At 40.2% G+C, this 286245-nt stretch overlaps 5 protein-coding genes, 3 long non-coding RNA genes and 1 pseudogene across 17 annotated transcripts in view; 5 read left to right on the forward strand and 4 right to left on the reverse strand.

Moving 5' to 3' along the window:
* LOC148370531 (activin receptor type-2A-like) overlaps positions 1 to 15884 on the forward strand; it is a 122911-nt gene extending 107027 nt beyond the window's left edge. For both annotated transcript variants that reach the window (XM_088333051.1, XM_088333052.1), the window contains 2 exons: positions 4251 to 4381; positions 5740 to 15884. In XM_088333051.1, the coding sequence (XP_088189177.1) occupies positions 4251 to 4381; positions 5740 to 5934 (326 nt within the window). In that variant the 3' untranslated portion in view covers positions 5935 to 15884. The remainder of the gene's footprint in view (positions 1 to 4250; positions 4382 to 5739) is intronic.
* A 12180-nt stretch (positions 15885 to 28064) lies between these two features.
* On the forward strand, positions 28065 to 33060 carry LOC148370533 (uncharacterized). The gene is made up of 2 exons (XR_015850153.1): positions 28065 to 32229; positions 32329 to 33060. It is a non-coding gene; the product is annotated as an uncharacterized LOC148370533 (long non-coding RNA).
* Positions 31942 to 66330, reverse strand: orc4 (origin recognition complex, subunit 4). 2 transcript variants are annotated; one of them, XM_088333054.1, is made up of 14 exons: positions 66105 to 66325; positions 65944 to 66009; positions 63472 to 63548; positions 63323 to 63413; positions 59999 to 60074; positions 59838 to 59923; positions 58525 to 58573; positions 58307 to 58458; positions 47004 to 47177; positions 45712 to 45798; positions 43319 to 43427; positions 38399 to 38494; positions 38262 to 38329; positions 31942 to 32188 (listed from the first exon to the last, which is right to left on the reverse strand). In XM_088333054.1, exons 2-14 carry the CDS (start codon positions 65995 to 65997, stop codon positions 32006 to 32008), a joined length of 1302 nt encoding a protein of 433 aa, XP_088189180.1. In that variant the 5' UTR covers positions 65998 to 66009; positions 66105 to 66325; the 3' UTR covers positions 31942 to 32005. The 2 variants fall into 2 exon arrangements, with proteins under 2 accessions (XP_088189180.1, XP_088189179.1); XM_088333053.1 differs by having other exon boundaries at positions 58307 to 58573; positions 66105 to 66330.
* A 455-nt stretch (positions 66331 to 66785) lies between these two features.
* mbd5 (methyl-CpG binding domain protein 5) lies at positions 66786 to 132093 on the forward strand. 6 transcript variants are annotated; one of them, XM_088333056.1, is made up of 13 exons: positions 66873 to 66898; positions 76424 to 76507; positions 81855 to 82075; positions 82178 to 82349; positions 83326 to 83428; positions 86958 to 87129; positions 87206 to 89467; positions 99771 to 99953; positions 108488 to 108669; positions 111049 to 112020; positions 116981 to 117054; positions 117147 to 117222; positions 129242 to 132093. In XM_088333056.1, the coding sequence occupies exons 4-13, from the start codon at positions 82240 to 82242 to the stop codon at positions 129305 to 129307; spliced, it is 4200 nt and encodes a 1399-aa protein (XP_088189182.1). In that variant the 5' UTR covers positions 66873 to 66898; positions 76424 to 76507; positions 81855 to 82075; positions 82178 to 82239; the 3' UTR covers positions 129308 to 132093. The 6 variants fall into 6 exon arrangements, with proteins under 6 accessions (XP_088189181.1, XP_088189184.1, XP_088189185.1 ...); XM_088333055.1 differs by lacking the exon at positions 76424 to 76507 and having other exon boundaries at positions 66786 to 66898; XM_088333058.1 differs by lacking the exon at positions 76424 to 76507 and having other exon boundaries at positions 66786 to 66898; positions 129245 to 132093.
* A 7682-nt stretch (positions 132094 to 139775) lies between these two features.
* samhd1a (SAM domain and HD domain 1a) lies at positions 139776 to 178666 on the reverse strand. 2 transcript variants are annotated; one of them, XM_088333063.1, is made up of 16 exons: positions 178298 to 178666; positions 174513 to 174579; positions 169437 to 169515; positions 165379 to 165539; positions 163427 to 163542; positions 161400 to 161470; positions 154490 to 154624; positions 154314 to 154414; positions 152147 to 152255; positions 150476 to 150567; positions 146611 to 146726; positions 144903 to 145042; positions 144731 to 144826; positions 142660 to 142764; positions 141443 to 141580; positions 139776 to 141378 (listed from the first exon to the last, which is right to left on the reverse strand). In XM_088333063.1, exons 1-16 carry the CDS (start codon positions 178476 to 178478, stop codon positions 141226 to 141228), a joined length of 1860 nt encoding a protein of 619 aa, XP_088189189.1. In that variant the 5' UTR covers positions 178479 to 178666; the 3' UTR covers positions 139776 to 141225. The 2 variants fall into 2 exon arrangements, with proteins under 2 accessions (XP_088189189.1, XP_088189188.1); XM_088333062.1 differs by having other exon boundaries at positions 154490 to 154642; positions 178298 to 178663.
* Positions 178667 to 197846: 19180 nt separating this feature from the next.
* On the forward strand, positions 197847 to 199270 carry LOC148370537 (uncharacterized). Its single transcript, XR_015850155.1, has 2 exons — positions 197847 to 198096; positions 198805 to 199270. It is a non-coding gene; the product is annotated as an uncharacterized LOC148370537 (long non-coding RNA).
* An 83-nt stretch (positions 199271 to 199353) lies between these two features.
* Positions 199354 to 200861, reverse strand: LOC148370538 (uncharacterized). Its single transcript, XR_015850154.1, has 2 exons — positions 200459 to 200861; positions 199354 to 199729 (listed from the first exon to the last, which is right to left on the reverse strand). It is a non-coding gene; the product is annotated as an uncharacterized LOC148370538 (long non-coding RNA).
* A 968-nt stretch (positions 200862 to 201829) lies between these two features.
* LOC148370539 (cilia- and flagella-associated protein 20) lies at positions 201830 to 216823 on the reverse strand. The gene is made up of 6 exons (XM_088333064.1): positions 216519 to 216823; positions 216335 to 216414; positions 209966 to 210077; positions 209696 to 209884; positions 208141 to 208254; positions 201830 to 202295 (listed from the first exon to the last, which is right to left on the reverse strand). Exons 1-6 carry the CDS (start codon positions 216600 to 216602, stop codon positions 202290 to 202292), a joined length of 585 nt encoding a protein of 194 aa, XP_088189190.1. The 5' UTR covers positions 216603 to 216823; the 3' UTR covers positions 201830 to 202289.
* Positions 216824 to 227529: 10706 nt separating this feature from the next.
* On the forward strand, positions 227530 to 229596 carry LOC148370540 (uncharacterized; annotated as a pseudogene). Its single transcript, XR_015849870.1, has 5 exons — positions 227530 to 227672; positions 228099 to 228313; positions 228776 to 228923; positions 229020 to 229129; positions 229288 to 229596. The product of XR_015849870.1 is annotated as an uncharacterized LOC148370540 (transcript).
* Positions 229597 to 286245: the final 56649 nt, after the last annotated feature.

The raw sequence follows: 286245 nt of genomic DNA on the forward strand, positions 1-286245 counted from the left end.
CTGCAGCGCTACCGACTGGGGTAGTGTGAGGAGGGTAACGAGGACAGCGGAGAAAATAATCGGGACTACACTTCCCTCCATTCAGGACATTGGCCAGAAGCGCTGCTTATCCCATGCTAAGAACATTACCGGGGACCCCTCTCACCCCCATCATGGACTATTCACTCTGCTAGCCTCTGGGAAGAGGTACTGCAGTGTGCGGTGCAGGACCACCAGGCTCCGCAATAGTCTAGTCCCCCTGGCCATTAGACTGTTAAATGGTCAATCTAACATATAGTTAACTTAAATCTAAACGGCTGCTAATTTGACTTTTGCACTAGTGGCAGTTTTTTTATAGCTTGCCACTCCTTGCACATTTGATCTCTGCACTATTGTTACTTACAGTGTTATTACTTACAGTGTTATTGTTTACAATATAATGGTACTGTGTACCTGACTTGTTAACCTGACTGCCCATCTTGCACATCTGGTTAGCGTCTCTTCTTGCACTATCGGCACTATGGTAAATAACACAATACAGCTTTATTTATATCTGTACACTGAAGGACACTGAGGGAAACTGTGGGAGTCAGATCCATCGACATTTCGTTCTGTATACACGTGTACTAGAATGACAATAAAGTAGATCTGAATCTGAATCTGAATATATGTATGTATGTATGTATGTATGTGTATATATATATCTATGTATGTATGTATGTATGTGTATATATATGTATGTATGTATGTATGTGTATATATATGTATGTATGTATGTATGTACAGGGATCAGAATTTTCCGCGGATCCGCGGATTTCCGCTGTTTTTGAACCCCAAAGGTCATTCCCGTAAATCGTCTAAATTCGATGAGAAAATATTTTTTTGGGGGGGGGGAGGTATGATACGTGACTGTTTCATCACCCCAAGTTAGCATTTAGACCATTGGTCGATAGGTTCGCTGATAACCAATCAGCGGAGCTTTTGTTCAGAGCATTGGCTTTCTCAAACATGGCGCTCCTTCCGGTCTTTTCAAACGGTGAAATGAGTGTTTGAAAAAGTAAATATGAAAATACTAAGAAAAGAAGACGAGGCTTTTGTCTCCAAGATTGATAAAGGAATCGAGAATAAATTTAAGTGGTCATGGCTGGAGAAGACTGTCACAGTAAACGTTAAAATCGGCGCAAAGATCGAGGAAGTTACAGAAACTTTGAGCCAGTTCATCGCAAAGTGTGATGTTCCAGGGAAAGCAAAGTGTATACTGTGTCGATCTGATCAATTATGGTACGCGAGGTTGTGTGGCACTGATCGATCATGCTAAAATGAACAAGCACAAAGCAAAAATAGCTTGCCGGCGATCAAATTATGCACTCGGATCCGCATTTAAAATCGGCAGCCACCGGTTCAACATTATTGGCCGTTTCAAATCCTTCAAATACTAGCAGCAGTCAACCACTGGTTCTCCTGTGTGACAGAAAATCCCAATCTGAGGTATTTATAAATCTATTTATTTATGAAATGATTTTATCTTTTGTGTTTATACAATATTTAGAACAGGATAAACAAAATTTAAAATTTGTTATAAACATGATTAAAATAGATTATTTTGTATCATCATGATCATGTTCAATATTACGAATGCTTTTAATGTCAATATATTATTATTTTTTTAATTTATATATATATATATATATATATATATATATATATATATATATATATATATATATATATAATATAATACATGGTTTCTGTTTTGTTGGATTTAATTCATTCTAGTGCAATTTTCACATAGCAAATAAGATAAATGCTGTTGACTTCAGGGGGGCTTCGCCCCCCTGAGCCCCCCACCGGGCTCCGCCCTGGACCCTGGCTATTTCAGCTGAAAATGAAAATCTCCATTCTGATCCCTGTATGTATGTGTATATATATGTATGTATGTATGTATGTGTATATATATGTATGTATGTATGTATGTTTATATATATGTATGTATGTATGTATGTGTATGTATGTATGTGTATATATATGTATGTATGTATGTGTATATATATGTATGTATGTATGTGTATATATATGTATGTATGTATGTGTATATATATGTATGTATGTATGTGTATATATATGTATGTATGTATGTGTATATATATGTATGTATGTATGTGTATATATATGTATGTATGTATGTATGTATGTGTATATATATGTATGTATGTATGTATGTATGTGTATATATATGTATGTATGTATGTATGTATGTGTATATATATGTATGTATGTATGTATGTATGTGTATATATATATGTATGTATGTATGTATGTGTATATATATGTATGTATGTATGTGTATATATATGTATGTATGTATGTGTATATATACTGGACTGTCTCAGAAAATTTGAATATTGTGATAAAGTTTTCTGTAATGCAATTAAAAAAAACAATAATGTCATACATTCTGGATTCATTACACATCAACTATTTCAAGCCTTTTATTATTTGAATATTGCTGATTTTGGCTTACAGCTGAAAAAAACTCAAAAATCCTATCTCAAAATATTAGAATACTTCCTCAGACCAAGTAAAAAAATAATTTTATAACAGCAAAACTAAATCAAACATTTGAAAATGTCCATTGATGCACTTAGTACTTGGTTGGGAATCCTTTTGCACGGATTTCTGCATCAATCCGGCGTGGCATGGAGGCAATCAGCCTGTGGCATTGCTGAGGTGTTATTGATGCCCAGGATGCTTCGATAGCGGCCTTCAGCTCATTTGCATTCGTAGGTCTGGTGTCTTTCATCTTCTTCTTAACTATACCCCACAAATTCTCGATGGGGTTCAGGTCAGGGGAATTAGCAGGCCAATTAAGGACAGTGATGCCATGGTCAGTGCACCAGTTACTGGTGGTTTTGGCACTGTGGGCAGGTGCCAGATCATGCTGGAAAATGAAATCCTCATCTCCATAGAGCTTTTCAGCAGATGGAAGCATGTAGTGCTCTAAAATCTCTTGGTACACAGTTGCATTTACTCTGGACTTGATGAAACACAGTGGACCAACACCAAATGAAATGCAAAACTTGCTTTCGTCTGAAAAAAGGACTTTGGACCACTCTGCAACTGTCCAGTGCTTCTTCTCCATAGCCCAAGTCAGACGCTTCTTCCGTTGTCTTGAGTTCAGAAGTGGCTTGACCATGGGAATACGGCTATTGTAGCCCATTTCCCAGACACGTCTGTGAACTGTAGCTTTTGATACCTGGACTCCAGCTTCAGCCCACTGTCTTTGAAGCTCCCCCAAATTCTGGAAGCGGCTCTTCTTCACAATTTTGTTAAGGCTGCGGTCATCTCTCTTGGTTGTGCAGCGTTTCCGGCCACATTTTTCCCTTCCAACAGACTTTTTGTGGATATGCTTTGAAACTGCACTCTGTGAACAGCCTGCTCTTTGAGAAATTTATTTTTGTGTCTTACCCTCCTGATGGAGGGTATCAATGATGGTCCTCTGGACAGCAGTCAGATCAGCAGTCTTCCCCATACTTGTGATTTAGTTTACTGAACCAAGCTGAGTGTTTTTAAGGCTCAGGAAACCTCGCAAGGTGTTTCGATTTAATTAGATGATTCAGGTGATTAGTTGAATAGCCTACTTGTATACTTTTTCATGATATTCTAATATTTTGAGATAGGATTTTTGAGTTTTCTTACGCTGTAAGCCAAATTCAGCAATATTAAAATAATAAAAGGCTTGAAATAGTTCAGTTGATGATGTAATGAATCCAGAATGTATGACATTTTTGTTTTTTTAATTGCATTACAGAAAATAAAGAACTTTATCACAATATTCTAATTTTCTGAGACAGTCCAGTATATATATATATATATATATATATATATATATATATATATATATATATATATATATATATATATGGCTGGCGCCATGACAAGGTCCTCGGTGCACTGGCTTACATATATATATATATATATATATATATATATGTATATTTAACCATACTTCCAATAATTAAGCTAGTAACAACATAGTAATAACAAGATTTGTTATGATTTTAGGGATTCATATCTTACTGGGTGTTCTTTACACTAATTGTTAATAAAGAATCTCACCTTGAAAATGGTCGCAGACCCCTGGACTAACATGTTTGGGGTTATTGTCATGTTAACATGGCTTTGGGCTATTGTCATGTTAACATTGTCAGTTTTCAATGGGATTATTTCCTGCATTTAAATGTACCCAATGACATTCTAATGGTTGCCTCTAGGCCCTGTTGACGAATACATGCTACCATTTGAGGAGGAAGCGGGACAGCATCCGTCCTTGGAGGACATGCAAGAGGTCGTCGTGCACAAGAAGCTGCGACCATGCCTTCGAGACTGTTGGCAGAAACACATGGTGAGAGGAATGATAGATTTATGGACATGCTGTACTTTATGTACCTTATTTTCCGTACTATAAGTCGCAGCAGCCAGAAAAGGCATGATTAAGAAGGAAAAACCATAGATAAGTCTCACCGGAGTACAAATCGCACCTGCCCAAAAAAGCATAATTTAGAAGGAAAAAACATAAATAAGTCGCATCGGAGTATATATCACATTTCTGGGGGGGAAATGTATTTTAATAAAACCCAACACTAAAATCATACATGTCATCTCGAAACGCGATTTAAAATGAAACACAGCTGAAACGGGAAGTATATGTTACTACGGCATACAAACATTTCAACATCTCGAAAAAAATGTTCGTATCTACATCGTAAGTCAAATGGTCGTAAGTAGGGGAGCGTCTGTATAAGGAGATAGAGAGGAGACACAACCAAGTGGTGCCCTCACTTTTCTTCAATTTATATATCCAAATCGTAAAGCAGTAGATGTTATTTATCTAAAATGCTACACTTAATGTGTCTTCAGCGTCAATGCTAAAATTTCATTAAATCCTCAACAAATTATAACAAGAGAATGCCATTTGGTCCATTTTGACAGCAACCACCAATGACATATTTGCAAAAAGAGACGTCTTTGTTGCTATCGGGCTCTATTCTCCAAGACATGATCGCCCTGGCGCTGTCATCTAGAAATATAGGGCGGGGGGCCTCTGTTTTGTAATTGGTCCGGTCCTCTCAGCACGCGAGTCATCTTGGCGCCTGGGTCTGTGCGTACCAGACCTCTGCATGGTCTTGCTCACCAGACATATAAAGGATTCAAATTTTGTTTTTTAAACTTGTTATGGATAACAAAAAATGTGTTACAAAACCCATTGCTTATGCTTCATCTGTGTAATTTCTTGCCTGTAATTGGTTTGTTGCCACTCGTGGATGCCTGTGAGTTACGATTGTGGGAAGTTACTGCATGCTTGTGGGTGTTTTCGAGATTTAAGTCATGTTTATCTGTATGGCCCTTTATCAAAAGGAGTCTGAAAGGACTGCACAGACCAGAGAAGATTGCAAACTACTGACTATTTTTACACCATCGCCTGATCTAAAACCTACATGAGGGCAAGGAACAACTCAAAACATTGATTCAATTTGAATTTTGGATTTAATCCAACAGTATGGTAATAAGATTGTGAAGTTTCATTGGATGTAGTCTTAAAAAATCCTAAATTTGAATGGAGAAATCTGGGGCAAACTTTAAATTCTGTCTAAAATGAGCAACATTTTCTGACAGCAGGGTAAGCGTTTTTTGTTTTTTTTGCCATGTTAGCCAGAACGAACATATGAGGCCCTATATTGAAATTATTTCTGGTTCCTTCAGGGCCTGGCCATGCTCTGCGAGACCATCGAGGATTGCTGGGACCACGAAGCGGAGGCCCGACTTTCGGCCGGCTGCGTGGAGGAACGCATTGGGCAAATGCAACGACAAGCTCCACTCATCGGGCCTGAGGAGATAGTCACTATGGTCACTATGGTAACCAATGTGGACCTCCCACTCAAGGAGTCCAGCTTATGATTCGTCAAGACACAAAGGACGAGGTTTTTTTTTCTCTCTTCTGTTTTTTTCTCGTTTGCATTTTTATCAACAATCGGACGCTCAAGGACACAACGGGCGTGTCAATCTCACTACATCAAACGATTTAACCGAACAAGACTGACAGAGTCAGACAACTGACGGGATCTTGTATGGTGAGGAAAGACCTTTTCAGTTTCGCATTTAAGAAAAAAAAAAGAAAAAATACGGGCATGTGGATCGCAATACCTTTAAGAGGGACTGAACCTGCCGTATGTCAAGATAAATATCTAAATCAGGGGTGTCCAAAGTTTTCAGAAAGCTGGCCAGATTTGGTGAAATCACCCTCCGAGAAAAGTTTGCAGTGCTTGTAAATCAGCGTTGCTACATCGTAGCTCGCTTTTGTAGCATTTTTATTTGACTCACAGGGTCTCGTGACGAAACGCTGCTGTGTTGTTGAAAAAGCTCCCATTCGTTTCACCTTTTCACGGCGTTTGTTTCTAGTTAGCTTTTGTAGTCAGCATGTTTGATCTGGCAGTACCTCTTGATATTATATTCTTTGGAAACAGCCACATTCTTTGGCCAATTAGGCAGACGCAGTTGTTTTGAATTTCAGCGAAAAAATATTCCAATTTCACTTGTCCTTGAAGTGTCGGCCCTCACAATCAACTTTCCTTTTTATATTTACAATCATGTTGGAAATGGGGTGGGCTGAAATTCTCACCGAAAGCCAAGGTCAATTTACCAAAAGGCTACTGCCATCATCTGGTGAGATCTGATTGTTGTTTTTTTTTTCTACAAATTTGATTTATATTGCAGTAAATATTACTGGCAGGCCACATATGCTTAACCTTATGGCAGTAAATATTTTATGAGGGGGCATAATTGGCCCCTGGGCTGAACTTTGGACATGCCTGGTATAATTAAAAAGATACACCCGTGCAAATCCAGATATTTGTAAGTATGAAGTCCTTAAAAATGCTTACATTTTAAGACTGTTGCAAACACTAATAAAATGTGGCACAGAAACTCAATTTCATTTTCTAAGCCCCATTCAGCGAATTAAAGCTGCTGGTTTAGTTTTTGGCTTAGGATTTGTGAAGTTTTCTGGTTGTTTTTCCCCACAGGTAGCACTTAGTGACATCAAACAACAAGGTTATTGATTGAATCACATAGATTTATTTATTTTTTTGTATTGGAAATAATTTGCCATATAGATAAATAAACACTTAAATCATCTTATACCTTAGTATATGAGACCAATGCAATCTATTCCTTCATGCATGCAATTTGTCATTTACTTCAGTATTTATTTAAGAAGATTGGTTTAGGCCGCTTAGCGTCGGCGGTGCCCAGGAATGACAGTATCAGATTTGGCAGCCACAGGGCGTTAAGAGAACCCACTGAAGCAGACCACATGGAAGAAGATGTTTTTTTATTTTGTTGGTATTCTTTGAGATTCCTTGACACAAATCTAGCTAAATATTTAGAGCCCTTAAGTGCAACTGTTTAAATTTCACGAAAATCGCTTCCGCCGTTTTGGAGATTATAAGTCACATACAAACAAACGCATTTGAAAAGTCGTTTGGATAGAAGTTTAAATAGATTTAGATAGATGCATTTTGTCGTGTCCTTATTGAGTTTTTACCTGCTCTCATATAGGTTTCAGATCAGGGGATGTTGTAATGGTGGAAGCCCTTTGAGACTTGTTATTAAGTGCTATACAATTAAACAGGACTTGATTATTTCATCAAACCAAAATGGTATTCAAATAAGGAAGCGGACCAGTTCACCTATCGGTTGATCTGTGATTAACAAATCGTCTGTTGTTGCAGAGATTTCTGCACTTGTTGAATAACCAAACGCCCCCTTCATTTGAAAAGCACTTTGTTGTTAAAGGAAAGAACGTGAAAAAAATAAATGATAAAGTACACAACAAAATAAATACCAAAATAAGTAAATGACAAAATGCAAAAATACATGAAGACATTGTATTCATATAATTTATTTAAATATTAAAGTGTTTTATTTATGTGTTCATTTATGGACATGGCATATATTTGTAGCCATTGATAAATATATACATTTATGAATGCATATGGCAGGATTGGTCTTTTATATTGGTCCTTTTCTGTTTTCTCGTGTTTTCCATGTTTTTTTGTTTTTGTTTTTTTTTTAGGTATTGACTAACATTCTGCCAACATGCAACAGCTTTGTGAATGTTTCTAGTGTAATGCTGCTGTACATAGTGTAAGATGAACCCAGTTGATCAGTTTTATTTTGCTGGGGTGAACGAAAATTGTCTCCCTCCTTTTTTCAAGCATTAGGATGATAAAATGTAACCATAGACCTCCTTCAACCAGGTATACCTCAGTTTATATGGACACATACAACAAGTCTCTCCTACTTCCCAGTTTCTGCCCAGTTTGACGAGCATCAACCCACATTAGTGCTAATGGCTTACCAGCAAGCGTTCAATTTCTTTTTTTCCCTAGATATTATTGTTATTTCATCATTTTTATTCTGAATTTCTTCTTTGATTTGGACAGGGGGTCTTTTTTTTAATTTACGGAGGATAAAAAATTACTAAAGACTAGGGCAAAAAATGTCATGGCACACTGTTTGTTGAAAATGTTTTACAATTGATTACCGGAACCATTTTTTTTTTTAACTTAAGTTTCAAAGTCACCTAAAACTGGAGTATTATTTTGTCTTTATTTCTTTTGGGTTCAGGATTTAAATGTAATTTGGGATTTTATTATAGTTTACCCTGCTTTCCATGTTTCACAACATTATTACCTTGTTTTTCTAGAAAACCACAAACTTAATATGAGGGGGAAAAATATCTGCTAGGGGAAAATCAACGAGTTTATAGTATAATAAGACAGAATTTATTTTGAACAACATTGTAAGTTAATAACAAAAACTAACAATTATTTATAATTATAACAATCAACTGGTCTGCAGGCTGAGGTTTTATTCATATCTGTCCATGTTTACTTGCCCACTCTGCTTGTTCACCGCTGTCTGAGGCCCTCAGGTCAGCAATTTCTTATCTAAATCGAAGAAGACCAACAATATATATATTATAATAAGACTCTGTTATAACATGTTGTTCAAAATAAAATTAAAGGTATTTATTAATAAGAAAAGTACGTCTGACTGACTATTAATGCGACTTTTGGTGTTACATGGTTTTGCTGATGGCTTTGTAGTATGGTTGATAGGTGGTGAGGTTCAGCTTCATGCAGGCGTTTAGGCTTCCATCTTTTAAACGTGATCGCAGGTTGGTTTTGATGTGTTTGAGGTGTGAGAACGACTGTTCGCATGCATACGTAGATCCAAACATGGTCAATACAGCAAGACTCACACGCTGCAGTGTTTTGTACGTGACGGGAAGCGCGTTCCAGGTTTTGACAATCAGCTGGTCCGCGCGCTGAAGTCTGTCCATGTCTGTCCATTTGTGTTTGCCTGCCAGCTCTGCTTGTTCTCGTGCAAGGCTTTCCAAATCTTCATTCAGTGACTAACTTTATTAACCCACGTGTCTGTGGCCTTCAGGTCAGCAACTTCTACTTCAAAATCTCTGACAGAGACATTGGGGATGAAACTCAGGTTTACTTTGTCCAAATCACACTCGTGCGGATTAGTGATGAATTGAAAAAGACTAGTGTGCTCACGAAAGTCCCCAAAGCGTGCTTTGAATGACGTCAGGAGAGAAGATGTGAAAACTGCGAGCTGATGGAGATCAAAATGTTCAGGGGAGTCACTTGCTGTGCACTCATCTTTAAATACTTTCAGTTTTTCAAAGTGTAGTAAACGACCAGTCTCAATATCCGCAGTAAAGATTTCCAGCTTGTTTTGAAATGCAAAGACTGCCTGTTGAAGGGATAAGACTGTATTTCCAATGCCTTGCATTTTCACATTGAGATGGTTCAGATGTCCAGTCATGTCCACAAGATAATAAAACTTGAGCCACTCAGTGTCCGCTAGCTGGGGATACTCAATGCCTTTCATTTGAAGAAAAGTCCGTATTTCGCTCAGGCAAGCTGCAAAACGGCTAAGCACCTTCCCTCTTGACAGCCAACGCACATTACTGTGCAAAACAAGACCGGGATAATTATCCTCCACTTCATCCAACAGTGCTTTAAACTCGCGATCATTTAAAGCTCGGGCAACAATAAAGTTGACCACCCGAATGACCAGTGGCATCACGTCATCAAGCTGCTTGTCACACATTTGCGCACAAAGTGCCTCCTGATGTAGAATACAGTGGAAGCTGAGGATGGGTCTGTTCTCCTGCTCACGAAGCAGCGCTACAAATCCTCTGTTTTTCCCCACCATGCACGGAGCACCATCGATACACACAGAAATAAGTTTATCCATTGGTAGATTCTTTTCATTTGCAAACTCCATGAAAGACTTGAATAAATCCTCTCTTCTGTCCCTTTTAGTGGCAAAACGGCAAGACTTTCCTCACGCAGCGAGTCACCGTCAACATAGCGTGCAATAATACTGAACTGGGATAAATGACTGACATCTGTTGATTCATCCAAAGCGAGGGAAAAAAACTCCACTGCATTTATGTCATTCACTTGTTTTTTCTCCACTTGATTCGACATCATGATGGCACGATCGTGCACAGTTCTTGCTGAAAGAGGCATATCTTTTATCCGTTTGATTATTTTATCTTTATCCTTAAAGTCGTCAAAAAGCTTGTTGGCCACATCAAGCATGAATGATTTGGCATGATCGCCATCTGTAAATGGCTTCCCGCTCCTCACAATTGCTAAAGAACCAGCAAAGCTAGCAGAGTTAAAATCACCTTGTTTGGCCCATACACGGAGCTGCTGCTGACTAGCCTGGACTGTGGAAAGTAGTTCTTGAAAGGCCTGCTTTCTGTTGTCTCCCACTGGATATTTCTCTGAAAATGTGGCATGGCGTGTGTCGAAGTGTCTCTTTATATTTGACCGTTTCATCGAGGACATTTTATCATTGCATATAAGACACACTGCACAACCTGCTCTCTCAATAAAGGCAAATTGCTCTGTCCATTCCTGCTGAAACGTACGGTAATCTTCATCTTTTTTCCTTTTCGTCATCTTCTTGATTAGAAGGGTTCACTCTGCATAAAAAAGCTAACCAAAATGACTTGTGCAGATTGTTGTAAATTATCAATTAAAATTAGACTTTCCGGGTAGCGGACCCTCCCGCTCACCGGAGAACAGATTGGCTCTTAGCTGCGTGCCTGAACGAAAAGTTGCAGGTGAAAATATATATAAAGTAACATGTGTGTATTTATTTTTTTTTTTTGACATGTTTTTTTCTTACTTTATCATTATTATTATTTATTCTGATAAAGTAACATTATTAGTAAAATTATTGATTGATTTGTTTCGTTCAGAAATTTTCAGAGAGCCAGATGCCGTCATCAAAAGAGCCATATATGGCTCCCGAGCCATAGGTTCCCGACCCCTGTTTTACAGCATGCGTGTCAACCTCACAAGTTAGCTGAGCTGCCACAAATAATTGTGTGATATAATAATCTGGCCCGTGAAATAATTTTATATTCATTATAGCTCATGTACTATAGGTCTACAACATCTACCACAATGGCTCGGCTCTATGAAACGATCATAATTCTCAAACTACAGATCTCACGATGCAGCGCTTCTGCTGTCGCCACAATACTTTCCGAAATTGTTCCTGCATCTATTGAGTTAGCTGTATCCTGACGAGCAGGTCCACTTTAAAAACTATCTACTCAAACAACTAGTCAGCCAGTTAAAAAACAAGAATGACAAGTGCATTAATAGAAGTTCTGACACTAAAGACCCACTATCACAATGTGAGGAAAGGCCAAACTGAAAAGGGAGGATAACGTTTCTGTAGATTACGCGGATGCTAAACCCTTACAATGTCAGAGCAAAAAAGTTATTTGTAAAACAGAGCTTTTCAAAACCGAGAGGCTGAATATTTATTCACTGACATAGCAGGTAAACATGTGTGTCTTTTTTGTGGAGCTATAATGTGGGCGTAATTAAGGAATTAAGGAAATGAAGAACAGCACTACATGACAAAACTTAATCGTAAACTGAAAATCCTGAATGCAGAGCAGAAGATACAGAAAGTTGAAAAGTTTAAGAAGAATATGATAACCCAGCATTTGTTTTTCACCAAAGCAAAAATCCCAAAGTGAAAAGCACAATTTTTTTTCCCATTTTTTTTCATACATCGAATTTGTATAGTTTTAAAAGTTTTTTTTTTTAATGTAGAACAAAGTTTTTTTTTAAACTTATTATTCTGGTTTTAAATTCATATATATATATATATATATATATATATATATATATATATATATATATATATTTATGTAAGAAAAAAGTCAAGTTTTAGTGTATCCAATATAATTTATGCTGTTCGGCTCGCGACCAAATGTGTGGTTTGAGTTTTGTCCATCTGTTTAATTAAGTTTGATTCCCCTGTTTTACAGCAAAAGAAAAACATAGAACTAGTTCCATGGATTATTTGTTTGTTTTATTTGGTTTTCATGGGACTATGTGCCTCGGCTCAAAAAATGTTGAAAAACACTGATTGAGCCGATTGATGAGAACAACGACTCCCTGGTTTGTATTTCAGTTTAAGTTCATTTTTTAGGGAAAGAAAGAAAAACAATCGCATTCTGAGATTGCTCAGATCTCTTTTCATTACTCTTTATGGTATTGGCTGTGTGTTTTTACGCCTCAGGAATCTTTGCTGGCCATCCTTGCCACTGCCGTCAGCTTTTGTGGTTTCTCCTTACTTCGGGTTACGGCGTGTTTCAGAACAGATACCTGTAGTTGACCGATGATGCTTTTTGGACCCACAAAGGTTATATATCATCTCAAAGTCACCTAAAGAGTCAGAACGGTGCATTGGAGGGTTATAGTTATGACATCATCGAATCTTGTTCAAAAGTCAAAAGTTTTCTTTTTTAATTATTTTTTTCTTTTCCCATTTCTCTTCTTTTTAAAAGTAATAAGGTGAATTTTGGTCTTTTGGAGTATCCATATTTTGTCATCTGTTGTGTTTTTAGCACTGTTTTTGGTGGCACCACAAATTACAGCGACATCTAGTGGGAAAAAAATACACACTGTCACTTTCATATCAAAGTTAGGGCCTCAAACCTATCCTGGGGGCCGCAATTGGTCTCCAGGTTGCAAATTTGAGACCCCTGTTCTATCATAAAAAATTTCAAAAAATCCAAGTGTTTGACAATAAACAGAAATATATGCAAATATGTTATACGTATATATATCTCTAAGATTTCGTTACTACCTTTTCCAAAGATCATAATGTTTATCAATTTACAAAAAAAGGAACCTACATTTCATTTTATGTGTAGCAGTTTTGATACATTTGGTTTTAATGAACTGGTTGCCGACTCATAAAGATGGAAACACGCTAGACTTGCTTCTGAATAGAGGAGTTTCAACCTCAAACGTGACGGTGTTACCGTGTGCTGCCGTTATTTTTGATCATTAGTTACATTTGAGGTGCTGGCTAAATGTATTAAAATACGGAAGGATTTAGCGGACACAATATAAGCACTGGCATAGTTTCTGAGCTCTCTGATCTTCTTTCAGGAGTAGTTGCGTCTCTATTGACTCACTCATGAATGAGTTTAATGCTACCCGGGATAGTGTCCTGGATTCAGTAGCGCCCATACGGCTTAAATCAGGACCTAAAAGACGCACGCCTTAGTTTACTGATAAACTAGATCGCTTAAACAAGAATGCAGGAAATCTGAAAGAAAATTGTGCGCTACGAAGCTTGATGTTTTCCGTCAAACTTGGTGTGACAACTTGTTCAAGTATAAAGAAGCTCTTGCCTCTGCAAAATCAGCCTATGTTTCGAAGGTGATTGTGGCACAAAAGAACAACCCCAAAATCCTTTTGACTTCATGGTGTTCTTTAATAAGAAGATTCAACACATACGGGAAGAATACATCACATATTAAAGGGCTGAAATCTAAGATGCGCGACACGGTGGCTGTCCAGGAAATTTTCCCCAAATTAGTGATCTGTCACTCGATAATCTTAAACAGGTGGTGAATACGGCCAAGCCGACTACTTGCCTGTTTGACCCGTTTCCGGGTTCGCTGTTTAAAGGTCTTTTTGGGGTCCTTGGACCTTCAGTTATAAATATTATAAACATATCACTCTCCTCAGGTGTAGTTCCAGCGGCATTTAAGGCCGCTGTTATTAAACCTACACTGAAATGACCCAACCTTGATCCAGAAAGCTTATGTAATTATACACCTTTGTTAAACCAACCGTTTCTTTATAAAGTACTTGAAAAAGTTGTGGCACAGCAGCTAAATGATTGTATATCTGAGAACACTCAAAAAGAATCAATGCAATCAGGATTCAGGGCTAACCACTCTTCTTAGACAGCCCTGATTAAGGTAACCAATGATCTTCTACTGGCAATGGACTCCGGCGCTTCATCACTCTTGCTGCTGCTGGACCTCAGTGCTGTTTTTGAAAATGTAGACCATAATATCTTACTAGAACGGTTGGAAAAATTGATTGGTCTCTCAGGAACCGTCCTGTTATGGTTCAGATCCTACCTCTCAGATAGAACGCATTGTGTTAAATATGGTGAAATGACATCTGAGCCCTTTAGTGTTACCTGTGGTGTTCCACAGGGTCCAGTACTTAGCCCCCTTCTTTTCAGCATTTACATGCTTCCATTGGTTGATATTATTCGCAAGTATAAAATCAGTTTCCATTTTTACGTAGATGACACTCAAATATATATTCCGTTGGAGGAATCTGCCACACTAAATTGTGGAAATTTGGAGGCCTGCCTCACTGAGATAAGAGTGGATGTCACTCAACTTCTTGCGCCTTAACTCTGAAAAGACCAAAATGTTAGTTATTGGTCCATCTAAATGCCGTAACTTGTTCTCAAAAACTGCTCTGAACATTGACAAATGTAATATCACCCAGAGTGACTCAGTTAAAAATGTAGGTGTCATATTTGACCCCGATCTGCCTGTCCTTTCAAACACACATTAAGAATATTACTAGAACAGCTTTCTTCCATCTTCGCAACATTGATAAAATTCGTCCTATGCTGTCTCAGTCAGATGCAGAGATTATAATTCACGCGTTTGTTACTTCCCATCTCGATTACTGTAGTGCACTTCTCTCCGGTCTCCCGAAGTCCAAACTCAAGAGCCTTCAGCTGGTACAAAATTCTGCACCGAGGCTTTTAACTAATAGTGTTCTCGTTTGCCCGCGTCCCTGCGTCCTAGACGCATTATTTTTACTGGGGACGCATAGTGTCAAATCATCAACGCGTCCCGGGACGCAACTTTTTTGACACAAAATTGTCATTATTACCCGATACTTTTATTTTTAACAAAGATTTACCGCACTCCAAACTTTTCGTCAGGCAGATCCGCCATTGTTGTTTTGGTCTGGTGGTTTGAGTTTTTGTCTGCACGCAGATCTCGGCAAACGAGATCTCGTTGCTTCGAGATTACGTCATTGTTGTGGTGGTTGTCGGCGAGGGAAGGTTAAGGAGGCATAGCTGTCAACCTGTACGTTTTTGCCGTACAAAGCACGTTTATTATGGATTTTAAGACGTGTATGAAGTACAAGAAAACGCAAATTTGTCAATCACGGGTACTATCCGGTATACACCGACTATCACGAAAACGACAAATCAATCAAGTCAAAAGAGTTCTAGTTGTGTTGTAAAAGTTCGTCTCTTTTTCGGGAACCAGCTTTTTCGGCTCAACTCATCAAAGAGAGCCGGTTCTCAAACGGCTCACTTGCTTTGTTCAGATTCAGATCTACTTTATTGTCATTCTAGTACACGTGTATACAGAACGAAATGTCGATACATCTGACCCGCACAGTTTCCTTGAATGTACAGATATAAATAAAATGTTGTATTGAGTTGGAGTATTGTTGCATTATATTACGAATTATTATGTTGTATAAAGAAGTTAAGAAAAAAAGGATGTATAAAAGGAGAAAATGAAAAAAGACAGGTTTGAGGTTATCCCTTTAAATCAGTATATTACCAACTATAATTTAATGCAGAAAATGAATTAATAATTTGAATAAGAAAATGTATTATACTACTTAATTATATTTGCATATATTTTTTCCTTCTACAGTGAACGTCCAACTTACTTCAATTTTGAACTTTTTTCTATAATAAACATTCATGTCGAGCAACTCAGTGTCTCACAACAAAATGTTCATTAACAATATATATGATATAAGGAAAGACATGTACAATATAACATATAAACTACATAAATAAACACGCTTGAAAAAAAATATGGTGTAAGATTTTTTTGTATTTTGTAAGGGAAAATACAGTTTGTAAGGACATGGAGCCGTGGATGTTGACAGGTATGAGTATGCCTTCGAAAAAACAGTATTAGGTGAAAATCAACACAAAATTGGTAATTTCTTCAGTGTCAGTAATAAGTCTAAACATAATGCATAAAGTGATAACAATGGCAATAATTCTGGCACGTCAAAACGGCAGAGAAATTCTTAGGAAGATCGCGGAGACAAGGAAAACACGTGTGTTGAAGCGAACGATTCAACAAAAGAAATTAAACAAAAGAATATAAATTAATATAATTATTTCAGCAATATTATTTTGTATAATGTAAAATATTGTTGTCAAGTGAAGAATTTTGAAGTGATAACTAATTTGTATTACCAATAAACAGTGATGATTAAAACTGAATGAAAATATAGATTTTTATTACATATTTGTCGCCGATTTACAATTTCAACCTCGATAACACAAAATTTTGGGGACCCATAGGTCTCTGTTGGGACCCATAGATTTTTGAGCATGCGGGTCCCCGTGACCCATCACTTTTCAGAGGTAAAATGAGCACTGAACTAAGAAAAGAAAGTTTGATCACACTACCCCAATTTTGGCTAACCTGCATTGACAGGGAGTTAGCTTAAGATGTGATTTTAAGGTTCTGTTGGTATTACACAAAATCATGCATGGACTTGCTCCCTCATATCTTTCAGATTTAATTCCCCCCTATGTTTTGGCCGGAGCCTTCGCTCTGAAAATGCTGGTCTACTAGTGATCCCAAGAGCCAAGAAGTGATCCGCAGCTTCGAGAGCGTTCTCCATAGGGGCTCCGGTGCTGTGGAATGCTCTTCCCCCTGAGATTCGATCTGCAACCTCAGTGGAAATGTTTAAATCTAAGCTTGAAACACACTTCTACTCTATAGCATATAAACAATCTATATTTTATGTTGATAATATGTGTATTATTTTCCCTCATGTAGGTTTTAGATGAGGGGATAGTGTCATAATAGTCTGTAATAATAGTTTGCAATAGTCTTTGATCTGTGCAGCCTTTTGAGACTCTTTGTGATTAAGGGCTATACAAATAAACATGACTTGACATAACCCTGACTTTTTATCCATAAAAATGTATATCCTAAATGTAAACCCATTTTTCAAAATGTTGTCAATATATTAGTTTATTTTGGTTTAATCTTAAAATATGATAAACATTCACAATATGGAAATTATATATAATATGCTTATTAATTTGCCTATTTTGTAGAATTAAACATGTCATTATTATTTTTCTTTTTCTTTAAGTTTTTTTGCCTTATTTTCAGATTTTTTTTTCTTTCTCTGTACTTTTGCAGTGCTTTTTGTTCCTTTGAAAATTGTTGACTTTGTCTTTTTTCATCATGAAACAAACACAACAGTATAAACTTTTGTGTGTAGTGATACGATGTTCAATAAAAGGGTCTTTGTGCCCTCTGACGTACCAAAGTTGTAATACATTTCTCAGCGTCACAACAGAATTGTGTACACTCGTATTTGCATTGATTTAACGTACAGCGGAACCTCGGTTTTTGAACGCCTCTCAGTTCGAACAAATCGGAGTTCGACCCAAAATTTCTAGAAATTCTTGCTTCGCTGTTCGGTCAAAAATTCGGAGTTCAAACGTCGGTAATGCGTGAGTGCGTACGCTAGAGTGCAATGCTGAGCGGCGTACAGGTGTAGATCGTGTAGATTTCCCCCACCCCTCGTGACCAACAGTTATCACGTGCGCACTTGCCTCTTTGTGCTTTCGCTTTTAATATCGGTGAACGGAGTGTTTTAGCCCCTAACTATGCCTCCGAAGAAGGTCGGTGCAAGCAGGACAGGTGAAAAAAGAAAAGTTGTTCGTACAACTATTGCCTTTAAGATAGACATAATAACTACAGGACTGTCTCAGAAAATTAGAATATTTTGATAAAGTTCTTTATTTTCTGTAATGCAATTAAAAAAACAAAACTGTCATACATTCTGGATTCATTACACATCAACTGAACTATTTCAAGCCTTTTATTATTTTAATATTGCTGAATTTGGCTTACAGCTTAAGAAAACTCAAAAATCCTATCTCAAAATATTAGAATATCATGAAAAAGTATACAAGTAGGCTATTCAACTAATCACCTGAATCATCTAATTAACTCGAAACACCTTGCGAGGGTTTCCTGAGCCTTAAAAACACTCAGCTTGGTTCAGTAAACTAAATCACAAGTATGGGGAAGTCTGCTGATCTGACTGCTGTCCAGAGGACCATCATTGATACCCTCCATCAGGAGGGTAAGACACAAAAATAAATTTCTCAAAGAGCAGGCTGTTCACAGAGTGCAGTTTCAAAGCATATCCACAAAAAGTCTGTTGGAAGGGAAAAATGTGGCCGGAAACGCTGCACAACCAAGAGAGATGACCGCAGCCTTAACAAAATTGTGAAGAAGAGCCGCTTCCAGAATTTGGGGGAGCTTCAAAGACAGTGGGCTGAAGCTGGAGTCCAGGTATCAAAAGCCACAGTTCACAGACGTGTCCGGGAAATGGGCTACAATAGCCGTATTCCCATGGTCAAGCCACTTCTGAACTCAAGACAACGGAAGAAGCATCTGACTTGGGCTAAGGATAAGAAGCACTGGACAGTTGCAGAGTGGTCCAAAGTCCTTTTTTCAGACGAAAGCAAGTTTTGCATTTCATTTGGAAGTCAAGGCGCCAGAGTCTGGAGAAAGGCTGGAGAGGAGCAAAATCCAAGTTGCTTGAAATCCAGTGTGAAGTTCCCACAGTCACCAATGGTTTGGGGAGCCATGTCAGCTGCTGGTGTTGGTCCACTGTGTTTCATCAAGTCCAGAGTAAATGCAACTGTGTACCAAGAGATTTTAGAGCACTACATGCTTCCATCTGCTGAAAAGCTCTATGGAGATGAGGATTTCATTTTCCAGCATGATCTGGCACCTGCCCACAGTGCCAAAACCACCAGTAACTGGTGCACTGACCATGACATCACTGTCCTTGATTGGCCTGCTAATTCCCCTGACCTGAACCCCATCGAGAAATTGTGGGGTATAGTTAGGAAGAAGATGAAAGACACCAGACCTACAAATGCAAATGAGCTGAAGGCCGCTATCGAAGCCTCCTGGGCATCAATAACACCTCAGCAATGCCACAGGCTGATTGCCTCCATGCCACGCCGGATTGATGCAGTAATCTGTGCAAAAGGATTCCCAACTAAGTACTGAGTGCATCAATGGACATTTTCAAATGTTTGATTTAGTTTTGCTGTTATAAAATTATTTTTTTACTTGGTCTGAGGAAGTATTCTAATATTTTGAGATAGGATTTTTGAGTTTTTTTCAGCTGTAAGCCAAAATCAGCAATATTCAAATAATAAAAGGCTTGAAATAGTTCAGTTGATGTGTAATGAATCCAGAATGTATGACATTATTGTTTTTTTTAATTGCATTACAGAAAATGAAGAACTTTATCACAATATTCAAATTTTCTGAGACAGTCCTGTAAATATGAAAGAGGTGTGCGAGTTTCCGATCTTGCTAGGGAATACAGCATGCGCTTTCTGCTGACCACCACAAAGGTAAGAAATCCTATTCATAATTCTTTTCTTTATCTTTTTTTTTTTTTTACACGTTTGTGTTAGCGTAATCTTTCGTACGGAAGATTATGATAACGAGAATGTTAGCATGGGTTAGCTTTATGTTTATGTCGAACATTCAGGTAAACATTCAGGGTGTTGGAACTGAGCCCAAAATTCAGGGTGTTGGAACGGAGCCCCCTTTCCAATGAAGCGCTAGCCACTTGTGGTGCTAAATGACTTGTAAACGACCTGATTTTTTCATTTTTACATGTTCATGTTAGCGTAATCTTTCGTACGGCAAAAACGTACAGGTTGACAGCTATGCCTCCTTAACCTTCCCTCGCCGACAACCACCACAACAATGACGTAATCTCGAAGCGATTAGCCTGGGTTAGCTTATGTTTACGTTAAACATTCATGGTAAACATTCAGGGTGTTGGAACGGATTAAAACGATTTACATTATTTCTATTGGGAAAAATGATTTCGGTTATTGAACAAATCAGTTCTGGAACGGATTATGGTCGAGAACCGAGGTTCCACTGTATTTTTATCTAAATCTATCTTTCTACCCTGTTCATATCCCTCGAGAGGGGTGACCGATAGCAAGACAAACACATACACAGGAACAAAGAAAAGGAAAAAGTAGCAAAAAACACAAAAAATTTGACCATGGCCAACTTAAATGTCCAAATACCCAAACAATTAAGCCTCGGCACCGAAGTTCGTCATGCTTTCATCCCTCCAGATCAAGGGTCGGGAACCTTTTTGACTCAAAGAGCCATAAAAGCAAAATATATTTTATTTTGGGAAAGAGCCACAACATATATTATGAGACAAATTTACTAAATTGCTAAACCCGTGCCCCAGACAAAAGCTTAGTCTTCAGTACATTTATTTTTGATGATTTGATAAAAATTATGAAAAGAGAATAAGCTAGGCACGTTAAAATCAATGCAATTAAGTGTGTTGGAATTCATTGTGAAGTTATGGGGTTGTAAAAGTAGTATGTTCCGCCCTAAGAGCGTTTTTATAAAAGTAGTTCATCATTCCAAACCAAATTGGCATGAAACGGTCAACACTATAAAGGTTTATATTTTCAAGGGAACAGAATGTGCCGCAGAAATGCTGAGACAAATTTCAGAAAATATGTTAATAAAATAAAAATAATGATGACATGATAAACTTAACACAAGCACATTAATTAGCTTTTTCACATTGGGATTGTTTACCATATTTAAAGAATTGACAAAAAAATAAAAAATTGACAATTTTGGGTGTACATCTTAGTTATTTTTTGGCAGATGAATTTTTTTGCCACTCATAAAATCAAATGTATTGCTCTTTCTTAATTTTGGTTTTCTATGATATATACAAATGTAATATGATCTTTGGATGAGGTGGGAGGAGAGTATCTTAAATACAGTATTTTCAGGTGTATCGCATACATTTATATGTATTATTGTTAGGTTATTAGAGAAACAATTGGGCTTTTTATATTGTTTTATATTATAGAATATTCTGTTGTCTTGGACTATTTTTTTATCCGTCAAAACTTCAATATTTGATTAGAGGATGAACTTAAAAATGTATTTTTTCCGATTCATTTTACATTAAAATAATCGTTGGTCGTTTCCCTAGATACGGCGACTCCACCTTATCGTTTTTTCCCAGTTTACGACGTCAACAAATTATAAATAACGGTCAATGTCCCATAAAATACTGTTCTGCTGTTGGTTTTGCATCACAGCATAATTAAAATGCAGTCTTTTATTGGCTGAACTACCTCCAACAATGCATTTCTCTTCATTCAGTTCAGAATCTTGTTTCCTTCGTAAAGAGTTGGCAGTTAAATACTGTCTGATTTGTACTGTATCTTTTTGCCATGGGTCCTAAGGCAAAAAGTGTTGCTGAAGGAGAAGCAAAAACATAATAACCACGGAAATAAATTTTGAATTTTGAATAATACAAACAATGAACACACATTGCTAACCTTGCAAGGCCATAACTAATCAACAATCAAGACTATTAACAAAAAAGGGGAGACTATTAAAGCCAGAAAATCATCAACAGGATGGCAGTCCTCCCAAGTGGAAGTTTTAAAATCAGTGATTATCTGAATCTGAAGTCTCCTCCTGAGTTCACCCATCAACTTCGCTGTAGAATTAGAATAGAATTTACTTTTATTGTCATTCTTTGTAACCATGCACACAGAACGAAATGTCGATACACCTGACCCGTACAATTAAACTGTAGCGAGCCGATGTAGTTGCAGCCAAATAGGGCGCCGCCATTTTAGTCCCAACTGCTGTGTTGGGAGTCATGAGGTGACCAAACCCCCCGATTCCAACCCTTAATGCCGAGTGCCAAGCAGGGAGGCAATGAGTACCAATGTTGTAAGTCTGACTCGGCCAAGGCTTGAACCAGCGACCTCCCAGTCTCGGAGCGGGCGCCCTACCATCTAGGCTACCGAGCTGTACCAGTATAGGTTTCATTGCAACAAACGTAAATCACATTTCTGTTTTCTTTTACATGAATAGTTATTTATATTGTCATTTGTTTGCTTTGAAAGTGTTTTTATTTGGGGGTCCTGGGGTTTCATAACACTTTGGCTAATTATCATTACTATCTAAACAACAATTTTACTTTACAATCCCCAACAAAGAACACATCCATGTTATATACCAAGGGTCAACCGCAAGTTTATTTACCGCCAACTGTTTCAGAAAAAAAGATTAAACGTAGCTGAATTATTTGAAATTCCCCTTTAAAATCTTTCAACATTTTCATGTTTCTGACTTAAAAGTGCATCGGTGAAATAATCCCAAAATAGCGTTAAGGGATTCAGTACTATGCTTTTCCAACTTTTATGCATGCAGCGCTGCAAACGACTCAATACTCAAGCTGGAAGAGCGACTTTCAATACACACAAATAACTTATGGTTTTATCTTGGATTTATTTTTTACCTGAAGTTAGGGGCTTGTAGCTCAGGTGCATCTCAAAACATTTGCTCGTGATTCAAACAAAATGGAATGTTACTTTACTAGAATGATTCGCATTTCTTCAGACTGTTTTGGAAAAAGTGGTTGAGGGACAGACAGATCAGGTGTGGTTCATGAACTTCAGGTGGATCTCATAGCTTCTGCTTGTAGTTTTGATGAAATGGATTGTACCTATTAGTATTCAAGGAGGTTCTTCACTCTACAAGAAGAAAAATGTTAAGACTACCCGTGGGTTCTGGTTTGATAGACTTTGACAGATCATGTGTGGTTCATGAACTTCAGGTGGTTCGCAACACTTCTGCTCATAGTTTTAAGAAAACTGATTCTCCAGACTATTCTTGAAGAAAAAGTTTAGACTACTCCTGGGTTCTGGTTTGATGGACTTTGACAGATCAGGTGTGGTTTGTGACCTTTGACAGTTCAGATGTGACACATGAACTTCAGGTTTATTTTGATACTTCTGATTGTGATATAGAGGAAATGGATTGTCCTTAGTACTACGATTAGCAGTTCTTCGGACCATTCTAGAAGAAGAAAAAGGTTTAGACTACCCCTTGGTTCTGGTTTGATAGACTGACAGATCAGTTGTGGTCCGTGACCTTCGACAGTTCAGGTGTGGTTTAGAAACTTCAGGTGGATCTCTATACTTCTGCTTGTGGTTGTAAGGAAATAGATTGCAACTTTGAGTACCGTATTTTCCGCACTATAAGGCGCACTCAATCATCAGTTGAATCGATCACTATTGGCTAAAGTTATTCGGAGGTCAAGAGGCGGATCCTTCTTATCATTTACAGACTGCCATTGGCTCAAACGGCAAACAACGCCTGCAATTGGCCGAAAAAGATGTGTCAATCATCAGTTGAATTGATCACTATTGGCTAAAGTTATTCGGAGGTCAAGAGGCGGATCCTTTTTATAATGTACAGGCTGCCATTGGCTTAAACAGCGAAACAAAGCCTGCAATTGGCCGAAAAAGATGAATGCGTATAGCATGTGGCCGATGGCATAGAGAAAGCATTTTTTTCTATTCTGTATTTGTAAATATTGTATTCTCCTGGATTTACTACCCTCACGGATATAAGAGGACATTGCCTGCACATTATTATGAACACAACGACTTCGGTGAGCTATTCCCGGTTTTATATTGTCTTGTTTCAGACTGAACTCGATGTTTCTGTGATAAGCGGTGCAGATAATGGATGGAATGGAGCGTCTATTTTTAAATTAAACTCAATTCCAAGTGTTTATTGTCATATGCACAGTAAAGTTGCGAGCGAAAAAGAAAATAGATACGAAGGAATGGTTATCATTTCTTGAATCCCAAGACTTTAACCTTCCGAATGATGGAACGATGCATTTGAGTGACATCTTACGGACACCGCATTCGCACGTGTTCTCGACACGTATTTGCGTCTTTGCAAGCTTTCGGAATGTTAAGGGGGTAATAAGTTGGACTGAACTATCTGACTGTTTTGTCCACGTTCCCATTGTAGCGCCTTATAATCCGGTGCGTCTTATATATGTCAAAAATAGGACCAAAAACTAGTTTTTCGGGGTGCGCCCTATAACCCGGTGCGCCTTATAGTGCGGAAAATACGGTATTCCAGGAAGTTCTTCAGAGTATTGTACCAGAACAACAATGTTTACACTACTATGGGTACTGGTTTTATGGACTTTGACAAATCAGGTGTGGTTCATGAACTTCAGGTGCATTTCAATACTTTTGCTTGTGGTTCTGAGGAAATGCATTGTCCTTACTAGTAACCGGAGTATTTTTTCAGACCATTCTTGAAGAAGAATTTAATGTTTAGGCTCCATTCATAGACCACCGATGAATGCTGTTGATACTCCTCCTGGGTTATGATTTGGTGAACTTTGACAGATCAGGTGTGGCCCGTGTACTTTCAGGTCTTCAGGTATGGAGTATACCGGGTGTCTTTTCAGGAAGTTCTTCAGATAATTCTTGAAGAACACAGATGAATGTGTCTGAGACCTTTCCTGGCTTCTGATTTGTGGACTTTGACAGATCAGATGTGGCCAGAGTACCGTAAAATCCGGACTATAGAGCGCACCTGATTATAAGCCGCACCTACCACATTTTAAGAGGAAAAGCGATTTTGTACTTACACAAGCCGCACCTGTATATAAGCCGCATGCGCCCACATTGAAAAATGCGATTGAAACTGAATGTCCTTCATTAAATTACACAGTCCAAAAATCACAGCCGGCAAAATGAACAGAAAATGATACCGGTACTTAAGGTTTGATGCAGACCTGCAGAGTTTGGGTCCCGTTGAAAGTAATCCAAGGAAAAGTGTATATTTCCAAAGGTAAGGGTGGGAAAAATATATATCCACTATTGTCCGCCGTGTCCACAAAAACTCACCTTTACCGGTCTCCACTTCCCGTCACCCCGCGTTTGTTACGCCCCTTCTTTTTAATTTGTCCGTGCAAAACATATCAGAATAAGTAAATAAATACATTACAAAAAAATACAGTTGCAAATACATATTATACATGGTTGCACATATTTACAAAGAAAGACAGTACACCGAGAGAGTTTTCAAAGCTTTAATCATAATAATATAACTTTCATCCCAAACGGTGCCTGTGACAGGGCAGTTAATGGTAGCAACACACTAGCAACACACTCGCAACACAGTAAACGGGTCTGGTAAAAAAACATACCGTACTTGTAAAAATCCCGGTAAACCGTTCTCATCTTCCTCCTTAGAACTGAAGCCATCAAAGTCGTCTTCCTCAGTGTCGGAAAGAAACTTTGTCATATAGACGTCGTCCCACGCTCCCTTATTCTAAAACACGCTAGCAACACGCTCGCAACACTTTAAACAGGTCTGGTAAAAAAACATATCGTACTTGTAAAAATCACGGTAAACCGTCCTCATCTTCCTCCTTAGAACTGAAGCCATCAAAGTAGTCTTCCTCAGCGTCGGAAAGAAACTTTGTCATATAGACATCGTCCCAAGATCCCGCTGCCTCACTCGCGCTGTCATTGTCGCTTGAACTCTCATCCACTCCTGATTCTGTGCCCTCCTCTCCGTCACGCAGCAGACCGGCTTTTCGGAACCCGTTGGTGATGGTGGATTCTTTGATGTGCCTTTCTTTTTGCATTTTGCATGATGAGGGTATGTTTACGCTAATTTAATTAATGCACAAGACAAGAAGTTGCAGTCTTCCTCGGCGCATATATTCCACCGGTCTAAATCTTACCTTACTCTTATCTTGTACTCGAGCGCCGCTAGCAGCCGTTAGAAAAATTACATAAATTGGCCGCATAACTGAATAAGCCGCAGGGTTGAAAGTTTGAGAAAAAAGTAGCGGCTTATAGTCCGAAATTTACGGTACTTTAGATGCATCTCAAAACTTCTGCTTGTGGTTTGGGGAAAGTGGGTTGTCCATATAGACGGTTCTTCAAATCATTCTTGAAGAATACTTTTTAGGCTCTGTACAAAGACCACAGCTGAATGTTTTTTGAGTTGTCCTGAGATAGGTTTGTTATACCTTTCCGGATCAGATGTAGTCAGATTACTCCAGGTACATCTCAAAACTTCTAGTTGTAGTTTTGAGGAAATTAATTGTCCTTACTAGTAAAGTTATTCAGGCCTTTCTAGCAGACTCCTCATGGGTTCTGGTTGGCTACATTTTGAACCATCAGTTGGGGCCTAGCTTCTTCAGGTGCATCTCAAACCTTTTGTTGAAGGGAATGGGGCGTCCTTTCAGGAAATTCTTCTAATCATTCTCAAAAAAATACTCTTTAGGCTATAAACATAGACCCAGATGAATGTTTTTTAGACTCCTCCTGGGTTTTAGTTTGGTGTACTTTGATAGATCAGTCGTGGCATGTGTACCTCCTATTTCAGCTGACAGTCATGTGATTGTGCTCTCTTGTGGTTGAAAGCCGTATGCTTTACAGATGTATTCTTACTCTGAGTGATTCGAAATCTCAAAGATCTGGAGTCTTTATTTTATTCGCAGCTTTGTTTTCCATCCCATATTATTCTTCCCTTTGGTCCTGTGACTCATTTGTGTCTTGTCACCTTGCTATTCAAAACAATAAGGACCTGTTCAGTAAGAACATATAAAATCAAGTATATATTCTCTGAACTAAATCTTTATTCGTGTGTGTGTGTGTGTGAAAAAGTCAGCGTTTTGTATTAATCTATACTAGTGTTTTTTGCTTTCCGATGTTCATCACAATTTGAGCAGAGTTGAAGGCAAATTTGATTATCTACGGCCTCAACTTTCATCCCTGCTGTTGTTTCAACAAAGCTTGTTCTCTGTGGACTTCATGACAGAGGTCGGAAGTTTCTAAGAGAGAATAAAAAAAAATCTGAAAAAAAGTTAAACACTAGTTTATGACCCCACTATTGCCGTGGTTCTCTGAAGTGCATCGCTGATCAGAGATTTATGTTTGAATCAATCAAGGAAATGTTCATGTCAGTGAGAATTTGATGAGTGCTCCAGCTCCTACAGGTGCTCGAATGCCTTCAATTTCTCAATGCACACCCAAAAAAAATCAAACATTGAATCAAAAGAAAAATATCTCATACAATAGTGAACACCATGTATCAATTCAAGTCAGTCTATTTTTCAATTTTTATGTCCAATGATGCAAGAAATCCATATCTGCTGTACAGCTGTAGTTCATTTATATTATTCGAAAAAAAAATAAGTATCCTATACTCAAACTAGGCAAATATGTTAGATTTGTGGTTGCTAATCAAAATTACTTAAAAAAATATTTAATTAACTGCATTTTTTATGTATTTGTAAGGCATATTGATAAAATCCAACATCATAAATTTTAGGATATATGTAAATGTATATGTAATTATTATATTTCATTCTGAATCTTGATCATTAAATACTCATAACATCAAAAGCACAACGTTAAAATCAAATAATTGTAATAAATTAAATTTCACATTGACAAAATTTGGTGTTCTCCAATTTGCTACTGCGCTTAACCAACATCGATGTCAATGCTGAAATGCTGCATTCGACTGCTATATTGAAAATGAAAGCATGGTTTAGTAGTAAACACTAAAATACCATTAATCTGGACTCCAGCAGCTCCCGTGTTATTTTCGATTGTTCTCGATTGTTCTCAGCTCAGGGATGCTGCTGGAAATGTGAATTTCCCTTCGGGGATGAACAAAGTATCTATCTATCTATCTATCTACAGAGCGTACCTGATTGAAAGCCCCATGCTCAAATGTAAGAACAAAACTCAAGTTTATCTTTGTACAAACTGCACCAGATTTTTGGCCACAGGCTTAAACAAGCCATAATAATGAACTAATTCAAGTCTATTTCTTACATTTTAAGCATGGCGCACACCTTGTGCACACCTCAACCTGGGTAATTTTCAGTTCTGCTCCGGTTTGTTGACGTCACATTTTTTTGGAGAACATAGGCCGGGGCCCATACATTTTTAATCCAAAGTATGCATACAGTTCCCAGGAAGACCAAGCTAGACTAGACATGACAGTTTTTTTTAGTATTTCTATTATAGTTTTCTAGTAGGGCAGCACGGCGGCGCAGTGGTTAGCGCGTGTGTGGCACAGTTCTGAGGTCGTGGGAACCTCCTGCGTGGTTCAAATCCAGCTACCAGCCTTACTGTGTGGAGGTTGTATGTTCTCTTGCTTGCCCGGGTTTCCTCCGGGCACTCTGGTTTCCTCCCACATTCCCAAGACATGCATTTCAGGTGAATTGGTCCAAATTGTCCCTAGGTGTGACTGAGCGAGTCAAGTCAAGTCAAGTCAAGTCAGTGAGTTGTCTGTCTCCGTGTGCCCTGCAATTGGCTGGCAACCAGTTCAGGGTGTTCCCTGCCCACAGCCCGGAGATGGCTGGGATGGGCTCCAACCCCCCCCGTGACCCTAATAAGGATAAGCGGTACAGCCAATGAGATGAGACTAGATTGTAGAAAAGCATATCCATTTAGGTTCCCTTTGAGCCAGGGGTCGGGAACCTTTTTGACTCAGAGAGCCATAAAAGCACAATTTTTGGAAATGTGTTTCAGTGAGAGCCATATAATATATTTTAAGACTGAATTCAATTAAATGTGAGCATAACAAGCGGCTTAATTTATTATTTTAAATAATGATGTTATAATACTCACCATTAATGAGTCTTCTGGTGCTGCATGGATTTGCTGATGGTTGGTACTTGGTGAGTTAAAGCTTCATGCAGGCATTGACGCCTTGATCCGTTAAATGTGATCGTAGGTTGGACTTGATGTTTTTGAGATGTGAAAATGACTGCTCACATGAATACGTCGATCCAAACATTGTCAATACACCAATACTCACACGCCTCAGTGTGTGGTATGTGACTGGAAGCGCGTTCCAAGCTTTGAGAATCAGCTCGTCTTTGGATTGAAGTTTGTCCAGTTCTGTCCTCATGTGCTTGCTCGCCAACTCCGCTTTCTGTCGTGCAATTCTTTCCAATTCTTCATTCAGTGATTTGAACTTGCTCATCCTCATCTCTGAGGCCTTCAGGTCAGCCACTTCTGCTTCAAAATCTACCAGGGAGACATCAGGAATGCAACTCAGGTCGGCTGTGTTCAGTGAACACTCGTTTGGATGGGTGGTGAACTTAATAAGACCACAGTGCTCACGAAATTCTCCAAAGTGCGCTTTGAAGGACTGGAGGAGACCGGATGTGAAGCCAGCTAGCTGGTGGAGATGTTTTGAGTGGGCTCACTTGTTGTGTATACCTCTGTAAACTCTGTTTTTCGAAATGTAGTAAGCAACCTGTTTCAAAATCCTTGATCAAGAGCTCCAGCTTGTTTTCAAAAGCAAACACAACGTGTTGAAGGAATAACACTGTATTTCCAACGCCTTGCACTTTAACGTTGAGCTGGTTTAGATGTTCGGTAATATCGACGAGATAATAAAACTTGAGGAGCCACTCAGTTTTCGCTACCTCAGGATGCTCGTTGCCTTTCGTTTCAAGAAAAATCCGTATTTCGTTGAGGCAAGCCGTAAAACGGCTGAGCACCTTTCCTCTTGACAACCAGCGCACATTGCTCTTCAAAAGCAGACCGTGCAAAGGGGGCATGGCGTGTGTCGAATGCCGCTTAACATTCGACTGTTTCATCGATGCAATTTTGTCATAGCAAATTAGGCATACCTCTTCACAAAGGCAAATTCTTCGGGCTGTTCGTCCTGAAATGTACGATATTCATCATCTTTTTTTCGTTTCGCCATCTTCTCCGTCGAAGAGTTAGCTTTGAGCTAATGACCAACGGCCAAGTGCCAATGGGCGCAAAAGGGGGCGTGTACCTGTGCCCCCCAGTAACGGCCAACATCGGGTATTATCATCCAATTAAAATAGACAATCGCTCGTGCAACTGCAACTCTGCACAAGACATGATCAATAGAAAATCGATGGATGCATTTAAGCAAACGATCATTTTTTTAAACCCAAATCTGCGAGCCAGATTTGCGAGCCATATGTTATCATCAAAAGAGCCATATCTGGCTCGCGAGCCATAGGTTCCCGACCCCTGCTTTGAGCTAATTAGTAACAAGTAGCTTACAGCTTGAAAAAGGTTGGAGACCCCGATATAGAATCTATTTTTATTGTAACAAATATTCACTATTATAAAGATTTGTGATAGTTGCTGTGAAAAACAATCTGCATCCAATTCGGGGGATTTTTGTGTACTATCTTACTATATTTTCATCAAACTTTTTCCCGACAATCACAAAAACTAGTTGACATGAGAGAAACCTGGCAATGCATTAAATATGCTCATGTTTACATTGTATTCTGTTAAAATGCTTTTATCAATCATAATATTTAACATTTGAAAAAAAAATTTTTTATACTTATTTTACCTAAAAATGTACATTGTAAAGGTACTTGAAAAGCGCTATATAAATGCAGATCATTTCATATTTCATTTAACTCATCTCCCCCTTTTTGCACCACAGTTTACTTTATTGAAATAGTCAAATATTAAAATATATATAATGTCTGAAAATATTTACTTCTTATTGCATGGTTTTCTTTTCAAAAATTGTATGTAGTTACATTCTGTTTTATTCCTTGTCTAGCCCTCTGTAAAAACAATATTACATATATGTCCAAGTGAAAAATCTATTTTATTTTCCCTCAGGTTTCAATTAGAACCTATAGTGCACTACAGTCTGTTTTTATGGTTTTACTCAACAGTCAAATGTAAATGTTTGAAATTACCAAAATTGTCAGAAAACTTATTTTTTTCAGTTTTCTTGGAAGAATTTTACCACACATTTGTCAGTTTGATTATTGAACAGTCAAATAAACAAAAATATTGGAGAAAGATTACCTCACAAAAAGTTTAAGAATCAATGGACAAGTGATCAATTAAAAAAATCTAACCCTGATTTGTTAAACTTCTAATCTTTTACTGGAACACATTTGACTTTTCATTTCACACCTACACGTTTTATTGTTCAGTTGTTTTTCTTTTTAGATTTCCGTGTTTCTCCACACTGTTCAGGTGTGGTTCAATGGCTTGAAATATTGAGGCCATCTTCTGCCATCCCAATCGATATAAAAGCCTCCCTCAGCTTCCTTTCCTCACATGGTTATTCTTTGCCTTACCATAATCATATTTTATTGGTTGGGGCTGGCTGATGCCAGGCCAAATCATTGCCACTGCGCTGTAACAAGTACATTCTATGAGTCATACTAACAGCTACATGCAGACGCCTACATGCTAACAACTTCATGCTAACGGCTCCATGGTAACGAGTCATGCTGACGAGTAATGCTAACAGCTACATCCTAACGAGGAAATGCTAAAATCTACATCCTAAAGAGTAGATGTTAACGAGTCTTGCTAATGCTTACATGCATTCGACTACATGCCAGAGCCCAGCCCCAATTCTCAATTACCACGAGAATTGTTTAGTTACGATTACTATCTCCTTTGTTTTTATTGTATTTAACTATTGTGTGTGTCTGTGTATTCGGTGTTTTGGATGAGGGGGATTTTTTGTTTTTGTTTTAATATAAACATATACGGCTGCTCTACAAATAAATAACCCGCTTGCATTGAGAATTTGGTTTATTATAATGGAACAAAAACAAAGAAACAATAAATGCTCTAGTTCCTAAGCAAAGGCAGACATTCCCCACTGTTTGACTTCAGTGGGACACTGGGTATACTTTTGCAGGGCCTCCACAATCTGATTTTTGTCCAGAGTTAATCTGACCAACAGGAATTCTCGTTGCGTCTTGGCCGAGTTGCTGTCTACCGCTCGGATCATCTCCAGCTCCTGCAGGTGCTCGAATGCCTTCCACAGAAAAATAAATGGCTAATGAGAAGCATTTCTTTGTAAGTAGGGATGCATTTTCCTCCTGAAATGAACTGTGGGTGTTCCCCCAAGGTTCAATTTTAAACTCAGTACTTTTTCATCTTTGTATGCTTCCCCAGGGCAGTGTGTCTCAACTGGTCTAACACCAGAACCTACCAGAGAACAGAAGGTGCTGAAACTAAATATAAAATATATGAGAACACACACACATATTATATATAAATTGACTATTATAGGAATAAATTAGAGGACAACAAAAATAATGAGAAGGGGATATGGAATTTATTAAACAGCATTATGCTAAACAAAATAATTTACCCAAATAGTTTGTTATAAATAGCATTTAAATTATAATATGGATAAAGGTGGCGAACAGTTTTAATAAGTTTTGTAAATATTGGTCCTGAACTGTCAAAAACCATTCAGAATTAGGGCAGAATGGAGATTACGTACAGGGATAAAACTAATCGAGGAGAATCCCAGTTCAATGTTCCTGAGGGCAGTTGAGGAAATTGCAATTATTGACATTGTTTCAAGGTGTAGAATGGCCAAGTCAAAGTCCCGACTTCAATCCAATTGAGAATCTGTGGAAAGAACTGAAAACTGCTGTTCACAAACACTTTCTTAACCTCACTGAGCTCGAGCTGTTTTGCAAAGAGGAATGGGTAAAAAATATCAGTTTCTCGATGTGCAAAACTGATAGAGACATACCCCAAGTGATTTGCATCTGTAATCGCAGCAAAAGGTGGCCCTACAGAGTTTTAACTTAATGGGGCTGAATAATTTTGCACACCCACTTTTGTTTATTCGTTAAAAAAAGTTTAAAATATTCAATAAAGTTGTTCCACTTATGAATGTGTCCCATGTACTGTTGATGCTTCACGAGAAATTAGTTTAAGTCTGAAAACACACACACACACACACACACACACACACACACACACACACACACACACACACACACACGCGATTTTCCGTTATAAAACATTGGTTGTTCGGATCAGCAATTTCAGTTAAATATATCATATGGCAGACAAACACGTTGACATTTGAGAAGTGAAATTAAGTTCATAAGATTTACAGAAAATGTGCAATAATCAATTAAACAAAAGTAGGCAGGTGCATAAATTTGGGCTACCTTTTTGTTTGAAGGGTTTGAATACGTTTAGCACTAATTATTGGGACACAAAATTTGTTTGGTAAGCTTATTGACCCTGGAAGTACATACACAGGTGAAGCCAACCATGAGAATGGTATTTAAGCCGGCCAGTTTCAAGTTGTTCTCCTCTTTGCATCTTCTCTGAAGAGTGGCAACATGGGAGCCTCAGAACAACTATCAAATGACCTGAAAACAAAGACTGTTCAACATCATGGTTTAGGGGAAGGATACAAAAGGCTAGCTCAGAGATTTCAGCTGTCAATTTCCACTCTGAGGAACATAGTGGGGAAATGGAAGCCCACAGGCACAGTTCTAGTTGAACCCCGGAGTGTCAGGCAAAGAAAAATCTCAGATAAGCAGAGGCAAAGGATGGTGAAAACGGTCAAATCAACCCACAGACCAGGTCGGAAGACCTACAACATGATCTTGCTGCAGATGGTGTCACTGCGCATCGTTCAACTATTCAGCACACTTTGCACAAGGAGATGCTGTATGGGAAAGTAATGCGGCAAGTCCCTTTTCTGCACACATGTGGCAGAGTCGCTTGAGGTATGCTAAAGCACATTTGGACAAGCCAGCTTCAGTTTGAAATAAGGTGCTGTGGACTAATGAAACTAAAATTGAGTTGTTTGGACATAACAAGGAGCGGTATGCATGGTGGAAGAAGAACACAGCATTCCAAGACAAACACTTGCTACCCACAGTAAAATTTGGTGGTGGTTCCATCATGCTGAGGGGCTGTGTGACAATCTTGTTAAAGTTGAAAGTCGGATGCATTCCAGTCAGTATCAGCAAATTCTTGCGAACAATGTTCTAGAATTGGTGACAAAGCTGAAGTTCCGCCGGGCCTGGATACTTCAAGACAACGACCACAAAAACTGCTCAAATTCTACTAAGGCATTCATGCAGAAGAATAAGTACAATGTTCTGGAATGGCCATCTCTGTCCCCAGACCTGAATATTATTGAAAATCTGTGGTGTGATTTAAAGCGGGCTGTCCATGCTCGGAAACCATCAAACTTGACTGAAATGTTATGTTAAGAAGAATGGTCAAAAATAACTTCAACCAGAATCCAGACCCTCATTGGAACATATAGGAAGCGTTTAGAGGCTGTTATTTGTGCAAAAGGAGGATTTACTAAACATTGATGTAATTTTTCTGTTGGGGTTCACAAATTTATGTACCTGCCTACTTTTGTTAAAGCAATTATTGCACATTTCGCTGTTTTATATATTCAACTTAAATTGCTGATCCGAACACCCAATGATTTATAAAGGAAAATCTTGAAAATTATCAGGGGTGCCCAAACTTTTGCATACGACTTTGCGTGCGCACGCGCACACACACGAAAGTATACATATGGGATTGTACGTTTATATGCATGTAGGATTGTATACGTTTATATGCTTGTATGTCAGTGTATTCATGTACACATATTTGTTTTGTTTTTGTAAAGGAGTGAGAGCTAATAAGATATGCTTCTCATTCCTTTCTAAATATGTCTTTTTTTTATTACTTTGGTTTGTGGTTTATGTAGCTTCCTCTTTTTCTTATTTTTTCCCTGTTTTCATTCCCCCAAAATGTTTTGACAATGATCTGGAAGCTTTGCACAGCTTGTGGTGCATATTTAGAATAAATAAATAACAACAACAACAACAACCATTCATCCCTAATTAGAAGCTGCGACCCAAACCCAAAGAAAAGAATACAATTTTTGAATTTATGAAAGGATTGCGCTGTTTAAACCAGAGATATATTCATTACACCATATTCTCCTTAAAAATGACTAGTAAAACCAAAATGACTTAAAGTATCTGTAAAAATATTATATTTAATACTCAATTTGCTGCATTTTTATTGAAATACAAAACTCCTCACTTATGTTGCTTTGTTTTCAGAATAAAATCCATCTCATACATTCTGCACTCCATCCGCAGTTGGCCATACTCTGCATGTGTAACCTTTCTTCCTGTGGTGTGAAACAGCGGGTGTCTACTCGCATTTGCAGGGAATTATCGCTACCTACTGTTAAGGGGAGTCGTTGACTCCGTTTTTGTATTTTTTTTTGTCTTAGTATTATTTCACAAAGGCTGACGACCCACTTCTGGATCTTGACTCACCATTTGAGAAACACTGTTGTAGACAAAAGATGAATATTTATCCATCTATCTATCTACCTTGGTCATACCCCTCAAGAGGGGTGACCTACAGCAAGACAAACACAATAACAAAGAAAATAAAAAGGGGGGAAAAAATAGCAAAAAACACACAAACATTTTTGGACCATGGCCAACCCAAATGCCATAACACCCAAACAATTTAGGCACCTCAACACCCGAGTTGGTCATGCTTACGTCCCTCCAGATGAAAACTGGACACAAGAAAACGGCCATGTCACCCGGGTCAGGGTGACACAACACACTTTTTTGTTCAACAGCAGGGCCGACAGCTTTCACTGGTTTACCCCTGCCGCATAATACAGGCGCCCTGCCCATCCCTTAGAACGCGTCCAAACATCCCACTATCCTTTTACAACACCTCTCCACTCATTCCTATCACCAACAAAGATGAATACACCAGTGTAAAAAAATAAATACAAATATAACACGTTTAAACCATTTACTGTATCTTCAACTGGGGCTTTAATGGCAAACACTCGAACACCATGAAGAGAAAAAAGAGAAAGGGGGGCATTATCGCCACCTACTGTTGCAGAGTGGACTCTCCAAAAAGAAAATCATACTCAATTGGGTTTATATAATTTGAAAAATATAGCCATAATCTGTCAATTTCTCTCGCGGGCAAATTTACTGGAACGGACTGCTGATGCATGCTTTTATTTCCTCGGGTTTAGATTATTGTAAATCCTTGCTCTCCTAAAATAGTGCCACAAGCAAATCGTTATCAGTTGAAGAATACAGCCACAGTCCGACAATTTCAACAAACAGATTGTGATAAATGCTTTTTTTCTCATTCCTTGCTCTCCAGATTCCGAAATATAATTTTTACAAGCCCGTGACTTATGGAATAGTTTGTCAGGACCTTTTACATTTTTCAAAGCATACGTTTTTAGTATAGCTTTTAATTTATGGTGTATATTTTTACTTGTAACCTATTGTATTACATTTTACTTTTTACTTATGTTTGATTTCAGTCTTGTTATCCATTGAACGTTTCTTTACAAAACTTTGTGTTGGATTTACTGTGACTCATTCAGTGCCATAACATATGAATTTGCTTTTAGAAGCATTGTCCCAGAGTGCCAAAACGTAAAAAAAAATAAAAATAATAATATATATTTTTTACTGATTTCAAGTATTTACTACAGCTCTTCGGGGAGTATCACCCCGTTGGAAATGATTAAGGTATGGTAAATCCCCACTAGATGGCAGGAGTGGCTTTGATCAGATATCGGTCGACACTGCACAGTTTTGCTGGCTATATGCGCAGATCGGCAGCCGAGTAGTAAAATGATTTTTTACTGGATGACTATGTCTAACTTAAATTTTAATAATTATTTTGTAATAACCTAGTAACAACATAGTAATAACGTGCTACGTTATTATTTTAGATACTTCGATAAATTACTGTTCATGGGCTTCATGGACAAAAAAATAATTCTATTGAAATATTGATAACTAGCTTTAAGCTTTTCATTATGAGAGTAGAATGAGAATCTTTTTGCGCATTAAACAGATGTATTTATTTCTTTTCATTGATTTTTTTTAACAGGAAATACAACAAACTAAATTCCAAGCTAAGCTAGCTGACATCCTACCTTTTTAGCTCTTTGGCAAGCTATCTACCTCGCTTTTTTGATTTTTTGCATGCTATCTAGTTAACATTTTACCTTTTTGCTAGTTATCAAGCGACATGTTGTACTCCTTTCTAAGATAGCTATCTTGCTTTGATTTTAAGCTTTCCATCTTGCTATTTAGATGACTTTTTTTTTTTACTCTTTTAGCTATCTTTCGAACAACCATTTCGTTTTTTACGCATTTACATTTCTAGATAAATATCCAAGCTACCTTTTTAACATTTAGTAATCCATCTAGCTTAGTTGCTGTGTTAGAAATTTGTCTCAAAGTTATTCCCTTTGCGCTAATTGGTAACAAAAAGTACCTCTCAGCTTGAAAAAGGTTGGAGAACCCTGTGCCAGGAGCACATTTTTTTATCTCATTAAAGATGAGCATTTTAATTTTCTTTTAATGTGTCAGATTCAGATTCAGATTCAGATCTACTTTATTGTCATTCTAGTACACGTGTATACAGAACGAAATGTCGATGCATCTGACCCCCACAGTTTCCTTGAATGTACAGATATAAATAAAGTTGTATTGTATTTTGGCTACGTATAGTATTTTACCATAGTGCCGATAGTGCAAGAAGAGTAGCTAACTAGATGTGCAAAATGGGCAGTCAGGTTAACAAGTCAGGTACACAGTAACATTAACACTGTAACAATAACGCTGTAATTACAATAGTGCAGAGAGCAATGTGCAAGGAGTGGCAAGCTATAAAAAACTGCCAGTAGTGCAAAAAGTCAGATTAGCAGCCGTTTAGATTTAAGTTAACTATATGTTGGATTGACCATTTAACAGTCTAATGGCCAGGGGGACTAGACTATTGCGGAGCCTGGTGGTCCTGCACCGCACACTGCAGTACCTCTTCCCAGAGGCTAGCAGAGTGAACAGTCCATGATGGGGGTGAGAGGGGTCCCCGGTAATGTTCTTAGCATGGGATAGAGTCCTACGCTTATATAGCTACAGTGCTATTTTAAATTGGCTGGCACCGCCCAGTACTTCCCATTTGAGAGAAACGTCCGGAACTGAATGAGTTAGCTGTGTGAAAAGTGTCATTCAAACTTTCATTTAAGAAAGAAAGTTGCCCACCTTCATGACAATGGCTTGTTCAAAGTTGTACATGGAGTTGGACTTTCTTTGCAAGAACTTCTTGAACTCTGTAAAGACATCAGTGTTGGGGAAAAAGACAATGGTGCTGCAAAAGTACATCGCTTAAAGCAGTTTACCGTTGTAAACCATTTGGAAGTTAAAAGGTTCTCCTTCGTAGACATCATTGAGATGTTTCATGGCGATGACCAGGCACAGCTCCAAGATGGAAAGACCTCAAGGTAAGATGAAAAAAAAAGAAAAAAAAAGAAAAATACACAATTTCAAGACTTGACTGCATTTATTTACAGGGTTTGTACACCTTTTTCATGCCCAAATTGAGGGACGAAATCCAGCGGTGATCAAAAGGACTTTTTTTTTTTTTTTTACTTTGATGACTCACTATTTTGATGCTAGCACTAACTTTGTATATCATAAAAAGGAACACCTCAAAACAGCACAATATTTGTGTAGATGGGCTGCAGTCAGACTATTCCCTGCATGTAGTAACAAGGTTTGTACAGCTTTTTCATTGCCAAATTCAAGCACTTTCTAAACACTTTCAGGGTCATTTTTTTCCTATACCTTGAAAGAAAGAAATCTAGCAGTGATCCAACCATTTCTTTTTAATTAGATGACCAAAATAAGGTTGCTATCACAAAACGTTGAGCTTTTACTATCTATGATACGCTATCTAATTTGTCAAAGGGCTTCTGTAAACTGACATAAATTCTGCCATTCTGCTTTAGCAATGCACACTTTTCTACACTTGTTTACAAACACAGAAAGGGTTTCTACAGGTGTTTAGTAATAATTGAGTTCAATATGGAAGACAAAAAGCGAAAAAGTACAGTATGCATATAAAAGAAAAATTTGGACTCGCTTTAATCATATTGATTCAATCTTTCAATTGACTCATGAACTTTTTTGTTTTACTTATTTGAATTTATATTATATGTTGATTTTTTACTTAAATGATCATGTTGCCAAAATGACAGTATAACGTATAAGTATAAGCACCTTGACGACTGAAAGGACTGTTGTAAAGGGCTGTGTAAATAAAGTACTGTACGTTTTACATTAACATTTTTATCATCAGGGCAGCGGAGTGGTTAGCGCGTGTGCGGCACAGTTCTATGGTCTTGAGAACCTCCTGTGTGGGTTCAAATCCAGCTACCGGACTTCCTGTGCGGAGCTTGTATGTTCTCCCTGTGCTTGCGTGGGTTTTCCTCCGGTGGATTGGCCGGTCTAAATTGTCCCTAGGTGTGAATGTGCGTGAATAGGTTTGTCCCTGTGTGCCCTGCTATTGGCTGGCAACCAGTTCAGGGTGTTCACTGCCCGATGATTGCTGGGATGGGCTCCAGCACTCCCGCGACCATACTGAGATTAGCGGTGCAGCTGATGAGATGAGATTTTTATCATCATTTGTGGGTAAAGGAGGTAAACCAAGTTATTCATTCTGGTTAAAAATTATGCATTCAAAAATATGGAAATGTATTACAGTATACGTTTCATCGGTTTTCAAGTTGTACTATATTTTTATGATGTTTTTCTAGAAAAAAACAACAAATTAAAATGAGCAAAAATGATTTTCTAGTGGAACCAAACATGTTTCATTATGTTCTAACTTTCAGTCTTTTTTGTAAGATAAAGATAATATTTAAATAGATTTACTTTAAAGTTTTCCAACAGAAAATGATGAAATAAATGTAATAAACAGCCTTCATTAAAAACAAAATAAATGATCAATATATGTATCTGTCCGTCTCATGAGCAGATATTTGCTTTATAAAAAGAGAGCAAGTAAATGCTGCCACCTACCAGTATGGATGAATGTTACACCAGGGCAATCAATGACAGAAAGCTATGTTTTATTAAACAGTAATAAAACAAGAATAAAAATAAAATTGGGCAATTTCCTGTGGCACATTCGACAAGGTGTCACGGCACACTGGTTGAAAAACCCTGGTCTAACACGTCATAAAAGGGAGATTCTGTTTACTTTAACATTTCATGTCCGCATCTTTTTCTTATCCTGCTTTTTCTCTAAAATCTACAAACTGTTTATAAAAAAATACTTTATTCAATTTGAGTGTTTACAATCATTTACACCTAAATAAAATACATTTTAAATAATAATTTGTATTTTAGATAATTTTTGGGTGACACACATGTTCAATTTTATTGTGTCCACAACAGGTGCATTGTAATCAACTTCCTCAAGAAGTGTAGGCCATAAAATAATAAAATCACTTTTTTCCTCAATAATTTGGCAAACTACACTAAATTTCATTATGCAATTAAATGTTATACATTTATATTTTTACTTGCGATTTGTTAATTCTATATATCCCAGTAGTAATTATCTACCTTGGTAGAATGGGTTTAATTGCCCCCCTAAAAAAGACAAATTCCAAAAAAGCCATTTATAGGGAGTGACATCATTTGATTTTGGTGGGAGTTCAACGGTTGAAAAAGAGGTTAGCTTCAACATTTACTCTTCTTACTTTTAAACTGAAACATAGGATATTTTGTTTTTCAAAAATCACACCAACAAAATGTTCACCCACATAGATTTTTTTTTTGGTCATAACAGATCAATGGTCTACAAAATATAAAAACAAGCAAGGGTTGGATTACATTAAGGGCCACAATCACGTAATCTCATTTACGACGCATGACAAAATTCATCTTTCATTTGAAAATACTTAAGTAAAATAGCTTTACAAATTTGAAATCCTTTTAATGGTGATTAGTTTGAAAATGAAGGAGCTTCAGAAGACCAAGCGTGCCAAATGAAATAAAAAAATAAAATTAAAATCAAACAAAAATATTTTTCTAAATAATTGGCAACCACTCTATGTAATATTCATCTACAAAAAGGGATGCCATTTATAACAATGTCATTAAACTTAAAACCTTTACAAAATAAAAATTAAAACATAATTTTTAATGTTCAGAGCGACTTATTATTTCAGGATGCCATTTTGCAGAAGAATGATTTTGGCTGTCAATCAAACTACAAGAGGCAATGCTACAGCACAGACATGACTAATGTCCAAGAAAAGCAATCGATGAGGGGATCTAGCAAAGGTCCAACTTTGATTGACAGCAGGAGTATTTCATCTGAAAAACAGTATTCTGAAATAATACTCTAGTCTCAGAATATTTAGGGAAATTTTGAATTTGTTGAAAAAAACTTCTTTTACAATGTTCACACACCATTTTCACGGCCAAATTCAAGCACACCTTTAAGGCCGATTTTTCAATTTTTCCAGCGCCAATGAAAAGAACGTTTTTTTTGTTGGCTTTGATGACTAAATTAAGTTGCTGTCTTGCTGCTAGCACATACTTTGTGCTATTTTGAGCTGATACTACTATGATCTTTTTTGGCTCATATAAACTGACGTGAATTCTGCCATTGTGCTTCAGCAAACATGGAAAATGCTCTATATCAGGGGTGGCGAACACGTGGCTCTAGAGTTTAATGTTTAGTTTTTTTTTTCTGTGTATTGAGGGTGGACACTTTCCTTGAAATCAACACAAGAACAATAATTGTTGTATTGTAAGGAGAGGAGTGTGTTATGGGAAATAATATGTTTTTAATTGTGTGTGTTTGTGTGTGTCTGTCTGTCATGGCAGGCAAGTGCGTGGTGTGGCTTTCTAACTCTCACAGTTAAACATTTCGGCTCTTTGTGTCAATCTTGTTCGCCACCCCTGCTCTATAGGTTTTGGGTAATATTTGGGTTCAATACGGAAGACAAAAAAAAAAGAACTGAATGTAAAGAGAGCAGAAGAATGAGCCAATATTATTATATTGATTGATCTTTCAATCTTAGACTGCTGATCTTTTGCTTTCTGTTTTTCTTAATTTAACTTGTACTGTATTTTTGCATGTTTTTCAGAAGATCTGTGTCCAAGTTGGTTAAAAAGAAACGTAGGTATTTTTTTCTCATTTCATTATTTATTTTTAACTTCATTTTATTGTTTTGCATTTCCAGAGATTTTTGTATTGTTTTTTGGCTTAAATCTGATCAGCTAAAATGTTTTTGAAGAACTGTGAATAAATTATATTTAATTTCTTTTGCAAGGATTATCTGCATATAAAATCACTTTTCCTTTGATAATTTGGCAAACTATATTAAAAATTATTTTAATATGCAATTAAATGTTATACATTTTTAGTTTTAGTTTCTATTTTGTTCAAATTCTACATTTATCATCTGTAATTATCCACCCTGGTAGAATGTGCTCAGTTGTTCCCCCAAAAAGACTACAATTCCATAAAAGCCATTTTTAGGAAGTGACAGAATTTAATTTTGGTGGGAGTTCAAGGGTGGAAAAAGAGGGTTAGCTTCAACTTTACTCTTCTTACTTGAAATTTTGTTTTAAATGTGTAATAATCGTATGTATCGTGTATAAACCTAAACAAATTAGTAGGTAGCATTATGGGAACATATTCTAGCTGCATGTCTTTGCATTAACTGGTTTATTGGGATCCTCTGCAAAACATAAATCACTAATTATTAAATAATTTGGAGCATAATGTTTTTATTGATATCATTAAAAAAATTGAGGCCATAATGACAGAGCAGGCGTTGCTGGTGTCATTTTCACGCACTTAAAAAAATAAAATAAAAAAATCATTTTGAGTTGACATAATTAGACTGCCAAGAATCATGGCGATGGCAACAATTTCAAGCACTTCACCCAAAGTTCAAGGCTTTTTTCACCTTGAAAACACAACATTAAAATTCGAGCCTTAACAAGGATTCCTGAATTGTGAAAAAGCATGACATTTTAATCACCACAATATTAATGAAAAACAAGTACATATTTCCAAAAGATTATAGGCTTTTTAAAAAAAATAGCCATATTAAATAGTTTTATTACAAATGTTATTTTTATATTTTGCATTTTGGCACTCTTGGGCTTCTATTGTTCAGAAAGGAAAGGGGAGCTCTGGAAAAAAACGAGTTCATTACATTAAATATATTTTTTTTTTTTTAACTACTTTGCAGTAAAACGGTTAATTTAAAGTTTTCATTAGTATATTTTACCATGAAGCATATTGGACCTGGCGTCGCTGAAATAAAATCTGCTAGCTTCTAGCACGTCAGTGGGAACGATAGCGGGATGGGCGGGACATATGTGAGATAAACACAACATCTGAAAAACAAACAAAAGACATTCTTTTGTCACATTGTATTACCAAGCTTAGTACACATTTTTCATGACCCAATTCAAACTTTTTCACATTTTTCAAGGACTTTCCAGGACCCTTCCCACTCAAAAATAAATAAATATTTTATATATATATATATATATATATATATATATATATATATACATACATACATACACATAGTTTTTTTTAAATAGTAGAAATAATAATAATTGACAAGGCCATACAAACTATTGTCAACTGCCATTAATCACGAGGAAAAAATGAAATAGCAAAGCGAAGTCACCCAAAAGCGGTTTCTGCATCATTTTTAAGCAGACCAATTTTCTTTCTTTGTTTACCACGTGGTCTATTGAGTCAGTCTTCCAACAAACTTGGCAACAATTTTTAACATCTACAAGTACTTCATTCAAAATTCAAGTGCTTTACAAACCTTGAAATGAAATGAAATGAAATGATCTGCATTTCTGCATTTGCATTTGAAATGAAATGAAATGAAATGATCTGCATTTCTATAGCGCTTTTCAAGTCAATGACTTCCCAAAGCGCTTTACATTGTGCTTCACATTTCCCAATAGCGGCCGTGATCTGTGCAGCCATGTAAGGCGCTAACCTGCTTATTGGGGGTATTGGGGTTTGAGTGTCTTACCCAAGGACACTTCGGCATGTAACACGGACAAGCCGGGATTCGAACTGGGATCCCTTAATCCTAAAACGATCGCTCTACCTCCTGAGCTACTGTAATTAGGGGCTAAAACACTCCGTTCACCTTGAAAACAACATTAAGATTCAAGCATATTCAAGGATTTAAAGTAACCGTAAAAAACCTTGAATTACAGGTGGGCAATTGGACTATATTCGCTCGTGATTTCAAAAAAAGATCGTTTAATGTTAAAAAATGAGCAGCTAATCCTAGTATTATGGAAACGGATGCTAGCTGCTAGTGTATTTGCATATGTGCCTGGTGTTGAATCATGCATTAAAAATACAGTATTCAAATTAAACCATATCCAGAAGTAAACATTTCCTAAGATTTGTATTTGCTTACAGCAATAAAAAAAAAGTAAAATATTCAAAAATATGTTGATAAGCCTTTACATTTTTGCTCAATTGTTTGTAAATTTTGTTCTTAAAAAAAATAGAGGTAGAGAGCCCGTCTTGGGATCAAGAGATCGCAGGTTCGATTCCCGGCTCCTCTGTGTTACATGTCGAAGTGTCCTTGGGTAAGACACTGAACCCCTAATACGCCCAATAAGCAGGTTAGCGCCTTACATAGCTGCACGGCCGCTATTGGGAAATGTGAAGCACACTGTAAAGCGCTTTGGGAAGTCTTGACTTGAAAAGCGCTATATAAATGCAGATCATTTCATTTCATATAATTTGTTGGGGATGCTTGCTTTCCTTTAGTTGCTAGCATCACTTTCACAGGTAATGCTTAATAATTTAGCAGCAAATGCTAGTATCACAGACCTTATTTAATAATGCTAGCATTATGGACAGAGCCTCTTGCCGCCAATACTAGTTTCTTTGGAAGAATTAAAAAAATTGATAAATTATATAATTTTTTGGGGTGCTAGGGTTCCTTTAGCTGCTGGCATCAATTTTGCGTTGAATGCTAAATCAGTTTGCGGAAAATGCAAGTGTCACAGACCTTATTTAATAATCCTAGCATTGTGAACACGGCCTTCTTCCAGAACCCATGAAAATACATGTGTGGTTTTCCCAAAGTTCAAATTTTGGCCCAGTATTTTTTCATCTGTATTTTTATATTAGTCGGGATTTTACTGTCTTGTTGTATGCTATGTTTTTTATACAGCACCGAGTCACATTTTTTTGGCTGAAAAGTGCTTTACAAATAAATTTGATTTAATTTAACATCACTTTCGCAGGAGAAGCTACATAATCTTGCAACAAATTAAATGTCACCGACCTTATTTATAAATGCTAGCATTTTTTTTTCCTTTTCTTTGTTTTTGTATGTGTTGGTCTTGCTGTCGGTCACCCCTCTCGAGTGATATGACCTGGTTGGGTTGGTAGGTAGGTAGGTAGCATTGCGAATGCGGGAGCTAGTGCTAGTTTATTTGCATTGATGCAGGAAAGTGAGTATTTTATCTAAACCCTAATCAGAAAAGTTAATCTCTAAAATTTCACTTTTTTTTTTCTTTTGATAAAAAGCAAAATGATCATATATGTGCCAATTGGTCTCAGAAAAAAAATATCAATATCATGAAAATTCAAAAATCCAAATCAAAGTGAAGATTTCCTCACCAACAGCATGTCCAGAGAGCGGAAGTCTTTACTCTTGTCAAAATGTCGCCATAAAATCTCCTCCACCGATTTGTCTTCGCAAAGACCCTGAAAGACAAAAGTCGGTTAAAATAGGTACAAAAAAAGACAGTGACTTTTGAGTAAGGATCGACTTGTTCAGGCCCGATACGGACTACAGTGGGACCTCGCTACTTCGCGGTTCCACGTTCGCGGGTTCGGGCTGCAAGTTAGGGTTTGAAACTTGTTTAAGCGTTCTGAAATAAGTTTGGGGCAAGAGTAAGAGTTTGAAACTAAAGTTTAGGCTCCTGATTCTTTTAGTGGTTGACAGTCTATTTAACCCTACTTCCAATAGTTAACTTGGTAATAACAGTTACATTACAGTAATAACAAGATAAGTTGTAATTTTTTTAGGAATGCATATTAAATTCGCGCCAATAAGTGATTAAAAAAGCACTCTGCTTGAAAAAGGTTGAAGACCCTCGCTATTAAGCCTAAAAAAATGGCATTAGAAATTTTAAATAATGCAAAAAGAATCAAAGAATATTCGTTATAAAGTCACATACAACAGAATTTCAACATAACTTGAACCTTAAACCAAAAACTAACAGTGCAGGAGATAAAAATAGGCTTAGCAGGAACACATAAGAATGTACATAAAAAACAATTTAGCATGCCTTTTATGCTTTTCATAAACAGACACACTTGATTCTCAAACTAATGTTAATATAAGAGCTAATTTATCTACATCTGAATGGGCTTCCTCAAATCAAGTGAGCTACACTTTATGCAATCTCTTAATCACAAACGTTCTTTTCTGCCAGACACAGGCATGTTGGGATGAGTTAGCTGGGATTCTACTCTCTCTTGTGGTTCGTTAGCTTCAGTAGCTCTGCTCTGCCGTTTATTCAGAAAGCGTGAGGTATCTACATCTGAATGGGCTTCCTCAAATCAAGTGAGCTACACTTTATGCAATCTCTTAATCACAAACGTTCTTTTCTGCCAGACACAGGCATGTTGGGATGAGTTAGCTGGGATTCTACTCTCTCTTGTGGTTCGTTAGCTTCAGTAGCTCTGCTCTGCCGTTTATTCAGAAAGCGTGAGGTAGGTCGAGAGTAAAAGGGGAGGGGAGGAGTCGGACCAAGGGAGAGGGTATCTGGGCTGCAACTGAGACATAAGAAACAGCCCGTCGGATAAATAAAAAATGCAAATACAGATATCTGTCAAATACTCAAATATCGGTGAAGATAATCGGCCAGCCTGATAATCGGACAACCTCTACTTTTGAAACTTACCTGCACGCTGCAGTTCCATTCCCGGCAGAACTTTTTGCTGGGAAAGTCTTCGGGGAGGCTTAGCCGGGCTACGACCCGTTCTCGGTACTGATCGAAACTCAAACTGCTCAGAAGAAGAATTTGTCGATGCGAAAATCGTGATTTAACGCGCTTCTCTAGTAATTCCAGGACATCCTGAAAAATATCAGTCAGGTGGAGTGAAAATACTTTTATTCATATAAGAAAGACACTGTTGAAAAACAAATGTACGATCAAAAAAACATGACTCATTAGTTTATAAATCTCATGAACCATTTCATTTTTTAATCCATCGAGTTATTTATTCATTTAAAGGGACGATTTGTAAAATTTAGAGTGTCATGGTGTTACAAAAAAGCATTCATTTAGGTAGAGAAATATGTATTTCTTTTACATTACGAAATCCATACTTAGAAGTCGCCACCATGTTTGTTTGGTATTTTTCTGCCATGTGGCTCTAGTTGGCTCTGGTTTTTGTTTGCATTAGACATAACAATGCCATTTATTGGCCAAATATTACACTATGTACAGTGGAACCTCGGTTCTCGACCATAATCCGTTCCAGAACCCTGTTCGAAAACCGATTTGTTTGATCACCGAAATCGTTTTTCCCATTAAAAGTAATGTAAAATCGTTTTAATCTGTTCCAAAAAACCTTAATGTTTACCATGAACGTAAACATGAAGCTAACCCAGGCTAATTGTACGTTCGCGTTAGCGTAATCTTCCGTACGAAAGATTGCACCAACATGAACGTGTAAAACTAAAAAAATCATGTCGTTTACACGTCATTTAGCACCCAGGTCTCCACAAAAAGTGGTGAGCGGTTAAAGGATAAAGAAAAGAATTATGATTAGGATTTCTTACCTTTGGGCCTGCAGAAGCCATGCTCTATTCCCTCGAAAGAAGGGAAGCTCACACACCTTCTTCATATTTTGCTATTATTAATTTCTTAAATGCAATAGTTGTACGCACTACTCTTCTTTTTTCACCTGTAGCAACTTTGCTGCGTGCACCGACCTTCTTCGGAGGCATAATTAGGGGCTAAAACACTCCGTTCACCGATAGGAAAAGCGAAAGCGAAAAGAAGTGCGTGCGCATGTCATAACAGTTCTTCACGAGGGGTGGGGGCAATTTACACATGTACCGGCGTTCGAACTCAGATTTTTTGAACGAAAAGCGAAAAAAGAATTTCTCAAAATTTTTGGTCGAGAACCGATTTGTTCGAACTGAGAGGCGTTCGAAAACCGAGGTTCCACTGTACTTTGAAACACAGAACTCATTTGAATATACATACGAAAAATATGCAAAATCTCAAAAAAGGACAATATTATTGTCAGTTTGTTTTTCGAGAAAAATATAAAAGCCACAAATGATGCACTGCGTATTGTAAGACGTGAATATGAACGAAACAGGCCTACTCTAAATTTCAGAACGGGATCCATTTTTGTTGCCAACAGTTTCTCTCTCTAGCCACTTATGTCAGCCACTTGGCTGCAGGCTAGGGCTCGCAGAGACGCTATTGTTATTGTTAGCCACTCCTGCTTCATCCTTTCTGTCACAGCTGTTCATGTAAGCTGTAATATTGCTTTAAATTGTATTAATGGGGAGTCGCACTTCTCAGACTCACTGGTAAGGTCTATTCAGAGGTACTGGAGAGGAGGGTCCGCCAGGAGGTCGAATCTCGGATTCAGGAGGAACAGTGTGGTTTTCGTCCTGCCCGTGGAACACTGGACCAGCTCTACACACTCTGCTGGGTCCTTGAGGGTGCATGGGAGTTTGCCTGTCCGGTCTGCATAAGTTTTGTGGACTTGGAGAAGGCATTCGACAGTGTTCCTCGGGAGGCCCTGTGGGGGGTAGTTAGGGAGTATGGGGTATCGCAGTCTTATCCAGGCTCTGCGGTCCCCGAATGCCCGGTGCCAGAGTTTGGTCCGCATTGCCGGCGGTAAGTCGGATTCGTTCCCGGTGAGGGTTGGACTCTGCCAGGGCTGCCCTTTGTCGCCTATTCTGTTCATAACTTTTATGGACAGCATTTCTAGGCTCAGCCTTGGTGGGGATGGAGTCCAGTTAGGGGGCCTCAGCATTGCGTCACTGCTTTTTGCAGATGACGTGGTGCTTTTGACTTCCAGATCATGATCCTCAGCTCTCGCTGGGCGGAGTCGCAGCCGAGTGTGAAGCGGCCGGGATGAGGATCAGCACCTCTAAGTCAGAGACCATGGTACTCAGCCGGAAAAGGGTGGCATGCTCCCTCCAGGTTGGGGATGAGATCTTGCCCTAAGTGGAGGAGTTCAAGTATCTTGGGGTCTTGTTCACGAGTGAGGATAGGATGGAACGGGAGATTGACAGTGTCTTCCGTCATTCGGACCCTGTATCGGTCCGTCGTGGTGAAGAGGGAGCTGAGCCGAAAGGCAAAGCTCTTGATCTACCGGTCGATCTACGTTCCTACCCTCACCGTATACAAGTGGCCAAAATGAGTTCCCTCCGCAGGGTGTCTGGGTTTTCCCTTAGAGATAAGGTGAGAAGCGCAGTCATCCGTGAGGGACTGTGTCGAGCCACTGCTCCTCCGCATTAAGAGGAGCCAGTTGAGGTGGCTGGGGCATTTGATAAGGATGCCTCCTGGATGCCTCCCTCGGGAGGTGTTCCGGGCATGTCCCACCGGCAGGAGGCCCCGGGGGCGACCCAGGACACGTTGGAGAGACTATGTCTCTCGGCTGGCTTGGGAACGCCTCGGGATCCTGTCGGATAAGCTGGAGGTGGTGAATGGGGATGGGGACGTCTGGGCTTCCCTTTTAAAGCCTGCTGCGGAAGATGATGGATGGATTATATTTATTTCGTTCGTTGTCTAATTTGGTGGTTACCAAATCGACCAACAGGTGGTGCTCACGGTTTCCAATGCGAATGACTTCAAAACGGCCTTATATTAGGTCGGGCATTTATCATGAATAAGCTTTACTTTAAACATATTGTAATTTTATCTTTGATAATCGTTTTGCACTTCATTGATAATGATAGATCAGTCTAAAATAAATAACATTGAGGCACAAATAAATAATGCACGTGGTTTGATTCTAACAACCTATGATTTATTTTTATGGCAAGGGAAATTAAATCAAGCGAAAGAACAAAGGACATTGTCTAAAGAGAAACTCAAATTTCTAATTAACAAAACAAAAAAGAACCGGGGGTAAAGGGAGTTGGGATTTCAACAGAGGTAGCAACATTGTAATTTCTTAAAGAAACATAAAATTCTAAATTGTTGTCCTTAATTTGAGAAATTTACCTATTCAATGCGTAAAAGGCTTAACAACTACTTTAACAAACACAAATTGTCCATTACGTTAACGAAATACCTTGAAAGATGATGCCAGAGGGGGGATGGGTGGGGAGTAGCTCACGTCTTTGCCAGCGGCAGGAAGCATTTGAGGGCCCATGGGTGATCTAAAAATCTCAACCCGTGGGACCTTTTTCAATATGCCTTTCCCTTACTTGGCATTGCACGTTGAAATGGTATGTGTTAACAAAGAGAAAACTCAATTTAGTTGCCAATGGTTAGTTTTCTGCCAAGTACCTCCTATCGGTGCATTTCTCAAACTAAACATTTTATGATCAGGAATCATCGGCCTATCATGAAACGAGTACACATTCGGATTTTTTTGTAACAATGAGATGGGGGGGATGAAGATTGTTAGCGTTGTCTCTCGGGTCTGTAGATGGAATCAGGGGAAAAGGTTTCTGAAGCAGGTATGAAAGGGGTGTTTCTGTAGCCAGTCTGAGAATATTTCTACCATGCGAACATCGCTGAATCTAGTGATTCTAGCAGCTTTGACTTTTTCTACTGTTTTCTTCTCCAGCCACTTATGTGAGCCATTTGGCTGCAGGCTAAAAAATGCCATCAAGACACTTATGTTTTTATTAATTGTTCTGTATAAATAAGGCTTACTTTTTCCTTCAGTGTTACTCGCCTTCCACAAGGAACAGTCATTAAGTCCTGTCATTCAGGCATCTCCCACGTTTTTCTTCTCTAGCCACTCATGCAAGCCACTTTGGTTTGCAAGCTATAGGTTTTTTCTCAGCGTCACTTGCCTTCCCCAGCTCGTCATGCCAGTAAATGTTGCGGAGTCCCATCATCCTTAATCTTTCACTCATCCCAATCAAAGTTTCCCTCTCTAGCCATTGCACCGTGATTCAAGGTCCTTGATAAAATCTGCTTGGCTCTTGCAATCTTTTACTGGCCTTTTTAATAGCTTCTTCCATCATTTAGACTTCTGGTGTTTTTCCAGTTTTCTTCTCTAACCTTTCATTTAAGCCAATTGGCTGCAGGCTATGGCTCGCCACTTTTCATATTCTCAACAAAGTATACTTTCACAGTTTTTGATCTGTGGGATGATGCATTGTTATCTTGGAAAATTAGTTCATCATCCCGAAACATTTTTTCAAATTAAGAAATAGGAATGCTGTCCAAAATGTCAATGTAAACTTGTGCATTTATTGCAGATTTGACAACATCCATCTCCCCCAGGACTGTGGGAATTTTTATGTTTTCTTTAGGCAGTCCTCTCCGTAAATCTTACAGTAACGGCACCAAACAATAGTTCTAGTATGCGGATTTGTGACTCTTCATTGAAGGTAACCTTCATCCAGTCATCCATATTCTCTGATTGCCTCTCCTTAGCCCATTGCAGTCTTGTTCTTTTGTATTTAAGTGTCAACGACGGTTTCCTTTCAGCTTTCATATATGAAAATCACGTTTCTTTTAGGCGATTTTGCACAATTCTGTCACATACATTGACTCCAACTTCCTCTATTTACTCTTCATTTGTCTTGTGCATTTTTTCTGTTAAAGACATATGACCTTTAGTTGTTTGTCTTGACGCTTACATGTCTCAAGAGACATCTCTCTTGGAGTCATGATTCTTGCCAATCCACTTCGTCCAGGAGCCCTCCAAGGTGTGATAACTGCACTGTTTTTAACTGCTAATGAGCAGATAATGAGCCGACTTAATCTAAGCCAGGTGCCCAATTAAGGAAAGGAGATCGACTGGGTGGGTCCTTACTTTGTACTCATATTGCACTGATTCCATGTTTTTCATCAGAATGGAGTAATTCCATATTTATTTCCCTGCACTTAACCTATAAAAGTAACATATACTGACCATTGCAATGTTTATTCTTAATTTATTATAGTGTTTCTGAATGCCAATATGATGCACTTTGGAATGATTGTTTCATGTTTGTGATCGGAGTTTTTTATTTTTCTTATTTTACAAAATAAAATGTCTGACTAAGGGCTTGCCCAAGACTGGTGATTACATACTTTTTGCTAGGGGTTGTATACTGAAACCATATCCCCCTAGTGTGAAATGGCTAGAGTCACAAGAGCATACTCACATTCTACAAACCTTAATTTCCCCTTGCTCTTTTCAACCTGACACTGAACATTAAGTCCACAGCACAAGGGGTGAGTTGCTGTCTCATGCAACCTTTCAACAGCAAAGGCCCGACAGTAGGGCTGCACCGTTAACAGACGTAGTGCGATTGTGCAATTGCATTACTGCGTCATTTTTTCAAGGAGTTATAGACAGCAAACCCTAACAAAGCTCCACAGAAGAGGGCGCTGTTTACTTAAATTCCACCTCTTAATAATCCTATAATATACAACTAAATATCAATACAAGACATACCCAAAGTAAATTAAAAGCTGTTGTGGAAGTATTTGGAGAATCTGGACAAATTTCGTCTCAATTAAGAGAAAACACTCACATGTTTTGTCCCCAACTGAAATAATCACTGCAAGAGCTACTAACATTTGGTGATCTAAGTTAGAACGCATAGACATAGTTCTTTTTTACTATCAACTGTTTCCAATTGCATGCAAGAGGAGAGTAGCATGGGCATCTTAGCTGGAGAACAGCTGCTACAAATGCACGAAACATAACCTGGTCCCAGGTCAAATTTGATTACAATCTAGAAAACTAAAGATTAGTATTTTGCATATTTTTCTAAAGGTATGTCTAAGCCATTCCAAGACTCCAAGAGGACCAGTGACTGGTGACATCATAAAGACACCTGTTTGCTTCTTAATGGTCTGACGGCCAGCAGGCAGGCAGGCAGGTTAAAGCATGTCACTAGTATTAACCTTTGGATGCATAAGTGGGATCAAAAATGACCCCATAGGTTGTTATTCTCTAAAATCTTTAAAAAAAAAAGTAATCTAATCCGTACATGCATTCCCTCTTCTATTCCACACAATACATCCCTAAATACTCATTCGGTCTTATCCCTTATTCTTGTATTCATAATCCTGCCATAAAGCTTTCCCACCACACTCAACAGACTTATATCCCTCAAATTACAAGGAGATTGATTCAGATTCCTACTATAGCAGAATTCTGGACAGACTTTTTATCTCCAACATTTGAAAGTTTCAGGTAAGTATCTCGGACGATTGGCGCAAGGCAAGTGCCGCGCACAATTGTTTTACAGTCGCGCTGCTGCCGATCGCTGACAAAGGACATCCCCTCCCACGGTTGCTTGGACGCTCTTTCGGCATCCGACTGCTCACAAGTGAGTATGGGTTGTTGTAAGGGTTGCTTCCGCTTCCGTAGGCAAGTAGCCCTTCTAGAGGGACGTGTCCGTGAGCTAGAGCAGTTTAAACGGAAAATGTTACGTGCCTCGGACACCATTCCTAGCGTGGGTTGTAGCGAACATGCTAGCCCGGTTAGCACTAGCCCTAAGCGGCATGCTAATCGGGGTAAGCCAATTCAGATACATAACAAGTTCAGCCCCCTAGCTAGTCCCACTCCACCCCGGTCTACTGGCTCCCGCACTCTAGTTATAGGTGACTCCATCACCCGTAACATAAAGCTTAGCACCCCAGCCACGGTTATGTATTTCTGGGGCCAGAGCACCCGACATTGAGGCTAATTTGAGGGAGCTGACATGCAAATCTAGACACCAGGACACGGCTAGCTACACCGATAGTCATTCACGTCGGCTCTAATAGCTGAGATTACAAAGAAAAATATTGCTAGGACCTGTAATCTCGCCAGAAAGATGAGTCAGCATCGAGTAATTGTCTCTGGCCCCGTGCCTGCAAGAGGCAATGATGAGAGGTTTAGCAGACTAGTCTCGCTAAACCGGTGGCTGGCAAGTTTTTGCAGTCAGCAGGGATTTAGGTTTGTGGATAACTGGCCTGCTTTCTGGAGCCGACCTGACCTGCTGAGGAGAGATGGCCTTCACCCTAACTGGGAAGGTGCTCTCACTCCTAAAAATATAGATTACTGTTTAAGCCTTCCATGAAAGGGTACACTAGTGCAGGCCAGGTCACAGGTGTAACCACGGGTGTGGAGTCTGTAACGCTAGAGCTAACTAGCGCTATGCTAGATTCATGCAATTCATAGTTTTTGTAGTTTAGAGCGTTCTATTGACTGCACCATACACCCTGATCTGTACTCTTCTATAGCATCTTCTTCTGTGCTTCTTACCTCTGTTTCTCCCTTGTTAGATGAGGAGGGAGAAGAAATAACATTATTTTCTACCAATAGTCATCCTGCTACTCCACCTGTCAACAATATTCCTGTGGAGGTTACCACTAAGGTTGCCATCAAGGTTCAAAACTCGCGAAAGGTTTCAGCTCAGTCCACAGTGCTGAAGCTTGGCGTTCTGAATATTAGATCACTAGCCTCCAAAGCTTTACTTGTTAAGGACCTTATTAATGAACACAATCTTAACCTTATTGGCCTTTGTGAGACCTGGTTAGATCTCTTTTTAGCAATAGATTCTGGTGCCTCATCAATGTAACTGCTGCTGGGTCTCAGCGCTGCTTTTGATACTGTCGACGACAACATATTACTGGTTCATCTAGAATGCATTGGTATCTCAGGAACTGTACTCTCGTGGTTTAGGTCCTACCTGTCAGACAGGATGCAATGTGTCAAATATGGCAATCTGACCTCTAAACAATCTAATGTCCCTTGTGGTGTTCCTCAAGGCTCTGTACTTTGCCCCCTTCTTTTTAGTATTTATATGATCCCGCTTGGTGACATTATCCGCAAGTATAATATTAGTTTCCATTGCTATGCAGATGACAATCTGTATGTGCCACTGGAAACAACTGGACATTTAAGTTGTAGAAATCTGGAGGCTTGCCTTTCTGACTTTCAAAGATGGATGTCACCTAATTTTTTTATGCCTTAACCCAGAAAACACTGAAATGTTGATTATTGGTCCAGCTCACTGTCGTCAGTTGTTTTCAAACACTACCCTGAAACTAGACAAATGTAATATCACCCATAGTGACTCGGTCAAAAATCTACGTGTTCTATTTGATCCTAATCTGTCGTTTCAGTCACACGTGAAAAATATTACTAGAATATCTTTCTACCACCTCCGTAATATTGCGAAGATACGTTCGATGCTGTCCCAATCAGATGCAGAGGTTTTAATTAATGAGTTTATTACTTAACGGCTTGATTACTGTAATGTATTGCTTTCTGGTCTCCCGATGTCTAGCATTAAACGTTTCAGAATGCGGCAGCTAGACTTTTGACTAAGACCAAAAGGTTTGAGCATATTACTCCTGTATTGGCCAACTTGCACTGGCTCCCAGTCCACTTAAGATGTGACTTTAAGGTTCTCTTATTAACATATAAATGTTTGCATGGGCTTGCACCCTCTTATCTCTCTGATTTGATTTCCCCCTATGTTCCTGCACGGAGTCTGCGACGGAAAATGCCGGTCTACTTGTGACTCCGAGCCCAGAAGTCTGCAGGCTGCAGGCTCGAGAGCGTTCTCCATCGATGTTATGGAACGCCCTGCCTCCAGAGATAAGATCTGCAACCTCAACGGAAGTTTTTAAATCGAGGCTTAAGACACACTTCTATTCCAAAGCCTATGATTGATGCCCACCTCATATTCTGTATTGTCCAGTCTTTTCCCGCAACCTGCCTGGGTGATTCAAAATGGCGGCGCCCTGTATGGCTGCGGCTGCATCTGCTCCCGACAGTTTCTCACATTCTGGTCAAAAACCCCAATCTTCGACTCAGTTTATGAGGGCGAACAAAGACAACTCTAACTGCAGATTAATATACGATCGCAGTTTTTTGCTGGATATGCGAACATCCAGGAATCCAGCGCAAATTTCGACGATCACTCTGGAGTGTTTACTTAGCCTCGGAGTGCTCTGCACTATTGTACTTACAGCGTTATTGTTACAGTGTTAATGTTACTGTTTACCTGACTTGTTAACCTGAATGCCCATTTTGCACATCTGGTTAGCTACTCCTCTTGCACTATCGGCACTATGGTAAAATACTATACGTAGCCATAATACAATACAACTTTTACTTATATCTGTACATTCGAGGAAACTGTGCGGGTCAGATGTATCGACATTTCGTTCTGTATACACGTGTACTAGAATGACAATAAAGTAGATCTGAATCTGAATCTGATACGAAGGAGAAGGACGATTTGAGATGAGTCAGCGGACCAGCGTCTGACCTGAAGCATGTCAACCCCTGCATTTACCAGCTGGCAGAAATGGGAAACTGCGTCGTGGCCGCCATAGACTTTCTGGACTAGTTTACAGGCTGGGGGCGTCGTTGCTGTCATGCACTTTCCGGACATTTTCAACATCTTACCTAGTGTTTACTATTCTGTGTACAGTAATGCTAATTGTGATTCACCCTGGTCAATCCTGGAAGGGGGATTGCCACATGTGAGGTCCTTTCTCAAGGTTTCTTTTTCCTCATACTGGTTTAAGATCAGGTAATTGTGTAATTGTAATCCTGTGCAGTCCTTTGAGACATTTTTGTGATTAAGAGCTATATAAATAAATGTGACTTGACTTGACCAGCCTGTCACTTTTCCCTTTGTACAAGGGAGTCACAGATGCACCATGACAGTCCTCTGGTACCACTCAAAGCACAAAACTTAAGACACGCTATTACAGATTCACCACCTACTATACTGTATGCTCCACAATGCATCCATCCAACCAAGCACTCTTCCCTCCATTTATCAACTGCATCCACCCCTTCCCTCACAATCACCCTCTCATTCAATTCACCTAACAAAGACATCTGTCCACAACTCACAGACAATACATGCCTCCTTTTCATCAGTCATATTTAACAGCTCGCTGAAATACTCAGACCGTCTTTCACACAACCTGTCATTATTATCTTTCACTCTCCTCCTGGGTTGTCTCTTCCTTATCCTCTCCACTTCATTCCAAAACATTCATTTATCCTCGTCAAAACTCTGTCAACGTTTTCCCTTATCTTTAATTCGCATTTAACAATTTATTTTCATTCTGTACATATATTTTGTGATCATCACTCTCCAACCATTCCTCAAATACCTTTATTTTTTCCACAACTGCTGCTCTCAAATTTTCATTCGATCACTCACTATTCTTCCTTACACCTCCGCCAACCTTACGCATTCCACATACCTCAACTGTGCTGCGTTTCAAGCATGTTTTCTGAAATTCCTACTCTTCCTCCAACCAATCTATAGATCTCTCCCTCACCATTCAAAACACTTTATCCATCTTCCCTTGTACTTATCCTGCTTCCTCTAATTAATGATCATCACTTTTCTTGCATGCATTTTCTTTCCATAACCCGGCCACTTACAACACACTCTTAATATTTCCTTCACTAGATAGTGGTAAGACATTCCAACAGCTTCACCTCTCAGTACAATTACATCCACCAATCTCCCACACATATTCCTACTAAGCAACACACAATCCATCATTCCTTTCTTAACCACTCGTCTATCTGCCACTCCAATATTGCATTAAGCAATTTATTCAAATTAAAAAAAAAAAATAACTAGTGTTGCTGGAAAGCCAGCAGAAGGTAACTTGATTTGATCTCAGGTTGTGGACATGTTTTAAAATGATCTGTGTGCCACACCTGGGATGGATGTCGCCCACCATTGTTCCAAGCGACGCTCACAAACTTTGTGTTATTGCTCAAACCTGTGGAAGCTTACAGGGAACATTGATTACAAGGTGTGTCTGTTCTTCTCCATTCAACTTACTTGAATGCTACTCAGAAAATGTCAAATTTTTTGACATACAACTTATTTTTAATGTAACTGATAGTTACTTTCCCTGGTAACCAATTACTATTACTATAGAGTAATTCAGTTACTAACTCAGGTACTTTTTGGAGAAAGTAGCGAGTAACTAGAACTATTTTTTTAAGTTAACGTGCCCAGCATTGCTTATTATACAGTCACTTGAAAAAAATAGAAAAGGGCAGGACCACTCACCAGCCTGCAGGTAAGCCCGACCACAGTGACAGGCGCCTGGGCCGACTGGGACGCGTCCAACAAATTGTACAGCAAAGTTTGGTTCTTGTGTTGAGCAAACAAGTCAAACTCTTCAAGGATGAACAAAACTGGAAGAGTGCTCCTGTGGTCCCCTGCACGTAAACTCAAGTTAATACAAACACAGGCAAGGGGGGAAAAAATGGAGACTCCATTTTTACCTTGCTTAAGGGCTTCCAGCAAGAAGACCAAGTTCTCAGCAAAGCTTCCCTGAAGGCAATATTTGGTAAATGGTCTGCATTTAGGTAGCACTTTTTAAGTCAATGAAAACCTCCCAAAGCGCTTTACATTGTGCTTCAAATACACACACATGTGCAGGATCTGCACAGCATGCACTTATATTTACTCAAGTATATATTTTGATGACTACTTTTTACAATTACTTGATTGAAATTCTTTTAAAGTTACTGTACGTTTACTTTTGTAACACAATTCGGCGCTCCACCTCAGTGCTACGCGTACTTAGGGGCTGGAGTGGCATTTTGGCGTTGCACTATGTACTTCGCCACTAAAGTGCACACTTGATTTGTGAGAGGAAGCGCACAGGCATGCACGTGCACACACAAACACCCCCCTACTTAAGAAAGAGATTTAGTAAGTGGAATTTATTCGTAAGCTGCTTCAATGCTTTATTTTGTTTGTTTAAGGGGTAGATAAGTAACTTGTCTTGTACTAAAAAAATAAACATTTCATAAAACAATATGCTTTATCAATATGAAATATAAATATAGCTAAGTTTATCTTTTATCTGGAGGGACGAAAGCATGACCAACTTGGGTGCCAATCCAAAGAAAGTTCTTTAAAGCTCACTAATGTATTTAATATAACAAAGTCATAGAAAACCCTCATAATTTTCTTTTCAATATTTGATACAATAAGAAACAAAACATTTAATTTTTGATCATTGAAGTAATATTATTCAGTGTTGGTTTTCAGTTTAATTTGGAAACTTTTTATTTGAGATATTCAAATATATTTGTGAGTGAAAAATGATATAATTGATTTTGATCAGTTTCGAAATAAAATAATAATTTTGAATAAATTGCATATATGCCGAGATTTTTCGTTTTCCGGAGTTCCGTTTAGCGGAGTGGGTGACATCACACGCTAAGCCAAAAGTTCGCCAGAGATGGAAATCTTTGTGCCCAGGCATACACCACCTCGTGTTAGCGAGTCCACCAGAGGAGGTTAGCTCCGGTAGCTGGCGGAAGTTTCAGACCGAGGGCATGCATTATCTTCTCACGTTCGTTTACGCTGTCCTCCGCTTCTTCTTTCAGCTCACTTTCGTCACTCGACATCCATTAGCGTCTATGAATTCGATAATACCGCTGCCACCATGTTTTATGTTAGATATTAAGATTAAATGAAGACTCGCACACAGATGTATGTCACTCAGCTTTACCGGAAACTTCAGTCTGTACATTGCAAATTGGTCCCTTTCAAAATATTTGAAATGAGCATTGTCGACACTCACAAAGACTTTATCCCCGACAACATTCTCTAGGTTGAGCTGTCGCGTTATTTCTTTGAGGGTAATTCTGTCGTCCGTCTGCAAGAGGCCTGCACACACACACACACACAAAATATAGGTCAAACGGCACACCAAAGGATTATCGAGCGAGAAGGGCTACATACCGGTGAGGTGGACCTGCAGGAGGTTTGTCTGCACTTCTGAGTCATGCAACAGGTCTCGTAGCACACATTTCAGGAGCTAAAGTATTATGGAGTTCTATTAGTAGCAAAATTATGTGACCTGTCCTCTCTTCAATTTGTCTTCTGTGTAAAACCAGCAGACTTAAATGAGATCGTAGTTTTCTAAAGATTTAATATTCTTAGATTTTTTTTTCACCATTCTTCTTACAATTTTGACATCACTGGGTGAGATCTTGCACAGAACCCCAGATCAAGGGAGATTATCAGTGTTTCTTTACGTCTTCCATTTTCTAATAATTGCTCCCACGCTTGATTTACTCCAAACGTCTTAACTATTGCAGTTCGGTCTTCCCAGCCTCTGGTGTCTTTCGACAGCGTCTTTTATACCAATAATAAGTTTAAACAGGTGCCATTAATTCAGGTGACGAGTGGAGCCTCGTTAGAAGAAGTTGAACCTCTGACAACCAGAAATCTTGCTCATTTGTAGGTGACCAAATAATGATTTTCCACTCTAGTTTGGAAAAAAAATATTTTAAAATCAAACCATAGGTTTCTAGGTTTTTTTTCTTCCACATTCTGTCTTGATTGATGTTTACTCATGTTGAGAATTACAGGCCTCTCTAATCTTTTCTAGTAGAACATGTACAATTGGTGTTTGACTAAATACGTATTTGCCCCACTTGTTAGTGTTGTTTTTGGGTCGATAACACCTGGTATTGTATACAGTATGTGCACGTCTAATTTGTACTATTGTGTTCCATTAGTGCTAAAATTCTGACAACGTTCTGCCGGCGGACCGTCAGACAAACCGTAATATATAAGACGTGTCTTTACGATTGTCACCAGACACTGAAATACATCAATAATGCAGACAGATTTGAAAAAAATCTGCATCCTTTCATTCTTATTGTTGGAATCTGTTTCGTCCAATGATTTCCTTTTGAAGTAAACAGACAAGCTTTTTTTCACGGCCCTTAGCCTGCCATAGCCTGTATTGAGAAAACAGACATGACCTACTTTAGCTTCAAAAATGTTTAGCCAATAGTGACCAATTCAAATGTGACATTGGTTAGCCAATGAAATACCCAACATAAAAGTATTTATACTTACAGTGAATATTTAAATCTGAGCCAAAAATAAACGTGCCTAATGAAACTCGGGATCCATTTTTACCCATTATTATTACGCGTAAGTGTGCACAATCAGTGATTAGCTTCTGGAAAGAGTAGTCAAACATTTACATTTCTTTCACAATGTTTAAAAAAATGGCCAATATACAATATACTGTTGCACAGGTTTTAGAGCTGTAAACTGGTAGTCTCAATGGCCACTTTTGGAAAAATTTTGATATACAGTACCTTGAGAAAATTGTGTATAATAACATGTTTAGTTTTTAAATTGTGATCATATTTGACCTGGGACCAGTTAAGGCTTCATGCTATTGTCCCATCTGTTTCCAGCTAAGATGCCAATGCTACCTTCTGCAGGCATGTGAATAAAAAAAACAGGTGGGATTAAAATCCTTCTATCTCTTTGTGTTCCAACTCTAATTACCTATTGTTAGTAGCATTTTCAGTGAGTATTTCCATTTGGGACAAAACTTCAGAGTGTAACCTTTCAAAAGAGACCAAAACCGTCCAGATTCTCCAAACTGTAAAAGAACACCATTCAATTTATTCTGGTTACGTCTTGATTGAGATTTTAGGCAGAGTTTACAGGATTGTTTAGGGGTTTACAACGTAGGCCAGTATTTGATGAAAAAACACAAGTATCATTGCTCATGTACATTTCAACACCCACTGTATCTAGCAGCAAAATGTTGGCACTAATGGAATGTCAATTTATGCAAACAAATCTGGCACAAATGGAAACCCATAGTACATGTTACATGTGCCCATATACAGTATAACGACAGCTGACTGTCACGAGCATCGACACTTACATTCGCAGACGACATATATGCATATATAAAATGTGAACACTAATGGAACATGATTTTATACATAGACAAAAAAATTCGGCACTAGTGGAAATCCCACATTACTCTTTACAGGTGCACATATGCAACGGCAGCTGACAACAAGAGCAGCAAGTTACTTATATGGACACAGCAAGTCACGTCCAATGCGTAGACAACATGTCATTGGGCACATAGCTTTACATAAGCCTTTAACAAATGCAACACGTTGTATTGTATTAGCCAACTATCAAAATTACAACACTTAATGCAGCGCACACTGTGGAGAATGTTGCACCACATGACTACTCTATTGTAGGACACCTTCTCAAGTTTAATGTCACCACAATATCAATGAATTACAGCATGTTTCGTTAATTTGATAAAATTAAAGAAATGCATGAATAAATCATTGTTGATGTCATTTTCATTTTGAGGATTCAAAAAAATAAATAAAAATAAAATGGAATATACATAATGTGCCCCTTAAATGGCCAACAAAAAGAGTGCAATAAAACATAGCATGCGGTTATAAAAAAATATAACAGAAGCCTTTTGATAAGGTTAAGTAAATAAAACCATATTAATGCAGTTTAAGTTTCTCCCTATTTCTGAGCAGATTTTGGTACATGGGTAAAACACTGCAGCAGCATCTCTCTGTTGATGCTAAAAGCAGCCATTCTTGGGCCTCACCAATAAAATATAAATAATATCACCAAGTGTCATTCAAAATACATGCTGGCAAAACTTGGAAATCACCTCATAAAAACAGCTAATTTGTTACTGAAAAAAGTGCTTATAAGCATTGTGCTCTCACCCAGGTAATGTGTCTTCAGATTTGAAATTAAGAGTACCCCGTTTAATTGTGACACTGCTGCTTTAAAAAGTGACTTATTGTTTGCGCATTTTATACCGCGGGCAACCACGGGCAAAAAAAAAAAAAAAAAAAAAAAAAAACGCAAAATTTTACCCGCGATACAGACGCAAACGGCTGTGTGACCGGGCCCTTACGCAGTAACACCCAGAGTTGGAGTGTATTATTTATTTTACACATTTTTACAGCATTGGAAAACGATAGTTTGTGTCATTTTGGCCTCCAACAAAACCCATATTAAAATAAAAGTATATTTCCCTCATATATTTTTTTCAATTTGCAAACATTTAAAAAAAATACCACAGAGCCACTCGGCAGTGCTTAAGAGCTGCATGTTGCTCCCGAGCTGTGCGTTGCCAACCCTGGCACCAAGAAACCTATTTTACACTCATGGAACGCCATACTGAGGATAACAATAACAAAAAACGGGATGTGATTGCACCTCCCAACAAGAAATTCATTCATGTGATCTCACCGCCGTTTTCCCCGATCCTCTCGGACCCACAATAAGCACAGAGTTGCTCTCTCCTTGGCTTGCAGTTTGCTGTAGCAACCCCAGCAAGTGTCTGCAAGGAAAAGGTGAATTATGGGAGATGCAATGTGCCGGATGAGATTTCAACTTACTTGTGTTGTGCCTCCAGAGCCTCAAGCCCGCTTGGAAGCTCATTATGGCAAAGTCGCTCTCTAAGACACTTCTGAAGCTGACATTCAAATCACAGCATACCATTAGTCGCTTAGGTGCATCAGGAACGATTTCTTCCATTGGCCTCGCCACCACACTCTACACCTCTCCCTCTCTCCTTGCACGTGAGTTCCAGTTCACATGCGCGCTAAATTTGCTTTACTCAATCTCGTGCTGACATTGATTTCAAAATGTGGTTTAAACACACCACAGAGGGAACCCAAGTTGTTTTACCCACATGCACTTAATTCCAGTTGAATTTGCAAGTGAATTAATCTCAAGCCCTGATTTTTATGCGCTGAATAGATCTTGTGCGGTGACAAGGTCTAGGCAGTGCACATTGCCGCTTAGAGGGAACATTGGCCTCACAGCTTTCAAACCCTTAAACAACATTTTCGAGAAAAAAAAAACACATTTGACCTGTGGCAGCAGATTGCAGTTTTCAATATTATCTGTTGTACAGTACTGGTAACAGCTGATTTACAACCTCCTTCATTTACATCCACCTGCACTTAAGGATTTGGAATTTTCATACGGCAAAAACTGATTTATCAGTTCATCATGATTTCTTATAGAAAAAAAAATCAATTTGACCAAGACTCCCTATTAAAATCGAAGTCTGAGGGACCACTGTTGTTAACAAACCTGTGACATATATTCTTAAACCAATTTTGAAGTTTATTTGGTCTTTCATTTGCTCATGATAGCTTGACTCTGGAACCCAAAAAAAAAACAGGGAGAAAAAAATAGGAATCACACAGGGCATGCATTTTAAAACTATTTAGTCAGTTACATACCTGTAAACCTCAGCAAATTGCTACCCTTTTTAATATTTGCAATTCCTCTCATTAAACTAGAATAAACCTAACAAATACAACACTCACAGCAAGACATACCAAGACAGACTAAGTCGAATAAAAACAAAGAACATTTGTGTTAACAAGTTCATTTTACTTACCAAATAAACAACACTATTATTTCAGCATCTGTCTTATTCATTCCCCTACTTGCAGTAAACTTATTGTTGCTTACTATAAATAACAAATGATTAGAGACAAAAAGGGCAAGATGAGATTGGCCAAACTAAAATTGTTATGCAGCGTGTACAATTTGAATTGGTCAAAAACATAAAATATGAGAGAAACTTTTAAGTTGACAGGCATACAATGTTAAAGGGACAGTTGGAGTATTTAGTGTTCTCCTAGTGGTACAAAAAAATTCATCCAGGAGAAAAAAATAACCTAAAAGTATGGATGGATATAAATAAATGATCTTTCAATTTAAAAAAAGTAATATTCTTTGGTAATCGCAACGCAAATCAATATTTAGAAGTAAAAATGGATGGTGCTGCAATACATATCAGAAATTAAGTTTTCAGGGGTTATAATAGACAATAAATTAAGCTGAAAAACACACATCAGACACATACAAACTAAAGTATCTAAAAGCATTTCAGTAATTAATAAAGCCAAATTCATTTTAAACTATAATGCATTGCATTTATTATATTGTTCTCTAGTTCTGTCATACTAAACATATTGTGTAGAAGTCTGGGGAAATAATTACAAAAGTTCACTACAGCCCCTTTTTATCCTCCAAAAATGTGCAATTAGAAACATACACAGGGTAGGATATTGAGATCATACTAGAATTTTATTCCTGCAGTCCAAATAATTAAAATTGCATGATTTAGTAAAATGTTTGACTGCACAACTGCTATTTAAGGTCAACCAAAACATAGTGCCAGAAAACATCCAGAAATTATTCATTCGGAAAGATGGAAATTATAATTTAAGGGGCTGCAGTAAATTCATAATCCCAAAGGTGAGAACAACCAGGAAAAGTATGTGTGTGTCTGTGTGTGGAGTCAAACTTTGGAACAATTTACAAGACAAAATCAAACAATGTCCAACTATTCACTTGTTCAAATTGACATACAAAAAACATTACTGGTGGAATACAGAGATGAAGATGGGTATGAGTGATACGAGAGATTGGGAATAGTGTGTTGAGAACTAGGGTTAACTTTGTTGTTATTGTTGCTATTGTTATATCATAACTGTTATTATTTAATATTATTACTATTGTTGTTATTATCATTGGTGTATTTCATAGGGAAGATGAAGGGATAGGGAAAATAAGCATCTGCTTCTTACTACCCCTTTTCGAAAATATTATGTAACATTATTTTGTTGTTGAGTTATTGTTTATGTTCTGTTTTTATTTTAATGTTCGAAATAAAGTTTTCATTCATTCATTCATCAAAAAAGCGAACATTGATTTGATTTTCGTATGGGCCGGAACAGAATAATCGACTAACCATAATTTCTTGGGGAAAAAATAAATTCAGACCTCAACATTTAACCTGGAACGGTTTAACGTCGAAATATGAGACACAACCGTTGACAACAAACCTGTGCGAATTCTTCGACTTGTTTTTGCGCTTCTTTAGTCTTTCGTTTGCTCATAATCGCACGACTCTGGAACCAAATTAACCAGGGGGTAAGGAACAAAATGTCATGCACTTTTGGAAATATTGAGTGGTAAAACACGCAGAGACAAAGTCGTTCCTTACTATTGAGTTCAGTTGCACGAAAACTGTTTATCTTCTGATCACAACTGCACTTTTTCCTAAATCAACCCGAATTGCATCAATGGCGAGAACAATCAAATCGCCAAGCGACTGATAAATTGCGGGGAAAAAAAGACTACGTTTGTGTACTTCCGGCTTTCTACTGCAGTTCCATCGTTGTTGTCGTCGCTGATTGGTTGCAAATCGCACAATGTGAAATCGCCCCCCCATTCAAAATGTACATCTATCTACCTTGGTCATATCCCTCAATAGGGGTGACCGACGCAAGACAAACACATACAATAACAAAGAAAGAAAAAAAAAGGGGGGGGGGGAGCAAAAACACACACAAACATTTTTGGACCATGGTTGCAAGGGCACAATTTCCTTTAGTGTGTCTCGGGCCAATACAGCCTGGTGGCGCATGTCCCACTCCAGGCCAACAAGCGGTGCTAGGAATATACTGGACTAAACCATTTCAAGGCAGTGGGGTATTTCAGACGCAGCGACATTCATTTTTATTTTTTTAATTAGAAAAATAATCTGACATTTTCCATCGGTCCTTTATTAAGGCAAGGAACGTTTGATAAATGTTATCAAGCACCCCCAAACGAGCTGGTTACATCCATAATTCATGTACTGTATTAACTGTGTTTATTTAGGATTTTTTTTTATTGTCTAAACTTTAGACTCTAAAGGGTGTCTGACGTCTTGTGGGGACATCACCTCCCCTGGCTGCCACCACGCATGCGTAGTCGGTCTCTCCATCATGTCCAATCTGCAGAGCTAACCAATGGGTAGGTTTTCATTCTTTTCTCGTTATTATCGCAAACAGACCCCCCTGTGCCTTTTTTTGGAATACGGTACTTGTCGTTTTCTTACTATTCGCTGAGCTACTCGGGTAAGAAGGCGCATGTGTTGTGTATAGACGCGGAGCTATAGCACGACTAGCTAATGATGGTTACGAGGGCCCAGTCTTGGCCTGTTGTTGCTCCTCTGCTCCACTTCGGCATTTTTTTCTCGCAAAGAATTTAACCAAGCGGGGGGTTTCGTACCCCGCCCGCCCCCAACGATTCACCAAAGCCTGGTGGAAGGCGTCCGCGTTGCGTTTTCGCTTCTGGCCAACGCTCGGTTATGCTAACCTTAAGCCAGTCGAGCTGTGACCAGAGCAACGGAAAGGCGTTTTTATTGGCATCGGTTTTTTCCCTGGTGATGGAATTGATCAGTGCACATTAACACAGTTCATTTTCGTACGAGAAACTGCGTGTGATGTTCACAGCAACACTCCGGCAGGCTAATGCTAACGTGCTAAGTGGTAAGCGTTTGGTGCCAGATCACAAAAAAAACGTTGTTGATTTGCATTGGGACAGTGTATACGATAAGTTTTCTCAAAATGCGCAAACAAATGCCAGTTTATCCCGTATTTGCAGCAGCAACGCGGATCTGAAGTAATTTTTTCTCAGTTGTGCTCTCATCACTTGGCTGGCCCAGATGGCTTGTCACTGTCAGCATCTGACATACATAATCTCTTCTTTTACGAAAACACGTGCTCCAAACGTGATGAACTTTAACTTCTATAATGCAGGGCTCAGCAACCTTTTCGGTGTGGAGTGCCACTTTCAAATTTTCTGGTAAATCAGTGTGCCACACCAAGATTAATGACTCGCACAACAATTTTTTTTATATCCAACAAAGCTTTAAATTTACACCAGTCCGAATATACAACATGATAACTGATTTGTATTACCAATAAATTGTGATGATTAAAACTGAACGAATATATAGATTTTTATTATATATTGGTCACCGATTTACAATTTCAACCTCGATAACACTAAATTTTGGGGACCCATAGATTTTTGAGCATGTGAGTCCCCGAGACCCATCACTTTTCAGAGGTAAAATGAACACTGCTTGTGGTGGTGTAAAAAATTATAACAAAAAGGTGGGCAAAAATCCCAGAATCACACAGGGGGACATAGTGAATGATCTGCAGAGAGTTGGGACCACAGTAAAAGGCTAATATCAGTAACACAATGTGCCGCCAGAGATTCAAATACTTCACTGCCAGACACGTGCCCCTGCTGAAGCCAGTACATGTCCAGGCCCGTCTGCGGTTCCTTAGAGAGTATTTATTTGATCCAGAAGACGACTGAAGAACACAGGTTCTAGGGTTTGGAGGAGAAATAATATTGAATTGCATCAAAAAAAACAGCATCAGTGCTTGAAAAAGCTTGTGAAGAATTACAGTAAACCTTTCGCCTCCGTTGCCAACAAAGGGGACATACAATATTTAGGTTAACTATTTGTAATATAAAATATAAAAATATTCAAAATGGCGGCGCCCTGTATGGCTGCGGCTGAATCTGCTCCCGACAGTTTCTCACATTCTGGTCAAAAACCCCAATCTTCGACTCAGTTTATGAGGGCGAACAAAGACAACTCTAACTGCAGATTAAAATACGATCGCAGTTTTTTGCTGGATTTGCGAACATCCAGAAATCCAGCGCAAATTTCTACGATCACTCTGGAGTGTTTACTTAGCCTCGGAGTGCTACGTCAACAGAACACAGCGGCCTACAAAGCAGCGAGTAAAAGTGGCAAGCGGCAGCGCTGTGACCGGGGAAGGAAACGAGGTTGTCGGGCCGGGCTAACGGCTCGGATGAAGGCCAAACCCTTCAAAACGCCTCTACCATCCATTTTCCTATCCAACGTCCGCTCCCTGGACAACAAACTGGACCATTTACAAGTGGAATTCACATCGAACCGCGAGTTGACGAACTGTTGTGCTTTAATTCTGACGGAGACATGGCTAAACTCATCTATCCCGAATGACGCTGTTAGCATTGTGGGGCTAACTGCTTTCCGCGCTGATAGAAGCGGCGAGCTCACCGGCAAGAGCAGGGGTGGCGGTCTATGCATTTATACCAACAACAACTGGTGTAGAAATGCGAAGATAATCTCGAATCACTGCTCACGAGACATTGAACTTTTGACGGTGATCTGCAGACCCTTCTACCTACCGAGGGAGTTTAGCGCGACCATCATTACTGCCGTGTACGTGCCCCCCAGCGCTAATACGAAGGAGGCAATGGACGTTCTCTACCGAACTGTGAGTGAACTGCAGCATGCTTACACCGAGTGCATTTTTATTGCGGCGGGGGACTTTAACCAGGCCAATATGAAAACAGTTCTCCCGCATTTCCATCAGCATGTAAACTTTGCTACAAGAGGTAGGAACACATTAGACCTGGCCTACACAAACATCAAAGGTGCATATAAAGCAGCCCCCCGCCCCCACCTTGGCTCATCAGATCACCTTTCTGTTATGCTAATTCCAGCATACAAGCCCCTGCTGACCAGAGAAAAACTTAGTGAAGCAGGTGAGGGTGTGGTCTGAGGGGGCAATGGAGGCACTACAGGACTGCTTTGATTGCACTGATTGGGACATGTTTAAATCGGCTGCCAGTTACAACAACAAAATAAATATAGATGAGTACGCCATTTCTGTGTCAGCCTACATCAGTAAATGCGCAGAAGACGTCAGCAATACCAAAAGTATATGCACCCGTGCCAATCAGAAGCCCTGGATGACTGCTGAGATACGCAAACAACTAAAAGTACGGAACCTTGCCTTTAAATCTGGTGACAAGGAGGCGCTGAGATCAGCGAGGGCTAACCTGAACCGTGCTATCAGACTAGCAAAGCGAACGCACAGTCAAAAAATCCAGGAACGTTTCCTCAGTACAACCAACACCAGGGATATGTGGAAAGGCATTCAGGCCATCACCAAATACAAGCCAACCACCGCCCCAGTGCAGGACACTAGCATGGACTTTCTGAATGACCTCAACAAATTCTTTGGAAGGTTCGAGGCACAAAACGGCACCCCTGCAGCGAAAGCGGTTCCAAATCAGGACGAAAGAGCACTCCACCTGGACTCAACTGACGTGAGAAAGACCCTGAGAGGGGTCAACACAAGGAAGGCTCCAGGCCCGGACAACATTCCGGGGCGGATACTTAGGGATTGCGCCGATCAGCTGGCTTGTGTACTAACAGACATTTTCAACACCTCGCTAGACCAAGCCAAAGTACCATCATGCTTCAAAATTGCCAACATCATCCCAGTGTCAAAGAAACCCCAGATCTTATCATTCAACGATTACCGGCCCGTTGCACTGACTCCTATCATAATGAAGTGCTTTGAGAGACTGGTTAAAGAGCACATCACCTCCAGTCTCCCCTCCTCATTCGACCCCTTTCAGTTTGCCTACCGGACAAACCGCTCCACCAGGGATGCCATCTCCTCTGCGCTTCACCTGAGCCTGACACACCTAGAGGAGAAGAACACCCATGTGCGGATGCTGTTCCCGGACTTCAGTTCAGCATTCAACACCATCATCCCACAACATCTGGTAGACAAAATGAGACTCCTGGGTTTCAACAGCCCCCTGCGGAACTGGCTGCTGGACTTCCTCAGTGACAGACCCCAATCAGTGCGGATAGGTCAGAACATCTCAGATATCATCTACCTCAGCACGGGCTCCCCCCAAGGCTGTGTCCTGAGCCCCTTGCTGTTCACCTTGATGACACACGACTGCGTCCCTAGGTCCGCCACAAACCACATCGTGAAGTATGCTGACGACACAACAGTGGTGGGCCTCATCAGGGACGACAACGACCTGGCCTACAGAGAGGAGGTGGAGCAGTTGGTGGGCTGGGGCAGGTACAACAGCCTGGTCCTGAATGTTGACAAAACTAAAGAGATCATTGTCGACTTTAGGAAAAACCAGCCCAACCATGCCCCACTTTGCATCAATAACAAGGCTGTGGAGGTTGTCAGCAGTATCAAGTTCCTAGGGGTGCACATTACAAACAAACTCACCTGGTCCGTGAACACTGCATCACTGGTTAAGAGGGCACAGCAGCGCCTGTACTTCCTGCGGAGGATGAGGAGAGCCCACCTGCCCCGACCTTCCCTCATCGCATTCTACAGGGGCACCATAGAGAGTATCCTGACCAGCTGTATCTCTGTGTGGTGTGGAGGCTGGAGCGCTACCGACTGGGGTAGTGTGAGGAGGGTAACGAGGACAGCAGAGAAAATAATCGGGACTACACTTCCCTCCATTCAGGACATTGGCCAGAAGCGCTGCCTATCCCATGCTAAGAACATTATCGGGGACCCCTCTCACCCCCATCATGGACTGTTCACTCTGCTAGCCTCTGGAAAGAGGTACTGCAGTGTGCGGTGCAGGACCACCAGGTTCCGCAGTAGTCTAGTCCCCCTGGCCATTAGACTGTTAAATGGTCAATCTAACATATAGTTAACCTAAATCTAAACGGCTGCTAATCTGACTTTTTGCACTACTGGCAGTTCTTTATAGCTTGCCACTCCTTGCACATTTGCTCTCTGCACTATTGTACTTACAGCATTATTGTTACAGTGTTAATGTTACTGTTTACCTGACTTATTAACCTGACTGCCCATTTTGCATATTTGGTTAGTTACTCCTCTTGCACTATCGGCACTATGGTAAAATACTATACGTAGCCATAATACAATACAACTTTTACTTATATCTGTACATTCAAGGAAACTGTGCGGGTCAGATGTATCGACATTTCGTTCTGTATACACGTGTACTAGAATGACAATAAAGTAGATCTGAATCTGTATTGACCGAATACGTATTTTCCACTATGATTTGCAAATAAATTCTTTATAGAACTCAAACAATAGGTTTTTCTGTTTTTTCCACTTTCTGTCTCTCATTACAGGCTTCTCTAGTATTTTCAAGAGTATTTGCACTATTAGTGGTTGACTAAATACTTATCCCCCCACTGTCAATTAAGTTACTTATTAAGGAAGAGAAAGTTCAGTTTTTCATTGTGTTGAAGTACCATGTTGGATGTTATCATGTTCTACTCTCCCAGAAATCTTAGAGTTGAGTGTGTTTTACCGGAAATAGATGAACAAAAGTATTTTTTCTTGACGTCTCTTCAATAAATCTTATTTTTAAATCTGATTTGAGCATAACCTTGATTTACGAGTGCCACTATTCTCAACACCTCATTGCACAGACTTTCTTTCCCCTGTTGTCATTAGTCAGCAGCACAAGCAAGGATGATTTGTTTCTCAGATTCAAACTTGTACAGTAGATCCCGGGATACCGCATTAATCTGTTCTGAGCTGGGTATTGCACAGGGAATTTGCTGTATAGGAGTGGATAGAAACATATGCTAAGTGCCTATTGCATTCTGGACCCCTTGTACCCCAGATAGAAGCATTGTCAAAATAATACATGGCAAATTATGACAAAAGTTATCACGATAAAACATTTGTCAGTCCATATCAATAATCATCACTTTTTTTTCACATTTTAAGTACAATTGTTGCCCCTGAGTAAAAGTTGGCAAAACTAGATGCTGCTTAACTACTATTTCACAAATATGATTAATATTTAACAAAATAGAACTCATATAAATGAGGTCATCCAAACACGGAACAAAGCACATAATCTGAGGTAAACCTGCATTCCCCCAAAATAAATAACAATAAATACACAAACTCATTTAAATTTACACCCAACAAAATATTAAAGCCTTTTGTGCGAAAGTCTTAAGGTGTCTGACAATGTTAAAAAAAATAGATGAAAGAAAATGTTCTGTTTAACATATGTTGCATATAATCAAACAAAAAAGTTATTGCTTTGTGTTACAGGCCAGATGATTCAGCAGGTCCACAGTCTCAGGAAATAATGGTGCTCTGTGACAGGTCACGGTGTTCTCACTTGTCGTTGCAAGTGTCCACCGGTTGCGCGATGCTAGCTAACCTTTGTTACTCACCGGTGCTTGTTGAACGTCTGCTAGCACTCGTTGGGGACTGAATCGTTTTTTTCTTCAGCGTAATATAGCAGGTGAAAATGTTATAGATGGGTTGGATTTTATGCTTTTGTCAATATTCGATTGTATTACGATACTAAAGTGCCGATTCAATTTACATCACAAACCTTGTTAATTGCGATTTTAACAGTCATTTCCTAAAAAAACAAGCAATATAACTCTTACACTTTCGGGACATAAATCAAGAATGATGTTCAAACAATGCAAATCAGTCTGACAGTCAGTAAAAAAAGATCCCCTCTGCATTACATGCTATTATGATAATATTGTCTTAATATTAAGACTCAACACCTGCATAAAGAGCAATGTATTGGTCAAGACTGATCAAGAAATCCTCATTAAAATAACATTTTGTTCTTTTTATTAAAACAAATGCTACAGTGCATAATTTCAGCCTGTTAGGTTAAAACATTTTCAGGAAAGTAACAGGTAATAAGGTCTTTTATTTTCCGTAATTAAGTGCAAAAATAATGTGCACAGATGAGAAAAAAAACTCTAATTTCAACACACTCTTAATGGGAATACAACAGCAGAGCAGATAAATGTCTCTGCGCTTCTCTTCAAGTTTTAAGATTTCGACAATTTTCTAGTGAGTGCAGCTAACGCAGAGAAAACAAGTCTTATTTTTTTAACTTCTGAGGCTTTGAAAACAAACAGTAAACAGTCAAGTCAAGTCATTTTTATTTGTATAGCCCTAAATCACAAAGAGTCTCAAAGGGCTTCACAGATTATTACACGGACTATTTTTCAGAATATTATTATACATTCCCCTGCTCTGGAGCTGACGAGAAGAGTAGGTTATTCATATGCTATAGAGTAGAAGTGAGTTTTAAGCTTAGATTTAAACATTTCCACTGAGGTTGCAGATCGGATTTCAGGGGGAAGAGCATTCCACAGCACCGGTGCCCGGATGGAGAACGCTCTCGAACCAGCAGAACACTTCTTTGCTCTTGGGATCACCAGAATACCGGCACTCTCAGAACGTAGGCTTCGGACCGGGACATAGGGGGAAATCAGATCTGAAAGATAAGAGGGAGCAAGTCCATGTATGATTTTGTATAATACTAAGAGAACCTTGAAATCACATCTAAGGCTAACTGGGAGCCAATGCAGGTTAGCCAAAATCTGTGTGATGTGATCGGACTTTTTTGTCCCTAGTTAAAAGCCTCGCTGCGGCATTTTGTACCAGCTGAAGAGACTTGATTCTAGACTTCGGGAGACCAGAGAGTAGTGCATTACAGTAATCGAGACGGCAGGTAACAAACGCATGAATTATAATTTCCGCATCCGACTGATAGAACTAATTTTAGCAATGTTACGAAGATGGAAGAAAGCGGTTCTAGTCATTTTCTTCACATGTGTTTGAAAGGACAGATCGCGGTCAAATATGACACCTAAATTTTTAACTGAGTCACTCTGTGTGATGTGACATTTGTCAATGTTCACAGCAGTTTTTGAGAATAAGTCACGGCATTTAGATGGACCAATGACTAACATTTCGGTCTTTTCAGAGTTAAGACGCAAGAAATTGAGTGACATCCACTCTTTTATCTCAATGAGGCAGGCCTCCAAATTTCCACAGTTTAGTGTGGCAGATTCCTCCAACGGAAGATATAGTTGAGTGTCGTCTGCATAGCAGTGGAAACTGATATTGTACTTGCGAATAATATCACCTAATGGAAGCATGTAAATGCTGAAAAGAAGGGGGCGAAGCACTGAACCCTGCGGAACACCACAGGAAACATTAAAGGGCTTAGATGTAATTTCGCCATATTTAACACAGTGCGTCCTATCTGAGAGGTAGGATCCGAACAATGAGAGGACGGTTCCTGAGAGACCAATCCATTTTTCCAACCGTTCTAGTAGGAAATTGTGGTGCACTGTGTCAAAAGCAGCACTAAGATCCAGCAGCAGCAAAAGTGATGAAGCGCCAGAATCCATTGCCAGTAGGAGATCATTTGTTAACTTGATCAGAGCTGTTTCAGTAGAGTGGTTAGCCCTGAATCCTGATTGCATAGATTCAAAAAGGTTATTCTCAGATATGAAATCATTCAGCTGCTGTGCCACTACTTTTTCAAGTACTTTAGAAAGGAAAGGTAGGTTTGACAAAGGTCTATAATTACATACATTACATATTTCTGGATCAAGGTTGGGTCGTTTCAGTGTGGGTTTAATAACGGCGGACTTAAAAGCTGCTGGAACTACACCTGAGGAGAGTGATATGTTAATAATATTTAGAACTGATGGTCCAAGGACGCTAAAAAGACCTTTAATAAGTGAACATGGGAGCGGGTCGAACTGGCAAGTTGTCGGTTTGGCCGCATTCACCACCTGTTTGAGATCATCAAGTGACAGTTCACTAAAACTGGACAAATTCCCTGGACAGCCACCCTGTCGTGCATCTGTAGATTTCAGCCCTTTAATATGTGTGCTATTTATAATGTCTTTAGCAATTTCTTCCTGTATGCATTGAATCTTCTTAGTAAAGAAGACCATTAAATCATGAGCAGAGTGGGTCGAACTATCTGCGATAGTCTGTTGCCTTGTAAGCGATGCTACAGTGTCAAAAAGGGCTTTGGGATTGTTCTTTTGAGACGCAATCACCTTCGAAAGGTAGGCCGATTTTGCAGAGGCAAGGGCCGCTTTATACTTTAACAAGCTGTCACACCAGGTTTGATGGAAAACCTCAAGCTTGGTAGCGCGCCGTTTTCTTTCCAGTTTCCTGCATTCTTGTTTAAGGGTTCTAGTTTCATCAGTAAACCAAGGCGTGCGTCTTTTAGGACGTGATTTAAGCTTTATGGGCGCTTTTGAATCCAGGACACTAGCCAGCGTAGTATTAAACTCATTCATGAGTGAGTCAATCGAGCCATTGTATGAAGGAATGGACGCAACTGCTCCAGGAAGGAGTTCAAAGAGCTCAGAAACTGCCAGTGCTTATATTGCGTCCGCTAAATCCTTCAGCTTTTTTAGCACTACATTTATCTAGCACCTCAAATGTAACTAAATAAGGATCAGAGATAACAGTAGTACACGGTAACACCATAATGTTTGAGATTAAAACTCCTCGAGTCAGAACCAAGTCTAGCGTGTTTCCATTTTATGGGTTGGCAAATCAACCAGTTGATTAAAACCAAATGCATCAATTAGAGACCGAAACGCAACAGTAAGTGAACTGAGTGGGGAGTTCATATGAATGTTAAAGTCCCCCATTATTATAATTGTGTCTGCATAGGTTACTAGTTCAGACAAAAGTTCAGCAAATTCATTTAAGAAAGTTGTGTATGGCCCAGGTGCGCGATAGATAGTTATTACATAAATTGACAATAGAGAGGACCGCACCACAAGAGCCTCAAACGCCTTGTAATTATTAAAGGTACGAGGATAAAATTTGAGCGTTTTTTTTTTTTTTTTTTTTTCAGAAATGAGCGCGACGCCGCCACCCTTCTTCAACGTGCATGCTACATGGCTACTCACGTAGTCTGGGGGAGAAGCATAATTTAGCGGTAAAAACTCATCCGGGCGTAACCAAGTTTCACAAAGACCGATACAGTTACGTTTATAATCACGAATCATGTTATCAACAAGTAAAGCTTTAGGAGCAAGCGATCTAATATTAAAAGACCAAATTTTAGCTTTGCTGAATCATTTGACTTAGCTGAAGTCTTTGTAGTCTTTTTAGAGATGGTCACAAGATGTCGCCGTTCGTGAGCGTTGAGTTTAAAGCGTCGGTTGTCCGGCGAGGAATGAATGGTGGAATTAGTCACATCTTCGCGTCCTTCTTGCTCCTTCGACTTCGCACGCTTCACACATAAACCCGAACGGCAACCACGCTTCTGTTTCCTGTCTTTACGGCGTATTTGTCGTCGTTTAGTAGGAGGAATAGTTGTCCACAAAGATGCCGGATCTCTTTGAAGCTCGTTCGGGATATCATAGGCGGTGTAAAAAGTGCCCGAAAAGTCAAAATTTAGACGCCCACCCAATCGAATAAGTTCGTCCCTACTGTAAGTATTTTTGGCCACGCATGTGTCCAAAAGAGAAAGCAAAAAAGACAAGAGAACTGTAGTAAATAGAAGATTTGCTGGAGAGCATTGAGCTGCAGCATCCATTGTATGCGCCGCCATCTTGCAAGGTTAATAGAAGATTTGCTGGAGAGCATCGAGCCTCAGCATCCATTGTATGCGCCGCCATCTTGCAAAGATAAAAGGAGGTGTGTAACTAAGTAAAAATAGTTTCTCTTAGAAACTAAAAAAGAACCATTGTACAGCTTAAGCTCTGTTAACTTGACATCAGCTTGAATATGAACTTGTAAACTTAAATTTGCTTTGCCTGGTGGGTCATACACCTTTATCAAACTTGCACAGCATGTCTGAACGCTGGTTTGTCAACCGACTGGGGTAGTGTGAGGAGGGTAACGAGGACAGCAGAGAAAATAATCGGGACTACACTTCCCTCCATTCAGGACATTGGCCAGAAGCGCTGCCTATCCCATGCTAAGAACATTATCGGGGACCCCCATCATGGACTGTTCACTCTGCTAGCCTCTGGGAAGAGGTACTGCAGTGTGCGGTGCAGGACCACCAGGTTCCGCAGTAGTCTAGTCCCCCTGGCCATTAGACTGTTAAATGGTCAATCTAACATATAGTTAACCTAAATCTAAACGGCTGCTAATCTGTCTTTTTGCACTACTGGCAGTTTTTATAGCTTGCCACTCATTGCACATTGCTCTCTGCACTATGGTAATTACAGCGTTATTGTTACAGTGTTAATGTTACTGTTTACCTGACTTGTTAACCTGACTGCCCATTTTGCACATCTGGTTAGCTACTCCTCTTGCACTATCGGCACTATGGTAAAATACTATACGTAGCCATAATACAATACAACTTTTACTTATATCTGTACATTCAAGGAAACTGTGCGGGTCGGATGTATCGACACGTGTACTAATGGCAGAAATTCAGTGTCAATATATCTTTGTGATACAATCTGTAAGCTTGTGTTAGCTCCTTTCACTGTCACCTTCTTGAAACACAGTTTACAGAGCGCTTCTTTCAAATTTTGGGGCTTACCGGTGTCGCTCGGTATAAACCCACCATGTGACCCAAATACTGACGGGGTATGTGTTTTTGAATCTAAAAGTTGCACCGTCATAAGCGATAGCCGATGTTGTCTGCTTTTCTTTCTTTCTTTTTTTTTTTGCTTCTGCAAGTGCGTCTCTTTGCGCTGATGTAATTTCCTTGACATTTCAATCATGGGTTTGTCACTAAGTAGGAGGATGTAAAGCAAAAAAACACGCAAATCACGAATGCGAAAAATATTTGCGAATATGAAATAATTGCAATAGCTCTCCTGCTTTCTCCCCTCTCTTGCATAATGATTGGCTTGTTGTTGTTGCCTGACTTTTCATCTGGAACTTGCGTTTTTTAATTGCATTAGCGCCCCTATTTTTTCCGGTGTTAGGTTGGTGTATTTGCAGTTTACATGGTCGACTTTTATCAAATGTTTTTATTTTATTTTGGCAAACATTTTACAACAAGAAGTATCATTATTGTTTTAACGCCCAGGCCTACTTACGTGTAACGTATGTGTATAGGATTAAATAATATCATGAATATACATGTAAAGGAGAAATAAAATTAGATTTACCGTATTTTCCGCACTATAAGGCGCACCTGAAAGCCTTTATTTTTTTCAAAAGCTGACCATGCGCCTTATAATACAGTGCGACTTATTTATGGATCAATTTTTAAATTGCAAAGTTTTCCAACTAACTTGCAGCCGCCGACTAGATTTTTCCCCGAACGCCAAGTAGTACGCGGTGTATGCTGGGATTTATTTACCGGCGTTTTATTGGCTAACCAATGTGTCAATCATCATTTGAATCAATCACTATTGGCTAAAGTTATTCGGAGGTCAAGGGGCGGATCCTTTTTATCATTTACAGGCTGGCATTGGCTCAAACGGCAAACAAAGCCTGCAATTGGCCGAAAAAGATGTGTCAATCATCAGTTGAATCGATCACTATTGGCTAAAGTTATTCGGAGGTCAAGGGGCGGATCCTTTTTATCATTTACAGGCTGCCATTGGCTTAAACGGCGAAACAAAGCCTGCAATTGGCCGAAAAAGATGAATGCGTATAGCATGTGGCTGACGGCATAGAGAAAGCATTTTTTCTATTCTGTATTTGTAAATATTGTATTCTCCTGGATTTACTACCCTCACGGATATAAGAGGACACTGCCTGCACATTATTATGAACACAACGACTTCGGTGAGCTTACTCCGGGTTTTATATTGTCCCTGTATCTTGTTTCAGACTGAACTCGATCTTTCTGTGATAAGCAGTGCAGATAATGGATGGAATGGAGTGTCTATTTTTAAATTAAACTAAATTCCAAGTGTTTATTGTCATATGCACAGTAAAGTTGCGAGCGAAAAGGAAAATGGATAATAAGGAATGGTTAGCATTTCTTGAATCCCAAGACTTTAACCTTCCGAATGATGGAACGATGCATTTGAGTGACATCTTACGGACACCGCATCCGCACGTGTTCTCGACACGTATTTGCGTCTTTGCAAGCTTTCGGAATGTTAAGGGGGTAATAAGTTGGACTGAACCATCTGTTTTGTCCACGTTCCCATTGTAGCGCCTTATAATCCGGTGCGTCTTATGTATGTCAAAAATAGGACCAAAAACTATTTTTTCGGGGTGCGCCCTATAACCCGGTGCGTCTTATAGTGCGGAAAATACGGTACCTTGGTATGACGTGACTTGAGCTCGTCCAATGGCGTACCGGGTGCGCTCAGAGGGTAGCGGTAATGACGCGTTTAAAAAAAAAAAACTGATTTCTAATCTGCTACTTGCAAGGATTGTAATGCTTTTTAATTTCCCTGCTTTAATTGACGCCCCATTTTTCTAATAGTATGCCCTATCGCAGGGGTCGGGAACCTATGGCTCGCGAGCCATATATGGCTCTTTCTATGAGTACCTGTGGCTCGGAGACAAATTTGATTGCATGCTAATTTTCTCCATCTCGTCCAAAACGTAGGCTACTAATCCTGTTCAGGTACACACAAAGCCATACCAAAGCTGATTTCGAAGCAGTGCTTGGCAGAATATATAGGGCACGTTTGTCACTACAATTTACAGTCAAGGTGTCACACGAAAAAAAAAAAAAAAACTCGTTCTGGCTGTACATCGCTAAAGAATCTGTTATATAAAACCTCACTATATTATGTCTTCAGTGTTCAGATACCTTATGATGAATCCACAGAACACACTGTAAATACGCCAAAACACCGGAAGAGAACTTAAAGTTTTTTGATTGGGTGAGTGGGAGGGATGGGTGGAGCTATGCAAAAAGTGCAAGCACTCCCTCCCTACTCTCACCCTACGCCGTCTGCACCATAGATAAGCACATCAGGCTCCCTTTTTGCAGAATGTTGTGACGTTTTGCTTTTGAAACCAATATGTATGAAAAAAAAGGGTCAAAGTGAGTTCAACCGATCTTGAGTAATTGCAAGAAAGACAAGTTTAAATTGGTATGTTTGTTGATTTTGGGACACGGGCTCTGGCATTATTCTCTTTTCATAATTTTTATCAAATCATAAAAAATAAATGTGCTGAAGACTAAGTTTTTGTCTGGGGCGCGTGTTTAGCATTGTAGTAAATTTGTCTCATAATATATGGTGTGGCTCTTTCCCAAAATAAAATTAATATATTTTGCTTTTATGGCTCTTTGAGTCAAAAAGGTTCCCGACCCCTGCCCTATCGTCTATTGGTTACAGCCATGCAACTTAACGAGGGTAATGCGTGTCCCTTCGTCTCATTTCTTATACATCTCAAGCTTCATTTCCATGGTTGTCACATTTTTTTTTCTTCTCTCTAGTGTCACTGCAAGCCCTGGACCCATAGCCAATAAGTACAGTAAAGAAATTACAGTATTTGATAGCCGACTCACAAAGTTTTTACATAGCACAAAGATTCTGAACTGAATCAAGATAAATTAATTGTGGGAGGGAGTTCAGCTAATAGCTTACCTTTTTTAAAATGCAAACCAAGAGACATATAAACACAGCAATGTTTCTACGGTTTTCGGCATGCAAAATTAATTGACTATGTCGTATAGTAAGGAAAATGCTGTACTCAGGGGCCCCATAAAATCATATTCCACATTGTAATGTGAAGATATCGTAAGCTAACCCAATAGTCTTACTGTATAGGCCAGGGGTGGCGAACAAGTTTGACACAAAGAGCCGAAATGTTTAACTGTGAGAGTCAAAGAGCCACACCACGCTCTGACCTGCCATGAGACACACACACAAACACTCACAATTAAAAACATATTATTTCCCATAACACACTCCTCTCCTTATAATACAAGTATTGTTCTTGTATTGATTTCAAGGAAAGTGTCCACCCTCAATACACACAAAAAAAAAACTAAACGTGAAACAAGGCGAAGAGCCACAGTATATGGAAAATATGATGAGGCAAAGAACCGCATTTTTATTGGCCAAGAGCTGCATGCGTCTCGAGAGCCACGTGTTCCCCACCCCTGGTATAGGCGAACAAACCTAATTAAAGAAGCTTTGGTGGACTGATGCAAAGTTTTATTTTTTAGCAAAATAAATTTTTGTAATAGAGTAAAGTGGGGAAAATGCTGTAAAAAGGGCCTGAAAAAACATATTACACACTGAATTGAAAACATCATAATGTAGTCAATGTATCCTTTTGGTATACTGTACTTCAGTTTCATTGGAAGAAAACATTAACGGATATATCATATGAATAGAAATGTGAATAGTTTGATGTCGTTTAATTGCTTTATGCTTTTTTAACCCGTACAGGAAGCGTGGGAATACTACTTACTTCAGGAAGCAACATGTTGTACTGAAAAAAAGGACAAATGGTACTGAATAGTTATGGTTAAGACGTGTGGGTGAGGGCGGGCCGCCCCGAGCGTGCCCGTTTCTCCTCATCTGCTGGATTGGAATGGCTGGAAAAGACTAATGGCAATAATGAAGGTCTACGTGGCGATTGATACTGCGACTATGAAGCAGTTCAAACGGTAAGGTCAACCTACCTTACTGGCGCCACCTTTGTATCCCCACCTTTGTCGTACTCTACTACGATCATCCTGCTGACTGTCGCAAAATGGCGTGCGTGGCAGAGATTGAGGTGGATGTCTGACAGAAGTAGCCTGGTAGGTGTGAGCGCAAACCCACTTAAGCAATGAATGGTGAAAAGGACTTCAAGGCGAGCGATGAGCGCCACACCATCTCCGTCCAAGTCCCCATCGGCTGGCAGCGCAAGAGGGAGACTGGCGCCATCATGTATATCAGGTAGAAACAGCAATTTCGAGCAAATGTTACCTGGTACAATGCTTGCTGCAAAAAATAGGAACATTTCCTGTGAGGGCCACATACATTTTCCCTACTCTGATGAGGGGCTGGGGCCTATTTGGAACAGAAAAACTGATGATTGCAGGAGTTACCAAATGTAAATATCCACAATCATTTAACCCTTTTGGATTTTTCACAGAACTAAAGTCAGAAAATAAAAAAATTAAACTATTAATTAAATAAATGAATAAATGAACCTGAAACTACCCTCTGTGGGTTCTTAACCCAAAAAAATCCATGGAACATAAACCTTCTGTTGTGTTCAGCACAGTTTAGTCTAACACGACTTGATTTAACATGTGAAATGCATTACAAAATTAACATTTGTCCCTGTTACCGTGACAAATAAATAGTGATATCCGGCAAAACTAACAAAATGCGACAGAAACAAAATTAAAATAAATCCAAACAGCTTGCCAACATCATTTTTGCTGTTCCATGTATTCCGTTATTCCTCAAGCCTGCACAAAATTTAGGAATTGTTTTCATATTTAGGTTTTTTTTTTGTCTTTTTTAGCATATTTGGTATTGGAGTAATCAAAAAGTAATTGTAAGTAATCAAGTCAAAGTAACCCTACCCAACCCTGAAGTCAAGTCATGTGGCAGGCTGTATGTCTTCTTTTACCCACATGCTGTGCTTATTATGATAGAAGTTGGCAGATGTTAAGTTTATTTTTAGTGTTGGAAAGAATCCCGTCCACGTCTTTGACCACTGTCTTTAACCGTCGCTCCTAGCATGCACATTTGAAAATGTCACAATACATCTGCTGGTTAGAGTCATAAATTAGTTCTGATACACAAATACCAACACGCCACAACAGATTTTAATATGAAAGGTTGTTCTTTTTGTGGGTTATGACCGCACCAACAAAAAACTGATGGTACTTTTAATATCACATGTGTTTTCTGTGTGCAGTCCCAGTGGCTCAGTGCTTTCCAGTTTGAATCAGGTGAAGAATTATCTTCTAACAGATGGAACCTGCAAATGTGGTCTGGAATGCCCACTCATCCTCCGCAAGGTAGTGAAGTTAGAAACATGCAAATCACTCAAATGTGTGCATAATTGAGCTTCATGTTAAGACACATACTTTTAGTGCTATACAATCGCTAAAATTAATATTCTCAGACACACAGTAGAGCAGTGGTTCCCAAAGTGGGCGGTACCGCCCCCCTGGGGGAGGTGGAAAGATGGGGGGAGAAAGGATGTGGCAGGGTGGTGGCAGTCCAAAGTAAGAAATTTGAACTTTTGTTTGAAGATTTGTACACTTTAAATTAGGGGCTGCACGATTAACCGAAATTGAATCGACATCGCGATGTGACATAGGGCGGTAGTGAAACCGCGAAGCAGTGCATTTTTTTTTTCAAGGTTTGTAGTGAGTGATTGTGTTTTGGCCAACCACAATTGTTATTGTTCGAGTTTTAAAAGCGCCGACCAATCAGAGGCAAGTTTTAATAATAGCACAAGCCAATAAACGCAATTCAAAGTTTGCAAGCACCACACTATGCCACACCAACCGTGTAAGCTCATGGTGGACTCCGTAAACATAGTCCCAGAGTCAGCGAACGAGAAGGAAACAAAGCTTGCACATAAGAGCGCTACATCACTTGTTTGGACCTATTTTGGTTTTGCCGAAGCGGACGTGGAACTGAAGAAAAACGCCCATTGCAGAATTCGCTTTCGCGTAGTCGCTAGGTCCAGAGGAAACACAATTTGTACCAGCACATTAAAATGATCACAAATTACAATACATGACATGTCAGAAGGATTACAAGTAAAACACGAAAAGGTGCATCTACAAGTGGTCTGGGAGGTAACAAACCTCCATCGAAGCAGCATTTGCGCCCTTCACGCCGTACAAAAAAAAGTTCGCAAAGGCACAAAGAAATGACCAATGCTGTGATTCTAGCCAAAAATGTCCAACCCCAAAACTGCATTATCAATTAGAGGCTACACTTTTTATATATGAAAGTTAATAAGTGAAAGGTTATAATACGAGTAACAAATAGTTGTTGCAGTAAGTGTTAATAAGTTAGCGGGAATGATGGGTTTGAATTAATACATGAATACCTTTCTTGCACTGATGAACATGCTGCAGCAGCTCATGGTAAATTTTTTATTACACTAATTGCAGACATGTCATGTTTACAGCCCTAAAAGTATGTTGATTAGTTTTAGTGTGCAATATTTACCTTTTTATTTTGTGCACAATTTAATTGTGTTGTTGTTTACTTTGTTTGGTGTGGATTATTTTAAGTGCGTACATTTTCATTTATACTGTGCAAATGTTTTTGATTTTTTTTCTAAGAGTTCATTATTTCCTTTTTTTTAATGTTATTTGTTAGATTTTTACTGTTTGGTTATGAAGACATGTCAAAATAAATAATTGGAATGTTATTTGGTGATGTTTTATTTTGAAAATTGACTAGACCACTATTTTAATGAGCTTAAAGTGCTATCTAGTGCATTTTACAAGTTGGTTAGGTACTTTTATCGATTAAAGAATTGAAAAGTAAAAAATGGTCAACAGAAAGCAACCCTAACAAAGCTCGGCAGAAGATGGTGTTGTTAAGCATTTTAAAATGGTTGAGTGTTAACAAAAACAAAATTAACACAGAAAATGTACTTAAGGAAAAAAGAAAATCACATAGAATTTGCTATACTGGTCTGGAAAATCGCAACTAGTTTTTTTTTTTTTCCAAACTCGTGCAGCCCTATAACACGGGGCTAGGAATTTACGGGGGAGCCTGCAAAAGTTTGGGAACCTTGCAGCAGTAGACTCATGGAATACAACATGAATCTGTGCTCAGGTGGGCATTATACAGTGGAATATTATAAATGAAATGAAATGATCTGCATTTATATAGCGCTTTTCAAGTCAAGACTTCCCAAAGCGCTTTACAGTGTGCTTCACATTTCCAATAGCGGCCGTGTAGCCATGTGAGGCGCTAACCTGCTTATTGGGGGTATTAGGGGTTCAGTGTAATACCCAAGGACACTTCGACATGTAACATGGAGGAGACGGGATTCGAACTGCAATCTCTTGATCCCAAGACGTGCGCTCTACCTCCTGAGCCATTGCCGCCCCAATATAGCGGGTTAAAGAAACCACAGTACCGCAGTTAAAAATAAGTACCCACATATTAAACATGATCAAAAAATATGCAGTAGGTGGCCCTACTAACATTTAATATGAAATGATCTGCATTTATATTGCGCTTTTCAAGTCAATGACTTCCCAAAGCGCTTTACAGTGTGCTTCACATTTCCCAATAGCGGCCTTGTATTGAAGCCATGTAAGACGCTAACCTGCTCATTGGGGGTATTAGGGGTTCAGTGTCTTACCCAAGGACACTTCGACATGTAACACGGACAAGCCGGGATTCGAACTGGGATCCCTTGATCCCAAGACGAGCGCTCTACCTCCTGAGCCACTGCCGCACCGATAATATATGTGTATGATTAACTGACACTAGTATAAATACATGTAAGGGAAAAATTATATTTTACCTACCTTTGGTGTGACGGCACTTGCGCTGGTCCTGTTGAGTTTGTAAATGGATGTAAAGGGTAGGAGAAGGCTTAAAATGAATGGAACAATATTAAAACTTTTACTTTGTGTAAATGTCATGCCCTTTGAAGACTTTATGGTTCAAATGACTCATGGTTACGTCCGTAATTTATTAGCTACGGTGACTGTGTGCCTCCTTTGTAATTCTTAATAATGGCAAGCTTTCCATAGTTGTCATTTTCTCGCTTCTCCTTTTAACTTCACTGCAAGTCATAGGGACCAATTTAAATAAATGCAGTCCAAAAAGTATACTATTGCAAGTTTTTATGAAGCAGATGCGATTCTGAACTGCATTTAGAGAAATAAAGGCATTGTTGGAGGAAGTACAGCCAATAGCCTATTAGCATCTTAATGAAGCCCGACGCAACCCAATAGCAGACCAGCATGTTGTATGACGATGACCAATATTTGACAAGATTCTTAGAGATTTAATTCTTTACTCAAATAAACACGATTCTTAGAAATTTAACTTGTCATACACATAAACACCGCAAAGTTTGATTTTTGTAGTTTTTTTTTTGGGCATAAAAACTAAATTGTTGTTACAAATGTGGGAAAATGCCGTGAAAAAGGGCTGGGAATTTTTTTTTTATTCCACATCGTACTGTGAAAATATTGTGAGCTGGGGATGCTGTAACTTTAGGTCTGCTATATACACATTTATGATGTCTTTAAACCCATTCTAATAAAATGTTCCTCGTTGTATCTCGGCCATTAGGGGAGCCATCTACTCAAATAATTTATTTTTTCATGTTTACATTAAATTGAGGGCAAAACTGTCAGGTAAACCTACTGTTCTGTGACTCACAGGTTATAGCATCAGTGCCTGGTCCAAGACTTTAAAAAGGAGCCATTTGCCCCATGGTATTGATGCTAGTCACCTTTCTTCTATGATTAACAAATGACAATCTTCAACTCTTTCACTTTAAATGAAATGTATCGCTTGATGGAATTCAAACCAGAAGTTACTATCTTTCAGGTGTTCAATTTCGACCCGGGAGCGTTGCTGAAGCAAAGGACAGCTGAGGATGTAAAATCCAACGAGGACGTCACCAAACTTTGTATTCACAAGAGGAAACTCCTTGCTGTGGCTACGCTGCACAGGAGCATGGAGAGTCACCCTCCTCTCTTTCTAGCAAGTCCTGTGCGAGGTACGTCTTAAAGTTCTCTGTTAAAAAAATCAAAAACATTTTGTATGAGCTCAAATCGAGTTATTTTGCCTTCTAGGTACTCCATCTGTGGTTGTGTCGCATTCAGCGAGTCATCGAGCAATATGGACAAAAACCCACGACTGCCTTCCCAACACTGCCGGACCCGACTGCAAGAACGTGTACAAGATGGCGATTGCGGGTGGCCACCAGCAGAAGATGTTTCCACCTCAGGGGATTGGTGGAGGCCAGCAGCCGGAGCACTCTCCTGGATACTCGAGGCTACAGAGGATGCCCAGCAACAGCACAGTCCACAAATACCCTTTCCTGGTCAGATATGGGGGCATGTTGAGCCCACCCCTTTCCAACACTAAGCATTATGGAGATGGCTCACTGTCACCTCGTCCCGATACACTGGCTAGCCCGGAGGGCTTTCACAGAACAAATCCTTGTGCATTTACAGGGGCTGGCAGTCCCAGCTCGGCTTTGATTCATGCAAACTCCCGAATGCCTCTTTTGCTCCACGACTCTCCAGTGAGTCAAGCAGCATGCGCCATGACGGGAAGGATGAGCACACCGCCCTCACCCACCGCCACTGCCAAAAGCCCGGTCATGAACAATCTGCCTGGTGGAAACTTCCCCTACAGCTTGGACATGTCCGGCGCAGCCTTCCATCATAAGGCACAGCAGCCTGTAAGTTCTCTATCCCCAGCACCTGCTGTACCACCCCTGTGTGTCATGCAGGAAAGGCAGTTGCGCTCCGAAAAAGACCCCTTGGGTATCTTGGACCCCATCCCCAGCAAGCCTGTTAGCCAGCCTTCAGCCGACGCCCCAAACTTTCAGCCTAAGATTCGCACTCAGGTATCAATGTTGAATGTAATCATCTCCCCTCCCACCATAGTCCCCTTGCCAAGTAACTTACCCTTGCCCACGGCGAAGCCCGGGCCTGTGGGCCACGGTGGCCAAGTTCAAAGGACCCAGCCAAGCGGCCCTGTGTCCTCTGTGTCACCGTCCCCGGTCACGTCTCCCGTTCCCATTGTGGGATCTGCCCTGGGGTGGATGGACCCTTCGCCCCATCGCTCACACTCTTTGACATCCTCCGACCACGGGATCTTTGCAATGCCTTTAGGGCTTCAGTCCCCGTGCAACGCCCTGAAGGTCCCGCCGCGCTCCCCCAGAACAGCCCTGGGCTCTCCTAGGCCAGCAATGCTTTCCAGCCCCTCCACTAACAAAAACAATTTGACGCACCGATTCAGAGATCCTCAGCTGCTTTTGTCGCTAGGCAGCCTCCAGCACAACACATTGTGCTCGCCCAGCTCGTCGCCCTCTTCTTCCTTGCCCACACCAAGCGTTTCCCAGATGGGAGAGGCAGGATTGCTAAGAGTGCCACTTAACAAGATTGTTAACCAACAGAACGCTGCCTCCTTTCCCGCCAGCAGTCTCCTGTCAGCAGCAGCCAAAGCACAGCGAGGACATCAAAACAAACACGGCACTCCTTGTGCGGCTGCTGCTGTTATGGCGGGTGGTGGGGCAACCGAAGTGGATAGTGCCATGAGCATTCACCCTGGCGTGGACAGTCACAGCACTTTAAACTCGACACTCACATCAAACTTTAACATGTTGCTCAACTGCCCCGAGGGCCAGAGCGGACGTGCGGCTTTGCGAGAAAAGCTCATGGCTCAGCAGAGAGACCCCGTGCGCAAACTGAAGCAATCATCTGGAAGCGCGTCAGTCAACCACAACAGCAGAGCTAACAACAGCAATAGGGTTTACAACGTACTGAACAAACCCCAAATGGCAAGCGCTGGCGCAGAGCAAATTCGCAAGGTGACCCATCTTGGGAACCTCCTGGCAAACGCCTCCATGGCCCAACTCCTCCAGTCCTTGAGCAGCCAGGGCAGCCACAACATGGGTGCCAGCAGCTACCACTCTATCAGTCCAGGAACTTCTCCTCAAGAAGCGACTCGGCTCCATTACGACACCACATCCAAGATCCCTGACGTCCCCCAACAAAACTTCTTGCGCCAACAGAGGCTCTGTGTCCAACCGGATGGCCCACAGCATTGTCCCAATGTGGACACTGCCGGGGCTTCTCTGGGTCAGTTCCCAGATGTGATGGGGCAGATTAAGGCCTCCACCTTGAGCAACTGTGGCCCTATGGGTTCCAGTGGTGGACTAGTAGGCCCTGACAGGATGCAGCTGCACACAAACCTTCCACCTCTATCCCATTCTGGGCCTCTCTGCTCGCAACACAACCTCCATCATCCCAACGTAGAGCAGAATAACATGCTGGCCATGCCTGGTGGAAATGCCAGTTGCACAAAGAGCATGCCTGATACAGGTGAGATTTTCCAAATTGTTTTTCTGATGGCAACACATAATAAGCATGTGCAAAGCCCAAATGTATGGATAATCTCCCTCATTCCTCAAAGACTCACACTTTATGGTAATCTGCCAACGGCACAAATGTGTTGCCAAGCTTGTGAGCCAAGTTGAACTAAAGACTGTCATTCAGACTCTGCAAGTAATTCACAACTCATGAGTGAGCACTTAGTCATTGATGGCAAATTGTTAGTCTTCTGCTGTTTACCCTTTTTTTAGGCGTTGACCACCAGCTTTGGTTGTAAAAAAATGGAAATAAGACTTGCATCACGCTTAAAGCAAAATGTCAAAGATGGCTCCATAAACTCCATAAAACTTCTAGTTCGTCACTATTGTAACCATATGCCCTAAACGGAGAGAAGGAAGCCTCTGATGAGGGTGCAGGCACATGTTTTTTTTTTGTTATTTAATGGCATAGCATACATCTCTGGAGACCTTTAGTGTATTACTGTATATTTTGGAGTGTTAAGGGGTTGTGCAGCCCACTAGAGACCAAGGTGAGCAAGTCTAACACTTTACCTTAACTCTGTGTTTGGCAAACCCGGCCCCAGAAGGCGCAAATGTGTACAATAAATGCTACATTTCAACTCCAAGTGTTACCAGGTAACCATGAGACGAAAGGGAAATCGGCTCCCTTGCTTGTTTTCTTCTCTCCCATCTTTCCTGTTAGTGTAGTGGAGTTTAAGTTCCGCCCCTTTTATAGCGGCAGTGTCACAATTTGACGCTGCAGTGCTAATCGCAACACAGAAGTCCCATTAAACTCGCAGGGTACAATCCTGACATAAGCTATTTTTAGTTACAAAGTAGATGATTTTATTAAGTGATTTGGGATTTTTGTCAGTATATATTTTGAATAACACTTAAAAATATTATTTATGTTTTGTTGCTCAGGCCCGTGGATGGCTGATTTTAGTATCAAAAGAGAGATGCTGCTGTGTTTTACCAATGCACTGACTTTTCGACATTTGCACAGTCATTAAATTCGAACTGTACTGAAATGATGTTCTTTAGCTTTACAAAAGGCTTCCGATTTATTTTTTATAAGTGTGTGTTGTTTTATTTCACTCTTTTTGTTGCCTCGATAAGCAGCGCAATTTTCCGAATCCTCTAAATGAAAATGACATAGAAAACTGGATTTCTCTATTGCATTTCTATAATTTTATCAAATAAAGCAAACAATGTAATCCTTTGATATAGTTGTTTAACTTGATATCCTATCCTAAAATAGACAGAGATCTTTAAAGAGTGAAAAGGCATTGATTTCATTATTCTAAAACCCTGATAGAGTAGTAACGTAAAGCATCATTCTCAGCATTAAACTTTTGAATAGTAGGTTGTAAAGCTATTATAATAGTACTATTAAATGATATATATATTACATACACTTCTAATCAGTGCAACTTCTGCAGTCACTCAAACAGTGACTGTAGCCTTCAACCAGGAGAAGATGTCGTCAGGTGGTGTCCAACAGTCACTGGGCGTTTCGACCCTTAACCACAACGCCCCCGAGTTGGCGGGCCGGCATTGAGTCAAGTCAAGTCATTTTTATTTGTATAGCCCTAAATCACGAAGAGTCTCAAAGGGCTTCACAGATTATTACACTATATTACTCAGACTATTTTTCAGCCGACGAGAAGAGTAGGTTATTCATATGCTATGGAGTAGAAGTGAGTTTTAAGTTTAGATTTAAACATTTCCACTGAGGTTGCAGATCGGATCTCAGGGGGAAGAGCATTCCACAGCACCGGTGCCCGGATGGAGAACGCTCTCGAACCAGCAGAACACTTCTTTGCTCTTGGGATCACCAGAAGACCGGCACTCTCAGATCGTAGGCTTCGGACCGGGACGTAGGGGCAAATCAGATCTGAAAGATAAGAGGGAGCAAGTCCATGTATGATTTTGTACAATACTAAGAGAACCTTGAAATCACATCTATGGCTAACTGGGAGCCAATGCAGGTTAGCCAAAATCGGTGTGATGTGATCGTACTTTTTTGTCCTAGTTAAAAGCCTCGCTGTGGCATTTTGTACCAGCTGAAGTGACTTGATTCTAGACTTCGGGAGACCAGAGAGTAGTGCATTACAGTAATCGAGACGGGAGGTAACAAACGCATGAATTATAATTTCCGCATCAGACTGAGACAGTATTGAACGGATTTTAGCAATGTTACGAAGATGGAAGAAAGCGGTTCTAGTAATTTTCTTTACATGCATTTCAAAGGATAGATCAGGGTCAAATATGACACCTAAATTTTTAACTGAGTCACTCTGTGTGATGTGACATTTGTCAATGTTCCCAGCAGTTTTTGAGAATATATCACGGCATTTAGATGGACCAATGACTAACATTTCGGTCTTTTCAGAGTTAAGACGCAAGAAATTGAGTGACATCCACTCTTTTATCTCAATGAGGCAGGCCTCCAAATTTCCACAGTTTAGTGCTGGAGATTTCTCCAACGGAAGATATAGTTGAGTGTCGTCTGCGTAGCAGTGGAAGCTGATATTGTACTTGCGAATAATATCACCTAATGGAAGCATGTAAATGCTGAAAAGAAGGGGGCCAAGCACTGAACCCTGCGGAACACCGCAGGTAACATTAAAGGGCTCAGATGTCATTTCACCATATTTGACACAGTGCGTCCTATCTGAGAGGTAGGATCTGAACCACGAGAGGACGGTTCCTGAGAGACCAATCCATTTTTCCAACCGTTCTAGTAGGAAATTGTGGTGCATTGTGTCAAAAGCAGCACTCAAAAAGCAGCAAAAGTGATGAAGCGCCAGAATCCATTGCCAGTAGGAGATCATTTGTTACCTTTATCAGAGCTGTCTCAGTAGAGTGGTTAGCCCTGAAACCTGATTGCATGGATTCAAAAAGGTTATTCTCGGATATGAAAACATTTAGCTGCTGTGCCACTACTTTTTCAAGTACTTTAGAGAGGAAAGGTAGGTTTGACACAGGTCTATAATTACTTAAGATTTTTGGATCAAGGTTGGGTCGTTTCAGTGTGGGTTTAATAACGGCGGACTTAAAAGCTGCTGGAACTACACCTGAGGAGAGTGATATGTTTATAATATTTAGAACTGAAGGTCCAAGGACACCAAAAAGACCTTTAATAAGTGAACATGGGAGCGGGTCGAACTGGCAAGTTGTCGGTTTGGCCGCATTCACCACCTGTTTGAGATCATCAAGTGACAGTTCACTAAAACCGGACAATTTCCCAGGACAGCCACCCTGTCGTGCATCTGTAGATTTCAGCCCTTTAGTATGTGTGGTATTAGTAATTTCTTTAGCAATTTCTTCCTGTATGCATTGAATCTTCTTAGTAAAGAAGACCATTAAGTCATGAGCAGAGTGCGTCGAACTATCTGCAGTAGTCTGTTGCCTTGTAAGCGATGCTACAGTGTCAAAAAGGGCTTTGGGATTGTTCTTTTGAGACGCAATCACCTTCGAAAGATAGGCCGATTTTGCAGAGGCAAAGCCGCTTTATACTTTAACAAGCTGTCACACCATGTTTGATGGAAAACCTCAAGTTTGGTAGCGCGCCATTTTCTTTCCAATTTCCTGCATTCTTGTTTAAGGGTTCTAGTTTCATCAGTAAACCAAGGCGTGTGTCTTTTAAGCTTCATGGGCGCTATTGAATCCAGGACACTAGTCAGGGTGGTATTGAACTCATTCATGAGTGAGTCAATCGAGCCATTGTATGAAGGAAAGGACGCAACTGCTCCAGGAAGGAGTTCAAAGAGCTCAGAAACTGTGCCAGTGCTTATATTGCGTCCGCTAAATCCTTCAGCTTTTTTAACACTACATTTAGCTAGCACCTCAAATGTAACTAAATAATGATCCGAGATAACGGTAGTACACGGTAACACCATAATGTTTGAGGTTAAAACTCCTCGAGTCACAATCAAGTCTAGCGTGTTCCCATCTTTATGGGTTGGCAAATCAACCAGTTGATTAAAACCAAATGCATCAATTAGAGACTTAAACGCAATAGTAAGTGACCTGAGTGGGGAGTTCATATGAATGTTAAAGTCCCCCATAATTATAATTTTGTCTGCATAGGTTACTAGTTCAGACAAAAGTTCAGCAAATTCGTCTAAGAAAGTTGTGTATGGCCCAGGTGCGCGATAGATAGTTATTACATAAATTGACAATAGAGAGGACCGCATCACAAGAGCCTCAAACGCCTTGTAATTATTAGAGGTACGAGGATTAAATTTGAGCGATTTTTCAGAAATTAGCGCAACACCACCACCCCTTTTCAACGTGCGCGCTATATGGCTACTCTCGTAGTCTGGGGGAGAAGCATAATTTAGCGCTAAATACTCATCCGGGCGTAAGTTTGCTCAAAGACCCATACAGTTAAGTTTATAATCACGAATAATGTCATCAACAAGTAAAGCTTTTGGAGCAAGCGATCTAATATTTAACAGACCAAATTTTAGCTTTGCTGAATCATTTGACTTAGCTGAACTCTTTGTAGTCTTTGTCGAGATCTTCAAAAGATGCCGCGGTTGTTGCTTTTCGTGTGCGCTGAGTGTAAAGCTTCGGTTGTCCGGCGAGGAATGAATGGTGGAATTAGTTACATCCTCGCGTCCATCTTGCTGCTTAGACTTCGCACGCTTCACACATCTACCTGCACGGCAACCACGCTTCTGTTTTCTGTCCTTACGGCGCCGTTGCCGTCGTTTATTAAGAGGAATAGTCCACAAGGATGCCGGATCTCTTTGAAGTTCGCTCGGTATATCATAGGCGGTATAAAAAGTGCCCGAAAAGTCGAAATTTAGACGCCCACCCAACCGAATAAGTTCGTCCCTACTGTAAGTGTTTTTGGCCACACATGTGTCCAAAAGTGAAAGCAAAAAAGACAAGAGAACGGCAATAAATAGAAGATTAGCTGGAGAGCAACTAGCCGCAAGCATGCATCCATGCGCCGCCATGTTGAATTTGCCAGTCACTGCCCATCTTCTCCTGGTCCCCAGCTAAACTCCTCTCTCCTACTCCAGAGCCAACAAGAGGCTCTCTCCGCGGCTTCCCCCACCCTTTTGGCAGGTGCCTTTCTCTCCCTTCCACTTATTCCCAGAGCTGTTAATGTGTCCCATACAGACTGTGCTGGGAAGCCCCTGCACCCGACCTCCACCTGGAATTGCCAGGTCTGCCATCCCTTGTTCTTGCACTGTTGGACCAGCTCTTGATATTTGGTGTTTTTCCTTTCATGGGCTTCGCTGCATCCTTCTTCCCATGGTACAGTTAGCTCAATCAGGATGATTTTTTTAGCCTCTCCTGACCAAATCACGATGTCTGGCCTCAAGGAAGTTTGGACTACCTGGGGAAAGTGTAATTTCCTTCCCAGGTCTACCTTCATCTCCCACGCTGGTGCTGTTTGCAGGAGGCTCTTTTTGGTCTTCTTGGAGGATGCTGGTTTCTCCCCTTCCCTGACGAACTGGATGGAATGTATTGGACTGGGTTGAGGTTGGTGCTTCTTCCGCCTTTCCTGCTCCAAGATGTAAGCCAGTCCACCGAGGACCTTGTCATGGCGCCAGCGGTATCTGCCCTGGCTAAGGGCAATCTGGCATCCTGCCAGAATATGCACCGGTGTCCCTCTCCCATCACATAGCCTGCCACGTTGGGTCCTCCCTCAACCCCCACCTGTACAGGTTTGTTGTTGTTGGAAGAGTAGCGTACACTGACCGGAGCAAGAAAGAGATCCAGAACGGTTCCAACCTCCAGAGTTCTGGCCAGGTGATCCTTCGCTTTGTTAGGTCCCACTTCGTCCAGGCTCCTTGGACTCCAAGCTCCACTGCCCTGGACCACTTGCCTTCCTCCTTCAGTTGACGGACCTCGGCCTGCACCATGTCTCTCTTCTGCCTTGGATCAGCTTTTGACCGTTGCTGGAAATGAGTAGACCCTAATCCCTGACGCCCTACGCATGCATTTCCGATGGGATCTTTCAACCTCAGCCTGCCTTCTGCCTGATGTACTTGGCTGCCCGCTGCCCATTTACGCCCCGATCTTGTAATCACGCCCGCGCCCCTAACCATCTCGTCGCTAGAATCTTTGACCATCATGACCGTCCTACACTTGGCCACCTTGAACTCTTCCACTATCAAATACAGGGGAAACTGCAGCTGCCCCGACCTGATGTAAAGCCCTAATGATGTGAAGCTTGGTTGAACACCAAGCCACCTGCGGAGATGTTTATTTGCCCTCCTCTCAATTCCTTCCACCACCGTCATAGAGATTTCATAAATCGTTAGCAGCCACAGCAGTCTTGGTAGCAGACCGTACTGGAACAACCGAGTCTTGAATTTGTCTGGTAGTCCTGATCGCTCAATCCTTTGGAGCCACTCATTAGCCTGCTCCACTGTCCTGAGATTGCTGCTCCTCTTGCCCAGAGATGAATCGTACCACTTTACGAGGCATTTTATTTGGGTATCTTTGATTGATGGTTTGTTTTCTCCTTGGATTCGAAGCTGGAACCTGCTTGTGACCTTCCCCCTCCTGATCACCATGCTTCTTGACTTTCTAGACTTGTATTTCAGATTCAGATTCAGATCTACTTTATTGTCATTCTAGTACACGTGTATACAGAACGAAATGTCGATACATCTGACCCGCACAGTTTCCTCGAATGTACAGATATAAGTAAAAGTTGTATTGTATTATGGCTACGTATAGTATTTTACCATAGTGCCGATAGTGCAAGAGGAGTAGCTAACCAGATGTGCAAAATGGGCATTCAGGTTAACAAGTCAGGTAAACAGTAACATTAACACTGTAAGTACAATAGTGCAGAGAGCAAATGTGCAAGGAGTGGCAAGCTATAAAGAACTGCCAGTAGTGCAAAAAGTCAGATTAGCAGCCGTTAAGATTTAGGTTAACTATATGTTAGATTGACCATTTAACAGTCTAATGGCCAGGGGGACTAGACTACTGCGGAACCTGGTGGTCCTGCACCGCACACTGCAGTACCTCTTCCCAGAGGCTAGCAGAGTGAACAGTCCATGATGGGGGTGAGAGGGGTCCCCGATAATGTTCTTGGCATGGGATAGGCAGCGCTTCTGGCCAATGTCCTGAATGGAGGGAAGTGTAGTCCCGATTATTTTCTCTGCTGTCCTCGTTACCCTCCTCACACTACCCCAGTCGGTAGCGCTGCAGCCTCCACACAACACAGAGATACAGCTGGTCAGGATACTCTCTATGGTGCCCCTGTAGAATGTGATGAGGGAGGGTGGGGGCAGGTGGGCTCTCCTCATCCTCTGCAGGAAGTACAGGCGCTGCTGTGCCCTCTTAACCAGTGATGCAGTGTTCACGGACCAGTTGAGTTTGTTTGTAATGTGCACCCCTAGGAACTTGATACTGCTGACAACCTCCACAGCCTTGTTGTTGATGCAAAGTGGGGCATGGTTGGGCTGGTTTTTCCTAAAGTCGACAATGATCTCTTTAGTTTTGTCAACATTCAGGACCAGGCTGTTGTCCCTGCACCAGGCCACCAACTGCTCCACCTCCTCTCTGTAGGCCAGGTCGTTGTCGTCCCTGATGAGGCCCACCACTGTTGTGTCGTCAGCATACTTCACGATGTGGTTTGTGGCGGACCTAGGGACGCAGTCGTGTGTCATCAAGGTGAGGTAGATGACATCTGAGATGTTCTGACCTATCCGCACTGATTGGGGTCTGTCACTGAGGAAGTCCGAGCCCAGGTTGCTACCTCGTCCAGTGCCTTCAGGATCCATCTTGCTTGCACATGGGTCACTGTTGTAATAGTGAGGTCGTCCATAAAGCATCTCAACGGAGGTTGACGTATGCCAGACCTCGTCATCGGCCCTCTGGTCTCCTTCACCGCGGCAGTGATGAGTAGATTCATGCCCATAACAAACAGATGGGGGAGATGGTGCACCCCGTGACGATCCCCTTCTCCAAGTCTTGCCACTGGGTGGTAAACTAGGTGGTTTGGAACCGAAACTTGAATCCACTGAAGTAGGAGGTGATCATTCCCCTTATGTGCTGTGGGATATGGTAATGCTCCATCGCAGTGTTGATGATCATGGGGAATTGACCCATATGCATTGGCCAAGTCTAGCCAGTCCCTAGGTGACTGTTAAGTCTCCTTTACTTTCTTTGGCCTCGCGGATCAACTGGCTGATGATGCTTGTGTGTTCCAGACATCCAGAGGACCCTGGGATGCCACCTTTCTGGATTGATGTGTCGATATATTTGTTCTTGATCATGTACGTTGTCAGCCTATGTGCCAGGACTGAGAAAAATATCTTACATTCAACACTTAGTAGAGAAATGGTTCGGAATTGGCTTCTGTCAGATGAGTCCTTTTCCTTGGGCACAAAGCACCCATCCGCTCTCTTCCAGGACGCCCTTTATCCAAATTCTCCGCAGTAGCTTCCACAGCCTCCGTAGAAGTAATGGACATCTCTTGTACACTTTGTAAGGTATAGCGCTGGGTCCTGGGGCAGATGATGACCGGGCTTTTTTCACAACGTCCTGGTACTCTCTCCATGATGGCTCCTTAGTGTTGAGCTTCTCTTCCGGGGTTTTGCTGCTTCCAATCCTTGGGTGGATGTCCAAGGCTTGGCTTCGAAAGGTGTCGCTGTGACTTTCTTCAAGGAAACTTTCTACCGTTTCTTTAGGGCTGGTCAGTCTCCCTGATCTTGCTTCCCCCGACAAGGTTTGGGTGAAATTGTACGGGTTCTTGGTGAACTGAGCACGTTTGACCTCCTTTTCCTTTCTCAGTCTCTGAGACCTCTCTGCCCTTCTTAGTCTGCACAATTGTTGAAGGCCAGTGGTCCAATCTTTTATGCCCTCCTTCTCTCTGGGACTGGCATGTTTGAACTGCAAGTTGAGAGCCTTGATTTCCCTTCTCAACTTCTTGATCTGTTTTTCCCTTCTGTTGGACTGTTTTGCAGGTGCTATATTGCTGCCTTTCTTATCCTCTGTACCAAAACGCTCCTTTGGCCATGGAGTAAGCACAAGCAGCCATGCTGTTGATTTTCCTTTCTGCTGATCCTGCCATATATATATATATATATATATATATATATATATATATATGTAATATATATATATATATATATATATATATATTATAAAAGTTTGGGTTGCCGATCCCTGCCCTAACTTATAGCTGGGTTCTCTACCCTTTTTCCAGCTGAGAGCCTCTTTTTGTTACTAATAAGTGCAAAGGGCATCCAGTTTGATATGCATTTCTAAAATTACAATCATGTTGTTACTGTTGTCACTATGTTATCACCAGGTTAATTTTTGGAAGTAGGGTTAACTAAACCAGTAAAAAATAATTTTACTAGAAATTATAATGATACAGCACTGGTGAGGTATTTTTTGAACACGTTCACGGGGACCTCAGCTGTCCCTGGGGGGCATCCTGTAGCTCGGGAGCACCACGTCGGAGATTCTTGACCTAGTGTGCATGTGTGCGTGCACAGGTCCTTCTCGAAAGATTAGGATATTGTGATAGTTAATTATTTTCTTTGATGTTCTGATAAACATTGGACTTTCATATATTTTAGATTCATTGCTCACAAGCTGAAACATTTTTGGGTCTTCTGTTCTTATTATGTATTTTGGCCGACAGCTCATGAAAACAACTTAACTTTACACTAGGGCTGCGCGATTTTGAAAAAATTACCTTATTGAGTTTTCAGGTCAGTATTGTGATTTCAATGCGATTAAATGAAATCTTAAAAATATCAAGAACATTTGCACGATATAAAAGATAAAATGTACGCACTAAAATAACCCGCACCAATTAAAGTCAACAACAAAACATTTTGCACACTTTAAAAAGGTAAACATTGCACACTTAAAGTAATCCACATAGCCTTAAGACTGTAAACATGACATGACTGCAATTAGTGTAATATAAAACGCACCATGTGATGCTGCAGCAGGTTCATCAGTGCAAGAAAGGTATTCAAGTATGTATCCTAATCCAGCATTAAAAGGGGTAGACTAAAATAGTCCACACCAAACTAAGTAAACAGCTAACATAAATATTTGAAAAAAAAATTTAAAGAAATGTAAGAACATTTGGGGCAGCACGGCGGGGCGGTGGTTAGCGCGTGTGCGGCACAGTTCTGAGGTCATGGGTTCAAATCCAGCTACCAACGTTCCTGTGCAGAGTTTGCATGTTCACCCCGTGCTTGCGTGGGTTTCCTCCGGGCACTCCAGTTTCCTCCCACATTCCAAAAACATGCATGTCAGGTTAATCGGCCGGTCCAAATTGTCCATAGGTGTGAATAAGCGAGCAAATTTTCTGTCCCTGTGTGCCCTGCGACTGGCTGGCAACCAGTTCAGGGTGTTCCCTGCCCACTGCCCGAAAATGGCTGGGATGGGCTCCAGCACCCCCGCGACCCTACTGAGGATAAGCGGTGCAGATAATGGATGGATGGAAGAACATTTTCTCACTATAAAAGGTAAACATTGCACACACAAAAATAATCCACACACTTTTAAACCTGTATGTCTGCAATTAGTGTAATGGAGCATTTTCTATGTGCGACTACTACATGTTCATCAGTCCAAATACATATTCCAGTATTTATTCAAATCTACCATTCCTGCTAACTTATTAACACTACTGCTACTACTATTTATTACTCTAATTATAACCTACACTTATTAACTTGCATAAACAAAAAGTGTTACCTCTAATCTATAATACAGTTTTGGGGTTGGAAACGTTTAAACATTTTTAGCTAGAAAAAAAACATTTCCACCATTGCTGGTTTGAGACATGCACGGTCACATGTATTGTAATTTGTGATCATTTTTAAGGTGTTGGTACAAATTACTTTAGTTTCCCCTGGACCTAGCGATTCGGCAAAAGCAAATTTTCTTCTGTTCCAAGTTTGCTTCGTCAAAACCAAAATAGGTCCAAACGTGATGTACTGCCCTTCTTCGATGCAAGCTTCCTTTCCTTCTCGCTTGTTGACTCGTGACTATATTTATATTTACGAATTCTGCCATGATTGCTCAATGAGCTCACAAGGTGGGTGTGACATGGTACGGTGTTTGCAAACTTTGAATCACCTTTATTAGGATAGTGCTGTTATTAAAACTTGCCCTTTTATAAATTAAACAGGAACAATTGTGGATGTTCAATACTCCATCACTCACTAGAAAACCCATTTTACACATCTGCAAATGATTCCAGAGGCTGTTAAAAACTCCCAGCCTGGTTCATTACTCAAGCAATCATGGAATATTTATAATGTATATAATGTTTATGTATGTATGTGTTTATGCATATATATATATATATATATATATATATATATATATATATATATATATATATATATATGCATAATCTCACGTTTATTTTTATAGCCTTAATCACAAGATTGGTCACAAACGACGCTCAGGTTACTACCATGCGGGCAAGGAAAAACCAAAACCTCAGCACAAAAAAAATAACTGTAAAAACCGTAAGAAGGGCCCTCACAAGTGGTAATCTCCCTTCCAAGATGACCAGGGTGCTATAAATTCAGCTTTGCAACAGTACAGAAAATTCGCGAACATCCATAAAACAAAACAATAGGTTATTTGTTGAAATTTGACCAGAAAGTGCATGACAGCAACAACGCCTCAAGCCTGTAAAATAGTCCAATAAGTACATAACAGCAACGACGCAGCTTCCCATCGCTGCCGGCTGGTCGATGCAGGCGTTGACATGCTTACGGTCCAGATGCAGGACTTTTGATGCTTGACATTGGGAGACTGAAAAGCAATCCATTACAGTAATCAAGCCGAGAAGTAAAAAAAGAATTATAATTTCCGCATCTGAATGAGACAGCATCGGGCGAATCTTAGCGTTATTACGGAGGTGGAAGAAAGTTATTCTACAAATATCTTTCAATGTCACTGAAACGACAGATTTAAATCAAATATAACATCTAGATTTTAGATCGAGTCACTATTGGCGATACAGACGCTGCCCAACTCACGAACAAGATGTGTTCCGGACGATCGTTTGTAAGTTTAATTTGTTCATAAGTTACTTATTTGCAGTTATATCACACAAAATCATTAAAAATTGATGTTTTTTGATTTATCTTTTTGTTTATTTTACTGTGGACATGCACCTACAAATAATTATTTTCGTTTGTGTATGTGTCTATATATATATATATATCACTCTGCTAGCCTCTGGGAAGAGGTACTGCAGTGTGCGGTGCAGGACCACCAGGTTCCGCAGTAGTCTAGTCCCCCTGGCCATTAGACTGTTAAATGGTCAATCTAACATATAGTTAACCTAAATCTAAAAGGCTGCTAATCTGACTTTTTGCACTACTGGCAGTTCTTTATAGCTTGCCACTCCTTGCACATTTGCTCTCTGCACTATTGTACTTACAGCGTTATTGTTACAGTGTTAATGTTACTGTTTACCTGACTTGTTAACCTTACTGCCCATTTTGCACATCTGGTTAGCTACTCCACTTGTACTATCGGCACTCTGGTAAAATACTATACGTAGCCATAATACAATACAACTTTTACTTATATCTGTACATTCAAGGAAACTATGCGGGTCAGATGTATCGACATTTCATTCTGTATACACGTGTACTAGAATGACAATAAAGTAGATCTGAATCTGAATATATATACAGTGGGACTTCGCGGTCTGGCGTTCGCGGCTTCAGAGTCTGTAATGGTTTAAAAAAAAAATTATTATTATTTTTTTTTTTGAAGGGGCGTCGCTACTTTGCAGATTTTCACTTTTTGCAGGAATCCCCCTCGGCCGACGACCCTAGCACGGCGCGCCGTTATCGTTTCACAGCGTGCGGTTTCGGTGCGGCTTCCGCTTCACCGCCCCCCCTAACCCCACAGGTCCCCCCAGCTACCCCTTTCCCCCGCGGCTGCCCGTCCGTCGGCCGGAGCCATCGAGGGCCGTGTAGCGCCATGTAGAGCCATCGCGGCCTGGGCAGGAGACGCCGCGCCGAGCAACCCGCTCGGCTTGTCGTGGTGTCATGCGTATCGCGCCCGAAAGTAACCGCGCCGCGGGTTAGGGGCTCGCTCGCGGAAGCGACCGAACGGCACCCGCGGTGCGGCACAAGTATAGACCCTGTCGTGAATTTGTCTCCGGCTATACGACTCAGCGGTGGATCACTCGGCTTGTGCGTCGATGAAGAACGCAGCTAGCTGCGAAAACTAATGTGATTTGCAGCTGCGATTGGCTGCCAACCAGTTCAGGGTGTCCCCTGCCCACTGCCCGGAGATGGCTGGGATGGGCTCCAGCCCCCCGCGACCCTAATAAGGATAAGCGGTGCAGATAATGAGATGAGTTTTTTGTTTTGAAGGGGCGTCGCTACTTCGCAGATTTTCACTTTTTGCTGGTGGTTTTGGTCCCCATTAACCGGGTCTAAAATAATAATCATTTTATTTTATTTTTTTTAAGGTGCGCCGCTACTTCGCGGATTTTCACTTGTCGCGTGTGGTTTTGGTCCCCATTAACCGCGATAACCGAGGTCCCACTGTGTGTATATATATATATATATATATATATATATATATTTATATAGCATGGTGGAAGAACACAGCATTTGAAGACAAACACTTGCTACCCACAGTGAAATGTGGTGGTGGTTCCATCATGCTGTGGAGTTGTGTGGCCAGTGCAGGTACTGACAATCTTGTTAAAGTTGCTTCCCATCGCTGCCAGCTGGTCGATGCAGGCGTTGACATGCTTACGGTCCAGATGCTGGTCCGCTGACTTCTCAAATCGTGCAGCCAGCCAGCCGTAAAAGACAGGAAAAGAAAAGTATGAGGTGGGCATCAATCATAAGCTATTGAATAGAAGATGGTCTTAAGTCTAGATTTTAAAACTTCCACTGAGGTTCAGATCTTACCTCCGGAGGCAGAGAATTCCACAGCACCTGGGCCATATGGAGAACGCTCTCAAGCCTGCAGACTTCTACTTGGCTCTTCGAGTCGCAAGTAGACCAGCATTTTTCGAGTGGAAGCTACGTGCAGAAACATAGGGGGAAACCAATTCGGAGAGATAATACGGTAACTTAATTCAAACATGTGAGTAAAACAAAAATTAAAGTCACATCTTAAGCGGACTGGGAGCCAATGAAAGATGACTAATATCGGAGTAATATGTTCAAACTTTTGTCTTAGTCAAGTCTCGCTGCCGCTTTTTGAGCCACCTGCAGGTACTGACAATCTTGTTAAAGTTGAAGGTCGCTTGAATTCCAGTCAGTATCAGCAGATTCTTGCGAACAATGTTCTAGTATCAGTGACAAAGCTGAAACAGTGGACTTTTATGCACAGGTTCAAGGCACCATAGACAAAGCACCAAAGAAAGATATCATTATCCTGCAAGGCGACTGGAATGCCCAAATTGGTGTGAATGTTCATAGGGAGTGGATTAAAACATGTGAAACAAGCTCTAACCTACAAACCATTGAAAGATTGCAATAGCTTCTTGAACTAGCTATCTACAACAACTTGGTGCTGGCAAACACTATTGGCAACCTAAATAACTCCAGAAAATGCACATGGCACAATCTGGATGGAATCCACCACAGTCAAGTTCACTACCTCATGAGTCTACAATGTTTCTTAAGTGGAATTAAGCCAGCAAGTACGTGCACATATCCAGGAGCTGATGTCGGAACCCATCAAAACCTTGTCATGATTAACTTTGCGTTCGCCTCCAGCGGGTCAAGAAGTCACGGAACCCACGGATCAAGTTTGACCTTGAGCGACCGAAAGACCACAGGTGATCAAGAGCTTCCAGGCCTTTATTGGTGGGAAGTTTGCTACTTTGCTTGCCTTGGACGAAGATGTTGAAACCCTGACCATTAAGTTCTCAGAGACAATGACTGAAGCAGCAAAATAAATTGTAGGAAAACACCAATTACAGAACCATCAGTCTCATCTGCCATGCAAGTAAAGTTATGCTAAAGGTCGTACTGAACAGACTGAAACCAAAGGCTAAAACATCCTAGCCGAAGAACAAGCAGGTTTCGGAAGGGAAAGAGCACCACGGAACAGATTTTTATTCTGCACATCTTAATCCTATGTGAGAAATTTCAACAACACCAGAAAAACATCTATCCTGTTTTTGTTGATTTCAAGAAGCGTTTGACAAGAGTTTGAAGCTGCTTTATAAAACTCGGGGCAGAAAGGAGTTCAGACCATTGAACAACTGTTTGCCAATGCCAACAGTGCGGTACCATTGGAGAGTGGTTTTGAACCACAGTCGGTGTGAGACAAGGCTGTATTTTCTCCAACTTTATTTAACAGCTTCCTGGAGAGTATCATGTCTGGAGCAACATGAAGGTACAGTCAGTATTAGGGGGACACAACATGTAACCTTTGTTTTGAGTATATTGCTGGATTGGCATGAGACGAATAGGAACTCTGAGATACGGTCAATCGCCTGGAGAAAGCTTTAACCCACTATGGGATGGAAATCAGCACAGAAATAAAAGTAAAGATAAAAGTCCCTAGGGTATCACCCTAAACATCACCATCAACCACACAGAGATAGAACCCGTCACCAAATTGAAATATCTTTGATATCAAGAGGGATCAGAACCAGAAATCATGGCCAGGATAGTTCAAACCACAGCCACACTTGCCAGACATCAACTTATCTGGAGGGACACGAACATAGCAGTGAAATTAAAGATCAGACTCACGCAAGCGTGGTTACTTCAATCTTCCTCTACGCTTGCGAGAAATGGACTATTAAAGCAAAAGTGGAAAAAAAAATCCAGGCCTTGGAAATGAGATGCTACAGGAAACGTCTAGGCATCAGCTACTTAGCCCATGTGGTAGACGAAACGGTTCGCAATACCATCACATGGTGCATTGCATCCTACAAAGAACTGTTGGCTACTGTGCACCGATGCAAATTTCATGGGTATGTTCACGTTACAAAATCCTCAGACTGACCAAGATAGTTCTTCAGGGCATTGTTGTGAATATGGGTGGTAGTTATTCAGAGCACAATTTCATTTCATTTTCATTTCATTTCACTGTAGTGAATATGGGTGGTAAATAAGTTATTCTCACAAACAACTTATTTACCAATTGAATTAAAGAGCTGAGTTTATTCTTTTAAAAACTCTTCTCGCCTTTTTGGAGCAGCATACGTTTTTAGATCATTATGTCAGGAAAACGGATGAAAAACCTTGTTGAGTTATTCTGAAGGGTGCCTACTCACACTTTAGGTGAATTCTTTTTACCGTTTTGATAGTTCAATATACTTTAATCAAGACACACACACTCTTGGATTTATGAACTTTTGTTTTACTAATCATCTACTGAAGATGCTTGAATAGACCGCACAACAATAATAAGAAAACTAGACCATTCAGAGGCAATTGTGAGAGTTGGTGCTGGATCTGGAAGATGTTACCAGCAGAAAACTTGTTGTTTGCTTGTAACTGTTAACATATTGTTTTTAAACACTGATGTATCTGTAATTTTTAACATGGTTCTAGTAATAATGCTGTTACATACGCCCATTCAAAATGAATAACTTGTCAGCATGTAGCAGTTAGCATGTAGCTCTTAGCATAATTTGTTAGCATGTAGTCGTTTGGATGTAACCGTTAGTATTACTTGTTAGTTAGTATCAGTTAGCATGTAGCTGATAACATAACTTGATAGCATGTAGCTGTTAGCGTAATTTGTTAGCATGTAAAACCGTAAACACAATTTTTTAGTTTAACTGTTAAAATTTATCCGTTTGCATAATTTGTTAGCATGAAGCAGTTGGCATTTACCTGTTGTTATGACTTGTTCTCATTGCCGGCAGTGTTTACATCTAGCATGAGTTGGCAAAGCATCAGCCAGTCCCAGCTAATAATTGCCCTGGCTACGCCAGCCCAACTTATCACTACAGTTTTTACAAATAGCTTGAGCAAATACTTACATTAATAACACTTTGCTAGCAGCACATGCAGCTATTAGTACTTATTCATTAGCATCCACTCATTGGCATATAGCCGTTAGCATCCAATTGTTAGCCTCCACCACTTGTCCATGGTTATATTTAATGTGGGTCAGTTTCCCATACATGCCACCTCTGGTTTCTTGGCTACCCATTGAAATGAATGGGCCCATGCATTCCGGATGGTAAATTTTCAAACCCCATTAAAAAAAAGAAATCGTCTTTTTGGGGGTCCTGCGTTGTCACTGTGACCACTATTGCTTACTAAGGAGTAAGATAATACGGTAACTTAATTCAAACATGTGAGTAAAACAAAAACATCATCCCCGATCGAGCCGGAACTTTTGGTATATAAATTGTTGGGCTACTCTCAAAACTACTAAAAGTGGTAGTGTTTTCTCCATTCGTGATCAGTCTCTGGTACCGTGAATAAAAATAGTGTGACATCAAGATCAAATCTAATGGCACTTCACGTGTCATCTATATCCCTGGGGTTCGGTGGTTAGGACTTGGCATCCTCACCGCAGAGACCTGCTTTTGATTCCCGTTGCATCCATTAGAAGAATAGAATATAATTTACTTTTATTGTCATTCTTTGTAACCATGCACACAGAATGAAATGTCGATACACCTGACCCGCACAGTTAAACTGTAGCGAGCCGATCCAGCCAAACAGGGCGCAGCCATTTTAGAGCCAACTACTGTGTTGGGAGTCATTAGTTGACCAAACCCCCCAATTCCAACCCTTAATGCCGAGCGCCAAGCAGGGAGGCAATAAGTACCAATGTTGTAAGTCTTAGGTAAGACTCGGGCGAGGCTTGAACCAGCGACCTACCAGTCTCGGAGCGGGCGCCCTACCATCTAGGCAACCGAGATATTGTGATCAGCATTATTTTTTTTGACTGATCAATCAAAGCACCAATACGGTAATATCCTACATTAAAACATTGTGTATAATGCGCACTCAAACCTTGAGTTATTTTTTGTGTGAAGTCAACTATTAGTATAGCTCTTAATCTCATTTTAAGTCTCAAAGGGCTGTACAGACTATTACAAACTAGACTATTACTCGTTGTCACAATATATCCCATGTTGTAACAATGACAACAAAGGCATATTGTATTCTATTATCTCAACCCCTAATCTTGAACTTACATGTGAGCAAGGGAAATTTCAAATCCTTTGCATAAGGAAAATAAAGAAACCTTGAAAGGGAATGCACATGAGGTAATCCCCCTTTCAGGATGACCAGGCTGCAATCGTTGTTGCAATACACAGACATACTCTACATGAAGTATAGGTCATTCATAAACTATACAATATAATTGTTTTAAGCCTAGATTTAAACTGTTGCACTGCAGAGGGCAGAGCGTTGCACAGCACAGAGGCCGAATGGAGAACGTTCACCACCCCGCAGATTTCTTGGCTCTTAGGATCACTAGTAGACCAACTTTTCCCGAGCGAAGGCCTCAACAAAGGGGGAAATTAAATCCAACTGTATCTTCAAGGAAATATGCCACTGACAAAAGTGCATTATACACAGGGTTGGGTAGGGTTACTTGAACTGGATTACTTTCAATTACTTTTGGATTACTCCAATACCAAATATGCTAATAAAAGACAAAAGAAACTAAATATGAATAAAATTACCAAATTTTGTGCTGGCTTGGGGAGTAACGGAATACATGGAACGGCAAAAACGATGTTGGCAAGCTGTTTGAATTTATTTTCATTTTGTTTCTGTCGCATTTTATGTTAGTTTTGCCTGAAAAGCCATTATTTAACTATTTTTTCTGTTAGTTTTGCCTGAAATCAAAGCCAGGAGAGAAAGCTTACCATATGTTGTGGGTCATAATTTTATTCATATTTTTTTTTGTCTTTTATTAACATATTTGGTATTGGAGTAATCCAAAAGTAATCCAGTTAAAGTAACCCTACCCAACCCTGATTATACACAAATACATTTGGTGTGCAGTTCTAAATGGCAATAGGCCTTTGTTCTGCATGTTTCACATCTTATGTCATACTATGTAGGAAATGCATCTTCCCTCGGCCTTCAGCCTCACATCAACGCTAGCAGAGAATGCGTGTACAAGCAGCAGGAAGGGGCTTCTCTCCCAGTTTACCAGGCCCAGCAGCACTTCTCTGAAAACCAAGCTTGCACGGACTGCAGCAACGCTGATGATTCAATGGTTTGCCTCTCCCAGAATTACCAGGTGGGTGGATGAGATGCAGTGTTAGAATTTTGTGAGAGAGTTAGACACAACAGAAGTCCAGGGGCATGCTCCCTTCGGAAGGAAATTTTGTACATTTGAAATTCAAATCTGGATCATACTGGTGCAATTTCTTTTAGCAAAATCAAGAAGCTGAATCTATGACGAATGTGTGCCCTTGTAATCTATTGAACTATAAATACACTAGTTATAAAAGGCAATGACACAGCAAAAAGTCACACCCACAACGCATGGTAACCGAGACAGGAATTTAATTAAATAAAAATCTCATTTCATTCGACTAAATATAACTAGTGTTCCAATCCCGATGCTGTACTATTCTAAGGTGTATTATCGGGGGGTAAACAAACATGTATTGATATGAGTTTTAAATTAAAGTAAATGTAAGACATATTGGTAGAGTTACGATTAGGAATTTCATGAGACGATCACACAAATAATCACGATTCCTTTTTCTGCATTAAATGCCATGATTAATATTACATAATCTCTTGATAAAAAAGCAAATTAATGGTCAATAAAGAATCAATAAATCATTATTAACTTATTATGTTCCTTTTATTAAAACCTATTTATAAACTGAAACCCCTGGATTGTTTAACATTCTTCCTTTGATGACTAGCTTGGCAAATTGTACCGGTTGCCTGGTCTCAAAATGCTGCTTGAGATTGGTTGTTTGCTTCTTTCACCTTAACCTTTTTGAGAAAAAGTTTGCAGAACGCTTCTTTGGTATTCTGGGGCTTACCACTGTCTTTTTGGTTTGAACAATTTTATTGACACTATTAACAGCAAATAAACAACTATTTATTATTATTTAACTATTTTTTCTGACATTTTTAACAGCAATTAAACAGACAATTTCATTATATCAATTCCCAACAATATGAGTTTTTATCGACACTTTTAACAGCAAGTAAATACATTCACAATTTCACTATATCATATTCTAACAATATGAGATTTAAACAATTTTTATAGACACTTTTAACAGCAGTTAACCAATGTGTAAAGGCCAATACTATTGTGCAAGGGCATAGCTCGTCTTCTCAAGTGGGATTACATCCCACCCTCCCAAGCAGCATCCTCCAGTTCTCTGCTCTGGATGCCCAGATGGGTCCTCTCCCTTCTTACTTCTACCTTCCACAACCACCTGAATAACCAGGCCGTTGCTGCCGGGACCCCCACAGTGGAGCTCCGGTTCCCTCCTCCGGGTGGGTGCATACGATTCTTCTTTATGGCTGCGTCCTAGGCTTGCCGCTCGCAGATTGTATGGTATCTGCAGCCAGTCAGAGCACAGCCACGGGGGGGATCTGCCTGCTCCCCTTACCAGCAGGTTTCTGGAGGTCCAGATGGCGTTTTTGATGGCGGCGAGAGTGAGCCAGTCCTTGACAAAGTCTTTCTGTGACCTTTTCAACCGACTTACCACTGTTGCTCAGTTTAAACCCAAAATGTGTCAAAAATACTGAAGTAGTCATAGTTTTGAAACTAAAAATTGACCTGCCATGATGACTACATAGGGTGCCGGTGTTGTCTGCTTTTGCGTGTGCGTCACTTGACCTTTTTTCCTCTATTTCAGTCAAGGGTGTTCACAAAGGGGTTTTGAGAGAAAAAAAGACTGTAATCGCAAATTTGAAAAATATTCGCGATCAGACGAACGTGTCATATTCGTGACAGCCCTACATATCTGTGATGGGGTGAATGACAGTACTAGATATCACTACTTCTATGACAGGATGCTGGTTCAATGGTTGAGAAGAGTTTTTTTTGTAAGACGCAACTAATGAGCTGCAGCTATGTCCACCAAAGTATTTTCCTGTTCTTAATGAATGTTTCCGATCGCTTGCAATAGCAGCGCTGCATTATATGCTCCGTTTAAAATGCTGGCAGTGCAACGAAGCACAGGGCAGGTTTCCTGCGTGGGACACTTGGCTCTCAACCTTTATTTCTGTTCACAGAGAGTTGAAAAATGTTCAACTTGGGGAAAATGTGAGTCTCTTCAATGTCACATTTTACCCACCCAACTCTTCACTGTGCAAGAGGGGCGGGACAAACACACAGCTCATGCTTTAGCACAGAGTGAGGGGCTGACTGATGAAGGTTCTTTTTCACTGACTGTGATACGCAGCACAAATACCCACCAAGGCGTTAGTGATCATCTATATATAAGAGAAATCTAAAAGTTATTTTGATTAACTTTGTATTTATATATGTATTTAAGAAAATTATACTTTTTAACAATTCAATTTAATTTCTGAGACTGACGGGACCAATTTAAACTCAATATTCGTATGCATGGAAAACACTGAGATTGCTTTTAAGGTCTAAAAGATTTCTCTACCTCCCTTATATCTTTATTTACAGCAGGGGATGATCCCATGCTTGCAGTTCAGCGAGAGGCAGTCACTCCAGGGCGAAGGCTTCCGAGAAGGAACGTCCGGCAGAGTCTCAAAGTCTGTGGACGCCATCTACCAGGCTCTGGTGGACGCTGCCAGTAAAGGGATTCAAGTCACCATCACCACAGCAGTAAGTAAAACCACACAGGCCAGCCCCACGCCTGCCCCTAGCATCATGAGTCCCTTCACCTCCTCTGCCTGGGAGCCGGTCAACCTCCTTCAGGTGGTCAGCGATGTCATGCACGGGGAAGAAGCCGTGTTGCCGCAGCATGCCAGAACAAGGCAGTTGCGGCCAGGTCAAAAAAATGCAGAACCGGGGAAGCGCACTCCAGATGGTCTGGAGGCCAACGAGTATTTCCGCTCCCCTGGTCGGGGAACTCCCAGGGCACAGTGGGACGGTGGCGGCAGAGCCTGGGCCGGGACGGTGTTCCTGGAGTCCTCCACCAATGGCTGCAACAAGCATGAGCTGACCTCTGCTTACGGCAAGAACTTCCTAGACGACGGCCACCGCTTCAAGGAGTGCCTGGATCAGACGGTGGAACGTTGCGCCCACATTAACGGCACCAGCCAGCTCTTGAACACCAGAGGCTACGGAGACATCCCCGGACCCAATTTGCAGGAACTGGCGGCCGAAGACCAGTCTCCGAGGTCTTCCACCAGCCTGGAAGGACCTCTAGCCAGTGGCAAAGACTTCGGCCCTTACAACGGCCACTTCAACAGGATGGTGCCTAGCCCTTCGGACACAAAAAGTCTGAGTGGCGAGGAAGACTTGCGGCAGCCCGACTCACCTTCTTCAGAGCTGCTTCACTACCATTCCAGGACCTTCAACACGGGGGAGCTGGTATGGGGCCAGCTAAAGGGCTTCCCCTACTGGCCGGCCAAGCTAGCTGGGAGCGAACAAGTGCATGGTACCACCTTGCAAATACGAGGTCAGGCCAAGGTGAGAACATTTATCTGTGTCAGCACTTCACAACAGTCCTTCAATACTTTTTTTGATTGGAAACAGATCTTCCATTTTGTGACACTTTGATTTTCTTATATTTAACTTCAGTTTTAAGAGTGTGTGCAAGCTTATGTAATAGTGTGTACTTTTCTTTCATGTTTTTTTTTCTCCAGTTGTTGTATTTTACAGTTTATGGGCCACCAATTTATGGTGTTATTTTATTCTTTAAACAAGGGTTTGTAGACTTTTATATACTCTTCACAAACTAAAGTTCATTTATGCAATGTGGATAATATTGATATTACCGTGTAACCCCCTTTTTTTTAACTTCAAAAGAAGTTTAGGTGCACGTTTTACGGTTGTCTGTTACGGTTTGTGCAAGGATTGATCAGTCGTAAAATAGCTGACCATAATCACCAAACATTAGAGCAGGGGTGGGGAACCTTTGGCTCGTTTCCTGAGTACATATGACTCAGAGATAAAATAGATCTTGAGCAAAAATTTAATATATTATTACCTGCAGAGCCGATTGTCGCACTTGCGAAGCCGAGACATTACTGATGCACAAAAGGGTTCGGTCCTTACAGTCGAGGTGTCACACCAACAGACTGTTTTGTAAATTACTCTATATTTTACTTGGAAGCTCGTTAAGCATTGTTATACACGTAATGATAAATAGGCACAGACTAAACTTCAACCAAATTTTTTACCCAAAAGCTCTAGCAGAGCACCTTGAGCTATTTGATTGCGTGAGCGGTAGGATTTGGCGTGTGCAGTAGGAATGAGCCATGCACAGGTGGCACGCACTCGTCCTCTTCGCCCGGCGCCGTCAGCACTTTTAAGAGAACGAGTTCGGGAATTTTGTTTAATTTTGTCTTGAAATAGATGAAGTGGCTCCCTAAAAAAATCTTAATATTTTTGCTTTTATGGCTCTTTGGGTCAAAAAAGTTCCCAAACCCAGCAATAGAGGCAACAGTTATCTAACACAGTTTGCGGTGGTGAGGGCATAGAATCCTATGCACTAGACCCCCAGTGAAATCGATGACATACAAAAAGTCGTTCGTTTTTATCTCTGTACAGTGGGACCTCGCTACTTCGCGCTTCTTCATTCGCGGCTTCAGAGCTTCACGGCCTGTAATAGTTATTTATTTATTTTTTTAAGGTGCGTCGCTACTTTGCAGATTTTCACTTTTAGCGGGTGGTTTTGGTCCCCATTAACCGGGTCTAAAAAAAATAAGAATTTAAAAAAAAAAAAATAATATATTGTTTTTAACTTGCGGCGCGGGTGCTGTTCGGTCGCTCCCGCTAGCGAGCCCCTAAGCCGCGGCGCGGGTACTTTCGAGCGCGATACGCACGACACCGCGACAAGCCGAGCAGGTCGGAGGCCGGCGCCCGGCGTCTCCCGCTCGGGCCGCCATGGCGCACGAGGGCCAACTCGGCCCGGTAGGTCGGGCGCTGAGGCTGGGCAGCACGGCGGTGCAGTGGTTGGCGCATGTGCGGCACAGTTCTGAGGTCGTGGGAACTTGCGTGGGTTCAAATTTCCTTTTTTTTTTAAGGTGCGCCGCTGCTTCGCGGATTTTCACATATCGCGGATTTTCACATATCGCGGGTAGTTTTGGTTTCCATTAATCGCGATAACCGAGGTCCCACTGTATTATAATATTTGTATTCACGGTAGTGAATATGAATGTTAGAGAATGGAGAAAACAGAAAGTTGTCCGAAAAGATATAAATTTAAAAAAAACACGTCGAAGCATACAACTCTTTAGTGTATCTGGTGATGAATCGGATATTTAAATACATTGTAAATTTTCCACTCTTATATTGTCAATAAATTATTTTAATCATGGCCGCAAGTATCCCACTACTTTTGTCACTTGCAATCAGGGTACTTTGGGGTGCTTGTATTTCTTGATACCTTCAAATCTTAATGTTGTGTTTTCAAGGTTTGAAAAGTGCTTGAATTTTGGATGAAGTGCTTGTAATTGCTTGAAGTTATTGCCATGTTTACAACAAATCTGCTTAAAAATGATGCTAACACTGCTCTCTGGTGCCTTTGCTTTGACATTGCATTTCTTTTTTTCCCGTCAAGTAGTGTCAAGTCAAGTTTATTTGTATAGCCCTTAATCACAAGAAGTCTCAAAGGGCTGAACACTACTATATTATTCATATATTTTGATACTCCTACTATATTCACTATATTAGCCTACAATCAAAATGACTAGGTTTAACGCAGCGCATCCTGTGGAGAATGATGCTTCACGTTACTACTCGATCAGGGTTTCTACAGCCTATTTCAAGTTAAATTAAAGACTTTTTAAGACTTCTAATGCCTTTTGAAATCAAATTTAACCAAGTCGACAAACAAAAAAGACAATTGAAAAAACATAACAAACAAACCCATAAATGTTTCTTGCTTACAATACATTGTACCTCTGGCATTAGGTTGTTGGCATTGTCCTATGAAGCGTCAGTGACCCATACGGGTCACACCCAAAGGGACAAGTACGCGCTACACTTAAACAGGGATCCATGAATGTGTATTAGTGCACGGATTGCATATCAATTACGAACATTTATTGAGGTTGTGTTTCCCAGTGGTACAGTACCAATAACAAACAGAATATCCCTGGATTTTAATAAATGTTTTATTGTTACATGCCAGAGAAGTTACCACTAGATTCTCAGAAAACAAACAAGTCCCAGCATTCAAAATAGGCAGGCTCCAAAGGCTGTGCAAGTGGGCAAATAGTTTCAAGGGCTGTGTTAAAAAGAAAGCAGTGTGGCAACCAATCTCTGAGGTTAATCAATTTTGGGGAAGAACAAAAACATTTAAAGATGATGATGCCAGCACAGGTTGAATATGCACATTAGGATAGCTCTGAAGAATGGTGTTCTTTGAATAAAAAGTTGATTGGAGGAGGAAGAACCTACAAAGAGATGCGAAAATGTTTTGGCTGTTGAGCTCAAATTCTCTCCAATCCCTTAAAATGGGTAGAAAAACCCAGACATGTGGAAGAAAACTGAAGACAACTATTAAAATGGACCGTAGAATAACCAGAATGGCAAAGGCTCAGTTAATGATCACTTCCAGGATGATTATTCACAGTCTGCAGTTACCGGTAAGTTCTGTGACAGTCAGAAGATGTCAGTGTGAAGCTAATTTATTCTCAAGAATCCCATGCTATAAGACCCTTTATTAATAAAAAGGCATGTCAACTCAAGTCAAATCATGTTTATTTGTACAGCCCTCAATCACAAAGAGTCTCAAAGGGCTGCACAGATTATTGCAAACCACAGACTGTTATGACACCATCACCTGTTCTAAAACCTACATGAGGGCAAAAACACAGTTACATAGATATTGTCAACATAAAATATAGGTTATTTGAAGATTCGCCAACATTTTGTGGACTGCTGGAAGTAAAATTGCCTTTTTTGGGTCCAGGGGCCAGAGACAGTGTGAGACGACCCCCAAACCCTGAATTCAAACCTCCGTACACATCGAAGACAGTGAAGGATGATGGTGCAAGTATCATGGTCTGGGCCTTTTCTCCTTCTCTGGTGTTGGGCCCACTTATCGCATACTAGGGATCATGGATCAGTTTGTGTATGTCAAGATACTTGAAGAGGTTATGTTACCTTATGCTGAAGAGGACATACCTTTGAAATGGGTGTTTCACCAAGACAATGACCCCAAACTCACCAGTAGACGAGCAGTCTTGGTTCCAAACCAATAAAATTATTGTTCCGGAGTAGCCACCCCAATCCCCAGATCTCAAACCCAATCGAGTGTGAAGTACTGTAAGACCAATAAATGTAAATAAAATGTGCAATGTGTAAAGCAATCATGGAGTGAAAAAAGACCTAAAGGTGCCACAAGTTGGTTGACTTTATGCCATACAGATATGAAGCAGTTACTAAAAAAATGAGGTCAAATAACTAAATATTAGGATTGCTAAATCCTACCTTTAAAAAAAATTGAAAATAGTTTTGAGTTGTACAGTCAACAGCAGACACGGCTATTGTTTAACACACCCCTTTGAACTATTTGCCCAATTGCACAGCCTTCGGAGTGTGCCTATTAAGAATGCTGGATCTGGTTTGTTTTCTAAGAATCTACTGCACCTACTGGTAACTTGTTTGGCATGAAACAATAAAAAAATGTTTTAAAACCTGAGATACTCTGGTTGCACACATTGCACTGCTATTATTTTGAACATTTCATTTCAACATCACTGCATATTGTATTAAGAACTTCCTGCAACTATAAACGTAAGCAACCTATTACTGTCATCCTTCCCCAAAACCGATAAGGAAAGGGATTTGTCTCAAAAACATACATGTCTACTCAAGATATAGAAATCATATGACCTAATAAAAGCACGTGCACAGTTTAAAATCACATGTAAATCAGAGATAATTATGTGGTTCTGCAAAATACATTATTCACACCTGATTTTCTCTTTAAATGGTCCTGGAGGAATTGGAAAATTGCCTCAAAAAGTGCTTGAATTTGTCCATGAAAAACACGTATAAACCATGTCTAATATTTTGAGCTGAGAAAATTGTAATCTATTTTTGGATCAAAAAAGGGGTTCGCGTTATACTCATATCTCAGGGGTCGGCAAAGGGCCATATTTATTTATTTATTTATTTTCAAAAGAGCCACACCATATATGTTTAGACAAAACTCAAGAAAACCTCCAAACCCGCTCTACAAACAAAACAAAATTTTTCAGCCCATTTTATTTCACTGGGTGACGTTACATTATTTGATGAAATCTTAGAAATACTAAATATGCAAGAGCCTGGGTCCCATATCAATATAAAGTTAGTTAAGAGTTATTGTCCTAGATAATGTTTTCAAAACAAGGTGCAAGCAAAGTTATTTTGTAAAAATGTCACAAAATGCTGCAAACGAGGATACCAACGTATTTGTCTTGTGTCCACCCAGGTAGGGCCAGAGAAGCTGAAAACGTTAACACGCGACTTACATGCACTTGACCGAGCAGCCAAAAGAGGCTTAAAGTAAGTCCAAACGCCGTTAGCCATCAAACGGCAACACGCTTTGCTTGACTTAGCATATTCACTGATGTTCTTTTTAAATGTTTCTTGCCCAGACCGGGGAAACTTGATAATCACTTGGAAGCAGCTATCCACGAGGCCATGAGCGAGCTGGATAAAATGTCGGGCACGGTGAGTCATTTTGCCCATTAATTTTTGCTTTTTGGTGTCATGCTGCAGAATACAAACTCTACTGCTGTGTCAGAAAATGTTTATCGTTTTTGGATTATTTTTTCTGAGAACAATTTGTCTTGTTTTTCCCAATAAAATAAGATTAATAATCCTTAAAATACTGAGTTCGCCCGGGTGCTTGAAATCCTTGAAAATGGTTGAATTTTATTGTTGTGTTATCAAGATCAGGAAATGCTAGAATTTTGGGTGAAGTGCTTGAAAATGCTTGAAATCATTGCCATGTTTTTTTTTTACAAGTCTGGCACAATATACCACACAATAAATGAAGATTTTTTTAAGTGCGTGAAAATCACACAGGCACGCCTGCTCTCAGTCATTATGAAGTTATGTGAAGTGCCACTGCCCCGTGCTGGTCGCACAAAAGAGGACAGCTCTATTTAGAAAAGCTCTTTTTGCTCAGCTCAATAAGAAACCTCTTCGTCTATTTCGGCTCCCAAACAGCGCCTCCAATTTGTTTTTTATCGGTATATTATCATCGATAATAAAATATTATGCACCAATTTTTTTTAGAAATTAGTAATTTCATATATTTCGCAGGAAACCACTGACAAACACATTAAATATAATTTGAAATATTCACAGATCTACCAAAAAATGTGTTTGATACAAAACAATTTTAGCTTTTTACACTGAACAAATTTTTCGAACAAGACAAATCCCCGAAAAAAATAAAAAAGCACTATAAATGAATGATACAATGCAAAAAAAGGACCATTACAAATCTGTTTTTACCAATTTGTACACAGATCCTCTGAAAAACACCCCAAAAAATATATATTGAAAAGTAAGTAAAAGAACGCAAAAGATCAGCACTCTCTAAGATTGAAAAATTCGGTGTACTCTGCTTCGGAGCAATCAATATCAATAAAATGGGCAGCACGTCGGCGCAGTGGCTAGCGCGTGTGCGGCACAGTTCTAAGGTCTTGGGAACCTCCTGTCTGGGTTAAAATCCAGCTACCGGACTTGCTGTGCGGAGTCTGTATGTTCTACCTGTGCTTGCGTGGGTTTCCTCCGGGTACTCCGGTTTCCTCCCACATTCCAAAGACATGCATTTCAGGTGGATTGGCCGGTCCAAATTGTCCCTAGGTGTGAATGAGCGAGCGAGTTGTCTGTCCCTGTGTGCCCTGCGATTGGCTAGCAACCAGTTCAGGGTGTCCCCTGCCCACTGCCTGATGATTGCTGGGGTAGGCTACAGCACCTCCGCGAGCCTACTGAGGATAAGCGGTGCAGCTAATGAGATGAGATGAGATGAGATGAAAATGACTGCACATTTGGCTAATTTTTCAGAAATTTATACATAGTCTTTTATTTTTTTTATTTCTTTATTGAACTCTATTACTACTCAAAACATAGGTTTTGAGTAGTAATAGACAGCCCTTTCCAAGTTTGTTAAGTGTGATGTAACAAGCTGCGTTAGCATTGTTGAGGCAGAATTCGTCAGTTTATATAGCAGCCCATTGACAAAAAAAATCATAGATAAGAACTCAAAATAGCAAAGTATGTGCTAGCAGCATGACTTTATTTTAGTCATCAAAGTCAACAAAAAAACATTCTTTAGATTAGTGCTTGATTTCTTTCCTAAGTAAATGGTCTGCATTTATATAGCGCTTTTCAAGTCAATGAAGACGTCTCAAAGTGCTTTACAATGTGCTTCATAAATACCCATCCACACACACACACACACACACACACACCAATAGGGAGTCAGCCATGCAAGGCGCCTACCTGCTCATTGGGGGCATCAGGGATTCAGTGTCTTGCCCAAGGACACTTCGACATATAAGCCGGTTATCGAACCTGCAACCTCTTGATCTCAAGGCGAGCGCTCTACCTCCTGAGCTAATGCCGTAAAAATTACATTTTGCCATTGAAAAGGTGTACAAAACCTTCAAAGAACCCTAAAAATAACCTTGAAATTTCTCTATAGGTGGGTTGCAGATGATTTAGCATAATATTTTCTTCCAATAGTCATTATTTTAGGTAAAAAACGGGCAATGTTGAATGTTGTCAAGTAACTCTTATCTATCAAGTGACCTCTATTGGTACTAAAATAATTAATTAGTTACAATGAAACACTACTTATCCAAATAATAAGCAAAACCACGAACCCAAATATGATAAAATGTGTAAATTGACTAAATAGTACAGATATGACAGAACTTTTGTCCGCCGTCTTCTTACTACATAAGCCCAAATGACCATTTTACCCAGCTAGCTTATCCCGTTGGTGCTTTTAACACTCAACATACATAGATAGATAGAGATAGATAGATAGATACTTTATTCATCCCCGAAGGGAAATTCACATTTCCAGCAGCATCCCTGAGCTGAGAACAGTACAATAATAAAGCCAAAAGAATACAATATACAAATACCCAGTGTGACGTGCAAATGCCCACTGTAGCGTGTTATATAGAGTAACTAAATAGTGCTACACAGAATACATATTGCAGTAAGATTCGGTAATATCCAATGTAGGTGGTTTAATGTGGGCCTTTACTCTGCCGGGTGGAGTTAAAGAGCCTCATGGCATGAGGAAGAAAAGATCTCTTCAGTCTGTCCGTAGTACAAGACAGTGACAGCAGTCTGTCGCTGAAACTGCTCTTCTGTCTGATAATGCTGTGTAGTGGATGCGATGGATTGTCCATGATTGACCTCAGCTTTTTCAGTGCTCGTCTCTCAGCTACTGTTGTTAGGCTGTCCAGCTCTTTGCCTACAACAGAGCTCGCTTTCCTAGCCAGTTTATTGAGACGAGAGGCATCCTTCTTCTTGACGCTGCCTCCCCAACACGCTGCCGCATAGAAGAGGGCGCTTGCCACTACTGTCTCATAGAATATTTTCAGGAGCTTTTTGCAGATGTTGAAGGAGGCCAGCCTTCTGAGAAAGTAAAGTCGGCTTTGCCCTTTCCTACATAGAGCTTCTGTGTTGGCAGTCCAGTCCAGTTTGTTGTCCAGCTGCACACCCAGGTATTTGTAGGTCTGGACAAATTCTACACATTCTCCTTTGATGGTTACAGGAACCGGGTGAGTTCTGGTTCTCCTGAAGTCCACCACCATCTCTCTGGTCTTGGTGGTGTTTAGGTGCAGGTGGTTTGCGTCGCTCCATCGGACAAAGTCCTGAATCAATGTCCTGTACTCTTCCTCCTGCCCGTTTCTGATACATCCCACGATCGCAGTGTCGTCGGCAAACTTTTGCACATGGCAGGACTCAGAGTTGTACTTAAAGTCCGATGTATATAGAGTGAATAGGAACGGAGAGAGAACGGTCCCCTGGGGAGATCCTGTGCTGCTAACCACAGTGTCCGATGTACAGCTGTTTCACATACTGGGGTCTGCCTGTCAGGTAGTCAGTAATCCATTCTACAAGGTGTGAGCTAACTCCCATCTCTGTCAGTTTCCTACTCAGTAGCAGAGGCTGTATGGTATTGAAGGCACTGGAGAAGTCCAAAAATGTAATCCTCACAGCCCCCTTCGCCCTATCCAGGTGAGAGAGGGATCGGTGTAACATGTATACTATAGCATCCTCCACTCCCACCTTCTCCTGGTAAGCAAATTGCAGTGGGTCGATGGCGTGACGGACCTGTAGCCTCAGGTGGTGCAGCAGCAGCCGCTCCATGGTCTTCATCACATGTGATGTCAGGGCGACCGGCCTGAAGTCGTTGAGTTCCTCAGGTCTTGATTTCTTTGGGACTGGGATGATGCAGGATGTTTTCCACAGCTGAGGGACCCTCCCCTGTTCAAGGCTCAGGTTGAAGATGCGCTGTAGTGGGTCTCCCAGCTCAGACGCACAGGCTTTCAGCAGTCGGGGGGATACTCCATCCGGACCAGCTGCCTTGCTGGTTCGTAGCCTTCTCAGCTCTCCACACACCTGGGCTGAAGTTATTTTTAGTGGGGGGATGTCTTCCATGCTAGTGTCCAGAGGGGGAGGGGGAAGGACAGCTGCATTACTCAGGGGTGAGGATGTGGCGGAGTGGTCAAACCTGTTGAAAAAGTTGTTCAACTGGTTGACTCGCCCCACATCTATATCCACAGCCACACCCTGCTTGGTGCTGCAGCCAGTAATTGTTTTCATCCCTTCCCACACCTCCTTCATGTTATTGTTCTGCAGCTTTTTCTCCAACTTCCTCCTGTAATGCTCCTTCCCTTTCCGGAGCTGGACTTTGAGCTCCTTCTGTACTCGTTTTAGCTCCTGCTGATCACCATTTTTAAAGGCCCTCTTCTTTTGGTTCAGAAGGCACTTGATGTCGCTCGTGATCCAGGGCTTGTTGTTGGCATAGCAGCGTACAGTCTTTATAGGAACAACATTGTCCATGCAGAACTTAATGTAGTCAGTAGTGCAGTTTGCCATCTCATCAATGTCCCCACTGCTGGACCCTAGCAGGACATCCCAGTCCGTACATCCAAAGCAGTCTCTCAGAGCCTGCTCTGCCTCAGTGGACCATTTTCTAAAAGAGCGTGTGGTTGTTGGTAGCCTCCTCACTTTTGTTTTGTACTGTGGTTTAAGCAGAATGAGGTTGTGGTCTCCTTTTCCAAGGGCAGGCAGTGGTTTAGCACTGTATGCATTTTTTATATTCGCATACAGAAGGTCAATAGTCCTATTTCCCCTGGTCTTGCAGTTCACATACTGGACGAAAGATGGCAGTGTCTTATCAAGAGTCACGTGGTTGAAGTCCCCAGAGATTAACATTGCAGCCTCCGGGTGTTGTGTTTGAAGTTTTGCCACCGCGGAGTGGATGACGTCACACGCTACTTCCGCATCAGCGCGCGGTGGGATGTAAACAATGACAGCAATGGCATGTCCGAAATCTCTGGGCATGTAATAGGGACGAAGACTTACAGCCAAAAGTTCGACATCACGGCAGCAGATAGAAAGCTTTGTTTTTACATGCCCGGGGTTACACCACCTCGTGTTCACGTAGATAGCCAGTCCCCCTCCTTTGCGCTTCCCACTGACTTTTGTCCCTCTGTCAGCTCGAACAGCGCAGAAGCCGTTTAGTGCGATGTTAGCGTACGTGATGATAGACGTAAGCCACGTTTCCGTAAAGCAAAGCAAGCTGCACTCCCTGTATGCTTTGATGTCTTTCACAAGCACAGCCAGTTCGTCGATCTTATTCGGTAGGGAGTTGACATTCCCCATGTTTATGGACGGTACCGTGGGCTTATATCGCCACTTCGCCGCTAGCCGCTTAGCCTTTACCTTAGCACCGGCTCTGCAACCCCGGTAGGGTCGCCTCACCTCGTTAGGTAAAAGGGGGACCATGCCGGCTCGAGAGTTCTTCAGGTCGAGGAGTAGGTTTCTTGAATATACGTATTTTTGCGAGTTGAAACCCATATCCATAGGATAGAAAGTAATCCAAGTGTTGCAAGGCACTGATAAAGTAAGCAAAAATAAATAAATAAATAAATAAATCACAAAAGTAGCGAAAATAACACGGGAGCTGCTGGAGTGGCTGCCATTCGTGACGGCGCCGGAAGTATGTACATGAACTGCATATAAGCCCCAAATGGGATGGTCGCCAAGTCCCATGATTCAGGCATTTTCCTCGTTCTTCACTGCACTGTTTCTTTCTCTAGTCAGCCATGTTAGCCACCCGGTTGTAGTCTTTGGCTTACCTCTAAATACATATGTTCTTGTTGGTGGCTCAGTGTAAATAAAGCTTGCTTTGTCTTTCCACAAAAGGTCATGCAAGGAAACTGTGCTGATTCTAGGTCCCGACGCTTGACAAACTTTTACTTGCTTTTTTAGTCACTTCTCCCGCTAGCTGTTAAGTTATCCACTTTCACCAGTTCTGAGCAACTCCAACTATTTGCTCTTTTCAGCTTGCTATCCTATCTTTTTGCTGACTGAATTTCTCACACACCCTTACTTGAGCTCCTTACTGAGCAACAACAACTTCTAGTTGTGAAATATTACAGACTGTGATTTTGAAATAACCCAAATAATTTATTTGGGCGAGTTGCAGATTATTTTTTTTGAATAATTCTAACCAAGATTGTTTATTCCTAGCCAAGGAAAAATAAAAGCATGAATGTCATAAAATAACTCTTAAATTATGGATTTTTTTTTCTGCTAAATGGGTTGATGAATATTATTTGTTTTGTGATGCGGGGCTTAATTTTCAATCTACTTACAAATGTTGCCAAATTTATAATGCTATATTATATACCCCTTATGACAACACAAAACTTTGGTCCACAATTTCCCTTGCCCGGGCTCGTTTTACTGGGGCTCCGTTATGGAGCCAGGCCTGGAGGTGGGGTCTGCTAGCGAGCGAATGGTGGCCCGGTCTTTGCTGTCGAGGTCCGGCCAGGCACAGCCTGAAGGGACGATGTGAGTCCCTCTTCCCATGGGCTCTTCACCCGTGGGAGGGGCCAAAGGGGTCGGGTGCATGGAGAGCTGCGTAGCAGCCAAGGCAGGGGTTCTTGGCGCGCCGATCCCCGGCTACAGAAACTGGCTTTTGGGACATGGAATATTACCTCTCTGGCGGGGAAGGATTTCAAGTTGGTGTGTGAGGCTGAGAAGTTTCGACTAGATATAGTCGGACCCATCTCCACACACAGCTTGGGCTCCCCAATCTTCGACTCAGTTTATGAGGGCGAACAAAGTACAACTCTAACTGTAGATTAGTATACGATCGCAGTTTTTTGCTGGATATGCGAACATCCAGAATTCCAGCGCAAATTTCGACGATCACTCTGGAGTGTTTACTTAGCCTCGGAGTGCTACGTCAACAGAACACAGCGGCCTACAAAGCAGCGAGTAAAAGTGGCAAGCGGAAGCGCTGTGACCGGGGAAGGAAACGAGGTTGTCGGGCCGGGCTAACGGCTCGGATGAAGGCTAAACCCTTCAAAACGCCTCTACCATCCATTTTCCTATCCAACGTCCGCTCCCTGGACAACAAACTGGACCATTTACAATTGGAATTCTCATCGAACCGCGAGTTGACGAACTGTTGTGCTTTAATTCTGACGGAGACATGGCTAAACTCATCTATCCCGAATGACGCTGTTAGCATTGTGGGGCTAACTGCTTTCCGCGCCGATAGAAGCGGCGAGCTCACCGGCAAAAGTAAGGGAGGCGGTCTATGCATTTATACAAACAACAACTGGTGTAGAAATGCGAAGATAATTGAACTTTTGACGGTGATCTGCAGACCATTCTACCTACCGAGGGAGTTTAGCGCGACCATCATTACTGCCGTGTACGTGCCCCCCAGCGCTAATACGAAGGAGGCAATGGACGTTCTCTACCGAACTGTGAGTGAACTGCAGCATGCTTACACCGAGTGCATTTTTATTGCGGCGGGGGACTTTAACCAGGCCAATATGAAAACAGTTCTCCCGCATTTCCATCAGCATGTAAATTTTGCTACAAGAGGTAGGAACACATTAGACCTGGCCTACACAAACATCAAAGGTGCATATAAAGCAGCCCCCCGCCCCCACCTTGGCTCATCAGATCACCTTTCTGTTATGCTAATTCCAGCATACAAGCCCCTGCTGACCAGAGAAAAACCTACAGAGAAGCAGGTGAGGGTGTGGTCTGAGGGGGCAATGGAGGCACTACAGGACTGCTTTGATTGCACTGATTGGGACATGTTTAAATCGGCTGCCACTTACAACAACAAAATAAATATAGATGAGTACGCCATTTCTGTGTCAGCCTATATCAGTAAATGTGCAGAAGACGTCAGCAATACCAAAACTATATGCACCCGTGCCAATCAGAAGCCCTGGATGACTGCTGAGATACGCAAACAACTAAAAGTACGGAACCTTGTCTTTAAATCTGGTGACATGGAGGCGCTGAGATCAGCGAGGGCTAACCTGAACCGTGCTATCAGACTAGCAAAGCGAACGTACAGTCAAAAAATCCAGGAACGTTTCCTCAACAAAACCAACACCAGGGATATGTGGAAAGGCATTCAGGCCATTACCAAATACAAGCCAACCACCGCCCCAGTGCAGGACACTAGCATGGACTTTCTGAATGACCTCAACAAATTCTTTGGAAGGTTCGAGGCACAAAACGGCACCACTGCAGCGAAAGCGGTTCCAAATCAGGACGAAAGAGCACTCCACCTGGACTCATCTGACGTGAGGAAGACCCTGAGAAGGGTCAACACAAGGAAGGCTCCAGGCCCGGACAACATTCCGGGGCGGGTACTTAGGGAGTGCGCCGATCAGCTGGCTTGTGTACTAACAGACATTTTCAACACCTCGCTAGACCAAGCCAAAGTACCATCATGCTTCAAATTTGCCAACATCATCCCAGTGCCAAAGAAACCCCAGATCTTATCATTCAACGATTACCGGCCCGTTGCACTGACTCCTATCATAATGAAGTGCTTTGAGAGACTGGTTAAAGAGCACATCACCTCCAGTCTCCCCTCCTCATTCGACCCCTTTCAGTTTGCCTACAGGACAAACCGCTCCACCAGGGATGCCATCTCCTCTGCGCTTCACCTGAGCCTGACACATCTAGAGGAGAAGAACACCCATGTGCGGATGCTGTTCCTGGACTTCAGTTCAGCATTCAACACCATCATCCCACAACATCTGGTAGACAAGATGAGACTCCTGGGTTTCAACACCCCCCTGCGGAACTGGCTGCTGGACTTCCTCTGTGACAGACCCCAATCAGTGCGGATAGGTCAGAACAGTTCAGATGTCATCTACCTCAGCACGGGCTCCCCCCAAGGCTGCGTCCTAAGCCCCTTGCTGTTCACCTTGATGACACACGACTGCGTCCCTAGGTCCGCCACAAACCACATCGTGAAGTATGCTGACGACACAACAGTGGTGGGCCTCATCAGGGATGACAACGACCTAGCCTACAGAGAGGAGGTGGAGCAGTTGGTGGGCTGGTGCAGGGACAACAGCCTGGTCCTGAATGTTGACAAAACTAAAGAGATCATTGTCGACTTTAGGAAAAACCAGCCCAACCATGCCCCACTTTGCATCAACAACAAGGCTGTGGAGGTTGTCAGCAGTATCAAGTTCCTAGGGGTGCACATTACAAACAAACTCACCTGGTCCGTGAACACTGCATCACTGGTTAAGAGGGCACAGCAGCGCCTGTACTTCCTGCGGAGGATGAGGAGAGCCCACCTGCCCCCACCCTCCCTCATCACATTCTACAGGGGCACCATAGAGAGTATCCTGACCAGCTGTATCTCTGTGTGGTGTGGAGGCTGCAGCGCTACTGACTGGGGTAGTGTGAGGAGGGTAACGAGGACAGCAGAGAAAATAATCGGGACTACACTTCCCTCCATTCAGGACATTGGCCAGAAGCGCTGCCTATCCCATGCTAAGAACATTACCGGGGACCCCTCTCACCCCCATCATGGACTGTTCACTCTGCTAGCCTCTGGGAAGAGGTTCTGCAGTGTGCGGTGCAGGACCACCAGGCTCCGCAATAGTCTAGTCCCCCTGGCCATTAGACTGTTAAATGGTCAATCTAACATATAGTTAACTTAAATCTAAACGGCTGCTAATCTGTCTTTTTGCACTACTGGCAGTTTTTATAGCTTGCCACTCATTGCACATTGCTCTCTGCACTATGGTAATTACAGCGTTATTGTTACAGTGTTAATGTTACTGTGTACCTGACTTGTTAACCTGGCTGCCCATTTTGCACATCTGGTTAGCTACTCTTCTTGCACTATCGGCACTATGGTAAAATACTATACGTAGCCAATTACAATACAACTTTATTTATATCTGTACATTCAAGGAAACTGTGGGGGTCAGATGCATCGACATTTCGTTCTGTATACACGTGTACTAGAATGACAATAAAGTAGATCTGAATCTGAATCTGAATCTGGTACCAGTCCTCTTGAGAGGGGTTGGACTCTCTTCCACTTTGGAGTTGCCTGTGGTGAGAGGCACAGATTATGTGTGGGCAAATTAGCTGTCCCATGGCTTGGCGCCTGTAACCCTCTTATCACCCCGGTAGATAAGAGCGTTCGTTGCCTCTCTCCGCTTTCGGATGGGTGGACAGGTTGACTGTTGTTTGTGTTCATGCGCCAATTATCAGTTCTGATTACCCACCCTTCTTGGAGTCCTTGGAGGGTGGCACTTAAGAGCATGCCCCCTGGGGATTCCCTCGTACTGCTGGGGGACTTCAACGCCCACGTGGGCAATGACAGTGAGACCGTGAGCGGCGTAATTGGGAAGAACGGCCTCTAAACCTAAGTGGTGTATCGTTATTGGACTTTTGTGCCTTTCATGCCTTGTCCATAACGAACACCATGTTCAGACATAAGGGTGTCAGTCTGTGCACTTGGCACCAGGGACACCCTGGGCGGAAGTTCGATGATCGATTTTGTAGTCGTTTTATCAGACCTGTGGCAAGTTTTAGACACTCGGGTGAAGAGAAGGGCAGAGCTGTCACCTGATCACAACCTGGTGGTGAGTTGGGGGAAGATGCCGGTCCAACCCGACCCAAGCGTATTGTGAGGCTCTGTTGGGAACGGCTAGCAGAATCACCTGTCAGAAAAGAGTTTCAATTCACACCTCCAGCAGAACTTTGCTCGAGGGAGGCGGAGAACATTGTGTCCAAGTGGACCATGTTCTGTGCCTCCATCATCGAAAAAGCTGATGGGAGCTGTTGCCTTAAGGTTGTCCGCCCCTGACTTGGCGGCTACCCTCAGACCTGTTGGTGATCGCCGCTTTAAGAGATGCCATCAAGCTTGAAAGAGCAGTCTTATCGGGCCCTCCTGGCTTGTGGGACTGCAGAAGCAGCTGGCAGGTATCAGCTGGCCAAGCGGAATGCGGCTTTGGCAGTTGCCAAGGCAAAAACTCAGGTTTGGCAAGGCCATAGAAGGCGACTTCAGAACAGCTTCGAGGAAATTCTGGTTCACCATCTGGCGTTTTGGGGGATTAAAGCAGGTGCCATCAACACTGTGCATAGTGGCAATGGGGCACTGCTGACCTCGACCCGGGACGTGATGAATTGGTAGGCGCAGAGTACTTTGAAGGCCTTCTCAATCTCACAGACACGTTTTTCTCTGCGGAAGCAGAGCCAGGGGACTTTGAGGTGGGCTTTCATATCTCTGGGGTTGAAGTCACTGGGGTGGTCAAAAAGCTCCTCGGTGGCAAAGCCCCAGGGTTTGATGAGATCTGCCCTCAGTTCATTAAGGCTCTGGATGTTGCGGGTGTGTCATAGTTGTCGCGCCTCTGCAACATCGCATGGACAAGGCCTCTGGATTGGCAGACTGCATGGTGGTTTTACTTTTCAAAAAGGGTGACCGGAGATTGTGTTCCAACTACAGGGGACTTCCCAGCCTCCTTGGTAAGGTCTATTCGGGGGTACTGGAGAGAAGAGTCCGTCAGGAAGTCGAATTTCGGATTTGAGAGGAGCAGTGTTGTTTTTCCTCCCGGCTGTGGAACAGTGGACCAGCTCTATACACTCTGCAAGGGTCCTGGAGGGTGCATGGGAGTTTGGCCCATCTGGTCTACATCTGTTTTGCAACAACAACATAAAATTCTTGAAAATGCAAAACAATAAAATATAAGTTAGAAATATAAATTTGTCATTGCTATAAATGATCAAATGCAATAATGCAAATTTTTTTAAGAATGCAAATAGTTAAGTCTAAATTAAAAATATGAACTTGTCATTGCTACAAATAAGGGATAAAAAGGCCTGCAAAAAATATTTACAATTCTATTTCAACCAATTTTGATGCAGATCTTCTGAAGAACACGCAAAAAAGTGCTTGAAATGTGCTAGAATTTGGCCATGAAACAGGTGTAGGAACCCTGAGAGAACTAGGGGAGCAGTTGGAGCTAGGGAGAGAGTCTCAGCTGCAACCAAGACTTAAAAATTGACGTCGAATAAATAAAGATGCAGATACTAATATCCGTCAAATTCCCTAATATCGGTGCCTTAAATTGTCCCACCCGATAATCAGTTGACCTTTACTTTTTTATTTCGTGATTGTCTTGGCCAGCAGGTTCCGTCCCGGGATCGTCAGGTGAAGATGCCCAAACCCAAAAGGAGAAAGCTCTCCAGATAGCAATGAATGTGTCCTGCTGGTCGTCTGCGCTGTTCCAGGTGCTACACACTCCAATCGCTGACTTTTCAGGTGCTGGAAATGTCCAATCACCATTTTTAGTCTCGCCAAAAAAGAAAGATCCTTTAAAAAGGTGTCAATTTGTCTACAGCTTACTTTTTTTCTAGTATAAGGTATTAAAAAGATAACAACAAAAAAAGCGTTGAGCTAAGACAGACTGTCGGAATATTTCTGATACAGTTTCATGGTGTAAATGAGTCATCCTGAAATGTCATATTAAAAAATAATATGTAAATATTGTAAGATGTACAGAACAGACGTACCTAATGCACATCTTATTTTTTGTTGTACAAAAACAAAGCAGAAGTGTACCAATGTCTTTTGTTTCTATTCCTACGCAACAAACTGCTTTTATATGACAAGCACTATAACCGGCAATTTAAGTTTTTTTTTTTTTTTTTTTTTTTTTTTTTTTTTTTTTCCCCTTTCGGGCTTTGGACAAAGATCTCCTACTAAATACCTGAAAATGTTGATGGAAAAAAAAACACAGAATAAACTACCAGCAGAGAGTGTTTAGCTTTTAGGCAAGCACAAATATTGCTAAATGTTCATTGAGAATTTGGCAGTTTCGCCAATGACTTTTCAACAAGTGTGTTTTTGGTTTTTTTTGGTCTTGTCTGCGATCAATGGAATATGATTGTATTTCTTGAATTTAAAGATCAAAACATTAACATTTGGGGGGGAAGGGGGTTGTCTTGTTTTCTTGTTGTAAATTATTCCTGTACTTAATATTTATGTTAAGCTTTACAATATCGTAGACTGCAATAACACTACCAGGAGTTGACAACTCAAGCCTTATATGTGTATATGTATGTTTTAGTTTTAAGACTTTTCACACTGTCCTGTTATATTTATGAAGTGAGATTTGCATCAAAGAGGTTACTCTTATGTTGTTGTTGTTGTTCCATGATGTTTTATTTATGTAAGAATGGAGAATAATTGTCAATGTCTGTAATAATTGTGGTTTTAACAACGGTGATACCTCGGTACTTGAGCATAATCCATTGGGGATTGCTGTTCAAACACCGAGTTTTCTGAATACAGATTTTTTTTCCCATTCCACGTAATGGTAAACTAGCCACTTTAGATAAGAGGTAGTGTCGTTACCAAAACCTTAACTCACAGTTTGCTTGTATACGAGAATTTTTAGAAAATATCTTCCCTGACATAGGAGAGAAACTCCAAGTTATGAGAATTTCCAGACACCACTACTAAAGGGCCCATTGATCGAGCCTGACAGTTAGAACGTGCGAATCCTGCCATCTAGTCAAGTCAAGCTATGTTTATTTGTATAGACCATATTTACGCCATCCCACCTAAAACCTACATGAGAGCAAGGAAAAACTCAAAACCTCGGAATGGGGAAAATAAGAAACTTTAGGTAATTTCCCTTCTTGATGACCATGCTGCAAGGGTTGTTGCAAGGGCACCAACAAACAATACACAGACATTAACATGAAATATTGCTCAGACATAAGCTATCGAAAATGTGTGTTTTAAGCCTAGATTTACAGTTCCTCTGAGGTTGCTGAGCGAATCTGGGGCAGAGCATTCCACGGCATTGGCGCACAAGTAGAACGCTCTTGAACCTGCGGATTTGTTCTTGGCCCTTGGGATCACTAGTAGACCAGCATTTTCAGAGCAAAGATTCCAAACAGGAATATAGGGAAACATTAAATCTGAAATTTATGAGGGGGCAAGTACATGCACTGTTTTGTATTATGCCAAAAGAACCTTAAAATCACATCTTAAACAGACAGGGAGCCAATGCAGGTCAGCCAACAATTAAAATACATCATCTAATAATGACAACTTTTGAACCATGCATGCTAGAATCATAAAACTTGCTTCGCTCTCATTTATAAAAGTGTGCATATATAAAAGATCATTAAATTTGGCTTACGGAGGAAGCATGAGTATGTGAATAAAAACTTCCCGATTTATAAAACAGCGCGTACGCACGTCCCACTCCTGTTTCTCTTTATAATAGCAATCAACTTTAAAATTGCCGCACGTAAGGAAACCTCTCCTTTATGCATATAAAAGGCCAAGGGACTGCCTTTGATTAATGTACCAAGCGCAAAGATGGCCTATTACCCTGGTTGTAGCCTACTTAACCAATAATGTTGACGTTTTAGCAATCAATGAAAACTATTCAATACTAATAATTGAATGCTTCCACGCACTGTATATGTTTCTGTATGTGCTTCTGGGGAAAGGCAATGTCGATAACTCTTATTTCATTTTTTTCCAAATATACTCTTCATATGTGTTATGTGAAAAGTAATACCAGATTTTTTGGGGGGGGTGGGGCACAAGTGTATCAATATCTGATACTTTGTTTCATCCATCTGCTGTTGGTTCTTAGTATCGTTACTCCAGATTTTTTTTCATATGGCAGTGAAGTCGACACATTCTCAGATCAAGGTTTTTTTGTTTTTTTTTTAAATATTTTTTTAATTTAAATTTTTTATTATTTTTTTACTAAATCCCAAATGTTGCTTACAATTCTTTTATATATATATGAGGCTCCTAGTCCTGTTTTTTGATCAGCTATCACCACACACATACATCACTGTTAGCAACCACCAACTTCCTTTATAAAGTCACATTCCACTCTGTTGACATTATCTAATTTATCTTATCACAGTATTTTATGTTCAATTACCGTAAACTTCGGACTACCAGACGCTACTTTTTTGACTGTAATAAAAAAAGTTGTGTCGTTATGATGTCAACTGTCACTGAATACGTCATGTCGCATTCGAAAGTTTAACTCTTTGGAATCAAGATATGAATCTCAAGGTATTAGCTCACCCAAAAAATGCTCACGTAGTCAGCTGATAATAGAATTCCCCCAAACATTGACTCGTTACATCCAAGACCGTCCAGTGAATCCAACCGTAAATATATTTGCTCCAAAAAACACCATAATGCTGGCAGATGTATAAATTTTGCATAAAACAATTTCTGTATCGTTGGACGTTCATTGCTACAAATCGTTTGTTTCTCCTTATAATTTCTGTTTACAAGGGTCTGCATTGATAAAATGAAGATCGCTTTATTTTGCTTTGAATATCTTATGCCAGTAGTAACTGATTAGAAGGATGATTGACACATTGGTTAGCCAATGATTCAAATAATACGCAGATATTCGCTCTGTATTTAAATTGGACCTTAAAATAAGTGCACGCAAAGACACTCGTGATCCATTTTCAGGCACTATTATTACGTGCAAGTGTGCACAATCATTGATTGACTTACGGAAAGAGAAGTAAAACATTTATAACTCTGAAATTTTTCTAAAAAGTAGGCCAGAGTCAAATACACAGTTGCCCTGGTTTTATAGCTGAAAACTTTTCTTCAAATTGCCACTTTTGGAACCAACTAGACCTACTCTTAGAAAATTGTGTAACATTTGTTTATTTTTTCAGATTATCAAATTTGACAAGGTACCAGGCACCATTCATCTGCAGGCATGTGATTCTCCCCAAAAAACAAAACAAATGGGCGAGAATAAAAATCTTTATTTCTGTGTGTTCCAATTCAATTACTCAATGTTAGTACAATACTGGTTTGTTCCAATACAGACTGGATGGAGTAGCGAGGAATCACTGTACTTTTATCTCCAACTAGATTGAACTTCCGGGGTGAGAGGACGCTGTGTATGTCGCCGCTTCTCACTCCAAAACTTTTCCAAAACTTTTTCGAAGCTCAGATACTTTTTTTCTTTTGCCCTTCTGTTTTGGACTGTGGGTACTTTGGTTGATGTAAACTGAACCAACGTTTCACCTAATCAATCAAACCCTCGTAACTTAGCCCACGGGCTAACGCCGGTAGCTTAAACATACCAGCTGTCACTGCACCGGCCTCTCTCCCTCGTCATGGCGTGCCAAAACCTCGCCGCCTTTGGACTATTTCTGATACTCCTGACGTTCTGCCATCACCCAGCGACAGGATTGCTCCACTATTCTGTCGCGGATCTTCTCCGGATCCGGTGGATTGCACTGGGGCCTCCGCCACCGGAGCTGCTCCACCATCCTGACATCGCTCGCCTGCCTCGACGCCGCTACATTCACCGCGGATCGCGCAGACACGTCGAGTATAGAAAACCCTGGCTCAATCACCTTGACCTGGTCCACATCTCGACGCCCTCCCATAAACTGCGGCCGTAGGGCTAACTGCCATACATTAGCCCGCCTAGCTAGGTCGGCTAACAGCACTGCCGCCGTCAAACAAGACACCTCCGCCGTTAACTTTGGACTACTGAACGTCCGCTCACTCAGGAACAAGGGCCACCTCATCCAAGACGTCCTCGCCGAACGAAAACTTGACTTCCTTATTTTAACAGAAACCTGGCAACAAACAAACGACTTCGCTGCTCTGAATGACTCCACTCCTCCCGGCTTTGTTTACATCTGCCGTCCCCGTGGCAACGGCCGTGGAGGAGGTCTCGCGGTAATTCACCGCGAGAAGTGGAAAGTCTTGCCTGTCTCCGTCACTGCATCGACTTCCTTTGAATGCCTGGTGTTTAAGCTCCCCGGACCCACGCCAACCATTATTGCCACAATTTATCGCCCCCCAATGCCACATAGTGATTTTATCAATGAATTATCCAGCTTAATTACACATTTATCCACTCTCTCGCCAAATTTAATTTTATTGGGAGATTTCAATATTCACATGGACAACCCCAACCTGCCACTCACCAGAGACTTCACATCCTGCCTGGAGAGCCTCGGGATACACAGCCTTATTGACTTCCCCACCCACATTAAAGGCCACACATTGGACTTGGTCTGCTGCTCTGGCCTCTCTACTTCCAAGCCCACTGCCGACGTTTTTCCTGAATCTGATCATGTCCTCCTCACTTTTAACACCGTACTCTGTCTCTCTACTGTCAAAACCTCCCGTCTCATTTCTTTTCGTAATACCAAAAATATCAACATTGACACCCTCTGCTCCATTATTGACCGTTCCCCACCCCCAGAAGCTCTCTCAAGCCCGGATGACCTCACCGCTCACTACAATGCCTGCCTAACAAATATTCTAAATTCTCTTGCCCCCCTGAAAACCAGGACTGCCTCATTCTCCACATCTGCCCCCTGGTTTACACCCGCTCTTCGGTCAATGAAATCAAAGAACCGCCAACTCGAGCGACTCTATAAGAAAAACGGCCTTACCATCCATAAGGACCCATACTGCTAAATACAAGGACCAAATTGCACAAACCAAATCCAGCTACTACGCCGGCCTCATCCTTTCCAACGAAGGAAATTCAAGAACTATCTTCTCTGTCATGAACAAAATCCTCCAGCCACCAAATTCTCTCCCCCTCCACCTGTACTCCACAGCAACCTGCAACTCCATAATGGAGTACTTCAATCACAAAATCCTTAAGATTCATCACCAACTCCATCAAAACCTGTCTGCTCCCTCCCCACCTGAATTTCCTTCTCCTTGTCACTTCTTCTCCAGTTTTGCTCCACCCACGACTGCTGAATTATCCAACCTCATACTCAAATCCAAGCCCACCACTTGCCAGCTCAATCCCCTCCCTTCATCCCTTGTTAAATCCTGCCTCCCTTCCCTGCTTCCTCTCATATCTGCCATTATCCACTCCTCACTCTCTTCTGGTATTGTCCCATCACTTTTCAAAACCGCTGCTGTTACCCCTACGCTGAAAAGACATGGTGCTGACCCCAACAACTTTGACAACCTCCGCCCCATCTCCAACCTTCCATTTATTTCGAAAATCCTTGAAAAAACTGTTGCTGCTCAACTCCACTCGCACCTGTCCCTCCACTCTCTCTATGAGCCCTTTCAGTCTGGTTTCCGCCCCGCCACAGCACAGAGACTGCCCCAATCCGTATTGTAAATGATCTCCTCATAGCATCTGACTCCGGTTTAGTCTCCATCCTCATCCTCCTAGACTTGAGCGCCGCCTTCGACACAATCTCTCACCCTATCCTCCTCAATAGACTCTCCTCCATTGGTCTCACCCGTACTCCCCTCAGTTGGTTCCATTCCTACCTCACTGGCCGCACTCAGTTTGTCCAGCTGAAATCTTTCACCTCAAAGCCCTCCCTAGTCACCACAGGTGTACCCCAGGGATCTGTCTTAGGTCCTCTTCTCTTCATCGTCTACCTCTTGCCTCTTGGTCATATCCTCCGCAAATTTAATATCCACTTTCACTGCTTTGCTGATGACACCCAACTCTACCTCTCCTGCAAACCAAACTCCATACTCCCACCTCCCTCCCTCACCTCTTGCCTTTCCGAACTCAAAACATGGTTCACAACAAACTTTCTTAAATTAAATGCCAATAAAACAGAATTCCTCCTTCTTGGCACCAAATCCACTTTATCCAAAGTAAACAATTTCTCTCTCAATATCGACAGCTCCTTAGTGTCCCCCTCCCCCCAGGTCAAGAGTCTGGGTGTCATCCTGGATAGCATGCTTACCTTCCACTCACATATCAACACCATCACCCGCACTGCTTATTTCCACCTCCGCAATATTACCAGACTCCGCCCTTCCCTCACCTCCCGCACCACTGCTATTCTCGTCCACAGTCTTGTCACATCCCGCCTTGACTACTGCAATGCTCTCCTCTTCGGCCTTCCTCAAAAGTCCCTCCATAAAATTCAGCTGGTTCAAAACGCCTCTGCTCGCATCATCACAAAAACATCTTCCCAGCAGCACATCACCCCCGTTCTCCAACAGCTACACTGGCTTCCTATTCAGCATCGCATCAGCTACAAGCTGATCCTATATACATATATGGCCATTCACAACCTGGCTCCTCCTTACCTGTCCGACCTTCTCCAGGTGCACATACCCACTCGCTCCCTCAGATCCTCGTCCTCCCTCCGACTGTCAGTGCCCCCTGCCCATCTGAGCACCATGGGAGCCAGAGCCTTCAGTTGCGCTGCTCCCAAGCTTTGGAACAATCTACCTCCGGACCTCCAAAACTGCACACCTCTCTCCACTTTTAAGTCCCGTCTAAAAACACACCTGTTCAGGACTGCCTACAACACATAGCTTCTCCATTTCCTATGTTTTTATGATTTTATGTCTTGTTTTTATTTATTACTTCGCTTACAACTTTTTAAATTGTATTTTTTCCATTGCCTGTACAGTGTCCTTGGGTGGCTTGAAAGGCGCTTTTAAATAAAATGCATTATTATTATTATTATTATTATTATTAGATGATCCTTAAGTCACCTTCAAGACTTCAGCTTAAGAAGCGGTGCAATAAACCAATGGGAAGATATTGATTCTTGCTATGCCAATCAGCTTTTCATGGATGAAATGCAAGGGTTCATCTTTTCCTGAGTTTCACTTTTTGTCCTTATTTTATTTTTCTCTTTTCCTTTTTCGTCCTTTCTTTTTAGCTTGGAGAGTGCTCTTCTTGGGACGAAGAGTTGCAGGATGAATTCCTGGCTCCTCAGAGTTAAATTTAATAGTGTCCTTTGTCAAGACACTGAACCCCTAATGCCCCTGATAAACAAGTCGCCCTATTGGTGTGTGTGTGTGTGTGTGTGTGTTTGCGCGCACACACACACGCACCTTGGGAAGTTTTCAGTGACTTAAGCGCTGAATGCACTCCAGACTCTTTTTTTTTTCGATTTCATTTTCTGTTTGGGCCTTTTTTTTTCTTCACCTTTTTCTTAAGAAATTTACTTTTTGTCTTATTTCTTTTTTTTCATTTTTTCTCATTTCTTTTATTTCTTGCATTTTGGTTTTGTTTTTTCCTTTTTCTTCAGTTTTACTTTTGTCTTATCTTTTTTCAACTTTTTCTATTTTTTTTTTTCATTTATTTCTCTTTACATTTTTTTTGTCCTTTTATCTTTTTTTCCATTTTTCTTTTCCTTTTTTTATTTTATACTTTTTGTTCTTTTTTTCTAATTTGTCTTTTCAAAAAGTAATAACGTGCGTTTTGGTCACTAAGTGTCCGTATTTTGTGTTCCCCCATTATAATTTTACAACTTTTTTTTGGTGGCATGGCAGAATACGGCAACATCTAGTGGGAAAATAATACACACTGTCCCTCTAACTTTCGTATCAAGGCGCGGGGGCCTCAAACTATTATCCTGGGGGGCTACAAATGGTCCCCAGGCCGCAATTTTGTGTGTGAAGCACATTGTAAAGTGCTTTGGGAAGTCTTCATTGATTTGAAATGTGCTATATAAGTGTAGACCATTTCATTCATTTCATAGTGTGAAGCATCACCACACAGCACGTGTCTGGCACAGTTCTGAGGTCATGAGATCAAACCTTAGTGTGTGGAGTTTGTATGTTCTCTCCGTGCTTGCATGGGTTTCCTCCGGGCACTCCGGTTTCCTCCCACATTCCAAAAACCTGCATTTCAGTTTAAATTGCCGGTTCAAATTGTCCCTAGGTGTGAATGAGTGAGTGAGTTGTCTACGTCTGTGTGGCCTGCGACTGGCTGGCAACCAGTTCAGAGTGTCCCCTGCCGACTGCCCGAAGATGGCTAGATGGGCTGCAGCACCCCCGCGACCCTACTTCAATTCTTTACTTGTGTTCATCGCCCAAACAGCCTGCAGTTTTCATGCAGGACAATGTTTCATGTCGCCTAGCAAAACGGGTGATTAATTTCCTTGAAGGTGAAAACACTGAATTAATTGCATAGCCTCCTCAGAGTTCTGATCTTAACACAATAGAGAACTTCTGAATAATCATTGGTGACAAAGTAATCGTCCAGAAACTCACTACAATCACCAAACTGTGGAGGAAGCTGGAAGAATGGACCAAATTCAAACCTTAACAGTGTGAGACTGGTGCTATCCTGTGGCCAAAGATGTGCAGAACTTTTTTTTAAGAATTTTTCTCTGATTTTGAAGTGCATATTAGTCACGGGCAAATTACATCCCGCAACAAAATATTAGTATAATGTTAAAAAAGTACTATTGTTATTTTTTTCCCCTTTTTCTGCAATAGCCGCGTTTTTCCAAGAGATGGCGCACTCGAAGCACATTGAACAATGTTGAGAATACACACCACTCCCAGCCGCACAAATGACCCGAGCGACGGTGAATTTCCCGCACATTGTTATTACAGCATTTCATTATAAAGGAGGGATGAATAAAAATGAAAAATGGGCAGTGCACCAAGATTGGAGAGGTGACCCAACAATCATGAAGGTAATTAGTAGCTGCGATGTTTGATTGGTTGATTGAATCCCTCAACCACTAAGGTCGTAGGGGCACCATTTCCTGTGGTGTGTCTTGGGTAAGTACAGCCTGCTGGTGCACTTCTCTCTCCAGGCCAACATATGTTTCCAATAAGTTATTATTTGATGATATGCAAGTGTACCAACAAGTTCAGGGTGTCCCCTGCCCACTGCCCGAAGATAGCTGGGATGGGCTCCAGCACCCCTAAGACCCTAGTGAGAATAAACGACAAAGAAAATGGACGGATGGAAATGCCCCCCGTCATTTTACGTCCTAAACACGAAATCCAAGTGACACGCGTACGTTAAATCTCCAGTATATTAAGCATAAATCTTTGTTTGAAACAAAAATGTGTTAAAACCCTGTTATGTAGCTGAAACTAGTTTAAAACCCTACTATGAAATCGTAAAAATGCATTAAAACCCTAATATGAAGTTGAAACCTTAGAACTCCTAAACACGCTTTAAACCCTAATATGGAGCACAAACCTTATTTTCAAACTCTAGTTGAAAACTTTAAATTCAGTTAATAACCCTAATCAAAAATCCTAAACGCCTAATATGGAGACCAGTTCTTAACGCTAGTTTAAAACCCTGAAAACGCTTTAAAACCTTTATGTGTAGCTGAAACCTCAGTTGAAACACTTAATTCCTGTTAAAACCCCATTACGGAGCCCAATCCTAATTTTAAACGCTAGTTGGAAACCCTAAACTAAAGCCGAAACCCTAATTTAATTTTAAACCCCATTATGATACCTAAACCCATTTTTCAAACTCTAGTGTGAAGCCTTAAATTCTGTTGAAATTCCTTACAGGGAACCCAAACTTTAGTTTCTGACCCCAACTGCTACCCTGCCTTAACCCCCTTACCCTAACTCCTTTTACTTTCCTGTTATAATGATGTAAACCCTACTGACATCTAAACTATGTTTTTACTGTAAAACAAATTCAAACGCTAATCACACTTGTGGAATTAAGGGCAAGGGTCTCAAGCAAAAATTGATTGAGGTATATAAACGGTTAGGATTTTTAACTGATTTGGGGTTTCAAAATCTGATTTGGGTTTGGTGTTGATTAAGAGCATTAAAAGTTTGTTTGAAAATAAAATTCATTCTTCTATAAAATATGTTTTACTTCTGAAAAGGTTAACATTTTCAACTACAGTTTAGAAGTGGTTCAGGGTTTCAAAATCATGTTTAGTCAAGTTCAAAGAAAGCCAGTCATGATTTATTTTTATTTCCAATAAGCTTTCACTGATGCATACATTTTTGGCAAGGTATATTAAATTTATATTGTGTGACAATAGAGGTACCCTGTCTTCTATGAATACTTAACCGTTTAACCGTGCCTGTAAAACAAACATAAAAAGCAAATGACAAAAGAAGAATTATTTAATGCAATGGAATAAAGATTTGCATATGATTAAGTTCTATTGTAGATTTATTTAACATAGGATTTTGTTTTCTCTTCTTGTCTACACTATGATAAAGTCAAATTTCAACAGATCTCTAAAGAAAAACAGTTAAGAATTTGTATCTGTATTTGAAGAAAAAATCCCCAAAATATATTCAGGAAAAAATGAAATAAAAAAAACCTTTAGTATAGCAACACATACCCTAACTAATTCTTAGTCATAACCCTGACCTCATTCTAGCACCATAACTAATTCTAACTCCCTAGTCTATAACACTAACCCCACAAACCCTAAATTTAATTCAAAGCCATGAACTTTACATCCCCAATTCTCACACCCTAAATCTAATACCCAACCCTAAGTCTAACCCATACCCCGAATTCTGGCGCCAAAACCCCAAATTCTAACTCCAATTCTTCCCTCCTAACCCTCTAACCCCCAATTTTAAACGCAAGCCCTAACGTCAATTCTAACCCCAACCCTTATTCTAACCTTAATTCTAACTCATAACCCTAAACCCCAATTTAAAACCATTAAACCCAATTTTAAGCCCACAATTCTAAACTCCCTAACCATTAATATAACCCCATAACCCTTATTTTAGCTTTAGAACTAATTATACTCCCTATCACTTTAACACTAATTCTAAACCTGTAACTATTGTTCTAACTCCTTAACCCTAGTTCTAACCCTCAACCCTAACTTTAACCCCTCAATCATAAACATTATCCCCTTAACTAATTCCAAATCCCCTTACCCTAATTCCACAATTCTAACCCCCATATTTTCTTAACCTTTCCATCCATTATCCGCGCCACTTATCCTCATTAGGGTCGTGGGGGTGCTTGAGACCAACCCAGCCATTTTCTGGCAGGGGACACCCCAAACTGGTTGCCAGCCAGTCGCAGATTTTTTTTTTCTTCCCTCCTAACCCTAATTCTAACGCTCTAACCCTAATTTCACCCCATAATCCTAACCCCAAAACTTCACTTCTGAAATCTTTAAGTTGCATAATAACTGTTATTATTAATAGTACTACACCATAACTGTTATTATTATTAGTAGTAGTAGTATTACAATTGTTGTTATATAATTGGTGTGTTTAATATGGAACATGAAGGGGTAGGGAATATAAGCATTTGCTTCTGACTACCCCTTTTCGAACATATTATGTAATATTTTTTTTTTGTTGAGTTATTTTTGTTTTGTTTTTATTTTATGTTCGAATAAAGTTTTCATTCATTCAAAAAATCATGAGTTCTGGTTCTTAAAAAGACTCTTGACACCTTTTGGGTTTAAATCCTTGCAGTCTAAATGATCGTAGTGTCTATCATCATTGTATTCTTTACTGCAGGACCAGCTTTTCTTCAGCGGAGTCAGTTCAGGTGCAACCACGTCCCCGTCCTGATAATTACAGAAAACGGCGTCACAAAAAAATCACCACCTCTCTCCATATTCGTAATCTTACCTGAGGTTTGCTGAAGTCGTTTTGAAAGCACCACTGCAGAAAATGCTTCTTGGCGGCAGCCACGCTCTCCGCATCCATTTTCTTATAGTAAACTCGGATCAGTTGCTCTGCAAAGTGCTCTGGCAGAAGTTTGGACACCTGATAGAGAAGAGAAAATTGTATCAAGTGAAAAACTCAAATGAAACTCTTAAGTGTTGTAAATATATTGTTGAAAAAGGATTAGAGGATTCAAACCCGAATACATTCAAAAGCCAATAACGAAGCCAAAGCCCTGATTTGAGCTGTAAAAGTACTTCCCATCATATATCTTAAACCCAAAAAACCTTTATGAACCCCAAACCCTTGTTTGAAACCCTTAAAACAGTTTAAAACCCGATTATAAAGCCCAAACCCTAGTTTGAAACCCCAGTTCAAAACCCGATTATAAAGCCCATACCCTAGTTTGAAACCCTCAAACAGGTTCAAAACCCCATCATGAAGCCAAAACCCTTGTTTGAATCCCCAGTTCAAAACCTTAAGAGCAACTTAAATCCCTTATCAGAACCTAAAAGGCTAGTTTGAAACCCTGCAATTGAACCAAACCTAAAACACATCAAACCCTCATTTTTAGCCTAAACCCTTGTTTGGACCGTAGTTTGAAACCTGACAAAGGCTTTAAAACACCATCATGAAGAAGAAACTTTAGTTGGAAACCTTAGCTCAAAACCCAAAGAATGCTTTAAAACCCTTATAAGGGCATAACCCAAGTTTGAAAGCTTAGTTTGCGGCATTAAAATTCCTCATTTGAAGCCGTATAATTACTTTTAAACCCTGAAAACTGCATCACAAGGCCAACACCATTGTTTGAAATCCTAGTTCAAACACTTAAAACACATAAAAAAACAATTATGAAACTGAAACCCTTACAACATTTAAAAAAAAAAACACCACCATGAAGCCCAAAGCGTAGTTTGAATCCCTAGAAATGCTTTAAAACCAGACTATGAAACCAAAACTCTAGTTAGAAACCCCTTTTCAAAAACCCTAAAAATGCTTTAAAGCCCCAATTATGAAGCTGTAACCCTAGTATGAAACAATTGGTGACCGGAAGTACAGTAAGTCTCGTAAATGCTCAGACCCACTCATGTAACTTAAACGAATACTTTACCATTAAAGTTTTTTTTAGTTTAGTTTTCTATTAATTTGGCATTTATATAATTTATTAAAAATGATCTGACCTGATGTTTGTAGATGGGAAAGGCTTTGTCGGGGTCACTCTTGCAATAGAAACGCATATTGTCGATGGGGTTCTCCTGCTGCATCCCGTAGTCTATATGGATAACCTAAATGGAAAAGTAAAGACATGATCAGATGCTTTATTTTATTTTTTATCATTGAACACGTATCCGGATGCTACATATAAGGTCCATAGTGTTCTATTTTATCATTGAATACTTGCAATGAAGAAGCGCCCTGCATTCTCTGATGGTGCTTGCACAGCCGATGTAGTTTTATTTTGTTCCTTGAGTGCTTTTCATTCTTGGACCGTGTTTGTTATGCTGAGGTTGACCCTTTTTTTGGCTTTGCACACTTGCATTGAAGAAATGTTTTGCATTCCCAGACAGTACATGTAACACCAATGTTGTTCGATCTTGATCATTGAACGCATGCAAAAAAGAAGAGCTTTGAATTTGCAAGTACTTGTAACGACAAGGTGTTCTATTCTGTAATTGAATCCTTGCAATGAACAAGTGCTTTGCGTTCCCGGATTGTACTAGTTATAGCAGGGTGGTTCGATATTGATCGATGAACGCTTGCAATGATACTTCAGTAATTCTTTGCGTTCCTGGACGGTAGTTATAACGCAAATGTTCTATTTTGATCATTGAACGGAAACATTGAAGAAGTGAATTGCATTCCCTGATAATGCTTGTAATGCCAAGGTTGCTTATTTTGTGTTCACAGTTTGCATTATTGGTTTGGTACGCTCATGATTGTGCAAAAAGACAAACCATGTGGGTGTTCTTTGATATCCATACTCCTGGACGTTGATCTACTTGATGACGCTAGAGTAGGGGTCAGCAGCCTTTTTGTTGTGGGGTGCCACATTTATATTTCCTTGAAAATCACTGTGCCACACCACGATTAATGACTCGCACGATTTTTTTATCCAACCGATCTGTAATTTTACACCAGTCCAAATATACAACATGGATATACATTGGAATCGTGAAACTCACCAATTTATCTTCCACTATTCCTGTTGATCAATAAACTAAAAAATGAATGTGAGCAACAATTGGAAACATAAAGACATCAATGACTTCCAACTTTTTACCACAAGAATCAACCATTCTTCATCAACAACGGTACAATCAAAAAACAAGTGATATGGACGGTGAGAATACCATTCATTAATGAAATCTTATTGCAGAAAATATCAAAACTTGAAATAACAGCAGCAAGGCAGGAAGTTACTTAAAAATAAGCGCAACAGAAATAACAGCTGAACAGCAGCAAATAAGGCTGCATCTGAAATGACAACTGATTTGGTCCCAGATATAAATGGTTTTCCGTGCATATTGAAGCAAGTTATCAGTGGCAAAGGTTTTCAGGGTCTTTGTTTGCCATACTTGGACACAGCGTGTTTTAATGTCTCCTCCTTGTCAGATTTGAAATCATGTTCATGTTTTGTCTCGTAATGATGTTAAACACTTGATGCGCAAGGTACAATGCTCGAGGCGAAATGCACAAACAGCACAGTCATTTTTTTTTTGCACAAATCCCTAGTCATCTGTCCATGCGGGCTGGAAAGATAGAGGAACTGTGTTTTGTTGGCTGGGTTAAAACACAGATCTCTCCTCCTCTGTGAGGCGCTGCGCAGACACACACACACACGGAGCAGAGGAGGAGGGGCGCTACAGTAAAGCCTCTAAACAACACGGCGCGCAACTGAAAGCATCTACATTTCAGGTAAAAATGCGCATTTATCTTAAATACGTAATCATTAGTTTGCCGTGAGCTCGTGTGCCACTAGTTAACCCCTCACATGCCACTGCTGGCACGCGGCGTTTCATAGGTTGCTGATCCCTGTGCTAGAGGATTCTTCATAAAAACAGAGAAATCAGGCTTTAGAACAAGTTGGTGTAAATCTTGAGGGTTTGCACGTTCCTCCCCTTGCAATCTCAAAATAAATCCGAAATAAATGATTTTATTTTCTCCTTCTTATGAGTTTCTGGTAGACTCCAAACCTGAAGAAGCGAGTAGACGCCAGCGACTGGCAAAAAAATGAAGAGTGTAGGAACTCACGCTGACGAGAAAGTCTTTAGCCAATGGAGTAATGTCCAGTACACTCGTTTGAGGGATGGACTGGGCCAACTCCACCTCCCAAGCATAAAGAAGTTCCTTAAGGAGTATCACACACACCGTGTCTATGTCAATTAACAAGTCTTATTTCAAGTAAAATCGAACAAACAGATACCTGAGTAACCACTTTGGCTTGTTTAGGTCGGGTTTGACCCAAAAACCTGTAGAGGCGCCGCTGAAGAATGTTCTGTAAAATATGCTGGGCTTCAGCCAGCTCCGGCTTTGATGAGTGGAGTATTTGCTCGAACATGCTATCTACAAGAAAATAACATGAAAATGAATACCCCTCACCGTCGAACCCTTACCCCTAGCCCTACAAACCTAAACTGTACCCTATCAACCCTTAGCTCTAACCCTCTGATCCTAACACTTACCTCTAACCTTTACCCTTAACCCTTAACCATCTAATCCATGTTCCTACTCACCCTTACCCCTTTATCTTAGCCATCTACCCATAACTCCTGTTCTCTATTCACTCCCCTCTAATGCCAATCTTTACATTGTACCTTTACCACACAAGCCCATACACCTACATCCCTTACAACTCTAACACTAATCTTTAACCCTAAGCCTGCTTACCCTTACCTCCCTAACTCCCATCTTTATCCCCCTTAACCTTAAACAATTTAACTATCTAACTCTCGAACTCTAAACATCAAACTCTAACCCTTACCTGTTTAACATTTAACCCAGCCAACGCTAATCTTTACCCCTAGCCCTTAGCCTGAACCATCTAACTTCCAACCCTAAACCTCAAACGCTTACCCTTCTCACCCTCAGACTCCTAAATCTCCGCTAAGCCCTACTCTCAACCTAACCATACCTCTCCATACATGCCCCTCTAATGCTAATTTAACCCTTACACTCTAACCCCTCACCTCTAACCCCTGTTCTTTACCATTAACCCCTACCCCTGAAAACTTAAAATATTGAACAAAACCCCATCCAGCCCACATGTGGCAAACATGCAGCCCGTGGGCTGGATCAAGAGTTTGAACCTGGCCCGCAAGACAAAACTGAGAAAAGCACAAGAGAAAAATAAGCTAGTCTTAAATGTGTCCACCTGATGTCATCAATGCTCTGTGCCACTCCGAAAGCAACGAGTGCTGTACTTCTTCCTCTCTTTCTCTCACTTTTTTCTCTTTCTTTGTTTCCCTCTCTTTCTCTTTGTTTTTTCTGTTTCACTTTTTCTTTTTTATTCTTTTATTTATTCATCTCTTTCTCTCTGTTCTTTTCACTCCTTTTCTCTCTCTCTTGTCTCTTTTTATTTCTTATTCTATTAATTAATTTATTTTTTTCTATCACTTTTTCTCTCCGTCCTCTGTTTTTCCGTTTCATTCTTTCCCTCTCTTTTTCCCCTCTCCTCCTTTGTTTATCTCTTTCTCTCTCCCTTTTTTTCTCCTTAGTCTACTAATCCATGCCCTATAAAGACGTTTTTTTTCTATTATGTGTGCCCTGGGATAAAATGAGTTTGACATCTCTGATGTAGCCCTAAACATCTAACATTTACCCCTCTAACCCTTACACCTCTACATATTAGCCCTTTACCCCTAATCCTTGCACTCAACCTTAATCCTAACCCCTCTAGCCTTAATCTCTACCCATATCCTTACACCAACCTTTGCCCCTCTAACCATTGGCCACTTGCCCCCCAACCCAAAATTTTACTCCTCACCCATGTAACCGATAGCTTTCTAACCCTTACCCCTCTAACTGTAACCCCAGGGTGAACATCCTTCCAATAATGCAGTGTTTAACTTGGGACATGTAGCTTGACAAACAAATGTATGCAACAAGGTCAAACATTGAGCATGAAATCAAACCAGTCAGCTTGGAGTAAGCTTCCATGTCGTCTATGGCAGTGGACAGCGTGTACATTTTACCCCCCGAGCCTCGCACTGCAATGTGTTTGTCAGCCTTCAAAAAGGCCTCCGTGATCCTGCATGGGTAACAGTCCACTCGTTAGCCAAGAAAATCTAATTTGGAAATACAGTTGTACCGCTTTATAAGAGCACTTCTAAACACGCAAATTTCGATGTAATAGTTTTATTGGAAGATAAATATCGCTCTGCATACGATGGAAAATCCAGTTCACGAGCATTCCAATAGGCAGGGTTCGTGCACTTCTTCGTGGCTAAAATCAAGCACTTTTCAAGCATTTTCAAGGCCAATTTTTCCATTTTTCGAGGACCTTGAAAAGAACGTTTTTTGTTAACTTGATGACTAGAATTAAGTCGCTATCCTGCTGTTGTTTTTATCCATGATCTACCACCTCTGTGTTATTGGGCTGCTATAAACTGACATGAATTCTGCCCTTCTGCCTCAACAACTGGCTACGTCACACTTCTTTACAAACACGGAATGGGTGTTGATGTATAAAGAGCAGAGAAATGATCCAAGTTTGGACTCATTGTAATGATGTTGGTTGCGCCGAAGCAGAAAGCATTTAATCTTAGAGACTCCTGATCTTTTGGTTTTTGTTTTACTTTGAATTATATATTTTGTGTGTATTTCAGAATATCTGTGTCTTAATTTGTTAAAATATAATTTTAAATACATAATTTTTATGCATTTATCATTTACTTATAGCACTAAGAGTTGATATTTGTGATTTATTTTTTATTGTTTTGCATTTTCAGGGATTTTGTGTTGCTGTTCGACTTTAAGCCTGTTCAGTGTGTAAAAAGCTAAAATTGTTTTGTGTTTTGTACTTTTTTTGTAGATCTGAGATTGGAATTTATATTTCACGTATATTGCAGGGATCCCTTGCAAAACATTAAATTACTAAATAGTTCTGTGCATAATGTTATATTGTATATACATACATACACATATACCATTAAAAGAAATCTAAAAGCTTTTCTCGGTGAGCCGAGCAAAAAGAGCCGGTTTACTGAATAAAGCTGTCCTTTTGGATGCGACCAGCGGGGGGGGGGGGGGGGGGGGGGGGTGTTGACGCTTCGCATAACAACGCCATAATGACAAGCACAAGAGCAGGCGTGGTCAACCATTTCAAGAACTACACCCAAAATTCAAGCATTTTTCTGACCTTGAAAGAACAAAATTAAAATTCAAAAATTCTCAAGGATTTCAAGCACATTCAGGAACCCCATAATTGAACCTCCATAATTGATTACTAATCCTTGCACTAATACACATTTCAAAGTGTCTCGTTTAGGTGTAACATCTCATCTCATCTCATTAGCTACACCGGTTATCCTCAGTAGGGTCGCGGGGGTGCTGGAGCCCATCCCAGCAATCATCGGGCAGTGGGCAGGGGACACCCTGAACTGGTTGCCAGCCAATCGCAGGGCACATGGGGACAGACAACTCATTCGCTCATTCACACCTAGGGACAATTTGGACCGGCCAATTCACCTGAAATGCATGTTTTTGGAATGTGGGAGGAAACCGGAGTGCCCGGAGGAAACCCACGCAAGCACGGGGAGAACATACAAACTCCGCACAGGAAGTCTGGAGCTGGATTTGAACCCACGCAGGAGGTTCCCAAGACATGAACTGTGCTGCACATGCGCTAACCAATGCGCCCACTTAGGTGTAACATCCATCTGTCATTTTGGACAAGACCCATGACGCTTTATAGGACAATGCTATACAAAGTAATGCCAGCTGCCTTTACTCACGAGGAAAGAAATGCAATGGCAATGCAAAGCCACCAGCAAACAGCAGTGTAGCGTGATTTTTAAGCAGACTTGTTGGCATGGCATGATCTTCAAGCACAGGTATGTTATCGTAAAGCACAACCTATTAGTGATGGTAGTTTATTTTTTTTTAGAGAATTGAAAGGGAAAGTATTGTTTGAATAACGTTTGCATGTGCCTTTGTATGATTTTATTCTCAATAGTACCTTAACGCCAAAGCTTGTATCCAGGTGCTGTTTGTATTCTTGCAACAAATGTATTCGCTTGGGGCTCGCTAACTATTAATCAAGATGGCCTTCACTTCAGTCTCAAGAGCTTTTCCCTCTTTTCTTTTCTTTCTGAATTTTTTTCCTTTGACTTTACAGAGTCGCATTATACCTTTTGTGTGCAAAGTTTCACTTTCCTTACTGCTCATTTATTATGCTCGTGCGCGATGTAGCGACCGCATTACTCACTTCAATTGAAATATGTGATTTCTGTCTAAACCAATGAGATTCGTTTCATGTGATCTCGTTTAATCAGATGTGTTGTTTTATGCCTGTGTTTTCAATAAATGAGTTGAGTCATTGGGGGTGTGTGATTCCTTCCTGAGCTGATCTTGGAAGCAGACCTAGGGGAAAGGTCAGTGGGATGCACCTTCAATGGAATGGCAATCAAAAACTCAGAGTTCTGTCAGACTCAGTGTTCTTTTCTTTATCCTAATACAATCAATCTCAAGTTTTAACCTTGATAGAACACTTTAAGCTCAACTCCAAAACAGCCCTTTACATTTTTTTGTTGCTTTAAGAGATATACTGACAATAATAATGTCATATTAAGTATGAATTGAATGAATAAAAAAGTGAATTAGACTACTATTCACTAACTTTTCCACTCTACAGCAAACTTGTATACTAAGCAACTTAAAGTCAAGCAACACAGAATCCCTGAAAAATAAACTATACAAAAAAATAAGAGATAAAAATGTGAACTATTCAGTACTATTGAAAAAAAAAACTTTTAAATACAAGAACTTTTGCCATACTTAGAATTCAATTTCTAACCAATGTTTATTGAAACAACATCTGAAAAAAACACAAAAATAAAAATAAAATGTGAAAAGCTAAAATATTATTGGTCTCTACTAAATATTGGCATTTGGGAACACAAAGTGCTGAGCTTTGAGGGACTGACTCAGATTCTGCTATCAGTGATCGACATAGCATAACGTCTTGGAGCCATTAATGTAGGTAAAATGAGTCCAAATAAGGATAATGTTCCTGCTTTGACTAAGTGAAATATCTCTTTAACCGTTCCTGAGCTCAATGTGCTGCTGCGGCAGAACCCTCCCCCGAACTCCTCTGCTAAATTATTTTTTATACAGGTTTAAGACCTATTGACCAGAGATTTTATACGTTATTGGAAACACTGACTTTATTATCTTAATACTGTATTTTTCTGTTTTATTACCATTTAAATTTGATGTAATTGATCAGGAAGATGTGTTTTATAACAATCGGATGTTTTTGCCTCAAGTAATATCACATCAAAAGGCAACAAATTGTTCTGAGGTATTCAGTTATGTAGGGAGTACATCCTGGTAACAATGAAAATGAAATTGGAATTATAAACAAATTCAAAGAAGGCACACAAATGGCTTCTATTGCTAGAGAAAATGGTCATACCTAATGAACGGTTGAGGATTTTCTTAAAAATAACGAACATATAAAGCAAGAACTCGAAGAGCTTGACAGACCTTATAAGTAGACGTTTTAAAATCAGTCTTATTATGATGCCATCTCCTCTTACCTCTACATCCACTGCTTTGTTTATATTCCTTATGTAATTTTTATGACAAATTGTCTTTTGAATTGATTTGTATGTTCAGGAAGATGTGTTTTTAAAGCACATGGATGCTTTTAGGAAGATGGGAACGAACCAATTAGTTTTTGATGAAAAAAGAAGAAAATTACAAGGGAAAATGGAGCACAATCATGGAACGAATTGAGCTCGTATAAAGTACCACTGTATGAAAAAAAGTACTTACATGGTTTCTATGATGTTGCCCACACGGTGTTGGTAGGCTCTTTTATGGAGGCAGTTGCGGGTGTAGAACATATCATAAAGGTTTCCAACCTCCTAGCAGGAAAATAAAATGTTTTCTCAACTTTTGTTATTTTCCTGCTCTTTCTTTAGATCACAGGTGTAAGGACAATATACAGTGGAACCTCGGTTCTCGACCATAATCCGTTCCAGAACCCTGTTCGAAAACCGACTTGTTCGATCACCAAAATAATTTTTCCCATTAAAAAATAATGTAAATCGTTCCAACACCCTGAATGTTTACCTTGAATGTTTAACGTAAAGCTAACCCAGGCTAATCGTACATTCTCGTTATCGTAATCTTCCGTACGAAAGATTACGCTAACATGAACGTGTAAAAATAAAAAAAAAAGGATAAAAAAAAGAATTATGAATAGGATTTCTTACCTTTGTGGTGGTCAGCAGAAGGCGCAGGTGGACGGTGGGGAGAGGAAGATCATCAAAAGTTTTTCAACCTCTTCCAAAACTTGCGGCCGTTGCTTGCTTATAGCACTCACTCCCTTAGCCACATCACTAGATTTTACAGCCTCCTTATTCTTTAGTATCGTACTGATCGTAGATTTAGCCATGCTGTATTCCCTAGCAAGATTAGACACTCGCACACCTCCTTCATATTTTGCTATTATTTCTTTCTTAAATGCAATAGTTGTACGCGCTACTTTTTTTTTTCACCTGTAGCAACTTTGCTGCTTGCACTGACTTTCTTCGGAGGCATAATAAGGGGCTAAAACACCCGTACGCCGCTCAGCATTGCACCCTAGCGTACGCACTCACGCATTACCGGCGTTCGAACTCCGATTTTTTGACCGAACAGCGAAGCAAGAATTTCTCGAAATTTTTGGTCGGACTCAGATTTGTTCGAACTGAGAGGCGTTCGAAAACAGAGGTTCCACTGTGTGTGTAAATATATACACACACACACACACTTATATATACACAGGAATATATATTTACACGTGTATATATATAAAAAAATTTTTTTTTTCTTAAAAAAGTTTAAAATATCCAAGTGTTTATTCCATCTCATGATTGTGTCCCACTTATTGTTGATTCTTCACAAGAAATTAGTTTTATATCTTTATGTTTGATGTCTGAAATGTGGCAAAAGGTCACCAAGTTCAAGGGGGCCAAATAGTTTCGCAAGCCACTGTATACACACACACCATGCAGACCATTTATATAAACAGCACAACTATAATAATACAGACGCTGCTCTGCTATGAATTTTAGACCAACCATAAGGATGCACAAGATATTAGACAATGAAAATGTCAAATTTCTTAGCGCGCTGGAGATAGTGTAGACATAGTATAGACAGTACTGTATAGAATGTTTACACACTAACTAGGAAGAGGAAGCAAATTTTTTGTTTTATTGCGTGGACAATGGGTGACCTCTCACACGCCATATGCCGGTAGCGGCGGAAAGAAGAACTACAGTAATGTCCTGTACTCGGAAAAAGGTGCACACAATACAAAATCTGACTTACAGCAATGTACGGATATTTTTCGACATCCCGAAAAAAATAATCGTATCTGTTTATCGTAAGTAGGGGTGTGTCTGTGTGTAAAATTTTTTGGACTTGAAAAAATAAAGAGATGTAAGATTTTGACACCTTATCTCGAGTACAGATCAGCTTCTGGCCATCCACCTCGCACACTCTGGCAAATTTCAGGTAGCGACGATAGTCAGAGTTGTTCTGGATGCCTAGGTTGTGGCAGTCCCTAAACAAATTACAATACAACTCAAGTCAATACAGTTGACGCCAGGATACGGCATCCCCGCCCTAAAATTTTCACTTTATGGTATGGAATAAGAGGTATATTAAGGATGTTGCAATAACAAAAAAATAAAAATAAAATAAATACACAGATATTGTCAACATGAAATATAGGTCATTCATAAGCTATAGTATTTAAGTCTGCTTTAAGCTTAGATTTAAACTGTTCCACTGAGGTTGCAGAGCATTCTCTCCTTTTCGTTCGGCTCAGGATCGAGTGTGATTTGTCTGCATTTGGTCGGCATCATAGAAGAAGCTGGTCTGCTATTGATTGGCATCACAATGTCCTGAAAATGCTGTTTTCACTCCTGCAATGCTGCATTTACCAGCAACTCCAATGGACTACCTTGAGTAAACATCACACCAAAGGTAAATAAAATGTTTGAGGCTCTCAGTTAAGTTAAAGGGAGAAGCAAATTCATGATAACCAAGGAAACGAAGCTTGCAATTATCAACAAATACAAAGGAGGCACACAAATGTTTACTTTTGATAGATAAAATGGTCGTCACCAACGTCCACTCGGGACTATATAAATATAAGGAGGCGATTAAAGCAAGGCAATCTGAAGACTTGACAATCCTTGTAAATGGAGGTTGTAAAAGCAGTCTCAATTCTAATTTGCTGCCATCTTCTTCCACCTCTACATCGACCCGCTACTCCAATGTACCTGTTCAAGTCACATCATACCAAAGTTTAATAAAAAAATCATTTTATTCTCTAAAATGTACGTTAATTTACAATGTGACCCAATTATATGATCATATTTTTATTACACACTAGTTGTACTTAATGTAAACTTTTTTTGTTATTTAAAATATTTTATCTATGGTACCAGGGTTTTGGAATCCCTGGTGCCATAGATAAAATATTTACAGTCTTGAGGGTTCATACACCTTTTACATGGCCAAATTCAAGAACTTTCAAGGCCAATTTTCAAGGAATGTTTTTTTGTTTACTTTGATGACTGAAATAAAGTGGCTATCTTGATCCTAGCACATACTTCCTGCTATTTTGAGCTGTTCCTATCTATGATCTACAACATTTGTATGTCAATGGGCTGCTATAAACTGACATGAGTTCTGCCTTTCAGCTTCAACAATGCACACACGAAGCTTGCCGAAGTTACACTTGTTTACAAACATGAAAATGGCTATATAGGTGTTGGGTAAAAATTTACCTCATTACAGAAAACAAGAATGAAATGGAGTACTTTATGTATAAAAAGCAAAAATGAGGCAAATTTAGACTTTTTGTGATATAAATTGCTCGGAAGCGGAGTGCATTCAATCTTTAATCTGCTGATCTTTTGCTTTTTGTCTTACTTATTATAATTTATATATTTTTGGCGTGTTTTTCAGAGGATCTGTCTGCAAATTAGTTGGAATAAAATTGCAAAGTTTTTTTCCTTTTTCTTTTTATCGTTTATTTATTTGACTGAAAAGTTAATACTTTTAATTTGTACTTTATTGTTTTGCATTCTCAGGGACTTTGTGTTGTTCGACTTTAAATCCGTTCAGTGTGTAAAAAGCTAAAATTGTTTTGTATTTTACAAATTATTTTGTAGATCTGTGAATATTTCAATTTACATTTCATGTGTTTTTCCAGAATTGCCCTGCAGGATATATGAAATCACTAGTTACTAAATAATTTGATGCATATTTTTTATCATTTATGATAATATATCATTAAAACAATTCTGAGATGCCGAGCCAATACAACCAGTTTTCTTAGAGCTGTCCTCTTGGGTGCGACCAGTAGGGGGATGACTCTTCACACGACAACGCCATAATGACATGCCAGTAGAGCAGGTGTGTCAGCGTCATTTACACGCACTTTTGCGTGGTCTATAGAGTCACCCTCCCAGGAAATATGGTAATGGCAACAATTTCAAGCACTTCAACCCAAAACGAAAGTATTTTCATGACCTTGAAAAAACAATAAATTCAAGCATTTTCAAGGATTTCGAGCACCTGTGCGAACCCCGAATTCCAAAAGTCAAACCTGGCAAAGTAGTCCCATTTGTCCATGTCAATACCGTTGCGCTTATTGGCCACAATTTCATAGAGGAAGGACTTTTCCTTTGTACGCCCCATGTAGGGCCACTGTTAAAAAACAAAGTTGAAAAATAAAATTATTTCCAACTCCAATCCAAAATTCCATACGACGGTGTGAATTACATCTAGGGCCGCGTTGGCCTCCAGAGGTCCTGCAATCAGTTCCCTGATGAAGTCCAGATCTTCGGCCAGAACCAGGCCATGATGCTCCATCAGTGGTTTCAGCTTGTTTTTTTCCACCAAGTAGTCAAACATTTTCTGCGAGGCCATTTCGTGCTGTCATACAACAAGTCATGGAAAATAAATACAATCCTTTTTTCTCATTTAGTGTTTTTCACTTTTCTTTACACAGGGTTTGTTCGCCTTTATAAATGGCCAAATTCAAGCACTTTTCAAGCAAATACAATTTTTCCAGTACCTTCAAAGGAAGAATTTCAGCGCCAAAAATATTTTTTTGTTGTCGTTAACTTTGGTGGCTTAAATGAAGTCGCTATCTTGTTGCTAGCACATACTTTGTACTGTTTGTGCAGTTCCTATCCATGATTTACACCTTTTTTGTCAATGGACTGCTATAAACTGACATGAATTCTGCCATTCTGCTTCAAGAATACACGTACAGCGACAGTATGTCACACCTAATTACAAGCACAGATAAGGCTCTATAGGCGTTAGGTATTAATAGAGTTCAATACAGAAGATAAAAAAATAGAAGTACTTTATGAAAAAAAAGCAGACAAATTAGACAAATTTTGGCTCATTTTAATGCTATTGACGGCTTTGAAACAGCGTGCATTCAATTTTTAAATCTTAGAAACTGCTGATGTTTTTCTTTTTGTTTTAACTATTCTACTTAATATGATTTACATATTCTTTAGATGATCCGTATGTAAATTTGTAAAAATAAAAATACATTTTTTTGCATGTTATCATTTATTTATACATACATCACTGATGATGCGTCCCAGTTGCATCCAGGAGATGTTTCTTTCAAGTTACAAGCTGGCACAGCCAGTGGCTCCTAGGAAGAGACTAGGTGGCAACCAAGAACAGATTGGTCGACTACTGGAGAGACTGTTGACAGCCCGGAAAGACGGCAAACCGGGACAGGTTGGGTTAGCTCCCCAGCCTGTATCTTTCGTGAGAAGGAACCCCAACAAGCTACGAAAAGCCCTAAAGAGAGATACCCCCAGGAGATCCCGAGAGGGGGGGGGGGGGGGGGGGGGGATGAGATCTCCAATTGGACAGACCAAAGGGTAACGACCCCTGCAAACGAACAGACGACGATTATGACATGTACCTGCGGCAAAATAGGCAAAAACAACCGCGGCCTGAAAATCCATCAGGCCAGAATGAAATGTTTGGAGCGGGAGAGCCAGGTACAACACACAGGTCCTGGAACTGGTAAGACGCAGGAGGAGCCCGGGCAGGAGGCAACCCACAGATCCCAGTCCCTCCACGTGCCAAAGTCTCCCAACCCCAGCAGAGTAGTTCCACGGAAGCGGATTAAATGGCCTCCAGTGGCGGCAGTTTGATGAGGACATGTCCAAAATCATCAAAGCCACAGCCAAAGGAGATGTTGACAGCAGACTCTAAGTGATGACCACCATAATCGCCAGCTATGACTCAGAGATTCCGCGGGACTGAAGAGGGAAAAACCAAGACCACCCTCGACACCATGAACCGCAGAGCCACAAAGATACAACAACTGCGCCAGGAACTCCGAACCCTTAAGAAACAGTTCAAGAGAGCCGCTGAGGAGGAGAAGCAACCCCTGGGAAAACTGCGTGACATCCTGCGGAAAAAGCTGACAACTCTACACAGAGCAGAGGGGCATAGGAGACGAGGAAAGGAAAGGGCAAGAAAGCGGGCAGCCTTCATTGCCAATCCCTTCCGTTTTCCTAAGCGGTTGCTTGGGGACAAGTGAAGTGGCCGACTTGAGTGCGCAAGAGAGGAGTTGAACGGCTTCCTTAACAACACATTGACTGACCCAATGAGGGAAGAGCTGAGTCCCAACAAAGCTCTCATCACCCCAGCCCCACGTACAGAGGACTTCAAGGTGACGGAGCCGAGCCTGAAGGAGGTTGAAGAGGTCATCAAGGCAGTCAGGTCAGCATCTGCAACGGGCCTCAGTGGTGATCCTACCTTGTCTCCAAGCGTTGCCCAGTGCTTCTCCGGCACCTGTGAAAGACTTTGAAAGTGATCTGGTGTAGAGGGAGAGTGGCCAACTAGTGGAGGTTTGCTGTGGGAGTTTGGATTCCCAAGGAGGAGGACTCGAAAAATATCAACCAGTTTCAGACAATCTCACTATTAAGTGTGGAAGGGAAGGTGTTCTTCAGCATCGTCTCCCGAAGACTGACAGAGTTCCTCCTTAAGAACAACTACATCGACACTTCCGTCCAGAAGGGTGGGGTTCCTGGAGGTCCTGGCTGTCTGGAGCACACTGGGGTAGTCACAAAACTTATCAGAGAAGCCCACGAAAACAGAGGAGACCTTGCTGTGTTGTGCTTGGACCTGACTAACGACTACGGGTCCATTCCACACAAACTAGTTGAGCTTGCACTACAACTCCACCACGTTCCCAACAAGATAAAGCACCTAATCTTGGATTATTATGACAACTTCAGGCTTAGGTTCACTAACATCAGTAAGATCAGACTGGCATCACCCTGGGAAAGGCATAATAAGGGGTTGTACTATATCCGTTACCTTTTTGCTTTGGCAATGAATATGGTAGTCAAAGCTGCAGAAGTGGAATGTGGAGGGCCACTATCCAGATCAGGTGTGCGCTAGCCTCCCATAAGAGCATATATGGATGACCTTACCATCACCACATCTGTCCCTGGGAGTAGATGGGTCTTGCAAGGTTTGGAGAGACTCTTAACATGGGCGAGAATGAGCTTCAAGCCCTCAAAGTCAAGATCCATGGTTCTAAAGAGGGGGAGGGTGGTGGATAAGTTCAGGTTTTTGATCTCTGGAACTGAGATCCCAACCATTTCGCAACAACCGGTTAAGAGCCTGGGGAAACTCTTTGACTCAACTCTGAAAGACTGCTGCCATCCAAGAGTCTGTTGGCAACATGGCTCACAAAGGTGGACAAGCCTGGATCTACCAGCACTCTATTCTTCCCAGAGTCTTGTGGCTTCTCTTAGTCTATGCAATACCAATATCAACTGTGGAGATCCTCGAAAGGAAGATCAGTAACTTTCTCCGGAAGTGGCTGGGGCTTCCCCGCAGCCTTACCAGCGCTGCTTTGTACGGGACAAGCAATACCGTCCAGCTACCCTTCAGCGGGCTCATTGAGGAGTTCAAGGTGGCACGTACTAGAGAGGCTCTTCAGTATAGGAATTCCAAGGACAGCAAGGTGTCATCAGCCGGGGTTGAAGTTAAAACCGGAAGGAAGTGGAGAGCTCACAAGGAAGTGGAGGTGGCAGAGTCATGACTGAGGCAGAAGACACTGGTTAGGGTCCTGGCAGTGGGAAGAGCAGATCTGGACTTCTTTCCAAAAACCAAAGTGAGTCAAGCCCAAGGGAAGGAGAGACACAATCTTCTCCAAAAAGAGGTCCGAGCAGGTGTGGAGGAAGAGCGGTTGAGCAGGGCAGTCGGACTCCGGAAGCAGGGAGCATGGACAAGGTGGGAGAACGCATTGCAGCACAAAGTGACCTGGTCAAGCATCATGCAAGCAGACTTCCACCGTGTCCGGTTCCTTGCCCAGGCAGTGTACGATGTCCTACCAAGCCCAGCGAACCTTCACGTGTGAGGAAAGAGCGAGACACCCTCCTGCCCCCTTTGCTCTGGAAGAGGCTCCTTGGAACACCTCCTCAGCTGCTGCCCAAAGGCCCTGGCTGATGGTCGCTATCGCTAGTGCCATGACCAGGCAAACACCATGAGGCCACAAGCAAGGCAGTTAATTTCATCAAGGCAGGAGAGAAGCCCAGGGCTTGTGCACAGACAACATCAGGACTCCTCCACATTGCTTCTGATTGGCAGTTGCATGTCGACCTTGGGAAACAACTAAGGTTCCCCCAGTACATATCAGCAACATCGCTCCGACCAGACATCATAATCACCTCCGAGACTTCAAAACACCTGATCATGCTGGAACTCACAGTCCCGTGGGAAGAGCGCATTGAGGAAGCCAATGAATGGAAACGTGCAAAGTACCAGAAACTGGTGGAGGAGTGCAGGGGCAGGGGATGGAAAGTTTTCTTTGAGCCAATCAGTGTTCCCTCTAAGCTGCGCGCGTGCGCAATTGCGCACTGCCTGCTCATTTTCAGCGCACAAGAAAATCTATCCAGCGCAATGTTCCCTCTAAACTGCGTGTGTGAGTTCTTAGTTTTTCGAAAACCGGCTTCTTAGGCTCTGCTCACTAAAAGGGTCCTAAAAGGCTCTTCAGGTTGTTTTTGCTTCTTTCATCCCTATATGACCAAATATTATGTAAAATTATCTACAAAATGACTTAAAGGAAGGGGGAATACAACGAAAAAGAAAAAAATACCAAAATGAAAAAGTAGTGAAAAGCTGAGAAAAAAGAAACAAAAGGAAGAGAAAAAAGAAGGAAAATTTAAGAAAAAAAAAAAACAGAAAAAAAGTAAAGAACGAAACAAAGGAAAAAAGTAAATAGAGACCAAAAATAAAAAAGTAACAGCAAGGAAAAAAATAAACACAATGAGATTTATTTAAAAGGGATTAATTTTTTTTTTTTTTTTAGAAAAAAACAGGGAAAAAGAAAAGTTTGTGTTGCATTCAAATAATTTCCAATTATACCAAGTCAATCTTGTTGCCAACATTGTACTTTCACTAAAAAATGTGATTAAATACAGTTGAGTATCGTGCAACCGACTAAATAAGCCCCCAAAAATGTTAGTATTATGTGACAAACGATACCAGAAAAAAAAAGAAATGGAAATCTTTTGAAAGAATTGTTGTAAAAGCAAATGACGTTTGTAGGCCATACAACCTTTGCAATAATACATTAGTCAATTCAATCAAAAGTGAAAAAAAATTTGCATTGCGGCAAACTCGGCAAAATGTAACGTGATGTCAAGTTTTGGACAAGTTTGATAATGACTTAGTTGCCACACTTGGTATTGCTGTTGCTCACTGTTGTTTCAAGCGTTGCTCACCGGCTTTGTGTGAACGCTCAGACCCGTGGAAAATTAGAGAGAACATTGGAGCCAATAGAGGTCGGCTGCAGGGGTTTTGCTGGACGATCTGCAAAGTCCTAGGACGGTTGGGTGTGACAGGGGTAGCCAAGAAGAAAGCCAATAAATCCGATAGTGAAGCTGCAGAAAAAGCCACCAGGTGGCTTTGGCTCAAAAGGGCAGATCCGTGGACTGCTACTGGGATGCAAGTTGAGGCCTGATCAACCTCGGCTGGGTCACCTGGGCGAGAGTGTCTGATGTTGCGAGACCCGAAACACTTAATGAACCCAGGATACATACATCACTGATGATGCGTCCCAGTTGCATCCAGGAGATGTTTCTTTCAAGTAGCACAGAAGAGTTAATATTTTTATTTTTTATTGTATTGTTTCGATTTTCAGGGTTTTCGTGTAGTTGTTCGACTTCAAATTTGTTTAGTGTGTAAAAAGCAAACATTGTTTCACAAATTATTATTATTTTTGTAGATCTAAAATTAAATTATATTTGTTGCGAAAAATGGCAATGGAAATCGTTTCAAGCACTTTACCTAAATTCCAAGCTTTTTCCCTACCTTAAAAGCACAACATTGTAAGTGATAGGAATGAGTGGAGAGGTGTTGTAAAAGGATAGTGGGATGTTTGGATGTGACCTAAGGGATGGGACAGGCACCTGTATGATGCGGCAGGGGTAAACCAGTGAAAGCTGTCGGGCCCTGCTGTTGAACAGAAGAGCGTGTTGTGTCACCCTGACCCGAGTGAGATGGCCGCTTTCTTGAGTCCCGTTTCATCTGGAGGGACGAAAGCATGACCAACTTGGGTGCCGAGGTGCTTAACTTGTTTGAGTGTTTGGGCATTTGTGTTGGCCATGGTCCAAAAATTTTTTGTGTGTGTTTTTTGCTACTTTTTTCCTTTTATTTTCTTTGTTTTTGTATGTGTATGTCTGCCGTCAGTCATCTCTCTTGAGGGATATGACCAGGGTAGATAGAAAAACACAACCTTAAAATTAAAGCGTTTAAGGATTTCAAACACCCGTACAAACTCTGAATCCAGCCAGCGAGACAGTGCTGAGCAAAGCACTAGACAAATATGACCCTGCATCACATCAATTTCCACTGGATGTTGCCTCAGCTAGGCACTAATCCAGACGATGCCTACATCGGCTGTATTTGCTGACAACCATTTATCAACCAGAGAACATGAAAAGAAGCAGACATCGGGAGGTTATAAGCTGTGTAGGAAAATGCAATTGCACTCACGAATCTTGCGTGAATTTCTCTCTTAACTGCAGCATTTGCAAGTAAAACACATGTTTCCCCCCAGTGATTAGAAATTGTGGGTAAGCACCTGAATTAAAAATACAAAATGAAAAAAATTGCATAAGGGTGTCTTTGTATAAGTTGAAAGAAGCTGTAGCTCATTTTCAATAATAAATCTGAAATCCTAACGAGAATATCCCAAATACAAGTATACATTTTCATGAACAATAAGAAAAAGACACAAATGATTAAATCGGTCATTTTAATCATTTGCACGTAAATTATTGTTTGCCATTTTTGTCATTTCCAGTTTACATGGGTTAAATTAACTGTCGTGAAAATGAATTAATTTTTGTTTTTCTTTTCTAATGCACAGTGTTTAAGTACTGCAAGAAATTACATATTGGTGAAGGCTAAAAATGATTGTCAGAAAACTCTTAATTGTTTTGTATCTGAATCTTACATCTATGACTCATAATTCCAACTTTATTGTCAGCTTTGGAAAGACCCCCATGTAGCCCATGAGCTAAAGGAGTTCAAAAAAGCCAAACGCGTGTATAAGATAGCGATACCTAGTGGTGTGAATATATTTCATTGATTTTAAAAGCCTATTGATTCAAATAATAGGAAAAATTACCTTCCAAGTGCAATTAGGGCGTGCTTTGGGGATGAACTTGGAATCAAACATGTGTGAAAAAGGCCCATGTCCTAAAGGTGAAGTACACAAGTCATCAGTCTCTTACACATATTTGCTCAATCCATTACTCTCCTTCCCCGGAATCTTAACAATAGCAATGCATTTCCAGGATGATTTTAAGAACGTCCCAATCCTCCGCAATGCGTTGAGTTAGCTGGAAGATTGAAGTTCAAAAGCCAATTTTAAACGAGTGAGCCTTGGAGCACCCAATCTTTTCCTTAGCCACGCCCCCTCTGCATTACCTACAAGCTAAAACAGTCGTGGGAGGAAATTAACCAATTACTCGGACCATTTTCGGTTCGGGATGGGTGTCCGAATACCACTTTTTCCCCATTTGAACTATTAGTGTACTTTCACACCTTCCTACACATTCCAAAATATAGGATTTCCCATTTTTGTTCGACCGTTGAAGCAAAAATGACTCTTTTTCTGTCAAATTACCAATTTGTTTGAATAGTCATATGCTATGGAACATATCTTCCAAAAGATGTCTGCCTGCATTGATTTTTTTTGCAAATCAAACACTATAGTTACCAAGCCATTTAGTGTTACCTGTGGTGTTCCGCAGGGTTCAGTGCTTGGCCCCCTTCTCTTCAGCATTTATATGCTTCCACTAGGTGATATTATTCGCAAGTATAATATCAGTTTCCACTGCTACGCAGATGACACTCAACTCTATCTCCCGATGGAGGAATCTGCCACACTAAACTGTGGAAATTTGGAGGCCTGCCTCACTGAGATAAAAGAGTGGATGTCACTCAATTTCCTGCGTCTTAACTCTGAAAAGACTGAAATGTTAGTTATTGGTCCATCTAAGTCCCGTGACTTATTCTCTAAAACCGCTGTGAACATCGACAATTGCCACATCATACTAGAACCGCTTTCTTCCATCTCCGAAACATTGCTAAAATTCGTCCTATACTTTCTCAGTCGGATGCGGAAATCATAATTCACGCGTTTGTTACCTCCCGTCTCGATTACTGTAATGCACTACTTTCCGGTCTTCCGATGACCAGACTCAAGAGTCTTCAGCTGGTACAAAATGCTGCAGCGAGGCTTTTAACTAGGACAAAAAAGTACGATCACATCACCCCAATTTTGGCTAACCTGCATTGGCTCCCTGTTAGCCTAAGATGCAATTTTAAGGTTCTCCTATTACTATACAAAATCATACATGGACTTTCCCCCTCATATCTTTCAGATCAGATTTCCCCCTATTTCCCGGCCCGAAGCCTTCGTTCCGAAAGCGCCGGTCTCCTGGTGATCCCAAGAGCCAAGAAGTGTTCGGCTGGTTCGAGAGCGTTCTCCATCCGGGCACTGGTGTTGTGGAATGCTCTTCCCCCTCAGATCCGATCTGCAACCTCAGTGGAAATGTTTAAATCTAAGCTTTAAACTCACTTCTACTCTATAACATACGAATAACCTAAACTTCTTATATGTAATAACTTGTGAAGCCCTTTGAGACTATTTGTGATTAAGGGCTATACAATTAAAAATGACTTGACTTGACTAGTTAATTGTTAAAACACGTTTCAACATTTGTGCTTTAAAGTGAGTGCACGTTAAACGTAATAAAAGGAACAAAACAATTTTTGCACATGCATTGGCCAAAAAATTCCTACAGAAGCTGTTGCAGGACAAGGAAAAGCACACCGGCAGAAGAGGTGATTGCGGTGAAGAAGTGGAAGAATAAACAAGAGTGGTGCACAGTACTTGTCTGACTTGTTCTTATTTCCTATGCAAGTTAAACAGTATGGTTTATTGTTGTACCCAGTTCCAATTGTAGAAAAAAAAGAAAAATTGTCGCCTATGTTACATCACAACAAATGCACCTTAAAGTAAAAAAGTGGTAAACAGGAGGTTACTTATTAGTAATCATTCACTTGCTATTACCAAAGAAGTAGTAGGCACAGGGGAAAGAGGAAGTAATGGGATTGAGCCATATACCCTTTTTGAGGTAAACCTACCTAAATCGTGACAGAGCCCAGCAATCTGCACGCAAAGGATGTCCCGCGGAGAAATCAGAAGTTCCGGTTGCCTCTCATTTAGGGCGTTCACAAGTTGTCCTGCCAGGTAGCCCACTCTGAAACATTGATTTATTGAGTGTAATAAGTGTATTATTAAGACTAGTAGTAAGTGTTGAATCTATCAGATTCTCATTAAATAATGAAAAAGGGTTTGAATTTATAAAAAAACTGTCGGACACCCTACTGATACAGAAGTAGTAAAACGGTTGAGGGATCTAAAATGCAAATACTGCAAGCAAAGTCGTTCCACTTTCGTTTGGTTAATCATGACAAAAACTATAAAAATCTTAGATGCTACATTATTTCTACCTTGTTGAATAAATACACTTAGGGGCATTTCGGTTTTCAACACACAGGTGGTTTGTTCATTTTAGGTGGAAAGAATGGAAAAAAGGCTGCCACGCATGACACAAATTTGCTCTCTCGGCCCCTGCTCACAGCAATAGTCAACTGGGGACAATGGATTGTGGTTTTAACAGTCAAGTTTATTTAAGGCGAGCCTCAATGGCATCCTTTAGCAGCCTGAACTGGAAAAAAAAAAGCGCTCTGCCAGCGATAATGAATTGCAACCATACATTTCATTTTTTGCAGGCAAGAAAAGTATGCCCTCTGACAAAAGTGCCTTCTGCTAGTCTCAGCAATATGATTGCAGCTACACGAGTGCAATTTATTTAGAAGAAATCATGGCACAGAAAGAGCTGCTCGTCATCTCAGACACTATTTTCATCCATTCTTATGCTAGCTGCTGTTAATCAAAAGAGAATGCAGCTCATTTTAGGCAGAAATTTACTATTGGCAACAAGAGCCGCCAGGCCCTTCATGCAGGAATTTGAGTTTGGGATAATAGCTCGAGCTACTTGAGTGCTGTTTATTTCAGGCAGAACTGATGGCACAAAAAGAGCATGAGTATGCTCCGGCAGCCTCCGCTCACGGCAATATGCGATCGGGGATATTGGATCGCAGCTTCACGACTGCAGTTAACTTTTTGGTGGATACCACATCAAAAAGGGGATTACATGCCTGGCAAAAAAGCATTTGGTCGGCCTTTGCTTCCAGCAATATGCAATCAGGGATTGTGGATTGCAGCATGAGTGCAGTTCGCTTTGTTTGGGGCCGGAATAGCAAACAAGAAATGTCAGGCATAATAAAAGTGCACTGTGTTGGCCTCTGCTCTCAGCAACATGTAATCAGGGATAATGGATCTTGGAATATTTTCAAATTCCAATGCACTGAGGCCGTAAAGTACAAAGAGTGTAGTACCGAGACATTACAGTATAATTATATATATAGAGTAATCTCTCGCTATATCGTTGTTTACTTTTCACGGTTTCGCGACTCACCTTTTCCACAGCAAAATTCAAGCATTTTTTAAAGACTTTCAAAGTCAATTTGCCAATTTTTCTCCAATAACTTCAAAGAAGTAATACAATATTATATTGTTAATAATAATAATTATTGATTGTCATCATTGTGATTATTATTATTAATCCCACCACTGCTAATTGTGTATAAAAGGTGGGTAAAAATAAAAAGAGTACTTTTGTCAAACAATTGCTTGAGCCTGTAAAATTTGTTTGTTCTTTGCTTTCGGTGTATAATAGAGTATTTAACTGAAAAAATAAAGTTTTCCACCTTACGGATCCTGTCTATCTTCTTCTTTTAGGAACGTAACCCCTGTGAAAAATAAATCATTTCTGTATAGCACAGTTCCTACTTTGCAGAATTTCAATCAATACTGGTAATTATGGATAAAACGTGAAAATCAAAGAATACCGTATTTATTATTTGACTTTCCTACAAGAAGAGATGCGTAAAATAAATAAATCAACACTTACAATTGAATATCTGTCCAGAATAAAAATGAGATTTGAGGCTGATATTGCATCACGCACCCGATGGAGTGCTCGAAGCGGTTGTGGGACGCTCCAGGGAAGACGAAGTATGTCCCTCCTAACTGTTTGATGAATCGAAGTCTCTGGAACTGAGGCGTATCGATGATTTTGATAACCAGCGGGTGGAATTCCATGTGCCCGTGAATGGGATCGTTTAACACCTGAAAAACAACACACTGAACGGTTACCATTCATGGTGATCCACTCGCATATCCGTACAAGTGGGGCCTGGCAGATCTTTTTTGACGTTCAGTCCCCCAAAAATTGAACTGCATTGTGCGGCTGCGATCCATTATAACGGATTGCGTATTGCTGTGGGAAGGGGACTGGCAGGGCGCACTTCTGCCAGGCGTAGCGGCTTTATTTTTGCTGTTACTGTATTTTTGCCTAAAATGAACTGTAATTATGTGGTCACAATCCATTATCCTCATCCCATATTCATGTGAGCGGGAGTGGTAGAAGGCACTTTTGTCTTTTGGTGTGCCGTTCTGACCCACCTATAGTGAAAGGCGTGGTTGTAAATGTGATCCATTATCCACAGTCAACTACTGCTGAAGTCACGGGATTGAAAGAGCACATGTGTCAAGCGTGACAGCTCTTTATTCCATTCTTTCCGCCTAAATTGAAAATCAACTATGTGGCTTCGATACCCGACTTACGAACGAGTTAGGTCCAGGACGATGGTTCGTAAATTGAATTTGTTCGTAAGTTGCTCCAGTGCTATATTTTTGTATCTCAAGTCATGTGTATTTGTATAGCCCTTAATCACAAGGAGTCTCAAAGGGCTGCACAGACTACAGATTAAGATCGTTGCGCAAGAAAAAACTCAAAAACTTCATCATGAGCAAAATGAAGAAACCTTGAGAAGGGACCTCACATGAGGTAATCCCCCTTACAGGATAATCAGGCTGCAATGGATGTTGCAATAACAAATAATACACAGATATTGTCAACATAAAATATAGGTCATTCATAAGCTATAGAATAGAAGTGTGTTTTAAGCCTTGATTTAAACAGTTCCACTAAGGTGGAAGTTCAGTACTCATAGGGAAGAGCATTCCACAGCACCGAGGCCCGAATGGAGAATGCTCTTGAACCAGCGGTTCTCTTCTTGGCTCTTGGGATCACTAGTAGTTTTTAGAGCGAAGGCTCCGGACCGGAACATAGGGGGTAAATTAAATCTGAAAGATATGAGGGAGGCAGGTCCATGCATGAATTTGTATAATACCAACATGACCTTAAAATCACATCTTAGGCTAACAGGGAGCAAATGCAGGTTAGCTAAAATCGGGTAATGTGATCAAACTTCCTTGTCTTAATTAAAAGCCTCGCTGCAGCATTTTGTACCATCTGCAGGCTCTTGATTTTGGACTTCGGGAGACCGGAGAGTAGTGCATTACAGTAATCAAGACGGGAGGTAACACATGAATTATAATCTCTGCATCCAACCAGGACAGCATAGGGCGAATTTTAGCAATGTTGCGAAGATGGAAAAAAGCTGTCCTAGTAATAATCTTAACGTGTGTTTGAAAGAACAGATTGGGGTCAAGCGTGACACCTAAATTTTTGACTGAGTCACTCTGGGTGATGTTGCATTTGTCAATGTTCAGAGCAATTTTTGAGAACAAGTCACAGCATTTAGATGGACCAATAACAGTTTAAGGTTTATATACATATGTTTAAGGCTTGTTAAAGATAAATAAAGTTTAGTTCAAGTTAATTTTGGGGTATGCGCTTCAAGAGGTCCTCCTCCATGGTAAAAAGTGGCCGAAAAAAAGCGTTCTGAACATTTTTCCAACTGCATAAAGCTTTCTTACTCCATGTTCATTTCAAAAGAAACAGCTTGCCAACAATTTACACCAACCAAACTAAATGGATGCACGAGATATTAAACAATAAAAATGTCAATGTTCTTAGTGCGCTGGAGATAGTGTAAGCATAGAATGTGAGGTGCGCATGAATGATGTTAGTCGGGCGACGAATTTCGCGAGAGTAGGCGAGCACGAGAGTTTAGTTTTGAAGTTTGGTGTGTTTACTAAGAGACCATAAGTGTTTTTGAGTATTTTTACATGAATGAGGAGCAATCTATTACCCACACAAAACGACACGCTACATTGGTGGATTACGAGCAGGTGAAGGAGAGTTTACATACAAATTAGGAAGCGGAAGCGGATTTTTTCACTTCGGGGTGGATGCTGGGTGATCTCTCACAGCTCCAAACGCAACTAGCGGCGGAAAGAAGCACTACAGTAATGTCATGTACTCTGAAAAAGGTGAACCCAATACAAAATCTAACTTAAAACAATGTCCGGATATTTTTAGACTCCCCACCAAAAAAAACCTTTGTTTCTGATGTTTGTAAGTAGGGGAGCGTCTGTATCCCCTTTTAACTACAGCCTTGAGCAAGGGGCGAATAAGCGCAACTTTTCTTCCAGTTAGAGTCAACTTTTACTGAGAGCGGAGTCCTAGAGAGCAAATTTATGCCGTGCAATGAGGCTCTTTTTTCATTCTTGAAGCCTAAATTGAAGAGCACATGTGTTAACCCCCTGTCGACCATTTCATCGAGCAGGGGGCCTCAGAGTACATGTCAAAAATAGGAAGGGGTGGGGAGGTACTTTGCAAATTTTCGCCATATTGCATCATTACAAACACTACAGTTTTGTAAGACTTTGTGGGTTAGTGCAACAGAATACTATATTTTTTGCATACTGTATTTTTTTTACTTAAGACCCAAGGCTTGCAGGGGTGCTTAAAAGCAAAAACATGACAACCCTGAAAAGGAATATGGCGATTATCAAGAAATCGAAAAAAGGCACACAAATGGCTGCCCTTCGCAAGTTGGATGGCTGTAACCAGTGTTCCCTCTAAACTGCGCGCATGCGCAATTGCGCACTGCTTGCACATTCTCAGCGCACAAGAAAATCTAGCCAGCGCACAAAAATGAGGGCTCAAAATTACTAATTAAGAAGCGACTTAAGTCAAAGTGCATGAAGGTAAAAATACACGGGTTCCCCTGACGTTGTGTCCTAAATGCGGTATTTTGAAGTCGAGTCGAAGTAGAACAAATTTGAGTAAAGTTAGTAGAGTTTGTCGAGAACCGGCTTCTTCGGCTCGGCTCACGAAAAGGAACTGGCTCTTTCGGGTCCTAAACGGCTCTTCAGGTTGTTTTTGCGTCTTTAATCCCAACATGAACAAACATTATGTAAAATTATGCACAAAATGACTTAAAGGAATGGGGAATAGAACAAAAAAGAAAAATATATCATAATGAAAACGTAGTGAAAAGCTGAAAAAAAAGAAACAAAAGGAAGAGAAAAAAAAAGAAGGAAAATTTTAGAAAAAAGCCAGAAAAAAAAGAAAAAAAAGAAATGTAGGAAAAAAGTAATTGGAGAACAAAAGAAAAAAGTAACAGCTTGGAAAAAATAAACACAATGAGATTTTTTTAAAGGAATTAAAAATAAAAAAAAGTAGAAAAAAAACACGGAAAAAAGAAGAAATGAAAAATGAAATTTAAAAAGTGTGTGCTGCATTCAAATAATTTCCAATTAAATCAAGTGAATCTTGTTGCCAACATTGTACTTCCACTAAAAAATGTGATTAAGTACAGTTCTGTATCTTACAACTGACTAAATGTTAATATTATGCGACAAAATTTATCAGGAAATAAAAAGAAATGGATATCTTGTGAAAGAATTGTAAGAACAAACTACGTTTGTAGGCTGTACAACCTTTGCAATAGTACACGAGTCAATTCATTCAAAAGAGAAAAATAACTTTGCATTGCCGGAAACTCAGCAAAATGTAACTTGATGTCAAGTTTTGGACATGTTTGATAATGACTTAGTTGCCACACTTGGGATTGCTGTTGCTCACTGTTGTTTCAAGCGTTGCTCACCGGCTTTGTGTGAACGCTCAGACCCGTGGAAAATTAGAGGGAACATTGGCTGTAACCAAAGATAGTGACTACAATGTAAAACAATGAAGGCTTTAAAAAAGAGGAAATCTTCTAAGGACACAATTAGCTGTTTTGTACAGTGAGGAATGTGGTGGGGATGAACCTTATTTGTTTGAGGACCCTCTTCTATGCGCCACAACTTCTCCAAGCTGCTCATGATCCGCAGTCGATCACCGAGTGGCCTTAAAAAAAGATTTGAAAAAAAAGATGAAAATCCATTCAGATTAGGTCTGAAATATGTCTTTATTCAAATTTAAAACAATTTGGTTCTAAATGTATGCTATATTCAGAAAAAAGTAACACACACACACAAATCAATTTCTTTAGTGTAGTTATTCATCTTTTACGATTAAATTTAACATTTTGAATAAACATGTTTCCAAAGTGAAGTGCTAGGTAGAATAGAGATAGACTTAATCAATCAATTAATTAATATATCAATACATACTTTATCAGTAATAACTTTGACGACAAAAAATTCTTATGAGCACAAAAAATTGCAAAAAGTATTATTAAGGTAGTGGTTGTAGTGTGAAAATACGTCACGAAACATAAAAGTCACTGAAAAGACTGAAGGTCACACATGCCTTGGCTAAAATAAAATTCACTCATGCTTATCAAATGACATTATTTAAACTATACACATTGCCTTATACTGTCAATTTTAGCTTGTATCAACAATTTGAATGAAATGAAACAGGAAGGGGAAAGGATAAGATTATGAGGTGAGTGCTTCTTAAATTTTTCAATGGAAAAGTCTCCAGGGGCTCAAAACAAGTAGTAAAACTGGCTCAACGTACAATATAAACATATACAACCCCTAACAAAAAGTATGGAATCATCGGTCATGGACAAGTACTCACTCTGACATTTTATTCTGTGGAAAAAACTCAGATAAAAGTCATGAGGAAAAAAATACATTTTTAAACAGTACAACTCCTTGGCATTCAGAAATGAATAAAAAAAACTTTGTGGTGGTCGGCAAATGCTACCTTTATAGACCAAGCAGAGGGAAAAAGTATGGAATCACTCTATTCTGAGGAAAAGAATACAGATGGCCTTTAGTTGTTTGTCTTGACGCCTACATGTCTTCCTTGGCCTACCAGTACGCTTAACTATATACACATGCATGTATACATACACATATATATATATACAGTATATATATATCTATATATATATATATATATATGGTTTGTCCATAATGAACACCATGTTGAGACAAAAGGGTGTCCACATTTGAGCTTGGCACCAGGACACCCTAGGCCGTAGTTCGATGATCGACTTTGTCGTCGTTTCGTCGGACCTGCGGCAGCATGTTCTGGACACTCGGGTGAAGAGAGGGGCTTCGACAGTGGGGGAGGATGCCGGCCCGACCCGGCAGACCCAAGAGTGTTGTGAGGGTCTGTTGGGAACGGCTGGCAGAATCTCCTGTCAGAAGAAGTTTCAATTCACACCTCCGGCAGAACTTTGCCCATGTCCCGAGGGAGGCGGGGGACATTGAGTCCGAGTGGACCATGTTCCGCGCCTCCATTTTGTCGAAGCGGCTGATCGGAGCTGTGGCCGCAAGGTAGTCGGTGCCTGCAGCGGCGGCAACCCTCAGACCCGTTGGTGGTCACCGGCGGTGAGGGATGCCGTCAAGCTGAAGAAGGAGTCTTATCAGGCCTTCCTGGCCTGTGGGACTCTGGAAGCAGCTGGCAGGTATCGGCTGGCCAAGCGGAATGCGGCTTCGGCGGTTGCCGAGGCAAAAACTCGGGCATGGGAGGAGTTTGGCGAGGCCATGGAAGCCGCTTTCCGAACGGCTTCGAGGAAATTCTGGTCCACCATCCGGCATCATTGGGGGGGGGGGACGGGACGGTGTGCCATCGACACTGTTTATAGTGCTGATGGAGCGCTGCTGACCTCGACCCGGGACGTTGTGAATCGGTGGGCAGAGTACTTCAGAGACCTCCTCAATCCCACCGACACGTCTTCCTCTGGGGAAGCAGAGCCTGAGGACTCTGGGATGGGCCCCAGCACCCCCGCGACCCTACTGAGGATAAGCGGTGCAGATAATGGATAGATGGATATATATATATATATATATATATATATATCCATACATATAGATATATGCATATGGTCGACACAATTCGGTGCCGAAAATAGTCGACTTGAATGAGATTTGTCCCGTAACGAGTGGAGCCGAGACGAACTCGGCGGTGCGAGTTAGCCTAGCTTTAGCGCCACCTCTATTCGGACCGTCAATGAATGGGGGGGTACGTCATTTTCAAAGTTATTTTTTTCCTGGTTTGTGCTTTTGCGTTGCTTTTGAACATGGGTCCCAAGAACAACAGCGACAAAGGGAAGGCTAAGAGGAAAACAGTGAGGCAAACGATTGGACTGAAAAAGGAAATAATCGCTAATAAGTATAAAAATGGTTTTCGAGTGTCCGATCGCATTGCAAAGTTGACAATTTAGATTTTATAAAACAAAGAAGCAATAAAAGAAGCTGATGTGTGCGACGAATGGGGACAAATCTACCCAGTACTGAGCCACTTGGCAGGAGTTGCTCTGGTCATTCCAGTCTCCAGCGTCAACTGCGAGAGGGACCTCTCCACAATGAACAGGGTAAGGGCATGACTAGAGGTGCTGACAGGTGTGCCAAATATGCATAATATTTGGTGTGGATGTAAGGTACATAATTGTCAAGTAAAGGAGAGTACAAATGTGTGCTCCAAAGACCTCCCACTTTAATTTATTTTGACTAATTGTTGTTTTCTTATAGGTCAAATCAGACCTCGGGAACAGACTGAAAGGAGAACACCTTGCTGCCTGCCTGAGAGTCTCCATAAATGGACCAAGCCCTGAGGTGTTTACTTTTGGAAGAGCTATGGAAATTTTCGTTACAAAGGCAAGAAATATTAAATGCTCAATGGCAGTGTGAGTGAATAAACAATGGACTGAATGAGTGTGTGAATTAATTAATGTGCCATGGCTTTTTGAATTAAGATTAAATTGGAAATATTCCTGATATGACTTTGTGTGCTCTTAAGGATGATACCAACCTGTTATGTTTACATTATACAGCAATTTATATTACATTCAGTGGTCTCAAAATGCCCTAAAGAGATACACCAGGCTTAAAAATGTACACACACACACACCATGTATTTTTTCCTTCTACAACGTCCAAGCTACCTTAATTCTTGAACTTATTTGGAATAAACCTAATTCATGTCGAGCAACTTAGTACACACTCACAACAAACTGTATCATATATATATATATATATATATATATATATATATATATATATATATATATATAAAATGTTACATTATATATCACATGTGTCAAACTCCTGGCCCGCGGGCCACGTCCGGCCCGCCGTGTAATCATATCAGGCCCGCAAAACCATTTTACGTTATTGTTATTGATGGCCCGTCAATATGAACAAGGCCGTCTCATCCCTGGTAATTATATTCTGACGTTTTAGTCACTGTACCTATTCCTTCATATATACGCGTATACTATACTATATACCAGGGGTCGGGAACCTATGGCTCGCGAGCCAGATATGGCTCTTTCTATGAGTACCTATGGCTCAGAGACAAATTTAATTGCATGCAATTTTTCTCCATCTCGTTCAAAACTTGAGCCGTTGATCATGTTCAGATACATGCAAAGCCAAAACAAAGCTGAATTTTAAAGCAGTACTTTAAAGAACATATAGGGCACGTTTTCACTACAATTTACAGTCAAGGTGTCCCACCAAAAAAACTTGTTTGGGCTGTACAACGCTAAAGAATCCTTTATATAAAAGCTCACAATACAATCTGTGTTCAGTATTCAGATACTTTTTGATGAATCCACGGAAAAAATTGTAAATACGCCAAAACACCGGAAGAGAACTTAAAGTGATTTGATTGGGTGAGTGGGAGGGATGGGTGTAACTATACAAAAAGTGCAAGCACTCCCTCCCATCTCTCGCCCTACTCCGTCTGCGCCAAAGGTAAGCACATCAGGCATTTCAATATTTCTACTTTTGACAGGAGGTATATTAAAGAGAGCTAAATCTTTTGGGATCATTTTCGTTGCTTCGAGATGACGATGACGTTTTTTTAATATATACGTTGACATGGAGCAAAGGAATTTGAATGAAATTTTAATGTTAAGTTGTTTATGTTAAGTTCTAAGCTGTATAATTTAACAAGATATTTTTATTTACAGCAAAATAATACTGTATAAGTGATTTATGGTTTAAATTTAATAATCTTGTCTGTTTTTATTCATATTTATGTTCCAAAAACATTCAGTTTATGTGTGTTCAATAAATGTTTATCCTGGTTGGCCCGCGACCTTAAGTGTATTTTGAATTTCGGCCCCTTGTGCAATTGAGTTTGACATCCCTGATCTATATGATATAACAAAACACCAAAGATTTTTTTTTGTATTTTGTAAGGGAAAATAAGACAGTTTTTGTATATATATATATATATATATATATATATATATATATATATATATATACATACACAAATACGACAGTTTGTAAGGGCATGGAGCCGTGGAGGTTGACAGGTATGTCGATGGGTTTTGTAAAGCAAATGTTTTTTAGCTAGCTATCTGGCTACTTTTTCACCTTTTTAGCTTTGTAGCAAGCTTTTAATATTTTTTGCATGATATCTAGCTAATATCTTCTTTTTTGTCAGTAATCAGGCCAAATTTTGGTCCCTTTTCTAAGCTAACTATATTGTGTTTTTTTTCTCTATCTGGTTATTTGTTTGGCTTTTTACTTTTTTCAGCTAGAGATGTAGCTCCCTTTTAGTTTTTTACCAGTTTACTTTTCTAGGGAAGTATACGGCAAATTTTTAGCTATTTAGCAAACCATTTATCTAAGCTGCTATTTCAGAAATTCATATCAAACCAATGCCCTTTGCGCTAATTAGCAACAAAAGTATCTTGACGCCTGAAAAAAGGTTGAAGACCCCTGGTATAAATCATGTCTAAAACCGACCAAAATAGATTTAGCCCAAAATCTTACAGAAAAGAGATACTTTTTTTTCTGTAGTCACCTATTTCAAAGGATGTGTTGTCGATCCGTGTGATGTTGAGGTTACGAGGGACAGAACAGGACCAACTGAAAGAACACTTTTACGTTTGTAAAAACAAGACAAAGAAAAGAAAATAGACTTACTGAATTCCCATCTTCTCCAGATCGTCCTTCTGGAGACATTGTAACACAATGCCGGTGATTTTATTTTCTGGCGAGAAAAACGGGACACAATACCTGTCAACTTAAGCGTTTTCCACAAAAAAGGAAATATTTTTGGTTGTGGGCTGTAGTTGGGTGGATTCTATTATTGTTATTAAAACATGTTAAATAAATCTAAAACAAAGATTAAAAACCATAAGCGAGTGACCTAATTGAGTACAGCTCAACATAAAAATATCTGCTTTTTACCCCCCGAAAATATATTCTGTACAGTAAGGCTCAACAGATATCTGTTTTTCAGGGCCAATACCGATAATTGCTCTTAAGAGGAGGCCAATAACGGATATTTTGGAGCAGATATTTATTTGCTGAAACAGATTAAAAATGGGCGTAAGAATCTTTTCATAATGCAATTACAAAGACAAAATGTACAGTGCATCCGGAAAGTATTCACAGCGCTTCACTTTTTCCACATTTTGTTATGTTACAGCCTCATTCCAAATTGTATTAATTTAATCTCTTATCTCAATATTCTACACAAAATACTGCATTATGACAATGTGAAAAGTTTTTTTTTTTTAACTTTTTTTTGAATTTATTAAAAATAGAAAACTAAGAAATCACATTTACATATGTATTCACAGCCTTTGCCATGAAGCTCAAAATTGAGATCAGGTGCATCTTTTTTCGACTGATCATCCTTGAGATCTTTCTACAGCTTAATTGGAGTCCACCTGCAGTAAATTCAGTTGATTGGACATGATTTGGAAAGGCCCATAGTTGAGTGTTCTCCGCCCTGCTTTATTCCTGGACCCTGGCTATTTCAGCTGAAAATGAAAATCTCCATTCTGATCCCTGCATTTGGAACCACCAGGACTCTTCCTAGAGCTGGCCGGCCTTCTAAACTGAGCGATCGGGGAACAAGGGCCTTAGTCAGGGAGGTGACCAAGAACCCGATGGACACTCTGTCAGAGCTTCAGCGTTCCTCTGTGGAGAGAGGAGAGCCTTCCAGAAGGACAACCATCTCTGCAGCAATCCGTCAATCAGGCCTGTATGGTAGAGTGGCCAGACGAAAGCCACTCCTTCGTAAAAGGAACATAGAAGCCCGTCTGGAATTTGCCAAAAAGCACCTGAATGACTCTCAGACCATGAGAAACAAAATTCTCTGGTCTGATGAGACAAAGATTGAACTCTTTGGTGTGAATGCCAGGCGCCATGTTTGGAGGAAACCAGGCACCGCTCATCACCAGGCCAATACCATCCCTACAGTGAAGCACGGTGGCGGCAGCATCATGCTGTGGGGATGTTTTCAGCAGCAGGAACTGGCAGACTATTCAGGATAAAAGGAAAAATGAATGCAGAAATATATAGAGATATCCTGGATGAAAACCTGCTCCAGAGCGCTCTTGACCTCAGGCTGGGGCGAAGGTTCATTTTTCAGCAGGACAACGACTCAAAGCACACAGCCAAGATCTTAAAAGATTGGCTTCAGAACCACTCCGTGAATGTCTTGGAGTGGCCCAGCCAGAGTCCAGACTTGAATCCGATCGAACATCTCTGGAGAGATCTGAAAATGGCTGTGCACAAACGTCTCCCATCCAACCTGATTGAGCTTGAGACTTATTGAAAAGAAAAATGGGCAACACTGCCGAAAGATAGGTGTGCTAAACTTGTGGGATCATATTCAAAAAGACTTGAGGCTGTATTTGCTGCCAAAGGTGGATCAACAAAGTATTAAGCAAAGGCTGTGAATACTTATGTAAATGTGATTTCTTAGTTTTCTATTTTTAATAAATTCAAAAAAAGTTAAAAAAAACTTTTTCACATTGTCATAATGGAGTATTTTGTGTAGAATTTTGAGATAAGAGATTAAATTAATACAATTTGGAATGAGGCTGTAACATAACAAATGTGGAAAAAGTGAAGCGCTGTGAATACTTTCCGGATGCACTGTACATCAAATGAAAATGTAATACCGCTCTGAAACCTTTAATAGCAAATAAACATTTAGCAAGTAAATGTTCTGCATTTATATGCTTTTTATAGGAGTTTGTGCTACAGCATTAAATGTCGGAGAGAGTACTTTTTGCTAAGGGTCGTTTATGTTTATATTGTATGTCAAGCCAGTTTTGCTACCTTTTTGAGCCTGGGCAATCTTTTCCATTGAAAGTTTTAAGAAGCACACACCTTAGAAATGTATCCTTTTCCCATCCCGTTTCATTTCGTAACATTCAAATTGTTGATACATGCTAAAATTGACAGTATATGTTAATGTGTCTATTTCAAATAACACCATTTGATAAGTATGAGTGATTTTTATTTTTGCTAAGGCATGTGTGACCTTCAGTATTGTATGACTTTTATGTTGTTTTGTGACGTATTTTCACACAACATCCACTAACTCAATAAAACTTTTTGCAATTTCTTGTGCTTATAAGAATTTATTGTCGTCAAAGTTTTTCCTGATAAAGTAAGTATTGACATATTAGTAGATTAAGTCTATCTCTATTCTACCCAGCAATTCATTTTGGAAACATGTTTACCCAATATGTTAAATTTAAATGTAAAATCACTTCATGATTGTGTCCCACTTATTGTTGAATGAAATTACAGTTGTAAATCTTGATGTTTGAAGTCTGAAATGTGGCAAAAGGTCACAAAGTTCAAGGGAGCCAAATAGTTTTGCAAGCCACTGTACTTTAAACTAAGTATCCACTAGTTGTGACAATTTCTGTTAAAGAGTAATAATAATAATATTATAATAATAATTTCCTTGTATTGTCATTCTGTGTAACAATGTACACAGAACGAAATGTCGATTGCACCTGACCCGATGCAGCCGCAGCCAAGAGAGGGCGCCGCCGACCACTTTTTAAGTCTTAGGAATGACTCGGCCGGGGCGCGAACCCGAACCTCCCAGTCTCAAAGCGGGCGCCTTACCATCATATGTAGAGCAAATGAAGTCTGTAAAATCCTGCACTGCTATGTCTAAGCAAAACTAAATTAACTGCAAGAAGGAAGAGAACCAAGAAGAATGCTAAAACATCTATCCGTCCGTCATCTGCATCGCTTATCCTCAGTAAGGTCGCTGGGGTGTTGGAGCACATCCCAACTATTTCCGGGCAGTGGGACAATTTAGACTGGCCAACTAACCTGACATGCATATTTTTGGAATGTGGGAGGAAACTGGAGTGTGCATAGGAAACCCACGCAAGCATGGGGAGAACATGCCAACTCCGCACAGGAAGGCTGGTAGCTGAATTTGATCTCATGACCTCAGAACTGTGTCACGGACTCGCCAACCAATCAGCCGCCGTGCCGCCCTATGCTTAAATATGTTTGGTGTTAATTATTTGGTAAAAAACACAGATTACATATTTTACATAATTTGTCATGTAAAGACTATATAGGTGTCGCGTTGTTTAACAGGATTAAAATCGCTTAAGGGAAATAGTAATCGTTAAAAGAATAATAATTAATTGACTGAGATTGACAGGTATAGTAGTGTATACTACTACTTAGTTTATATGATTGAGTTGTTTTATTGTTTGTTTTTACCTGCAGTTCAGAACGAATTAATAACAATGTTTCTGTACATTACTAACACCTAACCCCCAGTTGTAAAAGATGAACAACATTTACCCTATGTCGAATGAAAATCGTATTAATTACTCGATGGGCCTACACTCGTAATGGAGTTTCTTCTGGGAGAAACAACATAAAATACGATGTCGAAGATTTATAAGATAGGGCAATCAAATGCAAACCTCGAAATAGGTTCTCCCATTCTCCGAGATGTTCAGCTCTTAAGTAGTCACAAGTCTTTTCGATCCCCCATTGAGAAAAGTTCAATTCGGGAGTTCGGTGTCGGTCCACTGAGCCTTTTTTCTTCGGAGTCTGGAATTGATCTTCCGGGATCATCGGAGAATTTCGTTTACGGCTTGACATGTTGATATTGAGCGATAGTTGGAGGGATTATTTTTGTTTTAGAATATGACTCAACAAAATGTGTGCTCGTTGGCGAGTTTGAGTGCAAATGGAGAATACATGTGGTCAAAGTTGTCATTCGAACGAGGAGACATGCATTGTTGATATCTTTGTACCCAGCACCTCTGAAATAGACGCCGCCTTTTCCGCTTCCACCCTTTTTGAGAAGACATGCTTGCGGGATTCATAAATCTAAAATATAGGGTCATTTTTTTATTTTTTTTTAAACACGCGTTGTTTCAGACCCCTGTTTCTCGACTTCAAACCAAGTGTATAGCTTTGTTGTCAAGCGTAAACTGTTGAAAGTGCGAATTTTACTGCTCTGCTCAAACGAGTATTAAGTAAGATACTTTGGCATACGTCACTTCCGCATTTACAACCGGTGTTAAAATTCCCACAGTAATGTACAGAAGACTATCTGGAGCAACCCACTACCTAGCTTGCCACGTGGCGGCCACATTGGTCGGGTCAACGTTTCCATTAAGGCAGGGGTCGGGAACCTTTTTGACTCAAAGAGCCATAAAAGCAAAAAATATTAATTTTATTTTGGGAAAGAGCCACACCATATATTATGAGACAAATTTACTAAATTGCTAAACCGGCGCCCCAGACAAAAGCTTAACAAGCTTATTTTTGATGATTTGATAAAAAATTATGAAAAGAGAATAAAGCCAGAGCCCCTGTCCCAAATTCAACAAACAGACCACTTTAAACTTGTCTCTTTCTTGCAATTACTCAAGATCGGTTAAACTCCTTTTGACCTTTTTTTTCATAAATATTGGTTTCAAAACCAGATGCAAGCATTTATTTTGTAAAAAAGTCACAACATTCTGAGAATAGGGAGCCTTATGTGCTTACATTTGGCGAGATATGGGAGGGAATGCTTGTACTTTTTGCATAGCTCCACCCATCCCTCCCACTCACCCAATCAAATAACTAAATTCTCTTCCGGTGTTTTGGCGTATTTACAGTTCTGTGGATTCATCATAAAGTATCTGAACACTGAACACAGATTATATAGTGAACTTTTAAATAAAGGATTCTTTAGCGCTGTACAGCCAAAACGAGTTTTTTTCCCCCTTTTTTTGTGTGACACCTTGACTGTAAATTGTAGTGAAAAACGTGCCCTATATATACTGCGAAGTGTTGCCTTTGAATATAGCTTTGGTTTGGCTTTACGTGTACCTGGATAGGATAGACAACTCCGGTTTTGAACAAGATGGAGAAATTTTGCATGCAATCAAATTGGTCTCTGAGCCACAGATACTCATAGAAAGAGCCATATATGGCTCGCGAGCCATAGGTTCCCGACCCCTGCATTAAGGCAATATTTGTAAATGGGAAATCAATCATAACTTGCTCCTTTTAAAAAACAATTTTCATTTCAACTTTATTGTCAACGTAAACAAGTGCTCTTATTATGTAAAATTAATTTAAGAAATATAAAAATTGAGTTCATCCAGCCATCCATTATCTGCACCACGTATCCTCCGGAGAGTCACAGGGGTGCTAGAGCCCATCGTAGCTGTCCTATGGCAGTGGGCAGGCTACACCCTGAACTGGTTGCCAGCCAGTCACATAAAACAACCATTTATGAACAATTAATCAAATTACAAAGTGCATTGAAATTTAACACTGTCATTTCAAACTATATTTCAAAATCAGTGTTTAGAGGATATTTTAAGACTTTTTTCCCCCATGCATAACGTTGTAACAATGTTTTATTTTTATTTTGCAAAACAAGATAAAGAAATAATCATATACAGTGGCTTGCTAAACTATTTGGGCCCCCTTGAACTTTGTGACCTTTTGCCACATTTCAGACTTCAAACATAAAGACATACAACTGTAATTTGTTGTGAAGCATCAACGATAAGTGGGACACAATCATGAAGTGGAACACACTGTTGTGGAGAAGTTTAAAGCTGGATTTGGATACAAAAAGATTTCCCGGGCTTTAAACATCCCAAGGAGCTCTGTGCAAGCAATAATATTGAAATAGTAGGAGTATCAGACCACTGCAAATCTACCAAGATCGGGCTGTCCCCCTAAACTTTCAACTCATACAAGGAGAAAACTGATCAAAGATGCAGTTAAGAGGCCCATGATCACTCTGGATGAACTGCAGAGATCTACAGCTGAGGTGGGAGAATCTGTCCATAGGACAACAATCAGTCGTAACTGGACAAATCTGGCCTTTATGGAAGAGTGGCAAAAAGATTCAGATTCAGATTCAGATCTACTTTATTGTCATTCTAGTACACGTGTATACAGAACGAAATGTCGATACATCTGACCCGCACAGTTTCCTTGAATGTACAGATATAAGTAAAAGTTGTATTGTATTATGGCTACGTATAGAATTTTACCATAGTGCCGATAGTGCAAGAGGAGTAGCTAACCAGATGTGCAAAATGGGCAGTCAGGTTAACAAGTCAGGTAAACAGTAACATTAACACTGTAACAATAACGCTGTAAGTACAATAGTGCAGAGAGCAAATGTGCAAGGAGTGGCAAGCTATAAAGAACTGCCAGTAGTGCAAAAAGGAAGCCATTTCTTAAAGATATCCATAATAAGTGTTGTTTATGGTTTGCCACAAGCCACCTGGGAGACACACCAAACATGTGGAAGAAGGTGCTCTGGTCAGATGTGACCAAAATCAAACTTTTTGGCAACAATGCAAGATTTTATGTTTGGTGTAAAAGCAGCACAGCTCATCACCCTCAACACATCATTACCACAGTCAAACATGGTGGTGGCAGCATCATGGTTTGGGCCTGCTTTTCTTCAGCTGGGAGAGGGAAGATGGTTAAAATTGATGGGAAGATGGATGGAGCCAAATACAGCACCATTCTGGAAGAAAACCTGATGGAGTACGCAAAAGACCTGAGACTAGGACGGAGATTTGTCTTCCAACAAGACAACGATCCAAAACTTAAAGCAAAAGCTACAATGCAATGGTTCACCAAAAACATATCAAGGTGTTAGAATGGCCAAGTCAAAGTCAAGACCTCAATCCAATTAAGAATCTGTAGAAAGAACTCCCCCTCGGATGGGTCTGGCCTTGATGCGGCGAGGGGGCTTGCGTTTTCCAGTGACCCTGGAGAGCGATACCGTCGGGAGCTTGCTCCTGGTAGGGTCACCCATGGCGGGCCGGTCTCCGGGCTAGGTTCCAGACAAACAAAGACCCGAGTGTGTCGGTACGCTGTGAGGTGGCAGCCCCACCAACCGACTATCCTGCGGAGGGCTAACTCACCCAGGAGAAACCCCCTTTGTTACGAAACTGACCAGAGAAAGAAGCTGGACTGACCAACACGGTAACGGACCCCAGCCTGCCCCCGACCAACGAGTACGGATCGACCTTCGTCGTAAGACCCGTGTCGCCACCTGGAATGTCCAGACACTTCTTCGCCCCGGAGCTGCCACCCTGCTGTTCCGAGAGCTCTGTCGCTATAACATCACATTGGCAGGGCTCTGTGAAGTACGATGGCAAGGCAATGGTGACACAACAGCTGGCAACCATTGCTACATCTGTAGTGGCCCCGAGAGTGGGACCGGCCTTTACGGTGTGGCTCTTGCCATTCCAAAAGCCCTCCGGCGTTCCCTCATCAGCTGGACACCCATAAGCGACAGACTACTGTCTGCTCGCTTCCTCCACCATCACGGCAGGATGACAGTGAGCGTCGCCTACGCCCCCACCGATGTCGCTGATGCGAAGGACGCGTTCTTTGACCAACTCCACCAGGCTGTCGACCAAGCCCCACCACACGACGTCACCATCATCCTCACTGATGCCAACGCTACTCTATCCAGCAATGATCGATCCCCCGGCTCACCTGTCGGTACCACCTTCGTTGACAGCACAACAAACGACAATGGCCACCGCCTCCTCCTCCTCTGCCACCAAAACAAACTTTGTGTTGCTGACACCTGGTTTCACCGGAAACGCATCCATCACTGGACGTGGTACAGCCCACATGGCAGAACCAGGAAGGCACTGGACCACATCCTGATATCACGCCGCTGGAAGTCGTTTGCTACCAACTGCCGGGTGTTCAGAGGAGCACAGCTTGGCAACAGAGACCATCGTCTGCTGGTGGCCCAGCTCAAGGTAAAGCTCCGAGCCAACCAGCACAACACTCTGCCTCGCCCCGACTCGTCCCGACTCAGCGACCCCAACATTGCCAGAGACTTCAGTTGCTCCATCCGCCGCACTCTCGATGTCCCAGCTCCTGACAAGCTGACAGACTGGGCGGCCTTCAAGGAAAGTGTCCTCCAGTCTGCTCACAATGTCCTCGGACGCCCGCGATCCTCCCCGAGAAAGCCCTGGATATCAGAGAAGACACTAAACATCATAGACCAGCAGCGTGAGGCCCGGCTCCGAGGCGACCTCACGGAGTATCGGAGACTGAACCGCCTGCGCAATGTGGCCATCGCTGAAGATAGGGAGAGGTTTTGGCAGGCAGAAGCCCAACAGCTTGAGTCCACGGCCAACAACAACATGAGCCGCGTATTCAGTCTACTACGCTAAGCCCCTAGCGGGCCACACATAAAGACAGCCCTGGTAAAAGACTCAGACGGCAACCTCATCATGACAGAAGCCAACTGCCTTCCGCGCTGGAAGGAGCACTTTATCCTCCTCTTGCAGCACAGCGCCATCCCGGCTGATCCCACCCTCCAAGTGGCTGCAAACACGGCACCTCCTAGCGACGCCTGCTGCACAGACCCTGTAACACCCGAGGAAGTGAAATCTGCTCTGAAGCTGAACACCAAAAGCCCCGGCATCTGTGCCATTACCGGCGAGATGCTCAAGGCCAGCGGTGATGGCATGGCAGAGTGGCTAACCTGCCTATTCAACCAGGTGTGGGAATCGAAGCAGTTGCCCACCGACTGGACCAGAGGAGTCATCATGCCCTTCTGGAAATGCAAGGGTGACAGGCTTGTCTTTGGAAACCACAGCGGTATAACCCTACTCTCCATCCCGGGCAAGGTCTTCAGCAGGATCTTGCTCAGCTGTGCCCTTCCAGCAATCAGAAGCTGCCGCCGTCCCCAGCAGTCTGGCTTTATGTCCAACCGCTCCAACAAATTGACTCCGACTGGTTTACTATCTCCAGCGGCGTTCATCAAGGCTGCGTGGCTGCTCCCGACCTTTTTAATTGCATCATCGACCATCTGATGTTCAGGGTTAGTGAGTGCATCCCCGGAGTGTCTTTCGGCAACTACTACCTGACTGACCTCAAGTATGCTGACGACACCATCATGCTCAGCACTTCCTACATCTAGCTGAGAGACACTCTGGGCATTTACAGCGAAGAGGCAGCGTGGCTTGGCCTCCAAGTGAGTTGGACAAAAACCAAGTTCATGTATGTCGGTGATGGACCAGATCCACCTCCCATCCAAATTGGTAGCGACATCGTAGAGCCTGTCAAGAGCTTTGTGTATCTGGGGTCCATGGTGACATACAATGGGGACCTAAAACCAGAGATTCTCCGCAGAAGAGCCCTGGCAGCATCTGCTCTGCAGTCTCTCTGGAAACCACTCTGGCGGCACCAGACTATCGCTCGCAAGACGAAGCTCCGCATTTACAACCTCGCCGTACTCTCTATCCTGCTTTATGGCTCAGAAACATGGCCCCTGAACGACACCCTGGCCACAAGAATCGACGGTTTTGATAGCAGGGCTCTCAGAACCATTGAGAACATCAGGTGGCCCCAGCGAGTCTCCAATGAAGAGCTCAGAGCCCGCACGTGCCAGCCCCGAGCATCTTCCTTGGTTGCACAACGTCACACCCGCTGGTTTGGCCATGTCCTTCGTCTACCACCAGACCATCTGACCCAAAGCCCGCAGGCTGGAGACGACCACAAGCGAAACCCCGCACTCGATGGCTCGACGTCGTTGCTGTAGAGGATGCAGAACAGCTGGCACAAGACCGCCAGCATTTAAAAAACCTGGTTCATCTGGTCGGCTCAACGCACAGGGACGGAACCCCCCGACCTTCGGTGGAGCAATAATCAATCAATCAATCAATCAATCAATCAGAAAGAACTGAAAACTGCTGTTCAGAAACGCTTTCCATCCAACCTCACTGAGCTCGAGCTGTTTTGCAAGGAGGAATGGGCCAAAGTATAAGTTTCTCGATGTGCAAAACTGATAGAGATATACCCAAAGCAACTTGCAGCTGTAATCGCAGCAAAAGATGGCACTACAAAGTATTAACTCAATGGAGCTCAGTAATTTTGCACACCCACTTTTTTGTTTTTTTAATTTGTTAAAAAAGTTTAAAATATCCAATAAAGTGTGTTCCACTTCATGATTGTGCCCCACTTTCTGTCAATTCTTCACAAGAAATTACATTTTTATATCTTTATGTTTGAAGTCTGAAATGTGGCAAAAGGTCACTATGTCTGTGGTGTCGCTTAATAGACTCCCCTTCCTGCGGTGTCGCTGTATACTAATGTGCAGCCTTGTACTTGTGCTTGAGAACTACCGAGGAAGAAGTTATGTAAACACTCTATGAATGTACCGTCCGGGCCTGTCTTGAATCTACTACAATCCTACTACATACACAACATATTGGCGACGAGGATGACTTGTATCGGAATCTCACAACCCGCTGCTTTGCTTGAAACCCCGGGTGAGCCTGCGATGTTGTACACCACGTGGATTCAGATGTTCGAAAATTACCGGCTAGCATTGACTGCAAACGACATGCCGGACAAACGAAAACGCGCACTACTGCTGCACTGTTTAGGCACAGAAGGGCAGAGAATTTTTTTTCCCCTTCCCGACACTGGCACTTCTTACAAATACGCCTGTGATGCGCTAAAAACTTTTTTTGTACCGAAGATGAATGTCGTGGCTGAGCGGAGCAAGTTCCGTCAGCGTGCTCAGAGACCGGGCGAGACCAATGCTCAGTTCATTGCCGCATTGAGGGACTTAATTACTAACTGTGACTTTGGCACGTTTGCTGATGACATGATTAGGGATCAATTCATTGAGAAGATGTCCTCTTCGAGGATCAGATAACGCTTGCTGTTGGAAACGGACTTAAAACTTGACAATGCGATCGCTATTGCTACACTAATCGAATCCGCTATGACAGAAGCGAAGGCTATTGCTCCTGTGCACGTGCCCGACGCTCCTGTGAAGCTCGTGCAACAAAGAGATAAAACGAATCGGAGCAGCACACATACACAGCGCTCTTCTCAACACAAAACCTGCTACCGTTGTGGCTTCAACTCTCATCTAGCAAATGACCCCAAATGCCCTGCTAGAACTGCAAAATGCAACCAATGTGGAAAAATGGGACATTTTGGTAAAGTGTGCCGCAGCGCAATTCCTACTCATCCAGTGAGAGAAGTTACTGTCCCAGACCTTACTGTGTGTCATGTAGCCCCTACAGCTGCAGTCCCAAAGCGCCTTACGTGTACAGTTGCTCTCCATGCGAATGATGAACAGTCAATTACTACTGACCTGCTTGTGGACACTGCTTCAGCAGTCTCAATTCTGCCAGAGAGAATTTACAGACATTCATTCATGCACGTGCCTCTCTCAAAGCCTACTGTACGCCTGGTGACCTACATGAAGAAGCCAATTCCAGTGTTGGGCTGTCTTCAATTTACTGCTACATACTGCAACCAGAGTGCACATACTGACTTCTACATAGTTCCTGACAGTACTCCACTACTGGGAATGGACCTGTTCACAGCACTTCGCCTTCAAATAGAAGATGGGCAGATTGCAACACCTGCCGCATCGGAGATGAGTCACACTGTCAACACTACAAATGCTTTGGGCGTTGCTACAGGTTTTATACACAAAGTTTAAGTGCGTGCTGACGTGCCTCCAGTCCAGCAAAAGCTACGCAGACTCCCATATGCCGTGCAAGACAAGGTGTCGGAGGAGCTGACGAAACTGGAAACGAATACAAAACCAGGACATGAGAATGTTTCTGCAGATTGCTTGTCACGTTTGCCTCTCCCCATCACAGACGACCACGAGGAGATGGAGTTGGTGGCTGCTGTGTCTCCTGATTTTGCTGCAGTCACTGCTAATGAGCTCTCCAGTGCGTGTGAGGAATGTCTGGTGCCACAGAAGGTGCAACACTACATGCAGAAGGGATGGCCTCGTACTGCAAAAGGCCTTGACCCCCTCATCGTGCCATACTTCCGTGTGCAAAATGAGCTTGCCGTGCAGAACAGTGTCATTGTGCGTGGCACTCATCGTGTTGTAATACCACAACAGCTACAGGAAAAAATGATCCGACTTGCTCACGCTACACACCAAGGGATCGTTCGCACAAAACAAAGACTGAAAGACTTGTACTGGTGGCCTGGAATGGATTCTCACGTTGAGCTCGCCATCAAACCATGCACCACCTGCTTGCAGCATGACAAAACCACAACCACACGTACTGCTCCATTACAGCCTGTGCCTACCCCAACTGCTGCCTGGGAAAAGGTTGCTGTGGACATTGTTGCTCCTATTCACTCTGCGCCTGCTGATTGCCGCTTCGCCATCACCCTCATTGACTATTACAGCCGAGGGCCCGAGATTGCCTTCTGCTCAAATGTTACTTCTGCCTCTGTTATGATCTTTCTTACCATTGTGTTTAGCAGAGAAGGTAATCCACAGAAAATTGTTACTGACAATGGCCCTCAGTTCATGTCGACCGAGTTTGAAGCATTCCTTAGTGACAGGAACATCACACACCGTCGCAGCTCTGTGTACACCCACAGGCCAACGTTGAAATTGAGCGTTTCAACAGAGTCTTCAAGGACTGTCTACAAACACCACCTGAACCTGAAACTGAAACTGTGCCCTCACCACATCCCTCTCCAAGTGCAACGAGAATACGACATGCTCCTGCATGGCTTCAAGATTACGTGACTTAAAAAAAAAAAGATACAGAAAAGGTGATGTTCAAAAAAAAAAAAAGAAGACATGATGAATGTTCATTGTTTTAAAAATTGTCATTGATGAATGTTCATTGTTTTAAAAATTGTCATGTTTGTTTATGATGTGATCCTCATACAGTCTGCTTATGTTTACAAGGTTTACACACTTTTGCTTTGACTTGACTTGACTTGACTTGACTTGACTTGTTTACACACTTTTGCTTACCAATATTGACAGTATAGTTCCTTACAATATTGCTTACCTTTGATAAATATTTACCTCTAATCTGGTAATGAATATTGAAATGTATGTTTTCTATAAGCTCATACATACCGAAGAGTTATTGCGTATTTCAGATTAATGCTACTGTTTGTGTCCTATTTAACAAAAAGGAAACATGTGGTGTCGAGTAATACACTCCCCTTCCTGCGGTGTCGCTGTATACTAATGTGCAGCCTTGTACTTGTGCTTGAGAACTACCGAGGAAGAAGTTAAGTAAACACTCTATGAATGTACCGTCCGGGCCTGACTTGAATCTATTACAATCCTACTACAATCCTACTACATACACAACAATGTCCAAGGGGGCCAAATAGTTTTGCAAGCCACTGTATATGCACACATAACCAAATACAGTAACTCGCCAGTCTAGGGTAAAAAACAAAAAGAAAATAGTCAAATTGCTGTAAGTATAAAATAATTAAAAAAAATAAAATAAAAAAAATAACCCATCAAGTTAGGGAAGTTATTCATCCAATTTTAATATGTACTGAAGTGACCAATTACTGTATGGTCACTTGCTGCATGAAGGGTTAAAATGGTTCTAGAAACCCTGAAAGTGGACCGTTTTACAAGATGTTTTCCTCTACTTCAACCTTGTAAATCTTGTGAGTCAATGTTATGCAGTCTTATTTTTTAAAACATTTAAACAATGTAGGCCACCAAAAGGAGATGGAGCTAGTGATTTATTTATTCATTCATTATCTGCACTGCTTATCCTCAGTAGGGCGCTAGAACCCATCCCAGCTATCTTTGGGCAGTGGGCTGGGGACACCCTGAACTGGTTTCAGCCAGTCGCAGGGCACACAGAGAGAGACAACTCACTCGTTATTTTGCACCTAGGGACAATTTCGACCGGCCAATTAACCTGACATGCATGTTTTTGGAATGTGGGGGGAAACCGGAGAGCCCAGAGGAAACCCATGCAAGCACGGGGAGAACATGGAAACTCCACACAGGAAGGTTCGATCTCAAGACCTCAGAACTGTGCCACACATGCGCTAACCGCTGCGCTGCTGGGCTGCCGAGCTCGTGATTTAATAATTTAATAAAGATTTAATAATGACAAAAAAATTGAGGCAAAAACACTTTTACCTATGAAAGGTTATTCCAGCTTTTCAGGACTCTATGGTACTACGTTGAGTGCATTTATAGGGGAGCACTATAAGCTGTCATTCTCTTTTTTATCTTTTAGGCTCTTGAAGGATTTTATTATTTTGTGCAGACATGTAAGTGCTGTGCTGTTTCTTAATTCAAGGCTGTATTGCAAATAAGTAGAATATTGCATTTTCAATGTTGTTTTTAAGGCTTAATCGCTAGAGAGATAACAGGAAGCGAAGGGGACGGGGGCCCAAAGCCATGGTCGAGCGAAAAAAAAACCCTTTTGAGAACCCTGATGGTGAGGTGTTTCCACCCAGACAGTCACAAATGCAAGAAAGGGCGTCATCTGAGAACGTGAGAGAAGAAAGGCAATAAACATGTTAAGAAACAGATTGCAGATGTCATGTATCCAATAACATGGGAGTTGGTAGGGTTTTTGCTGTCTTGATTTGAATATTGTATAGATAACGCCTCGGGAAAAGTGTCTCTCCCTGATGGCCACAGGGAAGCACAGATTGTATTGCGAGGGAGCCGAGCCCCCGATACTGTATTAGTTTTTTGCTGTTAGGAATAAAATCCCGGGTGATTCGGCTGATTGGTTTCCTGGTCTTCTCTCTTACAGAACGAGCACTCTTATTTCAACGTTGCTTATGCACAAATTACTTCCGTTTTTACGACTATGGAGAACGTTCGGTCACTGTTCTAAAGCATTATGACCCAGTTAAAGTGTCTAAATCCTAAAATATACTCGTTTTGTTTGATAAAATGTTTGAGGGTGTCACTTGAATACATTATTTTGTCAAATTCAATCATCCAACTGTAGTAAAAAAAATTAAAAGCAAGAATATTGCCAGTACGGTTCAAAAGTGTATCTTGTCAAAATACAATAAAATAACCGAAAACCAGCTTATCACGTTGTTGTTTATCCAACAATGTTGACAAAGGTGTGGATTTTGAAGTTTTACTGCTGAATTAAACTTAAATGGTGGTTGAAGAATAAATGAACTCCATGCAGACCTCACTTCTTCATTTACAAATGTTAAAGAATTTCGTGTCACCAAAACATTAACATTGTTGTCTATACACACCACTTCTGGTTGCCATCCTAAATCATTCCTTTCAAAGTCTTGAAAATACATTCGTGTTAGTTTAAAGTCAAATTGTGTAAATCTACAGTACTATTTTTAAATCCATTTGTATCCAAATGTTTTCACAACGATTAAATCCTATTACCCATTACCCATATTTTTAAAATCTATCCAACTATTTTCTCAACAGCAGCAAGCTTCCATATTCCACTTTCATTTTAAATTAAACAGCTCGCCTTTTCTTTACACTTTACACCACTTGTGTCAAACTCACGGCCCGTGGGCCACGTCAGGCCCGTCGTGTAATCATATCCACATCATATTCTGAGATTTTAGTCACTGTACCTATTCCTTCATATATGATGTTGAGGGTATACCTTTTTCGCTGCGCTGAAAACACAATACTGCACAGAACTACACATCACACAATACAACGCTTCAGCTGCCTTGCGGCGCATCTCCCGCGTCTATTCAGTCTTGCTATTACAATACATCGCGCAGATAGCCGGTAGCCGAACACACCCCTCACAATGGCGAAGAGAAAAGTTAATTCTGAAAGACCTGGATGCAGAGCAGGAGAAACAGAAAGCAGAAGAGTTAAAGAAGAATCTGACACCCCAGCAGACGTTTTTTAACCGTGCAAAATCTCAAAGTGAAGCTGCTGTGAAAGCAAGTTTTATCGAGGCAGAGGAGATCGCCAAATCAGCCCGACCATTTACGGAGGGAGAATTTCATGCAGATCAAGGTGTTCGACGTCTTATGTTCAGACAAAAACCAGATGCTGGCAAATATAAGCCTGAGTAGAAATACCTTTACTGATCGAATTTGTGAGATGGCAACTGATTTAAGAGCACTGCTGAGTGAAAGAAGGATAGACTTCATTGCCTACTCTCTTGCTGTGGATGAAAGCACTGACATGACTGATACTGCACAACTGGCTATCTTCAACCGTGGAGTGGACTTCAATTTGCGTGTAACAGAGGAAGTAATGGACATTAAATCGATGCACGGGACAACTACTGGAGAATACATATTAAAAAACCGTATGTCAAAGTGTAGCCGACATGAAACTGCCCTGGGACAAACTTATTGGACTTCAAACTGATGGAGCACCAGCTATGTGCAGTGAAAAAAGTGGACTAGTGGGAAGGATGCTAGTGAAGATGCAGGAGAACTGCACTAGTGAGTTAACAGCATATCACTGCATCATACACCAGGAAGCACTATGTGGCAAAGTCCTGAAAATGGACCATGTAATGAGCACTGTAACACAAACTGTAAACTTTATCCGGGCTAAAGGGTTAAATCATCGGCAGTTTCGGTCCTTTATGCAGGAGATAGATTCAGAATTTGCCGACATTCCTTATCATACAGAGGTGCAGTGGCTAAGTCGGGGAAAAGTTCTCAACAGAGTTTTTGACCTCAGCAACGAAATCTGTCAGTTCGTGGACAGTAAAGGAAAAGACTCCACCGTTCTGAGAGATGTGTTAAAGTTAAACATTATATAAACTCTTTGGTGGCAGTATTACTCAAGTAAAAACTGACATTAAGTTAAATAAATTTTCCTAGCGGAGGAGCCCTGCCGGGAGGCCATCTAGCCAAATGTCCTTTACAGAACTGGCTCATACCGGTCGGGCGTGTGGTTTATTATTCATCACAGGAAACAGGAAAAGGAACACACATGAGCGCGACTTCACAATAAAAGGATATAAGATAAAGAAACCTATAAAAGATGAAATTAGACTGATGGTTGAAACGTGACTATATATATATATATATATGTGTGTGTGTGTGTGTGTGTGTGTGTGTGTGAGAGATTGTTTTTATATTTAGGAATATAAAAACAGGTTCATTGAGTTCTAAGAAAAGTACATATCTCAAAACAGTCAACTTTACCGATGAAAATTGGAAGTGCGAGTTGGCATTCCTGGCTGACATAACAGCTCATTTTAACGTCTTAAATCTGCAGCTCCAGGGGCGTGACCGCATAATCACTGACATGTATGACGCGGTCAAGGCGTTTCAAGTGAAGCTGCTTTTATGGGGGACACAAATGCAACAATGCAACTTGCCTCACTTTACCTGCTGCCAAGTGATCTTGCGCCAAGTCAGCACACCAGTGTTCCCCAAAACGCACTTTGCCAACAAACTGAGCACACTAAGTGCTGAGTTTGCACGGCGGTTTAGTGATTTTGAAGCACAAAAAAAAAGTTTTGAGTTGCTTCGCAACCCATTTGCCGTTGATGTTGAGACTGCACCTGCGCAGATTCAGATAGAACTGATTGAGCTGCAGTGTAATGGGTCACTGAAGACAAAGTATGCCACTGCAGGGCCTTCACAGTTCATTCACTGTATCCCTGCAGCAATGCCCCAGCTCCGGCTTCAACATACAGTGCATCCGGAAAGTATTCACAGCGCTTCACTTTTTCCACATTTTGTTATGTTACAGCCTCATTCCAAATTGATAGATAGATAGATACTTTATTCATCCCCGTAGGGAAATTCACACTTCCAGCAGTCTACCCTGTTGTTTATTAACAGATGAACATGATGCCCTAGGGGTGCTTGTAGCGAAGTGGATGACATCACGCCAGTCCAAAAATTCGACATCCCTGCGGCAGATGGAAAACTTTTCTTTGTGAAAATCCAGGGATACACCACCTCGTGTTAGCAAGTCCGCTTCCTCTCCGATTCCCCCCGGCTTTCGTGTCTCTGTTTAGCGGCGTTGAAGCAGGATTGCTCCGGGTAGCTCCGGGTGGCTACACGTTAGCGTCCGGAATGCTAAACGTGAGCCACGTTTCCGCAAAACACAGCAACTGCGCTCCCTGTGCGCTTCGATGTTTTCCACCAGCACTCGATGATCTTATTTGGTCGTGAGTTCGCATTTACCATGATTACGGATGGTACCGAAGACTTATAACGCCGCTAGCCGCTTCGCTAGCTCCGGCTTTTCTTCCAGGATAGGCCCCTTCATCACGCCGGCTCGAGAATTTTTCAGGGCAAGGAGTTGAAATTCCTTGAATACACGCATTTCTTGTGCGTTAAAACCCATGTCCAAAGGATAGAAGTAATCCATAGTGTAGTTGTCAAAACGGGAAGAAAAAACACCGAAGATAGGAGCAGACAATAAAACAATAGGGCAGCTGCTGGAAAAGGCAGCCGTTCGTGGCAGCGCCGCTTTAATAGAAATTGTATTAATTTAATCTCTTATCTCAAAATTCTACAGAAAATACCCCATTATGACAATGTGAAAAGTTTTTCTTTTTATCTTTTTTTGAATTTATCAAAAATATAAAACTAAGAAATCACATTTACATAAGTATTCACAGCCTTTGCCATGAAGCTCAAAATTGAGCTCAGGTGCATCTTTTTTCCACTGATCATCCTTGAGATCTTTCTACAGCTTAATTGGAGTCCACCTGCAGTAAATTCAGTTGATTGGACATGATTTGGAAAGGCACACACCTGTCTATATAAGGTCCCATAGTTGAGTGTGCATGTCAGAGCACAAACACCAAGCATGAAGTCAAAAGAACTGTCTGTAGACCTGCGAGACAGGATTGTCTTGAGGCACAAATCTGGGGAAGGATACAGAAAAAAATCTGCTGCTTTGAAGGTCCCAATGAGCACAGTGGCCTACATTATTTGTAAATGGAAGACATTTGGAACCACCAGGACTCTTCCTAGAGCTGGCCGGCCTTCTAAACTGAGCGATCGGGGAAGAAGGGCCTTAGTCAGGGAGGTGACCAAGAACCCGATGGTCACTCTGTCAGAGCTCCAGCGTTCCTCTGTGGAGAGAGGAGAGCCTTCCAGAAGGACAGCCATCTCTGCAGCAATCCGTCAATCAGGCCTGTATGGTAGAATGGCCAGACGAAAGCCACTCCTTAGTAAAAGGAACATGGAAGCCCGTCTGGAATTTGCCAAAAAGCACCTGAATGACTCTCAGACCATGAGAAACAAAATTCTCTGGTCTGATGAGACAAAGATTGAACTCTTTGGTGTGAATGCCAGGTGCCATGTTTGGAGGAAACCAGGCACCGCTCATCACCAGGCCAATACCATCCCTACAGTGAAGCATGGTGGCGGCAGCATCATGCTGTGGGGATGTTTTTCAGCAGCAGGAACTGGCAGACTAGTCAGGATAGAAGGAAAAATGAATGCAGCAATATATAGAGATATCCTGGATAAAAACCTGCTCCAGAGCGCTCTTGACCTCAGGCTGGGGCGAAGGTTCATTTTTCAGCAGGACAACGACCCAAAGCATACAGCCAAGATCTCAAAAGATTGGCTTCAGAACCACTCCGTGAATGTCCTGGAGTGGCCCAGCCAGAGTCCAGACTTGAATCCGATCGAACATCTCTGGAGAGATCTGAAAATGGCTGTGCACAAACGTCTCCCATCCAACCTGATTGAGCTTGAGACTTATTGAAAAGAAGAATGGGCAAAACTGCCTAAAGATAGGTGTGCTAAACTTGTGGGATCATATTCAAAAAGACTTGAGGCTGTATTTGCTGCCAAAGGTGGATCAACAAAGTATTAAGCAAAGGCTGTGAATACTTATGTAAATGTGATTTCTTAGTTTTCTATTTTTAATAAATTCAAAAAAGTAAAAAAAAAACTTTTTCACATTGTCATAATGGAGTATTTTGTGTAGAATTTTGAGATAAGAGATTAAATTAATACAATTTGGAATGAGGCTGTAACATAACAAAATGTGGAAAAAGTGAAGCGCTGTGAATAGTTTCCGGATGCACTGTATGACTTCACACCAAACATAAACCAACTTAGATAGATAGATAGATACTTAATTCATCCCCGCAGGGAAATTCACATACCAAAAAAAAAGATACCAGGTGTCCGGCCGCGATCAGGGCAAATGATCAAGTCAGAGTCATAAGAGCAAAGAAAACGGAATGATTAGAATTGTTATTTCTGAAAAGTAAATATTTTATGTATACTTCCAAGTTTTGTAGCATTTTCATATTTCTACTTGACAGGAGATATATTGAGGAGAGCAAAATCTTTTGTGATATTTAAGTTTTTTTTAATATATACATTGACATAGGAGCAAAGGAATTTGAATGTTATTTTAATGTTAAGTTGTTTAAGTTAAGTTCTAAGTTCTATAATTCAACAAGATATTTTTTATTTAAAGCAAAACAATAAATACTGTATAAGTGATTTAAGGTTTAAATTTAATATTCTTGTCTGTTTTTATTCATATTAATGTTCCAAAAACATTAAGTTTAAGTGTGTTCAATAAATGTTTATCCTGGTTGGCCCGCGACCTTAAGTGTGTTTTGAATTTTGGTTCCTTGTGCAATTGAGTTTGACATCCCTGCTTTACACCAACCATATTGAATGGAAGCACGAGATATTAAACAATAAAAATGTCAAAGTTCTTAGCGCTGGACAGAGAATTTAGAATTTTTACACAAACTAGGAAGTAGAAGCCAGATTTTTTCTTCGGGGTGGATTCTGGGTGACCTCTCACGACGCCACCACGCACCTGTAGTTGCAGAGAGAAGCACTACATAATGTCCTGTACTCGGAAAAAGGTTCACGCAATACAAAATCTAACTTACAGTTACGTCCGGATATTTTTTGACATCCCAAAATTTTTATTGCATCGACCGTTTTTCGTAAGTCGAATGGTTTTAAGTGGGGGAGCGTCTGTATATTCCATTTTTTGTATTACATTGCAAATTCCATCGTATTAGACCAAAAGATCCAGAAGTAGATATCCGTACCTGCGCATCGAGTCAATTAGAATGTGCGTATTGCCGTTTTATAGCTAATAAGATTGAAAACTATTTTGGAAAAATATTGTACTCGGGATACATAAGAAATATTTATTGTCAATCTTATCATCTTCAAAGTAAAATTCTAAATTAAAAAAAAAAAATCACTGGTAGATAAATATCTTTCATTGCCTCCAATGTGAAAAACAATACATTCTATACATAAAGATTTCCCATAACCAGAAGGCCGCTAATAATAATAATAATAATAATAATAATATTTGCAAACATCTTTCAGTGTTCATTTTACCTCTGAAAAGTGATGGGTCCCGGAGACTCGCATGCTAAAAAAATCTATGGGTCCCAACAGAGATGGTGGCTGTCCAGGGATTTTGTCCCGTTTTAGTGAACTGTCACTCGATACTCTTAAACAGATGGAGAATACGGCCAAACTGACGACTTTCCAGTTCGACCCGCTACCAGGTTCACTTATTAAAGGTCTCTTTGGCGTTCTTGCACCTTCAGTTCTAAATATTTTAAACATATCACTCTCCTCAGGTGTAGTTTCGGCGGCTTTTAAGTCCGCCATCATTAAACCCACACTGAAACGACCCAACCTTGATCCTGAAAACTTATGTAATTAAAGACCTGTGTCAAACCTACCGTTTATTTCTAAAATACTTGAAAAAGTAGTGGCACAGCAGCTGAATGATTTCATGTCCGAGAACAATCTCTTTGAATCAATGCAATCAGGATTCAGGGCTAACCACTCTACTGAGACAGCTCTGATTAAGGTAACCAATGATCTCCTACGGGCAATGGACTCTGGCGCATCATCACTTTTGCTGCTGCTGGACCTTAGTGCTGCATTTGTTAAGTGGACCATAATATCTTGCTAGAACGGTTGGAAAAATGGATTGGTCTCTCAGGAAACGTCCTCTTATGGTTCAGATCCTACCTCTCAGCTAGGACACACTGTGTTAAATATGGCGAATTGACATCTGAGCCCTTTAGTGTTACCTGTGGTGTTCCGCAGGGTTCAGTGCTTGGCCCCCTTCTCTTCAGCATTTATATGCTTCCACTAGGTGATATTCTTCGCAAGTATAATATCAGTTTCCATTGCTACGCAGACGACACTCAGCTCTATCTCCCGATGGAGGAATCTGCCACACAGAACTGTGGAAATTTGGAGGCCTGCCTCACCGAGATAAAAGAGTGGATGTCACTCAATTTCCTGCGTCTTAACTCTGAAAAGACTGAAATGTTAGTTATTGGTCCATCTAAGTCCCGCGACTTATTCTCTAAAACTGCTGTGAACATTGACAATTGCTACATCACACAGAGCGACTCACTTAAAAATTTAGGTGTCATATTTGACCCCGATCTGTCCTTTCAAACACATGTGAAGAAAATTACTAGAACCGCTTTCTTCCATCTTCGTAACATTGCTAAAATTCGTCCTATACTTTCTCAGTCGGATGCGGAAATCATAATTCACGCGTCTGTTACCTCCCGTCTCGATTACTGTAATGTACTGCTTTCCGGTCTTCCGATGACCAGACTCAAGAGTCTTCAGCTGGTACAAAATGCTGCAGCGAGGCTTTTAACAAGGACAAAAAAGTACGATCACATCACCCCAATTTTGGCTAACCTGCATTGGCTCCCTGTTAGCCTAAGATACGATTTTAAGGTTCTCCTATTACTATACAAAATCATACATGGACTTTCCCCCTCATATCTTTCAGATCTGATTTCCCTCTATGTTCCGGCCCGAAGCCTTCGTTCTAAGAGCGCCGGTCTCCTGGTGATCCCAAGAGCCAAGAAGTGTTCGGCTGGTTCGAGAGCGGTGTTGTGGAATGCTCTTCCCCCTCAGATCCGATTTGCTGCCTCAGTGGACATGTTTAAGTCTAAGCTTAAAACTCACCTCTACTCTATAGCATACGAATAACCTAAACTTCTTATATGTAATAACTTGTGAAGCCCTTAGAGACCATTTGTGATTAAGGGCTATACAAATAAAAATGACTTGACTAGATCGATGGGTCCCCAAAATGTAGTGTTATCGGGGTTGAAATTGTAAATCGGCGACAAATATATAAATCTAAATATTCATTCAGTTTTAATCCTCACAGTTAATTGGTGATACAAAGCAGTTATCACTTCAGATTTTTCAGTCCACAAAAATATTGTACATTATACAAAATAATATTGCTGAAATATTACTCTATGGCTGCGTCCCATTCTTCGCACTTTCACTCGCTATGTGCCCTAGTCACTCGGTTTGCGCGTTCACGTGAAAATGGGGTGTGTCCCGATACTCTCAAGACCGAGGCAGAAGTGCCCTCAAACCAAGTCGTAACCACTTCAAGACCGAGGGGGCTCTCGACCTCACTTGGCAGCGAAGTGACTACCCAGAAGGCTTTGCGAATTCTCAATATCAACAAAGATGCCCGAAAAGGAACCACACAAATGTAAGTAGTTTTCCACAACCACGCATGTATTTGCAATAAAATGTATTGAGATATCTTAGTTAGACGTAAATGCAATAGAAAATCGTATTTTCGCGTTAAAACACGAACATTGCAAAATCGCTACTTTACGAAGTGCACTAATCTACCAAGGGAGCTGGCAAAAAAAAACCTTCACGCTACAAACTGTAAAGTAGGATAACTGTGCAGAAAATCACGGTTCAGCCCATCCCTGTTTTTATCTTAAACGAGTCGTGCTTTTCATGTACATGGCCAGTCGCTAAAGGAGCATAGTCAGAATACCGTTCTGGACATAAGCGCTTGTTTACTGCACACAATTTCGGGTGTCGTGTTTTATTTACAATATGATTCTTTCATGTGAGATCAGAATGCATTAGTTTTCATCATGCATTACGAGTAATGTCTCCGAATTTCACGTGGAAATACAGTTGAAACAAACTACTATCACATAGTTCACTGTCTTCTCTGTAAACACATATTAAGTGAACGAATTACCTTCTCAAAATGTTGTCCAAATGTGGAGACAATTCTAAAGCATATGTGATGCTGGCCAATAGAAGGCTCATACAGCCATAAGAATAACATGTCAATTTCATGTCTCACATCAACTAGTTGAGCATCGTATACACAGTTGTTTTTGTACAATACATCAGCATTAAGTAATTCTTGTTTTTTCCACCCAACCTAAAGGCCATTGTAGAACGTCCCGTGGAAGAGCTGGTCACCATCACAGCTACCACGCCATCCACACCACCGGGCACGTCGTTGGCACCTTCTAATCCGGCGCCAAACCCCAAATCACCCAGAAAAAAAGGAAGCACGATACACTCCTTGACTTTTTGAAAGTGGAGTCTGCCGGAGTGAGGAAAAGTCTCGAAGAAACTGTGGCCAAAACTGAGCGGTTCCCGTCCTTTTTGGGAAGCTCGTGGACAAATTTCCAGAACAGTGACATCTCTGCAATGTTTCCCTTTGTTTTATAAAAGGAAAATATTTTTTTTTATTAAGAACTCAATGAAGTTCCAGTTTGTGTTTTCCAGCTTCATGGAAGTATTGGTATATTTTTGTTAAAATTTGTGACACATTATTTATTTACTATTATGTATTTTGGCCCAATGTGAGTTTGTTTTTCTGAAAGTAAAGTATTATTTAAGCTGGAGTGATTTGTAGTTGTTTTCTGTCCAACAGTCACATAGTTCACACGCAGTATCTCACATCATTATGAAATAAACCACCAAGGTGTTACTCAAAATGAAGATGTTTATTGAATAGTAATGCAGAAAAGCACATAATGCAAATGTGGGTCTGACTTAAAGAGCCTAAAATATGGCTTTTGGGCAATTTATTCCATATTAACTGTGGACAATTCTTTGTACGGTGGACCTGGGAACCCTGAAGACCCGTGACACCACACGGTAGGACAGAGCGTGGGCCAGCCAGTACACGTAGATCAGGACCTCCAGCCATGGCCCTGTTCCCTCTTTAGCAGCTCCTGCAGGGCCCACATAACCTTCTTGCTCAACCTTAAGTCCTGAATGAGTTCTGACTCCACATTCAACCATAAGCACAGGATGGGAACATTCCTGTCCAACCTGTCCATGCTTATGGGACAGCCACTCTGGAACACAATAGAAAACAAACATTTTAGACATAAATGTGGGCATAGAAAAGAAAAAGACCGCTTTAACTGTGATGTAAGCATCATGAAAAAATGTTGAAATTGTTTTGGTTTGAACAAATTTATTGACACTAATAACAAAAAAAAACAATCATGACAATCACAACAGCAATCAAGCACATTCACAATATTATATTCCAATATGATGTTATTAACAGCAAACACAATGTGAGGGTTTGAACAACCCTTCTCGAAAATCCTATTTGCAATCAAGCATATTCACAATTTCATTATATGATATCTTTGTTAGTGTCAATAGATCTGTCCAAGCCAAAGTCGATTGTCTTTTTTGGTCTGAACAAATCCCTTGACACCAACAACAGAAAACAACCATGACCAAACAACAGCAATCAAGCACCTTTTTTATATCCAATGACAACTCTTTTGAATTAAATTCCTTATGAACTAAGGTTTTTGGGTCGTACAGGGAAGTTTGGTGACGATATTATGTCAGCTTAAGGGTCAGGTGGACTGTTCTTGTGTTTGTTTACTTTTCGTCATGTCACACATTCAAGACCCCTACTATGTGTCATAAAATGGCATTAAGATACTAATAAGTAGATTGCCATTTATGTCTACACAAACATAGGGTATTATGTGAACGTGCATTGTATGTTTACTCTTACTGTATTTGACCGAACGGGTCATTTTTTTACTGAGTGTACGTACCTTGTAAAGGTGAATCAGCACTACATAGCGCCGAAGCTGTCTTCAGTATAGCACATTTCTCCTCCGTTGATTGGAGACACGGAAAAGATGATGAGCTTTCAGGCAATCGGTAATAACACAGCTGTAGCGGGCATTTTTAACGTTGCACGAAATCTCCAACTGACACACTACTGAACACGCCTCAGGTTGAGACTCGAGTTGTTTACATGTGACGTAGGCCTATACGTCACTAAGGTCTACAGCCAATTAATATTACCGCCATCTCCTGGACAGGGGTGGAACCTTGCAAGTCTTGTCCAAACCTTTTCCACTTTGCACTCGACTCGATGAGGGCACTCCTCTATCGAGGGACCTCACTGGAGGGTTCTCGGGGCCGAGTGAGAGAAATGGGATTGGGCCTATATATTCATGCAGTTTTCATCACTTCAGATTTTTCAGTTTATATATTCTTCATGGTTTGCTGTCCCGCCTCAGTTGTAATGCCTTCTCAAGGTCCAATTGCAGCAACGGAATTACCATAGCTAATTTGTGGTTTTCATGTCGTTGTGCCGGTCCAATGTGCTTTTCTGAAAATTTGTATTGCAAAATGATTTATGCAATCCAGTTTTTTTGGTCACGCTGGGTGCACGCATCACAGAACATGTAGCCTCCATTATCATCCTCCTCATAGCGTAACCAGGAATATAATAGAGTCCATTTTGGCAGAAAAGTCCTTTTCTTATTAGGAGTATTCTTTTATTTATTATCTTTCGTCTGTGTTTTCCTTGCCTTTGCGGTCTTCTGAAGAATTTCTCCGCTGTTTTTTCGTGCCGGTATTATTGCCGTTGTTACCACTTTCTGTATTATGTTTCGACTTATTATCGACACTGAAGAAATTACCAATTTTTTGTTGATTTGCACCTAATACGAACTGTTTTTTCGGAGGCATACTTCTCTGCCACTCGACAACCACCAAAACAATGACTTCATCTCGAAGCAACGAGATCTCGTTTGCCGAGATCGGCGCAAGATCAAAACAACAATGGCGCATCTGCCTGACGAAAAGGTTGGAGTACGGTAAATCTATGTTAAAAAAAAGAAGTAATCGGGTAATAATGACAATTTGGTGTCAAAAAGGTTGAGTCCCGACGCACGTTGAATTGACACAATCCGTCCCCAGCAAAAATGATGCGTCTAGGACGCAGGGACGCGGGCAAACGAGAACACTGATCTTTGTATTTTTATGTAACTTGTGCCCCCCCCTGGCATTTTTTTTTTTTAAATTCCTGGTATTTTGTTTTGTTGCAGTGCGATTGTACTCTTAACGCAACATTTTTGTAAGATTCTTGTAAATGTGCCTGCGTCTTGTTCAATAAAGTGTTGAAGCATATGTGCGTACATTGTTTTAATTCATTTTTCATATTAAATGTCTGTTAATCACACAAAAAAGGCTAACAAAAGCGACATCTAAAAGAAAGAACAATTGCAATATGTTAATTAATATTAAATGAATTCACAATCATTCCAATATTTGTTTTCTTAGTTTAAGGGATTACTAAAAGAGATTGAGCTATTTTTTTCAGTTGAATAAGACAAAAAGCAACATTTATGAATCATGACCTACACACTATCAGTACATTTTTCCAAATCTAAATTTTCACAAAAAAACGTACATTATGTCTACGAACACACAAATTAATTTCTTTATTCACTCATATTAAAAAAACTGAAAACTAAATAAACTGAATAAAAATAGAAACAATATTCACTAGTTACACTCAAAGTCACACAACACTATACAGGTGAGATATCCATCATGATTATGGAAACGGTGCATGTTGCGGTGGAACGTCTACTGCTGCAAGAACAAAACAAAACAGAAATAGCTTTAATTCATAGAAATATACACATTTTTTGCCATTTCTCTCAAAAGAGTTAAAAAAATAAAATAAAAATGAACTTTGCAAAATTAATATGAAATAATAAATTCTGTCTATCTACCCTGGTCATATCCCTCGCTCCATTTAATGTGGCCTTTGCTCTCCTCTTTCCTCTTTCACTTCATCTTTTCTTCCCATCAGCACAGATGAAGAGGAAAACCAGCACCTGCTTTACCTGCGTTAAAACCCTGTCTTGATGTGTTGTAAGGCTAGCTACCACTATAAACACAGACCTCTTTCCTCCAGTGCACTCATAACACCATCCGTCCACGTCAATCGTGGCCTTCCTCTAGGTCTCTTTCCATTTTCAGATTTAATTTCCCCCTAGGGCAGCACGGCGGCGCAGTGGTTAGCGCTTGTGCGGCACAGTTCATGTCATGGGAACCTGTCGTGGGTTCAAATCCAGCTCCAGACTTCCTGAGCGGAGTTTGTATGTTCTCCTCGTGCTTGCGTGGGTTTCCTCCGGGCACTCCGGTTTCCTCCCACGTTCCAAAAACATGCATTTCAGGTGGATTGGCCGGTCCAAATTGTCCCTAGGTGTGAATGAGCGAATGAGTTGTCTGTCCCTGTGTGCCCTGCGATTGGCTGGCAACCAGTTCAGGGTGTCCCCTGCCCACTGCCCGGAGATGGCTGGGATGGGCTCCAGCCCCCCCGCGACCCTAATGAGGATAAGCGGTACGGCTAATGAGATGAGATGAGAATTTCCCCCTATGTTCCGGTCCGGAGCCTTCGCTCTAAAAATACTGGTCTACTAGTGATTACAAGAGCCAAGAAGAGATCTGCAGGGTCGAGAGCTTTCTCCATTCGGGCCACGGTGCTGTGGAATGCTCTTTCCCCTGAGATTCGATCCACACCTCAGTGGAAATGTTTAAATCTAAAATTAAAACACACTTATATTCTATAGCATATGGATAACCTATATTTTATGTTGACAATATATGTGTATTGTTTGCCCCCATGTAGGTTTTAGATCAGCGGATGGTGTCATAATAGTCTGTGCTTTGCAGCCCTTTGAGACTCCTTCTGATTAGGGCTATACAAATAAACACTTGACTTGACTTGACCTCTTTCCTCCAGTGCACTCATAACACTCATAACACTATCTCCCTCCATTTACTTCTGCCCTGTAGCTCCTCTTCCACATTCGCTCCTCAGCCATCATCTTCATGTGTCCAAACCAACCGAGTACCGTATTTTCGCACTATAAGGCGCACCGGATTATAAGGCGCTACAATGGGAACGTCGACAAAACAGTCAGATAGTTCAGTCAAACTTATTACCCCCTTAACATTCCGAAAGCTTGCAAAGAAGCACATCCGTGTCATAGACACGTGCAGATGCGGTGTCCGTACGATGTCACTCAAATGCATCGTTCCAAATATCATTCGAAAGTCTTGAGATTCAAGAAATGCCAACCATTCCTTGGTTTCTATTTTCTTTTTCGCTCGCAACTTTACTGTGCATATGACAATAAACACTTGGAATTGATTTTAATTTAAAAATAGACACTCCATTCCATCCATTATCTGCAACGCTTATCACAGAAACATCGAGTTCAGTCTGAAACAAGACAATATAAAACCCGGAGTAGCTCACCGAAGTCGTTGTGTTCATAATAATGTGCAGCCAATGTCCTCTTATATACGTGAGGGTAGTAAATCCAGGAGAATGCAATATTTACAAATACAGAATAGAAAAAAATGCTTTCTCTATGCCGTCAGCCACATGCTATACACATTCATCTTTTTCGGCCAAGTGCGGCTTTGTTTCGCCGTTGAAGCCAATGCCAGCCTGTAAAATGATAAAAAGGATCCGCCCCTTGACCTCCGAATAACTTTAGCCAATAGTGATCGATTCTACTGATGATTGACACATCTTTTTCGGCCAATTGCAGGCTTTGTTTGCCGTTCAAGCCAATGCCAGCCTGTAAATGATAAAAAGGATCCGCCCCTTGACCTCCGAATAACTTTAGCCAATAGTGATCGATTCAAATGATGATTGACACATTGGTTAGCCAATGAAACGCCGGTGAATAAATCCCAGCATACACCGCGTACTACTTGGCGTTCGGGGGAAAATCTAGTCGGCGGCTGCAACTTAGTTGGAAAACTTTGCAATTTTAAAATGGATCCATAAATAAGGCGCACTGTATTATAAGGCGCATGGTCAGCTTTTGAAAAAAATAAATGCTTTTAGGTGCGCCTTATAGTGCAGAAAATACGGTATACATACATACATACATACATACATATGTATATGGGTACATATATATATATATACATACATACATACATACGTATATGGGTACATATATATATATATATATATATATATACACATACATACATACATAGATACATACATATGTATATGGGTACATATATATATATATATATATACATACATACATACATACGTATATGGGTACATATATATATATATATATATATATATATATATATATATACACATACATACATACATAGATACATACATATGTATAAGGATACATATACAGGGTGACCCAAAAAGATGCGTACCCATATTTTATTCGATAAAAAAATCAATCTTTTAACAAATGTCTTTTCTGTTGCAGGACTAAAAGGTGAACCTATGGATGATCATTTGCAGCTATAGTTGCCCTGAAAATGTCTTGGACAAATCAGCAGAAAATATTCTCCCTGGAGACTTATTTTGCGACAAAATCATACCAGAGTGTACAGATTCAGTTTCGAAAGTGTTTCTATTGTCGCAACTTTCCATCAAAATCAACGATAGTTAGTTGGATTGAGAAGTTCAGAGCATGGAACTGTAGTGGACCTATGTTCTAAAGCCACCAGGGGAACATATTCAGACAGGAAGAAGGGTGCACGCACAGCAGAAAACATTGCTGCAGTCAAGGTTGGGTAGGGTTACTTTAACTTGATTACTTTCAATTACTTTTGGATTACTCCAATACCAAATATGCTAATAAAAGACAAAAGAAACTAAATATGAACAAAATTATGACTCACAACACGTGGTAAGCTTTCTCTCCTGGCTTTGATCTCTTTGGTCTCCGGTAAAACTAACATAAAATGCGACAGAAACAAAATGAAAATGAATCCAAACAGCTTGCCAACATCATTTTTGCCGTTTCATGTATTCCGTTACTCCCCTGCGCCTACTGATTACCGCTTCGCCATCACCCTCATTGACTATTACAGCCGATGGCCTGAGATTGCCTTCTGCTCAAATGTTACTTCTGCCTCTGTTATGACTTTTCTTTCCACTGTGTTTAGCAGAGAAGGTAATCCACAGGAAATTGTTACTGACAATGGCCCTCAGTTCGTGTCGACCGAGTTTGAAGCATTCCTTAGTGACAGGAACATCACACACCGTCGCAGCTCTGTGTACTACCCACAGGCCAACGGGGAAATTGAGCGTTTCAACAGAGTCTTCAAGGACTGTCTACAAACACCACCTGAACCTGAAACTGAAACTGTGCCCTCACCACATCCCTCTCCAAGTGCACCGAGAATACGACATTCTCCTGCATGGCTTCAAGATTACGTGACTTAAAAAAAAAAAGATACAAACAGCCAACATCGAAGGTAAACCACTGAAAGGCTTCTTCACTGAGTTTTTACACACTTACAGAGCCACACCACATGCTTTCCAGCTTGCCCATTCTTCCACCTGTGCTGCTGCTTCAGCGCCACAGCATGCTGATGCTTGCCTCCTGCCAAGCAACCAAGGTGCTGAACCACCTGAACCTGAAACTGTGCCCTCACCACATCCCTCTCCGAGTGCACCGAGAATACGACATGCTCCTGCATGGCTTCAAGATTACGTGACTTAAAAAAAGATACAGAAAAGGTGTGGTGATGTTAAAAAAAACAAAGACATAATGAATGTTCATTGTTTTAAATTGTCATGTTTGTTTATGTGATCCTCATACAGTCTGCTTACGTTTACACACTTTTGCTTACCGATATTGACAGTATAGTTCCTTACAATATTGCTTACCGTTGATAAATATTTACCTCTAATCTGGTAATGAATATTGAAATGTATGTGTTCTATAAACTCATACTTACCGAAGAGTTATTGCGTATTTCAGATTAATGCTACTGTTTGTGTCCTATTCTAACTAAAAAGGAATATGTGGTGTAGTGTAATACACTCCCCTTCCTGCGGTGTCGCTGTATACTAATGTGCAGCCTTGTACTTGTGCTTGAGAACTACCGAGGAAGAAGTTAAGTAAACACTCTATGAATGTACCGTCCGTGCCTGTCTTGAATCTACTACAATCCTACTACAACCCTACTACATACACAACACCTGTATATACATACATACATATGTATATATGGATAAATACATATGTATATATACATATATATACACATAAATATATATATATATATATATATATATATATATACATGTAGGACCATGGCGGCCCAGTGGTTAGAGCATGTGCGGCACAGTTCATGTCTTGGGAACCTCCTGCGTGGGTTCAAATCCAGCTCCAGACTTCCTGTGCGGAGTTTGTATGTTCTCCACGTGCTTGCGTGGGTTTCCTCCGGGCACTCCAGTTTCCTCCCACATTCCAAAAACATGCATTTCAGGTGAATTGGCCGGTCCACATTGTCCCTAGGTGTGAATGAGCGAGTGAGTTGTCTGTCCCCGTGTGCCCTGCGATTGGCTGGCAACCAGTCAAGGGTGTCCCCTGCCCACTGCCCGATGATTGCTGGGATGGGCTCCAGCACCCCCGCGACCCTACTGAGGATAAGCGTTGTAGCTAATGAGATGAGATGAGATTATATATATATATATATATATATATATATATATATATATATAGTGGTTAGCGCTTGTGCGGCACAGTTTTGAGGTCATCGGTTCAAATCCAGCAACCAACCTTCCTGTGCAGAGTTTGCAGGTTCTCCCGGTGCTTGCGTGGGTTTCCTCCGGGCACTCCGGTTTCCTCCCACATTCCAAAAACATCCATGTCAGGTTAATTGGCCGGTCCAAATTCTCCCTAAGTGTGAATGAGCGAGCGAATTGTCTGTTCCTGTGTGCCCTGCGACTGGCTGGCAACCAGTTCAGGGTGTCCCCTGCCCACTGCCCGATGATTGCTGGGATAGACTCCAGCATCCCCGCGACCCTACTGAGGATAAGCGGTGCAGCTAATGAGATGAGATATATACATGTATGTATATATGTATGTATATATCCATACATACAGCAATGTCCAGATATTTTTCGATATCCCGAAAAAAATGTCCATATCTACACTTCTTCGAAAGTCGAATGGTCTTCAGTAGGGGAGCGTCTGTACTGTATATGTCAAGAAAATATCCTATCTATTCCTCCTTAATTATTAATAGCTATTAATACCCAATGATATATTCTTCCTGGGTAAATTTTCCCCGTTTCTTTATATTTTCTTGACAAACTAAATATCCCTATACATTTATTTATGTGTTTTAGAAGCAAAAGGTCATTTTTGTAAACATTTATTTAATTAATATTTTATTTAATATATAATTGTATTATTAGGCCAATGTCTCATTATTTTTTCTACCCGTTACCCTCAACATTGAATAAAATCGATATAAAAAAATGTTATAACACCTAGATATATCTTTTTTTCCCCTTCCAAATCATTTTTTTAATGTAAAATGAAATATTTCAGTAAATTTGAGTATTTTTGCAGGAAAAAGTTTGTGTTCATTAAAAAAGTTTTATTCATTTATGTATTTATTTCTTTCTAACCTTGGCCTTTTGGCTCTGGACAGGAACGTAGAGTTTAAACTCTGCTGGCAGCTCGTCCTCAGAGTACAGCCTGTCTGAGAAATAGACCCTCCTGATACGGCAGTTAGCGTGAATCTAAAAAACAAATACAGTAATCACATATTGTGCATCTGTATTTGAAGCTATTCTAAATAACAAACGTTTTGTTACAAAACAGAAGGTGCAAGGTGCTGGATTTTAAATCAATGCAGTTGTTAACATCAAATCCCGATGACTCCCTAACAGGAGATAAACATCTGAGAGGAAACTCCGTCAAATACCAGATAAAAATGTGGTGGGAAAACATATAGAAATGTAATATGGTAATGTCATATGGTTTCTGATGCTGCAAAAATTATTAAATATTTATTTTAAACGGGTAGCTTAAGTTTGAATCCTCATTTTAAAAGAAAGCCATTTCCGGCTTGTATATTTTTGCAACTTCAGACCTATTTGGTTTGTTCGGGTCCATTACGACTCTCAACTAGGGATGCACCAAAATGAAATTTTGGGACTGAGACAAACACGAAAAAACGAAAATCTATAACTCTTGTCCAAAATACAGAGTCAAACCAAAAAAAAAAAAAAAAAAAAAATCAAACAATAGATAATCTAAAACATTTCTTTTGCACTGGCTACTTTAAAAGAAATCATACAAAATGAAAAATGACTGGCAGATTACTAGCTTACTGGATGCTGATTAAATATTTTCATGAAATTCTCGTAAACCAAAAACAGGAACGGTTTAAGAGAGATTTGCAACACAGAGAACAAAAAGGGGAAGAAAAATAAAAAAGAGTCAAATAAGGTACATCCTAATTTGGACTTATTTTATTTATAGTAATGGCTCCAAAACATTGTGAAAAGTCTATCACTGACAGAAAAATCTACATCAGTCGCTCAAAGTTAACCACTTTGTGTTTCTAAATGCCAATATCTGATAAAGAATAAGGATATTTTTGCTGTACATGTTTTGAATGATATTTTTGCGTGTATTTCAGAGGTTGTTGTTTCAGTCAACATTGGTTAGAAGTTGAATTGTAATATATTAAAAGTTCTTGAATTTTAAGTTTTTTTTATAGCACTGAACAGTTAATATTTCTTTTCTTTATTTTGTTATGTAGTTTGTTTTTCATGGATTCTGTGTTGCTTGACTTCAAAGTTGATTAGTATATATATTTTTCAATAAGTTTAAAATTCACTGTAGAGTTAGAAAATAAAGGCTAGTATATAGTAGTATAATACATTTTTTATTCATTTAATTCATGCATAGTGTTTCATTATTACTGGTAATATATCGGTTACATTAATTTTAAAAAATCTGATCAGCCGTTTGGGAGTTGAGCTGAAAGGACGGTTCTCTATTAAGAACCGGAATTCCCTTCACTAATAGGTTGCACTTTTCTCCATATTCTACATGTTGTTTTGCGGTTGGACACATTTTCTTTTCTGCAGAAAAAATGTAGTGCATCGCTAACAATAACCAATCTGTAAGATGTTCCACTCACATTACTGCCTACCAAGTAGTAAATCTCACCTGCACTCTCAAGGTTTCGATATAATTGGTCCCGTAGGCTCTCCTGGTAAAATCGGACAGATTGAACTGAATCTGATTCCAGCCGTCGTCAAGTCTCATGGGCATGGTGCATATAAATGGCTTGACTCGCGTTGTGCTTTGGTAGTTACTCGCCCGGAAACGACGTCGGACATTTTTGTCGTCCAAGACCTAAAAAAAAAATTTTTTTTAATAACCTGAAAATTTTATTTTGCTTCATGACCGACACGGCAAAACTGCTAATGCCTATACCTGAACTTCGAAAGTGAAATACTTCTTGAGGTTTTTGATGATCATTACCAGAAATGGTAATTTGATACCTAGTGTCTTCTTTGGGTCAGCTGGACAGGTGATATAGGTAGTGCTGCAACCAGAACAATCAAATATTGAACAAATTGATGTGAAATGAATTTGTTCAGCTATGGGTCCCAATTCCTGCAGAGATGCTTAAGAAAAGCATGATAATCATATCAAAGAAATACTAAGAAGACACACGCATTGCAACCAATCAACTATTGAGAGAATTATTAAGAAAAGGAGGCGATCACTCCAGGAAAATCAACTAAAAGCTATAACAGATTCAAATATACTTTATTGGCATTCATGTACATATATATACATAACGAAATGTCATTACATCTGACCCGCACAGTTTCCTTATATATACAGATAAAAATATGTAGTATTGAGTTGGAGTATTGAAAAGGGATTTTATGTACAACAGTGCAAAAAAATAAAAAAATTGTAGAGTGAAACACGCAAGTGGGGGGTCATATAATGTACAAAAAAAAATATGGATGTGCAATGGTAGGTAAATAATCATAGCTATGAGTACTGTACAGTAGCGCAAAGAGTGCAAGAGGAGCAGCTGAACAGATGTGCAAAATGGGCAGTCAGGTAAACAAGTCACTATACAATAACTATAACAATGGAGTACGGTTGTGCAGAGGAGAACAGATATGCAAAAGGAGTGGCTAGGTACAAGAGAACTGCCAATGGTGCAAGGACAAAATAACAAAACAAACAGATGTGCAGATTAGCAGCTGGGTCGGCTTGCTATGTGTGTGATTGACCGTTTAACAGTCTAATGGCCAGGGGGACAAAGCTGTTGCAGAACCTGGTGGTCCTGCACTGCACACTGAAGTACCTCTTCCCAGAGTGAACAGTCCATGATGGGAGTGAGAGGGGTCCCTAATGTTGTTTTTGGCTCGGGATAGGCAGCGCTTCTGGCCAATGTCCTGATGATTTTCTCTGCTGTCCTCAAGCTACTCCAGTTGAAGGCACTGCAGCCTCCACACCACACAGAGATACAGTTAGTCAGGATGCTCTCTATGGTGCTTCTGTAGAATGTGATGAGGGTGTGTGGGGGCAGGTGGGCTCTCCTCATCCTCCGCAGGAAGTACAGGCGCTGCTGTGCCCTCTTCACCAGTGATGCAGTGTTCACAGAACAGGTGAGTTTGTGATGTGCACCCCTAGGAACTTGGTGCTGCTGACCACCTCCACAGCCTTGTTGTTTATGAGAAGTGGGGCATGGTTGGGCTGGTTTTTCCTGAAGTCGACAATGATCTATTTAGTTTTGTCAGCATTCAGGACGAGGCTGTTGACTCTGCACCAGCCTACCAACTGCTCCACCTCCTCCCTGTAGGCCAGGTCGTTGTCGTCCCTGATGAGGCCCACCACTGTTGTGTCATCCGCAAACTTCACGATGTGGTTTGTGGCTGACCTAGGGACGCAGTCGTGTGTCATCAGGGTGAACAGCAGGGGGCTCAGGACACAGCCTTGGGGGGAGCCCGTGCTGAGGGTGATGACATTGGATATGTTCTGACCAAGCCGCACTGAATGGGGTCTGTCAGTGAGGAAGTCCAGCAGCCAGTTCAGCAGGGGGGTGCTGAAGCCCAGGAGTCTCAGTTTGTCTACCAGGTGTTGTGGGATGATGGTGTTGAATGCTGAACTGACGTCCAGGAACAGCATCCGCACATGGGTGGTGTTCTCCTCTAGGTGTGTCAGGCTCAGGTGAAGAGCAGAGGAGATGGCATCCCCGGTGGAGCAGTTTGTCCGATAGGCAAACAGAAAGGGGTCGAGTGAGGAGGGGAGACTGGAGGTGATGTGCTCTTTAACCAGTCTGTCAAAGCACTTCAATCCTTGCTGTGAAACTTTTAAGATCAAATTTCATTTGGATCCAGTCTACTCCCCTCTCAACATCAGCCCGATACTCCGCTGTCCCGCCTGAGGTAACGCTGTGCAAAAGTAATAGCATTTTTTTATGTACATCTAAATGTAAATGGGTCGGGGAGGAGGTTTTGCCCCAAGTGGAGGAGTTCAAGTATCTAAAGGTCTTGTTCACGAGTGAGGGTAGGATGGAACGGGAGATCGACAGACGGGTCGGTGCAGCGTCTGCCGTCATTCGGACCGTCGTGGTGAAGAGGGAGCTGAGCCGAAAGGCAAAGCTCTCGATCTACCGGTCGATCTACGTTCCTACCCTCACCTATGGTGATGAACTTTGAGTCATGACCGAAAGAACACGATCCCGGATACAAGTGGCCGAAATGAGTTTCCTCCGCAGGGTGGCTGGGTTCTCCCTTAGAGATAAGGTGAGAAGCTCAGTCATCCGGGAGGGACTCTGTGTAGAGCCACTGCTCCTACGCGTTGAGAGGAGCCAATTGAGGTGGCTCGGGAATCTGATAAGGATGCCTCCTGGACGCCTCCCTCGGGAGGTGTTCCGAGCATGTCCCACCGGCAGGAGGCCCCGGGGGCGACCCAGGACACGTTGGAGAGACTATGGCCCAATCCCATTCCTCTCACTTGGCCCTGAGAACCCTCCAGTGAGGTCCCTCCATAGGGAAGTCCCCTCGGTGAGTGGAGTGCAAAGTGAAGATTGTCCCCTAAGAAATTAGACACACTTGCAAGGTTCCATCCCAGTCCAGTAGATGGCCGTAATACGAATTGGCTGTAGACCTCAGTGACGTATTGGTCTACGTCACATGTAAACAACTTGAGTCTCAACCTGTGGTGTGGCAGTTGGAGAGTCCGTGCAACGTTAAAAATGCCCGCTACAGCTGTGTTATTACCGATTGCCTGGAAGCTCATCACCTTTTCCGTGTCTCCAATAAATGGAGGAGAAATGCGCGTTATTGAAGACTGCTTTGGCCCTATGTAGCACTGATTCATCTTTACAAGGTACGTCCACTCATTAAAAAATAAAATGACCCGTTCGGTCAAATACGGTAAGGGTTTACGTACAACGCACGTTCACATAATACCCTATGTTTGTGTAGACATAAATGACAACCTACTTATTAGTACCTTAATGCCATTTTATGACATTCAGGACTTAAGTTTGAGCAAGAAGGTCATGTGGGCCCTGCAGGAGCTGCTGAAGAGGGAACAGGACCATGGCTGAAGGTCCTGATCTACGTGTACTGGCTGGCCCACGCTCTGTCCTACCGTGTGGTGTCACGGGTCTTCAGTGTTCCCAGGTCCACCGTACACAGAATTGTCCAGTTATTATGGAATAAATTGCCCAAAAGCCATGTTTCAGGCTCTGGAAGTCAGACCCACATTTGCACCCTGTGCTTTTCTGCATTACTATTCAATAAACGTCTTTATTTTGAGTAACACCTTGTTGGTTCATTTCATAATGATGTGAGATACTGTGTGTGAACTATGTGACTGTTGGACAGAAAACAACTACAAATCACTCTGGGTTAAATAATAGTTTACTTTCAGAAAAACAGACTAATATTGGGAAATACATAATAGTAAATAAATAATGTGTCACAAAATGCAACAAAAATATACCAATACTTCCATAAAACTGGAAAACACAAACTGTAACTTCATTGAATTCTTAATAAAATAAAATATTTTCCTTTTATAAAACAAAGGGAAACATGGGATGTCACTGTTCTGGAAATTTGTCCACGAGCTTCCCAAAAAGTATCAGGAACCGCTCAGTTTTGGCCTCAGTTTCCTCGTGCCTTTTCTTCACTCTGGCAGACTCCTCTTTCAAAAAGTCAAGGAGTGTATCGTGCTTCCTTTTTTTTCTGGGTGATTTGGGGTTTGGCGCCGGATTGGAAGATGCGGACGACATGCCCGGTGGTGTGGATGTGGGGTAACTGTGATGGTGGCCAGGTATTCCACGTTCTACATTGGCCTTTAGGTTGGGTGGTAAAAAAGAAGAATTACTTAATGCTGGTGTATTGTACAAAAACAACTGTATATAGGATGCTGAACAAGTTGATGTGAGACAGGAAATTATAGGATGTGTTCTGGATAATTATTTGATAATGATTAGATACACAAACCTGACATGTTATTCTTATGGCTGGAAGAGACTTCTATTGGCCAGCATCACAAATGCTTTAGAATTGTCTCCACATTTGGACAACATTTTGAGAAGGTGATTAGTTTAATTAAATGTGTTTACAGAGAAAGCAGTGGACTATGTGATAAAACTAATGCATTCTGATCTCACATGAAAGAATCATATTGTAAATTAAACACGACACCCGAAATTGTGTGCAGTAAACAAGCGCATATAACGTTATTGTGACTATACTGCTTTAGCGACTGGCCATGTAGATGTAAAAGCACGACTCGTTTAAGATAAAAACAGGGATGGGCTGAACCGTGATTTTCTGCAGTTATCCTACTCTACGGTTTGTAGAGTGAAGATTTTTTTTGAGGCTCCCTTGGTAGATTCGTGCACTTCGCAAAGTAGCGATTTTGCAATGTTCATGTTTTAACGCGAAAATACGATTTTCTATTGCATTTATGTCTAACTAAGATATGTCAATATATTTCGTTGCAAATACATGCGTAGTTGTGGAAAACTACTTACATTTGTGCGGTTCCTTTCCAGCCATGTTAGTTGATATTGAGAATTTGCAAAGTCTTCTGGGTAGTCACTTCGCTCCAAGCGAGGTACCGACCTCCCTCGATGTGAAGTGGTTATGTCATGGGTTGAGGGCACTTCTCCCTCTGTCTTGAGAGTATTGGGACACATCCCATTTTCACGTAAACGCGCAAAACCGAGTGACTGGGGCAAATGGCGAAAGAAAGTGAGAAGAATGGGACGCAGCCTATGTCTTTCGGCTGGTTTGGGAACGCCTCGGGGTCCCGTCGGATGAGCTGGAGGAGGTGGCTGTGGATAGGGATGGCTGGGCTTCCCTTTTAAGGCTGCTGCCAGCGCGACACGACCTCGGATAAGCGGAAGACAATGGATGGATGGATGGATAAATGTAAATGTTCTGCATTTATATAGCACTTTTCAAGTCAATGAAGATCTCCCAAAGCACTTTACAATGTGCTTCACACTTTCCCTTTTACACACACTGACTAACTGACAGCAGCGTCAGCCATGCATGGCAACTAACGGCTATCGGGGGCATTAGGGATTCAGTGTCTTGCCTAAAGACAATTCGACATATAACTCGGAGGAGCGGGAATCGAACCTACAACCTCTTGATCCCAAGACGAGCACTTCCCTCCCATTAGTATTTTTACTATTACTGTAGTTGATTTTTTGTAGTATTTCTGGTGTAATATTTTTGTAATAGTATTTTTGTATCACAGTATTACTGTAGTAATATTTTTGTAATATTTCTATAGCGCTTTTTTTCTCATCAGAATTAGGACAAAACAACACATTAGGTACCAGTTTTAAAGCACTAAATCCAATATTTATTTTTGTAGTAATTTCGTTATAAATTTATAGTACTTTTGTATTATTTTTGGCATCTTACTGGATTAGTTTCACTCTTAATCCTGTGAAAGAGCTCTTTATTCAACTATGAACAGCACACCCACCATGTATATTTATTCATAATGCTGTTTAATAATATGCACATATATATATATATATATATATATATATATATATATATATATATATATATATATATATATTACACTTAAGTAGCATTTGGGAATTTTTTTATTATCTGGGGTACTAGGGGGCCAGTCTTGGGCAGAGAATTGTCCCCCCCTGCCGAGAATCTTCATCCCCTAGCAGGAGCACGAACGGGATCTGTTTATTCAGGTAGAATACAATTTATTCATGTGTTACGTCTCGCTTGGTAGTGACAAGAAATCCGTTTCGTTCGTCTCCAGTTAATTTTCAGCGTAATAAGTAGAGCACATAACATTTTCAATACCAGTGATATTGAGAAGAAAAGGCAAAAGAAACATTCTACTTGCTCAAATGTGCATTACCGTTCTATTACATTCCCAAAAATGAGAGGCGTAGTGGTTTTAGTGACATTTTCGCTAATACGTTCCTAAAAAGTGGTTTTATGGTTTTAGTGACAAAGTGAGGGGTACGCACTCGCGCTTGGAGGGACAATTCTCGGCGGTGGGGCAATTTTAGTCAAAACACCAGAACGCATTACTGTACCCAATTCCCCTAGGTTTCTATGCCTCGCTAAACTGCAATTTCACTTTGTGAGCCCTACCTCAGAACGGATTCATGACGTATCCCAGGGGTCTACAGCCCTTGAATACATTTTCGCCTCGTTGTTCAATTCTGCCGCCAAATTTTAAAACCAAACGCGAGTCCACAAAGTTATTTTAGAACCTTGAACTATATAAAAAAAAACAATCATTGTTCACACACACACACACCTGACATTTGTCCCTTCCACCTCCAACACCAGTGAATGGATGTCGTTGTCTGTTATTCGCTTGATGTGACCGTTTCTTACCTTGCAAATAGAGGAAAATACAGGTATTTAGGCATGTAACATGCAAACATATTAGCTAGAAGACACAATGGAGCTAAGAATTGGCCCGAAAATACAATTGTTACCTTTTTATCCCAAATCTGAAGAGGTTTGCTACCAATGCTGTATAAAATGGAAAGAAACCCACTTTGGAAAGTGTTTTTAAACATGATTTGGACGTTTTTTTAGGCGTACTCCTGTTCAATTACCAAGCGACAGCAATACGCTCGCTCCCCTTGCTCGTTTGCCCTCGCTGCTTCCGTGTTATGCAATGAAACAAGTTCCGCTGTTAAAATAAACATCCGTATAAAATTTAGAAGGAAAACTAGTAATAAAAAACACAAATATTTATGTTTTGAGGAGATTGACCTCTTTCTAATGAAATTTTCTGCACTGGTGTTTTAAAGTTACTAGGAACCAGAGACACATTGTTTTAGTTTCATTCCCGCTTCTTAATGTAAACACACTCACCAAGGCAACCGTTTGGGAAACAACGGAAGAAAAGTGAGAGGATTGTGTCGGATTATTTTAGGCAGTGGCGTTACGAGACATCAGTTTCTAGGGGGGAGTTAGATTATAAAAGTGTGTCACTACCGCACGAATTTTCAGCTATGTTAATTTTATTATTTAATCAGCACATCATTACTTTGACAATCACATTATCGATTTAGTTGTTATAAATGCACCTTCTGCTTATCCATATATTAAATTATGTATTTCACTTCTTGTGTTCACTTGATGTTTCAAGGATTCCATTAATTGGGGACTTTCCCATTCATATTTTCGAGTGTCTTTAAATCTGCCATACGTTATCAGAACACCTGTGGCTGTGATAGCCAGGTAGATCCAGTCTTGACAAAGGTCTGTTCGACATATGTGATGTATTTTCTTTGCCGTTTAGTTTTCAGTTTCCATTTGTCAAATCTATACCTCTTTATTGAGTAACACCTTGGTGGTTTATTTCTTAATGATGTGACATACTGTCTGTAACCTGTGTGATTTTTAGACAGAAAACAACTACAAATCACTCTGGGTTAAATTATAATTTTCTTTCAGAATAACAAACTCACATTGGTCAGAAATAGATAAGAGTAAATAAATAATATTTCACAAAATGTGTCAAAAATTTACCATAAAACTGGAAAACACAAACTGGAACTTCATTAAGTTCGTAATAAAATAAAATGATTTCCCTATTTAAAACAAAGGGAAACATTGCAGAGATGTCACTGCCCTGGCAATTTGTCCACAAGCTTCTCAGAAAGCATCAGGAACCAGGTCAAGTCATGTTTATTTGTATAGCTCTTAATCACAAAGAGTCTCAAAGGGCTGCACAAATCAAAGACTATTGCAAACTACAGACTATTATGACACCATACCCTTATAGTGTCAACATAAAATATAATAATAATAATTTCCTTTGTATTGTCATTCTTTGTAACAATGTACACAGAACGAAATGTCGATACACCTGACCTGTTGTAGCGAGTCGATGCAGCCGCAGCCAGAGGGCGCCGCCATTATACCAATTAGGTATGTCTCGGTCGAGGCGCGAACCAGCGACCTCCCAGTCTCAAAGCGGGCACACTACCATCTAGGCTACTGAGCTGGTATAGGTTATTCATATGCTATAGCCAGAAAAGAAAGCAAAAAAGACAAGAGAACGGGAATAAATAGAAAATGAGCCAACCACTCAGTTTGGCCTCAGTTTCCTCATGCCTTTTCTGCTCTCTGGCAGATTCCTCTCTTAAAAAGTCAAGGAGTGAATCCCGCTTCCTTTTTTTTCTTGGTGATTTGGGGTTTGGTGCCAGAGTGGAAGATTGCAGGTGGTGTGGATGGTGTGGCAGCTGTGATGGATGCGAGCTCTTCCATGGGACTTTCTAATTTGGCCTTGAGTTTGGCGGGAAAAAAACAAAAATAATCAATTAATGCCGGTTTATTCAACAAAAACAACTGTGTATGGGGTTATTGGTCGGCTAATACTGTTGTACATAAAGAAAACGTTACTGTTGGGTTCAGTTTCTGCTCCTCACCATTACCTTACCATTGGTTGTTCTGTGGGTTCAGGCGGGGTGAATGACGCCACCAATAATGGTGGGTCAACGGATGGCCTGCCACCGAGAACCGCGCCTCATAATAAGGCCAGTTTGATGCCGTCTGTTCCCCATCAGAAGTTCCTCACCCAGTTTTGGGCATTTTTAGGTTCTGCAATCACAACACACACACAGTAACATGACACTGTAATATATTGTGTGCGTATTTGAAACAGGACCTACATAATGACAACTAACAGGTTAGGAAGGTGTAAATTACATTACATTTTGGATTAAGTCGTATTTCACTTTTCCAATTTTTTGCTGCCTGTTGAACTGTGATTCTCCCCTCAAGGCCGACCGCTTTGACAGCTGTTCTATGACATTAGAATGGGTCCATTATCACATTGTGATTGCAGGACTGCAGATCAAGTACTCACTCCCACAGTTGTTTTGTGGTGAACTTTTTCTTTATGAAATCTTCATCATTTTTTGCCCTGGGGGTGGCATTAGCTCAGGAGGTAATGCCATCATCTTGGGATCAGGTGGTCTAAGGTTTGTTCCCGGCTTCTCCATGGTATATGTTGAAGAGGCCAAAAAAGCAATCATCTATCGACTACAATAAATGTTCAACCATTCATGCTAGTACCATAAAACTTGCTAACTTGGATTGGATATAATCTGAATGCCCTATATTTGGTGGAAATTTATTAAAAACAAGTTGTTGTTTTTTTTGGTTTTGCTAAGTTTAAAAAAACGGTCGCTGGCTGTCTAGGGGGCAAATTTAAGAGTCTCTCAGCCTAAAGAGGCCAAAAAAAGCAATCACTTAATAATGCCAATATTTTTGTAACCATACATGCTAGAATCATAAAACTTTGTTTCCCGGGTTGGAAAACTTGTGAATTTTATATATTTAGCGCAGGAATGGTGAAAAAAAAAACAACTTTTTTACTTATGCAAACTTTTAAAAAAGCGTGACTGGCAGCCGAACTACCGCTTTATCGTGCGTTTCTCAGCGTGAAACGCTCAAAAACAACATAATTTAATAATGACAATAACTTAGTAACCGTACATGCTAGAATCATAAAACTTGCTTTCCTGTGTTGGAAAACTTGTGAATTTTATATATTTAGTGCAGGAATGGTGAAAGTCAAGTCAAATTTATTTATATAGCCCCTTAATCACAAAAATGTCTCCAAGGACTGCACAGGATTACAATGACACAATTACCTGATCTTAAACCAACATGCGGGCAAGGAACAACCCAAAACCTCAGCATGAGGAAAAAGAGAAACCTTGAGAAGGTATCCCCCTTTCAGGATGACCAGGGTGAATTACATTTAGCATTACAGTACACAAACATCGTAAACACTAGGTAACATGTTGAAAATTTGACCGGAAAGTGCATGGCAGCAGCGACACCCCCAGCCTGTAAACTAGTCCAGAAAGTCTATGAACGCCAGGACGCAGCTTCCCATCTCTGCCAGTTGGTCCATGCAGGCGTTCACATGCTTCAGGTCAAACACTGGTCCGCTAACTCATTTCAAATCGTCCTTCTCCTTCGTATCACCACCAGGCAGGCAGTCGGAAAAAGACAGGACAATACAGAATTTGAGGTGGGCATCAATCATAAGCTTTAGAATAGAAGTGTGTCTTAAGCCTTGATTTAAAAACTTCCATTGAGGTTGCAGATCTCATCTCCGGAGGCAGAGCATTCCATAGCACTGGGGCCCGGATGGAGAACGCTCTCAAGCCTGCAGACTTCTTGGCTCTCAGAGTCACAAGTAGACTGGCATTTTCCGAGCGCGGACTCCGTGCAGGAACATAGGGGGAATCAAATCAGAGAGATACAAGGGTGCAAGTCCATGCAAACATTTATATGTTAATAAGAGAACCTTAAAGTCACATCTTAAGTGGACTGGGAGCCAGTGCAAGTTGACCAATACAGGAGTAATATGCTCAAACTTTTTGGTCTTAGTCAAAAGTCTAGCTGCTGCATTCTGAACCAGACATCGGGAGACCAGAAAGCAATTCATTACAGTAATCGAGCCGAGAAGTAATAAACGCCTGAAATAAAACCTATGCATCTGATTGGGACAGCATCGAACGAATCTTCGCAATATTATGAGGTGGTAGAAAGCTATTTTAGTAATATTTTTCACGTGTGACTGAAACGACAGATTAGGATCAAATATAACACGTAGATTTTTGACCGAGTCACTATGAGTGATATTACGTTTGTCTAGGTTCAGGGTAGTGTTTGAAAACAACTCACGACAGTGAGCTGGACCAATAATCAACATTTCAGTTCTTTCGTTCTTTTCAGTCTTCTGTCCTCTTTTTATTATCTGTGTGGAGTTTTCTCTTTTCTGATCTGCGTATCCTTCAGAGTGACTTAGGGGTAAGCTGTCACATGGAAGTAGGAGATTCCTGTGCAGCATCCGACATTTACCACCTCCCTCCCGTACCACCTCATAAACAGTAATGTCACTGCCATGTTCACCACATAGACTTGGTCCTCCCAATAGGATCGTAGCTTGCCCGACCCAACTTTCTGACGGATTACGGATGAGCACCTGTCCACAAGGCTTAAGGACTGCTTTGAATGCACAGATTGGGACATGTTTAAATCGGCTGCCACATACAACAACAAAATAAATATAGATGAGTACGCCATGTCTGTGTCAGCCTACATCAGTAAATGCGCAGAAGACGTCAGCAATACCAAAACCATCTGCACCCGTGCCAATCAGAAGCCCTGGATGACTGCTGAGATACGCAAACTGCTAAAGGTACGGAACCTTGCCTTTAAATCTGGTGACGAGGAGGCGCTGAGATCAGCGAGGGCTAACCTGAACGCTGCTATCAGACTAGCAAAGCGATCGCACAGTCAAAAAATCCAGGACCGTTTCCTCACCACAACCAACACCAGGGATATGTGGAAAGGCATTCAGGCCATCACCAGATACAAGCCAACCACCGCCCCTGAGCAGGACACTAGCATGGACTTTCTGAATGACCTCAACAACTTCTTTGGGAGGTTCGAGGCACAAAATGGCACCCCTGCAGCGAAAGCGGTTCCAAATCAGGACGAAAGAGCGCTCCACCTGGACTCAACTGACGTGAGGAAGACCCTGAGAAGGGTCAACACACGGAAGGCTCCAGGCCCGGACAACATCCCAGGGCGGGTCCTTAGGGAGTGCGCCGATCAGCTAGCTTGTGTACTAACAGACATTTTCAACACCTCGCTAGACCAAGCCACAGTACCATCATGGTTTAAGATTGCCACCATCATCCCAGTGCCAAAGAAACCCCAGATCTTATCATTCAACGATTACCGGCCCGTTGCACTGACTCCTATCATAATGAAGTGCTTTGAGAGACTGGTTAAAGAGCACATCACCTCCAGTCCCCCCTCCTCACTCGACCCCTTTCAGTTTGCCTACCGGACAAACCGCTCCACCGGGGATGCCATCTCCTCTGCGCTTCACCTGAGCCTGACACACCTAGAGGAGAAGAACACCCATGTGCGGATGCTGTTCCTGGACTTCAGTTCAGCATTCAACACCATCATCCCACAACACCTGGTAGACAAAATGAGACTCCTGGGTTTCAACACCCCCCTGCGGAACTGGCTGCTGGATTTCCTCACTGACAGACCCCAGTCAGTGCGGATTGGTCAGAACATCTCCGATGTCATCAACCTCAGCACGGGCTCCCCCCAAGGCTGTGTCCTGAGCCCCTTGCTGTTCACCCTGATGACACACGACTGCGTCCCTAGGTCCGCCACAAACCACATCGTGAAGTTTGCGGACGACACAACAGTGGTGGGCCTCATCAGGGACGACAACGACCTGGCCTACAGAGAGGAGGTGGAGCAGTTGGTGGGCTGGTGCAGGGACAACAGCCTGGTCCTGAATGTTGACAAAACTAAAGAGATCATTGTCGACTTCAGAAAAAAACAGCCCAACCATGCCCCACTTTTCATCAACAACAAGGCTGTGGAGGTTGTCAGCAGCATCAAGTTCCTAGGGGTGCACATCACAAACAAACTCACCTGGTCCGTGAACACTGCATCACTGGTTAAGAGGGCACAGCAGCGCCTGTACTTCCTGCGGAGAATGAGGAGAGCCCGCCTGCCCACACCCTCCCTCATCACATTCTACAGGGGCACCATAGAGAGTATCCTGACCAGCTGTATCTCTGTGTGGTGTGGAGGCTGCAGCGCTACCGACTGGGGTAGTGTGAGGAGGGTGACGAGGACAGCAGAGAAAATCATCGGGACTTCTCTTCCCTCCATTCAGGACATTGGCCAGAAGCGCTGCCTATCCCAAGCTAAGAACATTATCAGGGACCCCTCTCACCCCCATCATGGAATGTTCACTCTGCTAGCCTCTGGGAAGAGGTACTGCAGTGTGCGGTGCAGGACCACCAGGTTCCACAATAGTCTTGTCCCCCTGGCCATTAGACTGTTAAATGGTCACTCAAACACATAGTAAATCTAAACTGCTGCTAATCTGTACATCTATGGGTTCTGTTTGACTTTTTGCACTACTGGCAGTTCTGTATAGCTAGCCACTCCTTGCACATCTGTTTCTCTGCACTATCGTACTTAAAGTGTTATTGTTACAGTGTTATTGTTCTGTTTACCTGACTTGTTTACCTGATTGCCCATCTTGCACATCTGGTTGGCTACTCCTCTTGCACTATTTGCGCTACTGTAAAATACTATACATAGCCATAATTATTTAGTATATTATTAGCACTCAATACTACAACTCAATACAACATTTTATTTATATCTGTACATTCAAGGAAACTGTGTGGGTCAGATGTATCGACATTTCGTTCTGTATACACGTGTACTAGAATGACAATAAAGTAGATCTGAATCTGAATCTGAATCTGAATTAAGGGCAGCCCCGTGAACTCTTTACCCCATGAACCAGCTTTACCCCGAGCAGCTTCATTGACTGTAGTACCGCAGGCAATCGCATATGCTTGTCTCATTTGTTATTGCTAATCTTCAACATAAGCTGCATAGCTCTCTTGTCCCTCCGTGCGTGGTATGTTGAAAAGTAAGTATATTGAATAGAATAAAATAGAATTTACTTTTATTGTCATTCTTTGTAACCATGCACACAGAACGAAATGTCGATACACCTGACCCGTACAGTTAAACTGTAGCGAGCCGATGCAGCCGCAGCCAAACAGGGCACCGCCATTTTTGACCCAACTGGTCTGGCGTTGGGGTGAGGGATAGTTGGTGGGGGCTCTGGAACGGAGACGTTATTTGGGTGAGAGCTGTCTGCTCAGTAGGACTCAGTGGGGGTTCACTGAATCTAGGAGGCTTGTTTGTTACTGGTTGCTTCAGTTTTTGCTGCCGTTCCTGCTCCAGGTTTGCTGCCTCATTTCTTCGCTCGATCAATTATTCATTTGTCACACTGGGACTTGTAAGGTACGGCTTAATCTGGAATTTTACAGCATCACTATATAGGCCTGTTTCAACAGAGCATTTGTTTCTATAGGAATCACTCCCAAGGGAACGGAGACAGCGGCAATCTGCTGTGCTGTGTTAAAAAGGAACAAAGCAGATGACACAAGGACTGAATGGAGCATATGTAAGGGACCTGGTGATAATGAAAATCCTGTGAGGTAAGAAAATGTGTGTCGTGATTACCTAAGTGGAGCCACCTGGGGTAATCATCTGGCGCGCTGGAGTGCGCTTCCTGATTGGATGGTGTTCCCCACTTAAGCTGTCAGCGTCCAGAGATGGACGTTCAAGTGTACTCCTCGTATCTCTGAGTGTGACTCCAACATACAAGGTACCCACGATTTCTTTTGCCTGATTCATGCCTGCCTCTCATTGCCTGACCTATTTCTGTTACAAGTTTTACGAATTACTCTCCCGCCACGGCCACCGACTTACCCGCTACGTTCCACCTTACGCTTTTCATCACGTAGCTGCCGTTCCGCCCGAAGAGGCTTTCGACCAGCAAGAGCCGACGTCCCAAGCCTGTTCCAACGATCCTTGTCAATAAAAACTCTGAAACTGACGCAATTGGATACGAGTGCCCGTTCTGGTTCATGACAATGTGAGTGGATGTGGCTTCAAAGATGGCATGATGCTTGGCATAAGATGCACCTACGCGTGTCATCTTATGATTAAAGTTTAGTATTTATTAGTTTCCTACCACAACACATGTATCTTACTGCACAGATATATATATAGAAAACTAGATGCTTTTGCGCGCTGTTGTATCCTGCTAATTATTATATTCTTCATGCGAATGCCCCCGTTAAGGCGATGTATTTACATTTAAAATGAATCATAAATTTCTGGTTTTACAATTTTTACACTTTTCTTTACCCTTTTTTGTACACTTTAAATTAAGTTAAACATGTAAAGACAGAAAAAAGTTTTTTTTATAAAAAACAACAACAATGTATTAGTACAATTTACGAACAATTATACAAGTTACAGCAGCACTTTATATCAAACATGTTGAAAAAATTGTTTACAATTCAAAATTATTTTTGAGAGGCTATTTTACATCAGACTAGGAAAGAAAAAGATATTGGTTTATTTCATACATGAGAATAAAAATACTTAAAATGTTGTTTATGAGCAGAAAAATGGGACCTGACGTTATTTTGCTTTTATTTTGGATAAAAAAATACTGCAAAAACACTTAGGAAGTACCTTTACATAAATATTAGACAAATACTGTACTACCACAGTAATACTACATAAATACTACTACACTAATACTACAAAATACCACTACAAAAATTCTACAACAGTAATACTCCAAAAATACTACTACAAATATACTACAGCGATACTATAATGTAAATACTACAAAAATACTCCTTAAGAATAACTGAAAATACTACAAAACTACATATCAATTTAATGCTGAAAAATACAGACCTAATTTGTTGTTGTGCCCTAATTTTAAATTCTACAAAAATAATATTAAAGTAATACTACAGTAATACTACAAAAATACTAATACAGCAAAATTACAAAATACGAGTAAAGAAATACTCCTATAGTAATACGTCAGAAATACTTCAATATAACTTAGAAAAAAAGACAAATACAATAAAAATACAGTAATAATACATTGATCTAGAATAAATCCCGAATGTGTGACATTTTTTTTTAAAATTGCGTTACAGAAAATAAAGACCTATATTTCTGAGACAGTCCTGTCTGATGGGTACTGATATGAAAAAGAAAAAAAGATAATAAAAGTTTGGAGTTCGAGGTGTGCTGCCCTGATTTTTTTTTCTATCTTTGCATTGAACAGGTTTTGAGAGCTGGGGCAGCCACCATAACCGGCATAAACACTTGGGACCCCTGGCTGTTGGCTTAGAGAAAAACAAGAGTACAAAGAGGGATTTGAAGAACTGTGCTTGATACATGCCGAATAACTAATGAACTAATGAATTAATTGGACAAGATGTTGACAATTGAATGCACACAATTCTTACTGTAGCAATATCAACAGCACGCTACTTGCACATCACACACAGCTTAACTGTATAGCACTAGTCTTAAACCAACACTGGGTGATTTATCTTATTTTATGTAGACTTCAAATGTTTGGATAAAAACATATCAGCATTAATATAGTAATCTTTGCTGCATGTTAAACACTCATCCACACTCAAGTTTACTCGATAGGTTCCACGGGTATTGTATGTCTTTGCCCCGCTCAACTTTTTCTCAGTTCGTTTTGCTTTACTCATATTATTTCTGTAATAGTTTCTTATGAAATATGCGTTTATTCAGTACTACAAAATTTAGAGATATTGTGCTGCTGTCTCTATTATGACCTACATGTCTTAACCTCTAAGCATGTTGGAACAAGAGTTTTAGGTAAAGGAACGTAACAGTGCTAGAACTACATAATATCTGGATTATTCTTAATCAGTTGTCATTATTCTTCAATTAATTTTCCTCTGTCTCTATTTGTCACACAGTGGCACAAATTGATGCAGATGCTCTGCTCACACTTTCAGACCTTTTTCCAGGGCCTGAATATTTTCTTAGGATAAAATCCATTTGGAATGTTGTGCATCCTGAGGTATGACAAACTTGTCTCATTGTCCTTTGAGATTTTCTTAAAACACCATCTCAGCAAGGGTAAATTTGTCTTCTTTTCATGGATTTATTCACAGGAGCAGGCCTCATCCAGCAACCAACACCCAACAAATGACAATACCAACAAAGAGGAAAGTCCAGCCAAAACCATACAACTTCCGAGCCTCCAATATGTTATTTACACAGATAGTGAATTAGAGCATGTTAGAAAACACTATTTTGAAATGAAAAAAATTGGACGAGGAGGAGAGTGTGTGCTCTCTAGAGAGCTGTCTTGTAGGCTCATTAGAAATTCAGTGACTAACATGGTCTCTACATTGAGGGCCTCGACCGTCGAAGACTTCATAAAATACCCTACCAAAGAAGACCTGCAGTTAATGGCAAGGAGACTTGTTTTGTATTACCCAATGTTGTCCGATAAACTGGATCTACAACGTCGATGGGTAAGCAAGCATTTCAACATGTAATCATTTCATCACAATATGAGGGAAAGAGTACAATGACTTGGTGATTGGAATCCTTTGTTGTCATTATTTATTATATGAATTGATGAAATGGATATAGTCAGCCACTTAATTTGACTGATGGGAATTTGTTTCCAGTCTCAGACAATATGGGAATTGGGGTCTAGATAGTATGCTGTCTATCTTATCTATAGACAAGTAACTAAGTTTGATAAACGTATTGATATCTTGGAACAAAATGGTTCTGTATTAACATCTTTACCCTTGCACACTTTTAACCAACACAAGTAAATGGATTGTTTGTCTTTGTTAGTCCATGTGTTGTCCTAAATGTTTCTGTTTACTCATGGTCTTTATATTTCATGTTTCAGTTCAAACTCTATAAGCAACTGAACAAGAGGTTGCAAAACATCAGGACTCCACGCAAAACCCAGGGGGCTACACCAGCAAGGGAAAAAAAGAGACGCCTTCAGTTTAGCGCCACAGAGAAAGAAGATGAGGGGGATTTTGACTCAAGCACTTCCACTGTCATTGTCTCCCCAAGCTGCAGTAGCACCATCAGCAACCCAGAAAGTGAAGGGGACCCCCAAGTCATAACCAGCACTCCAGCAAAACAAGCTGATGCACTTGGTAATTGTATAAAAAAATGTGGCATTCTCAATGGAGTAGACCCATTCATCGAAATTACACAAAATACAAGATAAATCAGCACTTCACATCGTTCTACTTCTTTTAGGAGGGCACAGACAAAATCTCCAGCTTTTATTGAAATTTTCAACTGGTGGGCTGAACAGAAACAGGAAAAAGCAAAAAAGAACAAGGCCAGGCACCAAAAAACTCAAAAATACTATTTTTTTTTACAAGGGGGGTGAAAATCTTGACCTTGTAATTTTTGCCTTTTCCTGTTTCTATTCAAGTAATATTAATGAATGTCTTCATTAGATGTAGTGAACATTTTGTCTTTGTTCCAGTAGAAACAGTAGCATGAATAACATTAGCAAGAAGCAAATAATTTCGACCTCAACTGTGTTGTGATATTTTCTTTGACCTTTTTAGAATGTAGGCAGGACAGCCGCATGGCCCAGGCTAAACACTACACATCTCTGCAGGAGCTATATCGCAATACCAAACAGAACAGAGCTGATGTGGCACAAGTTCTTGACCTTGAGTTTGAGGGGAGGAGGGCCTTCATTGATTTGGACACAATAAGGGAACAAGACAGACCGGCAAAAATATTGGAGGCATAGCCATGCTTTAGAGACATTGACCATGTAAGTATGATCACAATTCACACTTTGATTCAGTTGAACAGTGAAATTGTTTTTTTTGAACATTGGATGCATACTGCTTTGATACATTAAATAGCTGTTTCGACCCCACTTACCTGCAGGAAAACCTTTCATCTATTTTCTCAGAAAAAAAAAAACGAGCAATCTGGTTTTATTTCTGCATGTAGACAGGGAAAACGGCATTTATGCATTGTGATGTGATTTTTTTCCTTCTTTAGAATATCCGATAGTCCATCGGTTTCGCATGTTATTTGCAACACACCTGTCTATTAGCGTTTAATCATCAGTGTGAATGGAATTATTTTCACAAATGGAGGAGGGGAAGGGGGAACATAGTTTTTCAGAATACCTCTCTACATATAATTGTCGTTTTCAAGTGATGCTTGAACTACTATGTGTTGGATATTTCCATACAACATTTCTGTGTGTCTTCCGCCCCCAAAGGTTCTTGATGAAATAAGACGAATAATAGACAAGAACAACTCCAACTTCGTGCAAGAGCTGAGGGAGCGGTGGGTCGAATTCAAATCTAGATTATGCTTCTATGGGGTTTACAAGAGGGCAATGAAACCTCCAATGTCACTTTCAGCTGGTAAGGACAGCCAACGTAATACCAATAGAATCTGTAACTTTGTTTGTTTCTGTATACTGAGAGACAAATATTTTATTTTATTTCTTTTTTTTTTAGAGGAGCAAGCAATAAACCTCTTGACCATGCTGCCAGCTCTGTTCCCGTCTAATGTTGCTGTGCCCAAGAAGATGATATCTGCCTCTGAAGCTCTCATCCATGTTCTTCTGGTAAGTCACAAACTTTTACATAAGTGCATACTAAACTTTCTCAAATATAGTTGATCCTTTTGTTGGTCCACTATTCTGTTCATACTAAATTGTCATGTTTAGTCGAGGAATGGAGGGATGTGATTGCTGTCCTACTGATGTTGTGTTTTTCTGTTAAGCCCACAGAGGACCCCGAGACGTTCCTGAACAGAAGGCCACTCACCACACCACTCCTTTTGGTGGATGAAAATCTAGACTCCTTTCTCTGCCTTGGAACCGAAGCAATCCCATTACCCAAAAGGTACCTAGGGGATGCAGCATTGTACATAATTGCATACTATTATGAATTACATATGACCTACCCCAAATGTGTGGCCTCTGTTCTTTCACTTCTACAAACTGAGGTCCTGGGGGACTCAATCCATGACAAAGATGCCACACCAGCTTTTAAACGAGCAAGAAGTGATTGGATGGCCTTTCTTGCATAACTTTGTATAATGCTGCCTCCCCTAGGGAACACACACCCAGCCATGTACACACTTTGAGAACTTTTTCTGTTATAAAACATCTGTGACCCCTGACACTTTGGCCTCTCAGTCTCCCTGTAATTTACGTGTGAGTTTTATTTGCCTTGTTTTGAGTTTAAGCACTGATTTAAAAAAAAAAAAAACAACTGACAAAAAAGAATGTTTGCAGTTCTCTTGGAAATTTGGTAACTTGCACTTTATATCCTGTTGGCAAAAAAATGTGTTGTCTGTTTGACAGTTCACTGATACATGTGTAAGTGATAACTTTGATTTACAGTTCGCCAACAAACGTTTCAAGATCTTATCAAGAAAATTAGTATTTCTGTTACTGATATGTCAATTGTGTTTTGTGATAATGACAAAGGTTGTGGTTTGCCAATAAAATGGTAATTTTGCATTAAAACTATTTTTGCATTTGTATAGTATATCGAAACGTAGAGAATTTCTTGAAACAAGACTTCTTTGGCTAAGATTTTTAATACTTAATACAAGCAAATTTATTTTGTTTTTGACCCATTTCTAATTTATTTCCAACTTAATACAAGAATATTGATCTTGTTGTAACCTTCTTGCTAACTACTTTTGAGCAATCCTGGCTTAAACCCAGTTTGTTTCTAAACAATAATTCTCCAAAACAAGCACAAATATCTTAAAATGAGACAAAAAAAACCTTGACAAGTATACTTAATATAAGTATTAACTGCTTAAAATATCATTTTTGGGTATCTTATTTTCTTTTCTTTTTTTTTTCTTGTTTCAAGAATACTTAATAAGTCGGATTTTCTTGCTGCACTGGCAGATAATTTTGCCGGAAACAAGTAAATTTCCTGCAATAGTGGCTATATTTTCTTGTTTTTTTAGAGGCAGTTTTTGCAGTGTAAGGAGAAAAAGATCGAGGGAGCAGAATGAGTAATAACCTACTCTTCTTGTCGGCTGAAAAATAGTCTGTGTAACATAGTGTACTAATCTGTGAAGCCCTTAGAGACTTATTGTGATTAAGGGCTATACAAATAAAAATGACTTGACTTGACTAGAAGGAATGTCACCGGTCCACGAGGGACGTGACTCGGCCATCATCCATGAAATCCGTAAATTAAGGCGAGAACATACCGAAGCAGCCAACGAGAACAAGATTGCCATGGCAAGACTTGAAAAAAACATTGAAGAGCTTCTGGAGCGCACTGCGTTGCTGGAGCGGAGGGTGGAAGGCATGGAGGAGCTACATGCTAACACAGAAGCGCGAACGATACGACTAGAACAGTTCACAGCCTTCCTGCTCCAACAAACCGCCAAACTAGCAACAAAGTGTGAGGACTTCGAGTCAAGATCACGACGGAACAACATCCGAATACATGGCATTCTGGAGGGTGCCGAGAGGAACGACACAATCGGCTTCATAACAAACTTCGTGAAGTCGAACATTTCGACAACGGGACATGGATTTGCGCATTGAGAGGGCACACCGCTCACTGGTGAACAAGTCTCAAGGTAAAGCACCGCCACGGGCAATTATCGTACGTTTCGCTGACTACAGAGTGAAAGAATCCGTGATGAAAGAAGCATGGAAACAGAAGACAATGTACCAAGGCAAGACCATTTACTTCAACCAAGACTACACCACGGAAATCGAAAAAAAGAGGAAACAAGTAAGGATTGTCATCAAAAAGCTAAAGGAAAAAAACGTAAAGGCACAATCACCATATCCCGCCCACCTGAAGATGTTTTTGGACTCAGGAATAAAAACATTTTCTACACTGACGGAGGCAGCAACATTGCTAAAAGAAATGAGGATCGTAGTGGAAGAAGACAATAAGGAGACATTTCAAAAGATGTTGTCAAAGATCATTTGAACCACAGTGACCGGAACGAGAGGAAGGCGAAGGAACAGCCCTAACACAGAAGGTGACTTACAAGCTCTCATGGAGCAAAACAAAGCTAAATCCTGATTTGGGGTGAAGGAGTAAGGACCATTTCTGCCCTTTCTATTAAGTATTCAATAAGTTAAAATTAAGTAAAATTATTATCTTTAAATTAAAACAATATTTGTTTTTTTTTGTATAGAGCTACACTAAAATATGTAGTTAGTTATAACTATGGACAACTGTACAAAAGTTGCCCACGCACTGGGTGCATATTTCCAGGAGGGTAGCCACAACTCTCCGATTGGACTCTTGGAAGACATGTGTTTTTGTTTTTTTGGGTGTTTTTTTTTTTTTTTTTTTTTTTGGTGGGGTATTATGTGTGCTTGTTAATATGTTTGCAAGTCAGTTGGTTTGTTTTGTCAATTGAGGTGTTAGTAGTCAATGTATTGTTTTTGTATGCTTCAAAAATCAGTGAGCAATCTAATTATTGTTTCATATAATGTACATGGGCTAAACCACCCCATCAAGAGAAAGAATATATAGAATCAACTCAAGACATTGCAAAGCCCAATAGCCTTATTACAAGAGACACATTTGACAGAGACTGAACATAAGAAGCTAAAAAGAGAATGGGTGAACCAGGTGTTTTACGCCTCTTATGGTAAAAGAAGGGGAGTAGCAATTTTACTTTTAAAGTCGAAAAAGAAGAGAAGGACAATCTGGGGCGATATATAATGATTATAGGGTCAATGGCCGGTAGGAAAATATCAATAATGAATGTTTATGCACCAATTGAGGAAAAGGGGACATTTTTTCAAGTATTAGCCAAAGTAATAACCAACTGTGCGAAGGGAATGCTACTTATAGGAGGTGACTTTAACACTGTACAAAATGGCAAAGTGGACAAGTATCCATCAGTACATGGAACAAATACAAAGAGGTCGAGGATGTTCAATAACATAACTAAAGATTTGGGATTGATAGATCCATGGAGAGAGAAGAATCCCCAAACTAAAGACTATACTTTCTATTCAAACCCTCATGGCAGCTATTCAAGAATTGATTTATTTTACATTTCAAGACAACATATGCATACAGTAGTGGAGTGTGGTATAGAGAATATCAATATAAGTGACCATGCTCCAATTACTTTGAAATTAAGATTAGACAATGAACCACATTTTAGGTATTGGAGGATGAATGTATCTCTCCTCTCAGATAAAAACGTAGTACAGGAAATAAAACAGTGTATAATTTTTTCAAATCAATGACAACGGGGAGGTTTCTCCATCAATATTATGGGAGGGAGGGAAAGCTGCAATTGGATAACTACACGGCACAAAACATTTTGGGAAAACTACATTTACCAACACTAACAGGGGAGGATACATTAGAAATTATTCGCCCCATTACAAAACAGGAAATACAAGATACAATAAATAACTTAAAAATAAATAAATCACCAGGAACGGATGGATTCCCGGGGGTGTTCTACAAAAGCTTTAAGGAATAATTAACACCGGTACTGCATAGAGTATTTAACTATGCGCTAACAAAAGGAGATCCCCCCCAAATCATGGTCAGAAGCCATCATAACAGTCTTGCACAAAGAAGGAAAAGACCCAATATTGTGTGAAAGCTATTGACCAGTTAGTTTACTGTGTAACGATCTAAAAATTCTTACAAGCATACTGGCAAAAAGAATGCAGAAATTCATAGCGGAATTAATTAGAAATGATGAAACAGGGTTTATTCAGGGAAGGCACGGTGCAAACAATATTAGGAGGATACTAAACATAATTATGAGCACAAACTCTAAGACCCAACCCTCGATGTTACAAAGCTTGGATGCACAAAAGTCTTTTGATAGGGTGAAATGAAACTTCTTACATCAAACACTTATAGCTTTTGGCTTCCCTCAAAAATGTCTAGAATGGGTGAAAATAATCTATAAAAATCCTACATCTCGTCTGAGAGTAAAAGTTCACTGCTCAGATTTTTTCTATATCAAAAGAGGAGTCCGGCAAGGGGACTGTTTAAGTCCACTCTTGTTTGCAATAAGCATAGAACCACTCGCGGAAGCAATAAGACGAAATGAGGAAAAAAGGGGGATATTAGATGAAGGAGGAACAGAACATAAAATATCATTGTTTGCAGATGACTTGTTGATAATGCTGAAAGAACCTTCGTTATCAATACCACCACAGTTGGAGAGCCTTAAAATATATGGAGAAGTAGCTGGGTATTTAAATAATGAGAGCAAATCAGTAGCAATGATGATATCAGGAAAATGTCCAACAGATGTGATTGAAAGATTTGATTTCAAATGGACAAATAAAGGGTTTAAATACTTGGGGTTGACCATTACACCACATTCCACACAGCTGTTTGATGCAAATTATGGAATATTGATAAAATAAATAAGGAAAGATTTGGAAAGATGGGAATTTTTGCCCTTAAGCCTTACCGGAAGGATAGAAACAATTAGAATGAATGATTATTTCTGTTTCAATCTCTTCCTATTCTGATCCCGGCATCCACATTTAAAATGTTAAATAAATTGATAACAAAATTCCTTTGGCAAAACAAGAAACCTAGAATAAAATACCTGTTAGCTTCTAAAGAAAAAGGGGGCTTAGACCTACCCAATATTAAATATTACTATTGGGCAGCTCAAATTAAAGCACTTATTTTGTGGATTACTACAGACAAAGATACGATATGGGTGGACATGGAGCAGCGATCTTGTACAAATATGCCTGTTACCATACATATCAGTCACGAGGTAGAAGAAATCAAAAATCCAGAATGAATGGATTAAAGGAACTATTAAAACTTGGTCAACAATACAAAAAAAAATTAAAAATATCAAGATCTGTGAATAGGGCTACAAAAATAGCGAAAAACCCAGACTTTAAACCTGGGGTTATGGAGGTAGGAATTCAAAAATGGGCCCAAAAAGGATTGATGTTGATTACCCAAGTATTCGAAGGACAGGCAATGAAATCATTCGAACAACTCCAACAAGAATTTGACCTACTAGAAACGATTTTTATAAATATTTGCAACTAAGGCATTACCTCCAGAAACATGATGAATGGGGGAAAATATGTAAGGAGCCAACTAAAGTTGAGGAATTATTAATATTATATTCAAAAGGACAATCAATAAAGGGGGTTATATCAAAACTATATAAAGCCCTGAGAATGGATCTCAGTAATGATGACATGGTGGTTAAGGAAAAATGGGAACAAGAAACTAATGTAGTGATAAAAGACAACGAATGGGAAAAAACATTGAAAGAGGGACACAAAATAACCAACAGCCCGACATGGAGGGAGTTTGAATGGAAAGTAAAAATGCAATTCTTCTATACTCCCTCTATCACTTCAAAATATACAAATACCGTATTTTCCGCACTATAGGGCGCACTGGGTTATAGGGCGCACCCCCAAAAAGTTTTTGGTCCTATATCTTCCATACATAAGGCGCACCGGATTATAAGGCACTACAATGGGAACGTCGACAAAACAGTCAGATAGTTCAGTCCAACTTATTAGCCCCTTAACATTCCGAAAGCTTGCAAAGAAGCAAATATGTGTCGTAGACACGTGCGGATGCGGTGTCCGTACGATGTCACTCAAATGCATCGTTCCAAATATCATTGGGAAGGTTAAAGTCTTGGGATTCAAGAAATGCCAACCATTCCTTAGTTTCTATTTTCTTTTTCGCTCGCAACTTTACTGTGCATATGACAATAAACACTTGGAATCGAGTTTAATTTAAAAAAGACCCATCACAGAAACATCGAGATAACTCTGAAACAAGATGCTGGGAAAATATATAGCCGGAGTAGCTCACCGAAGTTGTTGCGTTCAATAATAATGTGCAACCATGGTCTTCTTATATCCGTGAGTGTAGTAAATCCAGAAGAGTAAAATATTTGCAAATACAGAATGGTGAAACATGTTTTCTCTATGCCGTAGACAACCAAACATGCTATTCACATTCATTTTTTTCGGACAATTGCAGGCTTTGTTTTGCCCCTTTAGCCTATGCGAGCCTGTAAATCGGAGACTTCATGCATATTTCCTGGAATTGCCCTGTAATATAAAATTTTTGGAGAAGTATCCAGACGGAAATAAAATTAATTATTGGCTGGGAGTTGCGGTTGGACCATGGTCCACTGTGTGTCGTAACAGGCGACTAAAGTGGAGGGAGCGAGGGGACTGGGGATCCTCTCCTCTCTATCTCCACTCCCTAAAAGACAGCAAGGCAAAGAAAGGGGGGCGGGAGACCGAAAGGTCTCGCAAACCCTAGTTATAGGGTCTTTAAATACAGATACAGAATTGAAGATGTGCATATTTGTGAACATATACGTGGATACAAATATGAATACTTTTTGAAGGAAAAGCCATGCAAATGTAACATTTTATTTAGTTATTTATTAGTTACACAACATGGCGGCGCATGGATGCATGCTTGCGGCTAGTTGCTCTCCAGCTAATCTTCTATTTATTGCCGTTAACTTGTCTTTTTTGCTTTCACTTTTGGACACATGTGTGGCCAAAAACACTTACAGTAGGGACAAACTTATTCGGTTGGGTGGGCGTCTAAATTTCAACTTTTCGGGCACTTTTTATACCGAACTTCAAAGAGATCCGGCATCCTTGTGGACAGCTATTCTTCCTAATAAACGACGGCAACGGCGCCGTAAGGACAGAAAACAGAAGCGTGGTTGCCGTGCAGGTAGATGTGTGAAGCGTGCGAAGTCTAAGCAGCAAGATGGACGCGAGGATGTAACTAATTCCACCATTCATTCCTCGCCGGACAACCGAAGCTTTACACTCAGCGCACACGAAAAGCAACAACCGCGGCATCTTTTGAAGATCTCGACAAAGACTACAAAGAGTTCAGCTAAGTCAAATGATTCAGCAAAGCTAAAATTTGGTCTTTTAAATATTAGATCGCTTGCTCCAAAAGCTTTACTTGTTGATAACATTATTCGTGATTATAAACTTAACTGTATGGGTCTTTGTGAAACCTGGTTACGCCCGGATGAGTATTTAGCGCTAAATTATGCTTCTCCCCCAGACTACGAGAGTAGCCATGTAGCACGCACGTCAAAAAAGGGTGGCGGTGTCGCGCTCATTTCTGAAAAAAAACGCTCAAATTTAATCCTCGTACCTCTAATAATTACAAGGCATTTGAGGCACTTGTGATGCGGTCCTCTCTATTGTCAATTTATGTAATAACTATCTATCGCGCACCTGGGCCATACACAACTTTCTTAGACGAATTTGCTGAACTTTTGTCTGAACTAGTAACCTATGCAGACATAATTATAATTATGGGGGACTTTAACATTCATATGAACTCCCCACTCAGTTCACTTACTATTGCGTTTAGGTCTCTAATTGATGCATTTGGTTTTAATGAACTGGTTGATTTGCCAACCCATAAAGATGGGATCACGCTAGACTTGATTCTGACTCGAGGAGTTTTAACCTTAAACATCATGGTGTTACCATGTACTACCGTTATCTCGGATCATTATTTAGTTACATTTGAGGTGCTAACTAAAAGTAGTGTTAAAAAAGCTGAAGGATTTAGCGGACGCAATATAAGCACTGGCACAGTTTCTGAGCTCTTTGAACTACTTCCTGGAGCAGTTGCGTCCTTTCCTTCATACAATGGCCCGATAGACTCACTCATAAATGATTTCAATACCACCCTGACTAGTGTCCTGGATTCAATAGCGCCCATGAAGCTAAAATCACGTCCTAAAAGACGCACGCCTTGGTTTACTGATGAAACTAGAACCCTTAAACAAGAATGCAGGAAATTGGAAAGAAAATGGCGCACTACCAAGCTTGAGGTTTTCCATCAAACATGGTGTGACAGCTTGTTAAAGTATAAAGCGGCCCTTGCCTCTGCAAAATCGGCCTATCTTTCGAAGGTAATTGCGTCTCAAAAGAACAATCCCAAAGCACTTTTTGAAACTGTAGCATCGCTTACAAGGCAACAGACTACTGCAGATAGTTCGACGCACTCTGCTCATGACTTAATGGTTTTCTTTACTAAGAAGATTCAATGCATACAGGAAGAAATTGCTAAAGAAATTATTAATACCACACATACTAAAGGGCTGAAATCTACAGATGCACGACAGGGTGGCTGTCCTGGGAAATTGTCCGGTTTTAGTGAACTGTCACTTGATGATCTCAAACAGGTGGTGAATGCGGCCAAACCGACAACTTGCCAGTTCGACCCGCTCCCAGGTTCACTTATTAAAAGTCTTTTTGGCGTCCTTGGACCTTCAGTTCTAAATATTATAAACATATCACTCTCCTCAGGTGTAGTTCCAGCAGCTTTTAAGTCCGCCGTTATTAAACCCACACTGAAACGACCCAACCTTGATCCAGAAATCTTAAGTAATTATAGACCTGTGTCAAACCTACCTTTCTTCTCTAAAGTACTTGAAAAAGTAGTGGCACAGCAGCTAAATGTTTTCATATCCAAGAATAACCTTTTTGAATCCATGCAATCAGGATTCAGGGCTAACCACTCTACTGAGACAGCTCTGATCAAGGTAACAAATGATCTCCTACTGGCAATGGATTCTGGCGCTTCATCACTTTTGCTGCTGCTGGATCTTAGTGCTGCTTTTGACACAGTGCACCACAATTTCCTACTAGAACGGTTGGGAAAATGGATTGGTCTCTCAGGAACCGTCCTCTCGTGGTTCAGATCCTACCTCTCTGATAGGACGCACTGTGTTAAATATGGTGAAATGACATCTGAGCCCTTTAATGTTACCTGCTGTGTTCCGCAGGGTTCAGTGCTTGGCCCCCTTCTTTTCAGCATTTACATGCTTCCATTAGGTGATATTATTCGCAAGTACAATATCAGCTTCCACTGCTACGCAGACGACACTCAACTATATCTTCCGTTGGAGGAATCTCCCACACTAAACTGTGGAAATTTGGAGGCCTGCCTCATTGAGATAAAAGAGTGTATGTCACTCAATTTCTTGCGTCTTAACTCTGAAAAGACCGAAATGTTAGTCATTGGTCCATCTAAATGCCGTGATATATTCTCAAAAACTGCTGTGAACATTGACAAATGTCACATCACACAGAGTGACTCAGTTAAAAATTTAGGTGTCATATTTGACCCTGATCTATCCTTTGAAATGCATGTAAAGAAAATTACTAGAACTGCTTTCTTCCATCTTCGTAACATTGCTAAAATCCGTTCAATACTGTCTCAGTCTGATGCGGAAATTATAATTCATGCGTTTGTTACCTCCCGTCGCGATTACTGTAATGCACTACTCTCTGGTCTCCCGAAGTCTAGAATCAAGTCACTTCAGCTGGTACAAAATGCCGCAGCGAGGCTTTTAACTAGGACAAAAAAGTACGATCACATCACACCGATTTTGGCTAACCTGCATTGGCTCCCAGTTAGCCATAGATGTGATTTCAAGGTTCTCTTAGTATTGTACAAAATCATACATGGACTTGCTCCCTCTTATCTTTCAGATCTGATTTGCCCCTATGTCCCGGTCCGAAGCCTACGTTCTGAGAGTGCCGGTCTTCTGGTGATCCCAAGAGCAAAGAAGTGTTCTGCTGGTTCGAGAGCGTTCTCCATCCGGGCACCGGTGCTGTGGAATGCTCTTCCCCCTGAGATCCGATCTGCAACCTCAGTGGAAATGTTTAAATCTAAACTTAAAACTCACTTCTACTCCATAGTCAAGTCAAGTCAAGTCAAGTCATTTTTATTTGTATAGCCCTTAATCACAATTAGTCTCTAAGGGCTTCACAAGTTATTACATATAAGATTAGGTTACTCGTATGCTATAGAGTAGAAGTGAGTTTTAAGCCTAGATTTAAACATTTCCACCGAGGTTGCAGATCGGATCTCAGGGGGAAGAGCATTCCACAACACCGGTGCCCGGATGGAGAACGCTCTCGAACCAGCGGAACACTTCTTGGCTCTTGGGATCACCAGGAGACCGGCGCTCTCGGAACGAAGGCTTCGGGCCGGGACATAGGGGGAGATCAGATCTGAAAGATATGAGGGGGAAAGTCCATGTATGATTTTGTATAGTAGTAGGAGAACCTTAAAATCGCATCTTAGGCTAACAGGGAGCCAATGCAGGTTAGCCAAAATTGGGGTGATGTGATCGTACTTTTTTGTCCTTGTTAAAAGCCTCGCTGCAGCATTTTGTACCAGCTGAAGACTCTTGAGTCTGGTCATCGGAAGACCGGAAAGTAGTGCATTACAGTAGTCGAGACGGGAGGTAACAAACGCATGAATTATGATTTCCGCATCCGACTGAGAAAGTATAGGACGAATTTTAGCAATGTTACTGAGATGGAAGAAAGCGGTTCTAGTAATTTTCTTCACATGTGTTTGAAAGGACAGATCAGGGTCGAAAATGACACCTACATTTTCAAGTGAGTCACTCTGTGTTATGTGGCAATTGTCCAAGTTCACTGCGGTTTTAGAGAAAAAGTCACGGGACTTAGAAGGACCAATAACTAACATTTCAGTCTTTTCAGGGTTAAGACGCAGGAAATTGAGTGACATCCACTCTTTTATCTCAGTGAGGCAGGCCTCCAAAGTTCCACAGTTTAGTGTGGCAGATTCCTCCATCGGGAGATAGAGTTGAGTGTCATCTGCGTAGCAATGGAAACTGATATTATACTTACGAATAATATCACCTAGTGGAAGCATATAAATGCTGAAGAGAAGGGGGCCAAGCACTGAACCCTGCGGAACACCACAAGTAACACTAAATGGCTCAGGTGTCAATTCACCATATTTAACGCAGTGTGTCCTATCTGAGAGGTAGGATCTGAACCATAATAGGACGCTTCCTGAGAGACCAATCCATTTTTCCAACCGTTCTAGCAAGATAATATGGTCCACTGTGTCAAATGCAGCACTAAGGTCCAGCAGCAGCAAAAGTGATGATGTGCCCGAATCCATTGCCCGTAGGAGATCATTGGTTACCTTAATCAGAGCTGTCTCAGTAGAGTGGTTAGCCCTGAATCCTGATTGCATTGATTCAAAGAGATTGTTCTCGGACATGAAATCATTCAGCTGCTGTGCCACTACTTTTTCAAGTATTTTAGAAAGAAACGGTAGGTTTGACACAGGTCTATAATTACATAAGTTTTCTGGATCTAGGTTGGGTCGTATCAGTGTGGGTTTAATTACAGCGGACTTAAAAGCAGCTGGAACTACACCTGAGGCGAGTGATATGTTTAAAATATTTAGAACTGAAGGTGCAAGAACACCAAAGAGACCTTTGATAAGTGGACCTGGAAGTGGGTCGAACTGGCAAGTCGTCGGTTTGACCGTATTCACCATCTGTTTAAGATTTTTGAGTGACAGTTCACTAAAACGGGACAAAATACCTAGACAGCCACCATGTCGTGCATCTAGAGATTTGAGTGCTTTGGTATGTGTTGAATTAATACTGTCTTTAGCAATCTCTTCCTGTATGCTTTGGATCTTCTTAGTAAAGAAGACCATTATGTCGTGGGCAGAATGGGTGGAGCTATCTGGGATAGTCTGTTGCCTTGTTAGCGATGCTACAGTGTCGAAAAGGACCTTGGGATTGTTCTTTTGTGACGCAATCACTTTCGAAAGGTAGGCTGATTTTGCAGAGGCCAGGGCCGCTTTATACTTCAACAAACTATCACACCAGATTTGATGGAAAACTTCAAGCTTGGTAGCGCGCCATTTTCTTTCAGATTTCCTGCATTCTCGTTTAAAGGAACTAGTTTCATCATTAAACCAAGGTGTGCGTCTTTTAGGTCGTGATTTATGCCGGATGGGCGCAACTGAATCCAGGGCATTGGCCAGGGTAGCGTTAAATTCATTTAGGAGTGGTTCGATGGAGCCTATGTAGGAAGGAAAGGACGCAACTGCTCCTGGAAGAATATCGGAGAGCTCAGAAACTGTGCCGGTGCTTATATTGCGTCCGCTAAATCCTTCAGCTTTTTTTAACACTCCTTTTAGCTAGCACCTCAAATGTAACTAAATAATGATCCGAGATAACTGTAGTACACGATAGCACCGCCATGTTTGAGGTTGAAACTCCTCGAGTCAGAACCAAGTCGAGCGTGTTTCCATCCTTTTGGGTTGGCAAATCAACCAGTTGATTAAAACCAAAAGCATCAATTATAGACTGAAACGCAACAGTGAGTGAACTGAGTGGGGAGTTCATATGAATGTTAAAGTCGCCCATAATTATAATTTTGTCTGCGTAGGTTACTAGTTCAGACAAAAGTTCAGCAAATTCGTCTAAGAAAGTTGTGTATGGTCCTGGTGCGCGATAGATAGTTATCACATAGATTGACAATGGAGAGGACCTCATACAACGGGTCAGGTGTATCGACATTTCGTTCTGTGTACATTGTTACAAAGAATGACAATACAAAGGAAATTATTATTGTTATTATTATTATAACAAGAGCCTCGAACGACTTGTGATTATTAGAGGTACGAGGAGTAAATTTGAGCGTTTTTTCAGAAATGAGCGCGACACCGCCACCCTTTTTCAACGTGCGTGCTAAATGGCTGCTCTCGTAATCTGGGGGAGAAGCATAATTTAGAGCTAAATACTCATCCGGGCGTAACCACGTTTCACAGAGACCAATACAGTTAAGTTTATAATCGTGAATAATGTTATCTACAAGTAGAGCTTTAGGAGCGAGTGATCTAACATTCAAAAGACCAAATTTTAGCTTTGAATCATTTGACTTAGCTGTAGCCTTTGTGGAGATCGTCACGAGATGCCGGTTGTGTGCGTTGGGCTTCGGGTGTCGGTTGACTCGCAGAATCGAAAAAGAAATGATGGTTGGATTAGACAGATCTTCATGTCGTTGCTCCATCAACTTCACACGCTTCCCTGCACGACATCCTCGCTTCTGTTTTCTATCTTTTCGCCGTCTTCGTCTCCGATTTTTCTTCTTTTTCTTCGGTGGAGCGGGAAAACAGGGCAAACCCGAGTCCCTTTGGAGCTCATTTGGGATGTCGTGGGTGGTATAGAAAGTGCCCGAAAAGTCGAAATTTAGACACCCACCTAGTCGGATGAGCTCCTCCCGACTGTAGGTCTTATTGGCCACGCATGTATCCAAAAAGGAAAGCAGGAGGACAGTGGTAAATAGTAGGATAGCCGGATAACAATCAGCCGCAACGAAAACTCGCGCCGCCATGTTGGAAACCGGAACCGGAAGCATATGTATAACCTACTCTTCTCGTCGGCTGAAAAATAGTCTGTGTAATATAGTGTAATAATCTGTGAAGCCCTTTGAGACTCTTCGTGATTTAGGGCTATACAAATAAAAATGACTTGACTTGACTTGACTTAAATGTGACAGGATGTGGAAGTAAAGCGACTGAGTGGAAGAAAGAGGAGATCGGAAGGATGATGACTAAAAGGAAGCTTGATGTGTTAGCCTTGAGTGAAACAAAGATGAAAGGAAGGGGTGAATTACAGCTTGGAGGTATGTATGGTAGAAGGTCTGGAGTTACGGGTGAACATGCTACAGAAGGAGTGGCTGTGCTTGTGAGTGAGAAAGCAAAGGAAAAACTGGTGGAGTGGAAAGGGATATCTTCCAGGTTGATGTGGGTGAGGTTGAAGTGGGGTGTAGAAGTATGGATGTTTATAAGTGCATATGGACCTGGTTCAGAAAGAAGCGCTGAGGAGAGAGAGGAGTTCTGGAAGGACTTGTCCGAATGTGTGGCAAGTGCGAAAGAAGGGTGGAAAGTGGTAATACTGGTGACCTGAATGCTAGAGTGTGTGATGAAACGGTTTTAAAATGTGATTGGTAGATATGGAGTACCAGGAAGAAATGAGAGTGGGAAGAAATTGATTTAGTTATGTGTGGAAAATGAGTTGGTGATTGGAAATACATTGTTTAAAAAGAGGGACATGAATAAGTATACCTTTGTCAGAGTGGATAGTGGCAAGATGGTCAACAGAGCACTGATGGATTATGTAGTGGTTAAGAAAGGGATGTTAAGTAGATTGTTGGATGTGCATGTTTACAGAGGTGAAATGAGTGGTATGTCTGATCATTTTTATGTGAAAGGAATACTGAGAATAGATGGATCGTGGAGGGCTAGTTATAAGAAAAGTGTGAGGGAAGAGGTAAAAATGCCAGAGTTGAATAGGGCAGAAAAGGAAAGAGAGTTTAAAGAGAGGATAAGGGAAGAGTATGAACGGGTTAGTGGAAGAGAAATGGATAGTGTGGAAATTGAATGGAAGTGGTTAAAAGAGGCAGTGTTGAGGAGTGCAAAAGAAGTGTGTGGAATGAGAAAAGTTTGTCGAGGTATTAGGAAAGGAAGTGAATGGTGGAATGAAGAGGTATCAGAGGCTGTGACAGAAGAGACGTGCCTTTGAGGAGTGGCTGCAAGATAAGAGTGAAGATGCGTATGAAAGATATAAAGTGAAGAAAAGGTTGGTAAAAGCGGCAATGGAAGCAGCGAAAAGGAAAGCATATGATGAATGGTGTCGAAAGATAGGAGTGAACTTTGAGGAAAGGAGAAAAGTGTTCTGGAAAGAAGTGAAAAGAGTAAGAAACAGTGAGTCTAGAAAGGAAGAGAAAGTGAAAGATGAGGATGGTAGATTGCTGGTTAGCGGTAGTGCAGTCAGGACGAGATGGGCAGAGTATTTTGAGGAGTTGCTAAATGTGGAGGATGGGAGAGAAGTGAGAGTCAAGGCGATCGATTGTATGTAGAGAATGCCCGTGTTGGGTGATTTAAATGTGAAGCCTGTGGAAACATGGGAGGTGCAAGAGGCAGTGAAAGAAATGAAAGGGGGGAAGGCACCTGGGCTGGTTGGTTGTACTGCTGAATGCCTGAAAAAAGGTGGCACAGCTATGATTGACTGGTTAGTACGCTTGTTGAATGTATGCTTTTAAGTGGTGTGGTTCCTGTTGATTGGTGTAGCGCATATGTGGTGCCATAGTATAAGGGTAAAGGTGATAAGTATGAATGTAGCAATTCAAGAGGTATCAGTTTGTTGTCTGTGCCGGGTAAGCTGTATGGAAGAGTCTTGATTAAGAGAGTGAGAGAAAGCACGAATGAGGTGGTGATGGAGGAGCAGAGTGGTTTCAGGAAAGGAAGAGGATGTGTGGATCAGGTGTGTGAGAAATATTTTGCTAAAGGTAAGGATGTTTATTTGGCTTCCATGGACTTGGAAAAGGCGTATGACAGAGTTCATAGAGAGGCGTTGTGGCAAGTGATGGTAATGTATGGAGTGGGTGGAAAGTTGTTGGAAGCATTGAAGAGTTTTTATATGAACAGCAGAGCATGTGTAAGAGTAGGGAGTGAGACAAGTGAGTGGTTCCCTGTGTTGACTGGTGTGAGACAGGGGTGTGTGATGTCACCATGGCTGTTTAATGTGTACATGGATGGTGTGGTGAGAGAGGTGAATGCAAGAGTTTTTGGCAGAGGGGTAGACATGATGGACAACAGTGGAACAGTGTGGCAGGTAAGTCAGTTGTTGTTTGCAGATGACACAGCGCTTGTGGCTAATTCTGAGGAAACATTGAGAAGGTTGGTAATGGAGTTTGGAAGAGTATGTGATAGGGATAAGTTATGTGTCCATGTTGGGAAGAGTAAGGTGATGAAGTGTTCAGTGGGCATGACGTTAGAAATCAGGTTGCATGGACAGGTGCTAGAAGAAGTTGAAAGCTTTAGGTACTTGGGTTGTGATGTGGCTGTAGTTGGTGGAATGGATTGTGAGGTATTGCACAGAGTGAATCAAGGAAGCAAGGTTTTGGGTGCTCTGAGGAGAGTGATGAACAACAAGAGTATGAGAATGGATGTTAAGCGGGGATTGTATGAGAGTGTGATTGTGCCGACTGTGTTGTATGGTGCAGAGACTTTGAGCCTGAACGCAGATTTAAGAAGGAAGTTGAATGTTTTTAAGATGAAGTGTTTGAGGACTATGTTAGGAGTGAGATTAAGTAAGATTGGATAGACTGAGAAATGAAATTGTGAGAGACAGAACTGGAGTATTCGTGGAACTGAGCAAGCGTGTTGATAAGAGAGTACTCGGTTGGTTTGGACACATGGAGAGGATGGATGAGGAGCGAATGTTGAAGAGGATCTACAGTGCAGAAGTCAATGGAAGGAGACCAAGAGGAAGGCCGCGATTGACGTGGATGGATGGTGTTATGAGTGCACTGCAGGAAAGAGGTCTAAATATAATGGAAGCTAGAGCTCTTGTTGGTGATAGAAAGGAGTGGAGAGGTGTTGTGAAAGAATAGTGGGATTGTGGACGCGTTCTTAAGGATGGGGTGGGCACCCGTATGATGAAGCAGGGGTAAACCAGTGAAAGCTGTCGGGCCCACAAAAGAGTGTGTTGTGTCACCCTGACCTGAGTGACATGGCCGCTTTCTGGTGTCCCGTTTTATCTGGAGGGACACCTGGAGGAACTGTACATTATGGAAAAAATCACTGCAAGACTTCAACTGAAACTCGATCCATTCGAGAAAAGATGGAAGCCTATCACACAAATTTTACTTGATGTCTAAACACCTCCCCCTCATTTTTTATTCTATTGATTGTATTGTATTAACATTTATTTATTTTTTTATTTCATTTTTATTTTTTTTCCTGTTTTCCTTGTGTTATTTAGGGGTGTGTTAAGTGTATATGTTTTGTGTTTGTGTTGATGTATGATGGTGGAATCAAACCTATGTCAAAATTTGTACCAGAAAAAAAAAGTTATAAAAAAAAATGGTGTTGTGTGAAACGTTACCTATTTGGGACCACTGTTTGCTCCGGTCTTGACAAGAACATAGATAAAAACACTTCACCCAAAGATAACCCAATATACAGTGGCTTGCGAAACTATTTGCCCCCCTTAGACTTTGTGACCTTTTGCCACATTTTAAACTTTTTTAACAAATAAAAAAACAAAAAGTAGGTGTGCAAAATTATTCGGCCCCTTTACTTTAAGTGCAGCGAACTCTGTCCAGAAGTTCAGTGAGGATCTCCAAATGATTCAACGCTGATCTAAATGACTAACAATGATAAATGGAACCCACCTGTGTGTAATCAAGTCTCTGTATAAATGCAACTGCACTGTACAGTAAGTCTCACAGGTCTGTTTAAAGCACAGAGAGCATCATGAAGAACTAGGAACACACCAGGCAGGCCCAAGATACTGTTGTGGAGAAGTTTAAGGCTGGATTTGGATACGAAAAGATTTCCCAAGCTTTAAACATCACAAGGATCACTGTGCAAGCAATAATATTGAAATGGAAGGAGTAAACTGAATCAGAGATGCAGGCAAGAGGCCTTTGATCACTTTCGATGAACTGCAGAGGTTTACAAGTGAGGTGGGAGAATCTGTCAATAGGACAACAATCAGTCGTATTCTGCCCAAATATGGCCTTTATGGAAGAGTGGCAAGAGAGAAGCCATTATTTAAAGATATCCATAAAAAGTGTTGTTTAAAGTTTGCCACAAGCCACCTGGGAGGCCCACCAAACATGTGGAAGAAGGTGCTCTGGTCAGATGAGACCAAAATCAAACTTTTTGGCAACAATGCAAGACGTTATGTTTGACGTAAAAGCAGCACAGTTCATCACCCTCAATACACCATCCCCACAGTCAAACATGGTGGTTGCAGCATCGTGGTTTGGGCCTGGTTTTCTTCAGCAGGGACAGGGAAGATTGTTAAAATTGAAAGCTGGATGGAGCCAAATACAGGACCATTCTGGAAGAAAACCTGATGGAGTCCGCAAAAGACCTGAGACTGGGACGGAGATTTGTCTTCCTACAAGACAATGATCCAAAACATAAAGCAAAAGCCACAATGGAATGGTTCACCAAAAACATATCAATGTGTTAGAATGACCAAGTCAAAGTCCAGACCTCAATTCAATTGAGAATCTGTGGAAAGAACTGAAAACTGGTGTTCACAAACACTTTCCATCCAACCTCACTGAGCTTGAGCTGTTTTGCAAGGAGGAATGGGATAAAAAAATCAGTTTCCCGATGTGCGAAACTGATAGATACATACCCCACGGACTTGCAGCATAATGGAGGCCACTGTGCTCATTGGGACCTTCAAAGCAGCAGAAAATTTTCTGTATCCTTCCCCAGATTTGTGCCTCAAGACAATCCTGTCTCGCTGGTCTACGGACAGTTCTTTTGACTTCATGCTTGGTCTTTGTGCTCTGACATGCACACTCAACTGTGGGACCTTATATAGACAGGTGTGTGCCTTTCCAAATCATGTCCAATCAACTGAATTTACTGCAGGTGGACTCCAATTAAGCTGTAGAAAGATCTCAAGGATGATCAGTGGAAAAAAGATGCACCTGAGCTCAATTTTGAGCTTCATGGCAAAGACTGTGAATACTAATGTAAATGTGATTTCTTAGTTTTCTATTTTTAATAAATTCAAAAAAGTTAAAAAAAAAACTTTTTCACATTGTCATAATGGAGTATTTTGTGTAGAATTTTGAGATAAGAGATTAAATTAATACAATTTGGAATGAAGCTGTAACATAACAAAATGTGGAAATAGTGAAGCGCTGTGAATACTTTCCGGATGCACTGTACGTGCATGATGGAGTCAATATGGCAGACCAACTGTTCACGGGGCACAGGAATGTGCTTTGAAGATTCAAAACGATCAGCGTTTAAGGCAAGATTTGTACTCGGAACCCTTGGAAGGGGTGCTGTTGGCGGGCCAAAGATGGCGCCTTGCATGCCGCCGCCGCAGTAGCAGAATGGCGAGATTCTACTTTTATTCCAGTGAAAGCATTGAGAGTGACTCACAGGCCCGCAGCTGAGGTGTTGGCTTTGATTTTGGCATTAGAAGAGTGCCCGGGTGAAAAACTGACTATATATTCAGATTCAGCCCATGCCATCGCAGCGGCTTTGATTCATTTGCAAGGTTGACTTTGGAACGGTTGGATGACTACAAAGGGGACTGAAATCGCTGATAAAACATTGATGGAGCGGTTGTATCAAGCTATCAAAGGCCCTTGTGAATTGGCCATTGTCAAAGTCCTGGAACACTCCAAAGCCGACACTTTTGTAGCACGAGGGAACGACAAGGCTGATATCTTGGCAAAATATTTGGCAGGTTACATACCGCCGGCGGCCTCTGAACCCATCATTTGGGAAGGGGAGCCACCAGGCCAGCCGGTGGGGCCTGCCATAAGTTTAAGTAGCATTTTAGAAGCACCACAACAAATTCGATGTGGTTAGCCTCAAAGGCCACCCAGCGCTCTGACGGGCTGTGGGTTGGTCCTGTTAGGAAATAAATATATAAAGCTGTATCGTTTACCAAATTTTCGAATTAGTTATCTGACTCCACCAGTCTTTACACGTTTTTTCACTCACTGTGCCTTTAATTTTTGACAAAACTTGGCTGTTTCAACTGTTCTTCAGGCAGTAGTGAAAACAAAACCTTATGAGTCAATGTAAATAAAAAGACTTTTTTTAAAAATTTAAACATTGTCTCTTTCTGGCTGACAAAGCATTGACTTTTCTGATACAAATGCTCCCATACATATGAATTGGCACCTATTTAACGGTGTTGCACTTTTGGGTTGAGTGCCATCTTGTGGGATTTTTGCCGTACTGCAGCTCCCGTTGTAAATACATTGAGCCATTGGAAATGAATGGGCGCCTTTTTAACGAGGGCCCTCCGGTGGCGATATTGTGGTAGTGCAGCTCACATTAGAAAAATGCTTTGAGACAATGGAGTTGAATGTGTCTCAAGTTTTTTCACACACTGTCCCTTTAAATTCTGTCAAAACTTGGCTGCTTTTATGGGTTCTGTGGGCATACATTAAATACAATTTGAGTCAATATAATTTCATGGGACTCAGGTTTGTTCACACGGTGTCCCTTTATGGATAACACTCTTGTGCCCGCCAATAGTGGATGTTCCCGGCTTGTGTTTGGGAACTTGTCGGCCGAACTCCGGGGCTTGTGTTTGGGGACTTGTGCCCGCCACTAGTGGATGTAGACCTGGCTTGTGTTTGGGGACAAGTGGGCCGAGCACCGGGTCTTGAGTTTGGGGACTGGTGCCCGCCACGAGTGGATGTTTTCCCGGCTTGTGTTTGGGGACTAGTGGGCCGAACGCCGGGCTGGTGTTTGCCCGCCACTTGTGGATGTTTTATTATGCATTTCTCAGCCTGAAACGCTCAAAGAAACAATCATTTAATAATGACAATAACTTTGAAACCATACATACTAAAATCATAAATCTTGCTTTCCCGGTAAACTTGTGAATTGTATATATTTAGTGCAGGGATGGTGGAAAAATTCAACTCTTTTCGTTATGCAAACTTTTAAAAAGGTGTGTCTGGCATCCTAAATATCGCTTTATTATGCGTTTCTCAGCTTGAAACTTCGAAAATAACATCATTTAATAATGACAACAACTTTGTAACCATACATGCCAGAATCATAAAACTTGCTTTCCTGGGTAGGAAAACCTGAAAATGGTATATATTTAGAGCAAGAATGGTGGAAAATTTTAACTTTTTTCGTTATGCAAACTTTTAATAATGTGTGACTGGCATCCTAAATACCTCTTTATAATGCGTTTTTCAGCTTGAAACTCCAAAAATAACATCATTTAATAATGACGATAACTTTGTAACCGTACAAGCTAGAATCATTGAACTTGCTTTCCCGGGTTGGAAAACTTGTGAATTTTATATATTCTGTGCAGGAATGGTGTAAAAAGTTCAACTTTTTAGTTATGCAAATTTTTAAAAATTGTGACTGGCATCCTAAATACTGCTTTATTATGCGTTTCTCAGCCTGAAATGTTTTAAAATAACATCATTTAATAATGACGATAACTTTGTAACCGTTGTGACTTTTTTTCAAAATCCCCCGATAGAAATGAATTGGCACCTTAACGGTGTTGTACTTTCGGGTTGAGTGCCATCTTGTGGGATTTTTCCCGTACTGCAGGTCCCATTGTGAATACATAGAGCATTTGGAAATGAATGGGTGTCTATTTAACGAGTTCCCTCCGGTGGCGTTTTTGCGGTACTGCAGCTCACAGAAACACTTTAAGAAAATGGAGTTGAATGTTTCTCAAGTTTTTTCGGACTGTCCCTTTAAGTTCTGACTAAACTTGACTGTTTTCAACGGATCTGAGGGCTGCAATTAAAAATGCTCAGAGTCAATTTACGTAAAATTACTTCTATTTATATACACCTTGTCCCTTTATGTCCGAGGCAAGCAGGGGCATTTCTGAGGCACTGCAACCTGAAATTTGAAAAAACGCTTTGAGCCAAAGTCATTAAATGGGTTTCACGTTTTTTCACTCACTGTGCCTTTAATTTGAGACAAAACTTGGCTGTTTCAACTGTTCTTCAGGCAGTAGTGAAAACAAAACCTTATGAGTCAATGTAAATAAAAAGACTTTTTTTTTAAATTTAAACATTGTCTCTTTCTGGCTGACAAAGCATTGACTTTTCTGATACAAATGCTCCCATACATATGAATTGGCACCTATTTAACGGTGTTGCACTTTTGGGTTGAGTGCCATCTTGTGGGATTTTTGCCGTAGTGCAGCTCCTGTTGTAAATACATTGAGCCATTGGAAATGAATGGGCGCCTATTTAAAGGGCCCTCCGGTGGCGATATTGTGGTACTGCAGCTCACATTAGAAAAATGCTTTGAGACAATGGAGTTGAATGTGTCTCAAGTTTTTTCACACACTGTCCCTTTAAATTCTGTCAAAACTTGGCTGCTTTTAAGGGTTCTCTGGGCATAAATTAAATACAATTTGAGTCAATATAATTTCATGGGACTCAGGTTTGTTCACACGGTGTCCCTTTATGGATAACACTCTTGTGCCCGCCAATAGTGGATGTTCCCGGCTTGTGTTTGGGAACTTGTCGGCCGAACTCCGGGGCTTGTGTTTGGGGACTTGTGCCCGCCACTAGTGGATGTAGACCTGGCTTGTGTTTGGGGACAAGTGGGCCGAGCACCGGGTCTTGAGTTTGGGGACTGGTGCCCGCCACGAGTGGATGTTTTCCCGGCTTGTGTTTGGGGACTAGTGGGCGGAACGCCGGGCTGGTGTTTGCCCGCCACTTGTGGATGTTTTATTATGCATTTCTCAGCCTGAAACGCTCAAAGAAACTATCATTTAATAATGACAATAACTTTGAAACCATACATGCTAAAATCATAAATCTTGCTTTCCCGGAAAACTTGTGAATTGTATATATTTAGTGCAGGGATGGTGGCAAAATTCAACTCTTTTCGTTATGCAAACTTTTAAAAAAGTGTGTCTGGCATCCTAAATACCGCTTTATTATGCGTTTCTCAGCTTGAAACTTCGAAAATAACATCATTTAATAATGACGATAACTTTGTAACCGTACAAGCTAGAATCATTGAACTTGCTTTCCCGGGTTGGAAAACTTGTGAATTTTATATATTCTGTGCAGGAATGGTGTAAAAAGTTCAACTTTTTAGTTATGCAAATTTTTAAAAAATGTGACTGGCATCCTAAATACTGCTTTATTATGCGTTTCTCAGCCTGAAATGTTTTAAAATAACATCATTTAATAATGACGATAACTTTGTAACCGTTGTGACTTTTTTTCAAAATCCCCCGATAGAAATGAATTGGCACCTTAACGGTGTTGTACTTTCCGGTTGAGTGCTATCTTGTGGGATTTTTCCCGTACTGCAGGTCCTATTGTGAATACATAGAGCCTTTGGAAATGAATGGGTGTCTATTTAACGAGTTCTCTCCGGTGGCGTTTTTGCGGTACTGCAGCTCACAGTAACACTTTAAGACAATGGAGTTGAATGTGTGTCAAGTTTTTTCAGACTGTCCCTTAAGTTCTGACTAAACTTGACTGTTTTCAACGGTTCTGAGGGCTGCAATTAAAAATGCTCAGAGTCAATTTACGTAAAATTACTTCTTTTTATTTACACATCCGAGGCAAGCAGGGGCATTTCTGAGGCACTGCAACCTGAAATTTGAAAAAACGCTTTAAGCCAAAGTCATTAAATGGGTTTCACGTTTTTTCACTCACTGTGCTTTTAAATTTTGACAAAATTTGGCTGTTTCAACTGTTCTTCAGGCAGTAATAAAAACAAAACCCTATGAGTCAATGTAAATAAAAATACTTTTTTTCAATTTAAACATTGTCTCTTTATGGCTGACAAAGCATTGACTTTTCTGATACAAATTCTCCCATACAGATGAATTGGCACCTATTTAACGGTGTTGCACTTTTGGGTTGAGTGCCAACTTGTGGGATTTTTGCCGTACTGCAGCTCCCGTTGTAAATACATTGAGCCGTTGGAAATTAATGGGCGCCTATTTAACGAGTGCCCTCCGGTGGCGATATTGTGGTACTGCAGCTCACATTAGAAAAATGCTTTGAGACAATGGAGTTGAATGTGTCTCAAGTTTTTTCACACACTGTCCCTTTAAATTCTGTCAAAACTTGGCTGCTTTTAAGGGTTCTGTGGGCATACATTAAATACAATTTGAGTCAATATAATTTCATGGGACTCAGGTTTGTTCACACGGTGTCCCTTTATGGATAACACTCTTGTGCCCGCCAATAGTGGATGTTCCCGGCTTGTGTTTGGGAACTTGTCGGCCGAACTCCGGGGCTTGTGTTTGGGGACTTGTGCCCGCCACTAGTGGATGTAGACCTGGCTTGTGTTTGGGGACAAGTGGGCCGAGCACCGGGTCTTGAGTTTGGGGACTGGTGCCCGCCACGAGTGGATGTTTTCCCGGCTTGTGTTTGGGGACTAGTGGGCCGAACGCCGGGCTGGTGTTTGCCCGCCACTTGTGGATGTTTTATTATGCATTTCTCAGCCTGAAACGCTCAAAGAAACAATCATTTAATAATGACAACAACTTTGAAACCATACATACTAAAATCATAAATCTTGCTTTCCCGGTAAACTTGTGAATTGTATATATTTAGTGCAGGGATGGTGGAAAATTTCAACTCTTTTTGTTATGCAAACTTTTAAAAAAGTGTGTCTGGCATCCTAAATATTGCTTTATTATGGGTTTCTCAGCTTGAAACTTCGAAAATAACATCATTTAATAATGACAACAACTTTGTAACCATACATGCCAGAATCATAAAACTTGCTTTCCTGGGTAGGAAAACCTGAAAATGGTATATATTTAGTGCAAGAATGGTGGAAAATTTTAACTTTTTTCGTTATGCAAACTTTTAATAATGTGTGACTGGCATCCTAAATACCTCTTTATAATGCGTTTTTCAGCTTGAAACTCCAAAAATAACATCATTTAATAATGACGATAACTTTGTAACCGTACAAGCTAGAATCATTGAACTTGCTTTCCCGGGTTGGAAAACTTGTGAATTTTATATATTCTGTGCAGGAATGGTGTAAAAAGTTCAACTTTTTAGTTATGCAAATTTTTAAAAAATGTGACTGGCATCCTAAATACTGCTTTATCATGCGTTTCTCAGCCTGAAATGTTTTAAAATAACATCATTTAATAATGACGATAACTTTGTAACCGTTGTGACTTTTTTTTCAAAATCCCCCGATAGAAATGAATTGGCACCTTAACGGTGTTGTACTTTCGGGTTGAGTGCCATCTTGTGGGATTTTTCCCGTACTGCAGGTCCCATTGTGAATACATAGAGCATTTGGAAATGAATGGGTGTCTATTTAACGAGTTCCCTCCGGTGGCGTTTTTGCGGTACTGCAGCTCACAGAAACACTTTAAGAAAATGGAGTTGAATGTTTCTCAAGTTTTTTCGGACTGTCCCTTTAAGTTCTGACTAAACTTGACTGTTTTCAACGGATCTGAGGGCTGCAATTAAAAATGCTCAGAGTCAATTTACGTAAAATTACTTCTATTTATATACACCTTGTCCCTTTATGTCCGAGGCAAGCAGGGGCATTTCTGAGGCACTGCAACCTGAAATTTGAAAAAACGCTTTGAGCCAAAGTCATTAAATGGGTTTCACGTTTTTTCACTCACTGTGCCTTTAATTTGAGACAAAACTTGGCTGTTTCAACTGTTCTTCAGGCAGTAGTGAAAACAAAACCCTATGAGTCAATGTAAATAAAAATACTTTTTTTAAAATTTAAACATTGTCTCTTTATGGCTGACAAAGCATTGACTTTTCTGATACATATGCTCCCATACATATGAATTGGCACCTATTTAACGGTGTTGCACTTTTGGGTTGAGTGCCATCTTGTGGGATTTTTGCCGTACTGCAGCTCCCGTTGTAAATACATTGAGCCGTTGGAAATTAATGGGCGCCTATTTAACGAGGGCCCTCCGGTGGCGATATTGTGGTACTGCAGCTCACATTAGAAAAATGCTTTGAGACAATGGAGTTGAATGTGTCTCAAGTTTTTTCACACACTGTCCCTTTAAAATCTGTCAAAACTTGGCTGCTTTTAAGGGTTCTGTGGGCAGAAATTAAATACAATTTGAGTCAATATAATTTCATGGGACTCAGGTTTGTTCACACGGTGTCCCTTTATGGATAACACTCTTGTGCCCGCCAATAGTGGATGTTCCCGGCTTGTGTTTGGGAACTTGTCGGCCGAACTCCGGGGCTTGTGTTTGGGGACTTGTGCCCGCCACTAGTGGATGTAGACCTGGCTTGTGTTTGGGGACAAGTGGGCCGAGCACCGGGTCTTGAGTTTGGGGACTGGTGGCCGCCACGAGTGGATGTTTTCCCGGCTTGTGTTTGGGGACTAGTGGGCCGAACCCCGGGCTGGTGTTTGCCCGCCACTTGTGGATGTTTTATTATGCATTTCCCAGCCTGAAACGCTCAAAGAAACAATCATTTAATAATGACAATAACTTTGTAACCATACATACTAAAATCATAAATCTTGCTTTCCCCGAAAACTTGTGAATTGTATATATTTAGTGCAGGGATGGTGGAAAATTTCAACTCTTTTCGTTATGCAAACTTTTAAAAAAGTGTGTCTGGCATCCTAAATACCGCTTTATTATGCGATCTCAGCTTGAAACTTCGAAAATAACATCATTTAATAATGACAACAACTTTGTAACCATACATGCCAGAATCATAAAACTTGCTTTCCTGGGTAGGAAAACCTGAAAATGGTACATATTTAGTGCAGGAATGGTGGAAAATTTTAACTTTTTTCATTATGCAAACTTTTAATAATGTGTGACTGGCATCCTAAATACCTCTTTATAATGCGTTTTTCAGCTTGAAACTCCAAAAATAACATCATTTAATAATGACGATAACTGTGTAACCGTACAAGCTAGAATCATTGAACTTGCTTTCCCGGGTTGGAAAACTTGTGAATTTTATATATTCCGTGCAGGAATGGTGGAAAAAGTTCCACTTATCAGTTATGCAAATTTTAAAAAAGTGTGACTGACATCCTAAATACCGCTTTATAATGCATTTTGCAGCCTGAAATGTTTTAAAATAACATCATTTAATAATGACAATAACTTTGTAACCGTTGTGACTTTTTTTTCCAAATCCCCCCATAGAAATGAATTGGCACCTTAACGGTGTTGTCCTTTCGGGTTGAGTGCCATCTTGTGGGATTTTTCCCGTACTGCAGGTCCGATTGTAAATACATTGAGTCTTTGGAAATGAATGGGCGTGTATTTAACGAGTTCCCTCCGGTGGCGTTTTTGCGGTGCTGCAGCTCACAGTAACACTTTAAGACAATGGAGTTGAATGTGTGTCAAGTTTTTTCGGACTGTCCCTTTAAGTTCTGACTAAACTTGACTGTTTTCAACGGATCTGAGGGCTGCAATTAAAAATGCTCAGAGTCAATTTACGTAAAATTACTTCTTTTTATATACACATTGTCCCTTTATGTCCGAGGCAAGCAGGGGCATTTCTGAGGCACTGAAACCTGAAATTTGAAAGAACGCTTTGAGCCAAAGTCATTAAATGGGTTTCACGTTTTTTCACTCACTGTGCCTTTAATTTTTGACAAAACTTGGCTGTTTCAACTGTTCTTCAGGCAGTAATAAAAACAAAACCCTATGAGTCAATGTAAATAAAAAGACTTTTTTTCTATTTAAACATTGTCTCTTTATGGCTGACAAAGCATTGACTTTTCTGATACAAATTCTCCCATACAGATGAATTGGCACCTATTTAACAGTGTTGCACTTTTGGGTTGAGTGCCATCTTGTGGGATTTTTGCCGTACTGCAGCTCCCGTTGTAAATACATTGAGCCGTTGGAAATTAATGGGCGCCTATTTAACGAGGGCCCTCCGGTGGCGATATTGTGGTCCTGCAGCTCACAATAGAAAAATGCTTTGAGACAATGGAGTTGAATGTGTCTCAAGTTTTTTCACACACTGTCCCTTTAAATTCTGTCAATACTTGGCTGCTTTTAAGGGTTCTGTGGGCACAAATTAAATACAATTTGAGTCAATATAATTTCATGGGACTCAGGTTTGTTCACACGGTGTCCCTTTATGGATAACACTCTTGTGCCCGCCAATAGTGGATGTTCCCGGCTTGTGTTTGGGAACTTGTCGGCCGAACTCCGGGGCTTGTGTTTGGGGACTTGTGCCCGCCACTAGTGGATGTAGACCTGGCTTGTGTTTGGGGACAAGTGGGCCGAGCACCGGGTCTTGAGTTTGGGGACTGGTGGCCGCCACGAGTGGATGTTTTCCCGGCTTATGTTTGGGGACTAGTGGGCCGAACCCCGGGCTGGTGTTTGCCCGCCACTTGTGGATGTTTTATTATGCATTTCCCAGCCTGAAACGCTCAAAGAAACAATCATTTAATAATGACAATAACTTTGTAACCATACATACTAAAATCATTAATCTTGCTTTCCCCGAAAACTTGTGAATTGTATATATTTAGTGCAGGGATGGTGGAAAATTTCAACTCTTTTCGTTATGCAAACTTTTAAAAAAGTGTGTCTGGCATCCTAAATGCCGCTTTATTATGCGATCTCAGCTTGAAACTTCGAAAATAACATCATTTAATAATGACAACAACTTTGTAACCATACATGCCAGAATCATAAAACTTGCTTTCCTGGGTAGGAAAACCTGAAAATGGTATATATTTAGTGCAGGAATGGTGGAAAATTTTAACTTTTTTCATTATGCAAACTTTTAATAATGTGTGACTGGCATCCTAAATACCTCTTTATAATGCGTTTTTCAGCTTGAAACTCCAAAAATAACATCATTTAATAATGACGATAACTTTGTAACCGTACAAGCTAGAATTATTGAACTTGCTTTCCCGGGTTTGAAAACTTGTGAATTTTATATATTCCGTGCAGGAATGGTGGAAAAAGTTCCACTTATCAGTTATGCAAATTTTAAAAAAGTGTGACTGACATCCTAAATACCGCTTTATTATGCATTTCGCAGCCTGAAATGTTTTAAAATAACATCATTTAATAATGACAATAACTTTGTAACCGTTGTGACTTTTTTTTCCAAATCCCCCATAGAAATGAATTGGCATTAACGGTGTTGTCCTTTCGTGTTGAGTGCCATCTTGTGGGATTTTTCCCGTACTGCAGGTCCGATTGAAAATACATTGAGCCTTTGGAAATGAATGGGCGTCTATTTAACGAGTTTCCTCCGGTGGCGTTTTTGCGGTACTGCAGCTCAAAGTAACACTTTAAGACAATGGAGTTGAATGTGTGTCAAGTTTTTTCGGGCTGTCCCTTAAGTTCTGACTAAACTTGACTGTTTTCAACGGTTCAGAGGGCTGCAATTAAAAATGCTCAGAGTCAATTTACGTAAAATTACTTCTTTTTATTTACACATCCGAGGCAAGCAGGGGCATTTCTGAGGCACTGCAACCTGAAATTTGACAAAACGCTTTAAGCCAAAGTCATAAATGGGTTTCACGTTTTTTCACTCACTGTGCCTTTAAATTTTGACAAAACTTGGCTGTTTCAACTGTTTTCAGGCAGTAATAAAAACAAGACCCTATGAGTCAATGTAAATAAAAAGACTTTTTTTCAATTTAAACATTGTCTCTTTATGGCTGACAAAGCATTGACTTTTCTGATACAAATTCTCCCGTACAGATGAATTGGCACCTATTTAACAGTGTTGAACTTTTGGGTTGAGTGCCATCTTGTGGGATTTTTGCCGTACTCCAGCTCCCGTTGTAAATACATTGAGCCGTTGGTAATTAATGGGCGCCTTTTTAACGAGCCACTACCCCGGTGGCGATATTGTGGTACTGCAGCTCACATTAGAAAAATGCTTTGAGACAATGGAGTAAATGTGTCTCAAGTTTTTTCAGCCTGAAACGCTCAAAGAAACAATCATTTAATAATGACAATAACTTTGTAACCATACATACTAGAATCATAATTCTTGCTTTCCTGGGTTGGAAATCTTCTAAATTTTCTATATTTAGTGCAAATTTGGTGAAAAAAGCTCAACTTTTTGAGTTATGCAAGTTTTCATACAAGTGTGACTTGCAGGCTGAAAAGCTCTCTTTTAAGCTTATCTGCGCCTGAAACGTCCAAAAAAGCAATCATTTAATAATGACAATAACTTTTGAACCATGCATGCTAGAATCATAATTCTTGCTTTCCTGGGTTGGAAATCTTCTGTATTTTCTATATTTAGTGCAGATTTGGTGAAAAAAGCTCAACATTTTGAGCTATGCAAGTTTTCATACAAGTGTGGCTTGCAGGCTGAAAAGCTCTCTTTTAAGCTTATCTGCGCCTGAAACGTCCGGAAAAGCAATCATTTAATAATGACAATAACTTTTGAACCATGCATACTAGAATCATAATTCTTGCTTTCCTGGGTTGGAAATCTTCTGAATTTTCTATATTTAGTGCAGATTTGGTGAAAAAAGCTCAACTTTTTGAGTTATGCAAGTTTTCATACAAGTGTGACTTGCAGGCTGAAAAGCTCTCTTTTACGCGTATCTGCGCCTGAAACGTCCGAAAAAGCAATCATTTAATAATGACAATAACTTTTGAACCATGCATGCTAGAATCATAATTCTTGCTTTCCTGGGTTGGAAATCTTCTGAATTTTCTAGATTTAGTGCAGATTTGGTGAAAAAAGCTCAAGTTTTTGAGCTATGCAAGTTTTCATACAAGTGTGACTTGCAGGCTGAAAAGCTCTCTCTTAAGCTTATCTGCGCCTGAAACGTCCGAAAAAGCAATCATTTAATAATGACAATAACTTTTGAACCATGCATGCTAGAATCATAATTCTTGTTTTCCTGGGTTGGAAATCTTCTGAATTTTCTATATTTAGTGCAGATTTGGTGAAAAAAGCTCAACTTTTTGAGTTATGCAAGTTTTCATACAAGTGTGACTTGCAGGCTGAAAAGCTCTCTTTTAAGCTTATCTGCGCCTGAAACGTCCGAAAAAGCAATCATGTAATAATGACAATAACCTTTGAACCATGCATGCTAGAATCATAATTCTTGCTTTCCTGTGTTGGAAATCTTCTGAATTTTCTATATTTAGTGCAGATTTGGTGTAAAAAGCTCAACTTTTTGAGTTATGCAAGTTTTCATACAAGTGTGACTTGCAGGCTGAAAAAGCTCTCTTTTAAGCTTATCTGCGCCTGAAACGTCCAAAAAAGCAATCATTTAATAATGACAATAACTTTTGAACCATGCATGCTAGAATCATAATTCTTGCTTTCCTGGGTTGGAAATCTTCTGAATTTTCTATATTTAGTGCAGATTTGGTGAAAAAAGCTCAACTTTTTGAGTTATGCAAGTTTTCATAAAAGTGTGACTTGCAGGCTGGAAAGCCCATTTTTAAGCTTATCTGCGCCTGAAACGTCCAAAAAAGCAATCATTTAATAATGACAATAACTTTTGAACCATGCATGCTAGAATCATAATTCTTGCTTTCCTGGGTGGGAAATCTTCTGAATTTTCTATATTTAGTGCAGATTTGGTGAAAAAACCTCAATTTTTTGAGTTATGCAAGTTTTCATACAAGTGTGACTTGCAGGCTGAAAAGCTCTCTTTTAAGCTTATCTGCGCCTGAAACGTCCGAAAAAGCAATCATTTAATAATGACAATAACTTTTGAACCATGCCTGCTTGAATCATAATTCTTGCTTTCCTGGGTTGGAAATCTTCTGAATTTTCTATATTTAGTGCAGATTTTGTGAAAAATACTCAACTTTTTGAGTTATGCAAGTTTTCATACAAGTGTGACCTGCAGGCTGAAAAGCTCTCTTTTAAGCTTATCTGCGCCTGAAACGTCCAAAAAAGCAATCATTTAATAATGACAATAACTTTTGAACCATGCATGCTAGAATAATAATTCTTGCTTTCCTGGATTGGAAATCTTCTGAATTTTCTATATTTAGTGCAGATTTGGTGAAAAAAGCTCAACTTTTTGAGTTATGCAAGTTTTCATACAAGTGTGACCTGCAGGCTGAAAAGCTCTCTTTTACGCGTATCTGCGCCTGAAACGTCCGAAAAAGCAATCATTTAATAATGACAATAACTTTTGAACCATGCATGCTAGAATCATAATTCTTGCTTTCCTGGGTTGGAAATCTTCTGAATTTTCTATATTTAGTGCAGATTTGGTGAAAAAATCTCAACTTTTTGAGTTATGCAAGTTTTCATACAAGTGTGACTTGCAGGCTGAAAAGCTCTCTTTTAAGCTTATCTGCGCCTGAAACGCCCGAAAAAGCAACCATTTAATAATGACAATAACTTTTGAACCATGCATGCTAGAATCACAATTCTTGCTTTCCTGGGTTGGAAATCTTCTGAATTTTCTATATTTAGTGCAGATTTGGTGAAAAAAGCTCAACTTTTTGAGTTATGCAAGTTTTCATACAAGTGTGACTTGCAGGCTGGAAAGCTCTCTTTTAAGCTTATCTGCGCCTGAAACGTCCGAAAAAGCAATCATTTAATAATGACAATAACTTTTGAACCATGCATGCTAGAATCATAATTCTTGCTTTCCTGGGATGGAAATCTTCTGAATTTTCTATATTTAGTGCAGATTTGGTGAAAAAAGCTCAACTTTTTGAGTTATGCAAGTTTTCATACAAGTGTGACCTGCAGGCTGTAAAGCTCTCTTTTAAGCTTATCTGCGCCTGAAACGTCCAAAAAAGCAATCATTTAATAATGACAATAACTTTTGAACCATGCATGCTAGAATCATAATTCTTGCTTTCCTGGTTTGGAAATCTTCTGAATTTTCTATATTTAGTGCAGATTTGGTGAAAAAAGCTCAACTTTTTGAGTTATGCAAGTTTTCATACAAGTGTGACCTGCAGGCTGAAAAGCTCTCTTTTACGCGTATCTGCGCCTGAAATGTCCGAAAAAGCAATCATTTAATAATGACAATAACTTTTGAACCATGCATGCTGGAATCAAAATTCTTGCTTTCCTGCGTTGGAAATCTTCTGAATTTTCTATATTTAGTGCAGATTTGGTGAAAAAAGCTCAACTTTTTGAGTTATGCAAGTTTTCATACAAGTGTGACTTGCAGGCTGAAAAGCTCTCTTTTAAGCTTATCTGCGCCTGAAACGTCCAAAAAAGCAATCATTTAATAATGACAATAACTTTTGAACCATGCATGCTAGAATCATAATTCTTGCTTTCCTGGGTTGGAAATCTTCTAAATTTTCTATATTTAGTGCAGAATTGGTGAAAAAAGCTCAACTTTCTGAGTTATGCAAGTTTTCATACAAGTGTGACTTGCAGGCTGAAAAGCTAACTTTTAAGCTTATCTGCGCCTGAAACGTCCGAAAAAGCAATCATTTAATAATGACAATAACTTTTGAACCATGCATGCTAGAATCATAATTCTTGCTTTCCTGGGTTGGAAATCTTCTGAATTTTCTATATTTAGTGCAGATTTGGTGAAAAAAGCTCAACTTTTTGAGTTATGCAAGTTTTCATACAAGTGTGACTTGCAGGCTGAAAAGCTCTCTTTTAAGCTTATCTGCGCCTGAAACGTCCGAAAAAGCAATCATGTAATAATGACAATAACCTTTGAACCATGCATGCTAGAATCATAATTCTTGCTTTCCTGTGTTGGAAATCTTCTGAATTTTCTATATTTAGTGCAGATTTGGTGTAAAAAGCTCAACTTTTTGAGTTATGCAAGTTTTCATACAAGTGTGACTTGCAGGCTGAAAAAGCTCTCTTTTAAGCTTATCTGCGCCTGAAACGTCCAAAAAAGCAATCATTTAATAATGACAATAACTTTTGAACCATGCATGCTAGAATCATAATTCTTGCTTTCCTGGGTTGGAAATCTTCTGAATTTTCTATATTTAGTGCAGATTTGGTGAAAAAAGCTCAACTTTTTGAGTTATGCAAGTTTTCATACAAGTGTGACTTGCAGGCTGAAAATTTCTCTTTTACGCTTATCTGCGCCTGAAACGTCCGAAAAAGCAATCATTTAATAATGACAATAACTTTTGAACCATGCATGCTAGAATCATAATTCTTGCTTTCCTGGGTTGGAAATCTTCTGAATTTTCTATATTTAGTGCAGATTTGGTGAAAAAACCTCAATTTTTTGAGTTATGCAAGTTTTCATACAAGTGTGACTTGCAGGCTGAAAAGCTCTCTTTTAAGCTTATCTGCGCCTGAAACGTCCGAAAAAGCAATCATTTAATAATGACAATAACTTTTGAACCATGCCTGCTTGAATCATAATTCTTGCTTTCCTGGGTTGGAAATCTTCAGAATTTTCTATATTTAGTGCAGATTTTGTGAAAAATACTCAACTTTTTGAGTTATGCAAGTTCTCATACAAGTGTGACCTGCAGGCTGAAAAGCTCTCTTTTAAGCTTATCTGCGCCTGAAACGTCCAAAAAAGCAATCATTTAATAATGACAATAACTTTTGAACCATGCATGCTAGAATAATAATTCTTGCTTTCCTGGATTGGAAATCTTCTGAATTTTCTATATTTAGTGCAGATTTGGTGAAAAAAGCTCAACTTTTTGAGTTATGCAAGTTTTCATAAAAGTGTGACTTGCAGGCTGGAAAGCCCATTTTTAAGCTTATCTGCGCCTGAAACGTCCGAAAAAGCAATCATTTAATAATGACAATAACTTTGGAACCATGCATGCTAGAATCATAATTCTTGCTTTTCTAGGTTGGAAATCTTCTGAATTTTCTATATTTAGTGCAGATTTGGTGAAAAAAGCTCAAGTTTTTGAGTTATGCAAGTTTTCATAAAAGTGTGACTTGCAGGCTGGAAAGCCCATTTTTGCACTTCTCTGAGCCTAAAACGTCCGAAAAAGCAATCATTTAATAATGACAATAACGTTTGAACCATGCATGCTAGAATCATAAATCTTGCTTTCCTGGGTTGGAAATCTTCTGAATTTTCTATATTTAGTGCAGATTTGGTGAAAAAAGCTCAACTTTTTGAGTTATGCAAGTTTTCATAAAAGTGTGACTTGCAGGCTGGAAAGCCCATTTTTAAGCTTATCTGCGCCTGAAACGTCCGAAAAAGCAATCATTTAATAATGACAATAACTTTTGAACCACGCATGCTAGAATCATAAATCTTGCTTTCCTGGGTTGGAAATCTTCTGAATTTTCTATATTTAGTGCAGATTTGGTGAAAAAAGCTCAACTTTTTGAGTTATGCAAGTTTTCATAAAAGTGTGACTTGCAGGCTGGAAAGCCCATTTTTAAGCTTATCTGCGCCTGAAACGTCCGAAAAAGCAATCATTTAATAATGACAATAACTTTTGAACCATGCATGCTAGAATCATAAATCTTGCTTTCCTGGGTTGGAAATCTTCTGAATTTTCTATATTTAGTGCAGATTTGGTGAAAAAAGCTCAACTTTTTGAGTTATGCAAGTTTTCATAAAAGTGTGACTTGCAGGCTGGAAAGCCCATTTTTAAGCTTATCTGCGCCTGAAACGTCCGAAAAAGCAATCATTTAATAATGACAATAACTTTTGAACCATGCATGCTAGAATCATAATTCTTGCTTTCCTGGGTTGGAAATCTTCTGAATTTTCTATATTTAGTGCAGATTTGGTGAAAAAAGCTCAACTTTTTGAGTTATGCAAGTTTTCATAAAAGTGTGACTTGCAGGCTGGAAAGCCCATTTTTAAGCTTATCTGCGCCTGAAACGTCCGAAAAAGCAATCATTTAATAATGACAATAACTTTGGAACCATGCATGCTAGAATCATAATTCTTGCTTTTCTAGGTTGGAAATCTTCTGAATTTTCTATATTTAGTGCAGATTTGGTGAAAAAAGCTCAAGTTTTTGAGTTATGCAAGTTTTCATAAAAGTGTGACTTGCAGGCTGGAAAGCCCATTTTTGCACTTCTCTGAGCCTAAAACGTCCGAAAAAGCAATCATTTAATAATGACAATAACGTTTGAACCATGCATGCTAGAATCATAAATCTTGCTTTCCTGGGTTGGAAATCTTCTGAATTTTCTATATTTAGTGCAGATTTGGTGAAAAAAGCTCAACTTTTTGAGTTATGCAAGTTTTCATAAAAGTGTGACTTGCAGGCTGGAAAGCCCATTTTTAAGCTTATCTGCGCCTGAAACGTCCGAAAAAGCAATCATTTAATAATGACAATAACTTTTGAACCACGCATGCTAGAATCATAAATCTTGCTTTCCTGGGTTGGAAATCTTCTGAATTTTCTATATTTAGTGCAGATTTGGTGAAAAAAGCTCAACTTTTTGAGTTATGCAAGTTTTCATAAAAGTGTGACTTGCAGGCTGGAAAGCCCATTTTTAAGCTTATCTGCGCCTGAAACGTCCGAAAAAGCAATCATTTAATAATGACAATAACTTTTGAACCATGCATGCTAGAATCATAAATCTTGCTTTCCTGGGTTGGAAATCTTCTGAATTTTCTATATTTAGTGCAGATTTGGTGAAAAAAGCTCAACTTTTTGAGTTATGCAAGTTTTCATAAAAGTGTGACTTGCAGGCTGGAAAGCCCATTTTTAAGCTTATCTGCGCCTGAAACGTCCGAAAAAGCAATCATTTAATAATGACAATAACTTTTGAACCATGCATGCTAGAATCATAATTCTTGCTTTCCTGGGTTGGAAATCTTCTGAATTTTCTATATTTAGTGCAGATTTGGTGAAAAAAGCTCAACTTTTTGAGTTATGCAAGTTTTCATAAAAGTGTGACTTGCAGGCTGGAAAGCCCATTTTTAAGCTTATCTGCGCCTGAAACGTCCGAAAAAGCAATCATTTAATAATGACAATAACTTTGGAACCATGCATGCTAGAATCATAATTCTTGCTTTTCTAGGTTGGAAATCTTCTGAATTTTCTATATTTAGTGCAGATTTGGTGAAAAAAGCTCAACTTTTTGAGTTATGCAAGTTTTCATAAAAGTGTGACTTGCAGGCTGGAAAGCCCATTTTTGCACTTCTCTGAGCCTAAAACGTCCGAAAAAGCAATCATTTAATAATGACAATAACTTTTGAACCATGCATGCTAGAATCATAATTCTTGCTTTCCTGGGTTGGAAATCTTCTGAATTTTCTATATTTAGTGCAGATTTGGTGAAAAAAGCTCAACTTTTTGAGTTATGCAAGTTTTCATAAAAGTGTGACTTGCAGGCTGGAAAGCCCATTTTTAAGCTTATCTGCGCCTGAAACGTCCGAAAAAGCAATCATTTAATAATGACAATAACTTTTGAACCATGCATGCTAGAATCATAATTCTTGCTTTCCTGGGTTGGAAATCTTCTGAATTTTCTATATTTAGTGCAGATTTGGTGAAAAAAGCTCAACTTTTTGAGTTATGCAAGTTTTCATAAAAGTGTGACTTGCAGGCTGGAAAGCCCATTTTTAAGCTTATCTGCGCCTGAAACGTCCGAAAAAGCAATCATTTAATAATGACAATAACTTTTGAACCATGCATGCTAGAATCATATATCTTGCTTTCCTGGGTTGGAAATCTTCTGAATTTTCTATATTTAGTGCAGATTTGGTGAAAAAAGCTCAAGTTTTTGAGTTATGCAAGTTTTCATAAAAGTGTGACTTGCAGGCTGGAAAGCCCATTTTTAAGCTTTATCTGCGCCTGAAACGTCCGAAAAAGCAATCATTTAATAATGACAATAACTTTTGAACCATGCATGCTAGAATCATAATTCTTGCTTTCCTGGGTTGGAAATCTTCTGAATTTTCTATATTTAGTGCAGATTTGGTGAAAAAAGCTCAACTTTTTGAGTTATGCAAGTTTTCATAAAAGTGTGACTTGCAGGCTGGAAAGCCCATTTTTAAGCTTATCTGCGCCTGAAACGTCCGAAAAAGCAATCATTTAATAATGACAATAACTTTGGAACCATGCATGCTAGAATCATAATTCTTGCTTTTCTAGGTTGGAAATCTTCTGAATTTTCTATATTTAGTGCAGATTTGGTGAAAAAAGCTCAAGTTTTTGAGTTATGCAAGTTTTCATAAAAGTGTGACTTGCAGGCTGGAAAGCCCATTTTTGCACTTCTCTGAGCCTAAAACGTCCGAAAAAGCAATCATTTAATAATGACAATAACTTTTGAACCATGCATGCTAGAATCATAAATCTTGCTTTCCTGGGTTGGAAATCTTCTGAATTTTCTATATTTAGTGCAGATTTGGTGAAAAAAGCTCAACTTTTTGAGTTATGCAAGTTTTCATAAAAGTGTGACTTGCAGGCTGGAAAGCCCATTTTTAAGCTTATCTGCGCCTGAAACGTCCGAAAAAGCAATCATTTAATAATGACAATAACTTTTGAACCATGCATGCTAGAATCATAACTCTTGCTTTCCTGGGTTGGAAATCTTCTGAATTTTCTATATTTAGTGCAGATTTGGTGAAAAAAGCTCAACTTTTTGAGTTATGCAAGTTTTCATAAAAGTGTGACTTGCAGGCTGGAAAGCCCATTTTTAAGCTTATCTGCGCCTGAAACGTCCGAAAAAGCAATCATTTAATAATGACAATAACTTTGGAACCATGCATGCTAGAATCATAATTCTTGCTTTTCTAGGTTGGAAATCTTCTGAATTTTCTATATTTAGTGCAGATTTGGTGAAAAAAGCTCAAGTTTTTGAGTTATGCAAGTTTTCATAAAAGTGTGACTTGCAGGCTGGAAAGCCCATTTTTGCACTTCTCTGAGCCTAAAACGTCCGAAAAAGCAATCATTTAATAATGACAATAACTTTTGAACCATGCATGCTAGAATCATAAATCTTGCTTTCCTGGGTTGGAAATCTTCTGAATTTTCTATATTTAGTGCAGATTTGGTGAAAAAAGCTCAACCTTTTGAGTTATGCAAGTTTTCATAAAAGTGTGACTTGCAGGCTGGAAAGCCCATTTTTAAGCTTATCTGCGCCTGAAACGTCCGAAAAAGCAATCATTTAATAATGACAATAACTTTTGAACCACGCATGCTAGAATCATAAATCTTGCTTTCCTGGGTTGGAAATCTTCTGAATTTTCTATATTTAGTGCAGATTTGGTGAAAAAAGCTCAACTTTTTGAGTTATGCAAGTTTTCATAAAAGTGTGACTTGCAGGCTGAAAAGCTAACTTTTAAGCTTATCTGCGCCTGAAACGTCCGAAAAAGCAATCATTTAATAATGACAATAACTTTTGAACCATGCATGCTAGAATCATAATTCTTGCTTTCCTGGGTTGGAAATCTTCTGAATTTTCTATATTTAGTGCAGATTTGGTGAAAAAATCTCAACTTTTTGAGTTATGCAAGTTTTCATACAAGTGTGACTTGCAGGCTGAAAAGCTCTCTTTTAAGCTTATCTGCGCCTGAAACGCCCGAAAAAGCAACCATTTAATAATGACAATAACTTTTGAACCATGCATGCTAGAATCACAATTCTTGCTTTCCTGGGTTGGAAATCTTCTGAATTTTCTATATTTAGTGCAGATTTGGTGAAAAAAGCTCAACTTTTTGAGTTATGCAAGTTTTCATACAAGTGTGACTTGCAGGCTGGAAAGCTCTCTTTAAGCTTATCTGCGCCTGAAACGTCCGAAAAAGCAATCATTTAATAATGACAATAACTTTTGAACCATGCATGCTAGAATCATAATTCTTGCTTTCCTGGGATGGAAATCTTCTGAATTTTCTATATTTAGTGCAGATTTGGTGAAAAAAGCTCAACTTTTTGAGTTATGCAAGTTTTCATACAAGTGTGACCTGCAGGCTGTAAAGCTCTCTTTTAAGCTTATCTGCGCCTGAAACGTCCAAAAAAGCAATCATTTAATAATGACAATAACTTTTGAACCATGCATGCTAGAATCATAATTCTTGCTTTCCTGGTTTGGAAATCTTCTGAATTTTCTATATTTAGTGCAGATTTGGTGAAAAAAGCTCAACTTTTTGAGTTATGCAAGTTTTCATACAAGTGTGACCTGCAGGCTGAAAAGCTCTCTTTTACGCGTATCTGCGCCTGAAATGTCCGAAAAAGCAATCATTTAATAATGACAATAACTTTTGAACCATGCATGCTGGAATCAAAATTCTTGCTTTCCTGCGTTGGAAATCTTCTGAATTTTCTATATTTAGTGCAGATTTGGTGAAAAAAGCTCAACTTTTTGAGTTATGCAAGTTTTCATACAAGTGTGACTTGCAGGCTGAAAAGCTCTCTTTTAAGCTTATCTGCGCCTGAAACGTCCAAAAAAGCAATCATTTAATAATGACAATAACTTTTGAACCATGCATGCTAGAATCATAATTCTTGCTTTCCTGGGTTGGAAATCTTCTAAATTTTCTATATTTAGTGCAGAATTGGTGAAAAAAGCTCAACTTTCTGAGTTATGCAAGTTTTCATACAAGTGTGACTTGCAGGCTGAAAAGCTAACTTTTAAGCTTATCTGCGCCTGAAACGTCCGAAAAAGCAATCATTTAATAATGACAATAACTTTTGAACCATGCATGCTAGAATCATAATTCTTGCTTTCCTGGGTTGGAAATCTTCTGAATTTTCTATATTTAGTGCAGATTTGGTGAAAAAAGCTCAACTTTTTGAGTTATGCAAGTTTTCATACAAGTGTGACTTGCAGGCTGAAAAGCTCTCTTTTAAGCTTATCTGCGCCTGAAACGTCCGAAAAAGCAATCATGTAATAATGACAATAACCTTTGAACCATGCATGCTAGAATCATAATTCTTGCTTTCCTGTGTTGGAAATCTTCTGAATTTTCTATATTTAGTGCAGATTTGGTGTAAAAAGCTCAACTTTTTGAGTTATGCAAGTTTTCATACAAGTGTGACTTGCAGGCTGAAAAAGCTCTCTTTTAAGCTTATCTGCGCCTGAAACGTCCAAAAAAGCAATCATTTAATAATGACAATAACTTTTGAACCATGCATGCTAGAATCATAATTCTTGCTTTCCTGGGTTGGAAATCTTCTGAATTTTCTATATTTAGTGCAGATTTGGTGAAAAAAGCTCAACTTTTTGAGTTATGCAAGTTTTCATACAAGTGTGACTTGCAGGCTGAAAAGCTCTCTTTTAAGCTTATCTGCGCCTGAAACGTCCGAAAAAGCAATCATTTAATAATGACAATAACTTTTGAACCATGCCTGCTTGAATCATAATTCTTGCTTTCCTGGGTTGGAAATCTTCAGAATTTTCTATATTTAGTGCAGATTTTGTGAAAAATACTCAACTTTTTGAGTTATGCAAGTTCTCATACAAGTGTGACCTGCAGGCTGAAAAGCTCTCTTTTAAGCTTATCTGCGCCTGAAACGTCCAAAAAAGCAATCATTTAATAATGACAATAACTTTTGAACCATGCATGCTAGAATAATAATTCTTGCTTTCCTGGATTGGAAATCTTCTGAATTTTCTATATTTAGTGCAGATTTGGTGAAAAAAGCTCAAGTTTTTGAGTTATGCAAGTTTTCATAAAAGTGTGACTTGCAGGCTGGAAAGCCCATTTTTGCACTTCTCTGAGCCTAAAACGTCCGAAAAAGCAATCATTTAATAATGACAATAACTTTTGAACCATGCATGCTAGAATCATAAATCTTGCTTTCCTGGGTTGTAAATCTTCTGAATTTTCTATATTTAGTGCAGATTTGGTGAAAAAAGCTCAACTTTTTGAGTTATGCAAGTTTTCATAAAAGTGTGACTTGCAGGCTGGAAAGCCCATTTTTAAGCTTATCTGCGCCTGAAACGTCCGAAAAAGCAATCATTTAATAATGACAATAACTTTTGAACCATGCATGCTAGAATCATAAATCTTGCTTTCCTGGGTTGGAAATCTTCTGAATTTTCTATATTTAGTGCAGATTTGGTGAAAAAAGCTCAACTTTTTGAGTTATGCAAGTTTTCATAAAAGTGTGACTTGCAGGCTGGAAAGCCCATTTTTAAGCTTATCTGCGCCTGAAACGTCCGAAAAAGCAATCATTTAATAATGACAATAACTTTTGAACCATGCATGCTAGAATCATAATTCTTGCTTTCCTGGGTTGGAAATCTTCTGAATTTTCTATATTTAGTGCAGATTTGGTGAAAAAAGCTCAACTTTTTGAGTTATGCAAGTTTTCATAAAAGTGTGACTTGCAGGCTGGAAAGCCCATTTTTGCACTTCTCTGAGCCTGAAACGTCCGAAAAAGCAATCATTTAATAATGACAATAACTTTTGAACCATGCATGCTAGAATCATAAATCTTGCTTTCCTGGGTTGGAAATCTTCTGAATTTTCTATATTTAGTGCAGATTTGGTGAAAAAAGCTCAACTTTTTGAGTTATGCAAGTTTTCATAAAAGTGTGACTTGCAGGCTGGAAAGCCCATTTTTAAGCTTATCTGCGCCTGAAACGTCCGAAAAAGCAATCATTTAATAATGACAATAACTTTTGAACCATGCATGCTAGAATCATAATTCTTGCTTTCCTGGGTTGGAAATCTTCTGAATTTTCTATATTTAGTGCAGATTTGGTGAAAAAAGCTCAACTTTTTGAGTTATGCAAGTTTTCATAAAAGTGTGACTTGCAGGCTGGAAAGCCCATTTTTAAGCTTATCTGCGCCTGAAACGTCCGAAAAAGCAATCATTTAATAATGACAATAACTTTGGAACCATGCATGCTAGAATCATAATTCTTGCTTTTCTAGGTTGGAAATCTTCTGAATTTTCTATATTTAGTGCAGATTTGGTGAAAAAAGCTCAACTTTTTGAGTTATGCAAGTTTTCATAAAAGTGTGACTTGCAGGCTGGAAAGCCCATTTTTGCACTTCTCTGAGCCTAAAACGTCCGAAAAAGCAATCATTTAATAATGACAATAACTTTTGAACCATGCATGCTAGAATCATAAATCTTGCTTTCCTGGGTTGGAAATCTTCTGAATTTTCTATATTTAGTGCAGATTTGGTGAAAAAAGCTCAACTTTTTGAGTTATGCAAGTTTTCATAAAAGTGTGACTTGCAGGCTGGAAAGCCCATTTTTAAGCTTATCTGCGCCTGAAACGTCCGAAAAAGCAATCATTTAATAATGACAATAACTTTTGAACCATGCATGCTAGAATCATAATTCTTGCTTTCCTGGGTTGGAAATCTTCTGAATTTTCTATATTTAGTGCAGATTTGGTGAAAAAACCTCAATTTTTTGAGTTATGCAAGTTTTCATACAAGTGTGACTTGCAGGCTGAAAAGCTCTCTTTTAAGCTTATCTGCGCCTGAAACGTCCGAAAAAGCAATCATTTAATAATGACAATAACTTTTGAACCATGCCTGCTTGAATCATAATTCTTGCTTTCCTGGGTTGGAAATCTTCTGAATTTTCTATATTTAGTGCAGATTTTGTGAAAAATACTCAACTTTTTGAGTTATGCAAGTTTTCATACAAGTGTGACCTGCAGGCTGAAAAGCTCTCTTTTAAGCTTATCTGCGCCTGAAACGTCCGAAAAAGCAATCATTTAATAATGACAATAACTTTTGAACCATGCATGCTAGAATCATAAATCTTGCTTTCCTGGGTTGGAAATCTTCTGAATTTTCTATATTTAGTGCAGATTTGGTGAAAAAAGCTCAACTTTTTGAGTTATGCAAGTTTTCATAAAAGTGTGACTTGCAGGCTGGAAAGCCCATTTTTAAGCTTATCTGCGCCTGAAACGTCCGAAAAAGCAATCATTTAATAATGACAATAACTTTTGAACAATGCATGCTAGAATCATAATTCTTACTTTCCTGGGTTGGAAATCTTCTGAATTTTCTATATTTAGTGCAGATTTGGTGAAAAAAGCTCAACTTTTTGAGTTATGCAAGTTTTCATAAAAGTGTGACTTGCAGGCTGGAAAGCCCATTTTTAAGCTTATCTGCGCCTGAAACGTCCGAAAAAGCAATCATTTAATAATGACAATAACTTTTGAACCATGCATGCTAGAATCATAATTCTTGCTTTCCTGGGTTGGAAATCTTCTGAATTTTCTATATTTAGTGCAGATTTGGTGAAAAAACCTCAATTTTTTGAGTTATGCAAGTTTTCATACAAGTGTGACTTGCAGGCTGAAAAGCTCTCTTTTAAGCTTATCTGCGCCTGAAACGTCCGAAAAAGCAATCATTTAATAATGACAATAACTTTTGAACCATGCCTGCTTGAATCATAATTCTTGCTTTCCTGGGTTGGAAATCTTCTGAATTTTCGATATTTAGTGCAGATTTTGTGAAAAATACTCAACTTTTTGAGTTATGCAAGTTTTCATACAAGTGTGACCTGCAGGCTGAAAAGCTCTCTTTTAAGCTTATCTGCGCCTGAAACGTCCGAAAAAGCAATCATTTAATAATGACAATAACTTTTGAACCATGCATGCTAGAATCATATATCTTGCTTTCCTGGGTTGGAAATCTTCTGAATTTTCTATATTTAGTGCAGATTTGGTGAAAAAAGCTCAAGTTTTTGAGTTATGCAAGTTTTCATAAAAGTGTGACTTGCAGGCTGGAAAGCCCATTTTTAAGCTTTATCTGCGCCTGAAACGTCCGAAAAAGCAATCATTTAATAATGACAATAACTTTTGAACCATGCATGCTAGAATCATAATTCTTGCTTTCCTGGGTTGGAAATCTTCTGAATTTTCTATATTTAGTGCAGATTTGGTGAAAAAAGCTCAACTTTTTGAGTTATGCAAGTTTTCATAAAAGTGTGACTTGCAGGCTGGAAAGCCCATTTTTAAGCTTATCTGCGCCTGAAACGTCCGAAAAAGCAATCATTTAATAATGACAATAACTTTGGAACCATGCATGCTAGAATCATAATTCTTGCTTTTCTAGGTTGGAAATCTTCTGAATTTTCTATATTTAGTGCAGATTTGGTGAAAAAAGCTCAAGTTTTTGAGTTATGCAAGTTTTCATAAAAGTGTGACTTGCAGGCTGGAAAGCCCATTTTTGCACTTCTCTGAGCCTAAAACGTCCGAAAAAGCAATCATTTAATAATGACAATAACTTTTGAACCATGCATGCTAGAATCATAAATCTTGCTTTCCTGGGTTGGAAATCTTCTGAATTTTCTATATTTAGTGCAGATTTGGTGAAAAAAGCTCAACTTTTTGAGTTATGCAAGTTTTCATAAAAGTGTGACTTGCAGGCTGGAAAGCCCATTTTTAAGCTTATCTGCGCCTGAAACGTCCGAAAAAGCAATCATTTAATAATGACAATAACTTTTGAACCATGCATGCTAGAATCATAACTCTTGCTTTCCTGGGTTGGAAATCTTCTGAATTTTCTATATTTAGTGCAGATTTGGTGAAAAAAGCTCAACTTTTTGAGTTATGCAAGTTTTCATAAAAGTGTGACTTGCAGGCTGGAAAGCCCATTTTTAAGCTTATCTGCGCCTGAAACGTCCGAAAAAGCAATCATTTAATAATGACAATAACTTTGGAACCATGCATGCTAGAATCATAATTCTTGCTTTTCTAGGTTGGAAATCTTCTGAATTTTCTATATTTAGTGCAGATTTGGTGAAAAAAGCTCAAGTTTTTGAGTTATGCAAGTTTTCATAAAAGTGTGACTTGCAGGCTGGAAAGCCCATTTTTGCACTTCTCTGAGCCTAAAACGTCCGAAAAAGCAATCATTTAATAATGACAATAACTTTTGAACCATGCATGCTAGAATCATAAATCTTGCTTTCCTGGGTTGGAAATCTTCTGAATTTTCTATATTTAGTGCAGATTTGGTGAAAAAAGCTCAACTTTTTGAGTTATGCAAGTTTTCATAAAAGTGTGACTTGGAGGCTGGAAAGCCCATTTTTAAGCTTATCTGCGCCTGAAACGTCCGAAAAAGCAATCATTTAATAATGACAATAACTTTTGAACCATGCATGCTAGAATCATAATTCTTGCTTTCCTGGGTTGGAAATCTTCTGAATTTTCTATATTCAGTGCAGATTTGGTGAAAAAAGCTCAACTTTTTGAGTTATGCAAGTTTTCATAAAAGTGTGACTTGCAGGCTGGAAAGCCATTTTTGCACTTCTCTGAGCCTAAAACGTCCGAAAAAGCAATCATTTAATAATGACAATAACTTTTGAACCATGCATGCTAGAATCATAAATCTTGCTTTCCTGGGTTGGAAATCTTCTGAATTTTCTATATTTAGTGCAGATTTGGTGAAAAAAGCTCAACTTTTTGAGTTATGCAAGTTTTCATAAAAGTGTGACTTGCAGGCTGGAAAGCCCATTTTTAAGCTTATCTGCGCCTGAAACGTCCGAAAAAGCAATCATTTAATAATGACAATAACTTTTGAACCATGCATGCTAGAATCATAATTCTTGCTTTCCTGGGTTGGAAATCTTCTGAATTTTCTATATTTAGTGCAGATTTGGTGAAAAAAGCTCAACTTTTTGAGTTATGCAAGTTTTCATAAAAGTGTGACTTGCAGGCTGGAAAGCCCATTTTTAAGCTTATCTGCGCCTGAAACGTCCGAAAAAGCAATCATTTAATAATGACAATAACTTTGGAACCATGCATGCTAGAATCATAATTCTTGCTTTTCTAGGTTGGAAATCTTCTGAATTTTCTATATTTAGTGCAGATTTGGTGAAAAAAGCTCAAGTTTTTGAGTTATGCAAGTTTTCATAAAAGTGTGACTTGCAGGCTGGAAAGCCCATTTTTGCACTTCTCTGAGCCTAAAACGTCCGAAAAAGCAATCATTTAATAATGACAATAACTTTTGAACCATGCATGCTAGAATCATAATTCTTGCTTTCCTGGGTTGGAAATCTTCTGAATTTTCTATATTTAGTGCAGATTTGGTGAAAAAAGCTCAACTTTTTGAGTTATGCAAGTTTTCATAAAAGTGTGACTTGCAGGCTGGAAAGCCCATTTTTAAGCTTATCTGCGCCTGAAACGTCCGAAAAAGCAATCATTTAATAATGACAATAACTTTGGAACCATGCATGCTAGAATCATAATTCTTGCTTTTCTAGGTTGGAAATCTTCTGAATTTTCTATATTTAGTGCAGATTTGGTGAAAAAAGCTCAAGTTTTTGAGTTATGCAAGTTTTCATAAAAGTGTGACTTGCAGGCTGGAAAGCCCATTTTTGCACTTCTCTGAGCCTAAAACGTCCGAAAAAGCAATCATTTAATAATGACAATAACTTTTGAACCATGCATGCTAGAATCATAAATCTTGCTTTCCTGGTTGGAAATCTTCTGAATTTTCTATATTTAGTGCAGATTTGGTGAAAAAAGCTCAACCTTTTGAGTTATGCAAGTTTTCATAAAAGTGTGACTTGCAGGCTGGAAAGCCCATTTTTAAGCTTATCTGCGCCTGAAACGTCCGAAAAAGCAATCATTTAATAATGACAATAACTTTTGAACCACGCATGCTAGAATCATAAATCTTGCTTTCCTGGGTTGGAAATCTTCTGAATTTTCTATATTTAGTGCAGATTTGGTGAAAAAAGCTCAACTTTTTGAGTTATGCAAGTTTTCATAAAAGTGTGACTTGCAGGCTGGAAAGCCCATTTTTAAGCTTATCTGCGCCTGAAACGTCCGAAAAAGCAATCATTTAATAATGACAATAACTTTTGAACCATGCATGCTAGAATCATAATTCTTGCTTTCCTGGGTTGGAAATCTTCTGAATTTTCTATATTTAGTGCAGATTTGGTGAAAAAAGCTCAACTTTTTGAGTTATGCAAGTTTTCATAAAAGTGTGACTTGCAGGCTGGAAAGCCCATTTTTAAGCTTATCTGCGCCTGAAACGTCCGAAAAAGCAATCATTTAATAATGACAATAACTTTGGAACCATGCATGCTAGAATCATAATTCTTGCTTTTCTAGGTTGGAAATCTTCTGAATTTTCTATATTTAGTGCAGATTTGGTGAAAAAAGCTCAAGTTTTTGAGTTATGCAAGTTTTCATAAAAGTGTGACTTGCAGGCTGGAAAGCCCATTTTTGCACTTCTCTGAGCCTAAAACGTCCGAAAAAGCAATCATTTAATAATGACAATAACTTTTGAACCATGCATGCTAGAATCATAATTCTTGCTTTCCTGGGTTGGAAATCTTCTGATTTTCTATATTTAGTGCAGATTTGGTGAAAAAAGCTCAACTTTTTGAGTTATGCAAGTTTTCATAAAAGTGTGACTTGCAGGCTGGAAAGCCCATTTTTAAGCTTATCTGCGCCTGAAACGTCCGAAAAAGCAATCATTTAATAATGACAATAACTTTGGAACCATGCATGCTAGAATCATAATTCTTGCTTTTCTAGGTTGGAAATCTTCTGAATTTTCTATATTTAGTGCAGATTTGGTGAAAAAAGCTCAAGTTTTTGAGTTATGCAAGTTTTCATAAAAGTGTGACTTGCAGGCTGGAAAGCCCATTTTTGCACTTCTCTGAGCCTAAAACGTCCGAAAAAGCAATCATTTAATAATGACAATAACTTTTGAACCATGCATGCTAGAATCATAAATCTTGCTTTCCTGGGTTGGAAATCTTCTGAATTTTCTATATTTAGTGCAGATTTGGTGAAAAAAGCTCAACCTTTTGAGTTATGCAAGTTTTCATAAAAGTGTGACTTGCAGGCTGGAAAGCCCATTTTTAAGCTTATCTGCGCCTGAAACGTCCGAAAAAGCAATCATTTAATAATGACAATAACTTTTGAACCACGCATGCTAGAATCATAAATCTTGCTTTCCTGGGTTGGAAATCTTCTGAATTTTCTATATTTAGTGCAGATTTGGTGAAAAAAGCTCAACTTTTTGAGTTATGCAAGTTTTCATAAAAGTGTGACTTGCAGGCTGGAAAGCCCATTTTTAAGCTTATCTGCGCCTGAAACGTCCGAAAAAGCAATCATTTAATAATGACAATAACTTTTGAACCATGCATGTTAGAATCATAAATCTTGCTTTCCTGGGTTGGAAATCTTCTGAATTTTCTATATTTAGTGCAGATTTGGTGAAAAAAGCTCAACTTTTTGAGTTATGCAAGTTTTCATAAAAGTGTGACTTGCAGGCTGGAAAGCCCATTTTTAAGCTTATCTGCGCCTGAAACGTCCGAAAAAGCAATCATTTAATAATGACAATAACTTTTGAACCATGCATGCTAGAATCATAATTCTTGCTTTCCTGGGTTGGAAATCTTCTGAATTTTCTATATTTAGTGCAGATTTGGTGAAAAAAGCTCAACTTTTTGAGTTATGCAAGTTTTCATAAAAGTGTGACTTGCAGGCTGGAAAGCCCATTTTTAAGCTTATCTGCGCCTGAAACGTCCGAAAAAGCAATCATTTAATAATGACAATAACTTTTGAACCATGCATGCTAGAATCATAATTCTTGCTTTCCTGGGTTGGAAATCTTCTGAATTTTCTATATTTAGTGCAGATTTGGTGAAAAAAGCTCAACTTTTTGAGTTATGCAAGTTTTCATAAAAGTGTGACTTGCAGGCTGGAAAGCCCATTTTTAAGCTTATCTGCGCCTGAAACGTCCGAAAAAGCAATCATTTAATAATGACAATAACTTTGGAACCATGCATGCTAGAATCATAATTCTTGCTTTTCTAGGTTGGAAATCTTCTGAATTTTCTATATTTAGTGCAGATTTGGTGAAAAAAGCTCAAGTTTTTGAGTTATGCAAGTTTTCATAAAAGTGTGACTTGCAGGCTGGAAAGCCCATTTTTGCACTTCTCTGAGCCTAAAACGTCCGAAAAAGCAATCATTTAATAATGACAATAACTTTTGAACCATGCATGCTAGAATCATAAATCTTGCTTTCCTGGGTTGGAACTCTTCTGAATTTTCTATATTTAGTGCAGATTTGGTGAAAAAAGCTCAACTTTTTGAGTTATGCAAGTTTTCATAAAAGTGTGACTTGCAGGCTGGAAAGCCCATTTTTAAGCTTATCTGCGCCTGAAACGTCCGAAAAAGCAATCATTTAATAATGACAATAACTTTTGAACCATGCATGCTAGAATCATAATTCTTGCTTTCTTGGGTTGGAAATCGTCTGAATTTTCTATATTTAGTGCAGATTTGGTGAAAAAAGCTCAACTTTTTGAGTTATGCAAGTTTTCATAAAAGTGTGACTTGCAGGCTGGAAAGCCCATTTTTAAGCTTATCTGCGCCTGAAACGTCCGAAAAAGCAATCATTTAATAATGACAATAACTTTGGAACCATGCATGCTAGAATCATAATTCTTGCTTTTCTAGGTTGGAAATCTTCTGAATTTTCTATATTTAGTGCAGATTTGGTGAAAAAAGCTCAACTTTTTGAGTTATGCAAGTTTTCATAAAAGTGTGACTTGCAGGCTGGAAAGCCCATTTTTGCACTTCTCTGAGCCTAAAACGTCCGAAAAAGCAATCATTTAATAATGACAATAACTTTTGAACCATGCATGCTAGAATCATAAATCTTGCTTTCCTGGGTTGGAAATCTTCTGAATTTTCTATATTTAGTGCAGATTTGGTGAAAAAAGCTCAACTTTTTGAGTTATGCAAGTTTTCATAAAAGTGTGACTTGCAGGCTGGAAAGCCCATTTTTAAGCTTATCTGCGCCTGAAACGTCCGAAAAAGCAATCATTTAATAATGACAATAACTTTTGAACCATGCATGCTAGAATCATAATTCTTGCTTTCCTGGGTTGGAAATCTTCTGAATTTTCTATATTTAGTGCAGATTTGGTGAAAAAGCTCAACTTTTTGAGTTATGCAAGTTTTCATACAAGTGTGACTTGCAGGCTGAAAAGCTCTCTTTTAAGCTTATCTGCGCCTGAAACGTCCGAAAAAGCAATCATTTAATAATGACAATAACTTTTGAACCATGCATGCTAGAATCATAATTCCTGCTTTCCAGGGTTGGAAATCTTCTGAATTTTCTATATTTAGTGCAGATTTGGTGAAAAAAGCTCAACTTTTTGAGTTATGCAAGTTTTCATACAAGTGTGACTTGCAGGCTGAAAAGCTCTCTTTTAAGCTTATCTGCGCCTGAAACGTCCGAAAAAGCAATCATTTAATAATGACAATAACTTTTGAACATGCATGCTAGAAGCATAATTCTTGCTTTCCTGGGTTGGAAATCTTCTGAATTTTCTATATTTAGTGCAGATTCGGTGATAAAAGCTCAACTTTTTGAGTTATGCAAGTTTTTATACAAGTGTGACTTGCAGGCTGAAAAGCTCTCTTTTAAGCTTATCTGCGCCTGAAACATCCGAAAAAGCAATCATTTAATAATGACAATAACTTTTGAACCATGCATGCTAGAATCATAATTCTTGCTTTCCTGGGTTGGAAATCTTCTGAATTTTCTATATTTAGTGCAGATTTGGTGAAAAAAGCTCAACTTTTTGAGTTATGCAAGTTTTCATACATGTGTGACTTGCAGGCTGAAAAGCTCTCTTTTAAGCTTATCTGCGCCTGAAACGTCCAAAAAAGCAATCATTTAATAATGACAATAACTTTTGAACCATGCATGCTAGAATCATGATTCTTGCTTTCCTGGGTTGGAAATCTTCTGAATTTTCTATATTTAGTGCAGATTTGGTGAAAAAAGCTCAACTTTTTGAGTTATGCAAGTTTTCATACAAGTGTGACTTGCAGGCTGAAAAGCTCTCTTTTAAGCTTATCAGCGCCTGAAACGTCCGATAAAGCAATCATTTAATAACAACAATACCTTTTGAACCATGCATGCTAAAATCATAATTCTTGCTTTCCTGGGTTGGAAATCTTCTGAATTTTCTATATTTAGTGCAGATTTGGTGAAAAAAGCTCAACTTTTTGAGTTATGCAAGTTTTCATACAAGTGTGACTTGCAGGCTGAAAAGTTCTCTTTTACGCCTATCTGCACCTGTAACGTCCAAAAAAGCAATCATTTAATAATGACAATAACTTTTGAACCATGCATGCTAGAATCATAATTCTTGCTTTCCTGGGTTGGAAATCTTCTGAATTTTCTATATTTAGTGCAGATTCGGTGAAAAAAGCTCAACTTTTTGAGTTATGTAAGTTTTCATACAAGTGTGACTTGCAGGCTGAAAAGCTCTTTTTTACGCGTATCTGCGCCTGAAACGTCCGAAAAAGCAATAATTTAATAATGACAATAACTTTTGAACCATGCATGCTAGAATCATAATTCTTGCTTTCCTGGGTTGGAAATCTTCTGAATTTTCTATATTTAGTGCAGATTTGGTGAAAAAGCTCAACTTTTTGAGTTATGCAAGTTTTCATACAAGTGTGACTTGCAGGCTGAAAAGCTCTCTTTTAAACTTATCTGCGCCTGAAACGTCCGAAAAAGCAATCATTTAATAATGACAATAACTTTTGAACCATGCATGCTACAATCATGATTCTTGCTTTCCTGGGTTGGAATTCTTCTGAATTTTCTATATTTAGTGCAGATTTGGTGAAAAAAGCTCAACTTTTTGAGTTATGCAAGTTTTCATACAAGTGTGACTTGCAGGCTCAAAAGCTCTCTTTTACGCGTATCTGCGCCTGAAACGTCCGAAAAAGCAATCATTTAATAATGACAATAACTTTTGAACCATGCATGCTAGAATCATGATTCTTGCTTTCCTGGGTTGGAAATCTTCTGAATTTTCTATATTTAGTTCAGATTTGGTGAAAAAAGCTCAACTTTTTGAGTTATGCAAGTTTTCATACAAGTGTGACTTGCAGGCTCAAAAGCTCTCTTTTACGCGTATCTGCGCCTGAAACGTCCGAAAAAGCAATCATTTAATAATGACAATAACTTTGAACCATGCATGCTACAATCATGATTCTTGCTTTCCTGGGTTGGAAATCTTCTGAATTTTCTATATTTAGTGCAGATTTGGTGAAAAAAGCTCAACTTTTTGAGTTATGCAAGTTTTCATACAAGTGTGACTTGCAGGCTCAAAAGCTCTCTTTTACGCGTATCTGCGCCTGAAACGTCCGAAAAAGCAATCATTTAATAATGACAATAACTTTTGAATCATGCATGCTAGAATCATGATTCTTGCTTTCCTGGGTTGAAATCTTCTGAATTTTCTATATTTAGTGCAGATTTGGTGAAAAAAGCTCAACTTTTTGAGTTATGCAAGTTTTCATACAAGTGTGACTTGCAGGCTCAAAAGCTCTGTTTTACGCGTATCTGCGCCTGAAACGTCCGAAAAAGCAATCATTTAATAATGACAATAACTTTTGAACCATGCATGCTAGAATCATGATTCTTGCTTTCCTGGGTTGGAAATCTTCTGAATTTTCTATATTTAGTGCAGATTTGGTGAAAAAAGCTCAACTTTTTGAGTTATGCAAGTTTTCATACAAGTGTGACTTGCAGGCTCAAAAGCTCTGTTTTACGCGTATCTGCGCCCTGAAATGTCCGAAAAAGCAGTCATTTAATTATGACAATAACTTTTGAACCATGCATGCTAGAATCATGATTCTTGCTTTCCTGGGTTGGAAATCTTCTGAATTTTCTATATTTAGTGCAGATTTGGTGAAAAAAGCTCAACTTTTTGAGTTATGCAAGTTTTCATACAAGTGTGACTTGCAGGCTCAAAAGCTCTCTTTTACGCGTATCTGCGCCTGAAACGTCCGAAAAAGCAATCATTTAATAATGACAATAACTTTTGAACCATGCATGCTAGAATCATGATTCTTGCTTTCCTGGGTTGGAAATCTTCTGAATTTTCTATATTTAGTGCAGATTTGGTGAAAAAAGCTCAACTTTTTGAGTTATGCAAGTTTTCATACAAGTGTGACTTGCAGGCTCAAAAGCTCTCTTTTACGCGTATCTGCGCCTGAAACGTCCGAAAAAGCAATCATTTAATAATGACAATAACTTATGAACCATGCATGCTAGAATCATGATTCTTGCTTTCCTGGGTTGGAAATCTTCTGAATTTTCTATATTTAGTGCAGATTTGGTGAAAAAAGCTCAACTTTTTGAGTTATGGAAGTTTTCATACAAGTGTGACTTGCAGGCTCAAAAGCTCTCTTTTACGCGTATCTGCGCCTGAAACGTCCGAAAAAGCAATCATTTAATAATGACAATAACTTTTGAACCATGCATGCTAGAATCATGATTCTTGCTTTCCTGGGTTGGAAATCTTCTGAATTTTCTATATTTAGTGCAGATTTGGTGAAAAAAGCTCAACTTTTTGAGTTATGCAAGTTTTCATACAAGTGTGACTTGCAGGCTCAAAAGCTCTCTTTTACGCGTATCTGCGCCTGAAACGTCCGAAAAAGCAATCATTTAATAATGACAATAACTTATGAACCATGCATGCTAGAATCATGATTCTTGCTTTCCTGGGTTGGAAATCTTCTGAATTTTCTATATTTAGTGCAGATTTGGTGAAAAAAAGCTCAACTTTTTGAGTTATGCAAGTTTTCATACAAGTGTGACTTGCAGGCTCAAAAGCTCTCTTTTACGCGTATCTGCGCCTGAAACGTCCGAAAAAGCAATCATTTAATAATGACAATAACTTTTGAACCATGCATGCTAGAATCATGATTCTTGCTTTCCTGTGTTGGAAATCTTCTGAATTTTCTATATTTAGTGCAGATTTGGTAAAAAAGCTCAACTTTTTGAGTTATGCAAGTTTTCATACAAGTGTGACTTGCAGGCTCAAAAGCTCTCTTTTACGCGTATCTGCGCCTGAAACGTCCGAAAAAGCAATCATTTAATAATGACAATAACTTTTGAACCATGCATGCTAGAATCATGATTCTTGCTTTCCTGGGTTGGAAATCTTCTGAATTTTCTATATTTAGTGCAGATTTGGTGAAAAAAGCTCAACTTTTTGAGTTATGCAAGTTTTCATACAAGTGTGACTTGCAGGCTCAAAAGCTCTCTTTTACGCGTATCTGCGCCTGAAACGTCCGAAAAAGCAATCATTTAATAATGACAATAACTTTTGAACCATGCATGCTAGAATCATGATTCTTGCTTTCCTGGGTTGGAAATCTTCTGAATTTTCTATATTTAGTGCAGATTTGGTGAAAAAAGCTCAACTTTTTGAGTTATGCAAGTTTTCATACAAGTGTGACTTGCAGGCTCAAAAGCTCTGTTTTACGCGTATCTGCGCCTGAAACGTCCGAAAAAGCAATCATTTAATAATGACAATAACTTTTGAACCATGCATGCTAGAATCATGATTCTTGCTTTCCTGGGTTGGAAATCTTCTGAATTTTCCATATTTAGTGCAGATTTGGTGAAAAAAGCTCAACTTTTTGAGTTATGCAAGTTTTCATACAAGTGTGACTTGCAGGCTCAAAAGCTCTGTTTTACGCGTATCTGCGCCTGAAACGTCCGAAAAAAGCAATCATTTAATAATGACAATAACTTTTGAACCATGCATGCTAGAATCATGATTCTTGCTTTCCTGGGTTGGAAATCTTCTGAATTTTCTATATTTAGTGCAGATTTGGTGAAAAAAGCTCAACTTTTTGAGTTATGCAAGTTTTCATACAAGTGTGACTTGCAGGCTCAAAAGCTCTGTTTTACGCGTATCTGCGCCTGAAACGTCCGAAAAAGCAATCATTTAATAATGACAATAACTTTTGAACCATGCATGCTAGAATCATGATTCTTGCTTTCCTGGGTTGGAAATCTTCTGAATTTTCCATATTTAGTGCAGATTTGGTGAAAAAAGCTCAACTTTTTGAGTTATGCAAGTTTTCATACAAGTGTGACTTGCAGGCTCAAAAGCTCTGTTTTACGCGTATCTGCGCCTGAAACGTCCGAAAAAGCAATCATTTAATAATGACAATAACTTTTGAACCATGCATGCTAGAATCATGATTCTTGCTTTCCTGGGTTGGAAATCTTCTGAATTTTCTATATTTAGTGCAGATTTGGTGAAAAAAGCTCAACTTTTTGAGTTATGCAAGTTTTCATACAAGTGTGACTTGCAGGCTCAAAAGCTCTGTTTTACGCGTATCTGCGCCTGAAATGTCCGAAAAAGCAGTCATTTAATTATGACAATAACTTTTGAACCATGCATGCTAGAATCATGATTCTTGCTTTCCTGGGTTGGAAATCTTCTGAATTTTCTATATTTAGTGCAGATTTGGTGAAAAAAGCTCAACTTTTTGAGTTATGCAAGTTTTCATACAAGTGTGACTTGCAGGCTCCAAATCTCTCTTTTACGCGTATCTGCGCCTGAAACGTCCGAAAAAGCAATCATTTAATAATGACAATAACTTTTGAACCATGCATGCTAGAATCATGATTCTTGCTTTCCTGGGTTGGAAATCTTCTGAATTTTCTATATTTAGTGCAGATTTGGTGAAAAAAAGCTCAACTTTTTGAGTTATGCAAGTTTTCATACAAGTGTGACTTGCAGGCTCAAAAGCTCTCTTTTACGCGTATCTTCGCCTGAAACGTCCGAAAAAGCAATCATTTAATAATGACAATAACTTTTGAACCATGCATGCTAGAATCATGATTCTTGCTTTCCTGGGTTGGAAATCTTCTGAATTTTCTATATTTAGTGCAGATTTGGTGAAAAAGCTCAACTTTTTGAGTTATGCAAGTTTTCATACAAGTGTGACTTGCAGGCTCAAAAGCTCTCTTTACGCGTATCTGCGCCTGAAACGTCCGAAAAAGCAATCATTTAATAATGACAATAACTTTTGAACCATGCATGCTACAATCATGATTCTTGCTTTCCTGGGTTGGAAATCTTCTGAATTTTCTATATTTAGTGCATATTTGGTGAAAAAAGCTCAACTTTTTGAGTTATGCAAGTTTTCATACAAGTGTGACTTGCAGGCTCAAAAGCTCTCTTTTACGCGTATCTGCGCCTGAAACGTCCGAAAAAGCAATCATATAATAATGACAATAACTTTTGAACCATGCATGCTAGAATCATGATTCTTGCTTTCCTGGGTTGGAAATCTTCTGAATTTTCTATATTTAGTGCAGATTTGGTGAAAAAAGCTCAACTTTTTGAGTTATGCAAGTTTTCATACAAGTGTGACTTGCAGGCTCAAAAGCTCTGTTTTACGCGTATCTGCGCCTGAAACGTCCGAAAAAGCAATCATTTAATAATGACAATAACTTTTGAACCATGCATGCTAGAATCATGATTCTTGCTCCTGGGTTGGAAATCTTCTGAATTTTCTATATTTAGTGCAGATTTGGTGAAAAAAGCTCAACTTTTTGAGTTATGCAAGTTTTCATACAAGTGTGACTTGCAGGCTCAAAAGCTCTGTTTTACGCGTATCTGCGCCTGAAACGTCCGAAAAAGCAATCATTTAATAATGACAATAACTTTTGAACCATGCATGCTAGAATCATGATTCTTGCTTTCCTGGGTTGGAAATCTTCTGAATTTTCTATATTTAGTGCAGATTTGGTGAAAAAAGCTCAACTTTTTGAG

This window comes from Urocampus carinirostris, chromosome 3 (genome assembly GCF_059441175.1).
Source record: "Urocampus carinirostris isolate Australia breed hairy pipefish chromosome 3, RoL_Ucar_1.0, whole genome shotgun sequence".
Taxonomy (NCBI): domain Eukaryota; kingdom Metazoa; phylum Chordata; class Actinopteri; order Syngnathiformes; family Syngnathidae; genus Urocampus; species Urocampus carinirostris.

Coding starts and splice junctions, on each gene's coding strand:
- LOC148370539 (XM_088333064.1), bottom strand. CDS start 216,602: ATGTTTAAAAACACTTTCCAAAGTGGGTTTCTTTCCATTTTATACAGC. Junction 216,415..216,518: donor TTCAGATTTGGGATAAAAAG/GTAACAATTGTA, acceptor TCTATTTGCAAG/GTAAGAAACGGTCACATCAA. Junction 210,078..216,334: donor GTGGAAGGGACAAATGTCAG/GTGTGTGTGTGT, acceptor TTCTGGTTGCAG/CACTACCTATATCACCTGTC.
- orc4 (XM_088333053.1), bottom strand. CDS start 65,997: ATGAGCAAACGAAAGACTAAAGAAGCGCAAAAACAAGTCGAAGAATTC. Junction 58,574..59,837: donor TTGTCGGGGATAAAGTCTTT/GTGAGTGTCGAC, acceptor TATTGCCTTCAG/GGAAGCTTTGCTGAGAACTT. Junction 32,189..38,261: donor AACAAGCCATTGTCATGAAG/GTGGGCAACTTT, acceptor TTTCTGTGGAAG/GCATTCGAGCACCTGCAGGA.
- mbd5 (XM_088333055.1), top strand. CDS start 82,240: ATGAATGGTGAAAAGGACTTCAAGGCGAGCGATGAGCGCCACACCATC. Junction 83,429..86,957: donor GCCCACTCATCCTCCGCAAG/GTAGTGAAGTTA, acceptor ACTATCTTTCAG/GTGTTCAATTTCGACCCGGG. Junction 117,055..117,146: donor GCAGCCAAAAGAGGCTTAAA/GTAAGTCCAAAC, acceptor TTTCTTGCCCAG/ACCGGGGAAACTTGATAATC.
- samhd1a (XM_088333062.1), bottom strand. CDS start 178,478: ATGTCAAGCCGTAAACGAAATTCTCCGATGATCCCGGAAGATCAATTC. Junction 174,580..178,297: donor ATGGGAGAACCTATTTCGAG/GTTTGCATTTGA, acceptor TTTTCTCGCCAG/AAAATAAAATCACCGGCATT. Junction 142,765..144,730: donor CTAAAGACTTTCTCGTCAGC/GTGAGTTCCTAC, acceptor TTTTCCATTTAG/GTTATCCATATAGACTACGG.